General features: G+C 40.0%; 2 protein-coding genes across 19 annotated transcripts; one reads left to right on the forward strand and one right to left on the reverse strand.

The window, feature by feature from the left end:
- Positions 1 to 5,804: 5,804 nt before the first annotated feature.
- Positions 5,805 to 100,688, forward strand: PHYHIPL (phytanoyl-CoA 2-hydroxylase interacting protein like). Of its 6 annotated transcripts, XM_061405032.1 has the most exons (6): positions 5,805 to 5,910; positions 6,469 to 6,513; positions 88,765 to 88,961; positions 90,753 to 90,927; positions 94,150 to 94,267; positions 99,428 to 100,688. In XM_061405032.1, the coding sequence occupies exons 1-6, from the start codon at positions 5,805 to 5,807 to the stop codon at positions 99,960 to 99,962; spliced, it is 1,176 nt and encodes a 391-aa protein (XP_061261016.1). In that variant the 3' UTR covers positions 99,963 to 100,688. The 6 variants fall into 6 exon arrangements, with proteins under 6 accessions (XP_061261016.1, XP_061261018.1, XP_061261020.1 ...); XM_061405034.1 differs by lacking the exon at positions 6,469 to 6,513; XM_061405036.1 differs by lacking the exon at positions 5,805 to 5,910 and having other exon boundaries at positions 6,506 to 6,593.
- Positions 100,484 to 236,928, reverse strand: FAM13C (family with sequence similarity 13 member C). 13 transcript variants are annotated; one of them, XM_061405027.1, is made up of 16 exons: positions 236,854 to 236,928; positions 236,373 to 236,411; positions 227,249 to 227,305; positions 226,253 to 226,507; positions 222,170 to 222,365; positions 178,915 to 179,033; positions 158,396 to 158,453; positions 142,610 to 142,694; positions 126,760 to 126,970; positions 125,020 to 125,158; positions 117,580 to 117,661; positions 115,942 to 116,153; positions 107,868 to 107,963; positions 106,393 to 106,592; positions 104,524 to 104,625; positions 100,484 to 102,100 (listed from the first exon to the last, which is right to left on the reverse strand). In XM_061405027.1, the coding sequence occupies exons 5-16, from the start codon at positions 222,242 to 222,244 to the stop codon at positions 101,977 to 101,979; spliced, it is 1,503 nt and encodes a 500-aa protein (XP_061261011.1). In that variant the 5' UTR covers positions 222,245 to 222,365; positions 226,253 to 226,507; positions 227,249 to 227,305; positions 236,373 to 236,411; positions 236,854 to 236,928; the 3' UTR covers positions 100,484 to 101,976. The 13 variants fall into 13 exon arrangements, with proteins under 13 accessions (XP_061261011.1, XP_061261006.1, XP_061261010.1 ...); XM_061405022.1 differs by lacking the exon at positions 226,253 to 226,507 and adding an exon at positions 235,724 to 235,847; XM_061405026.1 differs by having other exon boundaries at positions 236,804 to 236,891.
- Positions 236,929 to 288,358: the final 51,430 nt, after the last annotated feature.

Raw genomic sequence — 288,358 nt, forward strand, 5'->3', positions numbered from 1 at the left:
AAAGTGGGGGGGGGGGAGGAGTGGAGTGGAATTAGAGGAAAGAAAAAGACCAAAATAGCTGGAGTGGGTAAAAATATTGATAGGAATCTAACTATATTCCACAACACACAGGCACTGAATGGAAAGCAGAGGTGAAGGAAAAGTAGCAAGTTTTACCAGGACCCACTGAGCTAAAGATAAGAACAAATGAGAAACTTTATTCTGCCTTTTTTTCCCCCCAGGAACAAGAGAGGGAGAATGAGAGACCATCTCTTGAAAGTGAGAGAAGAGCTAGGGGTTTCAAAGAGAAGTGGTCTGCAATAGCCACGGAAATATTAAGCAAGCTGAATGCTGACAGCATGAATTTATAATGGGTTAGGTCATTATAGTTCTCTATCTTCTCCCATCAGTGTTTGATGGTACAGAATTAAGACTGTAGAAATCAAATATTGGGCAGAGATTTAAAGCTGATCATTTGTTTATGGGTTTGGCAAAAATCTATCACTGGATAAAACTGAAAGCAAATAAAACCAGGAATAATTTTTAAGTTTAAAATTAATTTTTAAGTTTAAAAATTAATTTTTAATTTTAACTCTTTAATTAAAATTTAAAAAAATTTAATAAATTTTCCCAACACACTAAATCATAAAGACATTCTAAATATGGATGTGCTTCATGTTTTGAAATAGTTTTGAAAATATTTCCAGAAATGTGTACTATAAAATTGACCAGATATTTCTTAATGGCATTGTTGGTGTCCCATAATAATATCCTAACTCTCTGAAATGCCTCACAGCTCATATAGTGTCATATACATTATTTCATTTGATCTTCACCCACTCAGACTCTACTCAACTTGAATAAAAATAAAGAATTTAGAATATCTGAGTTGCTTTCAAGCTTGTCTCTATCAATCATGAGTTTTCTTTCACTCCACCATTTATAATCAAAGCTTAGAAAAAGTTATGGTAATGTTGTGAGATAAAGAAAAAACACTCTGTATTTGCTATGCACTTTTCAAAGTTTGCTCCAACCTATGGTATTGGTTCTCTCTTTGCTCTCTGCCTAGTAATTTCAAAAGCTGGGTGGTGCCTATAGCTGTGGGTTGGGTCTTACATGACCTTGGCATCGACAAACTTACCTAAAGGACATTGTAACCTACTTTTTCTTTAGGTATGACAAAATTCTAGGCTAGCTGCAACATTACAATTAAACACATTAAAAGTACTAAATGAATTTCAATCAAGTAACTCATCAAATTGTACTGAAGTATCTTCTCAATGCACACATATAATATGTACTCAAAACTTACAACTTCAAGGGGCAAATAAGAAATGTTCAGGAAGAATATGTTTTATGTTATTGTAAGCTCAGGATGTATAAGGAAAGTGATAAAACTGTCAGAAATTAATGTGTTCCTGGGCTGCATTAAAGATGTCTGGCATATAAAGCAAAGACTGTAACAGACTACTGGGTATTTCTTTACATATATTTGTAGTGCAATTGCACAAGCTGGAATCAAGATTGCCTGGAGAAATATCAATAACCTCAGATATGCAGATGCTACCACCCTTATGGCAGAAAGTGAAGAAGAACTAAAGAGCCTCTTGATGAAAGTGAAAGACAAGAGTGAAAAAGTTGGCTTAAAGCTCAACATTCAGAAAACGAAGATCATGGCATCTGGTCCCATCACTTCATGGGAAATAGATGGGGAAACAGTGGAAACAGTGGCTGACTTTATTTTTCTGGGCTCCAAAATCACTGCAGATGGTGACTGCAGCCATGAAATTAAAAGACACTTACTCCTTGGAAGGAAAGTTATGACTAACCTAGACAGCATATTAAAAAGCAGAGACATTACTTTGCCAACAAAGGTCCGGCTAGTCAAGGCTATGGTTTTTCCAGTGATCATGTATGGATGTGCGAGTTGGACTATAAAGAAAGCTGAGCGCTGAAGAATTGATGCTTTTGAACTGTCGTGTTGGAGAAGATTCTTGAGAGCCCCTTGGACTGCAAGGAGATCCAACCATCATTCCATCCTAAAGGAGATCAGTCCTGGGTGTTCATTGGAAGGACTGATGTTGAAGCTGAAACGCCAATACTTTGGCCAACTGATGTGAAGAGCTGAGTAATTTGAAAAGACCCTGGTGCTGGGAAAGATCAAAGGTGGGAGGAGAAGGGGACGAAAGGATGAGATGGTTGGATGGCATCACCGACTCAATGGACATGGGTTTGGGTGGACTCCAGGAGTTGGTGATGGACAGCGAGGTCTGGCGTGCTGAGGTTCACAGGGTCGCAGAGTTGGACACAACTGAACGACTGAACTGAATTAAATATATGATATTTCCACACCTAGTATGTTCACCTATGAACTCTTACAAAAGTTAGAGTTATCCAGAGAAGTGTGTTCAGAGCGACAGAGGGACTCAAAACAATACAATATCAAAAATGTTTGAAAGAACTAGGAGCATTTATCTAAAGAACTGAATATATATGGGCAGAAGGAAGAGGGATTATCATTATTGTGTATGACCAACAGAGAAGAAAATTAAGACCTCTGTATTGACCTCACAGTAGGCAGGTTTGGGCTCAGATAGAGTAAGAGTCAAGGTTATTTCATTAGGATTTTAATTTACCATTTCTTAAAAGGTAAACAACTTCTTGCCAAGGGCTTGAACAGTGGAGAAGGGACTGAAATGGGATATATTAAAGATCATTTTCAAATTTGAGCCTGATTCTTCATGTTTAATAATAACTTAGAAATCATAGTGTGATTTTGTCTGTAAATTATAAACAAAGCCCTGTGTAAATAAAACAGGGATTTCTGGCAGTGGCAATAATCTATATGTACCACTTGAGTCAGAGCTTGAATTACTGGTAGGATTTTGACCGTAATAGTGGGCACCTCAAGTTAACAATTAAATGATGTTTTAAGTATATGGGGACTGGAATTACTCACACTGAAATTTAGGTATGAGAAGAAAAATAGAGAAGTTTCGTTTTCTTATGTAATAATCTAAATCCTCAGCAGAAGGTCCTTTGGATAGAACGGTCTTATGCCCAGAAAGTCACCATTAATACTTCTCAAAACATTACCCCCTTTCCCATTATACAAATATTCTGTCCGACAATCTGTTCATGGTAATTTCCTTATCAAAGTCTTTTGACCATTTTCCATTCCCTTAAAATAAAATCCTTTTAGAGGCTTTCCTAACTAATCAGGCTACAGTGGGCCCTGTGTGTGCTTCCACAAGCTCCCATACTTGCTCTTTCATAATACTCATCATTTTACTTTTTAAATGTATATCTTTCCTGTTAAGATTTGAACTCATAGCTTACAACATCTTATGTACTATGTACTTATGTATCCTTGGACATATGATTCCTAAATATAAGAGTCATGTGTGTATATGTGTGTGTGCCTGCTCAGTCGTGCCCAGCTCTTTGTGATCCCATGGACTGCAGGCTGCCAGGCTTCTCTGTCCATGGGATTTTCCAGGAAAGAATAATGGAGTGGGTTGCCATTTCCTACTCCAGAGGATCTTCCTGACCCAGAGACAGAATTGCCTGTCTTGCTTCTCCTGCCTTGGCAGGTGGATTGTTTACCACTAGCACCACCTGAGAATACTTGTAATTATATGTATGAATTATATTCGGAGAAGGCAATGGCACCCCACTCCAGTACTCTTGCCTGGAAAATCCCGTGGATGGAGGAGACTGGTGGGCTGCAGTCCTTGGGGTCACTGAAGGTCAGACACAACTGAATGACTTCACTTTCACTTTTCACTTTCATGCACTGGAGAAGGAAATGGCAACCCACTCCAGTGTTCTTGCCTGGAGAATCCCAGGGATGGGGGTGCCTGGTGGGCTGCTGTCTATGAGGTCGCCCAGAGTCGGACACAACTGAAGTGACTTAGCAGCAGCATGAGTTATATTTCTCATCTGTAAACCAATAAATTCGTAATCTAGCTTACACAGTTCCTTTTAAGATTTGTGAACTTAACGCTACTATGAAATTTGACACTACCCTGTGGTTGGGCTGACAATATCAATTTCTAGTCCTCCAGAGCCAGACCTTGGAACACAGGAAATTCACCAATAAGCACCATCTTGTCATATTTCTTGACAAGTAGTAATTTATTCTCTCCTTGAGGACCCCCCTACCTTGACGCAAAAGCTCTCAAACTACATGAAGGAGATCCATCTTCATTAATATCCAGGTTCATAATGAGGACATTTCACTTTATGATACCCAATTATCTTCCACAAATTTTTAACAACTTGCAGTTGTGCCAAATTTTCTCACCAGCTTATTTTACCTTAAGCTGGTTCATCTGTTTTATGAGGCTTCAATTAACTAGATTTAGTCATGTCATGGCTAAATGGATGTGACTAGAACGGATAACATACAGGAATCTTTGTGTAAACTGTTACTAACATTTAGGTTTGAAACTGGAAAGAACATGAAGAGACTTTAATTTCTTTTAAGAATACATACTCAAAAGAGGAGTGGGCACTATTTTTGATACCGAGATAGTAGTAAAACCAAAAACTATTCCAAAGAAGCAAATGGCAACAGAGATCAATCAGCAGTGACTTACACCTATTTTCTTTTAAAATTATTTGCACCTTCACTGAGTTATTGCTAAATCTTAAGTGACGTTAAAAACAATAAGCAGACAAGTTTAGGGTGGCTTAAGTAAGGCCATTTTCCACGAGGAAAAGGCTTCTTCCATATCCTTGAGGGCAGGTACTGTCTTTTCACCCTTCACTGGCGCCCAGAACAAAGCCTGGCACAGAGTTAGCACTTACTAGTTATTCGGTGGGTGAATAAATGGATGAATGAATGACGCTATTCTGCAAAGCCTGAGCAATCAGGGGCTGGTGTCCCCGAAGCACGCTTGCTGCCTTTCCAGCAGGCTGGCAAGCATCTCTTCATTCCCTTACTTTTCTGGCAGGTCTCAATTCCCCTGTTTGTCCCTCCTTTAGGATGACCAAAATCCTGTCCCTAAACCGCGCCATTCCTCAGTTGATATGCTCATTTCTCGGACAGACATAGCTGTTTCTGAGGAATGGCAGGCGGAACATGTAGGTTTGGGGAGGCGAATAGCCGGGGGCCTTGACGCGGCGAAGGTAGTTCCAACGCCCGATATAAAAGGGTCTGGACCCTCATTTCTCCAATCGTTGATAAACAAAACTGCTCGCTCTCACCTCCTCGTGCAGACGCCGCAGTGCTAACCTGGTTCCGACTGACACCGTGAGGAGGGAAAAGAACGCCGAACCGCCCTCACTAGGAGAGAAGGGAGAAAGCGAGCGCTCCCCGACCCCCCTTGACGCCTGCCGTTCCCGTGCGCTCCACCGACCGACGACTCGCGCGGGGTTGCGGGCGCCAAGACGCGAGGGCAGCCGGGGGCGCGTGCGCGCGGGAGGACCGATCGTGGGGTGGGGGCGGGGAAGGGACAGAGGCGAGCGCGGCGCGCCAGCAGGTGGGAGCGTCCTCTCGCGCGCGTGCGCGCCCCGTGCCTTCTCCCTCACGTTCCCCGCGCGCCGCGTCTCCTCCCCGCCGGGCGCGCGCCGCCTCCTGCCCTCGCGCCGGGTCTGTCTCGGTCTCTCAGAGCCGCACGCTCCGCGGAGCTCCAGCCACTGCCGTCGCCTCGGCAGCGGCTCTCCAGCCCGGCGGCTCAGCATCGGCCCCTCAGCGCCGCGTCCCAGGCCACCTCCCTCTCATCCGCCACTCCCCTTTCCTTTCCCGCCCTTCTCTCCCACACGGTCCTCGGAGAGAGCCTGGATACGAAGCAGGCGGACGTGAGAAGGGGGTTGGAAAAATGGAGGTGCCGCGCCTGGATCATGCCCTCAACAGCCCCACCAGCCCCTGTGAGGAGGTGATCAAAAACCTCAGCCTGGAGGCCATTCAGCTGTGCGACCGAGATGGTAAGAGCGGCCGGGACGGTGAGGATTGGCCGGGGTGGGGGTAAAGCCCGCTGCCAGACGCCGCGGCCACTGGGGCTCCCGCCGACCCTGCTCGCCCGGGCGGTAGGGTCTTTTGTTGTCCCCCTTGTGCAGTTGAACGCTGGTGGGGGCTCCCCTTCGCGCACCCACTCTCCCCTCAGACCCAGAAACAAAAGGACCCCGGGGCTCGCGGGTTGGCTGGGGAAGTCGCCGTGGTCCCCGGCTGCGGAGCCCCTCACCGTCCTCGTCCGCCTGGCTCCCGCCGAGAGGTTGCCCCGCGAGGGCGCCGTTCCCGCCGGCGTCTCCTGCTCCGGACCAGGTGTTTCCGATCTTTGCCGCAGTCCCGCTTTCTTGGGTCTCCCGGCGAAAGCCCTCGGGATGTTTCCAGCGTTGCCCCCTGCCCCCAGCACACACTCGTTAGCGGTCTCTACGCGGAAACTTACTAGTTCCTTTTTGAACCTCACATCTTCAGACTTCCTACATTTTGAAGTCTTTTAATCCTTTCAAAATGGAATTTGAAGTGACAGTTTTTTTTTCCAGTGAAGGGGCAGAAGAGTGCGTTTCAGCACCAAGGACAGCCACAAGGTTCGTGGTTTGAAACTGTGATTCAGAAACTGTCAAAAATGTGTAATGGAAGTGGCCTCGTATATCTGCCGTGATTCAGAGTATGTGGCGAGTACTCACCGTTGTGTCTTGATATTATATCGCTTATTCTATTGTTAAAGTTGACAGTCTCCTTAAAAAGGAAATTGATTAAACAGGACTGAGCGTTAGAGGTAGACTAGTACAATGTGCAGTGTGGGTAGTTACAGCGCTTCTGTGTTATTAGTTGGAGTAGTTGGGGAGTCAGTGCTATTTCAGTAATGTGAAATAAAACTCCATTTGTAAAGAAGTCATCTGATTAGTACTGACTGATGTAATAATTGTAAAAAAATTATACAAGTGACAAAGGAAAAATAATTTATGTGTTGTCAAGATGACCCTGAACAGTTTTGACTGTAAATGAAATTAGTGTTTAACTGTGTATAGAGATGATTTAAAAATGGTTTTTAGTGACGGTTATGTAGATATACTAATAAACTTACAATAAGGTCATAAAATTGATCAGTATATAATCCAAGTAGAGAGCAGAGGTCTTGTTTCCAGTCATTTAAATGGTAATAACTTGATTAGGCGTTGCTGTATAGTACAGTTTAGGTCAACTGAACGCGAAATTTCCGTTTATTAATAAATTAGGACAATCGCTCTTGGATTAATTGCTCTTTGAAGCCAAAGGCACTTTAAATAATTTTGAAAAAGGTGTAGTATAGATAATAAATATTCTTGCAAAAGGTGCTTTTATTTTCTTCATCCCTAGACTGTTTTGGTCACCATAGTAATAAGTGCACATATTTTTGACATTAACAATTCATTGTTTTGGTATTCCATATAGGAAGTTGCACTATTGGACTGTACAGATTACTTTTAACATACCACATAGAAAGTCCTATGGGTTTGTTTATACTTTTGTGAAATGATTTTGTAATGTTACCATTGTAAATATTTTTATTTTCCTATGCTGCTTTTTACAGGAAGCAATAATAAAGGTAGATTTTATTTTCATCTGCTTCAATGATTTATCAAAAGCTCGTCACTGTAGTTATTGGAAATAGGCAATTCATGGTTGCTCCTCAAAAGTCAGTAGTTAGTACTTAAAATTGCACTTACCAGATGTTTCAAAGATACTAAGAAAAATAAAGTTTTTTTTAATGATCTTTACAGAGTTAATAATGTACAAAAATTAATGTCCTGCATTTACCATGTCTCTTCTCCTAGAGTATAAGTTATTTTATTTTGGTAATGTTTTTTAGTTTCTATGATTCACATTACTAACCCTGCAAAAATGAATGAATTATGTAACATTTAATTGGGGATGTACTGGCACTAGGCAGTTTGAAAATTACTACTTATTTGCAGACTTCTAATAGATTCAACACATTAAATAGAGTTTCATTTTATAAAATAGCTTATGTCTTCAAATACAAAGGGCTCTCTTTATTAAAAGATGTGTAAAATGTGAAGATAGTTCATGTAAAGATTTTGTTAAATGCCTAACTTTACATTTTGTGAAACTCTATATGTCAATTCCAAAAATGTTAAGTTGACATCATAGGAATAATTTAAAGGAGATGATATAGTTACTTTTACAGAACAATTTTAAAATGTGACATTAAGTTTTTCAACCAGATCTAGTCATACTTTTATATTGAGAAATTTTCAGCCAGATGAATTTGCTTCCTTCATTTCCTTCCTTTCACCCCCTCTCCAATCTCATTGTTTTACTTCTGGAAATATATAACACAAAAATCTGTGGCAGATCTGTTTTGCATTTAAGTACATAATGAGTTATATTTTCATAATTGTATGATTGTAGAAATAAATACGTCTTGTTTGCTCTGTACTTTTCCTACTTTAATATGAATCTGATGATGGGAAAAATTAGTGCAATATTAATTCCTTAGAAGTGGAATGAAGTAGAGTAAGAGAAGATACCATGTGATTGTTTAATAAACATTTCTTTTTACCTACTCCACTTACAGATGTTTTTATAATGTTTTGCATTTTACATCAACTGAGAGCTATAGCTGCTGGTAAACATAATTATGTTTTATTGTCTTATGCTTCCTTGGCGCTCCTCTTTTATGTTTTTTTTTCCCTTGTCATTTGCCTTTTTTCTTATCTGTTTACATTATTAGTAACAATTTACAATGCTTCTTTTTCCCATCATCCCTCAAAATGCTTAATAGTTTCTGAAGAATTTGTAATAGAGTCCAAGTGGTCATATAATTGGATATTTTAATTAAGCAAGAGGGTTTTCATACACACATTATCTCATGTGTAGTTTTATCCTAGGCATGTGTGCTCTGGTTGCTAATACAAGGCCCTGCCTAGATTTCACTTATAGTTCAAAATGAGGATTCTGGACAGACTTCTATTAGAAAACCTCTGAAGATGTGCTGTTTTCTTACAACATATTTCTCTGTTATAAGAAAAAGACTGTTTCTGTTCTTCTTCTCTTGTATGTTGAAGTGGCTTCAAGTGACGTATATGATACACTTCAATGGTGAGTTTTCAAAAAAAATCAAAATAATTTATCTGGAAGCATTAGTAATATGGAAACTTATTTTCAATTTGTTTCTTCTCATAGATACTTTAGACCCTCACTGACCTGTGACATTTCAGAACAGCTCTGACCCCACACATAGAATTCTACACTGCTTCTCTTCATCTTTTTTTTTTTCATCGTACATATGGAAGCTTTCTTTCCTTGCTGTGGAGGAAAGATTCATCTTTATGTTGCTTTATATGCATCCAAGCTCACTCCACATATTTTGAAAGATAAATTCCTTTCAATTTGGACTTTACCTTATTTACTTAATATAAATCAGCTGAGACTGTCTTCTTTATTGGTGTGTGAATTAAACAAATTTTAAGTTTGAAAACAAAAGGTAATACAGGAGTGTTTAGTAACACAGTGCTGTATTAGATCATTCTTAATGGTATGTTTTAAAGCAGATGTCTAGGATGAATACTCTTAACTATTACCTTTCATAGTATAAGAATTTAAAGTAGGCATTACTGAGTCTCACTGACATGCGTGTAGCATGGTGGTAATACCATTTTACATTCAGACCTCTCATGAAATGTTGACTCTTGATACATATATGATCTTAGGAAAATTACTTAATCACTTCTTAGCCTCAAGCTTTCTCATGTAATATGGGTATAAAATGTCAGTCCTGTAGGGTTGCTGAGATAATTTAGGTATTATAAAATAGTTCTTGACACAAAATAGAGAATAGTAGTTATTTTAAATGGAATATTATTCTCCATATACCTTCTTGAGTTGAACTACTGCTTTATAATTCTTCATTATTTGGCCAATATTTGGTTTAGATGTTTTTTAAAAATTTCAGTTGTGTTTTATGTAGTAAATCTTATGTCACTTCAGTTTCATAAGTAGTCAATGGAAGCTAAATTCTGAATTTTAAATGAACAGTAAAATCACAGTTATAGTACTCTAATCTTTGCTTATGTTTTTCTATGACATCAGTTATATCCTTCTCAACCTTAATCCTAAAATCTATTTTCAGCTTCTGTTTGAAACCTGCTGTTTGCTGTTTTTCATGTACATTGTGACCTTGATACCTGCTTTGAGTAGGTATTTGCATCAGAGAACGTCTGTGTTCTTGATTCAACAATTGTTTTCTTTCTTTCTTTTATTTTTTTTAAAGTATAGATCTGTACTAGCACATGTGACCTCTGGGTTCAATTATTTGACCCAGATATTTACTATGGAGATGCTATGAATTTTTATTAGTATGAAAACAAAACAAAACTAAAAGAAACAAGCAAACAGCTTGGAAACCATCAGATTATGTTAAACAAATTTATATTTTTGGTAGGGGCTCTAATTCATTCCCAGAGAAGACCAGGAAGTTACTAGAGTAAAAGTCTCATCAAAGCATATGTGACCAGGCTCCCTCCAGTGGTAGAATGACTGATACGTCATAAGTTGAAACATTCTTGCCTAGGTAATTAAGCCAATTAGAAATTCACTGTGTAGAATACTATCTAGAAAACTTTCAAGTCACCTTTAAAAAAAATCTTGCTGGTATTTCCTTCTCTTTAGGCCTAAGCTTTATTTTTTCCTATAACTTTAGGTAATAGTTTCATGATGACTTTTATATTTTATCTTGGATTTCAGGATAATAATAATAATAATAGCAGGTACATCAGTTATAGCAGTAAGCATGATCCTTCTAGTTTTTTGTTTTTCTTCTCTGTCCTTAGTAAATGTATAATTTGTTTTCCTTATATATTTGCCTCTTTCTTTGGTTTATTTTCCATTTCTTTTAACTTTCTCTGTAATCATTTTATTGTTCATAAATTTAAATTCTGTCTTTACTACTATAAAGCATTTGGCTCATTTTAAGAGTTTAAAATATTTTGTTAATATTAGACAGTAAACTGTCCTATTAACACATACAAGAAGTAAAATTAGTATTTGGGGAGGACTTCTAGCAGAAATGTGATGAAAGAGTTGAAGAGTCTTGACAGGAAAAATAGACAGCCTCAGCTTGTTCTCAGTATGGGAGGAGAGTGAGTGGCAGTGGTATAAAAGAAATCTAAAAATAATTACCCAAAATTTGTGATTGATTGAATTTTCAAGCCAAATGAAAAGTGACCAGTGGTAACTGTAGGATTTTAGATTTAGGAAATCTGAAGAATCATTAACAAGAATAAAATTAAAAAAATAAAAAGGAAAGGGTATTTTGACATCTGATGACAGTATTTTACATCTTAAATTTTAGGCCTCAGTGGACATCTAAATGCATCCCAAATACTTTTCCAGGGCTGCTTCCCTCTGAGAAATCATTCTCAGAATAGTTTTTATGTACTGTTTTCTCATTATTGTTTCAGTGTGGATGCTCACAAGAAAATCCATTTACATTCTTCTTAGACACTCCTTTTCCTTCATTCTCACTATTCCTGCTCTTTAAGGCTATTTATCATCCAATGATAATATTTTGAGAATCATTAGTAAACTACTTGATACAGAGGATTATGAAATAGATTTTTTTGAGTCATCTGCACAAAGACAGTTTTGGAGTCTTAGGAGACTTTTTGCAGGGATGTAGTACAAAGTGAAAAGAACATGTACATTAAGGTATTTGAAGTCTAACGTGAGAGACTTCTTTGGAAGCATATATTAAGCCTTTACCAATTCCACCTATGTTCCAGGAAAACGGTTCTAGAATGAAGAAGAGAATTGGTCACAGAGCTATGTATTCCACTGGGGAGACTAGAACTTGGCTGAACAAGGAAGATTAGAATTTGACTTAGGTTTTAGAGTGACCTCCGAAGAGCTTTGTGTCTCTCCCCTTGAAGGTAAGGAATGATCAAATGCTAGGGAAGGCCAAGTTGAACCTCAAAGATGAAATGTGCAATTCAGGCTTGTTAATGCCGACAAGTACTCTACGTTTTGAAGTCCCTCATTAGATGTGAGTTGAACAAAAAGCATCGCACTCCAAATTGTGGTTAGTTTGTTTATGATGTTTTGACTACTTGGACCAAGTTTGTGGTTCATTGTAAAGGGTTGTGGGATTTTTGCATACGTCCTGTTACTTGAAGTGTTTGTGGAAACTACTGTAAATAGATCTTTTTGTTTTCTATAGCCTATGCGAGTGTTGTTATCTAATAATAGTAAGAAAAGCTTATAATTTCCCTCAATGTATGCCGGTAAAGACAAGGCACAAAATATTTTTCAATATGCTTACCATGATTTTTCTGGAAAAATACTGCCTTACCTTCTCTAAGTCTGAATGTTGGTAAATCTCCTAGTCTTTAACAGTTTTAAAGCTGATGATAAATGCAAAGAAAAATGACAGACTGTTTTTGAGCATCAAGTATGTGATATGTTCCTTGTGATTGCATTTTCGAGTTATATCTGTGATGTAGAACAGGGATCAGCAAGTTACAGTCCTTGGGCCAAATCTGAAAACCTGCTGCCAGTTTTTTAAATAAAATTTTATTGGAATAAAGCCATGCTTATTTGTTTATATATTGTCTATGGCGGCCTTCTTGCTAAAACATCAGAGTTGTGTAGCTGTGGCAACAGACCACATACTCCACAAACCTTAAAATACTTATTATCTAGTCCTTTACACAAAAGGCTTGCCAACTCTTAATGTAGAGGGCTAAGAAAATAAATTAATATCTCTTGATTGGAATAAAAATATTGAAAGAGTTTCTGAAAAAAAAATCATAATATTTTGCTGTTATAGATTACCAGGGCTATAGATTATGCTGGTCAGGCAGAGTTCTGTGGAAAGCTTAAAAACCTTACCAGGCAATAATAGGAAACAAGCCCTGGTTTTAATTTGAAATCTAGGCATCATATAAATAACTTTAGAAAGAAATACTAGTTCTGCATCACAATCTCATTAATAAATATGTTTTAAAGAATCAAACATGATGATACGAACTTTGAGAAATACATTTATATTGATACATATTACAAACATTTATGTGTGCATCATATTCTTCCTTCTAAACCAAATTCTTATTGAAAAAGACTCAAGGTCTTACTCATCTTTCTGTTTCCATAATCTCACATACTACTTCTCAGTCTGTATTTTTTTTCAGTGTTTAACCTAAGACTGTCTGATACATTATAAAAATAGAATAAAAATGAATTATTAGAAAAATGAAATTTAAAAGATCCAAAAAGATTCAACAGACATAAAATTTACTGTCAAATTCATATACAAGTTTCCAAATGCTTAATCCTAATTTTTATATTTATCTCATCACAAATTGATAAATAGTTTGCAAACCACACTTTGAGCACAATAGCTAGAGGACGGTGACATTCTATCCTATTGAAAGCTTAATTTTTAGGTACTGAACTTAACCAGTTAATATTCTCACTTTGTTTCCTTTTGTTTTTTTACTTGCCTTGTATTGTTACTGTTTATACATGTATTACAAGTTTAGGATCTCTGTTAAGAATTGGAAAAAGGATCCAAGAATGTGTAATTTGGCTCCTGCATTTAAAGAATTTACTGGCAGTTAGGGAGATGATACATTTAAATAGATAAATACGTGATAAGTATATAATAGTATAGAAGAAAAAGTGGTTAATTCTGTCTTGAGTCTCTCAGATGACTTCACAGAAGGAAGCAACATATTTTGTGGGTATTAAAATTTAAAAATTTGAAGAAGCAGAATAAGGGCATTTCTGGCAAGATAAGTGCATATATAAAGGCATAAAACCATATATGTCCTAGGAATACATAGCACTTAGTATTGCTAAAAAAGAGATATTCCTTATGAGAAAATAAACTAAAAGCTAGTTAGGGAGAGCTGTTAATAGATTATGCCATGATCTATAGTTTGTATTTATCTAGTTTAAAATCATACTAGTAGACTCCAAACTTTGTAATTTGTAGAGAACCTTTTAAAGCAAAACCACCACATTTTAGAGAATTCTTAATAAGTAAAAGTAGCATTTTATTAGTATACACTTATCCTGAAATTAAAAACATACCTAGTATTTCAAATAAAGTCAATTGATCAATGGATATAGTTAGAAATTAAAATTAGCAGTTTACTTGAAAGTTGTTACTTTATATCAGCCTGAATATCCACTTTATTTCTGAATTTTATTTTTATTGCATTGTGTCTAGGAAATTCTGGTTCATACAGATAAGTAGTGGCAAATGATAATGTTCTTAATTCATTTTCTCTTCTCAGAATACTCTTTAAATAAATTGATTCAGACTTTAGAGAAATAGTAAGTTGTTTTTTTTTTTCCCTCAAAGTGTAAGTCCTTTTGGAGGGAGGTAATAGAATTGACTCATCTGTCAGTTCATTTTGTCATTGTTCAGTGTGAAAATAATGTATCTTGTAATATTCTGAAATATTCATTGATAACATTTTTTAAATGCTCACATTTTTTTGCTGATCTCTTAAAAATTTCAGAAGAGCTTAATTACTTGAATGACGACTCAACTGTAAGGATCAGTTTCATTATTGATACTTTATATGTATCTATAAGCTTGGTAACATTTGTGACTTTTGTCAGATTGAGGTTTTTCAACTTGTTACAATGCTATATAATCATATTAGTGTGCCTATTATTTATATTTGAAAGATATTTGTATAAAAACTTTTTAATGACTAAAGTATTTCTTGTTTCTTTTGAAGTATTTATATTTTGCTTCAGGACATCTATTTAAGTTTGGCATGAAGAAAACGAATTTTGAAATTTTCTATCTGTAACAATACAGTTAACCCAGGAAAAAAAAGAAAAACCCATCAATTTAAATGATAATCTATGTGTGATTAGGCAAAACTGTTTTGAAATATCTTAGTATCCAATCCTTACTAGTGAACAGTTAGTACTTAATGAACGCTGGCAAAAGCTTTTATAGGAGCTACCACTTCTGAGATTTTAAAATTTTTATCTACTTCCTTTAATAGAGTTGTCTCAACAATTCTTACAGTTTAGTTGATGATGTGTTAAAAACTGATTTAAACATTAAAATTTTCTTGTTGTTTGTATGTTGATTTAGCATCCTTAAATTGACCTATTTGAGAAACTTCTACAAAAATAAATGCAGAGATCTGCCACATTCAAATTCTAATGCAGTTAAATTGGAAAGATTTTACATAATTTCAACATTTGAATTAATCAAGCATATGTGATGAATAATTTTGTATTTTCTGCATTTTTAGACATGTACCACTATTTATTTGAGTTTTTTATAACAGTTTACTAATTTAACATATTTGTCATACTGTTATATAGGATTTAATAAGACTTTTGTCCAATCATGTATGCTGTTCTTCATAGGTAATATGGTGACTTTATTCTGAGCACATTTTAATTCCTAGATTTATAATAATTTCATATACACTTTTTTTTCCTTCAAAATTGTGGAACTTGTTAAAGACTGTATCATTACAGGTTTCCCCTTGATATGCAAAAGCAGAGCTTTCTTCTGAAAGCTTTTGTAAGCCAAAACGGTATAAAATGAAGAAGCAGTTAACTTGGGACACATATTGCTAATGTATGCACAAAATAAACCCAGATAAAGCATAGACGCTCACAGACACAGTTCAGAGCTCTGGGACTTGATGCTGTTATGTGGAGTGTAGTTCTCAGGAAAGGAACTTGGAGGTGCAGCTCTTCCTGCTTGGGGTGCACACTGCCTCAGTAGTGGCTCCCTGCCAAACAAACACTGAAGGCTGTTTTTGATTTTTTGCCTCCTCTTGTAGAGGGAAAATTCTCTTTGGATTTTTGTGGCTGGAAAAAACAGGTACTAGTGTAGATATTTTGTAAAAGTGAAGTGACATAAAGCGAAGTCTTGGGAAAGTGGAGGATAGCTTTATTTGCAAACCTTTTTAAAATTTGCCACTGCAATGTAAATTCTACTGACAGATGACTGTCATTGAACTTTGGTACAGTGTTTTAGCTTTGAGAGCTCCCAAATGTTAGCTGAAAGAGCAACTGTTACTAATTAATAGGAAGGCTTTGAGATGTCTTGAGTGAAATCGGTCTCAATATATCCATGTTAACACCTATGTAAGATTCCTGCTTTTAACGAGGGACCCACTTCTAGTTTTATAGGTAATTATTTTTTATAACCTATACTGGAAAAAGTAGAACTATAACCCAAACTTAGAGTAACTCTATCACATGTGTAAAGAAATACACAAAATTCATAAGCCCTTCTATTTAACTTGTTCTAATGAGCTAAAGGGACAAATAGATGCACCTGAGCCATGCCTGCAACTAATTGAACACTGCTTGCAAACCCATAATGTTTGCAAAATTTTACTTGAGGGTATACTTGTTGAATAGAAAACAAACATGAAATATGATCAGAGCCACAACCTTTTTATACATTATGCCATTTTGTGTACTGAAGTAGCAGGCCAAGTTTTATTTTGATGTTTACCCCAAATCTCATAATTCAGCACAATTTAATATATGCTTTAACTCAGTTTTTAAAATAGTTCAAAATTATTCAGAAGAAACTTAAATGATAGTGTTTGCTGAACCTCTTAATCACCTTTACTAAAAAATATAAAACCATTTATCAGAAACAATTTAAATCATTGGATCTCAGCATTTGTTACCAGGAGGACTTGGTGAAGCAGGCTGCTCCCTCCACCCCTGAGTTTCTGATTTAATAGTTCTGGGGTGGAGCCCAAGAATTTGCATTTCTAACAAGTTTCCAGGTGATGCTGATGTTGTTGAGTCAGATACCACACTTGGAGAACCACTGCTGTAGGCAGCATAACCAAAGAAGTCCTTAGGTAAGGAAAAGTTATTTACATGTTTGGTTTTAATACATACAACCATTTGAGGAATGAACTGGAGTACTGAGCTCAGGAATCTCACCACTTATGGGGCAATTATAGATAAAAGTATTATTTAGAAAAGGAAGATGAAAATTGAGAGTGGAATTGAACATTTTTGAAGTAAAGTCTGTTGATTTTGTGATTGAACTGAAAGTGTGAGATATGAAAAGGAATTGTTGTTGATGGCTAAATTTACTAGATTGGGTACATTTTGATGCCAGTAAATAAAGTAGTAATTGTTGGAGTGAGTGTGCAGGAGAAGTCTTGGTATCAGAATATTAACAAGCTATTAAAGTCTTCCGAACAACTTAGGTTTCAGGTATTTATGGAATACCTCTGTGGAAATATCCAGGAAGCTCTTAGAAATATCTCTGCCTTATTGGAGTGTGTCTGAGGATAAAGATGGAATTTGATAGTCATTTTCAAGCTGTTTTTCTACTGCTTCTCTTTCTCCTTTCCTGTGTACTGTGCTCGGTCTCTCAGTCATGTCTGACTCTTTGTGACCCTATGGACTGTAGCCTTCCAGGCCCCTCTGTCCATGGAGTTTTCCAGACAAAAATGCTAGAGTGAGTTGCCGTTTCCCACTCCAGGAGATCTTCCCAACCCAGGGATCGAGGTCATGTCTCCTGCATTGGCAGACAAATTCTTTACCACTGTGCTACTTGGGAAGCCCCTATCAAATGTTTTTTACTTCATCTTCTAATCAGTCCTTTAGAATCATACTGAGTTGTTGAACTGCTCATTAGAGCAAGTAAATTCTAATGTCGGCATAATTTTTTGTGGTGTCTAAAATGAGCATTGAATTTTATATATTTTATATATATAAATTTTATGTAATTTGGGGAGTTGTTATTTGGGGCAGTTAACATAAAAGAAAACAATTGACCTAAGCTCTATACTTGATAGATTTCTTTCCCTTATATCACCTGGAAAGAGAGTTAAGTATATGATTTTCTGTGCTTACTTTTGAGTTAAATTCACCCATTCCAGTCCATTTTAGTTCACTGATTCGTAAAATGTCAATGTTCACTCTTGCCATCTCCAGTTTGACCACTTCCTATTTGCCTTGATTCATGGACCTAACATTCCAGGTTCCTATGCAATACTGCTCTTTACAGCACCAGACTTTACTTTCATCACCAGTCACATCCACAGCCATGTGTTTTTGCTTTGGCTTCATCTCCTCATTCTTTCTGGAGTTATTTCTCCACTGATCTCCAGTAGCATATTGGGCACATACCAACCTGGGGAGTTCATCTTTCAGTGTCCAATCTTTTTGCCTTTTCATACTGTTCATGGGGTTCTCAAAGCAAGAATACTGAAGTGGCTTGTCATTCCCTTCTCCAGTGGACCACGTTTTGTCCGAACTCTCTGCCATGACCTGTCCGTCTTGGGTGGCCCTACACAGCATGGCTCATAGTTTCATCAGATTGGTTAGATTTCTGTGATTGTGGTTTTCAGTCTGTCTGCCTTCTGATGGAGAAGGATAAGAAGCTTATGGAAGTTTCCTGATGGGAGAGACTGACTGAGGGGGAAACTGGGTCTTGTTCTGATGGGCAGGGCCATGCTCAGTAAATCTTTAATCCAGTTTTCTGTAGATGGGCCATGCTCAGTAAATCTTTAATCCAGTTTTCTGTTGATGTTTCTGTTCTGTTCCTTGTTATTTGACCTGAGGCCAAACTATGGTGGAGGTAATGAAGATAATCTACTTTGAAAGGTCCCATGCACACATTGCTACACTCAGTGCTCCCAGCCCTGCAGCAGGCCACCACTGACCCATGCCTCTGCCAGAGACCCCTGGACACTCATGGGCAAATATGGGTCAGTTTCCTGTGGGGTCACTGCTCCTTTCTCCTGGGTCCTGGTGGGCACAAGGTTCTGTTTGCACCCTCCAAGAGTCTGTTTCCCCAGTCCTGTGTAAGTTCTGGCAGCTCTATGTTGGAGTTAATGGCGACCTCCTCCAAGAGGGCTTATGCCATACCCAGGTCTACTGCACCCAGAGCCCCTGCCCCTGCATCAGTCCACTGCTGACCCGTACCTCCTCAGAAGACTCTCAAACACAGTTCTGTCTCAGTCTCTATGGCGTCTGGGTCCTGGTGCACACAAGGTATGTTTGAGCCCTCTGAAGGTCTCTGGCGGGTATGGAGTTTGATTGTTAACGTGATTTTGCCCCTCCTATCGTCTTGCTGGGGCTTCTCCTTGGCCCTTGGAGGTGGGGTACCTCCTCAAAGTTGCTCCAGCACCACGCAGCTACCGCTCCAGTGCCTCATGTCTTGCTGGGGCTTCTGTGCCCTTGGACGTGGAGTGTCACCTCACAGTCACAATCAAGGCAAATTGGAATTGGTCAAACAGGAGTTAGCAAGAGTGAACATCAACATTTTAGGATTCAGAGAACTAAAATAGACTGGAATGGGTGAATTTAACTCAGATGGCCATTATATCTACTACTGTGGGCAGGAATCCCTCAGAAGAAATGGAGTGGCCATCATGGTCAACAAAAGAGTCCAAAATGCAGTACTTGGATGCAATCACAAAAATGACAGAATGATCTCTGTTTGTTTCCAAGGCAAACCATTCAGTAGTGCAGTAATCCAAGTCTATGCCCAGACCAATAATGCTAAAGAAGCTGAAGTTGAACAGTTCTATGAAGACCTACAAGATCTTTTAGAACTAACACCCAAAAAAGATGTCCTTTTCATTATAGGGGACTGGAATGCAAAAGTAGGAAGTCAAGAAACACCTGGAGTAACAGGCAAATTTGGCCTTGGAGTACAGAATGAAGCAGGGCAAAGGCTAATAGAGTTTTGCCAAGAGAACACAGTGGTCATAGCAAACACCCTCTTCCACAACACAAGAGAAGACTATACATGTGGACATCACCAGATGATCAATTCAAAAATCAGATTTATTATATTCTTTGCAACCAAAGATGGAGAAGCTCTATACAGTCAGCAAAAACAAGACCAGGACCTGACTGTGGCTCAGGTCATGAACTCCTTATTGCCAAATTCAGACTTAAATTGAAAAAAGTAGGAAAACGACTAGACCATTCAGGTATGACCTAAATCAAATCCCTTATAATTATGCGGAAGTGAGAAATAGATTCAAGGAATTAGATCTGATAGACAAAGTGCCTGAAGAACTATAGACAGATTTGTGACATTGTACAGGAGGCATTATTCAAGACCATCCTCAAGAAAAAGAAATACATAAAGGCAAAATGGTTGTCTGAGGAGGCCTTACAAATAGCTATGCAAAGAAGATAAGTGAAAGGCAAAGGAGAAAAGGAAAGATACACCCTTTTGAATGCAGAGTTCTAAAGAATAACAAGGCGAGATAAGAAAGCCTTCCTCAGTGATCAGTGCAAAGAGATAGAGGAAAACAATAGAATGGGAAAGACTAGAGATCTCTTTAAGAAAATTAGAGATACCAAGGGAACATTTCATGCAAAGATGGGCACAGTAAAAGACAGAAATGGCATGGACCTAACAGAAGCAGAAGATATTAAGAAGAGGTGGCAAGAATACACAGAAGAACTATACAAAACAGAGCTTAATAACCCAGATAACCATGATGGTGTGATCACTCACCTAGAGCCAGAGATCCTGGAATACAAAGTTAAGTGGACATTAGGAAGCTTCACTATGAACAAAGCTAGTGGAGGTGATGGAATTCCAGTTGAGCTAGTTCAAATCCTAAAAGATGATGCTGTGAAAGTGCTTCACTCAATATGCTAGCAAATTTGGAAAACTCAGCAGTGGCTGACTGCAAAAGGACTGCAAAAGATTAGTTTTCCTTCCAGTCCCAAAGAAAAGCAATGCCAAAGAATGCTCAAACTACCACACAATTGCACTTATCTCACATGCTAGCAAAGTGATTCTCAAAATTCTCCAAGCTAGGCTTCAACAGTATGTGAACTGTGAACTTCCAAATGTTCAACCTGGATTTAGAAAAGGCACAGGAACCAGAGAAATTGCCAACATCCGTTGGATCATTGAAAAAGCAAGAGAGTTCCAGAAACACAGCTACTTCTGCTTTATTAACTATGCCAAAGCCTTTCACTGTGTGGATCACAACAAACTGGAAAATTCTGAAAGAGATGGGAGTACTAGACCACCTGACCTGCCTCTTGAGAAAACTGTATGCAGGTCAAGAAGCAGTGGTTAGAACTGGACATGGAACAACAGAATGATTCTGAATCAGGAAAGGAGTACGTCAAGTATGTCAAGGCTGTATATTGACACCCTACTTATTTAACTTATATGCAGAGTACATCATGAGAAATGCTGGGCTGGATGAATCACAAGCTAAAATCTAGATTACCGGGAGAAATATCAATAACCTCAGATATGCAGATGACATCATACTTATGGCAGAAAGCGAAGAGCCCCTTGATGAAAGGGAAAGAGGAAAGTGAAAAAGTTGGCTTAAAACTCAACATTCACTAAACTAAGATCATGTCATCTAGTCCCATCACTCATGGCAAATAGATGGGGAAACAGTGGAAACAGTGACAGACTTTTTTTTTTTTTTTGGTCTCCAAAATCACTGCAGATGGTGACTACAGCCATGAAAGTAAAAGACGTTTGCTCCTTGGAAGAAAAGTTATGACCAACGTAGACAGTATATTAAGAAGCAGAGATAATACATTGCCAACAAAGGTCTGTATAGTCAAAGCTATGGTTTTTCCTGTAGTCATGTATGGATGTGAGAGTTGGACTGTAAAGAAAGCTGAGTGCCAAAGAATTGATACTTTTGAACTGTAGTATTGGAGAAGACTCTTGAGAGTCCCTTGCACCACAAGGAATCCAGCCAGTCCATCCTAAAGGAAATCAGTCCTGAATATTCCCTGGAAGTTCTGGTGCTGAAACTGCAACTCCAATACTCTGGCCACCTGATGTGAAGAACTGACTCAGTGGAAGAGACCCTGATGCTGGGAAAGATTGAGGGCAGGAGGAGAAGGGGACAACAGAGGATGAGATGGTTGGATGGCATCACCGACTCAATGGACATGAGTTTGAGTAGGCTCTGGGAGTTGGTGATGGACAGGGAGGCCTGGCATGCTGCAGTCCCTGGGGTCTGACCCAGCTGAGTTGGACACAACTGAGTGAACTGAACTGTGCTTACTGTGGAAATACAGTGGACTGATTTTTCCTTCATGGTAACAGTCTACAATGTATAAAATAAACTGTTGGAACTCAGCAGGCAAATAACGACACTTGAACCTACGAAAGCTAAAATCTTTATACTGAAGCTATTCCTAAAACTTTCATACTGAACATATATTTCCAACATTTTTTAGACTTCTATTAAATTTAATATTTACTTTGTATGTATTGAATACTGCTCTGAATAAGACATAGTCTTTTTTATATTTGATTTGTGTTCTTTGCAGATAGCTGAAAAAACACTAATCAGCCACCACAGTGCTCTCTGTCATTTCTCTAGTGTTCTTAATAGTTTCCTTCTGAAAAATTTGACAGAAAGGCAAATGGCAGTGAAATGTAGCTAAACTATGTTAAACTGTGCTTTCTTAAATGATTTCTGAAATTTTTTGAGGCAAAGTGTTATAAATAATAGACTTTGAAAATACAGAGATTTAACATTTTTAGCTTCATTTATGTATATATACATATATATAAACCATATCAAGATAGTCTAATTGTTACTGGGCTGACAATTAAGTTTTAAAAACACTCTAGAGTGCTGCATTTGTATCATTTACTTATGAGTTTACAAAGCTCTTTTGCCAGCATTTCTATCAACATGTGTTAAATTTTTTTCTCTGAGCACACGGAACTTTTGTGAAATGTCAAAAACATTGTTTTTAAGTAAAAAATGACACCTAAGAACGATAAGTATGATGATGTGAGAAAGCAGAAAGGAGTTCTACCCAGAATAGCTTTTGCTAAATTGAAAAGTAGTTTTGCAAAATTTTTATAGACTAATATTATTATACCAACAGTATAAAGTATCATAATTCACCATGGGTCAGAATTTACTTTAGTTGCTTTTAAAATGACTCTAATTGTCCTGTATTATCACTAAGGGTCTGCAAATGGCTTACTTTTGTTTTTCTGTTATACTCTGCTACGTTTTATGGGGAAGTTAAGTGCTTTGTTTCTACATTGTAAAGACTTTTAAAACTGTTGTGTAAATGCTATGAGTGTTTTGTGTAGGAACCTCAGAGGTCATTTAAGATAATTAATTGGGCCATGGAATAAAGTAATAGAAGTTCTATTCTAATAGTAATATCTAATAGAAGAAATGTTTGATTAATCTTTTCTATATAGACTGATAGTTGGTATATAAAACTATCAACTGTACTGTTATGCATGATTGGTGTATGGAATTGAAAAATTAAAATATAATATTCAATTAGATACCTACCGATGCACTTTCTCCATTTTGATGCACTTTCTCCATGTGATATATTTTGCAAATGTGACAGCCCTTAAAACCAGGTATATAATTAAATCAAGTTTATAGATTATCATTTGAATTGCTATATCACAAAATGTTAGACCAAAATTATCAAAATATTAAGAACACATACTCATATTATTATTTTAGTAATAATTTTAAAATATGTGTTTTGTTATTTTAAATTTCTATTTTGTCCATAATCTGTAATATTTGTAGTACTGCTGCTGCTGCTGCTAAGTCGCTTCAGTCGTGTCTGACTCTGTGCAACCCCATAGACAGCAGCCCACCAGACTCCCCCGTCCCTGGGATTCTCCAGGCAAGAACACTGGAGTGGGTTGCCATTTCCTTCTCCAATGCATGAAAGTGAAAAGTGAAAGTGAAGTCACTCAGTCGTGTCCAACTCCTAGCGACCCCATGGACTGCAGCCTACCAGGCTCCTCCATCCATGGGATACAGTTGACCCCTAAACAACTCAGGCTTGAAATGCACAGGTCCACTTATACACAGATTTTTTTCAGTAAATACTACAGTTCTGTACCATCCTTAGTTGGTTGAATTCCCAGGTGTGAAACCTCAGATACAGAGGGATCTCAGCATCTGTGGATTTTGGTATCTGCAGTAGGTCCTGGGACGAATCCCCTTCGGGTACCAAGGGATGACTGTATATTAGTACAACAGCATGTGTATATAATTTATGAAGAAATAATAGCACTTATGAGTACACACTCAGCAGTTCTTATAGGGATACAAGATCAAAATCAATTCATAAGAATGAATTTTTATTATATTCTGTTTTTACATATCTTGCTTTATACAACAAGGTTTATCTGTATAAATCCACCCAGTGTTCAAAGGTGGATATTATGATTACATCGCAGAATTAAATACTTTATCATTAAAAACATCCTGTAAATATATTTTATAGAGGTATAAAATTGACATAACATTATATTAGTTTCAGGTATGCAGTGTAATGATTTGGCATTTGTATATATTGCAAAATGATCACAAAATAAGTCCAGTTAACATCCATCACCATACTTGGTTGGTGAGAACTTTCTTGATGAGAACTTTCAAGATCTGGCTACTGTCAAATATGCAATAGAATATTGTTAACTTCAGGCCATTTGTTTGTTTCCTTTTTTTTTTTTTAGATTCCACATAAAAGTAAGATACAGCATTTGTTGTTCTCTGGCAGATCTACTTCACTAAGCATAATATCCTCACAATCCATCTATGCTGAGGCAGATGGCAAGATTTCATTCTTTATTGGTGAATATTATTTGTGTGTATATACACACCATATTTTCTTTATCCACTCATCCACTGATGGGCATTTATGTTGTTTCCATGTCTTGGATATCATAAATAATGCTGTAGTGAACATGGTGATGCTTATATCTTTCTGGGGCTTTGCTGGTGGCTCAGATGGTAAAGAATCTGCCTACAATGCAGAAGACCTGGGTTTGATCCCTGGGTCAGGAGGATCCCCTGGAGAAGGAAATGGCAACCCACCCCAGTATTCTTGCCTGGAAAATTCCATGGACAGAGAGCCTGCCAGGCTAAGGACGGAATTAGTGGTTTTTCTTCCTTCAGATAAATTCTCAGAAATGAAATTACCAGATTATATGGTACTTCTATTTTAAATTTTGAGGAATAGTAATACTCTTTTCCATAGTGGCTACACCAGTTTACATTCCTAGTGCAGAAGGGCTCCCTTTTCTCCATATGCTCACCAACCCTTATTATTTCTTATCTTTTTTATAGTCATTCTGACAAGTGTGAGGCAATAAATCTCACTGTGGTTTTGATTTGCATTTCTAATTTTTGGAAGTGCTGAACATTTTTTCATGTACATGTTTTTATTTGTATTTTTTCTTTGGAAAAATGCCTGTTTCGACACTCTGCCCCTTTTTTTGTATTGCTTATTGAATTTTGTGAGTTCTTTATATTTGATCAGATTGTTGTTCTTCAGTTGTTAAGTCATGTCTGACTCTCTTACCCTGTGGACTGCAGCATGCCAGGCTTCCCCGTCCTTCACTTCCCAGAGTTTGCTCAAACTTCTGTCCGTTGAGTTGGTGATGCCATCCAGCCATCTCTTTCTCTGTCACCCCCTTCTCCTCCTGCCCTCAATCTTTCCCCACAGCAGGGGCTTTTCCAGTGAGTTGGCTGTTCTCATCAGGTGGCCCAAGTATTGGAGCTTCAGCATCAGTCCTTCCAATGAGTATTCAGGGTTGATTTCCTTTAGGATTGAGTGGCTTGATCTTCATGCTGTCCAAGGGACTCTCAAGAGTCTTTGCTAGCACTGCAGTTAGAAGGCATCAATTCTTCAGTGCTGCTTCACTTTCACTTTTCACTTTCATGCATTGGAGAAGGAAATGGTAACCCACGCCAGTGTTCTTGCCTGGAGAACCCCAGGGACGGGGAGCCTGGTGGGCTGCCGTCTATGGGGTCACACAGAGTCGGACACGACTGAAGCGACTTAGCAGCAGCAGCAGCCTTCTTGATGGTCCAACTCTCACATCCATACATGGCTACTGGATAACCCATAGCTTTGACTATACATACTTTTGCCAGCAAAGTGATGTTTTGCTTTTTAAAATGTTGTTTAGATTTGTCACAACTTTTGTTCCAAGGAGCAAATGTCTTTTAATTTAATGGCTGCAGTCACGTCCACAGTGATTTTGGAGCTCAAGAAAATAAAGTCTGTCACTGTTTCCATTTTTTTCCCCCATCTATTTGCCATGAAGTGATGGGACTGGATGTCATGATCTTGGTTTCTTGAATATTGAGTTTTAAGCCAGCTTTTTCCCTCTCCTCTTTCACCTTCATCAAGAAACTCTTCACTTTCTGCCATTAGGGTAGTAATATCTGCCTATCAGAGGTTGTTGATATTTCTCCCAGCAATCTTGGTTCCAGCATTTTATCAGATACCTTATCAGATATATGATTTGCAGGTTTTATTTGTGTGCTTTTTTTCATTTTGTTTATGGTTTTCTTTGCTGTGAAGTTTTTTTGGGGGTTTGTTTTTTGGACTGTGCTGTGTGGCTTATAGGATCTTAGTTCTTTGACCAGAGATCAAACCTAGGCCCTTGGCAATTGAAAGCATGGAGTCCTAACCACTGTACCACCAAGGAATTACCAAAAGCTTTTTAGTTTGGTGTAGTTCTATTTATTTTTACCTCCTTTACCAAATCAAAAAATAATTGCCAAGACAGCTGTCAAAGAGCATACAGCTTATGTTTGCTTCTAAAGTGTTAGGGTTTCAGGTCTTAAACATTCAAGTCTTTAGTCCATTCTGAGTTAATTTTGTGTATGATGTAGGATAGCAATCCAGGCTATGCAGTTTGCCACCACCATTTATTGAGGAGACTATCCTTTTCTGATTGCATATTCTTGACCATTGCCCTAAAACAATTGGTAGTATATGCATGGATTTATTTTTGGGCTCTCTATTCTGTTACATTGATCTGTTTCTTTTTATGCTCAATATCCTACTGTTTTGAACTCTATAGTTTTATAATTTGAAATCAGGGAGCATTATGCCTCCAGCTTTGTTGTTTTTTTCTCAAGATTGTTTTAATTACTCAAATTCTTTCGTGTTTCTGTGTAAGTATTAGGACCGTTTTTCTATTTCTTTGAAAAATGCCATTGGTATTTTCCTTGTTCCTGTTCAGTCACAAAGTTGTGTTCGACTCTTCTGTGACCCCATGAACTGCAGCACACCAGGCTTTCTTGTCCTTCACTATCTCCCAGAGCTTGCTCAAACTCATGTCCATTGAGTCAGTGATGTCATCCAACCATCTCATCCTCTGTTGCCCCTTTTCCTCTTGCCCTCAATCTTTCCCAGCATCAGGGTCTTTTCCAATGAGTCACCTCTTCACATCAGGTGGCCAAAGTATTGGATTGTATTGAATCTGCAGACTGCTTTAGGTAGTATGAACATTTTAATAAAATTATTTCAGTCTATGATTGTAGATTCTTTCCTTTATTTGTATTGTCTTACAGTTTTGTAAGACAATTGTCTGTTTTATTTTATTTTATTGAAGTATAGTTGATTTACAATGTTAGTTTCTGGTGTGCAGCAAAGTGTTTCAGGTTTTTATATATATTCTTTTTCCTATTCTTTAATATTATAGTTTATTATAAGATATTGACCATATAATTTCCTGTGCTATACAGTAGGACCTTGTTGTTTATCCATTATATAGTATTCTCTATCTCCTAATCCCCAATGCCCAGCCATCCTTCTCACCCACCCTCCCTCTGGGCACTCACAGGTTTGTTCTCTATATGTGTGAGTCTGTTTCTGTTCATAGATAAGTTTATTTGTGTCATATTTTAGATTCCACATATAAGTGATATCCTATGATATTTATCTTTCTCTTTCTGACTTACTTCACCTAGTATTATAATTTCTAGGTCCATCCATGTTGCTGCTAATGGCATTATTTCATTTTTTATGGCTGAGTAATATTCCACAGTGTATTACATACCCCATTTTTTGTATCCACTCATCTTTCAGTGGACATTTAGGTTGTTTTCATGTCTTTGCTATTCTAAGTAGTGTTGTTATGAACATAGGGCTGCATGTGTCTTTTCAGATTAGAGTTTGTCCAGATATATGTTCAGGAGTGTGATTTCTGGATCATGCATGCATGCTCAGTCACTTCGGTTGTGTCTAATTCTGTGCGACCCTATGGACTATAGCCCACCAGGCTCCTCTGTCCATGGGATTCTCCAGATAAGAATACTGAATTGGGATTCCCTGCCCTCCTCTAGGGGATCTTCCTGATCCAGGGGTTGAATCTGTGTCTCCTGTATTGCAGGTGTATTCTTTACCACTGAGCCATGGGGGAAGCCCTGCTGGATCATATGACAACTCTATTTTAAGTTTTTTAAGGAAGTTCTGTACTGTTCTTCATAGTGGTTGCACTACTGCATTCCCACCAACAGTTTGGGAGGGTTCCTTTTTCTCTACACCCTCTCCAGCATTTACTGTGTGTGGACTTTATCATGATGACCATTCTGACTGATGTGAGGTGATATCTCATTGTAGTTTTGATTGGCATTTTCTAATAATTAGCAGTGTTGAGCATCTTTTTATGTGGCCATCTGTATGTCTTGTTTGAAGAAATGTCTACTTATGCATCTGCCCATTTTTTGATTGGCTTGTTTGGGTTTTTTTTTTTACTAAGTTGTATGAGGTGTTTGTATATTTTGAAAATTAAGCCCTTGTCAGTTGCTTCATTTGCAGATGTTTTCTCCCAGTGCATAGGTTGTATTTTCATTTTGTTTATGGTTTTCTTTACTGTGCAAAAGCTGATAAATTTGAATAAGTCCCATTTGTTTATTTTTGCTTCTATTTATTTTGCCTTGATAGACTGGTCTATGAAGACATTGGTATAATTTATGTCAGAGATTGTTTTGACTGTGTTCTCTTCTAGGAGTTTTAGGGTGTCCTGTATTATAATTTAAGTCTTTAAGCCATTTTGAATCTATTTTTTGTGTGTGGTGTGAGAGTATGTTCTAACTTCATTGATTTACATGCGGCTCACCAGCTTTCCCAACACCACTTGCTAAACATATTATCTTTTCTTCAATGAATATTCTTGCCTCCTTGGTTGAAGATTAATTGACTGCAGTTGTATTGGTTTATTTCTTGGCTCTTTTCTGTTGCACTGATGGATACATCTGTTTTTGTGCCAATACCATGCTGTTTTCCTTACTGTAGCTTTGTACTATTGTCTAAAAATGTGGGTGGGTTATACCTCCAGCTTTGTTCTTTTTCCTCAAGATTCCTTTAGCAATTCTTGGATGTTATGGTTTCACTGGGGAATTCTACCAAACATACAAAGAAGAACTTATACTGAGTCTTCTCAAACTTTTCCAAACTATTGAAGACAAAGAAACACACTCCAAAATTCATTCTATGGAGCCATCATCACCCCAATACTAAAACCAGACAAAGATACCACCAAAAAAGTTAGTTCCAGACCAATATCTTTGAATATAGATGCAAAAATTCTCAACAAAATATTAGCAAACTGAGTCCAACAACATTTGCTGAATAGAGTATTCTTGATGGAATTTTTTTTACTTCAGAGCTTGAAGTAAATCATGCTACTCTCTTCTGGTCTACAAAGTTTCTGCTGAAAAATCTGCTAATAGTCTGTGGGGGAGTTCCCTTGTGTGTAACAAGTTGTCTTTCTCTTACTGATTTTCAAAAGCTCTCCTCTTCTTTAACTTTTGATATTTTGATTTTATTGGTTTATTATAGATCTTATTTTATTTTTATTTATTATTTATTTGGGAACCTCTCTTTTGGAACTCTCTGGTCTTCTTGTATCTGGAATTCTGTTTCCTTTCCCAAATCAGGCAAATTTTTAGCCATTTTTCTTCAAAAAAGTTTTTTGCCTCTTTCTCTGTCTCTTCTTTTTGGACCTCTGTCATGCAAATGTTGGTTCACTTAATGTTACTCCATAATTCTTTTAAGCTCACTTCACTTTTTTTTTTTTTTCCCTGCACTGTTTGGGTGAGTTCCACTGCCCTGTCCTTGAGTTGGTTGATCCTGTCTTTGCTTTATCCAGTCTGCTTTTGAACCCCTCTAGTGTATTTTTCAGTTCAGCCATTGAATGCTTCACCTCTGTGACTTCTGTTTGATGCTTTCTTATATTTTCTCTCTTTGTTGAAGTTCTCACTACATTTATTCTTTCCCCAAGGTCAGTTAGCATTTTTGTGACTATTACTTTGAACTTTTGTCAGGTAAATTACTTATCTTTATCTCATTAAAGATTTTTTATGTTTTATCTAGTTTACTTATTTGGAGTGTATTTCTCTGTTTCTTCAATTTGCTTAATCGTCTGTGTTGGTTTTTCAGCACTAGATAAAACAGGCACCTCTTCCAGCCTTACAGGAGTAGTCTCATGCAGGAGATGAACTCTGCCCTAGCTTTTGGTGGTTTCTCAAGTCTTTGTGATTATTCAAGTAGGCTATTTTATTTTTAATGGCTCCCAGTAATTGAAGAAGTGCCAAGACTTGTCAGTGTCCCAAAGGGGAGGATTTCAGTCAGCACTTAAAAGTCAGGCTGATTTTGGAAGCCAGATCCTCAAAAAGCAGCTATTAGAGTATGCAGATATATAGAGTACTGTAGGACCACTAGTATAAGCCCCACTGACTCCTAGAGCTATGTGATCTGGAGGTGTCTTCTCAATGGCAGTCACAAAAATCATGGCTCCATGTGAGTGTATAACCTCCTTTCCAGAATATGTTGGTGAGGTATAGAAAGGTAGAGGGAGACTGCAAAGATGGCATCCATTGGCCTTTGTTCCCTGTGAAAACCTCTCTAGGTCCCTGTTGTGTGACAATCCTGAAGCCTGCCCCTTAGGCAAAAGCTCTAGGACAAATAAGTCTCTTTCACAGAAAGACTGGAGTGTGGTTTAGCTAACTGTCTGCACAGTGCCCTGGGAGTATTGACCTGCCAAGAACTCTCTCTCTCACTGGAACAATCCCATGGGACACAAAAAACACAAACCTCCTTGGCCACCAGAGCCAGATGATCAGGGAGCATCCACTGAGTGGCAGCTGCAAAAACTGGGGCACCAGACATAGAAACAGGGATACCAGAATTGTATAAAAGCTTTCCCCTGGGAGATACTGGTACTCTGGAGAACAACAGGGGGAAACTATGAAGATGATAGCCACTGATTGGAAAGATGCAGAGGGACAGTGAATAGATAGTACCCACCAGAAAAGAGGGTAAAAGAATGATGGCACCTGCTAGCTATAGAGAGCACAAAGATAGCACCTACTGCCTGGAAGGAGACAAGAGGAGAGCATACAGATGGTGCCCACAGGAAATAAAAAGAGGAAAAAACATAGCTTTAAAAAAAAACAGATGTTACACACTAGCTAGAGCAGAGCTGAGGCAGATTGTGAAGATGGTGTCCCTCAGCCAGCAGCCCCCTGTATGTGTGCCAAGTTAGATGACTGCCCCTCATGCCAGAGCTTTATGATTAGCAAATGAGTGTCATTCACATAAAGGCTGGGTGCTTCTCTATTGGCTGCCACTGCCCTGAGCCCTGGGGTGGGTGAATATGAACACATGAGACCTGTCAGAGCCATTTTTCAAGTCATGATAGCCCTATGGGTCTTCTAGATGCAAGCTCTGTTGATTTTCAAAGCTAGATGCTTTAGAGGCTGATCTCTCAGGTGCAGGACTTAAAAGTTGGGGGGCTCAATGTAGGTTTCAACCTCTTTATTGCTCTGGGAGAAACTCTGGGCTCTAAGCTCATTCCTGGTTGGTGGTTACTGCAATGGGAATGGAGTTCAGGGCAAAATTGTGTACCAGACTCTCCCACGAATTTTGATGAGAGACTTCTCTCTTCATCTGATGCACAGGAGTCACTCAGTTTTTAGGTTCTTTTCCAGAGAAAGTTATTCCATATTACCTGCAAATTGTGTCTGTTTATAGAGGAAGGTAAGCCTAAGATCCTTCTACACTACCATCTTGAACAGGTACTTTAAATTTTTAAAGATGATGCAGAATTATGAATTCCCTTAATTAAAAAAAAAGATAACTTCAGTTATGTATATGAAATCACAGTTTAGGTGCTTATCAGGGAACTAAAATTCCACAACAAATTTAGAAACATCTTGCCATTCACTACTCCCATTAATAGTTCACTCTTCTAGAAGATGTTGTCATTGTCCTCCCCGACTCCCAAGGCATTGACCTTTAGAGACATTCTTTATATCAAACCTTAAGATAGTATCCATTGAATTATTTCTCTTCATTGGTCTAATCTGATTTTATCTTCTATGACTTTAAAAGTGAATAATTTTGAGAGCCTCCTTGATGATCTAACATCGCTAGTCTCTCTTCCAATCATACCTTATTCTTCCTCTAAAAATAATCTTTTTTTGACAATAGGTTTTCAGTATTTGTCTTCCCTGTTAAGAAACTTTATTTCAACTGCAAACTAGTGAAGAGTTTCGTGAAGGCTATTTCAACCTTCCCCCTCTTTTAGGGTTATTTGATTTTGGCATCTGTCACCACATTGTTCACCAAGTTCACCTCTCTGACTCGTCACCTGTACTGTTTATCCCCCTACATTCTGTATGTTTCCTTCCAAAACATCACCAAGTTCAAAGTGAACTGCTTTACCATGGACAAGTCATTGCACCATGCCGCCAGGGCCAGCATTCCCTCCTTTCATTTTTGTCCCACGTTTACTGATGTCATCTTCTGTTCTGGTTGTGCAGTAATTCATTGCCTTTTGCTTAAGGTTTTACTTCCTCCTTCTGTAGGATTGTACATGTTGAATCTCCCAGTAATTCTAGAGATTGCTTTCCTTTAAATTCAATCTTAAATCACAGTTATCCTCTCTTTTAATTATCATTTATTCTATTTCAGAATTATTTTGTGCTCCTCTTGCACCTTATTTATATTCATTACTTTTTATCTTACATCAAATACAGTTGCATTTATGTTCTTTTTGTTGCTAAGTACTCAGGGTTGTACTTAAAGCTTGATTTGAATTTGTACCCTCTTATGGGATGAAACACTGGGAAAGAGTGGGCACAGGAAAAAGAACTGGATCTACATGGTACTTGCCTTCTCATTTTGGTAGTTGCCAGCTCTCCTTTATATTAATCTGGCTATGATATGATGATTTTGAGGAATCAAAATGTTGTAAAGCCTTTCCTATTCCAGTTTCAGCCTTCTAATAATGAAAATTGAAATTAAACCGAAAAACTTAATGATATATGAAAATTGTAAATTGAAAGTATTGGGGGTAAATCTGGGCCTTGATTTTTTTTTTTTACTTAAATATGTATTTGAAACCTTATTTGAAGATTAATGGCTTGTCATTTATTTATTTTTTATTCATCTAACAGAAAAATACGTAGGAAGGTCTTCTAGTGACTTGTTGTGGGAGGGTGTCAGAATAAAGTAACTTGAAGGATGAATAGAAATTTGGAAGGCAAAATTCCTGGAAATGGTGGATGGGAGAGGGATAGAGAAGAGAGGCAGGACTAGGCCAGGTAGGAGAAATCGTTCCAACAGAGGCTTAATAGTGACAACTGAGAATGGGATTTAATAGAATTTAGGCCAGAGAGGAAAATATGCCAGATCTTGAAGGGCCAATGTAGACAGTTACATCATATTAATTTTATCACATGGATATCTGGGTAAGAATTTAAGGAATGGGAGTAGCATCTTCACATGAATAGTTAAGAGGATAATTTAAACAATTGTTATCAGATAATTAGTCAAAATAACTTTTGCTAAATTAGGTAATTTAGAGGTGTATGAATGTGTATTTCCCTGTTCTGAATGATATTACTTCGCTTTTAAACCAGTTTGGTGCTTTGAGTGCTCAACTAGAATTAATTTATAACCAGAAGGAAATAGAATTTTAGATCTTAGAGAATTCCTTAAAAAGTATTTAATTCAAACTTCTGGTTTTTAGATGTGAAAATCAAGCACTATTAAAATTATCTTTCTAATGTTATATAGCTAGTAAATAGCAGAGTCAGGATTTGTATCAGTTTTATCTTAACCAATATATAGGTATGCTTTAATACTAGGTATACTTCAGATATGTTTTTTTAAACTGTTTTATTAATATGATTTTATTTTACAATTTATGCCACTATGTACATATTGTAATTCACAGATTCAGAGTCACACTAACATAAACTGCAGTACGTATCTCAACTTTGGCAGACTAGTGATTACTAAAGAGACCTTAGGCTATGATAAATTCATCAGTTGGCTGCATATATTAGAATTGCTTTCCAGTAACTGGAAAGGGAACAGAAGAGGCCTAAATTGTTTCATTGTTCTAGAAATCTACATCAAGGTAAAATTCCATTGAAAGTCTTTGTAATTTGTGTATAGAATGTTTAGTGTTTATAGAATGTTTATAGAGTTCATGCCAATAAACCAAGTTTCTGATAAACTTTATTAAGGTGAGAGGGGGGTTCAGGATGGGGAACACGTGTACACCCGTGGCAGATTCATGTCGATGTATGGCAAAACCAATACAATATTGTAAAGTAATTAGCCTCCAATTAAAATAAATAAATTTAAATTAAACAAAGTGACACTTGTTAAACAATCTTGTGTTCATATTATCTGTGAGCTCATACAGTTAATTTCATAAATTAATTGGAACCCATGCTGTGTAGATGGTTCTAAATTACAGCTTTTGGTTAGTAATTTGTGGAATACTATTTAAAATGTGTAGTAAGGCCCTAAATCTATTTGGATAAAAGGGCTTTGTAAAATTTAAAAAAAAAAAAAAGGGAAAAATATCTCATGTCTTGTGTGCTTCAGTGCTACCAGAGTGATTTTTCTAACAGAAATCTAATCATTTCACTTACTACTTGAAATTATTCACTGGTTACTTATTGTGGATATTCTTTAATTTTTTTTTTTTTAGTGTTAATTTTTGGCTGTGCTGGGTCTTCCTTGTGGTACCCAGGCTCTTCATTGCTGCAGACGGGCCTTCTCTAGTTGTGGCAAGCAGGCCGACTACTCTCTAGTTGCAGTGTGCAGGCTTCTTATTGCAGTTGTTTCTTTTGTTGTGGATCATGGGCTTTAGGACATGTGGGCTTCAGTAGTTGTGACTTGCAGGCTCCAGAGCGTGGGCCCAGAGTTGTGGCGCACAGGCTTAGTTGCCCCTTGGCATGTGGGATCTTAGTTCTCAAATCAATCCTGTGTCACCTGCATTGGCTTGTAGATTATTAACCAATGGGCCACTGGAGAAGTCCCTGTCCATATTCTTAAATTCCCTGGTATTATATTCCCTGGTAGCTCAGCTGGTAAAGAATCCTCCTGCAATGCAGGAGATCTTGGTTGGATTCCTGGATTGGAAAGATCCCCTGGAGAACGGGTATGCTATCCACTCCAGTATTCATGAGCTTTGCTGGTGGTTCAGATGGTGAAGAATCTGCCTGCAATGCAGGAGACCTGGGTTTGATCCCTGGGTTGGGAAGATCCCCTGTAACATATTCTTAAATAGTAACTCTCTAACATAAAAAACTCTGTGATTTTACCTTTGTCACCTAAACCAGCCTTATTTCCTGCCATTTCTCCTGTGTTATTTCTAGCCATATCATTCTGCTTGTTTCCTATGCCTTTAACACCCCATGCTGTCTTTTAAAGCTTTGGAATATTATTTTAAAATAATACTTAAAAGTTTTAAATTTTAGGAAAACCAACTATACGTATATTTACCCTATTAAATAAATAATAAATAAATGGGTGTGTGTGTGTGTGTACATATAATGAGTTAAGATGAGCTCATGGTAAGTGATAAATATTAGGAGTCAATTACTAAAGATAGTAAGTAAAAATTCTGATAATTATAATTGTGGGCATGAGTTTCAGCTACAGAATGTAGAGCAGAGACCCAGAGGCTGCAGTTTTGGGAATGTCCACCACTGAATTGTGGGGAAAAAATCATATTGTATAAGTTGGGCTTCTTGGCTGCAAACAGCTCAAACTACTTTGATTAAAAACAGGACAGAATATATTAGAAAAAATTCAAGTGACTCTTAATCTGTGTTAAACCCAGAGAATCCAGGTTGGACAGAAAACAAAGGATGCAACATAGGTAAGATTCTACTACAGCAACGGTCTACTTGAGGCACTACTACCAGTAGTGCCATTGCCAGCAGACACTCTCAGCCGTTGTCACTAACTCTCCTGCCACTAGGAATTCCTGCTATGAGTCTGCACCCTTACCAATGGTGATATTTCTAATTTATGAAGAAAAGATGGACTATTAAATAAAATAAACTAGGTAGCCATTTGAACGAAATAAAATAAATTCCTACTTTACCATAATTCCACACAGATCAAAGTTATAAATGTTTGGAGAATAAAAGCACAGAAGTGTAAGAAAGAAAAATGAAGGAATATTTTTAAATATATACAATTAAAATGTAGAAGATGCTCAGGGATGACACAAAAGCAAGAAACCATAATAAAAATAACTTTTACTACAGTAAAATTTTTAAAAACAGCCCTAAAATTTAAAATAAATCAAATCTCAGAAACATATGGAATTGGTGGCATAATCACATAGACAGGAAGTACTCCAAGTGACCTGAAAACACAGAAGTTAGAATGCACCTCCCTAGTGACATAGCTCCTGTGAAGACCTATAAGACCTTCTGGAACTAACACCCAAAAAAATGTCCTCTTCATTATAGGGGACTTAAATGCAAAGTAGGAATTCAAGAAACACCTGGAGTAACAGGCAAATTTGGCCTTGGAGTACAAAATGAAGCAAGGTAAAGAATAACAGAGTTTTGCCAAGAGAACGCACTGGTCATAGCAAACACCCACTACCAACAACACAAGAGAAGACTCTACACATAAACATCACCAGGTGGTCAGTACCAATATCAGATGGATTATATTCTTTGACTCCAAAGATGGAGAAGTTCTATACAGTCAGTAAAAATAAAAAGACCAAGCGCTGACTGTGGCTCAGATCATGAACTCCTTATTACCAAATTCAGACTTAAATTGAAGAAAGTAAGGACCACTAGAACATTCAGAAAGAAATAAAGTGAAGTCGCTCAGTCGTCTCCGACTCTTTGCAACCCCGTGGACTGTAGCCTACCAGGCTCCTCTGCCCATGGGATTCTCCAGGCAAGAATACTGGAGTGGGTTGCTATTTCCTTCTCCAGGGGATCTGCCCAACCCAGGGATCGAACCCAGGTTTCCCACATTGCAGGCAGACGCTTTAACCTCCGAGCCACCAGGGAAGCCCTAGAACATTCAGGTATGACCTAAATCAATGGAACTGACAACTAGATTCAAGGGATTAGACTGATAGAGTGCCTGAAGATCTATGGACAGAGGTTTGTGACATTGTATGGGAGGCAGTGATCAAGACCATCCCCAAGAAAAAGAAATGCAAAAATGCAAAATGGTTATCTGAGGAGGCCTTACAAATAGCTGAGAAAAGAAGAGAAGCTAAAGGCAGAGGAGAAAAGGAAAGATATACCCATATGAATCCAGCGTTCCAAAGAACAGCAAGGAGAGATAAGAAAGCCTTCCTCAGTGATCAGTGCAAAGAATTAGAGGAAAACAATAGAATGGGAAAGACTAGAGATCTCTTCAAGAAAATTAGAGATACTAAGGGAACATTGCATGCAAAGATGGACACGAGAATGGACAGAAATGGTATGGACCTAACAGAAGATGTTAAGAGGTGGCAAGAATACACAAGAACTATACAAAAAAGAGCTTAATAATCCAGATAACCATGATGGTGTGATCACTCACCTAGAGCCAGACATCCTGGAATGTGAAATCAAGGGGACTTTAGGAAGCATCACTATGAACAAAGCTAGTGGAGGCGATGGAATTTCAGTTGCGCTGTTTCAAATCCTAAAAGATGATGCTGTGAAAGTGCTGTACTCAATATGCAAGCAAATTTGGAAAACTCAGCCATGGCCACAGAACTGGAAAAGGTCAGTTTTCATTCCAATCCTAAAGAAAGGCAATGCCAAAGAATGTTCAAACTTCCACATGATTGCACTCATCTCACATGCTAACAAAGTAATGCTCAAAATTCTCCAAGCCATTGAAAAAGCAAGAGAGTTCGAGAAAAACATCTACTTCTGCTTTATTGCCTACAACAAAGCCTTTGACGGTGCGGATCACAACAAACTGTGGAAAATTCTTCAAGAGATGGAAATTAAAAGACGCTTACTCCTTGGAAGGAAAGTTATGACCAACCAAGACAGCATATTAAAAAGCAGAGACATCACTTTGTTAACAAAGGTCTGTCTAGTCAAGGTTTTTCCAGTGGTCATGTATGGATGTGAGAGTTGGATTTTAAAGAAAGCTGAGCACCGAAGAATTGATGCTTTTGAACTATGGAGTTGGAGAAGACTCTTGAGAGTGCCTTGGACTGCAAGGAGATCCAACCAGTCTATCCTAAAGGAGATCAGTCCTGGGTGTTCATTGGAAGGACTAAACTCCAATACTTTGGCCACCTGATACGAAGAGCTGACTCATTTGAAAAGACCTTAATGCTGGGAAAGATTGAGGGCAGGAGGAGAAGGGGATGACAGAGGACGAGATGGTTGGATGGCATCACCGACTCAATGGACATGGGTTTGGGTGGACTCTGGGAGTTGGTGATAGACAGAGAGGCCTGGCGTGCTGCAATTCATGGAGTCGCAAAGAGTCAGACGTGACTGAGCAAATGAACTGAACTACCTGCCTCCTGAGAAATCTGTATGAGGTCAAGAAACAGCAGTTAGAACTGGACATGGAACAACAGACTGGTTCCAAATCAGGAAAGAAGTACATCAAGGCTATATATTGTCCCCCTGCTTATTTAACTTACATGCAAAGTACATCATATTAAATGCTGACCTGGATGAAGCACAAGCTGGAATCAATATATCCGGGAAGAATATCAGTAACCTCAAATATCAGATGACCCACCCTTATGGCAGGAAACGAAGCAGAACTAAAGAGCCTCTTGATGAAAGTGCAAGAGGAGAGTGGAAAAGTTGACTTAAAACTCACATTCAGAAAACAAAGATCATGGCATCCAGTCCCATCACTTCATGGCAAATAGAAGTAGAAACAATGGAAACATTGAGATACTTTATTTTGGAGGGACTCCAAAATCACTCCAGATGGCTACTGCAGCCATGAAATTAAAACATGCTTGCTCCTTGGAAGAAAAGTTATGACCAACCTAGACAGCATATTAAAAAGCAGGGACATTACTTTGCCAACAAAAGTCTGTCTAATTAAAGCTTTGGTTTTTCCAGTAGTCATGTATGGATGTGAGAGTTGGACTATAAAGAAAGGTGAGCGCTGAAGAATTAATAATTTTGAACTGTGGTGTTGGAGACGACGCTTGATAGTCCCATGGACTGCAAGGAGGTCAAACCAGTCAATCCTAAAGGAAAGGAGTCCTTAATATTCATTGGAAGGACTGATGCTGAAGCTGAAACTCCAATATTTTTGCCACCAGATGGGAAGAACTGACTCATTGGAAGAGACCCTGATGCTGGGAAAGATTGAAGGCGGGAGGAGAAGGGGATGACAGAGGATGTGATGGTTGGATGGGATTACCAACTTGATGGTCATGAGTTTGAGCAAGCTCCAGGAGTTGGTGATGGACAGGGAAGCCTGGCTGCTTCAGTCTGTGGGGTCACAAAATGTTGGATACGAGTGAGCCACTGAACTCAATTGAATGACATATACCCAACAGAAAAACCATGTTAAAAAAAGAGATACTTTAATGACAGTTTACAGAAATATTGCTAGCAGTAATTTCTGTATTGTTATTCTCAGACTTATGTTGGATTGTTGTTTCTTTTTTAAATGAGTAAATAAGTAATATTCTAATTTTATCATGGCCCTCTTGAGAACCTGGCATGGGAAAAAGGAAATATGAATATAAAATGAAGGGATTAAATTAAATCTCTACAGTACTAAGTTTGAATTAGAAGTATTAGTGAAACTCACAACTTTTATCTTTAAGAATAAAACAATTGAGACTTCCCTGGTGGTCCAGTGGCTGAGACTCTGAACTCCTAAAGCATGAGGCCCATGTTCAATCCCTGGTCAGGGAACTAGATACCACATGCTGCAATTAAAGATCCTGCTTAGCGCAACTAAGACCCAGTGCAGCCAAATAAATTAGTAAATAAATAAAAATATAAAAATAAAACAATTGTTTCCTAGCTATGTCAAATGAAAAAATCCTAGAAAAAAAAGATTAATAGGAATGAAAGTCCTTAGTACCCAGATTATGCTCCTAAAATGTGATTTTACATGAAAAACAACTAGGGATCCTTGAAGAAATGGTTCATTCCAGATCTGGAAAAGGCAGATAACAAGGATATGTGCATAGAATATTCTGGAAGGATACACAGAAACACTGTTAATAACCATTATTATTGGGGAGGGGTAGGTGGAATTGAGTGGCTTGGTGACATTGTAGACAGTATACTTTTTATAGTGCACCTCTATCCTTTTTTGAATTTGTGCATTCTTTCTTATCAGCATGATAAACTTATTTGGAGAGAGAAATTCTTGCTCCTTGTTGTCTGCCTGAAAGCACGTATTACTTGAGGTTGAGTTTAGCAGGATTAATCCATATAATGTGATTTAAGTAAGTGACATTGTAGTATACTTATTAACTTCTTTATTGGATCTACAAAAGTAAACATTACCTGCTAATAGGTTACCACCTGATTAGCACAAGAAAAACTTTGGATAATTTAGTATGAACCTTTGGGAATCAAATAATAATTAAAATATCTGTTGCAAATTAATAAAGTGATATTGTAGATTAAAATAATGTTCTGTTTCTGAATTTGAGGAATGAATTGATTACTTAAGCAATCATGTATCAATAAATATTTAACACTGTGAAAATAATGGTAACAAGATGGACATGATCCCTGAATTCATAGATCTTATGACCAAGTTGGAAAAACAGATTAAAGATAAAAATTGACAATATAAATTATGACAGTGCTATGAAAAAAGAATCTTATGGAGAGTATCAGTACTAAAGGGACAAACTTACTTTAGATAAGAGCCCTGAAGGATGAGGAGAAGTAGTTTTTAAATAACTGGAGGTGAAGATAGGAGAAGCAGCCTTCAGGGGGAAAGGAACTTGGATTTTTAAAAGAATTGAAAAAAAAAAAAAGAAAAAGATGAGTTAACCTATATTTGTTGTTGAAGTGTAAAATTTTTATATGGAGCATTTGGGCAAATTTTGATGCCATTTACTAAATATGGAGGTTTAAATATGTTTTAGATCTTGAGATATAAATTTGGAAACTATAAGCAAAAAGATAGATCAGTTATAAGGAGAAGAAAGAAAAGGAGGCTTTCTTTAAAGCTGTGTTGTCCAATATCGTAGCCATTAGGGTCAAATGGCTCTTCAGACATAAATTAATTAAGACTGAATCAAACTTAGGAAGCTTGGGGCTGGTGCACTGGGATGACCCAGAGGGATGGTATGGGGAGGGAGGTGGGAGGGGGGTTCAGAATTGGGGACACATGTACACCCATGGCGGATTCATGTTGATGTATGGCAAAACCAATACAATATTGTAAAGTAATTAGCCTCTAATTAAAATAAATTTAAATTAAAAAAAATTAAGTAGGGGATCAAGATGAAAAAAAAAAAACCTTAGTGTATGTCTTCACCAATACTGGCCACATTCCAAATGCTCAACAGCCATATGTGGTTGATTGATGTTGTTTAATCACCAACTAGTGTCTGTTTTGCAACCCCATGGACATGGCCCACCAGGCTCCTCTGTCCATGGGATTTCCCAAGCAAGAATACTGGAATGGGTTGCCATTTCCTTCCCCAGGGGGTCTTCCTGACCCCCAGGGATCAAAAATGCATCTCCTGCATTGACAGGTGGATTCTTTACTGCTGAGTCACCAGGGAAGCCCATATGTGGTTAGTAGCAGCCATAATAATATTATATATTTATATATAGGTCCGTCTAGTCAAGGCTATGGTTTTTCCTGTGGTCATGTATGGATGTGAGAGTTGGACTGTGAAGAAGGCTGAGCGCCGAAGAATCGATGCTTTTGAACTGTGGTGTTGGAGAAGACTCTTGAGAGTCCCTTGGACTGCAAGGAGATCCAACCAGTCCATTCTGAAGGAGATCAGCCCTGGGATTTCTTTGGAAGGAATGATGCTAAAGCTGAAACTCTAATACTTTGGCCACCTCATGCAAAGAGTTGACTCATTGGAAAAGACTCTGATGCTGGGAGGGATTGGGGGCAGGAGGAGAAGGGGACGACAGAGGATGAGATGGCTGGATGGCATCACTGACTCGATGGACGTGAGTCTGAGTGAACTCCAGGAGTTGGTGATGGACAGGGAGGCCTGGCGTGCTGCGATTCATGGGGTCGCAAAGAGTCGGACACGACTGAGTGACTGAACTGAACTGATATATATATATATATATATATAAACATTTCCATCATTGCAGAAAGTTCTGTTGCACAGTAGGGTGGACCCCTGAGAAACACTAACTTCTGGTTAGGCACAAATGTCTGGGGAATATGAAGGAGTAGTGAAAAAGGAGAAAAGCTAAGAGCGTGTTTTAAGACACAGCAAATGGTCAACTGTGTTAAATGCTGTTAAGAGGTAAAGTCAGGGGAGAACTGAAAAGTATCCTTTAGATTTTCTACCATGTAGTTTATTGGTGACATGATGTGAGGATTTGTCCAAGAGGACTAGATTTGACTGGGTTTAAAAGTGAGTAGAAGGTGAAGAAATGGAGGTAGTACATTTTGTCCAGTTTCAGAGAAGCTTGGTTAGGAAGTGAAGCAATTAAATCTGAAAAGGTATATAAGAGCTTTAAAAATTTGACATATATAGTTATAAACAAACATTTATATACATGTATATGCATATATATGTGTCTATCAGATTATAATGTAAGCTCCTTGAAAGAATGAACTCTAGTATTTCATTGGTTCATCTTTTTAAATTTTATTTTATATTGCAAGAGATTTCTGAATATTAATTTTGTATCCTGCAACTTTACCAAATTCATTGATGAGCTCTAGTAGTTTTGTGGTAGCATCTTTAGAATTTTCTGTGTATAATATCATGTCATCTTCAAACAGTGACAGTTGTATGTTTTCTTTTCCTGTTTGAATTCCTTGCATTTTTTTTTCTTCTGTGATTTCTGTGCTAGGACTTCCTAAACTGTTTTGAATAAAAGTGGCAAGAGTGGACAATCTTGTCTCATTTCTGATCTTACAGGAAGTGCTTTCAGTTTTCACCATTGAGTATGATAGTAGCTGTGCGTTTGTCATATATGGCTTTTATTATGTTGACATCATTTTCTTCTATGCCAACTTTCTGGACAGGTTTTATCATAAATGAGTATTGGAAGAACTCCCTGGTAGTCCAGCAGTTAAGACTCCATGCTCCCAATGCAGGGGATGCAAGTTCAATCCATGGTCAGGGAACCAAGATCCCACATGCTTTGTGACTTGGCCAAAAAATTAAATAAGTAAATGGGTTTGGGATTTCATCAAAGCTTTCCCTGCATCTGTTGAGATGATCATATTATTTTTATTCTTCTGTTTGTTTCTGTGGTATATCACACTGATTGATTTGTGAATATTAGAAAATCCTTGCATTCTTTAGATAAATCCCACTTGATCATGGTGTATGATCCTTATAATATATTGTTGGATTTGACTTGCTAGTATTTTGTTGAGGATTTTTGCATCTGTATTCATTAGTGATGTGTGCTAATGTGCTTCAGTTGTGTCTGACTCTCTGTGACCCTGTGGAATGTAGCCCGCCAGGCCCCTCTGTCCATGGTGTTTTCCAGGTAAGAATACTGTAGTGGGTTGCCATTTCCTTCTTCAGGGGATCTTCCTAACTCAGGGATGGAACCCACATCTCTTACATATCCTGCGTTGGCAGGTGGGTTCTTTACCACTAATGCCACCTCGGATACTGACCTATAATTTTGTGGGTTTTTTTGTGGTATCTTTCTTTGGTTTTCATATCAGGGTGACAGTGCCTCATAGAATGAATTTGGGAGTACTCCTTCCTCTGCAGTTTTTTGGAAGAGTTTCAAAAGGATAAGTATAAATTCTTCTCTAAATATTTGATAGAATTTGCCTGTGAGGCCATCTGGTCTTGGACTTTTCTTTGTTGGGAGTTTTTAAATCATAGTTTCCATTTCAGTATTTGTAATTGGCCTGTTCATATTTTCCATTTCTTCATGGTTCAGTTTTGGAAGGTTGTACCTTTCTCAGTATTTGTCCTTTTCTCCTAGGTTGTCCATTTTGTTGGCATATGGTTGCTTGTAGTAGTCTCTTATGATCATTTGTATTTCTGTCTTGTCCATTGTAACTTCTTTTTCATTTCTAATTTTATTCATTTGAGCGCTCTCTCTTTTTTTCTTTATGAGTCTGGCTAAAGATTTCTTAATTTTGTTTATTTTATCAATCTTTTCAAAGAACCAGCTTTCAGTTTCATTGATCTTTTCTGTTGTCTTCTTTGTCTCTATTTTATTTATTTCTGTCTTGATCTTTATGATTTCTTTCCTTCTGCTAGTTTTCTTCGTTCCTTTTTCTCTAGTTTTTTTTAGCTTTAAGATTAAGTTATTTTCTGTTTTTTTTTTTTCTTGTTTCCTGAGGTAAGATTGTATTGCTATAAACTTGCCTCTTAGAGCTGCTTTTGCTGCATCGCATTGGGTTTGGATTGTCGTATTTTTGTTGTCACTTATCTCTAGGTATTTTTTTATTTCCTCTTTGATTTCTTCATTGATCCATTGATTTTTTAGTAGTAAATCGTTTAACCTTCATGCATTTGTTTTCTAGTTTTTTTTTTTTCTTATCATCAATTTCTAATCTCATAGTGTTGTGGTCAGAAAAGATGCTTAATGTGATTTCTGTTTTCTTAAATTTATCAAAACTTGCTTTATGACCCAGCATGTGAACTATGCTGTAGAATGCTCAGTGTGCACTTGAGGAAGATGTATATTCTGCTGCTTTCAGATGGAATGCTCTATAAATACCACTTAAATTCATTTGGTTTAATATGTCATTTAAGGCTTGTGTTTCCTTTTTGATTTTCTGTCTGGGTGATCTGTCTGTTGTTGTAAGTGGGGTTTTAAATTCCCCACTATTATTGTGTTACTGTCAATTCCTCCTTTTAGGGCTGTTGGCATTTGCCTTATATATTAAGGTGCTCCTATGTTGAGTGCATATATATATTTACAGTTGTATTTTCTTATTGGATTTATCCCTTGATCATTATGGAGTGTCCTTTGTCTCTTGTAAGTATTTTACTTTATTTTGTCTTATCTGAGTTTTGCTACTCCAGTTTTCTTTTGATTTCCATTTGCATGGAATACCTTTTTCCATTCCCTCACTTTCAGTCCATAAGTGTCCCTAGATCTGAAGTGGGTCTCTTGTAAACAGCTTGTTTATAGGTCCTGTTTTTGTATTCATTCATCCAGTCTATCTTTTGATTGGGGCATTTAATTAATTTATATTTAAAGTAATTATTGATATGTATGTCCTTATTGCCATTTTGTGGATTGTTTTGGGATTGTTTTTGTAGGTCTTTTCCTTCCCTTCCTCTTTTATTCTCTTCTGATTTGTTGACTATCTTTAGTGTTGTGTTTGGATTGGTTTTTTTTAGTCTATTGTAGATTCTTATCTGCAATTACCATGTTTTGATATAGCAGTCTATATGTAAACAATATTGTTTTAAGTCTCTTAATTGCAGACGCATTTCCAATATTCTGCATTTGTACTCTACTCACGACCACTGGTTTTGATATCGTATTTTTGTGTAGATGATTTTCTACCTTTACTGTATGTTTGCCTTAACCTGTGACCTTTCACATTCATAATTTCCTCGTTTTTAGTTATGGCCTTTTCTTTCCCACCTAGACAAGTTCCTTTAGCATTTGTTGTAAAGCTGGTTTGGTGGTGCTAAATTCTCTTAGTTTTTGCTTGTCTCTAATGCTTCTGATTTCTCCATCAAATCTGAATGAGAGCTTAGCTGGGTATTCTTGATTATAGATTTTTCCCTTTCATCACTTGAAACATATCCCGCTACTTCCTTCTGGCCTGTCACTGATTCATATTTTAATCCTCTTGCCTTAGGCATTCAACCAATGTCTTATTAACATACAAATTAGCCTTCTATCAAAAAGAAACAGTTTATAATATTTATTTTATTTTGCTATTCTTGAAATGAGGTTCTCATCCTCAAAATTTATATGAGTACATATAAATAAAATATAATTTATACATAAGAAATATGGAAAAACTGCCTTTTCATAATCTTGAGAAGACAAGTAATAGTATACTAGTATACCTTTTATAAAAACACATTACTTCCAGTATTTTGCAACTGAAACACATTTTAATCTTCAAGTATTAAGGGAATATGAAGGGATGGGGGAAATGACTTTTTTTATTTAGTAAGATAAATTTCATTGTGCAGATCAAGTTTATAGCAATGTTCTGAATACAAATAGAATCTTAGTTTTAAAAGAAAACACTTTATGATGCAGTAGCTTCTTTATTATTTACAGGCATACTTTCTGGTGAAAACTAAAATCACAGAAAATGAATAAGTACTTTGTCAATTACTATTATGTGTATTTTTTCATTTTAATTTTTTTTTAATTTCTAGTGCAGAAAATAATGTACATATTTTTTCCTCATGAATTTTCTTTGTAAAATTTCCTCCTCATTTCTATAAAATACAATTGTAGTATTCTTAGTTCAAAAAAGTATTTGCTCTTGAAATGTTTTAACAATTTCTATACATATTAACTAAAAAGCCTCTTGATGAAGGTGAAAGAGGAGAGTGAAAAAGTTGGCTTAAAACTCAACATTCAGGAAACTAAGATCATGGCATACCATCCCATCACTTCATGGGAAATAGATGGGGAAACAGTGGAAACAGTGTCAGACTTTATTTTTGGGGGCTCCAAAATCACTGCAGACGGTGACTGCAGCCATGAAATTAAAAGATGCTTACTCCTTGGAAGGAAAGTTATGACCAACCTAGATAGCATATTCAAAAGCAGAGACATAACTTGCCAACAAAGGTCCGTCTAGTCAAAGCTATGGTTTTTCCAGTGGTCATGTATGGACGTGAGAGTTGGACTGTGAAGAAAGCTGAGCGCTGAAGAATTGATGCTTTTGAACTGTGGTGTTGGAGAGAAGACTCTTGAGAGTCCCTTGGACTGCAAGGACATCCAACCAGTCCATTCTGAAGGAGATCAGCCCTGGGATTTCTTTGGAAGGAATGATGCTAAAGCTGAAACTCCAGTACTTTGGCCATCTCATGCAACGAGTTGACTCATTGGAAAAGACTCTGATGCTGGGAGGGATTGGGGGCAGGAGGAGAAGGGGACAACAGAGGATGAGATGGCTGGATGGTATCACTGACTTGATGGACGTGAGTCTGAGTGAACTCCAGGAGTTGGTGATGGACAGGGAGGCCTGGCGTGCTGCGATTCATGGGGTCACAAAGAGTCAGACATGACTGAGCGACTGAACTGAACTGAACTGATACATACTGATATCTGTGATGCTCTTATATTGTTAATATATTTTACACAAATATTATTGCATAAATTTGATTTGTTTTTCAGTGAAGAGGCAGATGTGAAGAAAATATCTTAAAACATGGTACATAGAAAAATTACATCTTATAAATCATCCCTTATTAAAAATAAAAATTGGATAATTTTAATTTGCGATAATTTATAACCAAAAATATGAAGAAAGTTGAATGTATATTATTTCATACTAAATAGATGTAGTAGCATTCCATCGTTTTTACATTTGAGAAATAGTTCTTTTTAAAGATGTTTACCAGAAGAAACAGAGTTTCTGGTACAGTGCCAGCATAATACTTTATGACCTTAGATCAAGATCAAATATTTTATCTTCAATGTTACTTTCCAGTTGACTGTGTAAAGAATAATTTTCTCACTTTAACATGTTTCATTGAAATCTGAAACATTCCAATGCCATGAGTCCCCAAGTCCTTGAGCTAAGGATTTTTGCCTAACTAGCTATGCTTGTTTTTGAACATTTTGGGCCTGAATATTTATATATCATTTTACTCTAGACAGGGATGAATCTGATATCATGCTGACTGAAGTTTATACAATTTAGACACCTTATTTGAGAAAAAAATATAAAATTATGGGTGTAAAATCAAGTACCAAAAGCAAGTACAAATGAAGGAATTTTAAAGCTTAAATTTCATTCGTTTCCTCATAAATTCCTCTCTTGATTCTCCCTATTTTCAAGGTGAATCAGTTGAGTACAAATATTTTAATATACAGTCAGCAAAAACAAGACTGGGAGCTGACTGTGGCTCAGATCATGAACTCCTTATTGCCAAATTCAGACTGAAATTGAAGAAAGTGAAGAAAACCACTAGAGCATTCAGTTATGACCTAAATCAAATCCCTTATGACTATACAGTGGAAGTGAGAAATAGATTTAAGGGACTAAATCTGATAGAGTGCCTGATGAACTATGGACAGGATTCGTGACATTGTAAAGGAGACAGGAATCAAGACCATCTCCATGGAAAAGAAATTCAAAAAAGCAAAATGGCTGTCTGAGGAAGTCTTACAAATAGCTGTGAAAATAAGGGAAGTGAAAAGCAAAGGAGAGAAGGAAAGATATACCCATTTGAATGCAGAGTTCCAAAGAATAGCAAGGAGAGATAAGAAAGCCTTCCTCAACGATCAGTGCAAAGAAATAGAGGAAAACAATAGAATGGGAAAGACTAGAGATCTCTTCAAGAAAATCAGAGATACCAAGGGAACATTTTATGAGAAGATGGCCTCAATAAAGGACAGAAATGGTAGGGACCTAACAGAAGCAGAAGATATTAAGAAGAGGTGGCAAGAATACACAAAAGAACTGTACAAAACAGATCTTCACTACACAGATAATCACATGGTGTGATCACTCTCCTAGACAGACATGCTGAAATGCGAAGTCAAGTGGGGCTTAGGAAGCATCACTACTAACAAAGCTAGTGGAGGTGATGGAATTCCAGTTGAGCTATTTCAAATCCTGAAAGATGATGCTGTGAAAGTGCTGCACTCAATATGCCAGCAAATTTGGAAAACTCAGCAGTGGCCACAGGACTGGAAAAGGTCAGTTTTCATTCCAATCCCAAAGAAAGGCAATGCCAAAGAATGCTCAAACTACTGCACAATTGCACTCATCTCACATGCTAGTAAAGTAATGCTTAAAATTCTCCAAGCAGGGCTTCAGCAATACATGAACTGTGAACTTCCAGATGTTCAAGCTGGTTTTAGAAAAGGCAGAGGAACCAGAGATCAAATTGCTAACATCCATCAGATCATTGAAAAGCAAGAGAGTTCCAGAAAAACATCTATTTCTGCTTTATTGACTATGCCGAAGCCTTTGTGTGGATGACAATAAACTGTGGAAAATTCTTCAAGAGATGGGAATACCAGACCACCTGACCTGCCTCTTGAGAAGTCTGTATGCAGGTCAGGAAGCAACAGTTAGAACTGGACATGGAACAACAGACTGGTTCCAAATAGGAAAAGGCTGTATATTGTCACCCTGCTTATTTAACTTATATGCAGAGTACATCGTGAGAAACACTGGACTGGAGGGAGCGCAAGCTGGAATCAAGATTGCTGGGAAAAATATCAGTAACCTCAGATATGCACATGACACCACCCTTATGGCAGAAAGTGAAGAACTAAAGAGCCTTTTGATGAAAGTGAAAGAAGAGAGTGAAAAAGTTGGCTTAAAGCTGAGCATTCAGAGAACCAAGATCATGGCATCTGGTCCCATCACTTCATGGCAAATAGATGGGAAAACAGTGGAAACAGTGGCTGACTTTATTTTGGGGGGCTCCAAAATCACTGCAGATGGTGATTGCAGCCATGAAATTAAAAGATGCTTACTCCTTGGATGGAAAGTTATGACCAACCTAGATAGCATATTAAAAAGCAGAGACATTACTTTGTCAACAAAGGTCCATCTAGTCAAGCTATGGTTTTTCCTGTGGTCATGTATGGATGTGAGAGTTGGAATATAAAGAAAGTTGGAATATAAAGAAAGCTGAATGCATAAGAATTGATGCTTTTGAACTGTGGTGTTGGAGTAGACTCTAAAGAGTCCCTTGGACTGCAAGGAGATCCAACCGTTCCATCCTAAAGGAATCAGTCCTGGGTGTTCATTGGAAGGACTGATGTTGAGGTGAAACTCCAATACTTTGGCTACCTGATTGAAGAACAGACTCATTGGAAAAGACCCTGATGCTGGGAAAGATTGAAGGCAGGAGGAGAAGGGGACGACAGAGGATAAGATGGTTTGATGGCATCACCGACTCAATGTACGTGGGTTTGGGTGGACTCTGGTAGTTGGTGATGGACAGGGAGGCCTAGTGTGCTGCGGTTCATGGGGTCACAAATAGTTGGACATGACTAAGCCTTTGAACTGAACTGAAGTGACAAAGATGTCAGTCTTGCCTGATTTCAAAGCCCATATAATATAGAAATAGGGTAGCCTAGAAGAATCTGTGGCATACATAGTACTCTCTGAAATTTCTCAAAGGTTCTGAGAGAAGGTTTCTGTAGATTCCAGAGTTATCAGGATGGACTTTCAGAGATGTGGCTTGAGATCACCTCTAAAGAATAGGTTACACATTTAAGGAAACTTCATAACTGTTTTTCATAATGGCTGTACCAATTTACATTCCCACCAACAGTGTAGAAGATTTCCTTTTTCTCTATTTCCTCACCAGCACTTTTTTTTTCTTTTTAATAATAGCTATCCAACAGGTATGAGATACTATCTTATTATGGTTTTGATTTGTATTTCCCTGATGACTAGTAATAATTGAGCACCTTTTCGTCTGCCAATTGGATAGATGTATATCTCCTTTGGAAAAATGTCTCTTCAGGCCCTTTGCCCATTTTTAACAAAATTACTTGGGTTCTATGTTTTGGGGGAAGATTTTGTTTGTTAATTTTGCTGTTAAGTATGAGTTCCTTATGTGTTTTGGATGTTAACCCATTATGATATGCATGGTTTGCAAATATTTTCTCCCTATATATAGGTTGCCTTTTGTTTTTGTTGAGTGCTTTCTTTGCTGTGCAGAAGCTTTTTCAATGAATATAGTTCTGCTTATTTTTGCTTTTATTAGCTGAGCTTTTGGTATCATATTCAAAAATAATTGGTAAAGCCAGTGTCAAGGAGCTTTTTTCCCCCTGTGTTTTATTCTAAGAGTTTAATGGCTTCAAGGTCTTATGTGCAAGTGTTTAATCCATTTTGAGTTTATATTTGTGTATGGTTTAAGGGTCCAATTTCATTCTTTTGCATGTGGATATTCCCATTTTCTCAGCACCATTTGTTGAAGAGATGACCCTTTCCTCATTATGTATTCTTCATGCCCTTGTGGAAAATTAGTTGACTGTATATACTTGGGTTTATTTCTGGGCTGTCCTGTTCTGTTCTGTTAGTCTATGTGTCTCTTTTGATGCCAGTACCATACTGCTTTGATTACTATAGCTTTGTGATATAACTTGAAATCAGCAAGTGTTTCTGATTTTTTCCCTTCAGGATTGTTTTGCCTATTTGGGGTCTTTTGTTGTCCCATATGAATTTTAAGATTGTTTTTTTCTATTTTTGTGAAAACTGCCATTAAAATTTGATAAAGATTATGTTGAATCTGTATATTGTTTTGGGTAGTATGTACATTTTAGCAGTATTGCTGCTAAGTCGCTTCAGTTGTGTCTGACTCTGTGTGACCCCATAGAAGGTAGCCCACCAGGCTCCCCCATCCCTGGGATTCTCCAGGCAAGAACACTGGAGTGGGTTGCCATTTCCTTCTCCAATGCATGAAAGTGAAAAGTGAAAGTGAAGTCGCTCAGTCATGTCCGACTCTGTGTGACCCCATAGACAACAGCCCACCAGGCTCCTCCGTCCATGGGATTTTCCAGGCAAGAGTACTGGAGTGGGGTGCCATTGCCTTCTCCATTAGCAGTATTAGTTCTTTTAATTCTGAACATGATATATCTTTTCATTAATTTGTGTCTTCTTCAGTTCTTTAATCAATGTTTTGTAGTCTTCAGTGTACAGTTATTTTACTTCCTTGGTTAAGATTATTCTAAGTATTGTATTCTTCTTGATGGTATTATGAATATTACTTTGTTGATTTTCTTTTCAGATAGTTCATTATTGGTGTAAAGAAATGCGTCTGATTTTTGTATCCTATACAACTTTACTAAATTTGTTTATTAGTTTGAACCTTTTTTTGTTGTTGAGACTTTAGGGTTTTCTACAAATAGAATTTTGCATATATAAACAGGGATAATTTTACTTCTTCCTTTCTGATTTAGATGTTTATTGTTTTTTCTAGTCTGATTGTTCTTGCTACTGTATGATCTAGTAATTCTTCCTTTGGGTATATACTCAGAGGAAATTAATTCAAAATGAATTAAGTACCTCAAAGAGGTAGCCACGTTGCCCTATTAATTGCAGTGTTACTCACAATAGCCATGTTATGGAAACAACCTAAGTGTATATCAAAGAATAAATGGTTAAAATAATTGTGATATACATATAAACAATGAAATATTACTCAGCATTAAAGAAGAAAATCCCATAATTTGCAGCAACATTGTGAACTTGAAGGACATTATGCTTAATGAAATAAGCCAGACAAATATAGAATATCACTACAGATGGTCCCCAACTTTCAATGGTTCAACTTAAGAATTTTTTGTAACATTATGATGGTGCAAAAACAATATGCATTCAGTAAAAGTTGTACTTCAAAGTTTAAATTTTACTTGTTTCCTGAGCTAGCGATATGAGTGCTATACACTCTTGAGATATTGGGAAGTAGCAGTGAGCCACAGTACTCAGTTAAAAATATGCACACTAAAATAAAATTTAAAAAAAAAGAAAAAAAAAGAAATATTACCCTGCACACAGGGTAAACAACCAATACACTTACAGCCATTCTGTTTTTCACTTTCAGTGTAGTATTCAATAAGTTATATGAGATATACAACACTTTATTATCAGATCGGCCTTCTGTTAGATGATTTTGCCCACCTGTAGGCTAATCTACATGTTCTAAGTGTATATTTAAGGCAGGCTATGCTAAGGTATGATGTTTGATAGGTTAGGCATATTAAATGTCTTTTCAGTTTACAGTGGGTTTATTGGGATGTAATCCCATTGTGAGTCAAGAAAGATTTGTATATGATCTCACTTAAATGTGGAATCACAAAAAGTTGAGTTCATACAAGCAGCGAGTAGAAAGAATGGTGGTTTATAGGAGCAGAAAGGGTAGGGGAAATGGAGAGATACTGGTCAGAAGGTGAAAAGTTCCACTCATAAGTCTAGAGGTCTGATATATAGCATGATGACTATAGTTAACAATACTTTATCAAATACTGAAGATTTGATAAGAGAATATATTTCAGGTATTTTCATCATTTTAAAAAAAGGTAACTGAAATGTTAATTAGCTTGACTGTAATTATCATTTTACTATGTATACGTATATTAAATAATCATGTTATATGCCTTATATAAAGGTATGTTAAATGCCTCATATAATGTTATATACAGGTGTATTTTTATTTTAAAATAGAATAACTTAAAATTAGCGTGATTCATCAAGAAACATTTAAACCTACTCTGGAAGAGTGAATCTAAATATTGTGTCATCTCAACCTTATATAATTTGGAAGACTCTATTTAGAAAAAAGAATAATTATAAATAAAAATTTGTGTATTGGGCCATGGAAGAGGACCATGCAAATGAGGAACCTTGAATATTAAGCTTCATTAACCTCATAATAAAGCATCTCATTAAAATGTGGAAGTATACATTTTCTATGCAGTATTTTTTGTATTGGGGAAGCTGTGAAATTATCATACTATGTAAATTTTCTTGAAATTAGCTGGTAATGACCACATGCAGAAAAAATATATTCTAAGTATTTTAGAGACTTTTTAATATCCCTGTTATATTGGGACTGTTTCCTGCGTGTGTTCATAAAGAAATAAGAAATTACTATTTAAAAATTATAGAAAGCCAAATAAATAGTTATGCATAAATAATAGCTTAATGCCTTGCATATGTAGGCATTTAAAAAATATTTATGTTCTGCATTGTGATATGTAAAAATGATGTATCTATAAGTTTCCTACATTAATAGTGCTTTTAGTTACCTAGGTGGGAATAAATAAATTATAATTTCACTCATTGACTAGACTCTCTACGTAATTTCATGAAGCAGGCTTATTTTAATACCCTAAAGTATTCTATCCATAACTGCTATTAGAAGTCACAACATAAATGCTAATTGGATCCATTTACATATAAATTTATTAATTTTTTAAAGTTTGATATGAACTGTAACCACTATTTTCCTGGAAGATTTAGACTTGAAAAATGATGGTCAGGTCATTATCTTACTACATGGAAGTACCTCCATAAATTTCAATTAATGAATTTGGTTATCAATTCAGTCCAGTCGCTCAGTCATGTCCGACTCTTTGTGACCCCATGGACTGCAGCATGCCAGGCTTCCCTGGCCATCACCAATGCCTGGAGCTTGCTCAAACTCATGTCCATCGAGTCAGTGATGCCATCAAATCATCTCATTCTCTGCCATCCCCTTCTCCTCCTGCCTTCAATCTTTCCCAGCATCAGGGTCTTTTCCAATGAGTCTGTTCTTCAATCAGGTAGCCAAAGTATTGGAGCTTCAACGTCAGTCCTTCCAGTGAATATTCAGGACTGATTTTCTTCAAGATTGACTGTTTTGATCTCCTTGCAGTCCAAGGGACTCTCAAGAGTCTTCTCCAATACCAGACTTCAAAAGCATCAATTCTTTGGTACTCAACTTTGTTTATGGTCCAACTCATATATCCATACATGACTACTAGAAAAACCATAGCTTTGACTAGATGGACCTTTGTTGGCAAAGTAATGTCTCTGCTGTCTAGGTTTGTTGTACGCAGCTTTTCTTCCAAGGAGCAAGCATTTTTTAATTTCATGGCTGCAGTTACCATCTGCAGTGATTTTGGAGCCCAAGAAAATAAAGTCTCTCAGTGCTTCCATTGTTTCCCCATCTATTTGCCATGAAGTGATGGGATCGGATGTCATGATCTTCGTTTTTTGAATGTTGACTTTTAAGCCAGTTTTTTCACTCTTCTCTTTCACTTTCATCAAGAGGCTCTTTAGTTCTTCTTTCCTTTCTGCCATAAGGGTGGTGCCATTTGCATATCTGAGGTTACTGATATTTCTCCCAGCAATCTTGATTCCAGCTTGTGCTTCATCCAGCCTGGCATTCCACATGATGTACTTTGCATATGAGTTAAATAAGCAGGGTGACAATATACAGCCTTGACGTATTCCTTTGCCAATTTTGAACCCGTCTATTGTTCCATGTCTGGTTCTAACTGTTGCTTTTGACCTTTGAATTTGGTTATAGATAGATAACTTTTCAAGATTATTAAATACACTGGGGGGACTAAGGTCATTATTAGAGAAACAGAAGGAGGAAAGAACTCTTAATTGACATCCACAATGGATAGTAACTTTTTCCCTGAGAAAGGATTATTTCATACAGTAATTTCATTTAAAATGTGTATCTTCTTCAGAGTTTCTAGTATACTACAAGATAGGTAGCACAAAACACAGGTCTTAATGAATTCATATAAAAATAACAAAGGGTCAGGTACATTGAAAAAACAGAGAATAGGATTACGGAAACAAGTTGTGTTTGTTGTATACGCTTGGAGAAAAGGAGCAGCAAAAGCAGTTCAGGCCTATATTAATAGATTCTGCTACTTTTCACACCATTTTATGCTGAACTGCTAATAACTAACAAAATAAACTGGTAACACTTCTTGAGTATTCCCACTTTCATCTGCCCCTGGGTCTCCTTGCTTGTTGTTCTTGTTCAGTTGCTCAGTTGTGCCTGACTCATGACCCTGTGGACTGTAGCATGCCAGACTTTCCTGTCCTTCTCTATATCCTGGAATTTGCTCAGATTCATGTCCGTTGAATCAATGATGCCATCAACCTTCTCATCTTCGGTTACCCCCTTCTCCTGCTCCCTTCAATCTTTTCCAGCATCAGGGTTTTTTCCAATAAGTTGGCTTTTTGCATCAACTGGCCAAAGTACTAGAGTTCCCACATCAGTCCTTCAATGAATATTCAGGATTGATTTCCTTTAGAACTGACTGATTTGATCCCCTTGCAGTCCAAGGGACTCTCAAGAGTCTTCACCAGCACCATAGTTGGAAAGCATCAATTCTTTGGTGGTCAGCCTTCATTATGGTCCAACTCTCACATCCAACATGACTTCTGGAAAAACCATATCTTTGACTGTATGGACGACATCAGCAAAGTGATATCTTTGTTTTTTAATATGATTTCTAAGTTTGTCATAGCTTTCCTTCCACCTAGGAGCAAGCATCTTTTACTTTAATGGCTGCTGTCACAATCTGTAGTGATTTTGGAGCCAAAGAAAATAAAGTCTTAGGCTTTATGGTTTCCATTGTTTCCCCATCCATTTGCCATGAAGTGATGGGACCGAATGTCATGATCTTTTGAATGTGGCGTTTTAAGCCAGATGTTTCACTCTCCTCTTTCACTTTCATCAAGAGGCTCTTTAGTTCCTCTTCACTTTCTGCCATAAGGGTGGTGTCATCTGCATATCTGAGGTTATTGATATTTCTCCCTGCAGTCTTGATTCCAGCTTGTGCTTCATACAGTCTGGCATTTTGCATGATGTATTCTGCATAGAAGTTAAATAAGCAAGATGACAATATACAGCCTTGATGTACTCCTTTCCCAATATGGAACCAGTCTATTGTTCCATGTCCAGTTCTAACTGTTGCTTCTTGACCTGCATACAGATTTCTCAGGAGGTAGATAAGGTGGTCTGGTATTCCCATCTCTTTAAGAATGTTCCAGTTTGTTGTGATCCACAGAGCCAAAAGTTTAGTCAATGAAGAAGTAGGTGTTTTTCTGGAATTCTCTTGCTTTTTCTAGGATCCAGCGGATGTTAACAATTTGACCTCTTGATTCCTCTGCCTTTTCTAAATCCAGCTTGTACATCTGGAAGTTCTCAATTCAGATACTACTGAAACCTAGGTTGAAGGATTTTAAGGATTACCTTGCTAGCATGTGAAATGAGGACAACTGTGCAGTAGTTTGAACATTCTTTGGCATTGCCCTTATTTGGGATTGGAATGAAAACTGACTTTTTCAGTCCTGTGGCGACTACTGAGTTTTCCAAATATGCTAACATACTGAATGCAGCACTTCAACAGAATCATCTTTTAGGATTTGAAATAGCACAGCTGGAATTCCATCACCTCTGCTAGCTTTGTTTGTAGTAATGCTTCCTAAGGATTACTTGATTTCAGACTCCCAGCATGTCTGGCTATCACACCATTGTAGTCCTTTTCTGTACAGTTCTGTGTCTTCTTGCCGCCTCTTCTTAATCTCTTCTGCTTCTGTTAGGTTGTTGACTTTCCTGTCCTTTATTGTGTTCATCTTTGCATGAAATGTTCCCTTGGTATCTCTGGACAAGGAAATGGCCACTCATCCCAGTATTCTTGCCTGGGAAATCCCATGGACAGAGGAGCCTGGAGGGCTACAGTCCATGGAGTCACAAAAGAGTCTGACATGAGTTAGCAACTAACAACAACAACAGTGCTCTGCTCCATCATGGTGTCACAGTTTCCCTATGGCAAGGGAATATAATCAGAAAAAAGTTGAGTCCCTAGATGTAGGGATATATTAATTTGATTATGCATAAGAGAAGCTTAAGACAATTACACTTGAGAAAAAGTGTGATAGCCAAGTATGACTGTCAGCTCAGTTCAGTTCAGTCGCTTGGTTGTGTCCGACCCTTTGCGACCCCATGAACCACAGCACGCCAGGCCTCCCTGTCCATCACCAAGTCCCGGAGTTTACCCAAACTCATGTCCATCGAGTCGGTGATGCCATCCAGCCATCTCATCCTCTGTTGTCCCTTTCTCCTCCTGCTCTCAATCCCTCCCAGCATCAGGGTTTTTTCCAATGAGTCAACTCTTCGCATGAGGTGGCCGAAGTATTGGAGTTTCATCTTCAGCATCAGTCCTTTGAATGAACACCGAGGACTAAGTATCTTCTTTAGGATGGACTAGTTGGATCTCCTTGCAGTCCAAGGGACTCTCAAGAGTCTTCTCCAACATCACAGTTCAAAAGTATCAATTCTTAGGCACTCAATTTCTTCAGAGTCCAACTCTCACATCCATATGTGACCACTGGAAAAACCGTAGTCTTGACTAGACGGACCTTTGTTGGCAAAGTAATGTCTCTGCTTTTTAATATGCTATCTAAGTTGGTCATAACTTTTCTTCCAAGGAGTAAGCATCTTTTAATTTCATGGCTGCAATCACCATCTGCAGTGATTTTGGAGCCCCAAAAATAAAGTCTGACACTGTTTCCCCATCTATTTGCCATGAAGTGATGGGACCAGATGCCATGATCTTTGTTTTCTGAATGTTGAGTTGTAAGCCAACTTTTTCACTCTGCTCTTTTACTTTCATCAAGAGGCTCTTTAGTTCCTCCTCACTTTCTGTCATAAGGGCGGTGTCATCTGCATATCTGAGGTTATTGGTATTTCTCCCAGCAGTCTTGATTCCAGCTTGTGCTTCCTCCAGCCCAGCGCTTCTCATGATGTACTCTGAACACAAGTTAAATAAGCAGGGTGACAATATAGAGCTTTGACCCACTCCTTTTCCTATTTGGAACCAGTCTGTTGTTCCATGTCCAGTTCTAACTCTTGCTTCCTGACCTGCATACAGGTTTCTCAAGAGGCAGGTCAGGTGGTCTGGTATTCCCATCTCTTTCAGAATTTTCCACAGTTTATTGTGATCCACACAGTCAAAGGCTTTGGCATAGTCAATAAAGCAGAAATAGATGTTTTTCTGGAACTCTCTTGCTTTCTCGATGATCCAGCAGATGTTGGCAATTTGATCTGTGGTTCCTCTGCCTTTTCTAAAACCAGCTAGAACATCTAGAAGTTCATGGTTCACGTATTGCTAAAGCCTTGCTTGGAGAATTATGAGCATTATTTTACTAGCATGTGAGATGAGTGCAATTGTGTGGTAGTTTGAGCATTCTTTGGCATTGCCTTTCTTTGGGATTGGAATGAAAACTGACCTTTTCCAGTCCTGTGGCCACTGCTGAGTTTTCCAAATTTGCTGGCATATTGAGTGCAGCACTTTCACAGCATCATCTTTCAGGATTTGAAATAGCTCAACTGGAATACCATCACCTCCACTAGCTTTGTTCATAGTGATGCTTTCTAAGGCCCACTTGACTTCACATTCCAGGATGTCTGGCTCTAGGTGAGTGATCACACTATCATGATTATCTAGGTCATGAAGATCTTTTTTATACAGTTCTTCTGTGTATTCTTGCCACCTCTACTTAATATCTTCTGCTTCTGTTAGGTCCATACCATTTCTGTCCTTTATCAAGCCCATCTTTGCATGAAATGTTGTCTTGGTATCTCTAATTTTCTTGAAGAGCTCTCTAGTCTTTCCCATTCTGTTGTTTCCCTCTATTTCTTTACACTGATCGCTGAGGAAGGCTTTCTTATCTCTCCTTGCTATTCTTTGAAACTCTGCATTCAGATGCTTATATTTTCCTTTTCTCCTTTGCTTTTCACTTCTCTTCTTTTCACAGCTATTTGTAAGGCCTCCTCAGACAGCCATTTTGCTTTTTTGCATTTCATTTCCATGGGGATGGTCTTGAAACCTGTTTCCTGTACAGTGTCCCGAACCTCAGTCCATAGTTCATCAGGCACTCTGTCTATCAGATCTAGTCCCTTAAATCTATTTCTCACTTTCACTGTATAATCATAAGGGATTTGATTTAGGTTATACCTGAATGGTCTAGTGGTTTTCCCTACTTTCTTCATTTCAGTCTGAATATGGCAATAAGGACTTAATGATCTGAGCCACAGTCAGCTCCCAGTCTTATTTTTGCTGACTGTATAGAGCTTCTCCATCTTTGGTTGCAAAGAATATAATCAAGCTGATTTGGGTGTTGACCATCTGGTGATGTCCATATGTAGAGTCTTCTCTTGTGTTGTTGGAAGAGGGTGTTTGCTATGACCAGTGTGTTCTCTTGGCAAAATTCTATTAGCCTTTGCCCTGCTTCATTCTGTACTCCAAGGCCAAATTTGCCTGTTACTTCAGGTGTTTCTTGACTTCCTACTTTTGCATTCCAGTCCCCTATAATGAAAAGGACATCTTTTTGGGGTGTTAGTTCTAAAAGATCTTGTATGTCTTCATAGAACCGTTCAACTTCAGCTTCTAGCATGCTAAAGAGGCAAACCTACAAATGGTGTGAAGCATTAATCTTGTGCTGATTCTTATGTCAGTGAAAGCTACATATTGTGTTTCTTCTCTGAACTGCTGTATCCACTGTTGTATGTGAAGGGTCAGCACCCCAGAGATTGACCGATTTTCTTGGTTTCACACAGAAGATCAAAATTCTATAAAGTCCATGAGCATTGTAATTGAACTATATCTGAATATATCTGAACTATATTCAGATTCTTTTGAATATTAGTGACTTGAACTTCAGAGTCTGAGGTTCCAGAGTAGTCATATTCCCCTGCTTTGACCACATAGATTGCCTTGGTAGTGGTGGTAGTTTAGTCACTAAGTCATGTCTAATTCTCACAACCCCATGGACTGTAGCCTTCCAGGCTCCTCTGTCCATGGAATTTCCCAGGAAAGAATACTTGAGTGGGTTTCCATTTCCTTCTCCAGAGGATCTTCCTGATCCAGGGATTGAACCCAGGTCTCCTGCATTGCAGGCAGATTCTTTATAGACTGAGCCACCAGGGAAGCCAGAGATTGCCTTAACAGAGAGGAAAATTTGCATTAGTATTCAGGTGCCTGTGTTCCCTGTAGAACTATTTTCCTAATATTGTGAGTTGAATTTTTATATCCTCCATTTGTAACTCCTAACCTCTAGAGTAATGAGAAGCTGTGAAAAAGTTGGTATCGGGAGGTTTCAGTAGCCTTGCAGCTAGTTTAGTAAATGCATTTTCATCATTGGGTGAAGAATAAAATAGTATCCCATAAAAGTTTCTTGAAAAATGAACTGAAATTCCCTTAATAAAGAAGTACTGTTACATGGATTTAAAGCAACCCCAGGAACAATAGTTACAGAGTAGAGATTTATGATCCAAAATTGGGATGAAATGCCATTTGAATACTATGGTTCTTGGGAAATATGCTTTCAGAAATCCTTATTAATGATTTGGATGTGAAATAGCCATGAAAAATATACAGATCAGTAAGATGTGCTATAAGCATAAATCTAAGAGAAGTAGTTCAAAAAGAGATGCTTAAGAATTGGGTACAGAGAAAAGAGTAATAAAAAGTGATATATTGGGCAAAAATAAAAACTAGAGGCTTGTGGAAAGAAAGACTATAGCAAACAGGGTAGCAAGCATTAAGATTAAATAATACTTTAAAAACAAAAAATTAGAAGTGACCTGCAGTGATTTTTTTTTTTAAGAATATATTCGAGTGGGAAGCATGGTGTAATTTAGAGATTATATTCAAATGTCACATCAAGATTGGGAACATATAGCCTCTTTCAGCATATATTGATTTACTCAAAAATACTTGGGTATATCTGGACCCTAATGAATGTCAGTCTATTTATAGGATTTCAAAAAAAAAAATCATTCAAGACTTGGAGGCACTAACATTCTGGAGTGAATTAGAAAAGTTATGCATTAATTAGACTAAAGGATCGAGTCAATTAGTATTGCTTTTGTCTATCAGAGTACTGTTAAATTAGTGAACGTGTATTGTCTACTACATGCTAGATGCTGTATTAAATGTTTTGTATGTCTTCATTGCCTCATTTAATAATCATTGACCCTGTGAGAAAATGGAGACTTTTTTGTTGTCATTTTTTGTTTAGTTGTTAAGTCATGTCTGAGCTTTGTGACCCCATGCACTGCATCACGTCAGGGCTCCCCGTCCATCACCAACTCCTGAAGTTTACCCAAACTCATGATCATTGAGTCGGTGAAGCTATCTAACCATCTCATCCTCTGTTGCCCCCTTCTCCTGCCCTCAGTGGAGGCTTAGCATGTTAAAATATTAATATGAGATCAGGCAGTTCCTTGTGGCCTAGGTGGAATTCAAACCCTTGTCTATCAAACTAGTATAAGCAATCTTAGCCAATCTGTAATAATTGTTATTCAGTCACCCAGTTGTGTCCAACTGTTTGTGACCCCCACGGACTGCAGCACACCAGACCTCCCTGTCTTTCACTATCTCCTGGAGTTTGCCCAGGTTCGTGTTCATTGCATCAGTGATGCCATCCAACCATCTCATCCTCTGTTGCCTTCTTCTCCTTCTGCCCTTGATCTTTCCCAGCATCAAGGACTTTTCAGTGAGTCATCTGATACACATAGATGACTGGAGCTTCAGCATCAGTCCTTCCAGTGAATATTCAGGGTTGATCTCCCTTAAGATTGACTGGTTTGATCTCCTTGCTGTCCAAGGAACTTTCAGGAGTCTTTTCCAGCACCAAAGTTTGAAAGCATCAATTCTTTGGTGCTCTGCCTTCTTTATAGTCCAGCTCTCACAACCATACCTGACCACTGGGAAGACCATAGCCTTGACTATATGGTCCTTTGTTGGCAGAGTAATGTTCTCTGCTTTTCAACACATTGCCTAGGTGTCTAGGTTTGTCATCACTTTTCCTGCCAAGAGGCAATCATTTTCTGATTTCAAGGCCTGCAGTCACCGTCCGCAGTGATTTTGGAGCCCAAGAAGAGGAAATCTGTCACTACTTCCACTCTTTTCTACTTGTCATGCAGTAATGGGGCCGGATGCCATGATCTTAGTTTTTTTAATATTTAGTTTAAGTCAGCTCTTTTACTCTCCTCCTTCACTTTCATCAAGAGGCTCTTTAATTCCTCTTCTCTTTCTGCCATTAGAGTGGTATCATCCACATACCTGAGGTTGTTGATGTTTCTCCTGCTATCTTGATTCCGGCTTGTAACTCACCCAGCTGGGCATTTCTCATGATGTGCTCAGTGTATAGGTTAAACAGTCTGACAGCAGAGAGCCCTGTCATACTCCTCTCTCCATCTTGAACTAATCAGTTGTTCCATACAGGGTACTAACTGTTGCTTCTTGACCTGCGTACAGATTTCTCAGGAGACAGGTAAGATTGTCTGGTAGTCCCATCTTTCTAAGAGCTTTCCACAGTTGGTCATCATCCACACAGTCAAAGGCTTTAGTGTAGTCCATGAAACAGAAATAGACGTTTTCCTGAAATTCCCTTGCATTCTCTATAATCCAGCAAATGTTGGCAATTTGATCTCTAGTTTCTCTTCCTTTTCTAAACCCACCTTGGACATCTGGAAGTTCTTAGTTCGCATAATGCTAAAGCCTAGCGTGCATTTTTTTCTGTAGGAAAACTATGTAAATTTTATAGATTCTGCTTTGAATTCTTGGTAAAATTCAAGATTGGATTTAATGAAACTTATATAAGACAAAAAATGAAAGATAAACTGATTTATAAGGAGACCTAATTGTGAACAGAAAAAGAATATAAAAAAATGAATAATGCTATATCAATTCTAAAATTCCATCGCAGCAAAGAATGAAATACATACTGAAGAAAATAAATAAGAGATATGGAGGAAACACTTAGAATTTTTTGCTGAGAATGTAAAAGAAAAGCCAGAAATGAAAATAGAAGCTAGTATAAATATGAAGGTCAGAAACAGATCGATCTATAAGAAATTTACCCAAAAAGATTTACAATGAAAAATGTACGAATGAACAAAGATTTATGCACAGGAAAATTGAAGGATATAGAGCAGGATATAAATTATTTCAAAGTATAATTAACGTATTACACTTATTAAGATGAAAATGATCTTTTTTTATTAAAAAGGTTGTTGGCGCCCAGTGATGGTATGCACATTATAACACATACATACACACAGACACACATATACACACACAATGTGGCATTAAGATCTAGAAAGCAAAAAGGATAAATAAGCTGAAACAATGGGCACTTCTATGGTTTTTATGTTTTACATTTAGGTTTTTGCCTTTTTAGGATAAAGATTTCAACTTTTGCCCATCCAAACACATGGACATTTTAGGTAGTAATATACTGAATTGATAAAACTGCCAAAAAAAGACACTCTAAAACTATAGTTGGGAATATAAATTGATGGAAACAAATGTGATTCAATATTTTCAGTTCTTGGGGTTTATCCAAAGATAAATAATCATAGATATGCAAAAAAAATTACATAGATTATTAACTGAGGTTATTACAGGAAAACACTGAAAATGTCAATGTACATGTCCAATATTAGGATGACTGATTGATAGAATAGAATACACCACGACTAGAATATATGTAGTCATAGGAAATGGAGAAGGCAATGACAACCCACTCCAGTACTCTTGCCTGGGAAATCCCATGGACAGAGCAGCCTGGTAGGCTATAGTCCATGGGGCTGTGAAGAGTTGGACACGACTGAGCGACTGAGCGACTGAGCGACTTCACTTTCATTCACTGGAGAAGGAAATGGCAACCCACTTCAGTGTTCTTGCCTGGAGAATTCCATGGATGGGGGAGCCTGGTGGGCTGACGTCTATGGGGTCGCACAGAGTCAGACACGACTGACGTGACTTAGCAGCAGCAGCAGTCATAGGAAATCAGTCATAATATAGTAAGAGAAAACCAAGTTATAAAGCAATATGCTGTAACAGTCGTCCTCAATCTTTTTGGCACTGGGGAACAGTTTCATGGAAGACAGTTTTCCTGTGGGGGAGGTTTCTGGATGACTCAAGCACAATACATTTATTGTGAACTTTATTTCCATTATTCTTACATCACTCAGTTGGTAAAAAACCACCCTACAAAGGAGGAGAGCCAGGTTCAATTCCTGGGTTGGGAAGATCCCCTGGAGAAGGGCATAGCAAGCAATTCCAGTCAATTCCAGTATTCTTGCCTGGAGAACTCCATGGACAGAGGAGCCTGGTGGGCTACAGTCCATGGGGTCGCAGAGTTGGACACCACTGAGCAACTAACACCATCTCAGATCATCAGGCATCAAATCCCAGAAGTTGGGGACCCCTGTGCTATATAGTATGTTAATAATATAGTGATTGCAAGTGATTTTTATTTTCTTTTTTGTGTTTGTCCTAGAAGTGCCAACAATATTCAGTGTTATGACTGAGAATACTTTTATTTTGGGAGTTCATTGCGAATAAAGCAGAGAACAATTTCAGGTTTTGTTGTGGTTACTATTTTAAGTTTTATTACTGTTTTAATTAATTTTTCTTTCATGACTTTAAAAATATTGCAACATTTTAAAGTTATTTTATGAAAAATGTTTTTAGCCCAGCAGACTGTATTTCTGATTTTATAATGAATGTTATTGACATATATATTTAAACATTTACATACACATACACTTTTAATTATGAAGTCAATTGTCCTTTTTGTACTATGGTAGCTGATTTTTTAAATCACTAAAATTTTAAGAAAGAAAAAAAAAGGTATGATAATGAGGAAATTGCTCCTGATAGTCATTTTTAAGGAAAGTGATTGGGGTTTTCAGTCTGTCTGCCCTCTGATGGAGAAGGATAAAACTCTTATGGAAGCTTCCTGATGGAAGAGACTAATTGAGGGGGAAACTAGATCTTGTTATGATGGGCGGGGCCATGCTCAATAAATCTTTAATCCAAGTTTCTGTTGACAGGTAGAGCTGTTCCCTCCCTGTTATTTACCTGGGGCCAAATCACTTTCACCTTCACACATTGGAGAAGGAAATGGCAACCCACTCCAGTGTTCTTGCCTAGAGAATCTCAGGGACGGGGAGCCTGGTGGGCTGCAGTCTATGGGGTTGCACCGAGTTGGGCACAACTGAAGCAACTTAGCAGCAGCAAACTATGGTGGCCCCACAGCGTTGTCTAACTCAATGAAACTATGAGCCATGCCATGTAGGGCTAACCAAGACAGACTGTTCCTGGTGAAGAGTTCTGACAAAATGTGGTCCACTGGAGAAGGGAATGGCAAACCACTTCAGTATTCTTGCCTTGAGAAACCCATGAACTGTATGAAAAGGCTACAGGATAGAACACTGAAAGATGAACTCCCCAGGTCAGTAGGTGCCCAATATGCTACTGGAGATCAGTGGAGAAGTAACACCAGAAAGAATAAAGAGACAGAGCCAAAGCAAAACAACACCCAGTTGTGGATGTGACTGGTGTTAGAAGCAAAGTTCTACACTCTAAAGAGCAATATAGCAAAGGAACCTGGAATGTAAGGTCTATGAATCAAGGCAAATTGGAAGTGGTCAAATGAGATGTCAAGAGTGAACGTTGACATTTTAGGAATCAGCAAACTAAAATAGACTGGAATGGGTGAATTTAATTCAGATGATCATTATATCTACTACTGTGAACAAGAAATGGAATAGCTTTCATAGTCAACAGAAGAGTCTGAAATGCAGTACTTGGATGCAATCACAAAAATGACAGAATGGTCTCTGTTGCCAAGGCAAACCATTCAGTATCACGGTAATTGAAGTCTATGCTCCAACCAGTAGTGCTGAAGAAGCTGAAGTTGAAAGGTTCTATGAAGACCTATAAGACCTTCTAGAACTAACACCCCAAAAATATGTCCTTTTCATTATAGGGGACTGGAATGCAAAAGTAGGAAATCAAGAAACACCTAGAGTAACAGGCAAATTTGACCTTTGAGTACAGAATGAATAGGGCAAAGGCTAATAGAGTTTTGCCAGGAGAACACACTGGTCACAGCAAACACCCTCTTTCAACAACACAAGAGAACACTCTACATATGGACACACCAGATGGTCAATACCAAAATCAGATTGATTATATTCTTTGCAGCCAAAGCAGGAGAAGCTCTATACAGTCAGCAAAATCAAGACCAGGAGCTGACTGTGGCTCAGATCATGAACTCCTTATTGCCAAATTCAGACTTAAATTGAAGAAAGTGGGGAAAACCACTAGAACATTCAGGAATGACCTAAACCAAATCCCTTATGATTATACAGTGGAAGTGAGATAGATTCAAGAGATTAGATCTGATAGAATCCCTGAAGAACTGTGGGCAGAGGTACGTGACATTGTACAGGAGGCAGTGATTAAGACCATCCCCAAGAAAAAGAAATGCAAAAAATGCAAAATGGCTGTCTGAGGAGACCTTACAAATAGCTGTGCAAAGAAGAGAAGTGAAAGGCAAAGGAGAAAAGGAAAGATATAAGCATCTAAATGCAGAGTTCCAAAGAATAGCAAGGAGAGATAAGAAAGCCTTCCTCAGTGATCAGTGCAAAGAAATAGAGGGAAACAATAGAATGGGAAAGACTAGAGATCTCTTCAAGAAAATTAGAGATACCAAGGGAACATTTCATGCAAAGATGGGCACAAGAAAGGACAGAAAAGGTATGGACCTAACAGAAGCAAAATATATTAAGAGGTGGCAAGAATACACAGAAGAACTATTAAAAAAAAAAAAAAAAAGATCTTCATGACACGGACGATCATGATAGTATGATCCCTCACCTAGAGCCAGACAACTGGAATGTGAAGTCAAATGGGCCTTAAGAAGCATCACGATGAACAAAGCTAGTGGAGGTGATGGAATTCCAGTTGACCGATTTCAAATCCTAAAAGATGATGCTGTGAAAGTGCTGCACTCAATGTGCCAGGAAATTTGGAAAACTAAGCAGTGGCCACAACAGACTGGTTCCAAATAGGAAAAGGAGTACGTCAAGGCTGTATATTGTCACCCTGCTTATTTAACTTATATGCAGAGTACATCATGAGAAACGCTGGACTGGAAGAAACACAAGCTGGAATCAAGATTGCTGGGAGAAATATCAATAACCTCAGATATGTAGATGACACCACCCTTATGGCAGAAAGTAAAGAGGAACTAAAAAGCCTCTTGATGAAAGTGAAAGAGGAGAGTGAAAAAGTTGGCTTAAAGCTCAACATTGAGAATACGAAGATCATGGCACCTGGTCCCATCACTTCATGGCAAATAGGTGGGGAAACAGTGTCAGACTTTATTTTTGGAGCTCCAAAATCACTGCAGATGGTGATTGCAGCCATGAAATTAAAAGATGCTTACTCCTTGGAAGGAAAGTTATGACCAACCTAGATAGTATATTCAAAAGCAGAGACATTACTTTGCCAACAAAGGTCCGTCTAGTCAAGGCTATGGTTTTTCCAGTAGTCATGTATGGATGTGAGAGTTGGACTGTGAAGAAAACTGAGTGCCAAAGAATTGATGCTTTTGAACTGTGGTGTTGGAGAAGACTCTTGAGAGTCCCTTGGTCTGCAAGGGGATCCAACCAGTCCATTCTAAAGGAGATCAGTCCTGGGTGTTCTTTGGAAGGAATGATGCTAAAGCTGAAATTCCAGTACTTTGGCCACCTAATGCAAAGAGTTGACTCATTGGAAAAGACTCTGATGCTGGGAGGGATTGGGGGCAGGAGGATAAGGGGACGACAGAGGATGAGATGGCTGGATGGCATCACTGAGTTGATGGATGTGAGTTTGAGTGAACTCCGGGGGTTGGTGATGGACAGGGAGGCCTGGCATGCTGCAATTCATCGGGTTGCAAAGAGTCGGACATGACTGAGCGACTGAACTGAACTGAAGCAGTGGCCACAGGACTGAAAAAGGACAGTTTTCATTCTAATCCCAAAGAATGACAATGCAAAGAATGGTCAAACTACCGCACAAATGCACAAAATTCTCCAAGCCAGGCTTCAACAATATGTGAACCGTGTACTTCCAGATATTCAAGCTGGTTTTAGAAAAGGCAGAGGAACCAGAGATCAAATTGCCAACATCATCAGATCATCGAAAAAGCAAGAGAGTTCCAGAAAAACATCTACTTCTCCTTTATTGACTACACTAAAGGCTTTTACTGTGTGGATCACAACAAACTGGAAAATTCTGAAAGAGATACCAATACCAGACCACCTGACCTGCCTCTTGAGAAATTTGTATGCAGGTCAGGAAGCAACAGTTAGAACTGGACATGGAACAACAGACTGGCTTCAAGGGGAAGGAGTATGTCAATGCTTATTTATATTGTCACCCTGCTTATTTAACTTGCATGCTGAGTACATCATGAAAAACACTGGACTGGATTAAGTACAAGCTGGAATCAAGATTGCCAGTGAAATGTCAATAACCTCATATATGCAGATGACACCACCCTTATGGCAAAAAGTGAAGAAGAACTAAAGAGCTTCTTGAGGAAAGTGAAAGTGAGTGAAAAAGTTGGCTTAAAACTCAAGATTCATAAAACTAAGATCATGGCATCTGGTCCCATCACTTCATGGCAAATAGAGAAACGTGGAAAACTTTATTTTTGGGAGCTCCAAAATCACTGTAGATGATGATTGCAGCCATGAAGTAAAAGATGCTTGCTCCTTGGAAGGAAAATAATGACCAATATAGACAGCATATTAAAAAGCAGAAACATTACATTACCAACAAAGGTCCATCTAGTCAAAGCTATGGTTTTTCATATAGTCATGTATGGATGTGAGAATTGGACTATAAAGAAAGCTGAGCACCGAAGAACTGATGCTTTTGAACTGTGAACTGTGTTGGAGAAGACTCTTTAGAGTCCCTTGGACTGCAAGGAGATCAAAGCAGTCCATCCTAAAGGAAATCAGTCCTGATGTTCATTGAAAGGACTAATGCTGTAGCTGAAGTTTCAATACTTTGGCCACCTGAAGGGAAGAACTGACTCCTTAGAAAAGACCCTGATGCTGGGAAAGATTGAAGGTGGGAGGCAAAGGGGACTGCAGAGGATAAGATGGTTGGATGGCATCACTGACTTTATGGACATGAGTTTTAGCAAGCTCTGGGACTTGTTGATGGACAGGGAAGCTTGATGTGCTATAGTCCATGGGGTTGCAAAGAATAAGACACCACTGAGTGACTGAACTGAGCAGCAAAAATAAAATACAATGGCCTAAATCCCACACCTTCAGGATAACTTTAAAGTGAGAATGTATAGCCTTCAAATTACCTATAAATTTAAGAAAAATCAATGCCACTATTTTACAAACTCCTATCCAAAGTCCGTCTAGTCAAGGCTATGGTTTTTCCAGTGGTCATGTATGGATGCAAGAGTTGGACTGTAAAGAAAGCTGAGCGCCAAAGAATTGATGCTTTTGAACTGTGGTGTTGGAGAAGACTCTTGAGAGTCCCTTGGACTGCAAGGACATCCAACCAGTCCATCCTAAACGAGATCAGTCCTGGGTGTTCATTGGAAGGACTGGTTTTGTAGCTGAAAATCCAATACTTTGGCCACCTAATGCAAAGAGCTGACTTATTTGAAAAGACCCTGATGCTGGGAAAGATTGAGGGCAGGAGGAGAAGGGGGCAACAGAGGATGAGATGGTTGGATGGCATCACCGACTCAGTGGACATAGGTTTGTGTGAACTTTGGGAGTTGGTGATGGACAGGGAGGCCTGGCGTGCTGCGATTCATGGGGTCACAAAGAGTCGGACGCGACTGAGCAACTGAACTGAACTGATCCAAAGTCCATTCCTGAAGCAAGTAGAAAGAGAGGGAAAGGTCCAGGAAAACGCATGGAATGAGAAAAGAGGAAAATGGAAGGTTTAAGAGGAGATAATTGGAGAATCTTAGGAAAATAATGGGAGCATTTAGCACTATTCTTGTAACTTTTTGTAAGCCTGAATTTTTAAAATTTATTTTGGCTGTGCTGGGTCTTTTTGGCTGTGCGTGGGCTTTCTCTTGTTGAGGCGAGCTGGTGCTACTCTAGCTGTGCATGGGCTCCATAGTTACGGTGCATAGGCTTAGTTGCTCATGTACATGAAATCTTCCTGGACCAGGGATTGAACCCATATCCCCTGCATTGGCAGGTGGATTCTTATCTATGTACTGGACCACCAGGGAAGTCCTATAAGTCTGAAATTATATTTTAAAATACTATAAAAAAATTAGAAGGTGAATAACTAAATGGTAAACAGGTGAAAAAAAACTGGCAAAATGTTAGTAATTGTTGAAGCTGGGTGATATGTACATGGGGATTTATTATATTTTTTTCTAAACTTAGTATATGTTTGTTAAACATCCATAATAGACTTTTAATAAGGAATGAATTTACAGTGATCTTTTTGATAATGTAAATTTATTTCCTCATCAAACACTCTTGCTTTTAAGGCATTTAAGAACTGATCCTGTTGAAATAAACTAAAGAAGACCTAAATAAATGGCAAGATATTTCATCTTTATGAATGAGAAGACAGTGTCATTAAGATTGACAGTATCACTCAAATTGATTTATAGGTTCATCTCAATATCTAAGTTTCACCTGACTTCTTTGCAAAAACAGACAAAAGTGAAAGTGTTAGTCACGCAGTCGTGTCTGACTCTTTGACCCATGGACTATAGCCTGCCAGGCTCCTCTGTCCATGGGGATTCTCCAGGCAAAAATGCTGGAGTAGGTTCTCCCCTTCTCCAGGGGATCTTCCCAACCCAGGAATTGAACCCTAGTCTCCTTCATTGCAGGCAGATTCTTTAATGTCTGAGCTATCAGGGAAGCTGATCCTAAAATTCATGTAGTAAGTCAGGGGACCCAGGATAGCCAAAATAATCTTTAAAAAGGACAAAATTAAAGAACTCATACTTCTCAATTTGAAAACACACTACAGTGCTACTACGATAATCAAAGTAGTGTGGTAATGGAATAAGGATAAAGATACAGATGAATAGAACAGAATTGAGAATCTAGAATTAAATCATTTAATAGCCAATTGATTTTTTTATGTATCATGGTTTTTTTAATTCCTCAGAGAACTCATTACTGCACATTTAACAGTAAACCATTTCTTACATTTCAGTGTTTAAATTACAAGGTATCAAACAGAGAGAGTGACTCAGCTAGAAGGATTAGGCAGAAGGATCATTTTTCTACTATCATTATTTATAATTTAAGTATGGTTAAAAGTGGTTGCTTGGGCCTGATTCACAAGATGTGGCTAGTGGTAGGTCTATACTGTGTTAAGCTTCCTGAGCTGGGGCTTAGGGCATTGGCTTTCCTAAACAATTCTGCATAGGGGAGACATCTGCATGAGATTTGGAAGGCGTAAGTAAAGCAGCAGCCACATATGTATTTATAAGGTTTAGGATCATGTTCTCCTGCAGATCACACACATTGTCTCCAAACTGCTGGCTCAGGGTGGTGTCATGGGACAGTAGCTGCAGGTACTCTAGCTGCTGCTGATTCTCCTTTAGTTCCTCCTAATCGTAGGCCAAGTATGTGTGAAAAGCCATGATGAAGAGTGTCAGCTTCTTCTGCAGTTCACCCACATCATTGAAATTGAGACAGATACAAGTTCTCGTTCATTCTCAGGGTTTGCAGCCAATTCTTGTAGGTTATTTTTGCCCTCCCCACTTCACATTCCTCCTTCCTTTCATGCCCAGCATCAGGTACAGGAACAACATCTTCACGTAGATTCTTTTGCTAGTTATCACATTTTGTACAGTTGCTAAGTTGTGTTCAACTGTTTGCAGCCCCATGGACTGCAGCACACGGGGATTTCCCTGCCCTACATTATATCCTGGAGTTTGCTCAAACTCATGTCCATTGAGTCAGCAATGCTATCTAACCATCTAATCCTCTGCCACTCCCTTCTCCTTTTGCCTTCAATCTTTCCCAGCATCAGGGTCTTTTCCAATGAGTCGGCTCTTCACATCAAGTGGCCAGAGTATTGGAGCTTCAGCTTTAGCACCAGTCCTTCCAATGAATATTTAGGGTTGATTTCCTTTAGGATTGACTGATTTGACCTCCTTGCTGTTCAAAGGACTTTGAGGAGTCTTCTCCAGCATTTGAAAGCATTAATTCTACCGTTTGGAAGCCTTAATTCTTTGGCACTCAGCATTCTTTGGGGCTTCCCAGGTGGTGCTAGTGGTAAAGAACCTGCCTGCCAATGCAGGAGACATAAGGGACCCATGTTCAATCCCTGGGTTGGGAAGATCCCTAGGAGGAGGGCATAGCAACCCACTCCAGTATTCTTGCCTGGAGAATCCCCATGGACAGGGGATCCTAGAGGGCTACAGTCCATGGGGTCACAAAGAGTCAGACACGACTGAAGCAGCAGCACACGTAGACTTCTTTATGATCCATCTCTCACATCTGTGCATGACTACTGGAAAAATCATAGCTTTGACTACACAGGCTTTTGTCAGCAAAATATTATCTCTGCTTTTAAATACGCTGTCTAGGTTTGTTATAGCTTTTCTTCCAAGGAGCAAGCATCTTTTAATTTTGTGGCTGCAGTCACTGTCTCCAGTGGTTTTGGAGCCCAAGAAAGTGAAATCTGTCACTATTTCCACTTTTTCCCCATCTATTTGCCATGAAGTGATCAGACTGAATGATGCTATGATCTTTGTTTTTTGAATGATGTTTTATTTTTTTTTATTTTTTAAATTATTTATTTTAATTGGAGGCTAATTACTTTACAATATTGTAGTGGTTTTTGCCATACATCAACATGAATCAGCCACAGGTGCACATGTGTTCCCCATCCAGAACACCCCTCCTACTTCCCTCCCCATCCTCCCCCAGGGTCATCCCAGTGCACCAACCCTGAGCACACTGTCTCATGCATAGAACCTGGACTGGTGATCCACTTCACATATGATGATATACATGTTTCAACACTACCCTCTAAAATCATCCCACCCTTGCCTTCTCCCACAGAGTTGAAAAGACTTCTTTACATCTCTTTTGCTGTCTTGCATATAGGGCCATCATTACAATCTAAATTCCATATATATGTGTTAGTATACTGTATTGGTGTTTTTCTGACTTACTTCACTGTGTTTAATAGGCTCCAGTTTCATCCACCTCATTAGAGCTGATTCAAATGCATTATTTTTAATGACTGAGTAATATTCCATTGTGTGTATGTCCCACAGCTTTCTTATCCATTTGTTTGCCAATGGACATCTAGGTTGCTTCCATGTCCTGGCTATTATAAACAGTGCTGCAATGAACATTGGGCTACATGTGTCTCTTTCAATTCTGGTTTCCTCCGTGTGTGTGCCCAGCAGTGGGATTGCTGGGTCATATGGCAGTTCTATTTCCAGTTTTTTAAGGAATCTCCACACTGTTCTCCATAGTGGCTGTACTAGTTTGCATTCCCACCAACAGTGTAAGAGGGTTCCCTTTTCTCTGCACTCTCTCCAGCATTTATTGTTTGTAGACTTTTGGATAGCAGCCATTCTGACTGGTGTGAGATGGTACCTCACTGTGGTTTTGATTTGCCTTTCTCTGATAATGAGTGATGTTGAGCATCTTTTCATGTGTTTGTTAGCCATCTGTATGTCTTCTTTGGAGAAATGCCTGTTTAGTTCTTTGGCCCATTTTTTGATTGGATCATTTATTTTTCTGGGATTGAGCTGCAGGAGCTGCTTGTATATTTTTGAGATTAATTCTTTGTCAGTTGCTTTGTTTGCTATTATTTCCTCCCATTCTGAAGGCTGTCTTTTCACCTTCTTATAGTTTCCTTCATTGTGCAAAAGCTTTTAATTTTAATTAGGTCCCATTTGTTTATTTTTGCTTTTATTTCCATTACTCTGGGAGGCGGTTCATAGAGTATCCTGCTGTGATTTATGTCAGAGAGTGTTTTGCCTATGTTTTCCTCTAGGAGTTTTATAGTTTCTGGTCATACATTTAGATCTTTAATCCATTTTGAGTTTATTTTTGTATATGGTGTTAGAAAGTGTTCTTGTTTCATTCTTTTACAATTGATTGACCAGTTTTCCCAGCACCACTTGTTAAAGAGATTGTCTTTTCTCCATTGTATATTCTTGCCTTCTTTGTCAAAAATAAGGTCTCCATAGGTGCATGGATTTATCTCTGGGCTTTCTATTTTGTTCCATTGATCTATGTTTCTGTCTTTGTGCCAGTACCATACTGTCTTGACTGTGGCTTTGTAGTAGAGCCTGAAGTCAGGCAGGTTGATTCCTCCAAGTTCCATTTTTCTTTCTCAAGATCGCTTTGGCTATTTGAGGTTTTTTGTATTTCCATACAAGTTGTGAAATTATTTGTTCTAGTTCTCTGAAAAATACCATTGGTAGCTTGATAGGGATTGCATTGATTCTATAGCTTGCTTTGGGTAGTATACTCATTTTCACTATATTGATTCTTCCTATCCAGAAACATGGTATATTTCTCCATCTATTTGTATCATCTTTGATTTCTTTCATCAGCATTTTATAGTTATCTATATATAGGTCTTTTGTTTCTTTAGGTAGATTTAATTCCTAAGTATTTTATTCTTTTCATTGCAATGGTGAATGGAATTTTTCCTTAATTTCTTTCTGTTTTATTATTGTTAGTGTATAGGAATTCAAGGGATTTCTGTGTGTTAATTTTATATCCTGCAACTTTACTATATTCATTGACTAGCTCTAGTAATTTTCTGGTGGAGTCTGTAGGGTTTTCTAAGTAGAGGATTATGTCATCTGCAAACAGTGAGAGTTTTACTTCTTTTCAATCTGGATTCCTTTTATTTCTTTTTCTTCTCTGACTGCTGTGGCTAGGACTTCCAAAACTATGTTGAATAATAGTGGTGAGAGTGGGCACCCTTGTCTTGTTCCTGACTTTAGGGAAAATGCTTTTAATGTTTCACCATTGAGGATAATGTTTGCTGTGGACTTATCATATATTGCTTTTATTATGTTGATGTGTGTTCCTTCTATTCCTGCTTTCTGGAGAGTTTTTAATCATAAATGGATGTTGAATTTTGTCAAAGGCTTTCTCTGCATCTATTATGATAATCATATGGTTTTTATCTTTCAATTTGTTAATGAGGTATAGAATGATGAGTTTTAAACCAGCTTTTTCACTCTACTCTTTCACCTTCATCAAGAGGCTCTTTAGTTTTTCACTTGCTGCCATTAAAGTGGTATCACCTGCATATCTGAGGTGGTTGATATTTCTACCAGAAGCCTTGATTCCAACTTTTGCTTCATCCAGCATGGCATTTCCCATGATATACTCTGCATAGAAGTTAAATAAGCAGGGTGACAATATGCAGCCTTGTCATACTTCTTTCCAAAGTTTGAACCAGGCCATTGTTCCATATCCTGTTCTAACTGTTGCTTCTCTACTTACATACAGGCTTCTCAGGAGACAGGTAAGATGGTCTGGTATTCCCATCATTTAAGAATTTTCCAGAGTTTGTTATGATCCATATAGTCAAAGTTTTTAGTATAGTCAATGAAGCAGATGTAGAAGGTTTTTGGAATTCTCTTGGTTTTTCTATGATCCAGTGTTTGCAATTTGATCTCTGGTTCCTCTGCCTTTTTCTAAATTGAGCTTATACATCTGGAAGTTCTCGGTTCATGTACTGCTGAAACCTAGCTTGAAGGATTTTGAGCATAATCTTGCTAGCATGTGAAATAAGTGAAGTTGTACAATAGTTTGAACATTCTTTGGCTTTGCTCTTGTTTAGGATTGGGATGAAAACTGACCTTTTCCAGTCCTGTGGCCGCTGCTGAGTTTTCCAAATTTGCTTGCATATTGAGTGCAACACTTTGACAGAATCATCTTTTAGAATTTGAAATAACTCAGCTTGAATTCCATCACCTCCACTAGCTTTGTCAGTAGTAATGCTTCCTAAGGCCCACTTGAGTTCACATTCCAAGATGTCTGGCTCTAGGTGAGTGACCACACCATCATGGTTATCCAGATCATTAAAACTTTTTCTTCTTTTTTTTTTTTTTTTACAATTCTTCTGTGTATTCTTGCTACCTCTTAATTGCTCAGTGTGAAACCTCTATGGTAAATCTTATTCTATATCACTTACAATGCATCTCTTATCTGATTGAGCCCCAACTGATAATAAACAGTTCAAATTAGAATTAATAGGCTAAGGTAAGGAGTGTTGATTTTATTTTAAATGCATAGAGAATCTTTTAGATAGTTTTAAGCAGCTTGCTCTAGTCAGCGGAGAAGGCAATGGCACCCCACTCCAGTACTCTTGCCTGGAAAATCCCATGGATGGAGGAGCCTGGCAGGCTGCAGTCCATGGGGTCGCTAAGAGTCGGACACGACTGAGCGACTTCACTTTCACTTCTCACTTTCATGCATTGGAGAAGGAAATGGCAACCCACTCCAATGTTCTTGCCTGGAGAATCCCAGGGACGGAGGAGCCTGGTGGGTTGCCGTCTATGGGGTCGCACAGAGTCGGACACGACTGAAGCGACTTAGCAGCAGCAGCAGCAACAGCTCTAATGAGACTGAATTTAGGAGAGTCATGGGTATAAGCCAGCTGAGCTTTCCTGTTGTAATCATCTAGGTGAGAACTGATGGCAACCTGGACTCGAAAGGTAGCAGTATAGCTTAGCCAATTAATTTTAGACAAGGGTGGAAAAATAATAAATGGTGGAAGAACAACTGTATATCTAAATGAGGAAAAAATAATAAATGGTGCTGGGACAACTGTGTATCTACATGGGAAAGAATGAACCTAGACCCCTACTTCATAACCATATATAAAAATTAAGAATGGATCTAAAACTTAAATGTAAGTGTCAAAATTTAGGAAGAAAATTTAGGTGTAAATCTTTGTGACCTTGAATTAGGCAATGGCCTAATGATACCAAATGTACAATGATACCAAAAGTACAAGATAGATGATAAGAAGTGTGGATGAGGATGTGGAGAAATTAGAACCCATATACACTGCTAGTGGGAATATAAAATAGTGTAGCCACTTTGAAAAACAGTTTGGCAGTTCCTTAGCAATTTAAGCATAAGGTTACCATATGAATCAAGAGTTCAACTTACAGGTATATACTGTAGAAAAGAGAAAACACATATTCACACAAAAACCTGTACATGAATGTTCATAGCAACAAATAGTCAAAAAAGTAGAAACAAGCCAAATATCCATTAGCTGACAAGTAGATAAAGAAAAGCTGGTATATCCATACAATGAAATATTCAGGAATAAAAAGAAATAAAGTCTTTATACAACATGAGTGAGACTTGAAAATTGTATGCTAAGTGAAAGAAGCCAGTCACAAAGGACCACGTATTAAATGATACCATTTAAATGAAATACCCAGGATAGGCAAATGCAAAGACAGGAAATTGATTAGTGATTGAAGGAAGAGGGAACATGAAGAGGTTGGGATTGGAGAGTGACAGCTAAGGTGTGTGGAGTTTCTTCTGACGTAAAAAGCAAGTTCTGATTGTGGGATGGATACAGAACTCTGAATCTACTAAAAGACATTGAGTTGTACACTTTAAACAAATGGCTGTATGGTATGTGAATTTTATTTCAATAAATCTGTTTTTTAAAATATCATTTTTTGGTAGTCAGCTTAAGTTCAGTGAAAGAAGAACCTTACATATAAAATATATCAGTATAATTTGGCTAGGTTTTCAGTTTGTATTTTAGTAATTGCTGTTGTTAGGAAAGTAATTTTGAAATACTTGTTCTGAAAAAAGCAGTTTTCACATTTTGGATGTATAGAAAGCCCCACTTATTTGTTCTTCGCTCAGTATGACCAGTGAGCAGTATAGCCACAGTTATTAGAATTATTTGGCATGTAAAGTAGAAAAAAATGTAGCTTGAATTACCAATATGGTGAAGGGGAAGCTGCATTTGAAAGTACACTTGATTGTACAGATCTGAGATAGTATTGGCTGGTTATTGAATATTAACATCATGTGGCTCCCTATTGTTTTCACCAATTTTAAAGACAGAATCATTGTTTTCTGTCACTTATCTCAAAATCTCAGTTAAAAATGAATTCATACAGCATGCGTAAAAAGCAAGTCACATGTAAACTGGTAAGAATTATTTAAATTATTTTTCTTTCCGAGTAAGAAAGCTGCATAGAGGCTAATCTGGTGGTTTTATTAAGAATTCAGATTATGATAAGGAACCTGAAAATAAGTGTTCCTGATATAACACATCCTATAGATTTAAGCTTTATATTGTTCTGAATGGAAAAATATGATTTGAGCAAGTTTCCACCTTTTAATAAAGGTAACAAAATTTTAATCAAGTTTCAACAAGTAGAAGAGAACCTGTATAAAGCAAAGTATTAAGATTATATTCTAGAAACTGTAACTTTCAGTTGAAAAGATAAAAATACTGGAAGTTTACATGGCAAAATATAGTACTTTAGATACTGGCAATATATTGAAGGCGTATTTTCAATAAATTGGATCAAATTCAAAATAGCTTTATTTTTTCTTAAAAAACAATTCTGTCACTGAGTTGTTTTGAAATTTTTAAGCCAGAAAGAAAAACACCAATACAGTATCCTAACGCATATATATGGAATTTAGAAAGATGGTAACAATAACCCTGTATACGAGACAGCAAAAGAGACACTGATGTGTAGAACAGTCTTTTGGACTCTGTGGGAGAGGGAGAGGGTGGGATGATTTGGGAGAATGGCACTGAAACATGTATAATATCATACATGAAACAAGTCGCCAGTCCAGGTTCGATGCACGATACTGGGTGCTTGGGGCTGGTGCACTGGGACGACCCAGAGGGATGGTACGGGGAGGGAGGAGGGAGGAGGGTTCAGGATGGGGAACACATGTATGCCTGTGGTGGATTCATGTTGATACATGGCAAAACCAATACAATATTTTAAAGTTAAAAAATAAAAAAAAATGAAATTATGTGGAGAGTTATAATGCATATGATTTGTTTTTAAATTTTTATTTCATATTGTAATATGGTTGATTTACAACGTTAGTTTCAGGTGTAGAAAAAAGTGATTCAGTTATACATATATCCTTTTTCAGAGTCTTTTCCCATACAGGTTATTATAAACTATGGAGTAAAGTTTCCTGTGCTTTATAGGAGGTCCCTGTTGATTATTTTATAAATAGTAGTGTGAAATGTTATTTGAAGCCTCCTTATTTATCCCTCCCAAACACCTTTAGTAACCGTAAGTTAGTATTCTACATCTGTGAGTCTTTTTGTTTTGTTGTCACTCAGTCATGGCCGACTTTGCAAACCCATGAGCTGCAGCACCCCAGGCTTCCCTCTCCTTCATTATCTCCCTGAGTTTGCTCAGACTCATGTCCATTGAGTCGATGATGCTACCAACCATCTCATCTTCTGTCTCCCCCTTCTCCTGCCCTCAATCTTTCCCAGCATCAGGTCTTTTCCAATGAGTAACCAAGTATTGGAGCTTCAGCATCAGGCCTTCAGATGAATATTCAGGTTTGATTTCCTTTAGGATTGAATTGGTTTGATCTTGCAGTCCAAGGGACTCTCAAGAGTCTCCTCCAGCACTGCAGTTCAAAATCATCACTTCTTTGGCGCTCAGCCTTTATTGTCCAGCTCTCACATCCATACATGACTACTGGAAAAACCACAGCTTGCACTATAGGGACCTTTGTTAGCAAAGTAAATGTCTCTGGTTTTTAATATGCTGTCTAGGTCTGCCATAGTTTTTCTTCCAAGAAGCAAGTGTCTCTTAATTTCATGACTGTTGTCACCATCTACAGTGATTTTGAAGCCCCAGGAAAGAAAGTCTCTCGCTGTTTTCATTGTTTTCAGATCTATTTGTCATAAAGTGATTGGACTGGATGATGCCATGATCTTCGTTTTTTGAATGTTGAGTTTTAAGCCAGCTTTTTCACTCACTCTCCTCTTTCACTTTAATCAAGAGGTTCTTTAGTTCCTCTTCGCTTTCTGCCATTAGAGTAGTGTCATCTGCATATCTGAGGTTATTCATATTTCTCCCAGGAATCTTGATTTTAGCTTGAGCTTCATCCAGCCTGGCATTTCACATGATGTACTCTGCACAGAAGTTAAATAAGCAGGGTGACAATATACAGCCTTGTCATACTCCCTTCAGCATTGCCCTTCTTTGGGATTGGAATGAAAATTGACCTTTTCTAGTCCTGTGGCCACTGCTGAGTTTTCCAAATTTGCTGGCGTATTGAGTGCAGCATATTCATAGCATCATCTTTTAGAATTTGAAATAGCTCAGCTGGAATTCCATCACCTCTACTAGCTTTGTTGGTAGTTATGCTTCCTAAGGTCCACTTGACTTCAGTCTCCAGGATGTCTGGCTCTAGGTGAATGATGACACCATTATGGTTCTCTGGATCATTAAGACCTTTTTTGTACAGTTCTATGTTTTCTTGCCACCTCTTCTTAATATCTTCTGCTTCTGTTAGGTCCAGATCGTTTCTGCCCTTTTTTGTGCCCATCTTTGCATGAAATGTTCCCTTGGTATCTCTCATTTTCTTGAAGAGATCTCTAGTGATTCCCATTCTATTGTTTTCCTCTGTTTCTTTGCACTATTCATTTAAAAAGACTGTTATCTCTCCTTGCTGTTCTTTGGAACTCTGCATTCAGATGGGTATATCTTTCCTTTGCTCCTTTGCCTTCTGCTTCTCTTTTCTCAGCTATTTGTAAGGCCGCCTCAGACAACCATTTTGCCTTGTTGCATTTGTTTTTCTTGGGGATGGTTTGGTCACCTCCTCCTGTACAGTGTTCCGAACTTCCATCCATAGTTCTTCAGGTACTCTGTCGGATCTAATCTCTTAAATCTATTTGTCACTTGCACTGTATAATCCATTTGTCACTTCCCCTTTAGGTAATATCTGAATGGCCTAGTGTTTTGTAAAAAAAATAAAATAAGTTTTTTTGTATCATTTTTTAAAATTAGGTTCCAAATATAAGTGATGTCATATGATATTTGTCTTTCTCTGTATGACTCACTTACCTTAGTATGATAATCTCTGGGTCCATCATGTTGCTGCAAATGGCATAATTTCATTATTTTTTACGGCTAGGTAATATTCCATTGTGTATGTACACCACATCTTTATACATTCATCTGTGGATATACATTTATATCACTTGCTATGTCTTGGTTGTTGTGTATAGTGCTGCAATGAACATTGTGGCACATGTATATTTTTGAAGTATGGTTTTCTTTGGAGATACCCCCAGGATTAGGATTGTTGGATTATATGGTAGCTGTATTTTTAATTTTTTAAGGAAAATACATATAACTGTTCTCCATAGTGGTTGTACCAATTTACATTCCTACCAATAGTGTAGGAGGATTCCCTTTTCTCAACACCCTCTCCAGAATTTATTGTGTATAGAGTTTTTGATGATGGCCTTTGATGATGGGAAGATCCCCTGGAGAAGGGCATGGCAATACACTCCAGTATTTTGCTTGGAGAACCCCTTGGAAAGAAGATCCTGGCAGGCTACAGTCCATGGCGTCACAAAGAATTGGACACAACTGAAGCGACTTAGGACATTCTGACTAGCATGAGGTGGTAACTTATTGTGCTTTTTTTTTCCGTTTATCTAATAATTAGTGATGTTAAGCATCTTTTCATGTGTTTTTTGGCAATCTGTATGTCTTCCTTGGTGAAATGTCTATTTAAGTCTTGTACCCTTTTTCAGTTGAGTTGTTTGATATTGAGTAGCATGAGCTGTTTGTATAGTTTGGAGATTGATCCCTCATCACATCATTTGCAGATATTTTCTTCCATTCTGTGGGTTGTCTTTTCATTTTATTTATGGTTTCTTTTGCTGTACAAAGTTTTTGAGTTTAATTAGATCCCATTTATTTTTTGTTTTTATTTCCATGACTCTAGGAGATGGATTTAAAAAACCCATTATTTATATGAAAGAGTGTTGTTCTTATGTTTTCCTCTAAAGGAGTTTAATAGTATCAGGTTTTATATTTAGGCTTTTAATCCAGTTTGAGCTTTTGTATGTGGTGTTAAAGAATTTTCTAATTTCATTCTTTTTCATGTAGCTCTCCAGTTTTCCCAGAAGCATCTCCTCCAAAGAGTGTCTTTTCTTCATTGTGTATCTCCTCCTTTGTCACTTATTAGGTGACCACAGGAGTGTGGGTTTATTTCTGGGCTTTTTATCATCTTCCACTGAGGTAATGTTTCTGTTTTGTGTCAGTACCTTATGTTTGAAAATGGTGGCTTTGTAGTATAGTCTGAATTTAGGGAGCCTGATTCCTTCAGCTCCATTTTTGTTTCCCCCCACCCCACCCTTAGGATTGCCTTGGTTATTTGGGGTCTTTTTTGCCTGCATACAAATTTAAAAATTATTTTGTTCTAGTTCTGTGAAAAATGCCATCGGTAATTTGATAGGGATTGCAATGAGTCTGTAGATTGCCTTGGGTAGTGTAGTCATTTTGACAGTATTGATTCTTCCAATCTATGGACATGTTATATTTTTCCATCTGTGTCATCTTTGATTTCTTTCATCAGCATCTTGCAGTTTTCAGAGTACAGGTCTTTTGCCTCCTTAGGTTGGTTTATTCCTGGACATTTTATTCTTTTTTAAAAAATAATTTTATTTATTTACTTTTGGCTGTGCTGGTTCTTCATTGCTGCATAGGCTTTTCTCTAGTTGTGGAGAGCAGGGGCTACTCTCTAGGTGAGGTGTATTCAGGGCTTCTCACTGTGGTGGCTTCTCCTGTTGCAGAGCATGGGCTCTAGGGCACACAGGCTTCAGTAGTCGCAGCGTGAGGCCTCAGTAGTTGTGGTTCCCACACTCTAGAGCACTGGGCTTCATAGCTCTGGTGCGTGGGCTTAGTTGCTCTGCAGCGGGTTGGTTCTTCCCAGACCAGGGATTGAACCCATGTCAACTGCACAGACAGGCAGGTTCTTTATCTGGGACACCAGGGAAGCCCTATTTTATTCTTTTTGATGTGATGGTAAATGGGATTGTTTCTTGAATCTATCTTTCTGATCTTTCATTGTTAGTGTATAGACACGCAACAGATTTCTATGTGTTAATTTTGTATCCTGCAACTTTACTGAAATCATTGATGAGCTCTAGTAGTTTTCTGGTAGCATCTTAGCATTGACAGTTTTACTTCTTCTTTTCCCATTTGGATTCCTTTTATTTTTCTTCTCTGATTGCCATGGCTAGGACTTCCAAAACTATGTTGAATAAACATGGTAGAGTGAACATCTTTGTCTTGTTTTTATCTTAGAGGAACTGTTTTCAGCTTTTCACCACTGAGTATGATGTTAGCTAGAGGTTTGTCAAATATGGCTTTTATTTTGTTGAGGTATGTTCCTCCTGTGCCCACTTTCTGTAGAGCTTATCATGATTGGGTGTTGAATTTTGTCAGAAGCTTTTTCTGATCATCTGTTGAGATGATCATGTGATCTTTATTCTTTAGTATGTTAGTGTAGTGTATCAGACAGTTGATTTGCGGATACTGACAAATCCTTGCATCCCTGGGAAAAGTCCCACTTTATCATGGTATATGAACCTTTTAATGTATCATTGGATTCTATTTGCTGGTATTTTGTTGCAAATTTGTGCATCTATATTCATCAGTGATATTGACCTATAATTTTCTTTTTGTGTGTGTGGTATCTTTGCCTGGATTTGGTACCAGGTTGATGGTAGCTTCATAGAATGAGTTTGGGAATGTGTCTTCCTCTGCAACTTTTGGAGGTGTTTCAGAGAGAGAGGTGTTAACTCTTCTCTAAAGGCTTGATAGAATTCACCTGTGAAGCCATCTGATCTTAGACTTTTGTTTGTCAGATTATAAATCACAGTTTCAGTTTCATTGTGGTGGGGGGGGTGGCGCTCTGCCTTCAGTCTCCTTGTCCCACCACTGTGCCACAGCCAACTCCTGCCTCCCCAGGAGACTCTCCATGACCCTCAGGTAGGTCTAGCCCAAGCTCCTGTGGAGTCACTGCTTTGTTCTGGGTCCCAGGGGACAGGAAATCATCTGTGCACCATCTAGGCGTGGAGTCTTTGTCTCCACCAGTCTTGGGGAGTTCCTACACTCCAACCCTGCTGGTTTTCAAAGCCAGATGCTGGAGGCGCCTCCTTGCACTGCCAGACCCTCAGGTTCTGGAGCCTGAAGTGGGGCTCAGAACTAGCACTCCTGTGGGAGACCCTCTGTGATACCATTATTTTCCAGTCTGTGGGTCTCCCAACCAGCTGGTATAGGATTTGATTATATTGTGAAATTACCCCCCCTGCCATCTCACAGCTTCTTCATCTTTGGGTATAAAACTTTTTTTGGTAGGTTCCAGTCTTTTTTGTCAATAGTTGTTCAGTTGTGATTTTGGTGTTTTTATAAGAGGAAGTGAGCTCAAGCCTTTTTACTTCACCATTTTGTCCAAACTTGAGGGGCTGCTTTTATTTGAAATGCTTTCTGCCTCCTTCCTCAATGTACGTTGCTCATTATCCCCTTGATATGGGGTGTGTGAGTGCAGCACCCCTTGCGTGCTCTCCTGGTATGGTGGCAGTGATCAGCGCCCACCCACGGGTCTCCCAACAGCAGTGTGGCGTGTGCACCCCAGGACAGCAGGAGCAGTGATCGGCACCTACTTCTGGATCTCCCAGTGGTGGCAAAGCCCATGCCCTCCTAGGACAGCAGAGGCAGGGCTTGGTGCCTGCTCCCTGCTCATGCATGCTTCCCCTGACCGCAGCGGCAGCAACTGGCTTCTGTGGCCATGTTCCCTAGTTTCTGCAGCAGCCCCTGCCCACTTCTAGAGCCCACAATAGTGCAACAGCTCTTGCCCAACCCCAGAACTCATAGAGGTAGCATCCTGTTGCCTGAGAGCATGCACACATGTAAAGAAGCTTCTATGGCGGTCTCACCGCTCTTCCTGGACTCCCCTAGTAATGGTGCCTTGCCTCTCTGGTGAACTCAGCTTCTTCCGAGTGCACCCTCAGTTGTCACAGTTCACAACTGAAGAGTCAGGCTGTTTGCCTACAGGCAGCCCCAGTCCTCTCCCTGGGTCTGACCTGAAGCTTGAGCTTCAGCACCCAGCTGCTGCCCATACCAGTGGACGAGCACCCCAGGCTGGGGGGCACAGGGTGGCAGTGCCAACTGTCTGTGCAGGTCACTCTCTCTTGCCTTCCGCACACTGGTGTTCCCCCTCTGTCCCAGCTGATTCCCCCCCTTCACCCTGCTGGTGAGAAGACTTCCCAGGGTACGGGAACCTTTCCTCCTTCACAGCTCCCTCCCCGGGGCACAGGTCCCATCCAGTGCCTTTCTCTCTCATTTTTTGTTTCATTTTTCTTTTGTCCTACTTGGTTACATTGAGCTTTTCTTGCCCTTTTTGAAAGCTGAGGTCTTTTGTCAGTGTTCAGTAGACGTTCTGTGCAAATCATTCCATTTGTAAAAGTGTTTTTGATGTATCTGTGGAAGGAAATAAGCTCCAAGTCCTACTCCTCAGCCATCTTGGTTCCTTCTTATAATGCATGTGATTTGTGGAGAAATGTCTGCTGTTAGTTCAGAAAGGTTTTCATTTAATGTTGCTTATGTTTTGAAGATAACTGCAATCAGAAAATGTCAGCTTTTATTAACTAGAACAAAAATTACCATTTGCATATTTATTGCCTTTCCCTTTCCCAAGGCCATTAAAGAGATTCCACTTTGTTTCTTCCTTCACTTGACTTCTGAAAGGCTTTTCAGTTCAGTTCAGTTCAGTCTCTCAGTTGTGTCTAACTCTTTGCGACCCCATGAATTGCAGCACACCAGGCCTCCCTGTCCATCACCAACTCCTGGAATTCACTCAAACTCACGTCCATCGAGTCGGTGATGCCATCCAGCCATCTCATCCTCTGTCATCCCCTTTTCCTCCTGCCCCCAATCCCTCCCAGCATCAGTCTTTTCCAATGAGTCAACTCTTCACATGAGGTGGCCAAAGTACTGGAGTTGAGCATCATTCCTTCCAAAGAACACCCAGGACTGATCTCCTTTAGAATGGACTGGTTGGATCTCCTTGCAGTCCAAGGGACTCTCAAGAGTCTTCTCTAGCACCACAGTTCAAAAGCATCAATTCTTTGGCACTCAGTTTTCTTCACAGTCCAACTCTCACATCCATACATGAGCACTGGAAAAACATAGCCTTGACTAGACGGACCTTTGTTGGCAAAGTAATGTCTCTGCTTTTGAATATGCTATCTAGGTTGGTCATAACTTTCCTTCCAAGGAGTAAGCGTCTTTTAATTTCATGGCTGCAATCACCATCTGCAGTGATTGTGGAGCCCCAAAAATAAAGTCTGACACTGTTTCCACATCTATTTGCCATGAAGCGATGGAACCAGATTTCATGATCTTCGTTTTCGGAATGTTGAGCTTTAAGCCAACTTTTTCACTCTCCTCTTTCACTTTCATCAAGAGGCTTTTTAGTTCCTCTTCACTTTCTGCCATAAGGGTGGTGTCATCTGCAAGAAGCAATTTGGGATGCTATGAGGCCATGTGTGTCGGGGGGCGGGGGGGGGTGGCGTGCAAAAAAAAGTGAAGGAATAATTTTTCTGGGAGTCTCATCAAATGGGAATCTGGATAAACTAGGGTGTGAGGGAGTACATGAGAGAAGAAAGGATTTTTCAAAGTATTATTCAAGAATGACAATAAAGAACTTTAGTTACTTTGAAATTAGTCTTTGTCATCAGGTTGCTCTGGCCACAACACAGCTTGTGGTGAAACAAATGGATGAATGATAAGACTGCAAATTATCAAAAGTCTTACAACAGTGATTGAGAGGGTGTGAGGGGGGGAGGTGCTGTGTGTGCATGCTCTGTCATGTTCGACTCTTTCTGAGCCCATGGACTATAGCCTGCCAGGCTCCTCTGTCCATGCCATTTCCCAGGAAAGAATATAGGAGTGCCATTTCCTACTCCAAGGGATATGGATTCTTTACCAGTGAGCCAGCTGGGAAGACCTTGTGGGGGTAAAGAATACAAACTAATCTCAAAGTGGAAGGTGTTGTTACAAAGGGACATTCACTGTTGTTCCTTTCAGTTTTTGTTGATCAAGGTTTGCTATTTTATTATGTTAAAGAAAAGTTAGATAGCTGATCTATGACCTATGACTTTTATCATATGAATAACAATTATATATTTTTTCTGGGGCATTGAATTTTACTTTGTCTTGGGGGAAAAGGAACACAGGAAGAAGTGGAATAAAATTTCATTCAATATGTCTTTGTTACATATGAAACAAACTTGTCAACTCTGTATTTTCTCTTTTTGTCCTGTCATCTGTCATACTCTGCTCTATAATATTGGCCAAAGTGATAGAATTTTCTCGAATTGAAAATGTAGGACATAGTCTGTAAAGTAACCAGATGTCAGATGAGTTCTTCAAGATTTTAATAATATCAATCAGCATGGCTATGACAGGTAAAAAGATTCCTAGAGTAATCCCTTTACAGTAACTGTTTTAAAAATGGTCTTTTATATTATTTGTAAATATAACATAAACATTATGTGCTATTTCTATATATAAATTTCCAAAAGGAACAATTTTTATAGTCTGTCACTGACACCTCACAGATTTTTTAAAAGAAATTTCCCTTTATTTGACTGGACTCTTTCATATCATTATCAACGTTTCTGATTTCATTTAGCTTAAAAACACCTAGGATTGCTTTAGAGCAGAGTCAATTGGTCATGTAAGAAAAATGGTCCCTTTTCAGACAGAATCTACCATGTAAGGCTAAACTTTCATAGGTTAGAGAGGTGGATCGACAGCGTTCTTGCTTTCATTTCTGTAAAAGCAGAAACTGGGAGAGAAAACTGAAAACAGAGGTGGTAAGGACTAATTCATTTCTGCTTTTTGTTGGTAATGTGATCACGTAATGACAGTCTTACTATCATTAACACTCAAATTACTTCATGAACAAAATGAAATCTAAAATTTAGTAATTAGATGAGTTCACAAACAGGTAGCTAATGGCCTTGCAAACTAGGAAGAGTTCACTAGTCAGAAACTATCTGTGCATTGTTTTCTCGCAGGGAACAAATCACAGGACAGTGGCATAGCAGAGATGGAGGAACTTCCTGTGCCACGCAACATCAAAATAAGCAACATCACCTGCGACTCATTCAAGATCTCATGGGAAATGGATTCAAAGTCAAAGGACCGCATTACACACTATTTCATTGACCTCAATAAGAAAGAGAACAAGAACTCCAATAAATTTAAACACAAGGTAAAATGCTAACACAGCCTTATGTTCATTTGTATCTTAAAACTTTCTAATTATGATGCCATTTTGAAAGAAGGAATAATGTTGCACTGATTACTTATACTTGACATTAAAAATGAAAGTTATGTCATTTAAAAGCTGTATCCTTCCAAGAAATTTTATAAGGAAATGACATATATATGGGTTAAAATACACTTTTTTCTCCCAGAAAATGTGAAATCTTAACTCTCATACAGACATAAAAATGAACGTGTTAAAGATTTTATTTAACACTAATGAGGTAACTGATGAAGTTTTTAATAGAGCCACTTCAAAGGATGGTCCAGAAAAGACATTTTAAGGACCAGGATATTGAAATAAATGTACAGTGGAGGCAAAACCCATGTGGTGTTGGTGAAGAACAAGGGCAGGAGGACAGGGAGTACTTCTAGGGGACAAAATTCACTGGCATGTGTTTAGATAAGAATAACGGAATTGGTATCGCATGTCTACAAATTACAGAGTTGTAGAATATATTCCGCAAAATCGGAAGAAGACAACCAGCAGAGTGTGCTATAGATGGTTCATAGTTTTCCACTGAAGCACACATTTTTCCCTATAAATAACTGCCAAAAGGAGAATATCAGTGGCAGCTTATAGACTTTAGAATATTTGTCAAAATACTTACGGGCTGAAAATTGCTTTATGTAATCAATTTTATTGTTTGAGAGTAAAAATAGCCTTTAGGTGTTTTAGACTTGTAACAATTCTCTAATATTTATGCTCTTAGCTGTCTGCTTATCACTATCTTAACCGATACATATCTCTCTCCAAAAGTAGCTCTAGAGAGGATAAATAGTTCTCTGACTTAAAAATTCTTTCTTATGTTTTCAGTGTTTTCACTGATACGAAAACTGATCTTACTTTAATATTTTATAACTAGATTTTAACTTGATAAATCTTTTGGAAGAATTCTTGTCTAAAATTTATGCATTTTACTATATGTGTATAGTATAACTATACATACTAATGGTGAGTGAGTCTTATACGTACAGATAAATGTGATAGGACAAGATTGATAAAACAGTAATTTCCTATGTTCCAATTTTAATCTTTCTAGTGTTGGATATTCTCTTTGGTAACACTTAGCTTCTTTGAATTAGCTTTGAAATGTTTAGCATTAAATGGTGAGGGGTCAAGATTTGATCCCCTTTCTTCATCCCATACTTAGAATACCATATCTTTGGAAATACAGTGAATATGAACCAGGTTTAGTTACCTTATTAATCATCGTTTTAAAATACCTAGACTTTCTGTGATATAGGCTCCACACTTGAATACAAGTAAAACAAATGTTACCACATTTGCATGTGAAGCAATCATTTATTTAAAAATATTCTGTCCCTTCACATATAAAATATTTAATAATGGGCTTCTCTGACTGAACAGCAGCAATATATTAAATAAATACAATATTTTAAAATATTAGAATATTGCATTTTAAGGAGCATATTAAGGAATGTACAAAGAAGAACATTATACTAGAAGTCAAGAAGATGAATCCATGTACACTTATGCCATTAGCTAGCTGTGTAATCTTTGCATGTTTCTTGATCAAATCGGGCCTTTTTTTTTTTTTTTTAACATCTGAAGAATAAGAGATTTGAAGATAGTAATTGCTAAATATCTTTAAACATTTTAGCTAGGAATTTAATAAGTTCTTCCACACTGTTTACAGTTGACTCAAGTTATACTGCTACATTAATTCATCTTCTTCCACCCACCCGTACCTCTCTTCCTCCTTTCCTTTCTTAGGATGTTCCAACAAAACTGGTGGCAAAAGCTGTTCCCTTGCCGATGACTGTCCGTGGACACTGGTTTTTGAGCCCAAGAACTGAGTATACAGTAGCAGTGCAGACTGCCTCAAAACAAGTTGATGGTGATTATGTTGTGTCTGAATGGAGTGAAATTATAGAATTCTGCACAGCAGGTAAGAGAACTGGGTACAAATATGGGGGGGGGTGCTTATTTAATAGTTCCTGGAAAGCTAATTATAGAAAGTATATTTTTGTAATTATTAAGTGATATTTATTGCATTGGTCATTTTTACATTGCCAGTAGCACTGTGTGATAGAACAAACTGATAGAGAGAGTGGAGGTTCTCAGCAAAAGCTGGGTAATGGCATTAAATTATTTCTGTGCTACATGCACAGTTTGATTTTTCAAAGTAAAGGCTTTAAAAATAAAAATTGATGCAGTATGAAAATATATTCAGCATATTTTGAGATTCATTTTGAGAGGGAGAAAGATCTTTTTTCTTCCTTTTTTTCATTTATTTTCACACTCTTGAAAGAAGGAAACCAGAAACATCATTCTCTAATTTAAGGAAATGAAGGCAGATCACAATGACTTTACTTAACAGAAATGTTATTGGACTTTTCACTTGAATGCTGATCATCTCTCTCTAAACTCATGTCGTGTGAGTTTGTGTGTCTCTGCTTCATGAAAGTACCTCATAGCCATTTGGCATTGGGGTGTCTAATGTAGAAAGCCCGTCCCTCTTGATCTTGAATTGTATCTTAATAGCCCAATGGGTTGAAAAGGTTACCATAACCATTCATATCGTATATTTATATACTTGTTTATTCATTTCAGTTAAGAAACAAATATTTATTGAGCACTTAAATAGATGGTGAAGGGACACAAAGACATAGCTACCTGAATACATCTGTCATCCATTCTTTCTGTCTCTTAGAATAGGGCTTTGTTTCCTCTTTGTCTAGGTGATTGTTTCCTCTATAAAACTGTAGAAAGAGGCTAAATGTTTGTTTCCACACAAAGGAGCTTGTAGAAAGTCTTAGACACTTGCCTCACCTATTGCAGGTTGCTTAGCAACTTCCCCAGCTGAGGCATCCTTCAGATAAATCAGCTATTTTTTCCCCATAGCCTCACAGTAGATTTACTTCAGACTCAGGATGTGCTTAGCTACTGCTTTATCTCAATATCTTTTTTTTTTCTTAATTTCAAACTCAGTATAAAATTTCCCATGTGGATATGTAGAATGGATGAAGTTTTAATGCTTAATTATTGTGATTTTATCTTCAACCTTTTTTGTTTGTTCTGTGAGGAAGCTGCTAAGGATCTCAGTGTACGAGAGCGAACAAAATAGTATCCCTCTGGTGCTATATTTCTTCCTAAGATGTCGTAGTTGTAAGATCCACCACTTTATGTATTGCTAAGAAAAAATTAAACTGCCAATTAAACTGTGAAACAGTGTTTTCTTATTACATATACTAGACTCATGTCAGAGATGCTGAAATGTGGGGAAAATATATTTTAGAATAGATGTGATATACATCATAGTCCAGTAGTCAGTAATTAAATTGCTAAAGATTTCAACATTGTATTAATAGTGTGTAAAGAATTCTCATTTTACCTGTATTTTATGTGTCACATTAGAATTACTATATCCCCTCAACTTTTCTCCTGAATTAAAATTCCTCCTTGGAATCCACCTCACGCTTACTCTTTTTACACATCTTTCCACTTGCCCTGATTGCATCCTACCAGAGATGTAGACACAGTAAAAGACACAGTAGCTTTTGACATTGTTTTAATACATGCTATTTTCCATAGAATTGTACCAAACAGCATCGTAGTAGTCATTTTTTAAGAAGCTATAATGTACCTCCTAAAACCCCATTTGACATTAAGGAAAAATGAGATAATATTTCTTCCTTAGCTTAAGGAAGACCTTTGGCATTTTCAGTTCAGAAATACCTGTCTAGATACTCCATTCTATAATCTATATGACTACAGGAGTACATGTTTTATTTCTATGTATATAAAGAAAGACCTTTAGTTTTCTTTCTTTCCTTTAGAGTGACTGATCTGTTGCTCTTTTATTCAAGTATATCCCCTAATTATTCTAAGGAAGTTTTAGGGGTAAATAATAAGGAAAATGCCAGCTTATTTTAAATGTGCCACAATATTTTTCTATAAATCATTTTGTTTCCATGAGTAAAATCTAAGAATTTTTTTCAAAGCTTGTTGTTTCAGTTTATTAAAATAATTCAGAGCCTGTTTCACCTAAGCTTTATCAATCACCTTTACTCTGTAAATCTTAGAAAGCTATCTTATATATTGTCTTTTAACCTAGACATCTAATTCACTCAAAATTTACTGAGCATATATTGTATGCTATGCATTGTGCAAAGTACTGGAAATAAAACAGAATGCCACTGACCAATCTAGTTTAATCGGTGACACAGATAAAACCCCATAATAAGTCACAGCTGTCTATATATTACCTCTTCCCTTAGACTGAATTCTTTGAGGGGAAGAGGAATTTTTTTATCTTTTCAATTGATCATTAGTTTAATTTTGCACAGTGCCTTGTATATCACATGTCCTAATCTAAATAAATGTTCGTTGAGCCAGTGACACAGGGAGTACACAAACTATGCTGCCATGAGTAGTTCAACTAGATTGCTTTCATTTGGAAAGTCTTGAAATCTTTATAGACCAAACTTTTTGCTTAGATTCTAGAACAGGAGTTTGGCAACAGTCCTCAATTTTCAAAACAAAAAGCTGGTGAAGAGATCAGCTTACTGTGAGAGATGCTTTATATTTTCACAAGCTCTTGTGTACTCAAAACTACCAACTATAGTAGCCAGAGACCTGGTCTCTAAGTTACTAGCTTTATGGACATTTGGCAAATCATTAAACTGTGGCAGGCTTCAATCTCTGCATCAATAAAATGGTTATATTTAATCTGTCTTTCCAGCCTCATAGATTTAGGGAGTAAATTAGATGAGCATTATTATTATTACTCCTTTAAATTATATTTGCTATTGCTTTCAGGTTACAATCTTCTTTTATTTGATTCAGCAGCTGATGGAAGAAAGGCTAGTGTGGTGCTGATTGACATTACTCGAATCCGTGTTCCTTATTTAACACTTTGGTTTCAGGATCTTTAATTTCAGCGAGTGAAAAAAATGCAAGTGTATTCTTAAAAACAACCATAAACAGAAATATTTTTGTAGAAAAAATGTGCCACAAAGACAGTGAATGTTTTCTTTTTAAGTGCAGTTTCTTATTTACTGAGATGAGTTTCGCAAAAGAGTATTTGAATAATCTACAAATTATTAAGCATGTAGTCCAATACTTTTGATAGTGTATTTTTAATAACAAACTTTTTTGTTATTTTCAGACTATTCAAAAGTTCATCTAACACAACTGTTGGAGAAGGCTGAAGTGATTGCAGGACGGATGCTCAAATTTTCTGTTTTTTATCGTAACCAGCACAAAGAATATTTTGACTACATACGGTAAGAATCGAAAAAGATACATAATGATTTGCTTTACTAAGTGCCATTCCAAATTCTAGGCTCAGGTTTCTGTTGAGTATGCTTCTGTTAAATAGGAATTTTAGTTTTCTTCTCAAATATTTAATTATACTGACTTTTATTTCCTAGAATAATTAAGTAAAAGAAAAAAATCAGATCATGGGATTTTTTTTTTCCACTTCACTTAGATTCCTTTCTGTGATCACTTGTAATACCAACTCCTATCTGTTTGGGTGGAAGACCTTAAGCCGCCAAGGTTAAGGTTGATGAGCATGTCACGGACTCCTCTGATTCCCAGTTACTCAGTACCTTCTGTCCCATACCAACTAATGAAATTTCTCCTGAAAATGAGAGAATAAAAGGGTGACTGTCTCATGAGATACGGTGAATTAGGCGGGATTGTCAGGCTTCTGCCAACGTAGAAATCTCCCAGCTATTATACTGTGTTAATTATTCACGAGGGAAATCTTATTTACTTTTGAATTCTAGTGTTCAGTATTATTTTTAAGTTATCCTGTGTTTGTCCCTGAAAACAGTTTCCCAGAATTAAAAAGAATTCCATGTCACAAGTAGTTTTAATACTTACAGCCCTTTCATATTTGTAGAAGAGAATTTCAAGAGAGTAAATGGGTAGATGTGTGTTTTTAAGAAGCCTTTGACAGTGCTGTACAGGTTCTAAAACGTCTACACGGTAATCCCTATAATCTGTCATTTTAAAAGCCTTGCTCTCACTTTTTAAACTCCTGATGGGATTGTATATGAAAAAAATTTAGGAAGGTTTGTTGTTTTGTTTCATAACTCTCTAGTTTTTCTTAAATCAAGATGATGGTTCCAAATCTAAATAAGCTCCAAGCTATGGAAAATGCAAAGGGAAATAAAGAGACAGAGGTGAATTTAGGCATGCATGTTCTTCAAAATAAGTGCTTTGCAATATCATATATTTTGATCATGAAAACAATTCCTGCCTTATGTTTGAATAGCCTATAAATACAGAGTTTACTCTATAATTCTCTTTCTGGTAAATTATTTACCCTTGAGTGTATATAATTCATGGAAAATGCTGTTCACATAATTTAGAGAATATAAACTGAGAGAGAATACAAAGTATTATACTTGTCAGTTGTTGTATGGGAATAACCACATATGACTTAACAAGAAAGGCATTTCTTTATATTTGTTAAGCATAAAATTAGAAATAAAAAAGATCCACTGTTGCTATTTTTTTCCAAATAAATACAGCAATGGAATAAGTAAATAGACCTTTGGTACTAGGCTTAGCCCTGGAAGGCTGCCAGCGTCAATCTTAGGTGGCCACTGGAGGTCACTGTTTCTCTGACTTTTCTCTGTCCTTTGGCCTGTTTTCAGGTCCTTAGATAACTCTAGAATTTGCTCCATCTGTTTTCAAAAGTTCTTCCAAGAAGAAAAAAGATAAAGACAGAAAGTATGGAAAATGGAAAGAAAATTGTTGTATATATTGTATGATTGATTCCAATATACTAGTATAAAAGGTGTATTTACTAACAGGGAAATTTACCTTTGTTGGATTTTCCATGATAGTTGTAAAATCCATGAAAGTTAAATTTGATACAGTTTATATACATATACTTCAGTATGTACACATAAAATATATTTGCCAAGGCATGAGTACAGGTTTTCAACACTGATTTTTAAAAAGTTGTATTAACTGAAACCACATTAGCATCAATGGATCTTGATTTTCTTTTTATGTAATGCATTCTAATCAGGGCACACTGTATCAGAATTCATTTAAAATGTCATCTTGTTATTCACAGTGCTTGACTAGAAAGGAACCTTTCACTTACCTGACACACTTTCCAAATCAGTATGAATTATGAAAAATCCCTAGATAAATTCTGCATCAGTCCACATGGAATGAACTCATTTTGATCTCTCCCTCTAGGAGTGAATTCCTATATGAGTACTGCTTTATGTTACCCCAGATCAAAATACCACTTTTGCTCTTCCTCCTTCAAGTTCCCTAGGCGGCTTACTTGTCCTTAAAATACCTTTCTGTATCTTAAAGGTTTCCCTCCAGGGATCCCCTGATACGGGTAGACACGTGTAGGATTTCCATCAGTGTTCGGCGGTAGATTGCATATTCTGAGTTGATGTCTGTCACCAATAGTAAGACATTTCTCCTAGCCTAAGTTCCTGTTTATCTGTTTTCTGCTGTTACTACCTCATATAATTGCACTTGTAGATTTATGCAGAATACATGTCATATTAATAATTGGGTTTTGTTCTTGAGAATGTAATGAGGTAAGAATTTCTGATTCAGGACAAGATAGAGTAGACCTATTTCTCCCTTTCCTCCTACTACATACAATTAAAAACCAGGAGTGTTACCTATATAAAGCAAACGTAATAGTCTGAAAGGTGGAAAGAAGGTCAACGAGTTAGGGACCTTGGGACCCGAAGGACAACACAGTGATGGATTTTCTGTTTAGCTCTCGTTCTGGACTAGATGCTAGTCATCAGCTCACATCAGTGGGCACAGACGAAAAAAATACCTGCCCCAAAAGTCTTCTGTGTTTACCCAAGTGAATCGGAAAGGGGCAGCCTTGAAGGCAGACTTTGTAGACAATAACTGCCTTTACTCCAGCTAAACACCACAGAAAAAGTATTTTTCTCCACACCACCAGCCACAGCCAGGTAGGAAACCTAGTCTTGCATCTTCCAACTGTTAGGAACCACCCTCCCCTCCTCCTCTACCCCTTGTTGCGGTAGCATCAGAGAATGCTAATGGGGAGCTGGTGTTTACAACCCACACCAGTGGCAACGAGTTGCCTGTTAGCCTTCCCACTGGGCTGGTGTCAGAAGGGGCCCAGTGGAAACCAGGACTCTTCATCATAGCCAAGGGATAATAATAAGGTGCTAACCCCTGCAGCGCCAGTGAAGGCCACATAGGAAGCAGTAATACCGTCTTTCTCTTTCAGACTTTCTTCACTTAGTATGGCAATCTCTAGGTCCATTGATGTTGCTGCAAATGGCATTCTTTCTGTTTTAAGACTGCGTAGTATTTATCTGTCAATGTACATTTAGGTTGCTTCTATCTCTGGACTATTGTGAATAGTGCTACTGTAAACACTGGGGAGCGTGTATCTTTTTGAATTTTCATCTTTTCCAGAGATATGCCTAGGAATGGAATTGCTGGATCGTATGGTAACTCGCTTTTTAGATTTTCAAGGAACCTCCCTACTGTTTTCCACAGTGGCTGCACCAATTTACAGCTACACCAACAGTGTGGGAGGGTCCCCTTTCTCCACATCATCTCCAGAATTTATTATTTGTAGACATTTTACTGATGGCCGTTCTCAGCAGTGTGAGAGTGGTGCCTCTTGGTAGTTTTGATTTGCGTTTCTCTGATAACTAGCAATGTTAAGGATCTTTTTATGTGCCTATTGGTCATGCCTCTTTGGAGAAATGTCTGTTTAGGTCTTCAGGCCATTTTTTAATTGAATTGTTTGTTTTTTGTTACTGAGTTAAATGCACTGTTTATTTTGTAAATTAACCCCTTGGCAATCACATCGTTTGCAAATTATTTTCTCCCAGGCTGTGGGCTGTCTTTTTCATTTTGTTTTTGGTTTCCTGTGCAAAAGCTTTTAACTATGATTAAGTCCCATTTATTTATTTTTTGCTTTTATTTCTATCGCCTTGGGAAACTGACATAAGAAAGCACTGGTACAATTTATGTCAGAGAATTCTTTGCAATGTTCTAAGAGTTTTATGGTGTTCTCTTATATTTGTTTTTAAGCCATTTTACCTTTAGTTTTGTGTATGGTGTGAGGGAATCTTCTAACTTCATTCTTTTACATGTAGTTGTCCAGCTCTCCCAACACCACTTGCCGAAGAAACTCTTTTTTCCATTATATATTTTTGCCTCCTCCATCAAAGATTAATTGACTGTAGGTGTATGGGGTTTTTTCCTGGACTCTGTTCTGTTCCATAGATCTACATGTCTATTTTTTGTGCTGTTATCATGATATTTTGCTTACTGTAGCTTTGCAGTATTGTCTGAAGTGTGGGAGGGTTATGCCTCTAGGTTAGTTCTTTTTCCTTAGGATTGCCACAGCAATTCTGAATCTTTTATGGCTCCATATAAATTTTAGGATTACTTGTTCTAGTTCTGTGAAAAATTTCATGGGTAATTTGATAGGGGTCATATTAATTTGATAGGGATCCAATTAAATGTAGACCGCTTTGGGTAGTATGGACATTTTCATAATATTAATTCTTGTAGTCTAAGACCATGGGCTATCTTTCCATGTCTCTTATTGTCTCTCTCGTTGGTATTACTGAATGGAAGGGACCAAGGAGCAGGAAGAACTGCATGACGAAGGTCCAGCCCAGTGGGAGGTGAGAAGTGTAGAGAAAACAGCTGAGTGTGGTAAAGGGAGATACCAGCTCTATTCTAAACAAAATGCAAGCAAGATGACCTGAGTAGTCAACTGGAAAGTGAAAGTGAAGTCCTGTCCGACTCTGCAACTCCATGGACTGTAGCCTATCAGGCTCCTCCGTCCATGGGATTTCCCAGGCAAGAATCCTGGAGTAGATTGCCATTTCCTTCTCCAGGGGACCTTCCCGACCCAGGAATTGAACCCAGGTCTCCCGCATTGCAGGCAGACGCACTGGGCCTGGGTTAAAAAACTGAAGCAAAAAAAAAATAAAACAAGATGCTTTTGTACTGATGTACATGGACAACACTCACTTTAGACCTAAATTCTGGCAGACTTTGAAGAAACATTCAGCATGTTTAACCAGCGTTGTCAGTCCAGTTTTCTCTTCCCCAAATCACTTCTAAAACCCAGTAGGCTTATAGTGAATGTGATTTCAGCCATAACATTTCTCATTCCACTTTTGTTTTCCTGGCCAGGAAATTTATCATGTTAAAAGACCTCCAAGGTTTGTAGCAGAGCATTCTTACCTTAGGGTCACAGCTGGAATTTAGCTTTTTGTAAGTAATGTCAAAAGATGCTTTCTCCTTGATCTGATGGTAGGATGGATGAGCACCCAGGCTCTTAATAGTAGACAGTTGACTCGTAGTCTGTCACCATTCAACTCTGTACATGAGTAGCTCTACCACCACCGTACCAAGCAGTGACCATTTATTTTCTCTTGCAGAGAACATCATGGGAATGCTATGCAGCCCTCTGTCAAGGATAACAGTGGCAGCCATGGCTCTCCTATCAGTGGAAAATTAGAAGGCATCTTCTTTAGCTGCAGCACTGAATTCAATACTGGGAAGCCACCCCAGGATTCGCCTTATGGAAGATACAGGTTTGAGATTGCAGCAGAAAAACTTTTTAACCCCAATACTAACTTATACTTTGGGGACTTCTACTGTATGTACACTGCTTATCATTATGTGATTCTGGTCATTGCTCCTGTGGGATCACCAGGAGATGAATTTTGTAAGCAGCGCCTTCCTCAACTAAATTCCCAGGATAATAAATTTCTGACCTGCAGAGAAGAAGATGGGATGCTGGTTTACCACCACGCCCAGGATGTCATTTTAGAAGTCATTTACACTGACCCCGTGGATCTTTCTCTAGGCACCGTGGCAGAAATCACTGGTCATCAGCTCATGAGTTTATCTACTGCAAATGCAAAGAAAGATCCCAGCTGCAAAACCTGTAATATTAGTGTTGGACGTTAATGCCCACTTTTCTTATTCTCAGTTCCCCTTTCTTCCCGTAGGAGCCCTGATCCTCTGTTGTCCATTTTCGTCACCCAGATGTTTTCCACTGAAGCATGCACATGCCACTGTCACCAAGAGCGAGCCACCACTTCTCAGATTTCTGAGCTGTTGTAGTGTTCCCTGTTCCCTACCCTTCCCCCGACTGTGAGAGATGAGCTGTCCTAAGTTGTTTCTGACACCCTCTTGCCTAGATGCTGCAATGGTTTTATTTTTCCTTTATGCCAAACATAACCAAACTATTATATAAACTGCTTTAGTAAAATACAAAATAATGGCTTATAAATGGTGTTTAAATATGCTCTCATTTTAATCTACTGAACAAATATTGGGATAACTCCAAACCGCATGAAAAAGTGTAATTGCAGCATGAGTTAAACCTTGAAGCCTAGAATTGTCAGCACTTCCAACTTGTTGTTTGACAGTGTTATTTATGTTATTTATATTAGCTAACAGGAAACAACTACTGTGTTTCAACATAATAAATATAATAGAAAAATATTTTATTTGTATTGTTGTATAAAATATTTACAATCTTATAGAATATATAGAGTTACATCTTAATAGCAATTGTATACATGTCACGAAACCATTTCCCTTATCAAAGATGTAGTTTGTAAACCTCAAATAGTTGTGTATCTGTCCTGTTACAAGTACATAACTTTAATTAAACAAATTTGTGAAGGACATTATTCTGATTCATAAAGGTTATAAAATATCAGCTAAATATAGGTAAATATAGAGACAACAATAAGCCTCTGAAACCATCTGCTTCAGAAAGAGTCAATATTAATCCCATCCAAACTATATGAAAATGTGAATTTGTTCACCATTGTGCTTAAACATTACAGAAAAGAGAACTACAAACGTGGCTGGTATGAGAGAGAAAATGTGGACCTTTTACTTATTTTTACAAAAGCAAAATAATAAATGTGGTTTAATACAAAATAACAAAACAATATACACTGAAGTTAATGACACAAATAAAGTACTCAGGCTTCTTTTCCAAGCTGTTACAGCAAACATTTTCTAAACCTTTCATTTTATACAGAATGAGGAACAACTATAGTTCATGGGAAAATTTTTTGACTTTACAAAGTATAGACCTTGGAACATTAAGAAAAACACATATTCCCAATGGAAAAATAGTTTATATAATCTTATAGTAAAGAAAAAGATTAGCTATATAACTATGATCACATTAGATTATATGCTACAGACACATCTATCCAAAATACCTATTTTCAAATTTTAATACAATATTTTATTTTAATATAAACATCTGTCAGTTATAAACAAAGATAATTCACAAAGTACATGCTATCAGAATGAACTTTGGTAATCAGAAATGTAAAATTTTAAGGAACAGATAAAATAATGTGCTATTTTTATATAGAAATAAAAAATTAGCAGTGACACATTCTAGTATATTTTAGGGTGCTGAAAGCCTAGCAGACTTATGGGACAAGGTCGTAGATTTTTTATCACTTAAAAATCTATTAGAGTTTCAGATAAATTACATTCTTACTAACTGTATCCCTTTCTATGTAAAATGAGTTTCTTTTGTTCTTATTGATTTTTAAAAATCATGCTCTTTCCATATGTCAGTATAAGCAGTCTTTGGACATTAAGTAGACTTTCTCTAACCAGTGGTCCATTTAACAGGTGGACGCTTTATATTACCTTAGGTTTGATAAAATAGATGTTTTCTGAAGTAATTATACTGACTCTGCATTTTCTCCTTGACATGGAGAAAGCTGAAGTTTATCTCCAATTATATGTTACTTACTGTATTTTCCCCCATTTTAATCCCTTCTATTCATGTATAATTACACTTGCCATCCATTCTTAACAACAGCTAAAACTCCCACTAAAGTGCTTCAGTTTTCAGTTGTCATACTACTTAGCAAGAACGGCAGAGGAAAATAAACTTGCCTTATTGCAGGTGAAAGTGATCACAAACATTTCCTGAACCTCAAATAGTTTTGGCCACATCTTGCTTGCTGATGAGGACCTCTAATAGTCTCAGTTTCGCTTTTATATGCTTGTATTCATAGTACTCATCTGCCATTGGTATCCGATCTTCCTTTTGTGGACTTCTGCAAAAAAAAAAATATATATATATATATATAAAATCCATTAGTTCATTAATGAACCAAGTCATTAAAAATCCTTTTTTAACTCTTGTGAGAAAAGGACAGGGTAGCAATTTCCGCTAGATTTTTGCATCAAGTCTCTTTTCCTCTTCATTCATTCCCTCTTCCATGTGTTACTAGGTTTCAATGTAATAGTGCCCTGAGAAGTTAATTATTATAAGTGTTTTGCAAATACATTGTCCAGTGCATAGACATATAACACTGGGGAAGTGGAAAGGTCTGTGGGAAATAAAAACCAGAACCCTCAAGATATTTTTTTACCCAGTCTTTCTCCTAACATCCAAGCCTGTGCAGAATATTCAGCCCTTATAGTGATAGTTGTTTAAAATATCAACCTAAAAATACTACGAAAATTACATTAACAGAAATAACTTATAAATCTATGGTAATAGGAGGGAAAAAAGCTCAGTAGCTACCTTACAAACATGAATTATTTCTAAACTTTATTGTAATTATAGTACTATGTCTGTTAATGTATAGAAGAGACACAGAGAAGTTCCTTTAAGGAATCTGAGTCTAAATTGTAGTGGTTCTTTGCACACTAATTCTACTAAGACTAGGCTAAGGATCATGCACATTTTTATACATATGCCTCCTGCCAGATGTTCTTAACATTTACTTTGAAGAATAATTGGGTAACATCTGGAGTTAAAATCATCTGCCTTCCCAGAAAATTACATTGCCAGGATATATTTTCTAAAGGACAAGAGTTAGTTCAGGATCTCCTTAGTTAATAAAGATGGCCAATTGCTTTTAAAATATTTCCACTCATGACTTTGAAATACAAGGACTGGAAAACCCAGATGAAGTCACCACCATTGCTACTGAATATAAACACAGATATTCTCTAATATAACTATAGCTGAAAATGGGTAAAAAGCAAACAACATATACCCCTTCTATTTTACCAGTATATAAAATTATATTTCTTACCAATAAAAGAACAGCTAACAGTACACATAGATTTGTGTACTGTTCTGAGTTCTGAACTAGAAATTTCAGGGCAGTATATATAGTGTTACAACACCAGTAGATAACTATATTCTTTGGGAATCTATAAAGAGTCTTCCCTGAAATCTCTAGTTCAGAACTCAGAACAGTATACAAATCTATAGCCAGAGTTCCTCTTAGACTAACATAATTCCTTTGACTCCATTCTGTATTCTGGGCCAAACTTATCATAACTGGGTATCTAAATACTACCTTAATTTGTGTAAACATACCTAAGTGAAGAAATAGTCTAATTTATAGGGAAACACTAATAGTTCACGATGCAATTATCTCTGGTCCAGCACACGCCCCTTTAGCTAATAAACAAGAATGCATTGTACTAAGTATTTCCTTAACCACTTTTCTCATTATATAAAACATACATAAGCATTAGCACAGGTCCTGGCTCATAATTGTTAAGGTCATATCTAGATAATTATGCTTCTTGCATAATGACTATTACCAAGAACATTTATAGAACATTACATTTTTTAATAATCTATTTGCATGGTTATTTTACCTATGGACAGGTAACCCTTCCCAATGAAATGTTTTAGAAAAGCAAGATCTGTATTTCGTAGCCATTCAACTATTTGATTTTGCTTGTAATATGGCACCGCTTCTGCATTTAGTTTAAGTGTATTACCACAAGAGGGCAGATAACCTCAACCAAATAGTAAGCATATCTGAAGTGGGTTTCCTACTCACTGGTGCATTTAACATACTACACATAGAACATAACTAACTTCCCTGGATGTCAGAGGCATGCCAAGTACCACTGCAGACCCATTTGGCAGGACTAATAACACACCAGAAGGTTCTCAAACTCTTTAAATTGCCTGTGTTTGGATAGGTTAAAAAATGTAAAAGTTGTATAGGAATTTTGTAAAGGAAAAAAAGAAAACAAATTGTTTTATATTCTGAATTTAACAACCACATAACATTTCTCATTAGATAGTTACCATCAGCAGAAAGGTAGGTCACTTGGACTTATATAACAGTCAACTTAGAACAAAGAACTAACATGGGCTGAAAGATCAAATAGATTTATTTAAGGTTTGATTCAATAGTTATAATGGGATTTATTATGCAAAGTTAGGGAATTTAGGGAGTTCATCTTTTATTTTTTTAAAGATTCATGTCTTATACTTGTTAGCTACAGCCTCCTATAAAACATACCCAATAATGATACTACCCAAATGTTGCATTAGACAAACGCTAGTTGTAAGTCACTGGAAATTATGTCTTGTATAAAGTCACTGTTACTGCAAAAAAAAAAACAAAAAATAAACAAACAAAAAAAAAATCCGAGCTTACTCCTAACTCTTAGTTCTCTAGGAGTTATTAGCTTAAAAAATATCTCTGCCCACACTTACCTTCCTGTTTGTTTAAAAAACTGTTCCTCAAATTCTCTCAAGGCTTTCCGAAGTCTCTTCTTATCAGCCCTAGTTTCTCGGAGATGGTCAAGAAGTACAGGCCTGTATCAGGTAGAATATATATTTGCCATTATGGAGCTCTGGCATAACTGAGAGAGATGAGCAGAGTTAGCTATTTAGCAAGAAGCTATTATGATACAGAAGTGTTCTACTTAAAAGAGTGCCTTTTGAATAAGGATGACACATGTAGAGCCTGACCAGAGGGGAACACATGGCAGGGGGCATCACAGAGGATGAAAATAACATCATCAGAAGATGGAAAGGACAGATGGGAGGCAAGCAAACTGAGTCCATTATAAAAAGTGGGGACAGTAAAGGCCACATGAGTGCATGAGGGAGAAAGCATTTTGGAGGCACACTCATCAGTTATCTGGTGACAGACTGAAGAGAGGCTAGAGGGAGAGATTTTAAAAAGAAGTCTACTCTGAATCTCCACTGTAGGGGGAATATCAAAACCCTTGGGAATGAAACAAAGCCCCAAAGAAAGCTGTAATTACGTTGCAGATTCTACTTCATTCTAAGAAAGAAAAGTCAACTACTGACTTGAGAGCAGGAGGCTTTACCTGGGGAGCTTGTGTCTGGTTTCAGAAACTCTGTGAACTCCCTGAGTGTTATGGGCATTTTCTATAAATATATGGGCATTTTCTATAAAGAAAATGATTCCACTGCTTTCCAAAGAGCCCTACACACTCCCTCCCACCCACCCCCCTCAAAAAAAGTACACTTGCTTTAGAACAGCCTGCCAGCCAACCAAGAAAGAGGAGAAAGGGAGGGAAGAAGGAGAGAAGAAGTCAGGGAGGGAGGGAAAGAGGGAAAAATGGAGGAAGAGGGAAGATTGATGTTCTGCTTCCAAACAGGTCACTCTTCTCTCAGCTGAAACTGCGGTGCCAGCTGATAACAAGCACACTAAAAATCTCAGCTTACAACTTAGTCCTTGGTCTTGCCTCAGGTATTTGTGGGGATTACATCCCTTTCTTGGGGCATATATACTCACCACAGTGTTAAATGTGTTTAAAAAAACTCATAATCTGGCCTATAATATACAAATGAAAGAAGGCCAAATGATCAGAGGAAGGCCAGCTACTGAATAATATTAATAATGACACTAATGAAAATCCAAATGGCTCCTGACTGAGGACCCATTAGAAGAAAAAGGTCAGCTCATTTACTTAAATCCCAGTCTGGCAAAACCATTTTATCTAAATAGAATAGACGAGAATAAAGGTCCTGACAACTTTTGGCCCAACACAGAATCCCAATTCCTTTTGTTCTAGCATCATCAAAGGCCAACACTGACAGGCATTAGACTGGTACCAGATCCTGCTGAAATGAGATGCAGGAGTAGAAAACTGAACATCAGCACTTATGACATCTTTAGGACCATACTGGGCTTCCCAGGTGGCTCAGACTAGATAGAGAATCTGCCTGCAGTGCAGGAGGCCTGGGTTCAACCCCTGGGTCAGGAAGATCCCCTGGAGGAGGGCATGGCAACCCACTCCAGCATTCTTGCCTTGAGAACTCCGTGGACAGAGGAGACTGGCAGGCTACAGTCCATGGGGTTGCAAAGAGTCAGATATGACTGAGCGACTAACACTTTCTTCACTTTACGACCTTATTAGGAGCCTTGGTTCCTCATGGCTTTGTCTCCTCAATTTCCCTGTTAGGAGGATAACCAGATTGTGTTTTCTGGTAAATGGCATTTTTTAGAGAGTGTAATAGCTCTTCTGAATTGTATATGGTGTGTACATATAAGGTCCCCCAGACCAGAAGTAGTTCCAACACGACTCCACGCTTAGGACTCACACTCACATGGTAGCCTCGTGTAAATTGGACATGGAGAGGGTTGGTGGTTTGACTTCCTTCTTTTCATCGGGGAGCAGGAGCTTCACGGGCTCAGTCTCATCAGAGTGTGCGAGGTGATCGCCAGCAGGAGGGTGAGATGCTGGGTTTGGCAAAGAAGGCTGCTGACTTCCCTGTGGACAGTCTTCATCAGAGTCTTCTTCCTCCTGCTTATCATAAGAAGAGTTCAGTAGAGTCACAAAGTGCTAAGTGCCTCTTAGGGAAGCAGAAACAGGAAAAGGGAACCATAAATAGACACCATGAAAACAGTAGGTGACCCCTGTGCCTACTGAGAACCAAGAGGAATGCTAGCTCCGTTGCATCAAAAGAAAGTTAGCAGAAGCTAATAAGCAAATGAAGCACCCATGCTGGGCTAAAGTGCTTACCAAGCTCAGCTTCCTCTGCCGGCCAAAGAAGGCACAGACAACGGGGATGTGTTCCAGTCTGGGCTGCACTGCCTAGTAATCTTCCCTCCCCCAGACTTATGGGCCCCAGCCTCATAAGAGTTAGCATGGGTGAGCAGAGATGGACCACAGGCCTCTGTGTCCTCCTGTCGCCCAAATCAGGCCCTGGTCTGGGCTCAGATACAGAGAATACTCAGAAAATGGACAAATTCAGGGAACTGCTTCATGAAGGCCAAAAACAAAATGGAGATTCTCCGTAACCTGTTTTGATAATGCTTGTCACAACCAGAAGATTTTCTTGCAAGGAAATCTGAGAACCATTCCCTGTTTTAAATTACGCTTCCTTAACGGGAAAATCTCAAAGAGTATGAATCACTATATCTCTGTGTTTAGAGTTGTGGAAGTATAAATGTACTGGAGTATACTTAAATTTGTATCTGTTAATATTCCTTTTCTTTTAATACTGACATCTTGAGCAAGTGACTGTTCTAATATTGGTGGTGTAGGATTTGTGGTGCTTTTCTAGTTCTGTATTCCCATAAATCATTCTTAATTAAAAGTAGTCTAACCTGATTTCAGTATTCATATTTTCTATTGAAATAAATCTGCTTCTGTCTTACACAGTGATGGTCAAATGGTACCAAAAACAAATGCAGCATTATTATGAAAGAACACACAAATCAATTTTCATATTAAAGGAGAAAAATTAACAACACCCAGACTAGAACGGGTTCTGTTTTGTCTAGCTGTGCTGTTGTAAATTAGGTAATGCCAAAACAATGAAAGAAAATGCTAAAACTGGCTTCAAAAATAGACTCGCTATATAGTCCTGTTTCACAGTAGTTTTAATTAACAGCCACTGTTAAGTACAGTGTGGGAGCTGAGGGAGACCTCGGTTCTATGCTGTGACACAACTGGCCGTGTGGGCAGGATATCCTGCCAAGAAGGCTTGCTTACCCTCTCCTGGCGCCGCCTCCCTAACTAAATATCAGTACAAAGCACAAGGACAGGTTAGTAGTGAAGGCAAGCTTCCCGACTTACAATTGTTGGAATAAGGGAAGGTGTGGACAAGATTTGCTTGATAATTCTGTATCGGTCATAAAGAGGCTTTATGAGGTTCTTGTCTTGCTTCGTTACCTGGAAAACATGACATTATTGTTCCTTTCTCAAACAAGAATGAAAACACATCAATGTTTTTAACAGGACCAAAAAAAAAAAAAAAAAAAAGTTTTGAAGCCTAAAAGTAAGGGAATGTACTTAAATGCAATAGTAATCTTCAAAAGGTAGGTCATTGATAAGATACTGTATGAAGCACATGCCAATTTTCTTCTAGGAAAAGTTTCTTAAAGGAGAGGTCCAAGTTGAGAAAGATGTTTTTAGAGCTTACTAGAGGAATCCTCAGTGTTTAAATGGTAAGGTGCCTTTAATTATTTAATTAAAGAATTAATAATTCTTTATTTCTTCATTCTTAAAGAAACTAATGGATGACTGAGGCCTATCAATTTTTCTTCTGGAACATGTATTTTATCTGGACTTTCAAGATTCTACCCACAGACACCAACCCTGTCCAGGTCTTTGTCACTACATTCTTGGATTATATGCTATCTTACTGGCTAAATCTGACATAAACTAAATATTTTGGATAAAACAGTAAACCTCTCTGGATTCTCAATTTCCTACCTATACAACAAGGATGTTGGGAGTTTAAAAAGTTCCTTCCAACCAAAAAAAGTGTATAACCTCTTGGCCCACCAATCCATTCTGCCCTTTGACTCATCCCTAAACACTACTTTTCCCATGCCACAGGTACACACAATTCTAAATGGTTTCCTACTTCCCTATTAACCATCTGCCTAACTACCTACCTACCTCTCCATCCAAAATGACCAAACTCCTCTGCTTGCTCTGGTTTTCCTTCCTGATGTGTGTCCCACATGACGTTTCTATATATTCACCACACACAGACTCTGTTTCCCTCTGGCCCCGTGGATCTCACTTGGCAGGTGGTGGGAAGGAAACGGTACAAATAGCACACGGCACAACCACCCCAGGGTCCCGACTCTGCCCTCCAGAGCCCCCATGAGAACCCTGGAGGAAGAGAAAATGGCTCAAACGTGTACGGTTTCAGCCTTCTAGCTATTCTCCATCCCAGCTGAGAACCATTCTGGCCTCTGCTGATCTTTCTTCACAGAGAAAAGGAAGTGAAGCATTTCTGTATCTTGCTGCCCGGGCCTCACCTGTTGTCTGTGTTGTAGTCTTGTCTGCCCAGATAAATTACATCATGTATTTCTTCAAATTCTCATGGTCCACATGTATATGCTTTCCTACCCCCCATCTAATAACCCAGGTTTTTATATATAGTAAAAGTAGTCTGATTTTTAGCAATCTTCATAGAAATTCCACAGGCTATCTGACCCAAGGCTCTTTTATTTTCAGTAGAAAGAAAGACCACCTCTCTATGTTCAGTTCATTTATTGGTTAAGTAACCCCAAGAACCTTTCATTTTCTAGCCCAATCATTCCTTAAGGGTTTTCTTAGTCATGATACATTTTTACACATGAAAAATCCACATATTACATGGGATTTTAACAGGTGACAAAGAAAAAAATTTCTCAATTCATAAAACACTGAAATGATCTTTTATTCAGTACCTTATTGGGACTTACATTCCATAGAAAGCACTTTGAAAGGGGTGCATTTAACTATTATTGGCATCTCTCTATTGCAGTTTGATTTTTGTGATTTTCCTTATTTTTACAATAAAAATATTTTATATTGTCTGGATTCTATAAAAGCTAAATTTAGTCTTAAACGAGAAAAAGAAAAGAGTGACCAAAAAGTAAGTTAGAATGATGAATGCTATTACAGAAAGGTTCCTTCCACAGATGCTAGATAAAAGTCAGAGCAGGTATATAACGTATGGAATTCATCTTTCACTCGAATGATTCTATGATTTACTCTTAGGATCACTATTAAAGTAATCCCCAAAGACAGATGTGAGGGTTCAATGGGCATAAGTACAGGACACTGCCAAAACTTTAATGCCTTCAGTGCTTATCCTCGAATACATTTGGACAGGACAGCAGGCTGCCTGAAGAAGAAGGCTTAGTGGTGAGACATGCCAGGAGCTGTCTTCCACTCAGGGGCCTGTGGAGAGTAGCTATCACGAGGCCTGCAAAGTGGATCTTCATGGAGGAAAATGAGTCGAGGTAGGCTCTGCAGGACAGGTACCTCCAATCAAGGGGCAGAGACACATTCGACTCAGCTATTCTTCATTCCTCGGCCACTTTCTACTGAGATTCAGACCATTTTCTCCTCTGAGTCCAATGGCTCTTTCTGAAATGCATCCTGCTCCCCAACTCTGCATATTAGTGGCTGGCTATGACATAGTAGTAGTATTTAACTTATGTTTTTTTATTTAAATGGAGAAAACAAGGACCATGTTGAATAACCTGCAAGAGCCAGAGAGAGATCCAGAGCATGAATGGGTAGTCCGATCTTAAAGATAAATTTAAGGATATAAACCTTGAAGCTAAATGACCCTTCCTTCCTGCTCCTCCATTTTTATGGCATCAGAAAAAAGACTTCAAGAAGGATAAGTAAGAGGGGACCATGCATAGAAGGAAATTTGACAAGCTTTGTTGACAACTTGACATCTCCATCGTAAAAACTGCCCCACCCCACCCCATCCAGGAGGTTATTCCAATCACCAAGGTCTGGAATGGCTGCCCCGAGCAAGCTGGTTTTCCAAGCAGAGCTGCTGCTGAGTGGTCAGCCCCAGTGTCCATTCTTTCTGGGCCCTGGTCAGACAGTCGTTAGAGAAAAAACTGCTGCAGCCTAAGTGCTTTTACCACCATCCCTGTTTCCTTTCTCCCCATGGTATTGGTCCCTGTGTTCTTTCACAGGAAACCACAGAAACATAAAAATCACTCAAATCGTCACCATATAAACAAGCTCTCTCTTGCAGAGGGAGGCAGAACTGACATTCCCCTCTCTGGACAGAGAGTGATGGGAATCCATTATTCTTTAGCCTTAAGGACTCAAGTTCTGTCAAACTTTCCCTGAGTCTGTCTCCCCAAGCCCTCACTGAGGGAGACAGTCTGTGTGGAACAAATCTGTTTCAACTAATCAGTCAGTCCAACAACACAGGAGGTCACTGGTGAACATCACCATGCAAAACAGCTGCTGGCGAGGATGGCCAGGTCAGCTCAGGTTTCCAAGCATATGCAGATCAATGTTGGCCTTGAAAAGAGAGGCCGCAAGTTCAGGTACCTGGCTTCAAAAATTACACACTATATTTAATTTGGAAAATTATGGACTCTCTGAACTTTAGATTCTTAATATGCAAAATGAGGATTATTTTTAATTATCTTATGTAAATATCCCTGGCACAGAGTCAGGCAACTAAATGTTATTTAAGTCATCAAACTACTTGATTTGCGGTTACCATCAAGGTTGTAAATTACTAAAAGAGGAAACCATGGTGCTATTAAAGCATAAGTTTAATAAATAATGAAAAACTATGTCAATATGAATATGCAAAATGAAAAAAAGGATTCATAATTATGTAGACTGCTACCTTTTTTTAAGGGGCAAGTTAAGAATGTATATTGATCCTTTCTTGTATATGCCTTATATAGAAACTCCAAAAGGACACAAAAAACATTACTAACAACAGCTGCACCTGCTCAGGGGTGGGAGACCTCAGAACTGGAGCTGGCAGACGGGGAGGAGTCTTTTTAATGTGTAGCTTTTTCTGTTCTTTCAACTATGTGAGAAAGTATCACCTATTCAGAAAATTAAAAATTTTTGAAAGGATAAATAGACAAAAGAACTTGATGGGATATTACTTTTGGTGCCTTTTACCCTTCCTCCAATGCACAACTCACTAATCCATGATTAAATTTATTTCATCTTTATAATTATTATGTTTTTTAAAAATCTGCTTTTCTCTTCAGAGACACTACAGTTGATGAAGGGGCAGCAGTAGTAATGGTCATTACTCACCCACATGTAAATCTGTGCTGTGCGCCTGACCCCACCTACAGTTCTTGGAAGGGACAATAAAAAGGGGAGAGGTGCGAGTTTCAATTCAGCATTTCAGAGGAAGACATAAACAGGCATCATAATCAGAACTGAGGGGTGATTCACTCATTTTCAGGGCTCAATGCACACCCTGTGACCCGGAAGTGACTATCTCCAAAAATCACCCACAGATGATAGAGGGAGAAAATCACTCAGTGGCAGGATCTGAACTGACAAGGCCATGCTGTAGGGTCCCCTGCATTTGTCAGTTTTAGGATGAGCTCTGACTAAACACCAATGGCAAAAATTTCAGGAAGAGTCATAAAAAAGGCATCTCTAGAAAAGAAAGAACTCATCTTGAAAGCTTTAATATTTAATGCATTTTAAGCAGTAAAGCAAAGACCCTAAATGAAAATCATCCATCATTTTGAGTTTAAAGAAATGGGACCTAATGAGATCACCTCAAATGCTAATCAGTTCCCTAAGGAGCCAAGAATAACACTATCTTAGAAATTTTCAGTCCTCCCTTTGCGTCTTCTGTGGCTTCTAGACTCCCCCCTTAGGAACCATCCATAGCTGCCCGGCCACGTCAGGTTGGCTGTGTGAAGTTCTCCCAGAACAATCCTGCAGCTTTAGGTCCTGAGACACACACATTCCACAGCAGGTGATATCTGTTTAAAGAATCTAACTTTAGCCTACTACAGCGATACGAGGCTTCTCTGAAGGGACTTCTGACACTAGGAGTTTCCCTGGTGGCTCAGATGGTTAAGAATGCAACGCAGGAGACCCAGGTTCAATCCCTGGGCTGGAAAGATCCCCCAGAGAAAAAGATGGCTACCCACTCCAATATTCTGGAGAATTCCATGGACAGAGGAGCCTGACGGGCTACAGTCCATGGGGTCACAAAGAGTCAAACACAACTAAGCAGCTTTCACTTTTCACTTTCTGACACTAAACAGTTCAACAGATGGCTGATTCATGGCAATGTATGGCAAAAAACCTTCACAGTATTGGAAAGTAATTATCTTCCAATCAGTAAAATAAAATAATAGAAATAAACAGCCATTTAAACAAGGATGACTTCTAGAGAACTCAGAGTTTTTCTGACCTTCAGACTTTCACTTACATGTTTTTATTTGACTTAAATGCCTCAGCAGGGTGACGGACCATCCCAGTTTTCCAAGGACTGAGGCTTTTGGTGGGCCATGGAATTCTCGGTGCTAAAGTTAGGAAAGTCTAGGGAAAGCTGGGATGGTGGGTCACCCTACTCATGAAATATCTTAAAACAAGTATGTCTGAAACAGACCTGCTAAGCTTCCTCTCCTACCCTCAGTGTGCGCCCCTCTAGTTTTTCCCCATCAGTAATGGACCCATCTTCTTTCCTTCACTCCCTACCACCCAGTGATTCAGCACATCCTTTGATTCTACAACCTAAATAGAGTTTGAATGCATCTGCTTCTTTCCATCTCCACAGTGAACATCTAGTCCAAGCCGCCCATTTCACCTTCCCATTTCCGCTCATTTTCATATGATTTATTCTGCATAGATCAATCAGGAAGATCTTTTATGTGTAAATCACACCATGCCACTTTCACACTTGGAACCATTCAACAGTTTCCTGATACTTTCAGTGGCCTGGGAGCTCCTGTGTTATGGGCCCTGACCTGTCTTTTCTGACTTCATCTCATGCCGCCCGGTGCACTAGCACTCAACCTGAGAATTCCAACCACCGATGAGCTCTTCCTTCAAAGGCCGCCGTACTTGCAGTTCCATCTATCTGGAATGCTCTTTGCTGCTCTCTTGGCCTGCTGATTCTTTTGCATTAAATGTCACAGGACTTCCTCACCACACTATATAATACAGAAACCATTCTTATTATTTTCTATCATATCATGTTTCTTTGCACAGTACTTATCAAAATCTTTAACGGTTTTATCTATTGAGTTATTTCTTATATCCCAACTCCCAGAAAAACATGAGCACCATGAAGGCAGTAACCCACATCACTTTACTATCTTGTTAATCTTTTTATCCAGCACATACCACAGTTCATAACACTGATAGGCACTCAGATCTTTTTGCAAATGAATGACTGCCCACCAGTTACCAGGCATCGCCCTTTATTGTCAAAACAACTATATTAATAGGTATTATCTGTATTTTTATTGATGAGGAAGTTGAATATCAGAGAATTAGTTCACTTGTGAAGCATACATAACTAGAAAGTGGCTTATTCAAGGACAGAGTCCTGCTCTAAGTGTTATATGTTGCTTTTATAGATGTGGTAAAAGTAACTATAAAATATAGGAAAGACCATCAGAAGCACTAAGGAATGGAAAACCACAGATGTGCCTGAAAATGTGAGCATGTCATGTGTCTACACACACACACACACACACACACACACACACACACAGAGTTATCTACTTACCCAAGGATGGTGACAAAGTCTAGAACCTTTGTGGGTGGGAGGAGGGGATACACTGGCTGAGTGAAGATCACTCATCACGACACACTGGTTATTTTTAAGTTGAATGATATTTCTTAATGACAGAGGTATCCAAGGGCCCATTTCTACTTGTATATCATATGCACCAAGAAGGGGAAACAGTAAGCCTTTTGGGATTTGGCATATGTTGCCATCTTAAGATCTAGACTAGATAATGTAAATACAACAGAACAAGTAAAGCCAGCATTCTCCTCAAGAGGACTTCATTTCAAAGTCTAATATGCTAGTCTGTTCATTCATAAATCCATTCACCCTGCAAACACTTACTCAATACCTACTATGTACAGACACTAAGGATCGTAAGTAATAAACAGCCTAAGCTTTACTCAAGAAGTTGTCAAGTACCGTGAGAGACAGAAAATGGCATACAGAATAGTTAAGAGCTATGTTAGGGTATTACTTAGTTGTTAAGTCATGTCTGACTCTTTTGTGACCCCATGGACTGTAGCCTCTGTCCATGGGATTTCCCAGGCAAGAATATTGGAGTGGGTTGCCATTTCCTCCTTCAGGGGATCTTTCTGACCAAGGATTGAACCCATGTCTCCTGTATTGGCAGGCAGATTCTTTACCACTGAGCCACCAGGGAAGCCCTATGTTATGGTAGCTATAGATTATTCAAGAAATGAAAGAACCCTGCTACTCAGAGTTCAGACAGAAAGGACTACTAGGAAGGTTCCTTGGCATTAGTAAAATGTGAGCATAGATATGCAGGAGAGGAGGGACTAACCAGGTAAGTACTAATTGGTTTCATCATCTTTTTTTGTAAAATATAATACATCTTTTCTTTGAGCTCATATATCCAAATGTGTAACTGACAACTGTATCTGGGTATCTCACCAAGATTTCAAAACTAAGATGTCTAAGCTGAAGTCTTCAGATATGTTACCTATCACTCCTCAAGAAACCCTACCTCTTTATCCTTATGATATGAAATATTAAACCATAGTCACATGGCATTTACTCTCTGTGCCCAAATTCATAAGGACAACATTCAAACCAGAGTATGGCTCATTCAAGTAACCCTAACTTGACTACATCTATAAAGACCCTGGGCTTCCCAGGTGGCTCAGTGGTAAAGAATTCACTTGCCAATGAAAGAGACTCAGGAGACTTGAGTTCAATCCCCAGGTTGGGAAGATCCCCTGGAGGAAGAAATGGCCACTCACTCCAGTATTCTTGCCAGGAAAATCCCAGGGACAGAGGAGCCTGGTGGGCTAAGTCCATGGGGGTGTGCACACACGCACACACACACATACACACACAGTAAAATGAGGCTATAATCCTAGTATTGGGTTCATTTGCTAACTTATCAGGGGAACGTAAGGGAGAACAAGATATGATATACGCTAGCGTCTTTCCCATTTTTCTGTCATCAACATGCAACACTATAACCTTCAGAATGGCAACACCCAGAACCATGTGGCAATACTGTAGGTCATAGCTAACAGCCCACTAGGAACTCATCTGACTGAAATTTCAGAGCCAGTCTCACAAAGATGTTTATGTGTACAAACTGGTCAAAACCATGGTCTTACTGGCACCATGTGGAGTGCTGGGGCCCTGTGAAGGCTGGTGAGGTACCTTAGGATCCTCCTGGGAAGGAAGCTGCTCTCTTTTCTCCTTCAGGCAGCTCAGCACAGCATCTGGAGTCTCCTCTCCCGAGGAGCTCGGCTCAGGGCCCACGGCCTCCGGCTTCCCATTCTCTCTTGGGACTGTGGGTTGCTCACAGGGCGGGATCCTAGGTGGGCCTTTGGGAGCACTCCCTTGCTCTTCCGACAGCTTCAGCTTTAGTTCTAAGAGAAATGTGATGAGTTACCATGAGCACGAAGACTCATTGGTCTAATAAGAGCAGAGAGCCTTTCAGGAATTTCTCCCCTGATGCCGAGTGGAAATGAACAGTGCTGACCATGGCTTTCCACAGGCCAAGGGCAGCCTTAATAACCAAGGCTAGCAGCACACACTCCCCATCAGATGTGAAAATAGAGGGCTCTTGAGGCAAGGATCTCATAGAAGTAGAAGGATCATGAATGGTTTAGATTTCAGAGGAAGAAGACCAGAGGTACTTGGCCCCAAAGTTTTCACCTGTTATCTGCCACAGCACCTGAAATACTACGCTCAAAGATTCCTTTCCTCGGGTTTTGAAAGTTGTGCAGTCATGAAGAGCCCCCTGTGGAAATGCAAGTCTACTGGAAGACATTACACAGGCAGTCATCTGAGGATATATAGGAGGGGCAGGGAACAGGAGACAGAGTGCCAGTCCCAACCTGACAGATCTCACACTTTTGTCTTAATGCCAGTATTTAAAATCCAGAAATCACCATTATTGCAATGTGGCTTTATATAAACCTACATAATTAAAAATAAAAGGGCCACCTGGGACTTATTAGGAAATTCCATTTCAGAATATGCTAGGGGACTGGTCTTTTGAATGAGGCATCATTTATATTGATTTCTCAATTACATAGCACATTGTCTCTGTTTGATGTTTGCTTTTTAGTTAGGCTCTGGCGTGGTGTTTAAACACTGCATATTTTATAAACCTGCTACATCACTACAGTTTAATACCACTGAATTAATTTAATATTCCTTTCCAGTTCTTTATCACCATCCTTCTAGAAATCTGGAAAAGCTCCTATGTCTCTAGGTATTGAGATAAAAATGTAGGAAGAGGAAGAAAATAAATTTTTATTGGTAAATAACTATAATCCCTTAAAATGGATTTGAGAGTTAATTAACACTCAGACCACCATCTCCAGAGAGATAAAGAAAGGAGGAGACTGGATTAGGAGGCAAGAGAACCTAGTTTTACTCTGAACTCACCACCTTCCAGACATGTCACCGTCCCCTCTCTCTGGACATAAATATCCTCCTCTGTGCAGTTTGGGTTTGTGGAATCAACGACTGCTCAGGCCTCTTTCTAACATCCAAAAACCCAACAACCCAAGGAGGTGAACACTCCACGTTGAAATGTTCCTGGCACTGAAGTGAATCATTCCCCCTGGGAGGCTGGATTTCCTCAGTCCCTTTATAGGCAGATGTATTCAATGGGATCAAACAATGAAGGGGACCCAGGACTCTTTAAGACAGGGCCTCCAAGCTCGGCAGGAGACAAGGTTAAAGAAGGCCCAGGCAGAAGAGAATCCAAAACTGCTTGGAGCATGTTATCACAATTTTAACTGCTTCCTTCCTTAAAAAGAAGACTCCCTTGCTAGCATTTACCTTTGAGCTGTTTACGACCTTTAGCCAAATCATTCATCCATTTCAGGACTTCAGGATTAGAGGTCTTGTCACCATGGGAAGGCTGCGAGGGAGGGGAAAATGGGGGTAGAAGGAGGGAAAGGGAGGGAGGGAGGGAAAAAAAGAGAGAAAAGGAAAAAAACAAAAAAACAAATGTTAAGCAGCTGAAGCACACAAAGATAGTTCAGGAACATATATAAAGCTGGGAGGGAACTTCAGGCAAGCTATCTCCAGCAGATGAAGTTGCATCTGAGAAGCAGAGCAAACATTCCTGACTTCCTCCACTCTTTCATCCTTGCCATGAACCTTGTTTCTAAACATGCCTGGTCACCCAGCATTTTTACATAGTCCTCACCATGCCAGTGCCCCATAAAGTCTACCTCTCAATCACCTTGTGGGCTACCCACACCTGACACCCCACGGCCAGGTCATTCTTTATATCAACTTAGAGGGCTGCTGCTGCTGCTGCTGCTAAGTCACTTCAGTCGTGTTTGACTCTGTGCCACCCCATAGACGGCAGCCCACCAAGCTCTCCTGTCCCTGGGATTCTCCAGGCAAGAACACTGAAGTGGGTCGCCATTTCCTCCTCCAATGCATGAAAGTGAAAAGTGAAAGTGAAGTCACTCAGTTGTGTCCGGCCCTCAGCGACCCCAAGGACTGCAGCCTTCCAGGCTCCTCCGTCCATGGGATTTTCCAGGCAAGAGTACTGGAGTGGGGTGCCATTGCCTTGCCTCTGTTCATGGTTTATGACCACACCTGTCTAGGGAATACTACAAACTGGAAGCTTTAGCTCTTACCAGTCACAAGCTCCAAGCTGAAGAAAGGAGACCCCAGGATCTCTAAAACTTTGTAAGTCTGAGAAGTCAGTATTTATGGAAGAATCCTCATCCTCATATTTCAACTCTTCACTGTTTATAGACTTACTATCCAGATGGAGTAGCATTAAAGTAAAGATTAACCATATGAGTGTGGACTTGGGCAAATTATTTAGCCTCCCCATGCCCCAATTTCATCTATCAAATGAGGATTTAATAGCATCTTTTTCATAAGGTTTCTATTAGGGATAAATCAGTGAATATGCATGAAACATGATGAGTCTGAAACATGATGAATATGCATGAAAAAAGTCCCAGGCACATGCTAAACACTATCAGTGTGTTAGCTAGAATTTAAAAGAGTATTATTGCTATCTTTACTGGGATACCATACTAGGATAGTATGTCCTCACTAGTAACTAATCACACTTGGATGTGGCAATAAGAATATAGCTTTAATTTTAGAAGAATATGACTCTATTCATACAAATCATTTATCTTGAGTTCTGGATTTCTTTTCAGAGTATAAAAGTGAATTTTCTATAGAAAAGAGAAACCAGGAGAGAAGAACAGCAAATATACCCACTCTGGTAACATAAACACAGGCTCAAGAAAATGAGTGGTTACTTTGAACTGGGGATATATTAATACAAAGAGCTATATAGGCATGCTCAAGAAGACATCACAAACACTGTCATAATAGCCAGAAATGTGTGCAATGTTAGTGACAAGACTGGCAGCTCTGCTGTGATTAAGAATCTATTAAATCCATGTAACATCAGCAAGTTGTTGGTGAGACAGAGAGACATGGGGAGAAGACCGTGTTCCTCTCAAGTCTGAAGAAAGAAACAGTACTCGTGTAAGAGGATCATCAAATGTACACGGGATTAGATGTTTTAATTGTGAAACACAAAACATGGTTCTGTCACTTCTATAGAGATGCAAAATCCATAAAGTTTAAAATCAAGATGCAAAATAACACTGAGGAAGATTCCCCTCCCGCCGCCTTCATGGAAGTCCAGTGATTTTTTTTTCCCTACAGGAGCCCAGAAGGGAGACTCTGGTTTCCAGGAGGGAAGCCCTGGTTTCAGGACCACGGACAGCGACACAGGGACACACCTCCAACGGCTGCTCCTGGTCCTACCCACGGTCTGCTAGAACGACCCCCTGATACAATGTGGAGTACTCTGGCTGTGCGTAACAGTCTGGTTATGTGAACAGTCAATATTTTACACTTGGTTTCTCAAAATCCTCACAGAAATCTCCACATGGATCTGAAAACACATCCTGTTCTCTGGAACACACCTTTTTCACTGGATATGCTCCACACAGTTAATGCACTCTTTTCGAAATACTGTTAAAAACAAAAATCTAGGACCCTAAGCCAAGAACCACCAAAGAAGTAAACCTACAGTACTGCAAACAGGACTTAGTAGAAATTTAAGGCCAAATTTTCTGACAAAATATCTGAAAGCCTAAAATCATTTTCTGAAATGAATTTTGTATTCCCCTACTCCTGGAAGAGCTTTCAAAAAAGGTTAAATCAAGCTGAGAAGGATGGCAGCTCTCCTACCACATGGAAAGTTTTCACACACAAGCTGTGGATCTTCAAGCCTTCTAACTTCTGGGCTGAAATATTTCTGTTTAATAGGCCCCAAGGGCCATATACCACAACCTTAGTGCAGATGTTGTTCAGTGCGATTTAAATGGGGCTCCTGAATCACATAACTGAGGGTGCGGCTGGACCAGACTTGTGATTTTCCAAACATGCCAGTGGTAAAGAACCCGCCTATTTATGCAGGAGAGCTAAGAGGTTGGGTTCAGTCCCCGGGTCAGGAAGATCCTTTGGAGAAGGGCATGGTAACTCACTCCAATATTCTTGCCTGGAGAATGCCATGAACAGAGAAGCCTAGCAGGCTACAGTTCAGAGCATCACAAAGAGTTGGACGTGACTGAAGTGACTTAGCACACACACATGCAAAGACAATTCAAAAGACATTTTACAAAGATTTACAGATCAGGAACGAAAGGACCCATGTTACTGTCTTAGTTGTGATTAATTCTTTGCTGTGTGAACCCAGAGAAGTTACTTCCCTTCTCTGAGCCTCAGTTTCTTCAGTGGTCAAACAAGAGAAAACTAACAAATCCTTTCTAATTCTAACATTCTCTAATTCTATTGAAAGTGGACATCTGGCTGAAACAGGTTTTTTCTAGGTCCATGAGTCTAACAATAGTTAAATGTAAACTGTAAAGTATAGGAAATAAACACAGCTCTGGACAGGAAGTGAAATAGTTGTATTCAACACCGCAGGAAGGATGTACATTGTATCAGGTCATCAGACTAGCATGGAGGGTCAGCAGGAACTTGGATTCAAAAATTAGCAGCAGGTGCTATTAATTCCACAGTCAGGCTGCCAGGAAGGAAAGCCATACAGACAGCAACCAATTCAAGTCCAGTGACATGTCAAACCTCTAACCACAGCCTGGCATCCAGACAGGAAGGGTGAGGGGAAGCCCTGTTTCCTGAGACACTGAAGGTCTGATTACATCAAAGACTTTCACACACAGAGAAGTCGTGACCATGAAGACTTCTTTCACTGCCCCCAAATCCATCAATCTGCATGTTTAAATGTGTAGGCAAGTGTCTGCTTTGGCCCTAAAGTTTCTCCAGACAAAGGCAGGAGGTGCCAGGCGAAATTCTTTTCTAAAATAGCCAACTGCCGGGTGACCTGTTATATATACAGACTCTCCACAATCTAGAGTCTGTAGCTGCAGGCAGAAAAATCTAGTGGAAAATTAAGGTCTATAATTTTCCTTTATTCTTCAACAAGGCAGAGGTTGCCATGGGATAGCCTGTTCAAGTATCACTCAAACAGATGAAAAAGTTAGTAATATCTAGGACCACTTACTTCCCTGGTGCTAAAACTGTAAGAAGCAATACATATGGACTCCCTCATTTAATACAAACCTAAGAAGTCACTATTAACTCCACTGTTCAGATGGACAGAATGAGACTCAGGAACATAAAGTAACAAGACCCAGGTCGCAGAGTTCATAAGTGGCTGTGCTTGGATTCAAATCCAGATCAGTCTGATTCAAGAACTGCCAGGTAAGAACTATAACAGGCCCCTGGGGATGGAGGCCCTAGCTGCTTTGCTACAGTTTCTAGTAAGAGGGCATTGCAGATCCAGCAACACTCCAGCAGCAGACAAGGAAAATCAGCTCCTCTCAGGGTATCTGAAGTTTTCAAAATGCGGACACTTTAAGAATTTTATTCCACTCTTACACTGTAAAAGCGACTCATCTTTAACCACCCCAAGCCTGAGGTGCTAGAACATAACTACCTTAAAAAGGCTGTAAGTCCTTTCTAGGCCTCCTGTTCCTTATCTGTGAAATAAAGCCTGTACTTACAATGTGCACAGCACCCTCTTACTACATGAAAGACCATCAGCAGCTGTGGCTGCCTGACCTCAAGGAAGAGAAGAGTCTTCAGCACCCTGACTGAAGTTGTCTTGAAAAATAATCTGATTTTTCTTTTCCATCCATTTTGCAAAGCTAAAATTTACTCCTTACAACCCCTCTTTTAGTCAATTTGCAGCCACTGTGGGAAACACAGGACAGGAAGAATAGGACAAAGAAATATTATTCTTAGCTCCCTCCCGAGAACTTACCCACACCTCAGGAACCAGCAGATTGCCTCTGGACCAACTGCCCAGTGAGCCTTTAAATATTTTAAGATGTATGAGACCTTATCCCCTCTTCTCTTTTATTCTAATAAGCTGTTCTGGGCCCTTTGCCAAAAACCCAATATCTTTGTGCAATTCTACATGGATACAATTTTTCTCTAGGCCATGATCACCACTACAGACAATAAATAAAACAGCATTGGGATATCAGGACACTTAGCTCTATCTCTTCTTATGTAAGAAAAGTTCATAGTTGCAACACTGTCAGTTCAGTTCAGTTCAGTCGCTCAGTCGTGTCCGACTCTTTGCGACCCCATGAATCGCAGCACGCCAGGCCTCCCTGTCCATCACCAACTCCTGGAGTTCACTCAGACTCACGTCCATCGAGTCGGTGATGCCATCCAGCCATCTCATCTTCTGTCGTCCCCTTCTCCTCCTGCCCCCAATCCCTCCCAGCATCAGAGTCTTTTCCAATGAGTCAACTCTTCGCATGAGGTGGCCAAAGTACTGGAGTTTCAGCTTTAGCATCATTCCTTCCAAAGAAATCCCAGGGCTGATCCCAGGGCTTCAAAATGGACTGGTTGGATCTCCTTGCAGTCCAAGGGACTCTCAAGAGTCTTCTCCAACACCACAGTTCAAAAGCATCAATTCTTCAGCACTCAGCTTTCTTCACAGTCCAACTCTCACATCCATACATGACCACAGGAAAAACCATAGCCTTGACTAGACGAACCTTTGTTAGCAAAGTAATGTCTCTGCTTTTCCATATGCTATCTAGGTTGGTCATAACTTTTCTTCCAAGGAGTAAGCATCTTTTAATTTCATGGCTGCAGTCACCATCTGCAGTGATTTTGGAGCCCAAAAAAGAAAGTCTGACATGTTTCCACTGTTTCCCCATCTATGTCCCATGAAGTGATGGGACCAGATGCCATGATCTTCATTTTCTGAATGTTGAGCTTTAAGCCAACTTTTTCACTCTCCTCTTCCACTTTCATCAAGAAGCTTTTTAGTTCCTCTTCACTTTCTGCCATAAGGGTGCTGTCATCTGCATATCTGAAGTTATTGATATTTCTCCCGGCAATCTTGATTCCAGCTTGTGCTTCTTCCAGCCCAGCGTTTCTCATGATGTACTCTGCATATAAGTTAAATAAGCAGGGTGACAATACACAGACTTGACGTACTCCCTTTCCTATTTGGAACCAGTCTGTTGTTCCATGTCCAGTTCTAACTGTTGCTTCCTGACCTGCATATAGGTTTCTCAAGAGGCAGGTCAGGTGGTCTGGTATTCCCATCTCTTTCAGAATTTTCCACAGTTTATTGTGATCCACACAGTCAAAGGCTTTTGCATAGTCAGTTAAGCAGAAATAGATGTTTTTCTGGAACTCTCTTGCTTTTTCGATGATCCAGTGGATGTTGGTAATTTGATCTCTGGTTCCTCTGCCTTTTCTAAAACCAGCTTGAACATCCGGAAGTTCACGGTTCACGTATTGCTGAAGCCTTGCTTGGAGAATTTTGAGCATTACTTCACTAACGTGTAAGATGAGTGCAATTGTGTGGTAGTTTGAGCATTATTTGGCATTACCCTTCTTTGGGATTGGAATGAAAACTGACCTTTTCCAGTCCTGTGGCCACTGCTGAGTTTTCCAAATTTGCTGGCATATTGAGTGAAGCACTTTCACAGCATCATCTTTCAGGATTTGAAATAGCTCAACTGGAATTCCATCACCTCCACTAGCTTTGCTCATAGTGATGCTTTCTAAGGCCCACTTGACTTCACATTCTAGGATGTCTGGCTCTAGGTGAGTGATCACACCATCATGATTATCTAGGTCAGGAAGATCTTTTTTGTACAGTTCTTCTGTGTATTCTTGCCACCTCTTCTTAATATCTTCTGCTTCTGTTAGGTCCATACCATTTCTGTCCTATATCAAGCCCATCTTTGCATGAAATGTTCCCTTAGTATCTCTAATTTTCTTGAAGAGATCTCTAGTCTTTCCTATTCTGTTGTTTGGCTGGTGTCTCTCTAAGAGAAAGGATGAGATCAGGGTTTGTCCTTAAGAGTGGCCTGAATAGACATCACTTGATAGGTGCTCATCCATCAACCAGAAAGTACTTTATTGTCAAAGAAAACTCTCCCTCATTCTGTTCCACAATTAGAGATTCCATCCTTTGTGCCCTTAATAGGTTCTTGGGTTGTGCTGTGGTTAGTCACTCAGCATGTCCAGCTCTTTATGACCCTATGAACTGTAGCCCACCAGGTTCCTCTATCCATGGGATTCTCCAGGCAAGAATACTGGAATGGGTTGCCATGCCCTTCTCCAGAGGATTTTCCCAACCCAGAGATCGAACCCAGGTCTCCCGCATGGCAGGAGCGTTCTTTACCATCTGAGCCACCAGGTATGCCTAAGAATACTGGAGTGGGTAGCTCATCCCTTCTCCAGGGGATCTTCCTGACCCAGAAATCAAACCAGAGTCTCCTGCATTGCAGGCAGATTCTTTATCAGTTGAGCTACCAGAGAAGCCCTAATAGGTTCTTATCAAAATGCAAATGACTCCATGTTGGATCTGCTTTCTTACCCCAAATGCAAATGAGAAAAAGTTAAAGAACAAATAAAACCATAATTCAAAATCTTTCCAAATTTAAGTCCTGGGATTGATAGTAAGGTTCCTTAAGAAAAAAAACAAAAAAGAGAAATCAATAATTAAATCAGTTTGTAAATAAGAGTTTCAATTTGTTGCTAGAAATCATCTTAGCAGAGATCAGTTGACAGACCCAGAAGGGACTCCACTTATGATGAGTCCTGGGCTGGCCGAGGGGAACCGAGCTGTCCCCAGGCACAGAGATGTACTCAAAAAGGAAGGACAGAAAAGCCCATACACCTCTGACACAGTCCACTCATTTCAAATCACAGGGGCCTTACCCGGTACTTCTTTTCTTGTTCAAATTTTTCTTCAAATTTCCTAATTTTCCGCTTGAGGCTCTGGATGTGCTTGGTGAGCTGGGTAATGGTCTGGGGCTCCTTGCCATCACCACAGCTGCACCGAGAAGAACTGCGGAGCCTGGAATGATCCAGGGAGGGAGAGAGTCATTAAGAACACTATCGCGTATAAAACAGATAACTAATACGGTCCTGCTGTACAGCATAGGGAATCCTACTTAATACTGTATAATGGCCTATATGGGAAAAGAATCTAAAAAGAGTGGATACACGTGTATGTATAACTGACTCACTTTACTGTACATCTGAAACTAACACAACTTTGTAAATCAACTATACTCCAAGAAAATGTTTTTTAAAAGATATAACTTAAAACAATTATGGCTGGTTCACCTTGTTAAACAGCGGAAATTAATACAATATTGTAAAGCAATATTCTTCCAATTAAAAAACAAATTAAAAGAACAAAACAATGGTCTTCCAGTAAACACTGCTGCTTGTCTACAAACCCAGCTTTCTGGATTATCAGAGTTCAGAGGCCAGTTCCTCATTTGATGAGGCTTCTATGGTAGCATCTGCTGGGTATTGGAGACCCCTGATTCACAGAACTCTGTTATAGGCAAATGTTATCAAGGACTTTTGTCAACAAAGGTCAGAGTATTAGTCTAGGAAATGCATTTCATAAATCTTGGAGGACGCCAACTTCAGACTAATGAGACAGCGTTATCCTCAATAAATGGCATGCATGCATGCTTGTGCTCAGTCCTTTGCAGCCCCAAGGACTGTACCCCATTCAGGCTCCTCTGTCCATGGGATTTTCCAGGCAAGAATACTGGAGTGGATTGCCATTTCCTTTTCCAGGGGATCTTCCTGATTCAGGGATCAAACTTACATCTCCTGCGTTGGCAGGTGGATTCTTTACATCTGAGTCATCAGGGATTGAGCCCAGACTAACAATATTTTCAAAAAGGATTCAGATGAGTAGTTTTCTTGATATAATAGAGCCTTTATGAATCATAAAAGAAATGGATTCCCTCTCTAGAAAATATGTTTATTTTCTCACCTAACATACTTTAAAATAGTAATAATTCACTAACTCCCTCAAGTTCATCAGTAGACAGTCCATGGAACAAGGTCTGGATAAATTCATGAGTGACAGCAGGAGGTATTAAAGAGAATGTAGGAATCCCAGCACATACATTTAGTCAAGGGAAGACTCATTTTAACTATGCATCAAAACTACTAATGGAACTTAAAAAAACACACATAGTTTCACTTTTTTCTTTGAGGGGGAGCTATTATAAGCTACCACTTTTCAAGAATCTAAGAAGAAATTGAGATGAACGACTTGCCAAGCATTGCCACAATCCATCCATTGAGGCCACTCCTGGACACAGAAATAATACTTTAGTGAGCTCACCAAGAATGGCATTTCTGGTATTTACATATGCACATTTCTTAGGATTCTGGTCATTTCATAAAAAACATTCAAACATGTGAGCCATAGGGCAGCTTGTGTCTTCAGACCATTTCCTTCTGACACAAGAAAGCTTCAAACGGCATTCTTAACTCGAAAGCACACTGATTTTTTGCCATGGTTCAGGGCCCGCAGCTGCTTTTGGTAGGCATGCTTGCTCTATTTTGGACACACACTTTACTGTAGTTTATAAATGGAGTATTTAAAAACTGTATGAAGTGAAGATAAGAACAAGATTTTTTTACATCATAAACTGCTGAGTGCTGGGTGGAGAAGGGGCTGATTCGGGGTCCAAGTTGAATCTCTGGCTTTGGCTGAAGATGGAGCATCGTGGTGACAGCAGTGGGTTGTCGCCGTCGGTGATGTGATAGAGCAGCCTGCTAGTCTCAACAGACTGCATGTCTTCTGGTGTGCTGTCTGCCTCATTCTGCCCATCTCTGTGCACAGGCGCAGGGTCTGAGGAAATAAGATAAATCATCGCATCTCAGAAGCCACAGAGGGCTTGAAACTGTCATGTTCCTAAACAAAGATCATCAACATTCACTGTAATGTGTCACCTTTTTGTCATCTCTTCCTTTTGGGGATATGAAGGTCTTTCAAAATACTGTCATGCTTGTTCTCACAGAACCTGGACAGAAAATATTACAAGGCCAACACACACCAAAAATGGAAACACAGATTATTTCAGTCCAAATTACAGCATCAGCATAGCCCAAAACTACAAAAATCCTCTCTTTATTTCATATTATTTGCATATGTCAGAGAGTATATTATAAAATGTTAGAGTGAAAAAGAGAAAACAATTACATGGAACTGGAGCAAAAGATGAGGGAGAACAGTTATAACAACTGCCAGCGAAGGAAGGCAGAGGAGCCGGAGGGGAGGAAGAGAAAAGAGAAAACAAAACAAGAAGAGAGGGGTGCAGAGTCCCCAGACAGAAAATTACTCAGCACTCCTTAAACATGATGGAGAACTCTGCTTATGTACATGAAATGATGCTCAGAATATGCTAATGAGAAAACCACACATTTCAGCTCAAGATGGTACCCATTTCTGTGTACAAATAAACACACTAAATGATCAGAGAAGCTACATAGCAACCACAAAGCATGGTGAGATTAGAAGTGATTCTGGTCCTTCTCTAAAATTTGACATACCATTTTATTTGGGACAAAAACCAAAAACAAAACCTGCTCTAAACCCTCTCCTGGGTGAGGCAATCTCTCTGCCTGAATTTTGTGATCATTCCCCTTTTAAATAAGCTTTTTATCTCCCCGACCAGGGTCAGTCCAGAGAGGGAGGGCACCCCCATGCTACCCAGGTGAGGGGAGGGGGATGGGGGATGGGGAACGGGGGGCTGAGTTAAGTCTTCCATCCTAAGGTGCTATACAGAGCTACTCAAAAACATGCCAGAGCCTTCTCGATTTTGCCCAGCAAACAGGTTAGAACAACCCGAGGCGTTCTCCTATTCTGACTTTCCTAAAGAAAGAGGAAAAACACAGCCTTTCTGGGTGAATAAGTGAATCTGAAAACACTGACAATTCACTTTTCCAAAACAAACGTTTATCACAATTTAGTACTGGATGAATCTTAGCCAGCTTTAGAATGAATGGCTCATGTTCTCTAGAGCTTGAAATGCAATTTGCTTTGTGCAGCAAAGGTTGGATTAGGTCCTTGTATGTTTCAGGCAGCTTCTCCTCTGTTTGGCTGTAGGCTGGGCGGGTGGACAATGCCTCCTGTGGGGCCTCTGAGGCTTGCCAACAGCACTTGTCAGTGCCTGAGGCTGGTCAGAAATGGATGGGGTGAGGGCTGGGGAGAAGTTGGAGTCGGATGAATGCCAAAGCCAGGCCCACAGGCAGTGTGACTAACACAACTCACCACAGGCAACACCCTTGCTAAGAATAATTTAGCCAGAAAACACTGCCATTTGGAGGGAGCCCCTAGGAGTAACATGGATGACAGCATATACTACAATGACCTTCGACATCCACCAAAGAGTGTCTGAGTACCTCACCAAACCCTCTTCTTAAACCGTTAGACTAAGAAGAAATTCATTTTATTCATGTTACCTATTTCTGGGTAGTATCATTTGGTATTAACGATGAGGAAGAGAAAGATCTTTATCAAGTACCTGGGACCAGCACATCTTTTGCTGAAATGGAAAGGATCTCTGCCTTTAGCTCAGCTGTGGGGCCAGGGTAAAAACTAAGAGGCCAGGAGCCTCTTGGTGGTGCTTTACAATGAATGGGGGCACTTGAGGTCCTAGGCATATGACTAACATGGGGGTGAACAAAGAGCTCAGCCTCTGAAACTCACTGAGACCTAAGACGTGACTTCGGAGAACCACAGGCCACTGTGAATGGCTTGCTTTGAACTGTGCTGCAATTGTAACTGTAAATCTCCATATAAGCGGCATCTGTTTTTTGTGGCATTTTTTGTGCCATTAACATCACAACCTCTCTTCCCCGCAGATCACCACTGAAGGAGGTGGTGGGCCTGAAAGATCCCAATGTGACCAGCTGAAAAGCGACAGTCAGAAACTGGTGATCGGGTAGCACCTGAGCTCTCTGTCTAAGCATCTAAGTTGAGAAGCATCTTAATTGAACCTGTGCACACAAGCCTATTGGAGACAGGGTATTGAGCTCCTTGCTCAGAAGAACCCAGGGTCGCCTTAGTGCCAACCAGCATTGCCGCCATCCTGGGAACACAGCCCAGGCCTCCACTTGCAGACCCGGCTCCCCAACAGGGAGAAGCTTACGGCAATATTAAAATTGAGTGGCTTCTGATGGGACCCCGGGAACATGCTTTCCAAAGGAAGGGGCAGCTCGCCAAGGTCCAGGCTGTGATGCAGTATGGTTCAGAGGGAGGGTCTGGGAACCAGGAGTGTGGGGCGCTCATACTTTCTGGTGGAGCTCCAGTGTGTTCACTGATTTCTCTCCACATCCTTGTTTAGATCATCTGACAGGGCTGTGATAGAAAAGTCAAAGGAGATCCGTTGTACAACATCACACCTATACTTAACAATAGTGTATCACTGACACTTAAAATGCACATAATCTCAACATTATGTGCATTAGCTCAATAATTTTTTTCCTTGCGTGTTCTAAAATTTCTGTAATGAATACATCTTAATTGTATAGGAAGAAAAAAAAACAATAAAAGTTAATATAAAAATTTGGGGAAAAAAAGGATACCTGAGAAGGGAAGTAAGAAACAACCCCCACAAACAGAACAAGAGAGAAGAAAGATTGTGAGTTTGAATCCCAGGTCCTCCACCTGTTAAGAGGCACTTCAGAAAAAAGTGAACATTTAAAAACCTCAGTTTCTTCATCTGTAAAATGGGGAGAATAACAGTGGGCACCTCTCAAGACTAAGTGAGGATGAAAAGAAAAAAAACTGTACCCCCCACAAAATGCTTGCCATATCCACATAAACCTATTTTTAATATATATGTATATATTTATGTGTGTATATATGTTTATGTTATACATATAATCTTAATTTCTTTTTTACTGAAATATAGTTGATTTAAAAGGTTATGTTAGTTTCAGGTGTATAGCAGTGATTCAATTATTCTTTTTCAGATTCTTTCCCATACAGTTTATTATGAAATATTGAGTACAGTTCCCTGTGTTATACAGTAGGTCCTTGATGTTTATCTATTTTATATACAGTATTATGTACATAATACTGTATATAAAATACTATATATATACTCCTAAATTCCTAATTTATCCCTCTCCCTCATTATATATGATTATATATTATATATAATCTTAATTACAATCTATAAATTTTTAAAAATATCAGCTTCATCTTAGGCAATGAGGGCCAAGAAATCATGAATTTGACGTGCTAGTTACATTTCTTCAACTAATACACATTAAAATAAATTCCTATTAAAACACTGTTCACCCATGCATCCTTTGAATAGCATATTTGGCAAAACATTGACATGAGGCAAAGAAACTGCTAAATGTGGTTAACCCTGAGAACCATCATTTTTTAACAATTATCAAAATAAGGAATTTGAATATGATCCTCTCTTACTGAGCACCAGTTCCACAGAGTCCTTACAGGGTTAATGTGGGAAATGAGAGCCAGCACATCCTCGACACATTGTACCTCCTGCCACTTCTTATGTGTAAATAAGAATAATAATCATATCTAATAGTTATGCAGTGACTCACTATGTCCTCAAACTTCCAGTTAGAGTTTCTGCAAGGATTTAATCTTCAAAATAACCACACGAGGCTGGCAGTACTGTGATCTTCATTTTACATTCAGGAGGGAAGGTGGTATGACTCCAGTCGGGGTCAGGGACTCTGACCAATGCCTGAGGCAGAAGACTCCACGTCTCTGACCCTGCAGGCCAGGGAGAATTCCTGGCAGCCTGCTCTCTGAGCAGGAGGGGCCACAATGGAGACAAGTCATTATCATCAGGTGTGAAGACCAGAGCCCATTTCTGAGGTGGCTGCAACCCCAGGCAGGAACAGATGCTATTTACAGCTGTTACATGAATCAGATTTTTAAAATATATTTCTCCAATGTGAATTCTTAAGTGATTCAAATGTAAATCAACTATACTTCAATAAAAATTTTAATTATAAAGTAAATAAATAAAGTGATTTAAGATTTAAATAAATCCCTGTCTGTACCCACTTGAGACGGACTGCTGAGATCTGAGTCACAAATTAGACCTAGACTTGTGGATTCGTTAATTTGTGCTTCTGGGTTTGCCCATCCTCGTGGGCCCATATGTAACACTGAGATACATCGCAAAATGCCAAACATCAGCCTTCAATGGTGTTAAAAACTAAATAAGCCAGAAACATGTACACGATTCTAGTGAGGCTCAAGCATCAGAGTTCTTGGCCAGCCTCATCACAAAAAGGGCCACCAAAACACAACCAAGAAACAAACTCAAAACTTCTGATGGATACATAATGGATTCAGTTACAGAATGTGTTGAATTTAAATGGCTAAATACACTGAGATCTTGAAGTCATCCCAAGAACTAAGACTAGGGAAACAGATGAGCTTATCTGCTCAGAGACCACTGAGAGGGAAGCAGTATTTCTAAGGTGAGGATGGTTGGGTAAAAGTAAGGACAGATGAAGATACATTCTGGATGAATGAAGCTGATAAGCTACCAAATGGCACAAGGTTGGCACTCCCAGCAGGATTTTATGTGCCAGCTTCTGTAGACAGTCACTGGAAACATCAGGGAGCTTACAGGGGTGAGGAATTTATCATGGTGAAAGCAAGGCTGGGCTCCAAGGCAAGCACCCTGCAGACCCCAAGAGGCAGTTCGCCATCAAGGCTAAAAACATTGGCTACAGTTTCAGAAACACCTAGATCAAGTTGATTCTTTGGCAGATGTGTGACTTGGGATACATTATTCAATCCTTCTCAATCTCAGCTTCCCCATCTTTTTCAAGTGAAAATGACATCAGTGTCTACCTCACAAATGTTAGAAGGATTTTTAAAAACATAAGGACCCTCAAGTGCTTTGTATAGTGCCCAGGGAAGGGGGCATAATAACTCATCAATGACATAGAACTCATACATGACAGTTGTTGTTGGTATTTACAACGGTATCTTTGACCTAGTTAGGAAACTGAAGAGGTGAGCCAGAGGGGAAATGAGTTTGGTTCTGGATGCGCTGAGTTAGGAGGCACTTTCGATCATCCAGGGGGAGGTGGCCAGCAGGCCCTATACACACACAGGGAGGCGCTCAGGAGACATATTCTAACTGGGTCTGACCTCAGTATGCACTTCACCATTTACACCGCGCTTCTGGAGTAGGGGGCGGGGTAGTGAGCATCATTTTTATTTTGAAGGAGCCAATTACTGACTTTAATTCCAATGAACCACCAGTAGATTTGGGCACTCCATCAGCTGAGCAATGAGAAATTCCAAAATCCTTCCTGAAAACCAGAAAATTACATTGATCAAGAAGCCTCAGCTCAGATCTAAATTTATTCCTTGCCTCTGCATTTTTTGGTTGCAACTTCCTAGTTAAATTTCCATCAGTTAAAACTGAAAAGAAGAATACACCCCAATGTTCATTGCAGCACTGTTTCTAATAGCCAGGAGATGAAAGCAAATATACTCCAATTAAAAATTAATTAAAAAAATTTTCCATCAGTAAATAGTAACCCACATTTTAGGTTTTTTAGTAGTTCTTAAGATAAATTTAATACTATCACTCCTGTTCCCTAGAGAATTATAGAAAGACAATTCTGGAATATTGTTTTCTTGAGTGACTGCTATTATATCTAACATATGCAACACTTTTTGCCAAGTACACTTAATGCTGAAGTACATAAATCTTCAGGGTACTGTCACCAATTACTTTAGAAATCCTATAACTTACCTGCACCCTGATAAGACACTTTTATAGTTCTTTTCAAGTATTTTCACTGTTTAAATGGTAAAAAATGAGGACTACATGACCTCCAGTTTAAAAAAGGTAGTACCAACAAAGGCCCAAGCAAAGGAAGAGCACACTGTCATTCTGCTAATGTGTTGTTTACGGTATCATTTTGGGAGGTATAAACACTTTGAACTCACCCAAATTTTTGGTATTAGAGTAATATTCAACAAATTTAAATGTCTAGATGAATTTCAATAAATATCTTAAATATGCTTTCATTGCACATGGTAACTGGCTTAACAAAGGAAAGTACCCCAACTAGACTGAATGGAGACACAGGAAGACAAAGCCGTAAGGTAGTACCTGAGAAAAAGGAGCAGCCAGAAAGCTGTGGAGGAAGAAAAAGAAGAAAACCGAAGACACTATCTCTGGAAAAGGAAATGACAACCACTCTAGTATTCTTGTCTGGGAAATCCCATGGACAGAGGAGCCTGTGGGCTATAGTCCAGCCACAGGGTTGCAAAGACTCGGACACGACTCAGCACACACAGACACCATGCTGCCGGGGCGGGTGAGAAGGCAGGCAGGCAGGGCGACAAGGGCTGAGTTTACTCTGCAGTGAAGTAAACGTCTAGCCTGAGGCAGCCTGAGGCCTTTGGATGTTAGTGACTTCTGCCCGAACTCAGAACTGTGCTGCGGGCTACAGCAGCAGGGCCCACGCTGAGGACAAGGTCAGACTGCCGGATCTCTGTCATGTTGAGAAACAGAAGAAGTCCATACTTTGCGTCGTTCTGGAGAGCACCTGAGGCAGGGATCATTCATATTTTTGGAAGCAGCTTCTATACAGCACCAAACCAAATATACAGTTTGGGGAGAAAAGAAGAAATGACCTTCTAGACAAGTCTAACCAAGGGACTCAATGAATGTTTTCACTTTCTTCTGATTATTCAAGATTTAACTTCGTCACCTATATGCATACTGTCAAAGAACCACTGAGAAATAATCAAGGGAAACGGCTGATGAACAGGGTCTAATCTCTGAAAACATCTTTTCCCTTCCATGTGTCACAAAAGTGGAGCCAAGTGCTCAGCTAAGCTGTGGGGGCAGGGGAGCGGGGAGGAGAAAGAGCAAATAACACCTGTGAGTATCCAAGATTCAGAAGCATCCTCCTGGTACATGGAGAAAGCTGGGTGCTGGAATGCTGATCATTTCTCAGCCTAGACAACTGTCCGCATCTTCTAGCTGATTCCTGCACAACTGAACACCTCAATGCGATAGCAGATAAAAATCTGCAGTTAAGGCAGCAAGACCCATTTTCAAAAGAAGATTTTAATTAATGAGCCGATGTGCTTTGAAAAGCAAAAGGAAATTATATACAAGGCAAACAGGAAGACTACAGGAAGAAATCCCAACCTTCAAAGCAGACTGTATCTTCACTGGCTCATTCAATGTCAGTTATGAAAAATTAAGTCAAAAAAGTTGTACCTGCAGTTCCTCCACAGAGACACAGAAAAGTATGATTCTAGGGAACTGGAACAGACAGAAGAGGTTGTCCACCTTGGGTTTGGGGGTTGTTCAGAGCACTGTCAGACACTGACCATCTAGGCAAACTGTCTGATCTCTTCCAGACTATTCTTCAGAAGCATGAAAGAATGAACAAGCAGGAAGGAGGCTTTTAAAATGACTATAAAATATGAGAAATGATGTGCAGGGGGAAAGGGGCATATGACAACTCTCTGTACCGTATGCTCAATTTTCTATAAACCTAAAACCTCTTAAAAATAAAATCTATTACTTAAAAACCTAACACATGTATAAGCGCACTGATTAAAAGTCTAGGCTCTGCAGTCAGAGCCTAAGCTTGGTCTGAGATGCCACTTGTTCAGAGTTATTATGTCCTTGGCCAGATGAGCCTCTTCAAAACTCAGATTCTCTGTAAACAGTATAGTGAGGATAAATGGGACAAAAACATACAATCACCACAGTTCTTGGCCTGACTTTAAAATTGAACTTAATATTTTTAAAAAATAATTACCTGATGGTTCAGGCTGTGGGATTTTTATTTATAAGGCAGTTATAGAAATGGTTATCAGATAATTATATTGTCATCTACGAGTTTTGAGATCATTTTTAAAAATGCTTTATTTGAAAAACAAGGATTATTGTGAAGCTCCCTGTTTCAGAGACTATGAAGATGGTGATAAAAGCATCAGAGAAAATTCATTAACAGTAAAGATCTTTTCTAGCCAAGTTATGTCATAGGTGTAGCACAGGATAGATTTTATGGTAATGAATGTAGTTTCAACTTTAATAAGAGGTAATTATTCAACCATCAGCTCTTGATTCCCTTAAGCAAAAGGTATTTATGACAGATTAATGCTGTCATGGGAGAAGGAAATGGCAACCCACTCTAGTGTTCTTGCCTGGAGAATCCCAGGGAGGGGGGAGCCTGGTGGGCTGCCATCTATGGGGTCGCACAGAATCGGACATGACTGAAGTGACTTAGCAGTACCAATGCTGTCATAAATACCTTTTGCTTAAGGGAACTAGTTCAATGTCAATCAAATGCAGGACTCAAGAGAGGACCCAGGGAATAAACAGTGCTAAATGTCATTTTCACACCTTGCAAGTCATCAGCAATTATAATAAAGCAGACATTTAAAGACAAATGCAAGCATTATCAACTGGAGGGAAGGCGATATAAGCTCTGAATGGCCAGCTTTTTAAATAATGATCACTGACATTTATTGAGCATTTACCACGGGTGATATGCTAAAAACCTGATATGTATTATGCTATGTCATCCTCATAACAATCCTAAGAGGTAGATAGTATCCTTTTTCCCTTTTCAAAGAAAAGGAAGCTGAGGCACAGAGGTCAAATAAACTGTCCAAGATTACCCAACAAGCATATCAAGTTCTACGAAGAGCTATGTTTCTGAGCAAGACAGAGCCAATGAATATAATCCATTTGGGCTTTCAAGAAGTCTATGGCATGGTGTTCATATCAAAAGTTATTTAAAAACAAAACCAAATGATGATTGGGCTAAATGTTTTATAATGGATAAAAAATTCACTTACTAATAGGCCCCAAAGAACAGGGTTGAACTAGTGTCTTTATGAGAGGCATGTCAGTACTAATCCTTGCTGATGGATCCTGAATTAATCTTTTTCATATCTCAAAACCAACATAGAAGCAAAAATAGAGTCGTGAGTCTGAGTTTGCAGATGATGTTAGTATTTTTCAAAGAGTAAAATGCAAAGGAACCACAGAAGAAGCTCACAAACCAGGAGGAAGGTCCACAGTGGTAGATGACCCTCAGTGTGGGCCAGTGGGCAAAGCTAACCTGTCTACGCTTAACAGATGATCAGCAGTAAACTGTTAGTTTGGTAGAAAATGGGATTTTTGGAGCTTTTACAGACTATAAGATATGACAAAAAGGTCAAGAAAACAATGTACATTTCTAGGAAGAGTATGGAAAGCAATCCAACAACCATAATTATTTTTTGAATAGTTGATGAAACTCTCCCACTGCCTATATTTTTAGGTATTAATTCTTTTTTTATTTAGGTCATCATAGTTTCATGGGTAGTTGTGAGAAATTGTAGACATATCCCTTGTACACTTTGCCTAATTTCCCCCGATAGTATCATTTGGCAAAAGTATAGTACCTGTGCCCATATGCACAAATAAAATTCTACTATTTCATTTAATCTGGAAAACACTATGTGGGTCAGGTAAATACACTTGAGAAAGGCAAGGAGGTCCAGAGATGGTTAAGATCAGAGGCGCTGAAATGACCATAGGAACAGAGGGGCTGCAGTGGTTAATCAACTACAAATCTAGATGCTTTTATTCTAGCAAAACAGTCAGGGATGTACTTTAAAAATGACTTTAAAGCATATTCGTTATACAGTGTGTACCTAGGCTGCCTTTGGGCTCAACTTCAAATTTAAGAATATTAGAACTATGTGGACTTTATATTTAGGTAGCATGGCATCATGTGAAACACTCAGACCATGGAGTCTGATTGGGGAAATTTCCCCACTCCTCCCCTTTCCTCCCAGCACCCGCTACCACTCACTGCTGTGGGACCGTCTACGAATTATATTCAGTCTCCAAGTTTATTTCCTCATCTTTCATCTGGGGATAATAATGCCTCCCTAGGTGGTTGTGGCGATAAAGTAAGAAAATTCATGCAACAATGCCTGGTGCAAAAGAAGAGGTCATTGTTAGCTGAGGTTGATATTATTCATTTAAAGACCTTCAAAGCAGAGTTTCTAAACTCTGGCACTCTTGACATTTTGGACCAGATGACAATTTGCTGGGGCAGTGCTGGGGTCGTGGCTTGTCTTATACATTGAAGATGTTCAGCAGGACCTCTGGACTCTACCCACTAGATGCCAGTGGCACGCACACTCCAGCTATGACACCAAAACAATATCCCCAGATGTTGCTAAATGTCCCAAAGGCAGGGGTCAGAGTGTGGGAGGGGGGTGAAAACCACTGTTTTAAAGGACCCAGCTTAGAATAAGAAGATGAAGAACGACTCTCTACAGTGATTGCCACTTTCTAGTTAGAGCACATCAGTGCTACACACTAAAAAACATGAAAAGGTTCAAGAAGGATTTAGAAATAACACACAAACACAAACTCAGTGTATGAAGTTTCTGAAAGATATTAGGAGTTCTGGGCACTTCTGAGGTTGAGGTCTTGAAGACTCCCTCATACTGACTTTCAAAGACTATTTCTGGGGGCTGCTGCCAGATAGGATGGAACATTATGTGGATAATCAGACCCACCTCGTGGGAGACCTGAGGTGCTCCCTGTTCCTGAAATCCAATTATAAACTTCACCTGCAGCAATAACAACTTCCATGGCACCCTTGCAGGAATACTGAGTTCCACAAAGTGTTCCCGACTCTCCCTGAACATCAGAATCATCAACAGGAGCTTGGCAAACATGGAGATTTTCAGGCCTCATCTCTACACTTTATTTTGTATCTTATGGTGGACAGCCCAGACAACTGTACATTTAATAAGCCCTGCCAAGTGAGAATGTCTAATCAAATAGACAGTGTCTTGAAATATGACAGAGAAGGTCAGGTTCTCTTTGACTCTGCCCCATTTCAACTCCAACATTAGGAAGAAACCTGCAGACCATGCAGGATTCTTTTGGGAATAATTACAGACTGTACCCGGATATGGGTTTCCCAGGTGGCGCAGTGGTCAAGAATCTGCCTGCCAATGCAGGAGACACCAGAGATGCAGGTTCAGTCTTTGTGCTGGGAAGACCCCCCTGGAGTAAGAAATGTCAACCAACTCCAGTATTCTTGCCTGGAAAATTGTATGGACAAAGGAGCCTGGCAGGCCACAGTCTATGGGGTCACAAAGAGTTGGATACGACTGAGCACCCAGCAGCAGAAGCAGCACCTAGATATACGACATGAGCATTGTCTAACAATCAACATTAGCACAAGGTTCTTAGCCAAATGAAAGTTTCAACTTGAAAATCAAGATTTTAGAATAAAATAGTTAATTATGTATTGCTTTGGAATTTCTTTTTGGCCAAGCATGCAAGATCTTAGTTCCTCAAGCAGGGATCAAACCTGTGTCTCTTGCAGTGAAAGCATGGAAGCTTAACCACTAGACCACCAGGGATGTCCCTGCAACTATTACTTCTAGTAATAAGTCTCCAGTGATAGCTTATACTAAAAACTCCATCACCTGTGCTCAAACAGAACAGGAATTACTATACGTAGTCATGTGGAACAATGCCAAACGGTCCTTCTACACATGTTGAAAATGATGAGAAGCTGAAAAGACAATCCTCATTCCATTTTCCAATCAATACCACCAGAACAGGAGCTTTTAATGTCCAGTGGAAATGTCTGCTTCAACTGTTAAGAGGCTGTTGATTCAGTTAGAGGGATTTTGGGCCTTAGTACCATGTGGCTTTCCATCTCACATTATGCAGTTTGCAGCGCACAGGCAGGGTGACCAACTGTCCTGGATTGCCCGGAACTGAGGGTCCCCCAGCACGTGGGACTTTTAGTGCTAAAACTGGGGCAGTCGGTGACCCTCTGCACAGCCCTGGCGCTGCCCTGAAGCTGGCAACCACTCTGTCACTTTTTTCTAAACAGCGTTACCTCCCTCAGATCTGTCCCCATCCTGCCCATCTCGAGCTCCAGCTTGAGCACCTTTCTCCTCCTGAAGTAAACACACTGAGCCAACTGCTCACAGACCCTGCAAATCCATGTGGTCTGTAAGCTTCTTCCTGTTGATGAAACTAAGTCAAAGAGAACCTACGAGAACCTGACCTTTTCGCTCTCATAATTTAAGATACTGCCCACTTAAATAGTGGCTTCCAGGACTTGAAAACGTTAATGAAATATAAAGACTCTAGGACTTCGAACCCTAGTGTCTAGTGATGAAGACTGAGAAACCCCAGGTATAAAAGCTTTCCTGGTAACTGTGATGTGTGGGAAGGTTCACTAATACTCTCCAGAACACAGTGCCCCTTCAGGGTGTCATAAAATCTGCTCTTGCTGCAAGTGCAGTTTGTAATTGTATTTCTAGAACAGAGAGCATCTCAGATATTTTGCTAGATGAGATGAATCTTTGTATTCTGTAAATTTGAGTTAAAACTCAATATTTTGATTTAAGGTCAAAGACATAAAGAATACAAAATTTTGTTCAGACTATCATTTCAGATAGCCCTCTGTAAATGTTAAACAACTTTAGGGAATTGTCTGGAGGCCCATGGATTAGGACTCCACGCTCTCACTGCTGAGGGCCCAAGCAACCCCTGGTCGGGGAAATAAAATCCCACAAGCCATGTGGTGCAGCCAAAAAAAGTATATAAACTTAACTTTGATGTTTAAAATAAATAAACAACCTAAGTCATGCCTTAAATCAAATTTCAAGTAAGACTGAAACCAATATAAATCACAACGATTTATATTTGTGAATGTTTGATTTGAAAGGTTAATTAGTTGCCTATTACATCCAGATATTTCTATAAAAATCACTTGCTGGATTTTGTCCTTGTTATACCAAATATTAACATCAACTATTACTAATCCAATATTTGCAGACATCTAAGGCTCAGGGCTAGATTCTAGACTTTAAGAGAAAAATATTATTTAAGTTTCCATAATCTTTGATAGACTTATGGCAAATGTGCTCATCGATGCTATAACACTATCATCAGGGCTTTAGGCATGCACACTACAGTTTCCAGGAGTTCAGAGATCACTCCAGAAACCCAGTCATAGGCCCAGAGTGAAGAACTGCTGATCTAACATGAACATCAACTTCTCCCTTCTGAGTGACACGTGGACTAGAATATGTATAGCCTTCCTATAAGAGTGTGTCTTGGAAGCCAGTGAGACCAAACCACCCCATAAATTGAACTGTGAAAGCCTCTTTCAAATGCTCATCACTTTGGCAACATTCTTACCACATCAAGAGACTCCTTACTTCCCTGAAAACACCTAGTAAGCGATTTCTAGATTGTATCAAAGGGATTTTTAAAAAAATAAAATTAGAGAGAAGCATGTGCCACAGTCCAATACAGTGGCTGGGACTTCACCTTCCCTGCATCGATTCCCATGCAGTCGATTTAGCTAAACGAGACTCCTTATTCATAAGCTCTGCAAAGGCCAGAAACATCAAGATGGCAAGATGGATTTTATCTTTGCAAACTTGCAGGAGCTGTCCCTGCCCAGTGTGTGTATATGCACCCACAAGTAAACACACACACACACACACACACACACACCAACACACAGAGTGGAACTTTTCTGTTTCATACACTCTCTTGGAAGGACTGGAATATCTCAGATTCACCTACATTTTAGAAAATCCAACGTCCAGCCCACAAGGCTCCTCTGTAAGGAAGCTTCTGCCCGTTCCTGTTATTTGACACCTAAGACGGAATATGTTGATGGCTCCTTTATATGGGCGATCTCCACATAAATGCAGGGGTTGTGGTTTAGTCATTAAGTCCTTTCTGGCTCTTGGGACCCCATGGACTATAGCCCGCCACTATAATCCTCTGTCCATGGGATTTTCCAGGCAAGAATACTGGGGTGGGTTGCCATTTCTTACTCCAGGGGAGCTTCCCGACCTAGGGATGGAACCCTGGTCTCCTGCATTGCAGATAGATTCTTTACTGACTGAGCCAATCAGGGTACATATCTTTATTTAATAAAGAATGTATTAATAAGTTGATTCAAAATCCTCTCCATCAAGAGTGAGAAAATATAAAACTACTACCAACCTTTGGGAAAAATAAGATACATTTACACACACAAGTCATGATAAAATATATATATTATATACACACACACACACACATACACATATCCAACATGCAACAAATATTATATTGAACGGTCCTTATCAGATACTTGTGAACATCAGATAATTCAAAAATTAACTAGTATTTGGCTTGGGACTTCTTTCTGTGTTTCTATGTTGCTTGTTTACAGAGAGTGGAATAGGAGGTTGGTGGAAGAAGAAGGGCATTGTCTAATCATTTGACTCAAATCCCTAATTGGCTCAGCATTGGCTCTTGACCAATTTTACTTGCATCTCATCCAAACACAATGGCTAACAGAGCTGAGGAGCTCACCACATAACAAGACAACCAATTGGCCACCTACATACACAGGGAAATAATTTATCACTTACAAGTAGGGTCACACTAGGCCTCAGTGTCCTTACTATGAATAGTATTATTTCACAGGTTTAAGGGTTTAAATCAATAACTATGAAGTTTACAACAGTGCTTGGGCATAGAAAGTCTTCAACAATAATAGTGGCTACTACTACTACTATTATTAGCCACTAATACATATTTAAACACTGAAGATGACTGTTTTGCCAACTTAGACCACGTGGGTCGATTTAAACAGTAAGGTCTTCGATGCACTATTGCTAATGGTACTGAAATACATTACCTTTGTAAATCTTTTCCTTCCATTCCTAGAGATAAAGGACATCTCATGAAGCAAGCTCACCTAAACCTATTTCTACCATCCAAGCAGAAACCAGTCTGCAAACCTCTGACCCACTGGTGTTATAAAAGATATGCTGTGCTGTCATTTCTACTCATGTAAATTTACTATTTCTTTCCCACTGAAGTCTTCCTGGGAGCATCTGTTCACCTTCTGCTTGCTAGCCAACCTACTACCTGCGAGATTAAAACCAGAGAAACTAACGGACAAATGAGACTCAAGTTTGAGACTTTTCAAAACAAAAATTAATACTAAAAAAAAAAAAAAAAAAGAGACACAACAAGACACTATAGGATTAGAAGAAGCCACATCATTCACCTCCACCTTCCCAGGGTTGATGGATCACCTAACAAGCAATGTTAAAACTCCCCTAGCCCCTCAAAAATATTGAGAGTCTCAACACAGCCCAGATTATCTACCACTGATATAAACAAACCACGTGTGTATCACAGGACTCCAAATAGGAAAATGAAGACTTACGATGGGTGCCTTTTCACCTGACACCATCTCTGGGGACTCTGGTCCCTAGCTAGAAAGAAAGATCTAGATTCCAGCACGTCTTAACTCCCCCTGCTCCCTGTCATTTCCCCAGTGTACCAGGCACTGCTTCCCACAGGAGCCAGGTTCAGGGGAAGCAGCAAGGGGTGAAACTATCCTGAGAGCACAGATGAGGACCCCGAGCCCAGCCTCTTACCTGCGGCCCCTGCCCCTTCGGCAGCTACACTCTGGGTGGACACTGGGGCTGGGTCCTTGACTCCGTGCACCTGCGTAGCTTCTTCCTGGTGTGTCAAAAAGGCAGAGCACAGATCAGTTTCCACAGCTTGGAGCTTCAGCAAGGAATTCTGCCAGCAGAAGCAGAACATCGGGCTGGCTCAGTTAGATGCTAACGCAATGCTGGGTCTGCAGCTTCCTTCCCCAGCACCCGGCCAGAAAGGGGTCTCGGGCAGAACTGGCTGTGCCAGAAGCAGAGGCGCGTTACTCCACAGGCAGTCTCAGTTTCTGTTTTATATAAATCTAATGTATATTGATTATCTGTGACACATGGGACTGGTGATTTCGTCAGCAAGAGACGCTGCACCCAGAGGGCCAATCTGAGAAGGTATCTGCTTCCCGGGTGCCTGAGCCTTTACGCTTTCCAAGTGTTTCATTCACGGTGCTGACATCAGGAGCGGATGACATTAGCCCCTCCCCGGCTACCATTCATAAAAGCCAGCATCCCTTCCCTGCAAAGCCCGCAGCAGCCCGCAGTGCACAGTTACTGCTGCAGAGGCTGCCTGGCAGCTGGGAGGTGCTTCGGGGCTCCCTCTTCTGCATCTGCATGTGGGCTGTGTGCCTGTGTCTGGGGGGCAGGGTCTGTGTGTGCGAGTGCACATGTGACTTCTCAAGTTACTTTTCTCCCATGGAATGGCTACGGCCGCCTGCCGTCAGAACAGAGAGCAGGGATGGATGGAGATGATGACCCTGGTCCCTTAGTCTGACCCCACTGCTGAGGGTGAAGCGATTCATCGTTTGTAACTCCCGGCCAACCTCCCCCATCCCCAGCTTCACTTCTCATTTTAAATTCCTCCCGTGTTTCCTAATAAGAGCAAAGTCATACAGACTGACGCACGTATCCTGCCATGATGCAGATGCTGGGCAAACCCGGTCCCCCAGCAGGTGAAAGTGAGTCACGCTGAGTCCCTGACTGGGCCCTCTTCCCTGCAACGGCCTCAGAGCTCCTCCACCCACCAGGGTCTTCCGCCCACCAGGTTCCCAGCAGAGGTCGGTGGGTGGCAGAGGGCGCTACCTGGAGTAGAGCCACGGGTTCCCCCTCTCATTATGACCCAACACATACACGCACACACACACACACACACATGCTCCGACCTCCTCCATATAACTTAGTCCCCACACACCCTCATAATGCCACTTCCTACTCCAGACACACACTCCGGTCCTATATATACCCTTGCACTCTATTATACACATACTCCGGCTCCCTACCCTATACACACCTTCACCCGCCTTCTCCACACCCTCATGCCCAAGTCTCCACCTTCACACTCTACTCCACACAAAGTTTACAACTAAATATCCCACCTCCACCCATACACACGCTCATCCCTCCCCCACAGTCCCTTTATCCCCATCCCCCCACACCAACACCCTACTTTATATACACCCCTACATACACCCTCATCCTCAGCTCCCACTCACACATCCTGTTCTCACCCCTCGTCCCCAGACAGCCTGATTCCTTACCCCACATAAACGCCAACCCCCACACCTCCTCACACCCAGCCCCTTTCTGCACACATTCTCTCATCCTTCTGTTGATGTGAGTAAATATGAACCCACCGCTGTGTTTTAAAAAGCTGCTCCCTGAGGGACTTCCCTGGTGGCCCTGTGGCTAAGACTCCTCATTCCCAATGCAGGGGGCCCAGGTTCAATACCTGGTCTGGGAGATAGATCCCACATGCCACAGCTAAAGATCTCAACCTGCCACAAAGAAGATGGAAGATCCCTTATGCAGCAACTAAGACCCAGCCAAAGAAATAAATGCTTTTTCAAAAGCTTCTCATTGAGGAATGTCTTAAATCCCTAGTCTTTTGGCCAGTTTGAAAGTGGCAGAACCTCTTTCAAACAGGCTCAGGACCTCTTCTCTGCTCAGCTCAGAGATGCAGTAAGACCTGGTACAAACTTCCCCCATGCTTAGGGGCTGACTGCCAGGGGCCCACAGCTCAGATGAAGCATCTGTCTGATGCCAGCCCATTTTTTTACAGCTTCTTCTTCCTCCCTGGGATGTTTTCCCAGCAGTTACGTGTGGAAGTAAGGGCCCAAGGTTATTGATAGGAAGTACAGAAGGAGCAAGGGTAACAGGTTTCTGGAAAGTTTTATTAACCAAGCATTTGGAAGGCAAAAATGCATGATTCCAGGCTAGCTTTCTAATGAAGGACCTTAAAAACTGTAGTGGCCTCTTATAAGGAGCAAAACTACTCTGAAAATTAAGAAGTCTTACTTCCCCTGTAGCTCAGATGGTGAAGAATCTGCCTGCAATGCAGGAGACCCAGGTTCGATCCCTGGGTCAGGAAGATCCTCTGGAGAAGGGAATGGCAATCCACTCCAGTATTCTTGCCTGGAAAATCCCATGGACAGAGGAGCCTGGCGGGCCACAGTCCATGGGGTCTCAAAGAGTCAGACACGACTGAGCGACTAACACTACTCGTACTGAGCTACTACTACTACCCCCAAGCTGTGAGATGGCGCAGCTGCAACAGCAAACAGAATGGTGGCTCCACAAACAGGCATCCCTAAACACGGGTAATTCTACAAGCAGAACTCCTGTGTGAGCCAGCAGCCCACTGCTGGGTACACCCCCAAAATATTGCCAGCAGTGACTCAACAGATATGTATACATCCACATTCATAGCAACACTATTCCCAATAACCAAGAAATGTATCATGGACTGAACTGTCTCCCTCAAATTCATATAGTGAAGCCCTAACCTCCAATGTAACTACATTTGGAGATGAGGCCTTTAAGAGGCAATTAAGGTAAAACTTTTGGGCTCCAAAATCACTGCAGATGGTGACTGCAGCCATGAAATTAAAAGACGCTTACTCCTTGGAAGGAAAGTTATGACCAACCTAGATAGCATATTCAAAAGCAGAGACATGACTTTGCCAACAAAGGTTCGTCTAGTCAAGGCTATGGTTTTTCCTGTGGTCATGTATGGATGTGAGAGTTGGACTGTGAAGAAGGCTGAGCGCCGAAGAATTGATGCTTTTGAACTGTGGTGTTGGAGAAGACTTTTGAGAGTCCCTGGGACTGCAAGGAGATCCAACCAGTCCATTCTGAAGGAGATCAGCCCTGGGATTTCTTTGGAAGGAATGATGCTAAAGCTGAAACTCCAGTACTTTGGCCACCTCATGTGAAGAGTTGACTCATTGGAAAAGACTCTGATGCTGGGAGGGATTGGGGGCAGGAGGAGAAGGGGACGACAGAGGATGAGATGGCTGGATGGCATCACTGACTCGATGGACGTGAGTCTGAGTGAACTCCAGGAGTTGGTGATGGACAGGGAGGCCTGGCGTGCTGTGATTCATGGGGTCGCGAAGAGTCGGACACGACTGAGCGGCTGAACTGACTGAACTGAAGGTAACATAAGGTCATAAGGGTGAGGCTGACAATAGAGAGAGAGAGAGACCCAGGGATGCACAGTCACAGACAAAAGGCCATGTGAGGACACAGAGAGAAGGCAGCTGTCTGCAAGCCATGGAGGAGGCTTCAGGGAAACCAATTTTGCTGACACATTCACCTTGGACTTCCCACCTCCAGAACTGTGACAAATGTTTTGGCCACTGAGTCCGTGGCATCTCTTTTTTTAATTGTAGCCCTAATAGAGTTTTAGCAGATTAATACAAGCTGGAAACAACCCAAGGTGCTCATTAGCAGATGAACTGATAAATGAAATGTGATATATACAATACATATAATGAAATATTATTCAGCCTTAAAGAGGAAGAAAGTTTTGACACACTCTACAACATGAATGAACCTTGAGGACATTATACTGAGTGAAATAAGCCAGTCAAAAAGGACACACACTCTAGGCAGTAAAATCCAGAGAGACGGGAAGCGGAATGGTGGTTGCCGTGGGGCTGGTGGGGAAGAAAAGGAGGTTTGTGTTTAATGGGTATGGAGTTGAAGATTGGGAAGATAAATCAAGTTCTGGAGACAGATGGTGGTGATGGCAGCCCCAAAACACCAATGTGCTTAATGCCACTAAATTGCATTCTTTAAAATGGCTAAATTGTGACATTTTACATTGTTTATTTTACCATGGTTTTAAAAAACAAAACCAGTCCTTCTCTATGTTTAGCAGGATGATTTGGACCAGCCGCCTTTTGTCAACTCTATGTGCTCTTATAGATTGTACAAAGCAGGTGAGGACACGGCCTTCGCACAGATCCAGGGGCTCCGTCTGCTGCATTCTGTGCGGCTGACTTTGGACAAGAGCCTTAGCTAGTCTAAGCCTTAATTTCCTCATGCATAACAAGAGGGAGTGATGACAGTAACAAAGGCGCCTGCTTCAAGAATGAGATGAGGAAGGCACAGCGCACGGCAAACACTCAAGCCCTGGACACTGTGGTTACTATGTGAGTCTCCAAACCCCAGAGGCCGCTGGACAGAGCGCTGGGCGTCGGGGGCCAGACCCCAGCCGAAGCTCTGTGTCCTGACGCATCGCTCCACCGTCCAGGCCTCACTCTGTGACTCTGCCTAGGAAGTACTTGAGCCCAGGTGACTTGTAAGTTCCCTTCCAACTTTCCAGGACAGAAAACAATCTTGCTCATGCACTGAGGCTGATGCACGGAAGCTGGCAGCGTGTGCGCTTGGACGGTGTTTGTGGAACTAAACCAAGTGTTCACACAACACAGAGAGTGAAGAATCTCACTGCAGAGGGGTTTGTCAGGTCACGTTCAGAGGCCTCTCCAGTCGCCCAGAGAGTGCGTAATGCTGAGACCCAGTTACAGCTGGAAGTAGTCATGGGTGGTTCCCAGCCATCCTCCCTGCCCTCGGTCTCCCTCACTAGTACTGAGGCCCAACAGAGATGCCAAGCATCAAAGGAGATCTATTTGCACAGCTGGTTTGTTCCTCTCTCAGACACCAGACAGGAGGAAGTTTAATGGGGCAGGGAAGAAGAGAGTGCCCAATGAAACAGGAGAGAGAAGATGAAGGTCTCGTGGGACAAGAAGACATTCAAGGAGAAGGGAAAACGTGAACTTCCAGAATTGAGGACCAGGGGGCAGACTGGAAGAAACTGCATGCCAATGGTCATCAGCTATGCCCCGTCCCTACCCCACACTGACCCCTGACCTGAGGACTGCCTGCTACCGTTCCTGTTTCTCAGCACAGGAAGAGTGTGGGGACTTGGACACCCTGCATGGAACAGCCCCGATGACCAGAGAATTCAGACAGGAGAGGCTTTCCCCGGGAGCAATCTGTGCCACCGTCACATACGTGTCTCTCCAGGGGGAGAAAGGAGACATGCGCCCATCAGGGCTGAGCCCCACAGAGCTGCCTCTGAGAAGCTCCCACTGCGTACGCGAGGGTCACACCACCCACAGCTGCACCAGCACACGTGCAGCTCCCAGGCTCTGGCAGCTCTCAATGTACAAAGAGCTGCGCTGGGCTCCAGAGCCTGAGACTGATGTCAGCCCCTTCCTCATGGGGCCCCAGTCTAGTGGAGAGATGGCTAATACACAAACGGACAAATAAAACAATGATGCCAGTTATTACTGTCACAGTTATGGCGATGAGGGGGAGAAACCACAGGCCAGGCCTGGGGACAGAGTGAGTAAGCCACTGTTTCTCCAATTCAGCCTGACTCGGTGACCTTTTATGCAGGAACAGGCTTTAGCCCTAGAGGAGAATGACAGGCAGTCAACCCCGTCAGCGCGACCTGCATCTGGTCCTTCTCGTGCTCTGGGGCTTCTCTATCAGGCTGTCCCCAGCCCATCCCTCAAGGCTAGCCTGCCAGGGCTTTTCCAGGTTTCCACCCAAAGTCTTGCTGAAAGGGTCACTAGGATCTCCAGGAAACCTGAACAAAGGCTGATGGAGCCGCTAAAGAATGATGACTACTTCTGCTTCCCAGTGCTCCCATTTGGTCACCAAAGAAACCAGAGAGACGAGCGTGAAGCCTAGGTGTGGTTTTCTACAAGCTAATTTTTCTCTTTGACACAATGGAAAATATGCGACTTGTTTTAGAAAATACTCTACTCGTTTTCTTTCCTCTACAATTACCGGGTCTCACTTTAGTTGGGTGGGAATGGGGAACACCCACACAGGCTGGATGGTGAAATACTATTTTAGGATCCCTTTGTCTACAACTCACCAGTTGCAGAAAAGGATAGCTTCCTTTTAACTTCCATGAAGAGGTTTAGTGACCCTCGCCCATCCCTTTATCTATCCAAGAACTCGACATAGATTGTCTATTGCAAGATCAAACTGGAAATCTGCGCAAAACTGAGGTCACAGCGGGGCCCCTGAACATGTCCATTCTACTGAGTACTCTTGTTCCCTGAGCTTCCAGGTTTTCTGTGTATGCTCCCTCACCACACACTCACACACACACTCACACACACATACACACATATATACACATATGCCACCCTTCCTTTCTATTTGCTCCCTGCCCCTACCTCCCCAGGGCTACTTCAGCTGTAATTCCTTCACAGTCAAATTCCCATTAAATTTTAAACCAGTTCTGATTACCTTTATCCAAACAGGGGCCTCCAATTTCTCTTTTAGCACCTTGCTTTTTTCCCTCCCAACACTCACTATAATATGGAATTTCATTTATTTCTCTACTGTTTACTGGCTCTTCCCAGCTCCAGAAGGGCTGGAAGCATGCCGCCATTGTTCACTGCTGAAGCCCTCACAATGAGCAAAACAGGAGCCAACCATTAGAGAAACTGCCACTGTAGACTGTCTTTTGTTTGCCTGGACCCTTTACATAGTTCTTGGGAAGCCCTTCTGAGTATTCCATTTCAAGCCTCCTTGCTGCCTTGGTTCAGAAATTTTAAAATGCTCACGAATCACTGGGGAGTTTGTTAAAGATGTGGTCTCCCAGGCAGCGACAGACTCAGATTCTGTGGTCTGGAGCAGGGGCGCTGAGATGCAGGAGGTCCAAGGTCCAGACTCTGAGAAACACTGCCCTATTCCCTTGGGACCTGACCCACTCTAAATGCTGCCTTGGTTGCCTGTTTAGCTCTAACTGTCCCAGGAACAATATTTTTGTTCCCTCACTGTCCTACGCTACCCAATGGAGATTCAGCATAGGAGAAGAAGCCATTCACTCCAAGCAATCCTCAGTTGAGAAGAGGATCCAGGTCCTATTCTGATAATAGAAGCACATCTTTGTAAAACAAGGACAATCTTGCCACCACACACAATAATCCAAACCAAATTTTTTTCCAGCCAGATGATATGATTTCAGCTGAGGAAGAGGGAGTCTTGTACTTAATTTCACCTCTTTGTGATATCCTCATTATGTTCACTTTATTAAGTAAACAATAAAAACAAGATATTTAGGAGAGACCAATACAGTTTTACGAACTTACATTTTAATTCAAAATTCTGAGCTTTTCTAGAGAACAAGACATGAACAACTCATAGAATGGACTTTAGTAGTTTCTCTTTGTAATTTCTAGCACAAAGGCACAGGCATTAAGATAGACAGCTACCCTAACAAGCCTTTTTTTTTTTTTTCCCCAGAACATCAATTATATATCCCTTGGGCTGAGGTCCACAAATCTAGTCCCTGTTGTAGCCCATATGGTTACTTCTCTGTGGCTACTTAAGTTCCAGTCTTTTTTAAGCTCTGAAAAATACCTGGCTTAAAAACTAAATTCAGTAGGATGCGTGCACAGTACAGGGACCACTGGGGCTTTTAACCCCAAATCTACCATTTGTTCCTTCTCTGTCTGTAGGAAAATCATCCAGTCATTTTGGCCCATGGGCACTTAATTCTTTTCTGAGACTACCTTAACCCCTTAGAAATTACTAAAACTCAATGAATATTAGAAATCAATAACCATCCCACTGTAAATTATAAAATCACTTGCCATAAGAAATAAGTTACCAACCCACGTCTTTAAAGACACTGGAAACCATTAGCCATTTCCTCAAATACTAGTATTTTGTTAGAAAACAAGAAAATTAAGCTTTTACCTGCCTTAAAATCTGAGTTTTATAGCCCTAGGAAAGCCAAAAATATCCTAAAAAGGGAAAAGATACCAACGCTAGGAAGACCAGAGTCTAGGATACTAAGTTGAAGTGTGTCCTTCTAAATCCATGGAAAGCAGGGATGACAAAGTTCACTTTCTGTTGCAGCCCTCACACCCCATAGCAATTCCAGACCCACAGCGGGGTACACATTTGCTTCTCAATAAAAACTGTTGAAAAAATATCCCCAAAGTTAAAGCTTTCAGGCAAAATTTTGGTCTTAAGATGAGCAGAAATATTTTTCTTTAATCTGTCAGGGGCTACTGGGGAATGACTATTTCATAAAACTTGTCAACTTTATATTTTGCCAAATGGAAATGGGAAAATAGTTGTATAGACAGATGGATATAGATAGATGGATAGATTGGAAGACCAATAGACAGATAGAGAGATATAGATAGGGATAAACAAACCTCCCCATCATTCCATCACAAGATGAAATTTTTAAGAACAATCTCTAATGAAAGAGGTGTCCATCAACGTTAGCTTTACAGAACACTTACTACATTGTCCTTATATTCCTCCTTTAGCTACAAAGCAAAGAAAGTGCCACACAGGCTGACCCCTGGGAGGCATGAAGCAGACACAGTCCTTTCCAGGACTGTGGGGGAAAGAACAAGAAACTGGCAGCATGCAGATGAGTAAATGTAAAAGTGAGAAAGGAGGCAGAGGACAGAGATGCCACACCAAAGGAAGGAGCAAAGGCCGGCAGGACAAAGCCACGTGGAGTGTAGGCGATGGTGAGGCTGGTAGGCGAAAGGCAAACCCAGGTGGGCCAGTTACAGAGAGTCCTGCTAGAACTTTTCTGCTCAGCCCAACACCCCTGAAATCTCTCCAACTTAATCCCCAGACAGAGCAGCAGCTAGCATGGCTTCTACCTTTTCTGCCAATGCCACACTAAGGATTCCCCTGAGGGTCATGACTACAAACCTGGTTGCCCTGGAAACCAGAAATTAGGCTGGAGAGTTGCCTCTGAATGAGGGGGCAAGGTAAACCAGGCATGCAACAGTTCAGAGTTTCTTTGCTGGGCAGTTCATCCCACTGGGAAAGAAACCCAGGGTTCACACCATGACCATGTTGACTGAGGATGTCCTTGTTGACACTGACAAGAAAAGTGGCTAAAATTAAATGAATCACAGGGCACCATTCCTGCTGAGAAAGAAATGCTAGTAGCGAAGCAAGGTCACTTCATCTCACCCATGAAACCATACCAGAGAAAAGCTAAATGGCACCCTGCAGTGGTGTCATACAGGCAGATGACTTTGGATATTAGGCTTCCAGAGACCAATATTACGCATCCCAGCATCCATTTACCCATCTTCTGATCCAAAATGGGAAAATGTGTCCCTCTCTAGCCAATCAGCTTATTTCAAACCCCAAGGTCACAGTGATTGGTTCAAGAATGGGCTACAGGTCCCAAGTCAGATAAATGAGACTCAAGTATGAGACTTTACAGAGTAGAAAGGACTCCATTTTCATTTCTTATAAGCAGCATTTTAAAGATGGTCCCCAAGATTCCTGTACACTGGTTATGCAATCAAACACTAATTTAGGTGCTATGTTGAAGAGATTTTGCAGATATAATTAAAGTCCTAACTCAGGTGACCAAGGATACAGAGATTGCTTCAGTGGGCCTGATCCAATCAGGGTGAGCCTTTTAAAAGTAGAGGGGTGTTTTTTTAGCTGGTAGACTATAACATCAGAGATTTGGAGCACAGAAGGATTTGGTGCTGCTGGCTCAAAGACGTAGAGGCCAAGGTGAGAAGGAATGCAGGCAGCCTTTAGAAGCTGAGAGCTACTCCCAGATGCTGACCAGCAAGGAAATGGGGTCTACAGTCCTACAACCTCAAGGAAGTAAATTCAGGCAATGGCCTGAATGAGCATGAATATGGACTCATCTGCAGAACCTCCAGATAAGAATCTATCATTGCCAATGCCATGATTTCAGTTTTGTGAGACCTTGAGCAGAGTCTAATGGAGTCTATCCAAGTTTATTATCTGTACAACTGTGAGCTAATAAAAGAGAAAAGCTGCTAAGCTTCTGGCAATTTTTTACACAGTAATAGAAAACTAATATACACTAGGATTACTAGCTGTAAGAATAACATATCCCCAGAGAGGGGTCAATCTAAAGACAAAGTCGATATAGGAAAGTAGAGTTGAAATGGAAAGATGCTGTCTACTTGACAAGCCTTTAATCCCTGGATCTAGCCAAGAGTGGAATCTATCTTGATCGTAAAGTTCCAGGTGTGTGAATCAATAAAATTCTGTTGTTTATGAAAGCCAGCTTGAATTGACTTTCAGTCACAAGGAAACTAGAAGGAAAAAAACTCAGTCAATTCTGATCTAAAGGCCCAACCCTGTAGACTGGGTTTGTATTTCAATAGAAAAATACAGCTGCCTAGTCCTACAGAAAAAAATACCATTCAGCCAACTGAGGAGTATCAAGGGCCTAAAGAAACCTCTTGCTAGACCATTTCCTCAAAATTAAAACAGTTTTGAGGGAGAACCACATCTAAAACAAAATAGTAAGTACCATCTAGAGTTCTAACAAGGCTTGATGCCAGAATGTATCTATATGCTAATCTATGGATGGTAATAAAAAGACAATCAAACCCTTCACATGGAGCCCCACACATAGACATGTGCATATACACTCAAAAAGGGGCACAATTCACCTCATTCTATCCCTCATGGGAACCTATGACTAAATCCTATAAGCTCTAGCCGGGGTAAGAAGCAGAAACAGTGAGTGTTAAAACTGAAAGCACTCCTAGAGTTAACCCAATTCAAAACCTGCCTCAATTTCACAAATGAAGAATGAAAAGAAGCTGATGTGATGATTCATGGTATGCAGTTTGGGAGCTAGAAAAGTAATATGAGGACCAAATAGGGTAAGTTTTCTCAGGGAAGGGGAGATCCATTCGTGTTCCTCACATATTGTTATTTTTTCTTAATTGAAACTGAAGCCAGTAATGGGAACTACTAGGACATGGAGAGGGAAAACAGTATTTTTTCTCATTTTATCCTTCAAGCAACTTTTTGAACTATTGACTGCTTAGTGATTATATAGACAAGGGTAAACAAAACCAAGGATTATGCTGAATTAGACTTTGACAGATCTCAAGTCGAGAATATTTTCCAATCAAGATACAGGACACCACAACACATAAAACCTTCTTATGTATTATAGCGGCAGATAATTTCCAACTAGGATCCAGGGGACCCCAACAAATAAAATCTCCAGATGTCATACGGAGGCAGAGTCAGAAAGCTCAGGTCGGTGCCAGAATGGACACAATCAGTTTTCCAGAAACCGGCTCCTATAGTATAGTCCCAGAGACAGCAAAGCTCATGGAGTGGAGAGGCAAACCCTATTGAGAGACCCATGGTCGAAAACTGGGAGCCTGAGACTAGCAGAAGAAAAGTGAGGCTGGCAGGAATTAAATGTATACTCATCCCAGTGAAAATGAGAAGTGAGTTTTTCAGTTCACTGGGAAGCTATCAGGAATACACACACAGATGGATGCTCATAGGTAGCTATTTGACATCATGTATTACCTTACTATACAGAGGAGAGCTCAGGTCAACTACTAGCTCTGGAATCAAATACAGCAGAGCCTCATCTGAGCAAGTGGAATTAAGAAGCTTAAGAAGTAGTTATGAATTACCAGATGTGAACTTTGTAGAAAATACAGTAATACCTTAAAATTGTTATAACCAACAATTACAACATTAGGGTCCACAAAAACATCTGGAAAATATTTGTGGACTATGCTTCTTACAAAGCTCAAGAAACTCATTTTGGGGGGATTTCCCTGGTTGTCCAGTGGTTAAGACTTTGCCTTTCAATGTAACGGGGTACAGGTTCGATCCCTGGTTGGGGAACTAAGATCCCACATGCCTTGCGGCCAAAAAACCAAAACATAAAACAGAATCAGTATTGTAACAAATTCGAGAAAGACTTAAGAAAAGAAAAGAAACTTTTTTGTTGTTTCTTTAGACTTACAAGTTAGAATGGAAGAGAGCAGATATGGAACTAGTGAGTTCTTTTAAAGAACTAGAAGGCTCTGTTTTGGAGGGGGTAGTAATATAAACAATCGGGGCAAAGAACAATGAAGACGGTTAACACAACAAAACACTCTTCCTTACACTTCCACTCAGAGATGGAAGGAATACTCCTATACAATAGCAAATGTACAAAGAGACTGAAAGATAGTTCTTTTAAAAAATTACAACTAGTTGCAACTGATCATGAGTCAAAAACTAAAAACAACCACACAATGGGTTACAGCGAGGAGAATCAAAGTTAAACTACATACCCAAAATATATGAATCTCACACATACTACTGAGTAAATGAAACCAGACACAAAAGAGTACATACAGTCCATGTATATGCAGTTCGAAAAACAAACAAACAAAAGACAAAACAAATCTACTAAAGTCCAAAGAATAGTTACCGTTCTAGGGGAAGAGTGATTGGAAAGAATTAAATAAGGGTGCCTGTAACAATGTTCTGTTACTTGACGCTGGTTACACACTTTGTGAGTATTCATCCAGCTGTACACGGACAATATGTACACTTTTCTATATGTATTTTCTATTTGCATTAAAAATACTAAAGTAGTATCTCCCACCCGTATTCCATAAGACTATGTTGCCGAAAGATATATTATTATGGGGTTCTTCCATAAGAGAGTTTGGCAGTCTCTAAGATTAGGAAAAGCTAGGGAAGATCAAGTTTAACACAGTCCCATTCTATAGGATGTCTCCAACAATGAGTTTGTGCCGGGAGCCAGCATGGGAGTTTCCACCCATGACAAAGGTCATGCGGAGAGGCCTGACATGCAAAGGCGAGTCAGGGCTCGAGGGGCCCCCCTGGATCTGCCTGAGCATCTACCCCAAAACCAGAATCTGTCTGTTTTACTATTTTACGACTTTCACCAACTCCTCTGACATTAACGGGGGGCTATCCCCGACCACCTTTCTCTGAAGGAAATCAACTTAAAGCTCTAGTTAATAAGCCTCCTGGGCATAATAGGAGTGTTTAAATCCAAATCTCTCAGACGGCTCTCTAACTTGCCTGACAGGTTTACCCGGACTCCTACAGCTACGCATACGATTGTTTACAGTCTCCCAACCACGAGAGGCACCGGAAGCTTAAGATATTCAAATAGTATAGAGCCTCTCGGGGAGTTAGAAATTGTTAGAACTAGTACAAGATGTCATTGTTGAGACCAATGCTTGCTGCCAAGTTTCCACATCCCTGTATTGTATCCTTGGAAGTGTATTTATTAATATAGTTGGTATATAGAAAAAATTAGTGGCCTTGGTGTTAACAACTTTAGACCCTTAAGGTAATAAATTCTTTCCTTTGTTGTAAGCCCACTGAACCTTTGCCCTATAGGAATGCAACTTTATCTAACACCTTCAGAGGATGGCGCCAAACTTTAAAATAATTACTCTTAGAGAAAATAAGACTTATGGTTGACAAACCTTTATCAGAGTCATAAAATGTTAACAGGGCTTCTGGCCAGAAGATGTAAATCACCTAAACCATTTGTATACGATAAGTTTGCAGAAAAGAAAAGCCTGGTCTCAATAAGGATCAAAGACTGCTGACTTTGCATGATTTTACACCCCCTATTATCCTCTATGCACAACTTAAGGTATATAAGCTCCCTTTGAAAATAAAGGTATGGGCCTTGCTCAAAGCTTGGTCTCCCCGTGTCATTCTTTCTTGTTTCTTTTTCTCTCCTTTTCTTTTCTGTTCTTCCTTCAGGACATTTAATTGGAGCGCGGGGGTCCTCTGGGACCACTTACTTGCCTGGGCTTCTAAGACCCACTCGAGAAGGTGCCTAAGGTGGGGCACCTTCAGCAATTCGAGAGGGTGCCTGTAGCCTCTGTGGTCAGAGCAAATCTGATGTCACAGGTTTTATTGATTTTCCACGTAAACCAGTTATAATGAGCCTCTAATCTCTGCTTTGCTATCCTTTAATCGCCAACGCCGTCCTCCCGAGGGAATCCCTGGATCCAACCGGGGCTGGACCCCGACAAGTTTGAATGAGTCAGTTCTCCTGGCATGGCTTTGGACCATGAGCTGCTTCTGTTCAAGTTTCCTCAGTGTGTGTTCCTCGGGTTTCCTTCAGCCCCTAAATCATAATTACAACGTGATCTGCACATATGATTTACTCCCTTACTGGAACAATTCCACTTGAGCACACATTGTTATAAAGTCTGGATCAGCAGAACCAGTTTTCTCATGCAAGAGCCCACATTTACAATATGGCGCTGACTGCTCTTTCAGAAGTCTGTCTTCATTCAGCATTCTTGTACCCGCGTAATCTCAGGGCAGTGAACTGGAACATTTCATGTAATGTGCAAATACAATATAGTGAAGGATTATAGAAAAGCAGATTTTCATACAGAGCTTTGGGCAATTGTGATCTGAGAACTGCTCAAGTAATCTTAGCAATCTCATGGGGCTCCAGCTCACAAATCAGAGTTTCTCCCATAAACTTGAAACCTATCACAAGTTGACTCTTACAATCACTTCATCTTTCTATTCGCTTATGTCAAGACAAATAGGTGCTTCTTTACAACTAGCATTTTGCTTAGTTCCCAGTGGGGCAAACAGCTGTGTTCATTGATTCAAGCTCTTGCCTCTGCTCTCTCAAACTTTTTTTTCACTCTTCTTACCGCAAGTGAGATTGTGGTATCTGAAGCCTGTAACTATGCACAAAAGAATAACAAGCAGGGATCTGTGTTATCCTTAGGACACTGTCCACAACTTCAGTAATTTATTTAACTGGGTTTAATCAGGAACCCAGTTTACCTTTAGTTATTCATTTATGCCAGGTTCAACAGTTTAAAGAAAAATATAATCACCTAAGTTCAATTAATTATCTTTTTTTTTGGAGACAGATGAGAGATGGCACCAAATGACAAACAATTTGCCTAAAGCCCATCATTTCTCTTCTTGGCTTATGAACATCAAGTCTCTACATTCTTTTTTGACATGATCCTAATCAGATATAACACCCACTTTTCCTTAATTATACAATGGGACAAGAGAAATTAGAGTATTCCAAATCAATGACTAAAGCAAAGGCATTCATAAAAAAGGGACCCTAATTATATTAGAGCGATTTCCAATGGGAGAATTAAATTACATATTTCAAAGAAAATCTAGAACAAACATTAACATTGTGATGTCCAGTTCAGTGGGAAAGCACTTGAATTGGAAAATATGGCCTCAGTGTCTCAAAGTTTATTAGAAGCCCATTTTGCAACACCAAGCTGTATCATGCTCTGAGGAAAAATAGTAAGCAAGATCATATTTGAGACTGACAAAGGGATTAGAAAAAGCAGGAGGGGAAGATAAAATAAAATTAAGAGAAAATTTTATAAATGTTAACTCTCACAGCTGTAGTTCAATCCTGAAGCAAAGTTGAAAGAAATGTAATGAAATGATGGCTGGACTTGGTTTTGGTCCAAGACAGAGTGATTAGTCTTGCAAATAATATTTTAAATATATTTGCTCCAGAGCAAGGGGAAACAGTACCCAAAGCACTGCAAGAAAAATAAGTTTACTTAAGAGCAAGAATATTTAAAGTTTTAACCAGGATAAATTTCTAGTACTAGGAAAAAGAATAATACATTTCATGATTGGCTAATTCACATTCATCAAAACCACAATGAGTGCACCTACCTCATGGAAGTCCTGCTGAGTTTCATCCTTTGGCCAAATGGCAGCCCTCTGTTCTATTCTGTAAAATACAAAGAAAAAGCATTGCCATTTAAAAGAAACCTTTCAACAATGCACATTTGTGGCAGATTTGGCCACATTCCTGTTAAAAACCCTCAGTGGTGTCCCACTGCTTGAAGAACAAACTCCAGACTGCTTATAGTGGTCTGTAACAAGAACCTCCTGCCACGCTCACCTGGTCCCCTAACCTCCAGCCTCTCTGGCCTTTTGTTTCTTGAACACACAGTGCTGGTTCCTTGTTCAAATCTTCACACTTGCTTTCCCCCTAGATTTTCACAAAGCTGACTCTGCCTAGCATGGACCATCAGCTCAGCTCCGGTGTCGCCTCCCAATGAGTCCCTCCTGATCTCTCTAAACAAACTATTCCTCCCCTTCAGTCTTTAACACACTGCTTTTAGATTTTCTTCATAGCACTTCTCACTACCTAAAGCTATGCTGCTTATTTGCATTTCCACATTAAAATGTAGGCTCTAAGAAATCAGTGACTGTCCATTTTATACACTGCTGATTCCTCCAAACCCAGTGCAGATGCAGTGTTTTTATGATCAAATGTGATCTGGTACAGTTGTTACAGAAAGATGCCATTTGTTCACTGAAGACAGCTTTTGGAAATTCCCTCTATCACTTACCCAACAAAATATGCTATAGCAATTGCTCTCTAACACAGTAAAGCCAGGCTTTGCACTTCAGGTTCCAATTGAAGAAAAAAGACTTTAAGGCAAATCTACTCCAAATAAATATTTTTAAGTTTAAAAACAAGCAACAAACAACAAAACTCCACTTCTGGCAGATGCTTAGCTCCAAAACATGATTCATCAGGTGCTATGGTCCAATGGCCTCTATTACATAACATTAAAGATTTTCTGCAGCAGTTTTCATGCTGTTATATAATACATATATTAAATTATAGTTATTATCCTTATCAAAAGATCTGCTATCTTAAGGAATAAAAGCTGTAGTCAGTGTTAAGTCATTTACAAAAAGATTTATTTGGGGACAGAATTATTTACAATTACTATTCTGCTTTGGTTTGAGTTCTGAAGAAAGCATATATGTCCTCTGAATGGTCATCTAGATGAATGATTTCTAAAAGTAATGACGCACAAGTCTAGTATCTTCAAAATATTCTTAAAAACGAAAATTTCTTTCACTCCATGAGAATTGCTAACTGTGCAAATAATTTACTTCTAATGAGAAAAAGGAGGAGATGGTAAAACAGAATTGGATGGTCACACTGATGTTGACCATGTCTGCACAAATATCCCTCCTGGGTATGAGACAGGATTAAGGGTCCCAACCATGAGTCCATGGAGAGATGGACCAGGTAAGACAAGAAAGTGAGGAAGAAAATGCTGGCACACTAATCCTCTGCTCGTCAGTTGCCTGAGACACAAACAGTGATTCCAAGGCTTCAGAAAATACACAGTAGGTCTTTCCTGCAAAATGGGAGACACCCTCTTGGGGACAGGCATGAAGTTGGCCTATCCAAGAATACCAAAATTCTGAATAGCTCATAACCTCTCGGTAAACTAAAGTGATTCTCAAACTGTGTTTCTATGGAGTTACGGCAGCGCCAGAAATAAATAAAAGAGCTGTGTTCTCTGATGGAAGGAGTATTTATCAGTTCTCAACCATGAATTTCTGCTCTGATGCCAGCAGATGGGGAAAAAATTACATGCGAGCAAACATTAATGGAAGAAAGCAGAAATAAGAGTTGGTTTAAAATACATAGTATATATTATTGAGATGCAGACAACAGCTACATATAAAACATTCTCATAACCTTCCAAGAAAGCTACCTGTCATGTCCAGACAAACCCCAGATCAAGTTTGAGAACTGTGATCTAAAATCAAAGATGCTTTAGTCGTCATCTGAATGTCTCCTGGTGTGACTTGGACAGTGTTCTGGAAATAAGAATCAATGAGCAACCCTCTAGGCCTTTAGGAAACTTAGAATCTAGTGAATTCTGAAGCAGAGAATAAAACTAATTAGAACCCAGCCTTGAGGCTTTCATAAATCAAGAAATGAGGACATGGGAGCTGATATTAGAATGGTGGAGAGGAGATGGGGAGGGAGAGACAGATGAAAGAAACATTTTCAAGGAGAACACCAAGAGGTCTTGGATGTATACTGAAAGTGCTGAATGAAAGAGATGGGGTAATGAGATAGAAAAATAGGTCACTTTGGAGGGGAGAGCGGGTAGCTTGCATGAAGAAAGGCAATTCGTGAATTTTTACTTAGATAGTTGAAGCTTGAAGCAAGGATGAAATAGGGAAGTGAGAGTGCCTGAGCAGGGCTCACCCAGCACAGGGCACTTGACAGTATGTTCTGGAGAGCGAGGGCAGGGGTAGCAGTGATGCACGGCGGTCCCAGACAGCATCAGTTTCTCACAGGGTGGCCAGAGCCCAGCACGCCGCCTGGCACATGGCACACACTCACTACATGCCTTTTGGATGGATGAAGTGAGAAAGAAACAGAAGGATCCAGACCCGAGAATGACTTCCAGATCTACCACTTAAACCTGGTGTGGGTACTCATGGGCAAGAGATTAACCTCCCTCACTCTCAGTTTCCTCATCTGTCAAGTGAAGATGATATCAGGTATGCCACAGGTTAATTCAGGATGTGAAGGACAGTTCAGGAAAAATGTTCATAGCAACCGGTAGGTGTAGTAAACGTAACACATGAACTCTTTGATCAAATGTAAAAACACAACAGAATTATAAATGATAATAATGAAATGGCATAATTAAAAATAATAATTGAAGCTTCGTGAGTAAATAAGCTGAAAGAGATAAGCGCTGAGTCATACTTATTCAGGGCCACGGCAGCTATCTGGCAGCTAGGGCACAGAAGGAAGAACCATGAGGAAAATACAGACGCATCACTAAGGACATAAGATGCCAATGAAGACAGCAATTTAAACAGTGAATAAAAAAGAGGATACAAGAAAAAAGAGTATCAAGAAGAGTCTTACAGGAATATTACACTCTTAAAAGAGGAATTAAAAAGAATGAAATAATGTCATTTGCAGCAATCTAGATGGACCTACAGGTTGGTAAAGTAAGTCAAAAAGACAAATACAATATGATAACTCTTTATGTGGAATTTAAAATATGAGAGAAATGAACACATCTACAAAACAGGAAAAACATCATAGAGAAAAGACTTGTAGTTGTCAGGGGTGGGGGTGGGGAGAGAGGGATTGGAAATTTGGGATTAGTAGATGCAAACTCAGAGAAGGCAATGGCACCCCACTCCAGTACTCTTGCCTGGAAAATCCCATGGACGGAGGAGCCTGGTGGGCTGCAGTCCATGGGGTCGCTAAGAGTCGGACACGACTGAGCGACTTCCCTTTCACTTTTCACTTTCATGCATTGGAGAAGGCAATGGCAACCCACTCCAGTGTTCTTGCCTGGAGAATCCCAGGGACGGGGGAGCCTGGTGGGCTTCCGTCTATGGGATCGCACAGAGTTGGACACAACTGAAGCGACTTAGCAGCAGCAGCAGCAGCAGATGCAAACTAATAAATATAGGATGGATAAACAACAAGGTTCTACTGTTTAACATGGGGAACTGTATTCAATAACCTGTGATAAACCACAAGGGAAAAGAATATAAAAAACAATGTTTCTATACATGTATCCGACTCACTATGCTGTACAGCATAGTCCATACTGGTCATAGCAAACTCCCTCTTGCAACAACACAAGAGATGACTCTACCAGATGGTCAATACCATTCAGACTGATTATATTCTTCGCAGCCAAAGATGAAGAAGGTCTATACAGTCAGCAAAAACAAGACCAGGAGCTGACTGTGGCTCAGACCATGAACTCCTTATTGCCAAATTCAGACTTAAATTGAAGAAAGTAGGGAAAACCACTAGACCATTCAGGTATGACCTAAATCAAATCCCTTATGATTATACAGTAGAAGTGAGAAATAGATTCAAGGGATTAGATCTGATAGAGGACCTAAAGAACTATGGAAGGAGGTTCGGAACACTGAACAGGAAACAATGATCAAAACCATCCCCAAGAAAAAGAAATGCAAAAAGGCAAAATGGTTGTCTGAGGAGGGCTTACAAATAGCTGAGAAAAGAAGAGAAGCAAAAGACAAAGGAGAAAAGGAAAGATATATCCATCTGAATGCAGAGTTCCAAAGAATACCAAGGAGAAAAGAAAGCCTTCTTAAGTGAACAATGCAAAAAATAGAAGAAAACAATAGAACGGGAAAGACTAGAGATCTCTTCAAGAATATTAGAGATATCAAGGGAGCATTTCATGCAAAGATGAGTACAATAAAGGATATAAATGGTATGGACCTAACAGAAGCAGAAGATATTAAGAAGAGGTGGCAAGAATACACAGAACTATACAAAAAAGACCTTAACGACTTGGATAACCACAATGGTGTGATCACTCACCTAGATCAGACATCCTGGAATGTGAAGTCAAGTGGGCCTTAGGAAGCATTACTATGAACAAAGCTAGTGGAGGTGATGGAATTCCAGTTGAGCTATTTCAAATGTTAAAAGATGATGCTGTGAAAGCATTCCACTCAATATGCCAGCAAATTTGGAAAACTCAGCAGTGGCCACAGGACTGGAAAAGGTCAGTTTTCCTTCCAATCCCAAAGAAGGGTAATGCTAAAGAATGTTCAAACTATTGCACAATTATACAGATCTCACACACTAGCGAAGTAATGCTCAAAATTCTCCAAGCCAGCTTAAACAGTATGTGAACCGAGAACTTCCAGATGTACAAGCTCGATTTAGAAAAGCAGAGGAACCAGAGATCAAATTGCCAACATCCACAGAGTCATAGAAAAAGCAAGAGAATTCCAGAACAACATCTATTTCTGCTTCATTGACTAAGCTAAATCCTTTCACTGTGTGGATCACACGAAAGTATGGAAAATTCTTAAACAGATGGGAATACCAGACCACCTGACCTACCTCCCAAGAAATCTGTATGCGGGTCAAGAAGCAACAATTAGAACCAGACATGGAATAATGGACTGGTTCACAATTGGGAAAGGAGTACATCAAGGCCGTATATTGTTACCTGGCTTATTTAACTTATATGCAGGGTACATTATATGAAATGCTGGACTGGATGAAGCACAAGATGGAATCAAGATTGCCAGGAGAAATATCAATAACTTCAGATATGCAGATGACACCACCTTTATGGTAGAAAGCGAAGAGGAAATAAAGAGCCTCTTGATGAAAGTGAAAGAGGAGAGTGAAAAAGTTGGCTTAAAACTCAATATTCAGAAAACTAAGATCATGGCATCTGGTCCCATCACTTCATGGCAAATAGATGGGGAAACAATGGACACAGTGTCAGACTTTATTTCCTTGGGCTCCAAAATCACTGCAAATGGTGACTGCAGCCACAAAATTAAAAGATGCTTGTTCCTTGGAAGAAATAGTATGACAAACTAGACAGCCTATTAAAAAGCAGAGACATCACTTTGCTGACAAAGGTCCTTATAGTCAAAGCTATGGTTTTTCCAGTAGTCATGTAGAGATGTGAGAGTTGGGCCATAAGGAAGGCTGAGCACTGAAGAATTGATGCTTTTGAACTATTGGAGAAGATTCTTGAGAGTCCCTTGGACTGCAAGGAGATCAAACTAGTTGATCTTAAAGAAAATCAACCCTGAATATTCATTGGAAGGACTGATGCTGAAGCTGAAACTGTAATACTTTGGCCACCTGATGCAAAGAACTGACTCATTGGAAAAGACCCTAATGCTGGGAAAGATTGAGGGCAGGAGGAGAAGGGAATGACAGAGGATGAGATGGTTGGATAGCATCACTGACTCAATGGACATAAGTTTGAGCAAACTACAGGAGTAGGTGAAGGACAGGGAAACCTGGTATCCATGGGTTTGCAAAGATTTGGACATGGCTGTGCCACTGAACAACAACGCTATACGGCAGACATTAAACACAACACTGTAAATCAGCTATACTGCAACAAATTACAAAAGAAGCGAAAAGCCTAACAATTTCAGGGAAATGCCAGGCACTGTACTTATATTATTTCATCTAATCCTCACAGTAACCACAAGAGTTTAGCATTATTAGAGCTATGTGACCCAACAGGACATAGATACGGCAATTAAATAATTTTTCCATTCATTAAAAAAACATTATTAAACACCAAATTATGTCAAGTATTACTACTGCAGGTGTTGGGAATAAAGCAGTGAATAAACAAGTTTCTACGTCAATGCAACTTACATTCTCACAGAAGCAGAGAGAACCTAAAGAAGTAAACCAGTTATCTGTGACGCACCAGATGCTAAATATTACTGAGAAAAAGAAAGCAAGGCAGGGAGCACAGGGTATGCAGGAGGACTGCCCAAGCTCACGCTGCCAGAGATAATGAAAATGAAAGTGGAGAAATAAAAAGGCCAGTGGATCAGAAGAGATAAAGGTCACGGCAGATGAGGAAACAGAAATGGAAGCTTCTCACTAGAGATATTTAACAATAAAAAGAGAAGAACCGGAACAGAAGCTAGGTATCTCAAATTCCCTTTTTCTTAAGACCTTTAAAGGTAGTGCTTGAAGCATGTACAATCCTGCCAACTCCAACACAGCCCTGCCCTCTAGTCCAGGCCCAGGTAGTGGGAAACTGCAGCCTGGACTCTTCAGAGTCTGATTATGGCTCTCAGCACTGATGCCCCCAATCCCCATTGCCCCCAACCCCAGTAGCCCCATCACCACCATCACCACCACCGCCACCGCGATGACCGCTGCCATGATACAATTCAAAACAACACTTTATGAAGGAACATAAAACAGCTGCGTGCTAACATTAAAAGGGCATTTTCCTGGACCGTGTGACTACAAAACTGTGGCTAGCCCATGGAAGTGCAACTTTTCTACAATCTGTTGATGTTCCCTCACTCCTAAGACCCTAAAGCCTGTGCTGAGCCAGCCTGCAGGGTCATCCTGCAGTGACCATCTCCTGCGAGGCAGACTGAAATTCAAAACAGCTAAGTGAATGAAGCATTAAGATGTTTTTCTTGGCTGATGGATAATGTCAAACCCGAAATGTGATAATTTGTGAAGAAGCAGTATTTTAGCAGAGTATGTTAGATTTATATCAACTTTCTGTAATTAAATTAGCAGACAAAAATGTTCCCTATCTCAGTAAAAAGCTTCCTCATCTATCCAAATCGCTGATGGAAGACATCTGAGAGTCATCTGACCCTCTCCTCTCCCTCAAGTTCAAAGGCCAAGCCATTCCCAAGTCCTTCAGTTTCTTATCCCAAATCACGTTTACATCAGACCTCTCTCCTCCCCCCGCCACTACCTCAGGCCAAGTCACCATCATCTGTCTTCTGAGCCACCTTCCTGGTCTTACTACTTCTCCTCCACCTTCCCCAAACCACTGCCCACATGGCAACCTTGTTGCTAACTTTCTGCACACTTACAGATCAAAATATTTCAGACACCCTGCGACATCCTGAAGGAGCGACATCTGTACACTTCTTCAAACTTGACACGTGCCAATCTCCTCCTCCCTGCTCCTCTCCACCTCAGGCCATCATATGTGCTGCCCCTGTGTCCATGACACTCTTCCCTCTCCTCTTCCTCTCCTAGTAATTCATGCAACCTCGAGATCCCAGGCACCGATCAGGTCTCCCTTTCACGGGTCTCACTCTATTCTGATTTTTCACATCTGTCATGTAGCACATCTCAGTTCCTAACTGTGTATCTGTCTAATTATTTAATTGTCTCTTTCTCAGAATGGTAAGTTCCAAGGGACAGGGATTATATGAGGCTTGTTTAATGTTTTATGTTTAGAGGTAATCTTAGCATTTGGTACATAGTAGGCACTCACCACGGAGAAGGCAATGGCAGCCCACTCCAGTACTCTTGCCTGGAAAATCCCATGGACAGAGGAGCCTGGTGGACTGCCGTCTATGGGGTCGCTAAGAGTCGGACTCGACTGAGTGACTTCACTTTCACTTTTCACTTTCATGCATTGGAGAAGGAAATGGCAACTCACTCCAGTGTTCTTGCCTGGAGAATCCCAGGGACGGGGGAGCCTGGTGGGCTGCCGTCTATGGGGTCGCACAGAGTCGGACACGACTGAAGCGACTTAGCAGCAGCAGCAGCAGCAGGCTCTCACTGGTTTGCCAATAAAGGATTAGTTCCAGGGCTATGAGTTGCTGCCAATTACGGTATATTTCCCAGTGTGTGAAATGGTTAGGATAAAACTCACCCTCCCTCCTCCACCTGTAGCAGGAGGGGCTGACTCTTATCCCCACAAGCAGATACATTTTTTGCTGAGGAGACCTGCTACAGATAAGCAAGAGACTTTCTAACACACGTTTAGAAAATCTGGGCAGAAAGTGAAAGCAGAGCATCAAGCACACTGTTCAGAGTCCTCCATAAAGAATTAGAACCCGAAAACTAAACGGTGCCCACCCGGGTCACATCTTAAAAACTCAAGATATTCCACTGCCTTGGATGAGCCTCTGTATCAGAAAACAACACAGGATACACTAGTGTATACCCGGATGACTGTCTGAGGGCTGGATGGCTGTTGTTTCCTGAAACTCCTCTGAAAACAAAAGGTGTATCCCAAGAGGACACCCCTCTGAGCACAATATTCATTATATACAAACAATCACTCCATATACAGACACGGACAAGATGCCAAGAAATTCCAGTAATATTATTAGAAACAATAACAACCTTCAATACCAGCAAGTAAGAAGTTGCTTTCCCTGTGGGGTGTAGGCTGTATTAAAGACATTCTCTTACTGGTTTTTACCAAATTTCTATGCTGAAGGACTGAGATCAAATATTGCACAGCCAACTCCAAAGAGAAAGAAACCAAAGGACAGAGTTCAAAATGATGTTCAAAGGGATGGCTGATGAAAAACATAACTATAAGTTGAGAGCTATTTGTAAACTGACTCCCCCCACCCCATGTATCTTCATGTCCAGGCCGATGAACTCCCACAGAGATGACATGGGTGTCGGGAATGATCTCCAGGAACAAGCCATCTGGGAACTGGGACCTAAGCCTATCTCCCATCTTGTACTTCTCTGAAGACTAGAATCAATCACTGTTAATAAAAACAGAGATTCCTGGCCCCAAACTCACTGAGTCAGGATTTCCCAAGGCATGCACTGGGAATATGAAATTAACAAGCACTCCAGGGCAACTCCAACTGGGAAACGTTGCCCTGAAGGTTCAGGTCATCCACCTGGGAAGAGACCAGTGGCTGAAGGATGCAGGTGAGGGACTTCGGGGGGTACAGGAGTGACCCAGTGTTTCTGGATGGGCCTCCCAGGGCACACGGTCCAGAGGAAGGAAGGGCTAAGTCCCTGGAGATGCTCTGAGAAACTCCAAACACAAGGCGGGACAGGCGCCTCAGCTGAGTGGCCTGGAATAGAGCCCAGAAGTAGCCAGAAAACACACTGATGCCTGGAGAATAATCAAGCAGTGAGACAGGCTCACAGTGTTGGGCTGGGAGAGGTAAGGAGGCTGAGTCTGGGATAGGAGCGCCAGCAGGCACAGAGGTCCCAATAATGCATGATTATTCATCACGATGAGAGGACTCCCTGGTCTGATGAGTGGGACACAAAACTCCCGGCCTCCACCATCTCACATTTCCACTCACTCAGGACAGGATGATCAGATACCCACTCTCGGGCAGGCAGTGCTCAGCCCAAGGGGCAGAGTGATCTTAGCAGATGCTTCCATTCCACAGACAGCTCTGCTCACTCTCATGACCCCCCTCAAGCACCTGCCTATTCTCTTCAGTTTTCTGCCTCAACTTTCAGAGGGACATTGCTGTCATGTAATTGTTTTTTCCCCACGTACAACTATATTATGAACATGTGCCCACGTAAGTAAAGGCTCCAGTAAAACATGGTTTTAAGTACCAATCATGAAGATCGGCATCTCTTAAGCAGGCAGTGGTAGGCCCTTTGGGGAGCATTTAGGAAACTGAGGGCTATTTGTGATGCGCACAGTGGCTGGGCTGCCCACTGAATTCTGTGAGCTGGAGCCTGACGTGCATCGGGCAGCTCCACACAACAAAGACCTTTTCCACCCGCGCAGGACTTCCAAATGTCTTCTGGGAATGTGAGGGCCAGGGGCACTTGCCCTTTGCAGTCTTAACTAGAAAATGATGAGAGGGGCTTCCCTGGTGCTCTAGTGGTTAAGAATCCACCTTGCAATGCAAGGGACACCCGTTCGATCCCTGGTCTGAGAAGACTCCACATGCTGCAGGACACCGAAACCCCTGTGCTGCAACTATTGAAGCCCGCACGCCCTGGAGCCCATGCTCTGCAACGAGAGAAGCCACCACAGCTAGAAGCCCAGGCACCACAATGAGAGAGCAGCTCCCACTCACCGCATCTAGAGAAAGTGCACGGGAGCAGAGACGCAGCACAGACAAAAGATGGATTTAAAACAATAGTGGATGAGATAGAAGTATCTAGAACACACAAGTGTGGAGAGGGGATTGGACCAAACTGTCTCAAGTGTTTCACTCAGGACCACTATTCTATCATTCAAACATATCAAGAAATTCAGCCATGTGACTTTCTACCTAGTTCTCTCAGGGGTATCAATAATCTATTATATTCCTATCTTCTTCCATGATCATATAATTGAAAATTTTACATTCTAATTTTGGTTTGGTTAACCGTTTCAAATCCTAAACCTAGAGAACTTTTACCCTTAAATATAAGCCAAGGAAGGAGAAGGAAATGGCAACCCACTCCAGTATTCTTGCCTAGAGAATCCGGTGGACAAAGGAGCCTGGTGGGCTGCTGTCCATATCTCACAGAGTCAGACATGACTGAAGCAACTTAGCATGCATGCACTGGAGAAGGAAATAGCAACCCACTCCAGTGTTCTTGCCTTAATTCCAGGATGGAGGAGCCAGGTGGGCTGCTGTCTATGGGGTTGCACAGAGTCGGACACAACTAAAGAGACTTAGCAGCAGCAGCAGCATAAACCAAGGAAACTATAATGGATGTACATAAAAATATTTTTCAATGATTTTTACTACAGAAATGTCTACAGATAAAAATCCTAGAAGTTACCAAAATATCAAATAATTTGGAATTAGTTAAATTAATGATAGTATATATCCATAGAATAGCTATTTCCAGCTATGGTATATCCATAGAATAGCTACCCATAGACTAGCTAATATTTTAGAATATTTCATGATATAGAAAAATACAGAATTAAGTGGGACAAATAAGTTACACAAAAATGGATCTCTAAGATTTCATATATATGAAGAAATTTCATATATATTTCATATATATATATAAATATATAAACTCTATCAAAAATGTTTTTATCTAGTATTGATAAAGGATAAGAGAAAAATAGAGGGTGTTGGTGAGAGCCCTATGTGTCATTATATATGATGTGTGTGTGTGATATTTAGCATAAGTCCTGAAAAGGAATAATCCTGTTGATAATACAAACAGAAGCACTGGAGTAGCCATTGCCTCATTGGGAAGATGAAGAGTAAGAAGAACAGCTTCATTCCCATGGCCTCAGGAACACTGAATACTTAAAACAGCTAGTCAATGTTTTAAATTAGATTTAAGTTTAAACGCACACTGTCTCCTATAATGATCACTGAAATTTCTCTCTTAAATCAATTCCAAGTTAGGGCAAGAAGTCTTCCAAGATGTTGAAACATTAAGGACAAAGTTTTTTGCTCCATCTCCTAGAAATATTATTTCAAATATAGGGCCATAAAGAGACTAAAGTCTGTAAAATAAGTTTCTTATAGAAAATTGTACATTATTCATTATAGAAAATCAAATTTGTTCAACTTAGCCATAAATGAACTCAGCAGCCTTGTGATAATTAACCCACTACTCTATTAGTTTCTGTATAAAGATTGGATAGTCAGAATACTTTCCAGTCTATTCTGTGGGGTCTGCTTTAAATAAATATTACTTCTCTAACAGACTCAAACTCTACTGCATTGGGAAGGCCTTTCACACACACATCATTCTTTTTCATGCCCAAATTAAAATAAAGGCAGGAACATTAAAAACATACTACAGTAGTAACAGAGGTTATATCTGGGTGGTATACAATTATAAGAAAATTTTATTTCCTTGGAATTTACTGTACTTTGCAATAAAACCATGTGTCACTTAGTTTATTATTTTAATGAAAAATGAGTTTCCCTTTTATCTTTATCCTAATCGTTGTTCAGCCAACGTGCTAACATTTTATCAAGTGATCAAGGGCAGAATACTTTAAAAAAAAAAACAAAGAAGGAAAAGAGGGTTTCATTTCCAGAATAATCAAGTGTGGGCTCTTTTTTGATCAACACTAAGGATTTGGTGTGGGATTCTTTTGTGTGGGCTCTACAGCAGGGAGGATAAATTATTTTTATCTGCGGCTGCAAGAGCTTGTATTATTAAGCTAAAGTTTTTCCATGTCTAATCCTTTAAACATCCGGGGTGTTGAGAATTTTCAGGCTTGAGTCAGACGGGGCTTCAGAAATCACCTGACTGAACTTAAATTAGGGGAGAGGGTGGTCACCTGATAGACAAGAGGTTAAAAACCTTCTTTTAAGTTTATGTTCTTAAAGTAGAGGTGACTTACAATGTTGTGTTAATTTCTTCTGTACAACAAAGTGATTAAGTTATACATATATATATATATATATATATATATATATATACATACACATTCCTTTCACATTCTTTTCCATCATATCATAAGATGTTGAATGTAGTTTGCTGTGCTATACAGTCGGACCTTGTTTATCTATCCTATACAAAAGTTTTCGTGTATGCATGCCATGTGCTCAGTCTAGTCTCTTTGCGACTCCTCTGTCCATGGAATTTTCTAGGCAAAAATACTGGAGTGAGCTGCCATTTCCTCCTCCAGGGGATCTCCCTGGCCCAGGGATTGAATCTGCGACTCTTGTGTCTTCTGAATTGTACATGCATTCTTTACCCACTGAGCTACTAGGGAAATCTGGGGTATAATAGTTTACATTTGTTAACCCAAAACTGTGGAAGGAAAGCTATGACAAACCTAAACAGCATATTAAAAAGCAGAGACATCACTTTGCCAAAAAAGGTCCATATATAGTCAAAGCTATGGTTTTTCTAGTAGTCATGTATGGAGGGATGTGAGAGTCTGATCATAAAGAAGGCTGAGAGCCAAGAATTGATGCTTTCAAATTGTGGTGTCGGAGAAGACTCTTGAGAGTCCCTTGGACTGCAAGGAGGTCAAGCCAATAAATCCTAAAGGAAATCAACCCTGAATATTCATTGGAAGAACTGATGCTGAAGCTGAAGCTCCAGTAATTGGGCCTTCTGATGCAAAGAGCCAACTCATTGGAAAAGATTCTGATGCTGGGAAAGACTGAAGGCAAAAGGGGGCGACAGAAGATGAGATGGTTAGATAACATCTCTGACTCAGTGGACATAAAGCTGAGTAAACTCTGGGAGATAGTGAAGGACAGAGGAGCCTGGAGTGCTACAGTCCATGAGGTTGCAAAGTCTTGGACATGACTTAGTGAATGAACAACAACAACCCCAAACCCCCAATCCATCCCCTTTTACCTCCCCCTTGGCAACCACAAGTCTGTATTCTAGGTGAGTATGTTTCTGTTTCACAGATAACTTCCTTTGTGTCATATTTTAGATTCCATATGTAAGTGATACCATATGGTATTTAAGATGCTGAATTTCTTCATTTCCATTCCACCAGCATTCTTATGCACCCATGGGGTGGAGGCAGGATGGGGGCTGAGGAGACCCTCAATACATGACTACCATTCTATGCAGTATAAATAAAGAAAGCTATTTTTAGAATCCATGATTACCCAACTATGTACCAGACTCTCAAAATTCTGTCAAGACAAGTTAATTTTTTTTGTAATCTCTATCATATCCCTTTAAAAAACGAAAAAGAAATCCTAAAAACACACTATCAAGAAGAGCACACTGATAATACACAGATCTCTGCTTTAGTACAGTCTAAAAAGGCACATTTTATGTTCTTTACTATTAAAAAACTCTGGGTGCTCATTCCCTTACTCATTCTTTCTCCTTTTAGCAGAGCCCATTTAGACTCTGCCTACTTCTACAAAAAAACATTTGAACAAGAAACAAGTAGCTATTAAAACACACACAAGTTGTCTATCTCAAAAACAAAAGATGAAAGGATTTATCCCCCAAGGAAAAGTTGCTGCCAACAAAACTTCCTCCTTCCATAAAGCAACAAAGCTTTTTCTTTTATCTGAAATGTTACAAAAATAGTCAAAGCCATCAAAGGCCATTATCCTTGCTAATACCCCAATCTTCAAGCCCCTCTAACTGGGGACTTCCAGATGAAGAGTCTAATGAACTCCAGTTCGCAAATGTAACCACCAACTTAATTGGTAGTAACACATTGCTATAGAATAGCTCCTGTTTATACAGGCAAGGTCTTTAACGACATTAAAAGGCTTAATGCTGTCATAAATTTTAATACAATATTTTAAACACAAGTGAGTTTATCACTCTCAAAAGTAAATTTACTTAGCTGGGTAAGAAATCCACAACTTCATTAGTATTCTCCTACAACCATAAATTCCCCTTTGTCATATCTGAGCATTTACAGAATTGGCACTGGCTTTAGCTATAAAAATCAATCAAACTGATGCATATTCATCAACTAACTGCTCTAAACAGACTGATGTGTCTTGGTTCTGTTGCAAGGGAAGCCAGGGCTTAAGCAAATTACAGCCTTGCTGGGTGTCAAACTAGGAAATGAGAGGGTTGTATTAAGTGATTACTAAAGCTTCATTCTTGCTCTAACTGAATGCAGTTCTGTAACTATGAGTTTTAAAAAGCTCCAGATACTAAGGAACATGCCAGAGTAGGGCAATAATCAGCCCCACCACTCAGATGTACTGAAAATCCAAATGAAAATGTAAACACATCATCTTTCAGAAGGAAGCATTAAGGTATTTATCAGCCATCACCTTATTAGGGCTTAGCTCCTAAGGATGAGCAGTTGCTGGGAAGAAAAGGATTGAAGTAGGCATTTAAATCAAACAGCCTATAAGAGCTAGGCAAAGAGCATACATAGAGATCTGAGTGGGAATTGTGGGAAAACGAAGAGCTGCTCCTCAGTTCCAACTAATTATTGCCTTGCAAGAATGTACACCCTGGGTTATCCCATTTTTACATATTACAAAAGAATGCAAAAATCCATAAAACCTCTGATATTTAAACATTGAATCCCGAATTGATGCTTTTGAACTGTGGTGCTGGAGAAGACTTGAGAGTCCCTTGGAGAGCAAGGAGATCAAACCAGTCCATCCTAAAGGAAATCAACCCTGGATATTCTTTGGAAGGACTGATGCTGAAGCTGAAGATCCAATACTTTGGCCACTGATGCGAAGAGCTGACGCACTGGAAAAGACCCTCATGCTGAGAAAGATTGAAAGCAGGAGGAGAAGAGGGCAACAGAAGATGAGATGGTTGGATGGCATCACCAGCTCAATGGATGTGAGTTTGAGCAAACTCCAGGAGATAGTGAAAGACAGGAAAGCCTGGCATGCTGCAGTCCGTGGGGTCACAAAGAATTGAACCGGATTTAGCAACCGAACAACACAAATGTTTTAAAACAGTCTAGAAGCCAATTATATGTCCACATTAGATACACTTGCAGGACACCAAATTTGAGATCTCAGATGTGGGACATTATACCACTAAGGAATAAAATAGAAAGATGGGGGGAGATGCTGAATAGGAGGAAGGATGCAAAGAAAGAGGATAGAATGGGCTAAGTCAATATCTGAAGTTGGCTCTGTTGAGGGCATTCAGAAGAACAAGCAAACTTGGAGGCAGGAAGAGATTAAGACGGTGAGTCTAAACCTTTTGGGTGGTCATGGGTAGCATATGAGATTCTCATAAATGCTTTAGGGATTTCCCCTGGAAAAATAAACCTAAGGAGTAAGAATAAAGCTGCCCACCAAGATATCTGTATGTTTGTTCCTTGTTTTCCTCCCCTTGTTACCTTACATGGCAAAAGGGATTCTGTAGGAGTCCTTAAGTTAAGGAACTTGACATGGAGTGATTACAGTGAGTTATCTCAGTGGATCCAATCTAATCACATGAATCCTTAAAATCAGAAGCCCTCTCCTGCCCAAAGCTGTAACAGAGAACAACCTGTCCCCACACCGGATCTATTCTTTTAGCTCTGAACTTTGTGCTCTGTCGTCTGTGTTCAGTCATGCTTGCTCTGCACCTTTTTGTAAAACAATGTTTCCCACAGCCGGAAATATAACATGGTAGCCCATTCTCAAGGCTCTGACCTTTAAAGGTTTAACACTTTTCCATTCACACACAGAGAAAAAAGAGAATAACCTTTGTCCTGTTGTAGGTTTATAGGAACATTGTAATTAGACCTACATAGACAGCTGCAAGAACAAACAATCCCGGCACCAAATGGTTTGCAACAACCAACCATACCACCATGCCTCCTAGGCACAAACCTGTGACTTACAGCAACACAAATTTATAATCTTATGCTTCTGTAAGGACAGATGGCCACCATGGGTCCCACTGGGATAAAATAAACGTGTGAGCAGGCTTGCCTTCCTTTCAGACAAGAAGCCGGAATCTTAGTTGGGTAAGATGGTTCTTTGGGATACAAGTCCACCATCTTCTCAGCCCACTGGCTTTCTGAACAAAATCGCTATTTCTTGCCCTAACAACTCATCTCTTGATTTACTGGCCTGTCGTGAGATGAGGACTAGGAGCTTGAACTCAATCACAGTTAGAGGAAAACATGGAAGAATGCTCAGAGAGATGCAAAGTTTCTTGCTATGAAAATGGAAGAAGAGGCCACTTGCCAAGCAATGTGGGCAGCCTCTGGAAATGGGAAGAGGCAAGGAAATGGATCAGTTCTCCCCTAGCATCTCCAGAAAGGAATGTAAGCCTGCTGACAATGTTTGTTTTATCCCAGTGGGATCCATGTTGGCCATCTGTCCTTATAGAACCATAAGATTATAAATTTGTGTTGTTGTAAGCCACAGGTTTGTGGTCATTCGTTACAGTAGCAACAGAAAACCAATATACATAAAGGCAATCAAAATTTGGCAAAAACATTCACAGACCTCCTTGATGCTCATCCATAGACATAGATAAAGACTCCTTGCACTAGAAAGAGCTGAACAACATGATCTCAGAGCTGAAGGTAAAACTATTTCTCTTTGGCACATGTGAGAAGATCAATACTATCCCATGACACAGTCAGCTTCAAAATTGCACCTGTACAAGGAAGGACTCATTCTCTGGACACTAACTACCCTTATGAGGCTCACTTAAATCACATGTGAACCCCTGACAACTCCTTGCTGCAGACTGATCTTTCTTCTCTTTCTCAAAGTGTTCGTTATGCTAAGAACATGCTCCTCCCCAACCTCCATCCCCAAGAAGACGGCATTTTACACCTGCTGAGATTTAGCCTGGCTTATTCCCTCACTTTGAGCCAGAATGAGCCCTGAAGTATCTTGTTACACTATCATGTCTCTATCAAGATCTTACTGAGCATGATATGCCTGGACCAGGCCATATGCTGGCTTAAAACAGAAGAGGAAGGTTATCAGGAAAGTGAGCTACCTGACTCAAAGTTGTTTTTAGCCTCAGATCTCATTTCATCTCATCAAATTTCACAATCCCTGTAATATTTTGAGATGTTTTTTTAAGTCCCATTAGAATGATCCTTGGAGAAGGCAGTGGCAGCCCACTCCAATACTCTTGCCTGGAAAATCCCATGGACAGAGGAGCCTGGTAGACTGCAGTCCATGGGGTCGCTAAGAGTCAGACATGACTGAGCGACTTCACTTTCACTTTTCACTTTCATGCATTGGAGAAGGAAATGGCAACCCACTCCAGTATTCTTGCCTGGAGAATCCCAGGGATGGCAGAGCCTGGTGGGCTGCCGTCTATGGGGTTGCAAAGAGTCGGACACGACTGACGCGACTTAGCAGCATCAGCAGCAGAATGATCCTGGGTGACGCCACCATGGTTGTGACAAATAACTCTGTAGTTTAAAGTTACCATACCAATCTAAATACTAAACCTAATACGCCAGACATAACTGGCTTCACAGCTCCTGATCTGCAACTTGACACCAGATCCTGTGATTGTCAACGCTGATGCATAGACAATTCTGGAATGCTGCTAGATGAGAAAGCAAAGTGGAACTTGGACGTTAGAAAGGAAAAAGAATAAAAGAACAACAAAATATTTGGGGTCCCATGGAGATTTGCTGATGTGTAGAGGAAGACAGACCAGATCTGTTTCTGCAAGAAGTGGTCACTCTGTTGGGGAGACTATCTTGACTCAACAAGGAAGGCTGCCCAGTGACCAAAGTATCTGGCTCCTTTTTCTGACATGCAGAAGAGGTCTAGGAACCTCCTAAAATGTTACACAAACTTATGTGTATATGTGCATCTCTTATTTTCTGAATTAAAGTGCCATAGATCTGAGAATCCAAATGAACTGTAACTTCCCATTCCCAAGTATAAGAGGGGCTAGCCTGTATGTTTCCTCATGAGGACTGCTCTAATTCAACACTCTTAGTTCTTACTAATTATAAGTGAATAATCCCCACCATAGAATCCTATTATATTTGACTTGCCCTCTGATAGCAGCAATAATACCACTTACCCTTTCCACTGTAGATGGGATAGAAAGTGGTCTTAATTTTACCAAACATCTGGCATCTTTGAGAAGGTGAATTACTAACCTCATTTTCCCCATCGGCCTCTGTGGAATATTCATCCCAAAGGGCACCATGCATGCCACACAAATATGAGTGTGTATTTTGTTTGTTGTTTTCATTTTGTCTGTTGTGTGTTTTGCTGTGTCTTTTTTTTTTTTTTTACAATTTTGAAATATGCATAGGAATAGAGTTGGCCTTATTATTCCTGAGAGAGGCAGTCACTGGTCTAGTGGGATAAGACAGGGTCACTGTCTAAACTGGCTGTAAAACAGCTTTGCTATAATAAGGTTTCCAATAGGAGGGTGAGTATTCTGATCAGCAGAGAAACGACGGGACTGAGTCTCACCCAATCCAAGGTCAGATAAGAATAAACAGACAAGAGATGGCAACCAGCAAAGAAGGTGAGAAAAGATATCCAAGAATCCAACCAGATAATAGATCACCTTAATTTTAGGATCTCTATCAACCATCTGAGGCATTATGATTCTAAATTTAGTATGCTGAATATTTAAAAACACAATTTTACTATATATAAAATAGATAACTAATAAGGACCTACTGTAGAGCACAGGGAACTTTTCACAATTCTCTGTAATGACCTACGTGAGAAAAGAATCTAAAAAGAATGGAAATAGGTATACTAATTCCCTTTGCTGTAGAGCAGAAAATAACACAACATTGTAAATCAACTACAGTCTAATAAAAATTAATTTTAAAAAAAGCACAATTTCATAGTACAGCCAATCTTGCCTGTTGTTGATTCATTTAGACTCTGCTGCCTCAGAAAAAATTTTGAAAGGTCATGCCAGAAGCCCAGCCCTCCCTTTCTCCCAAGAGCTATGATTACACTGCACACAAGATCCTACAAAGACAGCTGGCACGACTGGTGGCTGAATTCTTTCTTCTGTTTACTTCCAGAAGAGACTTTCCATAGACAGCTGCAAGGCCAGGCTCCCATCTGAATGCCATGTCAGCCTTGCTGCAGTCAGCCTCCACCCATGTTCTTGCCCTGGACCCAGGAGTTGTCTCCTGCAGGTCTAGGAGACCAGAGAGGCCAGCCCAGGGCCACTTCAGGGCTTAGAGACATCTCTTGGATCAGCAAAGAAGCCACACCTGCTATGCTGCAATCAGACATTCGTAGGTTCAAATTCTGGTTCAGCCTTTTTCACTTGTAATATCAGGCAAGTGCCTTAATGTCTCAGCCTCAGGGTCCTTCTCCATAAAATGAGGCTAAGAGTATCCACTTTCTGGGGAAGGCTGCTGCTGCTGCTAAGTCACATCAGGGAAGGGACGAGAGCTAAATGACAGAATATATGAGAAGCAATTGGCTTGATGCCTACACTATTATTACTAATTACCATGATCACAGAAGAAACGCTAATCATCTCTAGCATGGAAAGAAAGAGGACAAAATGATACCAGCATTTCTCTTTCTCAGGGCAGGAAGGTCTGTACTCTTCTCTGAGCCTTAAGGCTGATTATGTTCTGACTGAAGGGAGAGAAAGTAGGTTATTTATATTTCTCTTAGACTCAATGATTCTCCTTCTAGGCCCCATTACAGAGTTTCTCTGACTTCATAGTGATGCCAATGAAAGTGAGAAAGCCTTGCCTCTTGCGTGGGGGTAGCAAGCACAGGTGCTCCCATGTCTGGGAAAGGAACCCCAGGCCCATTGCAACTTCTGACAACAAAGGGCCCACCTTGGTTGAACTTGCACAGTTTCCTGGCACCTGGAGGTGGGGTTGTGTGCACTCTCCTGAGCCGGTGTTCCTGGTTTCCCTTGACACTCCGACTGGCTGGATACCACATGCTCTGTCTCCTGCAAGAGAAACAGGAAAGGGAGATGAACCGGCAGCAGCCAACAGTTCCACAGGGTTCTCCGGTGGGGGCTGGGTCACAGAGCAGGGCAGCAAGCCATAGAAAATACACACACTGATGACTGTGGGGAAGAGGGCTGATGAGTAATTCAAAACTTAAGAAGGCTCTTTCTATCTGGCAGTTGCTGCCAGATTACAAAATAAAGAGGTTTCCCTGATGGTCCAGGGGTTGACTCTGCACTTCCAAGGCAGGGGGTGCAGGTTCAACCCTTGGTCAGGGAACTAAGATTCTACATGTAGTGCAACCAAAAAAATTCCAGATACAGAATAAGGAAAAAGTAATAATAAAAACCTAAATTTTACAAACATTAAAAATATTATAGGGCTTCCCTGTGGCTCAGTGGTAAAGGAGCCACCTGCCAATGTAGGTGACATGAGTTTGATCCCTGATCTGGTAGGATTCCACATGCCACAGAGCAACTAAGCCCATGCGCCACAACTGAGCCTGTGTCTAGAGCCCAGGAGCCGCAACTAGGGAGCCCGTGTGCTGCAATGAAGCCCACGCTCTGCAATAAGAGAAGCCACCACAGTGAGAAGCCTGCGCACCACTAGAGAGTAGTCGGCAATCACCGTAAACAGAGAAAGGGCCACGCAGCAACAAAGAGCCAGCACAGCCAAAAATAAATAAAATTATGAAAAAACTATAGACCAGTATCTAATAAGTATTGAAGTGTATTATAAAGAGTATTTAATTTATTTCTGCACAAAGACAGAAATATAGATCAATGGAACAAAACAGAAAGCCCAGAGATAAACCCATGCACCTATGGACACCTTATCTTTGACAAAGGAGGCAAGAATATACAATGAATTAAAGACAATCTCTTTAACAAGTGGTGCTGGGAAAACTGGTCAACCACTTGTAAAAGAATGAAACTAGAACACTTTCTAATACCATACACAAATTTAAACTCAAAATGGATTAAAGATCTCAACGTAAGACCAGAAACTATAAAACTCCTAGAAGAGAACATAGGCAAAACACTCTCTGACATACATCACAGCAGGATCCTCTATGACCCACCTCCCAGAATATTGGAAATAAAAGCAAAAATAAACAAACGGGACCTAATTAAAATTAAAAGCTTCTGCACATCAAAAGAAACTATAAGCAAGGTGAAAAGACAGCCTTCAGAATGGGAGAAAATAATAGCAAATGAAGCAACTGACAAACAACTAATCTCAAAAATATACAAGCAACTCCTACAGCTCAACTCCAGAAAAATAAACGACCCAATCAAAAAATGGGCCAAAGAACTAAATAGACATTTCTCCAAAGAAGACATACAGATGGCTAACAAACACATGAAAAGATGCTCAACATCACTTATTATCAGAGAAATGCAAATCAAAACCACAATGAGGTACCATTTCATGCCAGTCAGAATGGCTGTGATCCAAAAGTCTACAAGCAATAAATGCTGGAAAGGGTGTGGAGAAAAGGGAACTCTCTTACACTGTTGGTGGGAATGCAAACTAGTACAGCCACTATGGAGAACAGTGTGGAGATTCCTTAAAAAACTGGAAATAGAACTGCCTTATGACCCAGCAATCCCACCACTGGGCATACACACCAAGGAAACCAGAATCGAAAGAGACACGTGTACCCCAATGTTCATCGCAGCACTGTTTACAATAGCCAGGACATGGAAGCAACCTAGATGTCCATCAGCAGATGAATGGATAAGAAAGCTATGGTACATATACACAATGGAGTATTACTCAGCTATTAAAAAGAACGCATTTGAATCAGTTCTAATGAGGTGGATGAAACTGGAGCCTATTATACAGAGTGAAGTAAGCCAGAAAGAAAAACACCAATACAGTATACTAACACATATATATGGAATTTAGAAAGATGGTAACGATAACCCTGTATGCGAGACAGCAAAAAAGACACAGATGTATAGAACAGTCTTTTGGACTCTGTGGGAGAGGGCGAGGGTAGGATGATTTGGGAGAATGGCATTGAAACATGTATAATATAAGAAACGAATCACCAGTCCAGGTTCGATGCAGGATACAGGATGCTTGGGGCTGGTGCACTGGGACGACCCAGAGGGATGGAATGGGGAGGGAGGTGGGAGGGGGTTCAGGATGGGGAGCATGTGTATACCTGTGGCGGATTCATGTTGATGTATGGCAAAACCAATACAATATTGTAAAGTAATTAGCCTCCAATTAAAATAAATAAAATTTTTAAAATACATTAATTTTATATAAGAAAGAAAAAAATTATAGAAGAGTATTTAATGAATAAATAGATTTGAAAATATAATCTCCAGAATATTTATAGCATAGGCTCAATTTTGCCAAATCAAATATATGTATAAATGTATACACACACACACACACAAATACACATACATATAAAATTGAGACCAAGTAAACCAAAATCTTAACAATGACTAACATTAAGATGTCATTTTTTTTTCTTTAGGGTGCTCATCTACATTCATTAAAATAATGATGCATTATTCTTATAAAGAAATTTAAGTGACTCTGATAACTAAGGGACAGATAATTTTTATAAATTCCAAATCCTAAGTATGCTTAGTATCCCTCTCCTCCCCACTCTCTCCCCCTCTCTCTGTCTCTCTCTCTCTCACACACACACACACACACACCCCTGTCTATACTTCACCCAAAGAAATCACTAGATTGGCCGCATCATCCTATGATGAACTCTACTAATTAATTTAGGAAAACTAACAGAAGTCAAGTCTAGAGAGTATCATAAACATTCCCAAGTTAGAATGAATCTGTATTCAGTACAAAGCCACACATACCCAAAATGAAAGACTTACATGCGTTCAGCAATTGAAACACTATAGTGTTTGAGCCATGCCAAATCTCTGACAAACTTTCCTTAGGATAAAATAGCCCTTCTTTACATGAAAAATGAAATACACAAACCAAAATCAGAAATTCAGAAAATGCAGACGGCTACTGTCATCCAGTCAAAATACTCATGTGATACAGTGAATCAGGCTCTGACTGTGCAGTATATTGTGGTGACAGCACAGACCAATTTCCACTCTTACGGGTACAGGTTGAACTCAGTGTAAGTGCCAGTTTGTGAGGCATCTCAGAAAGCATTTTTCTAAAATACGAGAATAGTTTGGCAGGGCTATTTGCCAAGTAGTCATCACAAACTTCTAAAGCAAAACCATAGGAATGCTTTCCTATAAGAGGGGTAAAATGGGAAGTAGGAGCAGAGCTGAGAAAGAGAAATGAATTAGAAACACCAAGATCCTTTAGTTTCAGTTTTCTAAGCGCCCAGCGTCAGGCAAGAAGACACACCACATGCAAGGTTGCCATTCATGTCTGATATTTCCTTAGACATAGTGGCTGCCTGCAAAAACTTCTACAGCTACTTGAATACTGCTCAAGTTTCCCCAAACAATGGTTTTCAAGTGAGATAGCTCTGCTTGCATGTATGTGACGTATGTGTCCTTAGACAAATTACATCCATTATCTGGACCTTGTTTCCCTTGTCTGTACAATGGAGATAACATTCCAAGCTCATGAGGGTATTGAACAAGATGCTATTTTACTGCTTGCCAACTGGAGGCATACCATGGAATGGGAGCTACTCATGATGATAATTATAATCCTTTTATAAAAATTCCTCCCACGCTCAATATTCTGCAACTAGTGTTAAGGAAATACTTGGAGACTTAGCCCAAATGAGCTCAGCGAAAGCAAACTATTTTTGTGTTGGGATGCACGTTTCAGGTTTCTATACTAATAATATTATTTTAAACACTGTATTTAGAAACCACCCTATTTGGAGACCTAATGATAAGGCCCTTCTAATTTCTAAACAATTTAAAACAGAAATTTCAATTTTATTAAAATTTAACCCTTTTAAGAAACAGTAGGTTTTTGTTTTTCCCAAAAAGAGTGTTTTATCTCATCCTTTGAACTCACAGAGGCCAAAAAGGGTTTCAGGCCACACATTGCAGGACTCCTATGGATTTTACAAGCAAAAGCAAGATAAATAAATGGGACTACGTCAAAACTAAAAAGCTTTTGTACGGCAAAGACAGCGATCAATAAAACCAAAAGGCAGCCTACTGAACAGGAAAAGATAATTGCAAATCATGTATCTGATAAAAGGCTAATATGCAAAATATACAAAGAATCCACACAACTCATAACAAACAGAAATCTGATTAAGAAATGGGAAGAGGGCCCGAGTAGATACTTTTCATCAAGGAAGGCATACAGATGGTCAACGGACACATGAAAAGAGCTCAACATCACTAATCATCAGGGAAATGAAAATCAAAACCACAAGGAGATGTCATCTCACACCTATCAGAATGTCTTTCTGATAATAACCAACAAATAATTATTGGTGAGGATACTGAGAAAAGGAAACCCTCATGCACTGTTGGTGCGAATGCAAACTGGGACAGCCACTATGGAAAACAGCATGGAGTTTTCTCAAAAAATTAAAAACAGAACTACCATATGACCCAGTGATTTCACATCTGGGTATTTATCCATAGAAAACAAAAATACTAATTGAAAAGATATATGCACCCTTATGGGCTTTCCAGGCAGTACTAGTGGAAAACAACCCACCTGCCAATGCAGGAGATATAAGAAATGTGGGCTTGATCCCTGGGTCAGGAAGATCCGCTGGAGGAGGGCATGGCAACCCACTCCAGTATTCTTGCCTGAAGAATCCCGTGGACAGAGGAGCCTGGCGGGCCATATAGTACACAGGGTGGCAAAGAGTCAGACATGACTGAAGTTACTTAGCCTGCACACACACATACACGCACCCTTATGATCACTGCAGCAAACAGCCAAGATATAAAAACAATCTGTGTCCATCAACAGAAGAAGGGAAGGAAAAAAGAGAATCGTATAAACACATACGGGCATATTGAATATATTACTCAGTCATAAGAAAAGAATGAAATCTTGCCATCTGCAACAACTTGGGTGAACCAAGAGGGCATTATGCTAAGTCAGAAAGAGAAAGACATAAGAAATAAGTCAGAAAGACAAACACCATATGATTTCACTAATATATGGAATCTAGAAAACAAAACAAACAAACAAGCAAAACAAAACAGAAACATACATATGGATGCAGAGAATAAACTGATGGGCAGGGGACTGTGCAATACAAGTGAAGGGGATTTAAGAGCTATTAACTTCCAGTTGCCAACAAAGGTCTGTCTAGTCAAGGCTATGGTTTTTCCAGTGGTCATGTATGGATGTGAGAGTTGGACTGTGAAGAAAGCTGAGCGCCAAAGAATTGATGCTTTTGAACTGTGGTGTTGGAGAAGACTCTTGAGAGTCCCTTGGACTGCAAGGAGATCCAACCAGTCCATTCAAAAGGAGATTAGTCCTGGATGTTCTTTGGAAGAACTGATGCTGAAGCTGAAACTCCAACACTGGCCACCTCATGTGAAGAGTTGACTCATCGGAAAAGACTCTGATGCTGGGAGGGATTGGGGGCAGGAGGAGAAGGGGATGACAGAGGATGAGATGGCTGGATGGCATCACTGACTCGATGGACATGAGTCTGAGTGAACTCCAGGAGTTGGTGATGGACAGGGAGGCCTGGCATGCTGCGATTCATGGGATCGCAAAGAGTCGGACATGACTGAGCGACTGAACTGAACTGAACTGAATATCCAAAATAAAAAGAACTCATATAACTCAAAAACAACAACAACAAAAACTCCAACAATCCAAGTTAAAAACAACTGTGTGTGTGAAAGTTGCTCAGTCGTGTCTGACTCTGCTATTCCATGGACTATACAGTCCATGGAATTCTCCAGACCAGAATACTGGAGTGGGTAGCCTTTCCCTTCTCCAAGGGATCTTCCCAACCCAGGGATTGAACCCAGGTTTCCCGCATTGCAGGCGGATTCTTTACCAGCTGAGCCACAAGGGAAGCCCAATAATACCGGAATGGGTAGCCTATCCCTTCTCCAGAAGATCTTTTCGACCTAGGAATCGAACCAGGGTCTGCTGCATAAAATCATCAAATACTGTATGATTTTACTTTATATGTGGAATCTAAAAATGAATGAACAAACAAAACTCATAGACACAAAGAACAGATCAATGGTTATCAGAGGGGAAAGGGGCTGGAGGTGGGCAAAAATGGTGAAGTTGTATGGTGATGGGTGGAAAACCAGACTTACTGTAACAATCACTTTTGTAGTATATGCCAAAATCTATTATGTTATACTCTGAGACTAGTGTGTTATGTACCAAATTTACCTCAACTGAAAAAAGATTTATTTATAGTGCAAGATGCCTTGATGGTTTTTAGTAGTCTGACTTGTGCCTAGTTAGATTTTGATGTGCTGTTGATCAAAAATCTCTGGATTTCTTCTCCTATTGCCCCAAGTTCACCTGTGGTTTATGCTATGAATGTTTACCTGGTAGTTTTGTGAGTCCCCTAATGGCTGCCATCTTGCTTCATTTAGATTGAGGAGTATCTATTATTTTCCCTTGAAATAATCCTCTCTAATTCAAGCAGATTTACCTGCTTCTAGCTGCCTGTGCACACTGTTCCTGAAACCTTAAGTCTCACCCTGAAAACCTAGAGTCTCTCACAATTCAATTTTCTGCCTACAAGAATTAGGTCAAATGAACTCAAAGAGCTCAGAATGCAAAAGAAGCAGAGTTCTACCAGAAGCAGAGTGGCCCAAGAGCCAGCAAACCAAGAGGGCTCTGGTGGAACCTTCATCTGCATCTAGGAACTGTTCCTGCAATCTTCAGCACCTGTCTTCAGGTCCCATCTTGTCGCCATTATTCAATGACAAAACTAAAATAACTCAGTAACAAGTGTGATGTCTTTTATCCAAGGGAATACAGCCTCTGAATTGGGAGAGTAAAGGGCCTCATGAACAGTGGAACACTCTTTCCAAAGGATTCTGGGCAAGCAAGAGTTTTAGGACTTCCCTTATGGCTCAGATGGTAAAGCATCTGTCTACAATTCAGGAGACCCGGGTTTGATCCCTGGGTTGGGAAGATCCCCTGGAGAAGGAAATGGCAATCCACTCCAGTACTCTTGCCTGGAAAATCCCATGGACAGAGGAGCCTGGTAGGCTACAGTCCATGGGGTCGCAAAGAGTCAGACATGACTGAGCGACTTCACTTCAAGAGTTTTACAGAGTGTTTGAAATGGCAACGAGGAGGGAGAGCATGATGGGTTAGGAGGACAGGAATTCCTTATAAGATTGGTGGGTCATATTTTCATGGGTAAGATAAAGGTAAAGCTGAGTTAGAGGCCTGTGATTGGTTTGTGCTGTTTCCTTGACAACTGTTTGCTGTAAATGTAGGCTGAAAGGTTTAGATTTGTGAAGAGGCTGGGCGTCTGGAACACCTCCAATCTTCGGGTCCCATTAGACAAAGTAACTATCACTGTAGACCCAAGACATATTCCATGCATATCAGCATGAACACAGTTACATTCAACAGGTGTAAGGTCTAGAGAGCAAACAAGAGTATCAGGGCGAGTCACCAGACATTTGGGTCCTCAGTGGTGTTCATTTTTGCTCCTCTGAAGCATGTGGATAAAGAACACAGGACTCCAAAGTGAGAGAGATTCACAAAGACCAGAAGGTCCTCCTTTAATGAGCTTAAAAGTGGCTGGATTAACCAGCTGCTAGAGAGGCAGGGTGTCCTGCAGGCCCCAAATCCAAGCGTCTCACTCCAGAGAGCTTCATGCCTGCTCCTGTCCCACTGAGGAGTGAGGCCTTGTACAAGCTCCCAACTCACTCAAACCAACTGCAACATGTCACTGAGTCTACAGAAGACCTCAAACAGGAAGAAGCTCAGAAGAAAGCAGAGGGCACACTCTGGACCTCATCACTCTGCTTTGGTCCCTAGCAGCACAGGATCTCAAACCACTGCACCTAGGCCCTAAAAACTGCTTACATGACCTCTGAACCAGCCTGACCCCTCAAGGCATTTGAACCTTCTGACCTGACCATTAAAACTCCTAGGATTCAGGAACAGGCCACCTCTTCAGCATTACGGACTTCCTGGGTTTCTGACTCCAGCTGATCCTTGAATAATGCAGGAGTTAGGGGTGCCTGAGTATACACTCCCAGTCAAAAATCTGCATATTCTCAACTCTGCCTCAAGAACCAAGGAATAGATAAGTGACTCACTCACAAGCAAGAAGCTGAAACCACCTGGAGAGAAACAGGACTTGAACCCTTCTTCTTTTGATTCCACATGTTGTGATCTCTAGTCAACACAAACTTTTCCCCACACTTAGTTCATTTAAAGATCTGTAAAATGAAAATACAGGTACCATACTTTTTTAAAATCTGCATATAAGTGGCCTCCCACAGTTCCAACCCATGTTAACCAAGGGTCACCTATACATTCACTTTCCATTCCAATATGTGGCTTCTATCAGGCACCACATTCTGTGTCCTCCCTAATTCTTGCCCTCAGGGAGCTCATAGTCTGGTGGTGGCAACGGTGGTGTTGGTGGCCACACACAGGCTATTGCAGTACAGTGTGATAGTATGAGCAATGCTACACTGCTGCTGCTGCTGCTAAGTCGCTTCAGTCCTGTCCGACTCTGTGTGACCCCATAGACGGCAGCCCACCAGGCTCCCCGTCCCTGGGATTCTCCAGGCAAGAACACTAGAGTGGGTTGCCATTTCCTTCTCCAATGCATGAAAATGAAAAGTGAAAGTGAAGTCGCTCAGTCGTGTCCGACTCCTAGCAACCCCATGGACTGCAGCTTACCAGGCCCCTCCGTCCATGGGATTTTCCAGGCAAGAGTACTGGAGTGGGTTGCCATTGCCTTCTCCACTAGGATAAAGCTATGTGTGAGATGCTCTGGGAACATGCAGAAAGGACACGAGACCCAGTTCATGGGAGAAGCATCACTGAAGTGGTCTAAGAATGAAGCAGAGATGGGGAGACAGAATGTACCAAGGCAAACAGGTGTCAGTGAGGGACCAGCATGTTTGAGGAACTCAGGGCCATTGGCTATGTTAGGGTTGGAGTCAAATATAAGTGAGGAGGTGACCAACAAGGTGAGCAGGGCACAGGAAGAGGCCAGATCATATGAGCCCTACAAGAGTTTGGACTTTATTCTGAAGTCAATGGTAAGTCACTGAAAATTGTAAGTAAGACCTGTTTAGATTTGCACTGGAGAAAAACCATCTGGGGCCTGTCAGGCAAGTGGATTAGAAGGTAAGGAGAGACAGTGAAAGAAAGGAGGACAGCTGGATCATCAGGGTACCCCAGGTAAGACATGATTGTCACTTGGCATTACAGAGGTGGCAGTCAGAATGAAGAAAGGCTGACTGGTTTAAAAGATATTAAACAGGTGACTGACAGGATGTAGGTGAATGAGAAAGAGAAGGGACTGAAAATGATGTCAAATCTCTAGCTTGGAAAAATGGGATGACTAATACTGCTGCTTCCTCAGATGGAGGCAGGGAGAGAAAGAATGTTATGGAAGAGTTGGGTGTCGTGCCCGGGTAGCATCAAGGTGGCAATGATAACTATATGGGCTGGGGTCCTAGAGGCACATCAGGGCCAGGAATATATATTTGGAAATAAGCATGAAGGTGACCAAAACTACAAGTGGTATAATTCCATTCAATATGTGAAGGGAGAGAAGAAAAAACCTGGAAGAGAACCTTGAGAAACACCAGCATTTATGGGACTGCTGATATATCATTAAATTAAAAATTAGGCTGCCAAGCAGTGTATACAATAAGAGCCCATGGGAGGGACTGCCCTAAGTGGTCTCATGGTTAGGACTCTGCACTTTCACTGCTGAGGGCACAGGTTTAACCTCTGGTCAGGGAAGTAACCAAACTGATCATATGATCACCAGACTGACAACACATGGTCCACTGGAGAAGGGAATGGCAAACCACTTTAGTATTCTTGCCTTGAGAACCCCATGAACAGTAAGAAAAGGAAAAAAGGTAGGTAACTGAAAGATGAACTCCCCAGGTCGGTAGGTGCCCAATATGCTACTGGAGATCAGTGGAGAAATAACTCCAGAAAGAATAGAGAGACAGAGCTAAAGCAAAAACAACACCCAGTTGTGGATCTGACTGGTAATGGAAGCAAGGCCGGATGTGTAAAGAGCAATATTGCATAGGAACCTGGAATGTTAGGTCCATGAATCAAGGCAAATTGGAAGTGGTCAAACAGGAGATGGCAACAGAGAACGCCGACATTTTAGGAATCAGTGAACTAAAATGGACTGGAATGGGTGAATTTAACTCAGATGACCATTATATCTACTACTGTGGGCAAGAATCCCTTAGAAGAAATGGAGTAGCCATCAGAGTCAACAAAAGAGTCCAAAATGCAGTACTTGGATGCAATCTCAAAAACGACCGAATGATCTCTGTTCATTTCCAAGGTAAACCATTCAATATCATAGCAATGCAAGTCTATGCCCCAACCAGCAATGCTGAAGAAACTGAAGTTGAACAGTTCTATGAAGACCTACAAGACCTTCTAAAACTAACACCCAAAAAAGATGCCCTTTTCATTATAGGGGACTGGAATGCAAAGGTAGGAAGTCAAGAGATACCTGGAACAAGAGGCAAATTTGGCCTTGGAGTACAAAATGAAGCAGGACAAAGGCTAACAGAGTTTTGCCAGGAGACCACACTGGTCATAGCAAATGTCCTATTCCATCAACACAAGAGAAGACTCTACTCATGGATATCATCAGATGGTCAACACCGAAATCAGATTGATTATATTCCTTGCAGCCAAAGATGGAGAACCTCTATACAGTCAGCAAAAACAAGACTGGGAGCTGACTGTGGCTCAGATCATGAACTCCTTATTGCCAAATTCAGACTGAAATTGAAGAAAGTAGGGAAAACCACTAGACCATTCAGGTATGACCTAAATCAAATCCCTTATAATTATACAGTGGAAGTGACAAACCGATTCAAAGGATTAGATCATATAGACAGAGTGCCTGAAGAACTGTGGACGGAGGTTTGTGTCATTGTACAGGAGGCAGTGATCAAGACCATCCCCATGAAAAAGAAATGCAAAAATGCAAAATGGTTGTCTGAGGAGGGTTACAAATAGCTGAGAAAAGAAGAGACGCTAAAGGCAAAGGAAAAAAGGAAAGATATACCCATTTGAATGTGGAGTTACAAAGAATAGCAACAAGAGATAAGAATGGTATGGGGAGGGAGGAGGGAGGAGGGTTCAGGATGGGGAACACATGTATACCTGTGGTGGATTCATTTTGATATTTGGCAAAACTAATACAATTATATAAAGTTTAAAAATAAAATAAAATTAAAAAAAAAAAAAGAAAGCCTATAATGTATGCAAAGAAATAGAGGAAAACAATAGAATGGGAAAGACTAGAGATCTCTTCAAGAACATCAGAGATTCCAAGGGAACATTTCATACAAAGATGGACACAATAAAGAACAGAAATGGTATGGAACTAACAGAAGCAGAAGATATTAAGAAGAGCTGGCAGGAATACACAGAAGAACTATACAAAAAAGATCTTCATGACTCAGATAACCACGATGGTGTGATCACTCACCTACAGCCAGACATCCTGGAATGTGAAGTCCAGTGGGCCTTAGGAAGCATCATTAGGAACAAAGCTAGTGGAGGTGATGGAATCCCAGTTTAGCTAGTTCAACTCCTACAAGATGATGCTGTTAAAGTGCTGCACTCAATATGCCAGCAAATTTGGAAAACACAAGCAGTGGCCACAGGACTGGAAAAGGTCAGTTTTCATTCCATTCCAAAGAAAGGCAAAGCCAAAGAATGTTTAAACCACTGCACAATTGCATTCATTTCACATGCTAGCAAAGTAATGCTCAAAATTCTCCAAGCCAGGCTTCAACAGTACGTGAACTGAGAACTTCCAGATGTTGAAGCTGGATTTAGAAAAGGCAGAGGAACCAGAGATCAAATTGCCAACATTCGCTGGATCATCAAAAAATCAACAGAGCTCCAGAAAAACATCTACTTCTGCTTTATTGACTACGCCAAAGCCTTTGACTGTGTGGATAACAATAAATTGTGGAACATTCTTAAAGAGATGGGAGTACCAGACCACCTGACCTGTCTCCTGAGAAATAATGCATGCAGGTCAAGAAGCAACAGTTAGAACTGTACATGGAACAACAGACTGGTTCCAAATCAGGAAAAGAGTAATTTAAGGCTGTATATTGTCACCCTGCTTATTTAACTTATGTGCAGAGTACATCATGAGAAATGCCAGACTGTATGAAGCACAAGCTGGAATCAAGATGGCTGGGAGAAATATCAATAACCTCAGATATGCCAATGATACCACCCGTATGGCAGAAAGCAAAGAGGAAATAAAGAGCCTCTTGATGAAAGTGAAAGAGGAAAGTGAAAAAGTTGGCTTAAAATTCAACATTCAGAAAACTAAGATCATGGCATCTGGTCCCAACACTTCATGGCAAATAGATGGGGAAACAATGGAAGCAGTGAGAGACTTTATTTTCTTGGGCTCCAACATCACTGCAGATGGTGACTGCAGCCATGAAATTAAAAGACGCTTACTCCTTGGAAGAAAAGTTTATGACCAACCTATGGAGCATATTTAAAAAACAGAGATATTATTTTACTAACAAAGGGTCCATCTAGTCAAAGCTATGGTTTTTCCAGTAGTCATGTATAGATGTGAGAGTTGGACTATAAAGAAAGCTGAGCACTGAAGAATTAATGCTTTCAAACTGTGGTGTTGGAGAAGACTCTTGAGAGTCCCTTGGACTGCAAGGAGATCCAAAAGGAAATCAGTCCTGAATATTCATTGGAAGGACTGATGCTGAAGCGGAAACTCCAGTACTTTGGCCACCTCATGTGAAGAACTAACTGAATGGAAAAGACCCTGATGCTGGAAAAGATTGAAGGCAGGAGGAAGAGGGGACATTAGAGGATGAGATGGTTGGATGGCACCGCTGACTCTATGGACATGAGTCTGAGCAACCTCCAGGAGTTGGTGATGCACAGGGAAGCCTGGCATGCTGCAGCCCATGGGGTCACAGATTCGGACATGACTGAGCGACTGAACTGAACTGACTGACGGACAGGGAACTAAGATTCCACAGGTGTTGCCTAAACAAAGAAACAAAAAACCCTAAGAGCCCATAGAAAAGGTGGAGGAGAAGATCAAATACGTGTGTATATATTTATTTTTTTTAATATGGGACATGCTAATTTATACTCTATGTTTTTAAATTGTTTTATGAGTGTGTATTGTTTCAATAATTTAAAATAAGAATATTTCATTTTACAGATTTTTAAGAGACAGGCAGATGGGAAGGAAACTGCCAAGAAGATCAAGTAAGAGAAATGGGAAGAAAATGCAGAGAGAAGGAGGCTTATCATCTAAATCCACTTTTGCCTTATTTTTCTGTAATGGTCCATGATTTTAACACTGTAAGGAAAATCAGGGTAAGGCAATAAAAGAAACAATCAATATTAGTAAAAGTGCACTTAATCATATGACTTCTGTCTGAAAATGTTATAATGTTCTTTAAAATAGATGCCACTGTTTCTTACCGTCTAGGTATGTTAAATTTTAATAAAGACATACAATTTCCATCAGCAAGGTATCAAAAATCATGCCTGAACGGGGCAACAGGAGTAGTGAGTCAGCACCTATACATATGGTGACACAAGCATAAGCCTTCTTGCTAGAACCTGGTCATACTCACAATGCAGAGATACGAAAGAAAGGCATGATGGTGCCTTCCTCAAGTCTACGCTCTCTTCACTGCCCCACTGCCTCTCTAGCCTATGCCAGAAGCTAGTCAGACACAACTGAAGTGACTTAGCAGCAGCAGCAGTGCGTCATTCTGACTTTAAAAGATGACTATCATTTTAAGAATCAGTTCTAATTGCTGTGATTTGAATATAAATTAAATATTGATGCATATTTTAAATCATCTCCCTTAAGTTTTAAACTCCTTTAGATGCCTCTTTCTTACTATAGAAAATTTCCTTCCCAGGAAAAAACCTTTTATTCCCCTTTTAACAGACAAAGTGAACAGCCTGTTGATATGGAAACTCTACCATGTTATTTTCTGAAATTATGTAACTATGTCTGTTATTCTTTGCTTCCAAATATCCCCCAGTGCTTCATTTCACAAGCTCCCTTGTTTATTTTATTTAGTTTAGCAAGAATCAAATTATTCTTCTATTCCCAGAGCAGTCATGAGAAAAATCCAAAATTATGATCACAAAAATGACCCCAGCTCCTCAAGCTTCCCCACTAATGTCAAGAACAAAGAAAAGTTAGGGATCCTCAAACTCAGAAAAAGTTTCATATTCAATGGTGGCAAAGGAAGCCTTCCTATTCTTATTATTAATAAACTCGTTCCTTGATAGCTACTTACTCAAATAGTACTTACTCTATAGTGCCATGGGTAGGTCTAGCCATGGGACCATAGTCAAACACAAAGCAGATTTTCACTCAGAAAAACAACAACAGCGGAAAAAAAAAAAGAGAGAGAGAGAGAAAGAGAGAGAGAGAGGAGGAGGAGGAGGAAGGAAAAAAAGAGAAGAAGAACGTTCTAGCTTTTGCAAAGTCAACACAGATTTCTCCCCATTTCCGACTTTGTATTGTAACAACAGATGATCAAACCAATAAGCCTAAGGGTACCACAAGACACACGGTATCTTCTGAGAAGATCCCTCTGTGCCCTGAGGGATACCAACTCATATCTTTTGTCCTCTCAATGCAGTACTTCATTCCCGGCATGTTTGCCTTATTCCCATCTTATTTATATCCTGTCTTAGTCCGTTCAGGCTGATGTAACACAAATACCATACACTGAGTAGCTTAAACAACAGAGATTTATTTCTCACTGTTCTGGAGGCTGGAAAGTCCAAGAGGCCAGCCAGTTGGGTTTCTAGTGAGGGCCCCCTCCCTGGTTTACAGATGGAAGCCTTCTTGCTGTGTCCTTTAATGGCAGAGAGAGGGGAAGCAAACCCTCTCATCTCTTCTTCAGTTCAGTTCCATTCAGTCACTCAGTCGTGTCCAACTCTTTGAGACCCCATGAATCACAGCACGCCAGGCCTCCCTGTCTATCACCAACTCCCAGAGTTCACCCACACTCATGTGCATCGAATCGGTGATGCCATCCAGCCATCTCATCCTCTGTCGTCCCCTTCTCCTCCTGCCCCCAATCCCTCCCAGCATCAGGGTCTTTTCCAATGAGTCAACTCTTCGCATAAGGTGGCCAAAGTATTGGAGTTTCAGCCTCAGCATCAGTCCTTCCAATGAACACCCAGGACTGGTCTCTTTTAGGATAGACTGGTTGGATCTCCTTGCAGTCCAAGGTACTCTCAAGAGTCTTCTCCAAAACCACAGATCAAAAGCATCAATTCTTCGGCGCTCAGCTTTCTTCACAGTCCAACTCTCACATCCATACATGACCACTGGAAAAACCATAGCCTTGACTAGACGGACCTTTTACAAGGGCACTAATCCATCTCCCAAAAGCTCCAACTCCAATTTTTATCACGTTAGAGACTAGGGCTTCAACGTACACATTTGGGAGGTATACACATATGCAATCCATGCCATATCCCAAGGATCCTGAGTGGTCCCCCTTCAATCCTGTGTCCTCTGTTGACTTTAGGCCACATCAACAGCCCTGTCTCTCTCCTTCTGGACTCTTCTCTGTAAGTTTAATGCTGTATGGTCTTGTTTCACAATATATGCAGAATCTCTGTGCTTAGCTTATGCTCCTCAAGTTAAAATGTAAGCAAGCACCCCAATGGCGGATGTCTGTGTCTCGCATTTTTTTCAGTCTCTCAAAGTGTTCCAGCACCATACAAAATATTTATTGATTCACTTACTCAGTCATAACATGTCCACCAAGCACCAGATTCTGAGGATCACTCTTTTGCAAATTTGGGAACTCTAAACATACACACACACACACACACACACACACGCACATTTCTGCAACATAGAAAAACTAAATATTTGTACTGAAATGCCAGTGTCTCATTGCTTGCATGCTCATTCATCTCTGTAACTGGAATGAGGCTAAGAGAGTTTGGCCTAGGGAAGGGCCTTGAATGGCTGTTTTACTGAATAAATAAGAAAACTGTCAAACACTAACAGCAGCTTGCATTTTCAGTATGTAAACTTCTCAAACTGTTTTCCCATCCATTAGCATGACTTATCAAGTATTTTTCCTTAAATAAGGGCATCTAAGTACTTGGAAAGAGTTTCACACATTATTATTATAATGTTTATAATAATGTTGTAATATTATAACCATTATAATTCTATCTGCATCATTATTATGTCTATAACAGTTTTTCATAGCTGATGGTCATGTCAAATTCAACCCAGAACTTTTCTTACAAATTCTGAACAAATGAAAACTTTAGATCTTCCTATAGAACACTGAACTGCTATCCAACTACTGAACAAAACAGCATTGGGCAAAAGTGTTTCACAGCTTTCAGCATAGGGCACTAAGCACAGTCTTGTATTAATAAGGAAATAGGTGTCTTTCGTCCTGTTGAAATAGTCATGGAGGACTTTTAGGAAAGTCTAATTGTTCTCACAATATGTGGAAGAGTTAACAGGAAGGACCATTATGTCATTCCAATATTCTCCTTTTAAAGACTTTGTGGAAGCATCAGATCTCGCCCATATTTAAAACATGTGGTTCACTTATAGACTTCTTTTTTTCTTTTAAGGGAGGTTGTAGAAGGCAGTGGAAGGAAAAAAAAATAATGCTACCTCAGAAACCAGAAATGCCTGGATGGATTTTAATTTCACAGAAATTTATTTTAAAAAGCATTTTATAGCTGGAATTAAAATAAACTAAAGTGAAAATGAAATACTATATACTACACTAAACTCAAATTTAAAATAACAGCAGTAAGAAAATAAATCTCCATAAGAAAATTATTTTAAGACAGCTAAAGAGAACAGACACATCCAAAACAGTGGTATGTTGTGAATATCTAACATCCACTTGCATTATGCCTTCTGGTCCACTTATGGACAAAAGAAGCCAAGTCTTGGACAGTAGCTTTGCTGGGTAATACTCCAGATACCAGACTTTAGGGGCTCCCATAAAGGAGCAAAGTATTAGCTCCTGCTTAGAAATCTCCACCTACAACATTAGTACAAACCAAGACCAACTCTCTACAACCAAGGCTTGGCTTATCAAAGGCCCCACTAGCAGTCTCTATGTCTAATTTCTCAATGAACTTAGACGGATAAACTAGGACTGTTATTTCTAAGTCTTTTAGCAGCCACAGTAGAACATGTAAAGTTTTTGCTTCAAAGGAGGGGTCCATTTAGAAAGAATGTTTCCTTCTGCTCAATGAGATCAGATGACACATGTGCACTGACCTGAATAGTTCAAGTATTTCATGAAAAAGTTTTTATGTGGACCTGGGAAAAGTCAAAGGATCTGTTAGACCCAAATATTTACTGTGGTACAACTCATGCTGAGGAAGTTTTTAATTTGAAAGCCCAGCAATTATCTGGAATGAAGAAAGAGCTTAAACCCAGAACATATAAACTCAAAAGCATTTGGAGCATCTGGCCTCAACAAACCTAAAAGTCATAGCTCCACATTTGTTTCCATAGAACTTCAAGATACAGGAAACCCTGAAGGGAGACAGGGTTCTACCAACTGAATGATGATGATAACTAAAAAACTGCCTAAGAAGCAATTCTATAAACCAGGTCACATCACTTCCTTAGGTTAAAGCATCTATCAGCTCTCCACTGCCTGCACTGTGCTTCTTCACCTGGATCAAATTCCCCAGGATAGGAAAGGCAGGTATTAGGTGCTTTGCAGGGGGATGCAAACCCACAGATATATGTTGGAATAAAAGCTCCTTTATGAGCTCATTCTCCATAATATCACACAGAGGTTATCAATAAATACTTGTTGAATAATGAGCTATTAACATGTTGTAGCTTCTTGGGACATCAAATTTAAGTGAAGATTTAGGGATAAAAAACCCTGCTTCCATAAAAGCCACTGAAGACTTTTTCAGATGACATGCATTTACCAGTCAGGATTCTTTAATTTGATTTAGTCAAAGAATTAATTTCTTGGGAAGCTCGCCAAATAACCCAAAGGACTGGAGAACCAGATGTGGGGCTACAAAGCCAAAACTGTGTTCAAAACTGGTTCAACATGGACAACATCTGCCACCACTGAACATCCCCAGTGCTGCTGACCTTAAGACCATTACATTACTACTTTATTTTTTTAAGGAAAAAAGTAGATAAAGCAGCTTATTGAGGGACTTCCCTGGTGGTCCAATGGTTAAGAATCCACTTGCCAATGCAGAGGACATGGGTTTAATCCCTAGTCTGGGAAGATCCCACATGCAGCAGAGCAACTAAGCCTGTGTGGCACAACCACTGAGCCTATCTGTAACCACTGAAGCTCACGTGCCTAGAGCCTGTGCTCCGCAACAAAAGACGCCACTGCAAGGAGATGCCTTGGGACTGGAGGTGGAGTGTAGCCCCTGGTCGCCGCACCTAGAGAAAGTCTACATGCCTCAGTGAAGACCCAGCTCAGCCAAAGATAAGTAAATACTTTAAAAAAAAAAAAAAAAAAAAACAGCTTATTGAACTGCGTCACAACACTGATTGTCAGGATCGCCCAGATCTCAGCACCACTAAATGTTGTGAATTTCTGGACTGATGAAGAGCAATGGATTATACGGCATGCAACACTTACCCACATACCAGCAATGGGCACCACCACAGCCCAGTTCTCACCTCCTGTTACATCGGCCTCCACTGCATGTTTTGCCCATGTCCTAGCTGAAAGGGAGGCTGGAAAAGCAAATACTGGCATTTTCAGCTCCGAGGGTGGGAAAAAAATCCTGCTTTTTTTCTCTCCAGGGAGAAATTCTCCAAGCCCAAGAACACAGTTCAGATGCTGGGCAGCCAAGATAGAATGACAAATATCCCCTGCAGGGAGATTTCAAAGAAACGCCCTCTTATGGGAAAAAATATCAGTCTCTTCTGAAGGACTCAGAAAGATAGAAATATATTTGTAAAGCACCAGAACGGGAGAACTCCTTAGGCCAGAATCTGGGGCCCTTACAATCCAGCCGCTACAAACTGTGCCTCTCTTCATTTCCAACACCCCACCCTTCACACATCCATGGCCAGGGGTGACAAATGGGGCAACAGCTCAGCATCACTCAGGTCTCCACTCACAGTGTGTTCCCTCAACTCAGACTGCATGCAACCCCATCTTTGTGATCCTGTGTACACACTGCTCCCCTGTTGAAGGTGGAGATCTCCACTCAGTATCTGAACAAAAAGCCGAATTGACAACCTGCCAAGCATGGGAGAACTGCACTCTTAGCAGACTCTTCCCCCGAGCAGCGCAGGGAGAGCTGGTCTTGTGCAGGGTGTGGAGATCCTTTAAGTTTAAGGGTTGGGAAACTTCCAGCGGCTGGAATGTGAAGGCATTAGTTGATCTCTAGGTGCAAAAGCAAAGCTGTAGAGAGAAGAGTTGACCAGCTCATTTGAAAAGAGCCACTGCTGACTGGCTTTATAACTAGGTGTGTTAGTGGGGTGCGGGGGCTGCTGTCACTGATCAGTTAGCTTCCCGAAGCATGAATGACTATTGTTATCGATCAGTTTAAACAAATCTAAAAACAGGTTCTGATGGTTACCAGTAACCATGGTCACACTCAGTCTTCCAAAAAGGATAGGAACTTTTTATTCCATTACAACAATGTATTAGGATATAAGAACCATACCCAGAGCTGACATTCTAGTATTTATTGAGATTTTACTATGTACCAGGCATCCCAGTAAGTATTTTACGGGATTATCTCACTTAATCCTTGAACAGCCTTATCAGCAGAGGATACCACTTCACTTATGGGCAAACTTAAGGGGCTTCCTGGGACCCAAGTCACTTCATGGGAAATACATGGGAAAACAGTGGAAACAGTGTCCGACTTTATTTTGGAGGGCTCCAAAATCACTGCAGATGGTGACTGCAGCCATGAAATTAAAAGACGCTTACTCCTTGGAAGAAAAGTTATGACCAACCTAGATAGCATATTGAAAAGCAGAGACATAACTTTGCCAACAAAGGTCCGTCTAGTCAAGGCTATGGTTTTTCCTGTGGTCATGTATAGATGTGAGAGTTGGACTGTGAAGAAGGCTGAGCGCCGAAGAATTGAGGCTTTTGAACTGTGGTGTTGGAGAAGACTCTTGAGAGTCCCTTGGACTGCAAGGAGATCCAACCAGTCCATTCTGAAGGAGATCAGCCCTGGGATTTCTTTGGAAGGAATGATGCTAAAGCTGAAACTCCAGTACTTTGGCCACCTCATGCGAAGAGTTGACTCATTGGAAAAGACTCTGATGCTGGGAGGGATTGAGGGCAGGAGGAGAAGGGGATGACAGAGGATGAGATGGCTGGATGGCATCGCTGACTCGATGGATGTGAGTCTGAGTGAACTCTAGGAGTTGGTGATGGACAGGGAGGCCTGGCGTGCTGCGATTCATGGGGTCGCAAAGAGTCGGACACAACTGAACGACTGAACTGAACTGGGACCCAAGTACAAACAGAGAGAGGTTGTGCTCTCACCCAGGGCACTATAGAGATCCCACTGGCTCCTGTCAACCTCTCCCTAGTAACAACGCATTTGCCTCAAGCAAAGCAGTCCACAATTACTCTGGTCCAGGGCCTTCCCCACAGAGGCACCTTAATGCCCACCACTAAGGAAGAAAGAGAGGGTCATGCATCATCTGTTCACAGCCTGATCTGAAGGTCAAAAGCTCTGCCTCTTGCCGTCTACCCACGGCCATGGTGGATGATAAGCCAGCACCCAGTACAAAGTGTCAGCAACATCTGTGATGTTAAGAAAGCCTGGCTTGGGAATTCCCTGGTGGTCCAGTGGTTAGGAGTTGGAGCCTCTACTGTATATTTTTAATTTTAAAACTTAAAGCTTGAAGATTATATATTCTACCTGGTTTCTAATTATTTTAGAGCCAATTTTCCACCTCTGATGTGACTATTAAGCCTAAAAGAGGGGTCATCAACGTGCCTCAGCTTCCCCAAGGTGGCAAGGTTCCAGGAACCCAAAATCAGACAGCAACATCTACTTGCAGGAAAGTGGCAGCTGATTGTCTTGCCACTCTGCTCGTGCGCTTGCATGCAAACAAGATGGCCCCAGTGACACAGGATGGCCTAAGGAAAGCATTCCCGCACCGCCTGAAAAAATTAAGTCATAGGAAACATACCAACCAGCATCCAAACCAGAGCACTCACCCGACAAAGGGCCCTCTCATTAATGACGAAAATATGCCACTAAAATATCTCTATTTCTTTCCCATCACTCCTCAGTAAGGGCCCGGAAATCCCTCTGCAATTGATTCTTTTATTAAAAATTATATAGTCTTCTTATTCCAACAAGTAAGAAGAATGTTGGAGCTCTCCTTTTCTTGAGCCCAATCAGGTCTTATCCTCCAAGGCCCTCAACCCATTAAAAATCTGCAGCAACCTATTTGCTGTGCATATTGATGGGCCCAAATGTGGTTAATCCACTCTTCAATCAATAAAAAATATAAATAAATTTTAATATAATCATCAGTAATACCATTCAGTCAATCATACCATTTCTGGAACCTTGAGCAAGTTACTTAGCTTCTCTGTGCCTCAGTTTCCTCTTATGTAAAAAGGAATAAGAGTACCAGCACCTCACAGGTTGTTACAAGAAATAAAAGAATTATTATATAAACATATTACTTATTGTATTCTAAATATCATATAAATATTATATATAAATTTATTATTATGATAAAGCACTTACAATCAGGCTGTGCCCATGGTGATTCTAGTTTAATAACACAGGGTTGTACCAGTTATAATGGCCATCATTAAAAAGTCCACAAATAATAAATGCTGGAGACAGTGTGGAGAAATGGGAACCCTACTGCACTGTTGGTAGGAATATAAATTGGTATAGCCACTATGGAAGACAGTATGAGGATTCCTCAAGAAACTAAAAATAGAGCTAGCTACCATATGATCCAATAATCCCATTCCTGGGCATATATCCAAACAAAATTACAAGTCGAAAAGATACATGAACCCCTATGTTCCTAGCAGCACCATCTGCAATAGCCAAGACCTGAAAACAACCGAAGTGTCTATCAACAGATGAATGAATAAAGATGTGAGATATACATATGTATGTATGTGTGTATATATGTATATATACATACACAACCACAGACCCGATGGAGTATTACTCGGTCATCAAAAAGAATGAAATAATGCCATTTGCAGGAACATGGATGGACTCAGAAATTATCACATGAAGTGAGATAAGTCAGAAAGAGAAAGACAAATTCCATATGACACCACTTACATGTAGAATCTAAAGTATGACACAAACATATCTACGAAACACAAACAGACTCACAGACAAGGAAAATAGATTTTTGGTTGCCAGGTGTGGGGAAGGGAAGGAAGGATTGGGAGTTTGGGATTAGCAGAAGTAAACTATTACATACAGGATGGACAAACAAAAATGTCCAACCGTATAGCAAGGGAACTATATTCAACATCCTGTGCTAAACTGTAATGGAAAAGAACATGAAAAATTATATATATATAAAGTATTTTGGGTACTTTAATAAAAAATTTTTTAAAATACAGCATTGTATATTTGAAAGCTAAGCAGATCTTAAGAAAAAGCGTTCCCATCTCTCACACACACACACACACACACACACAGAGTTCTAACTATGTGAGGTGATAGATGTATTAATTCTCTTGACCTTGGCAATCATTCCACAATGTGTACGTAATCTAAACCATCACACTGTACACTTTGATGTACACAATTAAGCTTACTTATTTCTCAATAGATTTAAAAAGACAAGGCTGTACATGGTCATTACCACAGAAGTAATATTTTCATAATTAGTACAGCTCTCCAGGTGTCACCCAGAAGTTCGGAACGAGGGTTGCTGCAGTGATACCAGCAAAAAAGGACACCTGGGAGCAACACCCTGGGCTTTAGGATGAGCTTTCAGCTCATCCACTGTCTACTTCTAAAAATGCATGGAATAGACGACTTCACTTTCACTTTTCCCTTTCATGCATTGGAGAAGGAAATGGCAACCCACTCCAGTGTTCTTGCCTGGAGAATCCCAGGGACGGGGAGCCTGGTGGGCTGCCGTCTATGGGGTCGCACAGAGTCGGACACAACTGAAGCAACTTAGCTAGCTAGCTGTCTAGCTAAGCAACTGTGTGTAGTGAACACTGGAGTGTACATTCAGAAACTTCCAGCTACCCCACTGGTTTGTGTGATGGGCCACTTTGTCCCCTCGCCCCACCCATGGAGGAGTCCATCTGCCCCTTGGCCGGTGTCAGGTTTGGCTCTAACAGGATCTGGGGCCCGTTCTGTCCTCTGTCAAGGGAAAGGATAGTCCATGTGCATAACACAGCAACAGATGTGTCTTGCTGCAACTGCCACTCAGAAGTGTTACTCTGAGTGTCTTCCTTGCTCCTGTCTCTGAACCCCACGCGGGCCCCACTACAGTGACTGGTTCTCAGTCATGACACCCTCTACCTGCATCTCTGCCCTGCCGGTCTGCTCGGCGCCCCACACCCACCTAGACTGTCTCTGACCAGTTCCCCAGGAGCACAGAGAAGCCAGCCTAACACAATCTAACTTCAGCAAGTCTCTTGTGTCCCCTTCCTAGGGCGGCTGTAAAAATTAACCTAATTTGGTGGCTTTAAACAGCACTTATTCTCTCACGGTGGTGGGGGCCAGAAGTCCAAAATCCAGGTGTCACCAGGGCCTTGCTCTCTCCAAAGGCTCTAGGGGAGAATCCTTCCTTGCTTTTCTAGGCCAGGAGGCTCCTGGAGTGCTCTGGTTTGTGGCAGCATCACTCCAATCTCTTGCCTCCGTCTTGCCATGGCCTCTTCCCTCTGTCTCTCTGTGCCCCCTCCCTTCTTGAAGGACACCATTCAATGGTTTTAGGGTTCCATCCTATAACCATGATAATTTCATCTGAATTCTTACCTTAATTACATTCTGCAATAACCATATTTTCAAGTAAGGATACATTCAAAGTTCCACATGGACATGAATTTTGGGGAGATACTATGAACCCCATTACACTCCTCGAGTTATAAGAGAGGAAACAGAGGCCGCTGTGGCATATGAGTCCAGCATCACTGATGAAACACCATGTTACTGAGCATATTTTGGCAAATCAAGCAAACCTGATGGATGGTGTTGCTCACGAAGTAATTATTATCGAAACCAACAGTCTGGGAAGTAAAAGAAAAGGCTAGGTTAGTCTGCATAGATAAGGCATCTTTTAAATAGAATGTAGGTCCCGAAATTGCTAAGGCAAAACCAAGATGACTTTAAAATCATCCATTTAGAAATAGAGAGAGAATAATTTGTATGTGTGTTAAAAACAAAAATAATTTGTATGTTCTTCAGTATTATTTGCAATGGAAAAACCTCCTTCCAAAGAATACAACTTTTAAAAGACTCTGAGATAAACTGCTGTTCATAATTAGCTCACAAGTAAGAAGAGGAAGCCAAAAAGTACCCTAGCCAACAATAAAATGTGATCAGTTATAGCACTGCAATCAGACACTGTAATAAATTCTAGAAGTGTCAATGAAGAAAGTTTAATCAAATAATGAAATTTTTTCAATGGCAGGAAAATAATGCTCAAGTACAGTTGTAGCTACTGTATTTTCTGATTTAAAAAAAAAAAAAAGTCTTTTAAAAATAGCGTCTGAGAAGACTGTCACTGTTTTTCACTTAGAATTTTATCTCTACTGCCAGAGATGAGGTCCCTGTTTCTTTTACTAGGGTGAGCACTCTGCTGCCCTCTCATCCTGATATCTACTTCAAGCCCATCACAGTATCTGCTGGGACCCTCACTTGCTTCTAAACCCTGGAGACTCAAGACTATGAGAGCGATGGCAGAGCTCACTGGATTCCTGCCCTTCCATCGGCCCAGGGAAAGATCTAACATCCAAACCCTGGTTCTTCCAGGCTCTCTATCACACTGGGAACCAATCACTGCGGTCCCATCCTCTTTTTTAGCATAAGGTGGAAGTGAGACAGTCAGAGATTTAATAGGGTATTACGTTTTGATTTTTCTCTCTGTTTCCATCTTGATGTTTCACATCAGATAGAAAAGATTACAGTTGTTAAAGTCTGTAAGTAGCCAGCTAAAAAAACAAACAACATTTTAAAAGGAGCCTTAAATCATGAGTATCTGCCTGTTTTTTATTTAGAGGCAAACTAATGCAGTCTTTTGTTCAGTCCTCTTGTCTTTCAAAGGGAGTGGTATCTGGACCAGGCTAAATCAAATGTCAGTTTCAATACACCTGAGAAGGCAGTAGAGAGAAGACAAAGAAACGAGTGGGGGAAGGGGAAGGGAGTGTGCCTTTCTATGAGAACAACACTCACTGATTTTTCCCCTGGTGGATTTTAAATCTGGTAGGTCATACCTTCAGTACCGTTAGTGCTTTCTGGATTAAAACACACTGAAAGCCAACCACTAACCCCCATCACACTAGCAGGCTGATTAAGAGAGCTTTTTAAACTTTGATAGTATCCCTCTGGTCATTTAATGTTAGTTTCAGCTGAAAAGTGAAAATCTAACACTAGGATGACCTTTTCTACTGGAAATTTCCCTGGCTCATGGTAACATGACCGAGACAAGCAATCATCATACCGTAGTTCACCATGTTTAGGAACAAAAGAAGCAGAGTTGAACATCTACATTCCTGCAAGAAATCCCTTAACTGTGGCTTACAACTTATCAAACAGTAAATGTTGCAGAGGGCTCAGCTATTAAAAAAAGATTTATAACAAAACCAAGCAGGGTTTGGTTGGGTGGGAAGGCCAAGTGCCATCACAGCTCAAAGATCACTAGTTACCTCTGCTAGAGTCAGTCAATTACATAATGAAGAAATGCTTACACAGGAAAGCCATTCTTACATATGGCACTAGCCTCAGTCTAGAGCAGCAATATTCAAGGCGGCAGTCCTCTGTCTGGTTGCTTATCTCCAGTAGGATTAATGCTCAAAACACGGTGCTACTGTTCTGTCTGCAACTGACATCAGTCATGCTGCTTTTTATAATTTTAATTTGGAAACAGGCTCAAAGTCAGCCTTCCTATTGACTTGATGACAGTCACTGCTCATGGCAAGGAGGGTCCTGCAGATAATCTGCAGGCTTCCAGGGCAGATTTTTCAAAGTCTTTTGCATTTCCATCCGGTTTTTAAGACTGTATCATCCCAAGAATGGGGACTGCTTTTTTTCAGAATGCTTCAAATTGCTTGAAAATTGCTGGAGATGTAAAATAAATACAGCAATAAGCCTCAAAATGTAGACAAGCTGCTGAGTTCCCTTCCTTTGCTTGTTTTAACTGTCCTAGAAGGATCAAACTAAAAACAAAAAATTAATCCTGATACTCTCAGGCTACATATAGCAACTAGCTACTTCTACCTTGGAAGAGGTGAGCGAGGTTAAATGTTCACGCCATTCATTCTTAATACAGTCACTGTATTAGTAAATAAAATGTCCAGTTTAATTTAATTAATTAATTAATTAATTTAAATTAATTTAAATTTAATGTCCAGTTAAATTTGAATTTCACATACACAATGAATAATACTATTGTATAAGTATACCCCATGTAGATAACTGCTTGCACAAATTCCTGTTCCTGTTCAAAGCATTATCTACATGGGACACACTTATACTACAAAATTATTCACTGTGTTATCGGAAATTCAAATTTAACCAAGTATCTCATATTTTATCTGGCAACTACATCTCTTGCAAAATATGGAACCTAAAATTGCAGGCATGAGGTTGATGTTATGTCTCAGTCCCAAAGTGATATTTAACCATGTTTGATAAAGTTTAGGTTGGCAATTCCTAGTTCCCTGAAATGTCAGTTCATTATGTTTCTGCTCTCCAGACTTCCAAACAGCTTCCCTTCCAAGCTCCAAAACAGGCTAAGTCCTCACTAAGCTGTTTTCTTTGCCTAAAGAACACCCTGCTCTTGGATAAATATCACCAAGTACAAGAGGATGTGAATTTGCATATCTGTGTGCATGCAGAAACCCAGCGCCTGCAGCTGAAAATATTCCAATTGTCAAATCCACTTTCTATATGAAGGATTATTTTGGGATTATATTTTAAAATGCCTCTTCATCACAGTACCATAGGTTTAGCTAGTATCACCCAAAGTCACTACAATCTTCTGGCAAAACTAAAACCACAATTATTCCTAGATAAAATATATCTGATGATCTCTGAAATTTCATTTGGCAAATAGAGGAAAAAACAATAATTAAGCCTATTTCTTTTTTCCAGATAATAATGAAGCAGGTGTTTAAAGGAAGGTATGTGGGACTTCCCTGGTAATGCAGTGGATGGGAGTCTGCCTGCCAATGCATGGGGATGCGGGTTCAATCCCTGGTCTAGGAGGATTCCATGCGCCGCAGAGCAGGTGGAACCCTGTGCTGCAGCTACGAGCCTGCACGCTGCAACCACTGAAACCCACGCACCTCGAGCCTGAGCTCAGTGACAAGAGAGGCCATCGCAATGAGAAGCCCATGCTCCACAACCAAGAGTAGCCCCTGCTGACCACAAGTAGAGAAAGCCTGAGCAGCAACAAAGAAGACTCAGCATAGCCAAATAAATACATACATACATATTTAAAGGAAGGGATGCTTACATAAAACTCCAACAATAATATAATGCCAAGTATCTCTTTTGGGGAATTAGCCTAATTAACACTCTCTTCCTTCTTCTAGTCCTTGACGTGAAGAATATTAATACACCAGCATTTTGAAGAACTGGAAGAGAAAAAGACCAATTAACTTCTTCTTGCTGTAGGTTATATGCTACTTGGAAAAGAGACATGGAAGTCATTAGTGCTGCTGGCCAGGATTTCATTCTTCCCCTGGGGACACACTGTCAGATTAGACTGCCTCGTCCTATGCTGTAAAGTGTGGGTATAGGGGATATATGACCAGCTCTGGCCAATTAGTAGAGAACAGAAATACTGTGTGTGGCTTCAGGCCTAAATCTCCTAATCATTGGTTCAAAATCCTCTAGAGCTCTCTTCTGTCTTTAATTCAAAACCAGCACATTCAAGATGGTCACTGTTTAAAGTCCTTAATCGACCTCCATGAACACACTTCCTGGTAACTAATGATGGATATAAAACACGTATAAGAGATGTATTTCTGTTGGTTTAAACTACTAAGGTTTGAGATTGTTATTGCAGCAGAGCCCAGCCTAGTATAACTCAGAAGATGTGCAATTATTGAAGTTTTAGTATATATCCAGCCAAATGAGTCTAAGAAACATTCTCTTTAGAGCCCTAAAACTTGCTGAACAGTTAAGGTTAAATCTTAATCACTTTTAATTCTCAACAAACTCTTATGATAACTACAAATTATTATCTCTGCTTTATTGATGGAAAAATAAACAAATGACCTAGTAAGTAGATGTTTAAAGTCACACAGAAAGTAAATGACTGAGAAGGCATTTGAACCCATATCCATTAGGAACTACAGACCATACTTTCTACCACCTCACTCTACTGCCATTCAATTATTTAGCTCTGCAAGTTAGTAAAGGAAAATTCTCCATAGTAGAGGGAGCAAGTCTTGGAACCCCATGGAGAGTGTCCCATGGATGCTTTACTCCCCTTTCTATATGTTGATAGACCTTGACTATGGGCTGAAAATATAGGGCTACATGTATAATGTCAGAGACCATCTTTGGAACAACATAGGAAAATTAAAGATTCTTTAAACCAGAATTTATTTATCTATGCAAAGGATGCAGAAGAAGATAAACAAACTTAAGAACCATCCTATATAGCAGCCACCTGTATATCTGCTAAACAGTATAGGCAGCATGTAAGTAGAGACCAGTCCTTACCATCTCCCATTGCTATATTCAGAAGAATCAATACCATCAATAACATCTTGTTCATGTTTTTTTAAGGGAAATTCTTCTGTAACTTCCATCATAGGTGGAATGTCAATTAGATAATGGACTATACCATCCATGGAATTTTCCAAGCCAGAATACTGGAGTGGGTAACCTATCCCTTCTCCAGGGGATCTTCCCGACCCAGGAATCGAACCCGGGTCTCCTGTATGGCAGGCGGATTCTTTACCAACTGAGCTATCAGGGAAGCCCATTTAAGTTCTGTAACTTCCATCATAGGTGGAATATCAATCAGATAATGTGGCTTTGGGCACTACAGTGCTAACATTTCAAATGCCCCATTGTCTCAAACCAGTTATATGAACACAGACTCCCTCTTAGTGACAAGTTTTTTAACTTCTGAGATTCAGTATCCAGGCAAACAAGGCACATTACTTAATTTTAAGATTCCTTCATGTTAGTATTAAGCTGAATATATCTTATTTGGAAAAAAGGAATAAAGTTTATATTACAGACATTTGGATTCCTTCCTAAAAATATCTTTATCAGCTTAATTACTAATAACAGGGTGGTTGCTATTTCAAGAGGAGTATCGAATGAGATACACCATGAGAAACAAGTAAATCCAAACACTGACTCAAATGGCCTCACTTTCAAGGACCCTGAATTTCTCTACACTGTATCCCCCATGAATCTCAACCTTTTTACTCTTGGAGGAGTGATGGGGAACCTGGAAAAAGAAATCCAAAGGACCATATTTCATCCAGGCCAGTGACAAGTCTCCCCCCAAATCCATACCTCAACAGGAACTGAAGTACAACCTTTACACTGGAGCTGCAAAACCAGTCAAGAGAAATAATGCATCACAAACTAACGTGTCAAAACAATTATCTAACTAAGACCAATTGTTAGAATCATAGTGAATTCATGCCTTTGACAGTGCAAAAAGCAAGCCTTCAAAGGCATACTCAGAACTTAAAAGTCTTCCTTTTACTGAAAAATAAGTGAAATTCTACCAAAATTCACTTTAGCTTTCCAGGGCTCTCAATTTCAAAGTCAATCAGCTGTACAGGTTTTCTTGCTTTTATCATTTGCAGTAGCTCAGCAGTTCATTAATATATTAAGAACAACATACATAAAGTAGATTTATAATTGGAAATGGAACTTTCCTTCTTTTTCGGGTTAAAAAAAAAATGACTCAGAATTAACTATTGTCTTTCTGTGAATTCAGAGTCTAACACAGAAAGAATAAGGGCTATACTCTCCCAAAACAGAAATGTAATAAATACTTCAAAATTAAGTTTTTCTGCCTTAAAATCTTTTTTTTTTTTTTTGAGGGGGGGTTCATTTCTACAGAAAGATAAAAATGTAGTTTTCACATCAGATCTGGATCCTTTTCCAGCCTAATAACACATCACCTAGAGATAAGTGGAAGAAACCTAATACTGATGTATACCAGACCCAACAGCTTGTTTCCCCAAGAAAGTGGATTAGCAGCATGATCACAGCACACAGCTCACTGCAGAAAACTATAGCCTCCTACTTTTTGTCTTCTGCTAAGATAGCCATCAGAGAGGGAGGACAGAAGTATTGTGCATAGTCTGGAGCCAGCTGGAAGGAAGTGAAGATGGTTAGACCTGACCTACCGACGCTAACTCTAAATGCCCTTTGCACCCTTATGAGGTCCAATACAAGAAGTTGGTTCTGTTAGTCAAATCTAACATCCCCAAATCAGGCTACTAGTGATTAGTACTACGGCAATACAGAATTGATTTTAAATTCTCACAACGCATTACAACATATAAAATCTATTTTAGCTCTCAGGATAAGCTCATTTTATTTTTTTGGAATAATGATAAAATGCATTTACTTGTTTTTGGTTGCCTATTTTTCTTTTCCACCATGCCACATGGTTTCATGTGGTTTGAGGGATCTTAGTTCCCCAACCAGGGACTGAACCCAGGCCGTGGGAGTGAAAACACTGAGTCCTAACTACTGTATATCTGTTCTTTCACAGATTCTTTTTCCATTTAGGTTATTACAGAATACTGAGTAGAGCTCCCTATGCTATAAAGTATGTCTTTGCTGATTTTCTATTTTATATATAGTGTGCATCTGTTAATTCTAAACTCCTAATTAGGATATGTTAATTTAATAAGTAGAGGAATGTCAACAAATAAGGATTTTTAATTAAACAGTAGGTTTCTACATTTTTTTCCTGGGTAATCAGGAAAGTGTGAATATGGAAAATTAATATGAGAAAAATAGTTGTAGAAAATGATACAAATTGTACTAAAAACAGGAAAGCCCGACGGCTGATCACACAAAAAGTAGAAAGTATGTGTGCTGGTGGGGAAAGCGGTCGTCTCATAGTCAATTTCAAAGTTTACCAAGATAAAGAATTACCTAAATATCCTATAGGAAAGAGATGAAAGAAACCTCCAGAGTTCATTGTTAATCATGAGATGAGGCACACATACTTTTTACTGAAATATAACTGATATAACATTATAAAAATGAATTGAGATATGTGTATTTTACAAAATGATAAGCAAAATAAGTCTAGTTAACATTCATCACCACACATAGCTACCAATTTTTTTCTCTTATGATGAGAATTTTTAAGAGCTGTGCTCTTAGCAACTTTCAAATCTACAACACAGTACTATTAACTAGTCACCTTGCTGTACATGACATTCCCAGGACTTATATCTAGAAATTTGTATCTTTTGACTTTGACCACCTTCACCCACTTATTACTTTCTGTGTAGTTTTCCACAAAATATTACAACATATAAACTGTATTGCCTTCAATTAGTTCTCCTTCCTAGAAAGGGTGATTGCTATTTAATATGACATCCCACAGGATAGCAAACTGTTAACTTGATTCTACTCTGATGAAGAGTTTCTGCTTAGCACAGACTCTTAAGTTCTGTTTTAACTTCAAGTTCACCATATCAATAACTTTAATATTAGCATCAGTAAAACTTGACCCTTCATGAGACATGTATCAAATGGTCTTTCTGCAAGCCGTTCTTTCACAAAGCCCTCTATCTAAGAAAGACAAGCATTCTCTAATAACGAGCAATGTTGAGCATCTTTTCATGTGCCTATTGTCTATCTGTATGACTTCTCTGGAGAAATGTCTATTTAGGTCTTCTGCCCAGTTTTTGATTGAGTTGTTTTTTGATACTGAGTTGCATGAGTAGTTTATATATTTTCAAAATTAATCCTTCGTTGGTCGCATCGTTTCCAGTATTTTCTCCCAGTCCATAGGTTGTTTCTCTGTGTTGTTTATGGTTTCCTTTTTGTGCAAAAGCTTTTAAGTTTGATTAGGTCCCATTTATTTTTCCTTTTATTTCTATTGTCTTGGGAGACTGATCTAAGAAAATATTGCTACAATTTATATCAACACCTATTTTGCCTATGTTCCCTTCTAGGAGTTTAATGGTGTCATGTCTTATATTTAAGCCTTTAAGTCAGTTTGAGTTTATTTCTGTTTATGGTGTGAGGGAGTGTTCCAACTTCACTGATTCACAGGCAGCTGTCTAGCTTTCCCAACACCACTTGCCAGTCTTTTCTCCATTGTATATTCTTGCCTCCTTTGTCAAAGATCAATTAACCATAGGTGAGTGGGTTTATTTATGGGCTCTCTATTCTCATCCATATGTCTGATTTTGTGCCAATACTGCCCCATTTTGATTAGTGTTGGGAGATTCCCTGGTAGCTCAGCTGGTAAAGAATCTGCCTGTAATGCAGGAGACCTCGGTTTGATTCCTGGGTAGGGAAGATCTGCTGGAGAAGGGACAGGCTACCCACTCCAGTACACTTGGGCTTCCCTAGTGGCTCAGCTGGTAAAGAATCCACCTGCAATGTAGGAGACCTGAGTTCAATCCCTGGATTGGGAAGATCCCCTGGAGAAGGGAACAGCTATCCACTCCGGTATTCTGGCCTGGAGAATTCCATGGACTGTATAGTCCCATGAGGTCGCAAAGAGTTGGACATGACTGAGCAACTTTCACTTCACTCAATTACTGTAGCTTTGCCGTACTGTCTTAAGTCTGGAAGAGTTATGACTCTAGATTTGCTCTTTTTCCTCAAGATTGCTTTGGCAATTCTGGGTCTTCTATGGTTCCATAAAATCTTTAGGATTATTTGTTCTCATTCTGTGAAAAATGTCACTCAATTTGATATGAATCACTTTAAATTTGTCAATTGCTTTGGGGAGTAAGTCCATTTTAACAATATTAATTTTTCTAGTCCAAGAGCATGGGATATCTTTCCATCTTTCCATTTCCATCTTTGATTTTCTGTATGAATGTTTTATAGCTTTCAGTGTCTAAGTGTTTTACCTCTTTGGTTAGATTTATTCCGAGGTATTTTTAATGTGATTTTAAATGATTTTTTTTTTTTTTTTACTTTCACATATTTCATTGTTAGTGTAAAGAAATGCAACAGATTTGGTTATATGAATCTTGTATCCTGCTGTCTTGCTGAGTTCATTTATCAGTTCTAATAGTATTTGTGTGGCAATTTCAGGGTATTCTATACAGAATACTGGGCTTCCCTGATGACTCAGTGGTAAAGAACCTGCCTGCCAATGCAGAAGACATGGGTTCAAACCCTGGGTTGGGAAGATCCCCTAGAGAAGGAAATGGCAACCCACTCTAGTATTCTTGCCTGGGAATCCCCAGGGAGAGAGGAGCCTGGTGGACTACAGTCCATGGGGCTGCAAAGAGTCAGACCTGACTTAGTGACTGAACATACATGCATATACAGAATATCATGTCATTTGCATATAATGATAATTTTACCTCTTCCCTTCCAACCTGGATAATTTTATTTCTTTTTCTTGTCTGATTGCTGTGACTATTACTTCCACAACTATATTGAATAGATGTGGTGAGAGTAGACATCTTTGTCTTGTTCCATAATTTAGTGGGAAACCTTTCAGCTTTTTTTTACCATTTAGTATTCTGTTGGCTGTGGCTTTGTCATAAATGACTTTTATTATGCTGAGATACTAAATATCTTAATTTATTTGAGGACATTCTTGAATTGCCTTCCTGGTTCCTGGACTTTTGCTGGATCAGCAAATATACCTAAAAGCCCTTCTCTTTTAAATCATTCATAGTGAATGCCAAACTGGAGTCACATTCAGACATACACACAAAATGTCAGATTCTGATACTCCAGAAATTAAAGGAAAGTTCTCTAAGTAAGACTGAATCTGACCCTTTATAAGTGGAATTTCTGATTCTGACTTTGAGGTTGATCAGAAATGTAACAATGAGCAAAATTTTCAATGGTTATCTGACCTTTTCTCCTCTGCCCATATCCTCATTCCCAACATAATTAGAATCAGACTTAAGATCCACTTTGGGGTCCTGTATACAAACATTATGACAAGAGAACCCATCGTGGCAATAGCTAAACCTCCAGCTTCAAAGAGGGTTGCTTCTAAGTTATGAAAGTTGTATCCCCAGTTCTTCACAGGTACTTTTGCGGAATTATGCTCTCATAACAGACCAGTTAGAACTGTGCTTTGATGTCAACAAGCATCAAGCAGGATTTGTAGCATAAGCTCAAATTCCCCAAATAAATGCCAGCTTTACGAACAGAACTACTCTCTCTACCACAGTGGATTCTAAATGCAGTTGATGGGTCATTTACCCTTTGATCAAAACTCTTATGAAATGCACAGCTCTATCAAACTCTTGTATATTTGCTCCAACTCTGTGGAGCTTCACCTGATGACATTAGATAGCAATACTCTTAATATTGTCAGTGATAATTATGACTATTATTTAAAACATAGACTTGACCACAGCCATATTTCTTTAATTCAGCAACATCATGGTCAGTGGTTTTCAATCAGGGATGTACAACAGACTTGTCTGTGGAGTTTAATAATAATGCAGATGTCTAAGATCCACACCAGACTTAATGACTTCTTTTACTTGATATTCTTGACATCTTCTAATAGGATTATTATGCTATATTTCAAGGTTTTTTCACTGTAAGTATTCTATTCCTCCATTTTTGTAAAACCAGAAGTAAACTCTGACTTCTTTTTTTTTAATAGCTTTATTTATTATCTTTTGAAACATTCTGACTTGAGGGGAATGATTTTATTACCTTGCTTTCCATGTCACATTATGCATCACATTTATTATGAACTGTAATCAGACTTTTCACATTTGAAAATTACTAGCAGTAAATTAATCAAAATCACTTTCAGTTTCTATCATTTACAGATGTTTGTTTTCCTCAGATACTTGCCTGCAAGTTCTATTAGCAGGTTCAGGCCAGGGTTTGTGTCTTCAGCAAAGAAGACTCTCAAGAGTCCCATGGTAAAAGCCCAGATATTTTAAATAATTGACATTTCAAAGAACAGACTCTTGGATATAGGCGTTTAATGACACCAGTGGGCTGAGTCAAGACTTACAGAATTTTAGTCCAGAAGCAGACAATTTTATGCTACTGCTAACCCAGGATCAAGTGGAACAAGAATTAATTAGAGTCCATACTAAATGGACTGAAAAGTGAAATTTTACAATATTGCTTTACTGTGGTTATTGTTGTTGTCATTGTTTTAAGGAGTTTGGGAATAGGCTATTTATTTGGCCACACTTGTAGGGATGTGGGATCTTAGTTCCCCAATCAGAGATCATACCTGTGATACCTGCATTGGAAACACGGAGTCTTAACCACTGGTCTGCTAGGGAAGTCCCCTGAAATATTGTTGTTTAAATGGTCTATCTTCTGGATCTATAAGAAAATCCCTTCTCTTTATGCTTCAACTACTTTTTTTCTGATACAAGTTAGAAGATTCTTTTATGAACTTTATTGTGCCTATCTTTGCATGAAATGTTCCCTTGGTATCTTTAATCTTCTTGAACATATCTCTAGTCTTTCCCATTTTATTGTTTTCCTCTTTTTCTTTGCATTGATCACTGAGGAAGGCTTTCTTATCTCTCCTTGCTATTCTTTGGAACTGTGCATTCCGATGGGTATATTCTTTCCTTTTCTCCTTTGCCCTTCACTTTCCTTTTCTCAGCTATTTGTAAGGCCTCCTCAGACAACCATTCTGCAATTTTGGATTTCTTTTCCTTGCAGATGGTCTTGATCACTGCCTCCTGAACAATGTCATTAACCTCCGTCCATAGTTCTTCAGGCACTCTGTCTATCCGATCTAATCCCTTGAATCTATTTGCCACTTCCACTGTATAATCTTAATGGATTTGATTTAGGTCATACCTGAATGGTCTAGTGGTTTTCCCTACTTTCTTCAATTTAAGTCTGAATTTGGCAATAAGGATTTCATGATCCTAGCCAGAGTCAGCTGCTGGTCTTGTTTTGCTGACTGTATAGAGCTTCTCCATCTTTGGCTGCAAAGAACATAATCAATCTGATTTCAGTATTGACCATCTGGTCATGTCCATGTGTAGAGCAGTCTCTTGTGCTGCTGGAAGAGAGTGTTTGCTATGACCAGTGTGTTCTCCTGGCAAAACTCTGTTAGCCTTTGCCTTGCTTCATTTGGTACTCCAAGGCCAAACTTACCTGTTACTCCAGGTATTTATTGATTTCCTACTTTTGCATTCCAGTCCCCTATGATGAAAAGGATGTCTATTGGGGGTGTTAGTTCTAAAAGGTCTTGTAGGTCTTCACAGACCCATTCAACTTCAGCTTTTTCAGCATTACTGGTTGGGGAATGGATTTGCATTACTGTGATATTGAATGGTTTGCCTTGGAGCCAAACAGAGACCATTCTGTCATTTTTGAGATTTCATCCAAGTACTGCATTTCGGACTCTTTTGTTGACTATGATGGTTACTCCATCTCTTCTAAGGGATTCTTGCCCACAGTAGTAAATACAATGGTCATCTGAATTAAATTCATCCATTCCAGTCCATTTTAGCTCACTGATTCCTAAAATATTGATGTTCACTCTTGCCATCGCCTGTTTGACCACTTCCAGTTTACCTTGATTCATGGACATAGCATTCCAGGTTCCTATGCAATATTGTTTTGTACAGCATCAGACTTTACTTCCATCACCAGTCACATCCACAACTGGGTGCTTTTTTACTTTGGCTCCGTCTCCTCATTCTTTCTGGAGTTAATTCTCTACTCTTCTCCAGTAGCATATTGGGCACCTACCAACCTGGGCAGTTCATCTTTCAGTGTCCTATCCTTTTGCCTTTTCATACTGTTCATGGGGTTCTCAAGGCAAGAATACTGAAGTGGTTTGCCATTCCCTTCTCCAGTGGACCACGTTTTGTCAGAACTCTCCACAGTTGATCTTGGGTGACCCTACTCAGCATGGCTCATAGTTTCACTGAGTGAGACAAGGCTGTACTCCATGTGATCAGTTTGATTAGTTTTCTGTGATTGTGGTTTTCATTGTGTCTGCCCTCTGACAGATAAGGATAAGAAGCTTATGGAAGCTTCCTGATGGGTGAGACTGACTACGGGGGACACTGGGTCTTATTTTGATGGGCGGGGCCATGCTCAGTAAATCTTTAATTCAATTTTCTGTTGATGAGAAATGCTGGACTGGATGAAGCACAAGCTGGAATTAATATTGCTGGGAAAAATATCAATAACCTCAGATATGCAGATGACACCACACTTAACGGCAGAAAGAGAAGAACTAAAGAGCCTCTTGAGGAAAGTGAAAGAGGAGAGTCAAAAAGTTGGCTTAAAACTCAATATTAAGAAAACTAAGATCATGGCATCTGGTCCAATCACCTCATGGAAAATTGATGGAGAAACAATGAAAACAATGAGAGACTTTATTTTTTTTATATATTGGGGGGCTCCAAAATCACTGCAGATGGTGACTGCAGTCATGAAATTAAAAGAAGTTTGCTCCTTGGAAGCAAAGCTATGACCAACCTAAACAGCATATTAAAAAGCAGAGACATTAGTTTGCCAACAAAAGTCTATATAGTCAAAGCTACAGTTTTTCCAGTCCTCATGTATGGATGTGAGAGTTGGACCATAAAGAAAGCCTAGTGCCGAAGAATTGATGTTTTGAACTGTGGTGTTGGAGAAGATTCTTGCAAGTCCCTTGGACTGCAAGGAATTCCAACCAGTCAATCCTAAAGGAAATCAGTCCTGAATATTCATTGGAAAGACTGATGCTGAAGCTGAATCTCCAATACTTTGGCCACTTGATGGGAAGAACTGACTCTTTGGAAAAGACTCTGATGCTGGGAAAGATTGAAGGCAGGAGGATAATGGGACAACAGAAGTAGAGATGGTTGGATGGCATTACCGACTTGATGGACATGAGTTTGAGCAAGCTCTGGGAGTTGGTGACAGACAGGAAGGCCTGGCGTGCTGCAGTCCATGGGGTCGCAAAGAGTCGGACACGACTGTGTGACTGAACTGAACTGTATGAACTGTTTTTTATTATTTTCAGTATTCCTGATGCTCTGGCATTTCAGGCCACAGTGACTGAGGAAAGACTGTCTCTCCCAGGGCTTACCAATTCTTAGGTAGAGCAAGCAAAACAAGTGACTTGCCCTGGAGCATGCCTTTCATATTCAAACTGACAATCCAGAGTTCAGACTCTCAACTACCTCTTCAATCTGCTTTATGTGTTCCAAGAAGGAATATTCCTCTGTCCTAAGTATCCCAGGGCCTGGTACCAGACCACTAGAAAGAATTCCTATACCTCAGAGTCCACTGAAATTATTAAAATCAGCCAATTTCAAGATTGCTTACTCTGCCTTGCCTTGTTTTCCCAATAAAAACAATAATAAAGTCTCCTGCCCATGCTGTCCCCTTGCACCATCTTCCTTTGGACCAACTTTGGTGTTTTCCAACATGGCTTGGCATGACACGGCATGCCTGTCTCCTTAAGAACAATGAATAGGAACTTTTCCAAATGGCAGTCTTGATCTGTTCTGTAGGCTTCCTTACACCTGAACAATAATAAAACCTACATTTAAAAACCATTTTTTATATAAGCTGAAATATTTTAAAATGATATTTGAGTCTTACTGACTCCCATAGTTCAGAAACTCATACCAAATGTCCTTAACATTCAATGGCAACAGGGTTATCTTATATATTCAATAATAATGTCTTCCTTTTTACCAGAATATAATCGGAGAAATCTACTACCTAAATAACATCTTGCCTAGAACGTCATATTGAGAATGATGCTCCTTGGATCAGGTAGGAACTGAAGTGGCTTTATTATGGAGTCAATACCTACAAAGGGCTCTTAGGATAACTGCCCTGCTATCTAGTTTACAGGATCCAGCCTTATAGATGGTGAAGGACCATCACCTCCTGGCAGGCCAGGAACCTAGTTACTTTGGGAGCTTCAATAAAAGAAGAACTTACACAAATGCATAAGTACTGCAAATGAAATAAAGTGGAAAGAATTTGTTGAACTTGATTTCCTTGCCTTAGGAATGCAAATAATAGAGGCATTAAAAGTCCAATCTGAGATTCCTTATAAAAACCTTCAAAGAGAAGTTAATTTTGTAATTATTCAAAACTATGTCTCTAGATTTTGCAAAGTATGTAAGAAAACCGAAGTGAGAGTGAAAGCGAAAGTGCAAGTCGCTCAGTTGTGTCTGCTCAGTTGTGTCTGACTCTTTGCAACCCCGTGTCCATGGAATTCTCCAGGCCAGAATACTGGAGTGGGTAGCCTTTTCCTTCTCCAGGGGATCTTTCCAATCCAGGAATCGAACCCAGGTATCCTGCATTGCAGGCAGATTCTTTACCAGCTGAGCCACAAGGGAAACCCAAGAGCACTGGAGTGGACAGCCTACTCCTTCTCCAGGGGATCTTCCCGAGCCAGGAATGGAACCAGGGTCTCCTGCATTGCAGGTGGATTCTTTACCAACTAGAAAACCTATGTGGGAATTACCACTTCTGCTACACATCAGTGAATAATAAAGCCATAGCTAATGCACTAGGCCTATCTTATGGTCAAGGTTAGTCTTTCTTTGATATTATCATGATCACAAGGAAGAAGGAGAGAGGGAGGGAGAGAGAGAATATAAGGAAAAATTATAAAGACTTCGAAATATAGCATATATTCTGGCCAGCTCATCCATCTGGATAATCTCTGCTTTTTTTTTTTTTTTTTTTGCCTACATCTAGGCTATTTTACAAGGTTACAAAGACAAAAATTAGCTTGTAGAAACCAATGACAATGCAAATAATTTCTCTCTATAGAAACTGTAATTGTGATCACAGAAAAGCAGTTGATTATCACCCTATAGATATTGCAAGTTTTGCCAATTCTGTGTACATCAATAAATTTATCTCAGCAATCCTTGTCAGACTATAAATGTGCAATACTTTGCACTTTGTTTTTAAGTGGTTGTAAATATCTTATTGATTTCCTCATTAATTCATGATTTAAATAAAATTTTTGACACATCTCTATTTCATATCTGTGTAAGAGACATGATTATATCCTCTTTTGAAACATGACTTTTTATAACTGAATAAAGATATGCTATTTTATAGAATAAATATATATATACCATTTTACAAAAAATTATTTATGTAATCATATACATGAAATATGTATGTGTGTGTGTGTGTGTGCATGCTAAGTTGCTTTAGTCATGTCTGTCTCTTTGCAGCCCTATGGACTGTAGCCTGTCAGGCTCCTCTGTCCATGGGATCCTCCAGGCAAGAATACTGGCGTGGGTTGCTGTGCTCTCCTCCAGGGGATCTTTCCAACCCAGGGATTGACTCCCATCTCTTATGTCTCTTGCATTGGCCGGTGGGTTCTTTACCATTAGCGCCACCTGGGAAGCCCCACGTGTGTGTGTGTGTGTGTGTGTGTGTGTGTGCAAACAGCTGTGAGGCATTCAAAGAATAATACTGAGTGACTGAGTACAAAGATCCAAAGATAGACAAGACTGACTCACTGACCTCAAGGAGCCTAAGTCCTAGTGGACCTAACATTCAAACAATGTTTGTCTAGCTTATGTGACCAACATCACAAAGCTTTCAGGCAGAGAGGAAAAACACACTGACAAAAATCTCTCCAAAGTAATCCTTCCTCAATAACTAATTATTGCTTAGGAGTATAATATATCACCAAAGGGAAAAAAATTCAGAGTGAAATAACAGGTTTTATATAAAAAGGGGGTAAGTAAATTGCTAGACTCATACTTGGAAGTTCTGGGTATCTCTTGTTAGAAACATTGTGCTTTTATGAAAAAGAGTTTCCACTCAAGTTCTTCCAAATCTGACTCAAGAGGTTATGTAATCCCACTAAACTTTTGTTTTTCCATTTGTACAAAAAGATAATAATAACCATTTCATGGGGTTGTCATAAAAATGGTACATGCCTGGAACACAGTAAATGCTTAAATAGGTGTTAGCTGATTTTATTAATAATATTATTTATTGATGCTCAGTTCTTGATCTGTACTCAACCAATGTTAAACGTATCTCTCCAAAGTAAATGTGAAGAATGAAATCTGTTTCAAGTTTCTCTAAGATATGGAAGACCTAAGATTATATTACTGAAGTTCTCTTCGTTATTAGGGGGGAAAAAAATCTCATTGTGTACACAGAGATCTTAGGAATGAATTGGAAATTCTACCTGCAGTCCAGGATTCCAACGCTGTATTATCAGAGAAGACTACACAAGTCTCTCTTTCTCCTAGAGTCTTCCTGTGCGTGAGCAACAAACTTGGAATGACGTGCCGTTAGCACCTTATTACAAATGACAATTGGGTAATTTCTACCAGGCCAGACTATAGGATGACAAGAAAGAGGGCATTCAAAGAGAGATGGCTGGGTACTCAAAGCCCACAGTGTTGAAGGTGATCCTTAGTAGGAGATTCAAGGTCGGAGGTTACCCAGAACCAGACTCTGCCGGCAGCCCTTTGAGCGCCTGTGTCCTCCGCGGCACCACACGCCTAAACAAACAAGTGGTGTGTGTGCCCAGCAGTGGGCAGGGTCTCAAGTTCACCGTAACTCCAATGGTATCTCACGCTTAACCTTGCCCTACAACTCAACTCAAATTCAGAAAATCACCACAGTTTCATGAATGCAGAGGGCATTTCATCTCACTGCAAAACTGACTAAATAAGAGGTCACAATGCCAAAAAAGAAAAGAGATAAAAATCACAAGGCCAATAAGAAAAGTACAAGATCAAATGAAGTGCCCCGCCAAAGTTGTTCTAACAGAGATCACCTGGAGCCTATTTGCTAGGTAGGACTGGACTTCAAGTTATTGTATACTTAACGTATTACACTGAGAGCCTCCCACATCATATTCAATGTCAATAGCTTAGTGTTAAAAAAAAAACAAAGGTCACATTAATGAAGCACTTATGTCTCCAAAACTGCGTTAGGCGCATTACAAGTACAGTCTTAAGGCTGGGCCCACTAACCTCCCAGTAAGATTAAAATGGGTTATATTCATCTCTTTTTATAAGAGAGAATAAGTTATTTGAGGGGTTTTAAGAGTTTTAAAAATCATATTTTTTTGCTACCTCCCTTTACAACTAGAAAAATGAACTAAATAAACAAATACGTGTATGTAGATAAAACGAATTACTTGAATCAAGTTGGACAGATGCTTCATTCATAAATGTAAATATTTGCTGACCTCAAAGAACCAGATTCTCCACACATATTAAAACAGCCACATACATTGCTTGAGTGTTTTTCCAAAGCCACTAAACTGCAGCCTAAGAAGAATGGCTCTAGATAACCCTGGGACTTTTGATCTGCTGAGAAGAGTCTCCAAGTTTGGGGCCATTGTTTCCTGTCCTGGGTAAGTGAAGATCACTGGAGATCCTCTTCCACTCTCCCTGGCAAAGACAGCAGCAGCTCCTCTCAATCAAAGTCCAGCATTTAAGAGTAGCAGTTTGAAAGGGCGCTCAATGAGCAGACTGCCCAGCACAGAGCACTATTAATACCCACGGAAGGGGAGCATGCATGCGGCCCAGGTCGCTGGTGCCCAATGACAAGTCAAGCTAATCACTGCCTACAAAAGAACGCGCTCAGACCTTCACTACAACCGTGCTCTCGCCAGAGACACACCCGGCCGGGCAAAGGTGCCCGAGAAGGTGGAGGCTGCTACCTGACTTTCTCCGTGGCTCCTCCCGTTCTCCGCCTTGAAGATGGACTTGGGTTTCCGCGACTTGAAGTTGCCCATGGTGGGGCGCAGCACGTCCAGCCGTGGGGGCTGCTCTACATGCTGCGGCTCAATGGGCGGCGGCGCGGGCTCCTCTAGCGGAGGCCTGGCGTCGGGGTAATTTTCTTTATTGTCTTCATCTCTAGAATAGGAAAGACTCGGTTAGAAAGCACCGAAGAGTCTAATAACCCGCCCTGGGAAAGAGGCTGGCGATACCCACTGCTGTTCATTTACATGGTACTCAGCAAACTTTCTAGTGTAGACTGTTTCAGAGGGGCTGAACGTCACTTTCTAGAACACGCCACACTCCCTTCCAGTCTTTGCTAGTATTGTATTTGCTTCCCTTTTTCACTTCAATATGGTTTCACATATGTCATATTTTTCTTTCACAATAATAATGTGAGATATCCCGGTTAGCTATGATCACCCCAACTTTATAGATTAAGACTCTAAACCTCTGTGATTAAATAAGGTGCCAAACTGAAGGGCTAATTCACTCAGACCTGAAGTGGGCCCTCAGTCTCTCACGCATGAGTCCTTGGCTCAGGGTGTTGATGTTTGCTCCTCACTGGCAAGTCTTCAATCATCTCCTTACAACTTTCAGAGGCATTTAAAAGTTTAACTAGAGGGGCTTCCCTGGTGGTCCAGTGGTTGAGAGTCCGCCTTGCAGGGCAGGGGACACAGGTCTGATTTCTCGTCAGAGAACTAGGACCCCATATGTGGCAGAGCAACCAAGCTCTGAGCTGCAACCACTGAGGCCAGGCAGTTGGGGCCCACACACCACAACAGGAGAGCCTGTGTCCACAGCGGAAGATCCCACACGCCACAACTAAGACCCGATGCTGCCTGATTAATTCGTTCATTAAAGATAAATTATAAAAAAGTTTAACTAGAATCTATTTTAATAAGAGACATACAACCTCAATAGAATATAAGACAAGGGCCAAATTTCACCCAACCAAGCCACCTATTTAAACAACACTTTCGATGCAAAGCCAAAGACCCCAGTGTCTTGGTTCTGTTGGTGTGGAATGGCTGGAGAAGACTGACTGGGCTGGCATTACCTGCACATACTCAGTACTAGGAGAGCACTCTTCATGTTCAGCCATCAATCAAATCCAATACAACATCATCCCGCCATTTCAATTTCCTCAAACACAGTGATGTAATAACACTATTAAGTCATTTGTCCCTCTTAAATCTAGATGTATTTTAGAATTCAGCAACTACCACAGCCAAATGGAGCATTCCCCTTACATCGGCAGTCCCCGATCTTTTTGGCACCAGGAACCAGTTTTGTGGAAAACCATTTTTCCATGGACAAGGTGGGGGGATGGCTCATGCAGTGCTGTGAGCAACGGAGAGCTAGGGAACTGAGCAGCAGACGAAGCTTCACGCTTGCTCACTCACCTCCTGCTGTGTGGCCTGGGTTCCTAACAGGCCAGGAACCCAATCTGTGGCCCAGAGGTTTTGGGGACTCCTGCTTTATTTGGGTTCATTGTCCTGAACCCACTGGCAGCCATTTGTTATGGGTCATGTGATTCTGTAGGACTGGCCACTTCCCCCTGGGGGTGTTTTCCCCTCTTGTTCACTGACCAGAAATAGCCATAAAAAGAGATTTTGGCAAGGTCAGCTAGGAAACACTTCCATGAGTGTTTCCTCACCTCATGGAAGTGTTTCCTCATGGCTCAAGAATATGTTGAGCCAAGAGAAAAGCCAAGAGAAAAGACCAGCAAATGAAAGATTTCTATGCCCTCTGCTCAGGATGTCTTTTTACAAATAAAATATTAAACTAAATAAAATGCTACCAGCAGGATGAGCTGTCCAGCTAGTCCCTGGGAGAAGAGCAAAGAAAACATGGGGGTGGGAGGTCTGGAACATGGCCAGGGTGCATGCAGTTGGGCAAGATGTGGAAATAAAATTATGTGAAAGAGTTAAACTTAAGCTTCAGGACAAACTTAGTAAAGGAAAGGTAAAGGAAAAGGTAAAGGAAAATCCAACAGGTGAAATAATTCTTCATGTTAGGTCAGTTCAATTGTGTCCAACTCTTTGCAACTCCTGCCAGTAACACTGGTTACTATTTTCCCTTGAGATCATTTACAATTAAAAAAAATTATAAGTCAATAATAGGTTTGGAAACCAGTATCAAACTATGAATTTGAAATAAATGTCTCTAGTTCATTTGAAATACCTGTCTCTCCCTAGAGACAAATACTACACATCTACATACTCTATGTTCTTGGGTAAGCAACAAAAGAAGGAAGAGCAGCTTTTACCATAACCTAAATGTTTCTTAAAGAGATGGGAATACCAGACCACCTGACCTGCCTCCTGAGAAATAATGCATGCAGGTCAAGAAGCAACTGTTAGAATTGTATATGGAACAACAAACTAGTTCCAAATTGGGAAAGGAGCACATCAAGGCTGTATATTGTTAGGCTGCTTATTTAACTTATATGCAGAGTACATCATGAGAAATGCTGGGCTGGATGAAGCACAAACTGGAATCAAGATCACCAGGAGAAATATCAATAACCTCAGATATGCAGATAACACCACCCTTATGGCAGAAAGTGAAGAACTAAAGAGCCTCTTAAGGAAAGTGAAAGAGGAGAATGAAAAAGTTGGCTTAAAACTCAACATTCAGAAAACTAAGATCATGGCATCCAGTCCCATCACTTCATGGCAAATAGATGGGGAAACAGTGGTAACAGTGGCAGACTTTATTTTGGGGGACTCCAAAATCACTGCAGATGGTGACTGCAACCTTGAAATTAAAAGAAGCTTGCTCCCTGGAAGAAAACCTATAACCAACCTAGACAGCATATTAAAAAGCAGAGACATTACTTTGCCAACAAAGGTCTGTCTAGTCAAAGCTATGGTTTTTCCATAGTCATGTATGGATATGAGAGTTGGACTAAAAAGAAAGCTGAGCACAGAAGAATTGATGCTTTTGAACTGTGGTGTTGGAGAAGACTCTTGAGAGTCCCTTGGACTGCAAGGAGATCCAACCAGTCCATTCTAAAGGAAATCAGCCCTGAATATTCATTAGAAGGACTGATGCTGAAGCTGAAATTCCAATACTTTGGCCACCTGATGCAAAGAACCGATTCATTGGAAAAGACCCTGATGCTGGGAAAGATTGAAGGCAGGAGGAGAAGGGGATGACAGAGGATGAGATGGTTGGATGGCATCACCAACTGGATGGACATGAGTTTGAGCAAGCTCCAGGAGTTAGTGATGCACAGGGAAGCCTGGCATGCTGCAATCCATGGGGTTGCAAAGAGTTGGACACAACTGAGCTGAACTGAAATGTTCCTCATTCAAGGAGAATTCTAGAACACTCAAGAATAAGAAAAAAGTGACTTTTCAAATTTAAAATGACTGTTTTGATAGACTGCTTCCTAAAAATAAAACCTGAATTTTGTTTTTATGTCATATTTTCAAGGCACCCAAAAGATGTAAAGGTCATTCTTGACTTGAAGAACAAGGAATGTGGGGGGCAGGGGGAAGCACCTTCTCTTATTATACAAATGTAAAACATAAATACAAAAGTCATCTTTATGAATACACTTCTAACCTATTACTGGTTCCTCAGAATCCCCAAAACAGAGTACAGGTAATGTAATTTATGTCACTTCTTATTGCAATCAGCCATAACTGAGAATGAACATGGTGTTCTAAAAAGAACAAGAGTCCAAAAGATCCTCCCACTCGTTAGAAATGCATCCTGAGCCACCACCTCACCTCTGTGCCCTTCATCCATAAGACACTATGCATCTCCAGTACAGGAGTACAGTCTCTGTGAAATGCCTACCAAAGAAAGTTGGCTCCAGACCACAATCCAATAAATGGGGGCTATTGTTACTCTCACACGGGGCCTTAGGTGAGTAGCTGTTTGTGCAGAAAAAAACTGAAGGCTATTTTTAGTCTTTCCAATGCCTCCAGGATAAATTCCAAACTCCTTTGCAGGGTACTTAAAACTTTTGTAATCAGGTCTTTGTTTATCTCTGGAACTTTATTTCTTACCACTCCTGGCCTCCTCAGCTCTCAGGGTTCCTGCCATCCTGAACTGCTTGCTTCAGCTTGAATTCTCTCTGCTCTCTGTTGGCTAGCCAGTAATTTGTTCCCTCTGCTTGGTAGCATCATAGTTTTGGGCCTTATATTCCACCAAAAAAAAAAAAAAAAAAAACGGAGTCACGTGCCACATGTAATTTTCTTCAGGAATCCATCCCAGAAACCTCACCGGGCTATTTCGTCCTTCTAAGTGAGTCTTCTGTTTCCCTGTAGAAAAATAGCACTTAATGCACTGTTGCATCATCATCTACATTCTTGTCTATCTCCTCCAGTGCACTGAACCCCTGGGAGCAGAGACTGATTTGTATTTCTACATCCCATATCTGTCTCCACAGGTTTCTGATGCGCACAAAAAAGTATGAAACAAAGGCCTTCAACAACTATTTCTTATCCAACAAGTGGACTTTTGTGTCACATATACCAGAGTCCAAAATCTGCCTCATCACAGCTGTGTTAATTCTGGATGAGCTATAATCCCTCTGAGTCTCGGTTTTTCCACCTGGGATGAGGAAGGAAACAACAGCTTCCTTTTGGCTGTTAAGATTAAATAATAAAATGTATGTGAAAGTGCTTGAACACAGCAAACTTGGAAGAGAAATGGTTAACGTTAAGATTTAGCCATCATACGATGAACTCCCTGATGACCAAGACTGCCATGTTCGGTGAATAATCCTAGAACCTCTTCCTTAAAGTCTATGATGGGAACATTTAAATGCACTAATCAATGTTTAATTCAATAGGCATTTACTGAGCATTCTCCATAGAAAAGATACTGTCCTGAGTGCTAAGGGGGTATCCAAAAGTGAACAAAACTTCCTTCAAGAGCTGATAATCTATTAGAAGAAATAGGACATGAGAACAAATCATTAGAATTCAAAGAGAGTTAAGACACCAGACCAGATGGCTTCTGTCCTTCATAATTAAGAACCAGGCAATGGTGGGTCCTACCTGAGACTGGAGCAATCAGTCTGATCTTCATGCAGAGAGACTGTGTCTTCGTCACACCTGAAGAGAGAAAATAAAACCACATCAGATCCAAGGGTCTGCTGAAGCAGAGAAGCAATATTCTAGAATTATTTGAAGATTAGCACAGGAAACTAAAGAAAGGAACAATCTTTACCACTCTCACCCAAACCAGTGTCAATTCCTCAGATGTCTACCAGGTAATGATACCAATGTTGTCATGTCACGTGAGCTTAAATGCTTAGAACCAGAGGTAACACTCCTTTTTCATCCAGTGCTTTGTATCACCTCAACTAACAAGACCTTAGCAACCAACCTAAGTGTTCACAGCCCTTGAGGGAACATCTGACACCAACAGTTGGCTCAAAAGGGACGCAGCTACATGCCTCCTGGCATTTCTTCTGCCTCCGGCAGTCCCAAACCATACCAGCTGCCATCTGGCTTGCTCCACTGGCCTCCAGACTTTCCTGACCTCCTTCCTTTTCACAAAACTTATGAAATAACCTTATGAAAAATTCTTGGCTTTTCCATACTGAAAAATCTCCGGAGCTCTACACTGCCTAAGGGCATCTTGAGGAGGACCGCAGTCTCACCCCAGTGTATGAGGGAGCCTTTGTTCCTGTTCTCAGCCTTCCCCACCCCATCCCACCCAACCTCACCCCACCCTGCTCCAACCTGGAATGCTTTTTCTATCTTCAACTCCTACTCAGCCTTCACTGCTCAAGCCTTACAAGCTCTGTGAACTTTCCTTGCCAAGTTCATCCACATGCCATGTTCCCACTTTAACCTTAGTACATAAATGCTTACTTTTCATTCAGAGGTTTTAGTCACCATCTAGTTCTTACCTAGTGCTGTTATGTAGCTTCTTTGTACCTCTGAGATCTTTTTAATCAGTTGTTAATTCCATGAAAAGAAACAACCATCGTGTCTTTTTCTAGATATCCTGCCACAGTGCCCACAATGCTACCCCAGAGTAGATACTTCATAAATATTTGAATCAAATCACTAACCTGGATCCTTTGGCAACTCTGTTCCCTGAAATAAGTGTGTGTGCCTAGTCGCTCAATCATGTTCGACTCTTTGTGACCCCAGGGACTGTAGCCTGCCAGGCGCCTTCCTCCAGGCAAGAATTCTGGAGTGGGTGGCCATTACCTTCTCCAGGGAATCTTCCTGACTCAGGGATCAATCCCAAGTGTCCTGCTTTGCAGGTGGATTCTTTACTGTCTGAGCCACCAGGAAGGGCCTGAAATAAGTGGGCAAGCATTTCTGAGCACTGACTGCTTCCAAATACTGCCTTAGGCACTGGAGCTGTGCTTCTCAAACTTTTTGGGATTCAGGACTGACCAGTTGGTTTTCTATTTCCAATCCACCATGGAGAAATAATTTGGTAAAAATGTCACAGGAATGTCAAATTCTTATAAAGGTTATTAAAAGCATACTCCCTATTTCTGTACTGTTCTTATCTCAGACTAGTTACAGTTTGTGAACCCACACTTTGAGCAGCACTAGCTTTTCTTTTTTTAGTATAATTGCTTTATAATGTTGTGTTAGTTTCTGCTGCACAACTAAGTGAATCAGCTGTGTGCATACATATACCCCCCCACCAAGCCTCCCTCCCGCTCACCTCACAATCCCACACCTACGTCATCATGAAACGGTATGTGGTCCTTTCCCCCTCCCCCCACCATGTCTTCTGCCTGCCTTGTGCCTGTAAAAAACCTTAATCAAAGAATAAGTTTAATCAGAGAAGTGAGAAATGCTGAAACAAAGGAAAACAGTCTAAGGAGACTAAATAATAATAAGGTAGTCATTAAGCATAGGCAAGGACCTTTAGTTCTCTCTCAAGGGCTGTACGTAATATTCTGAGCCATATCCTGTGATCTGTCTTATAGATCAAAACCCCAGGTGGAGGAGTTAACTACATGATGACCAGACTGTACCCAGGACTTCAGCTGCCACAATTCTGAGAACTGACCACAAAGAAATGGGAACAAGAGCACCCCGGAACTGAAGATTGCTGCTGCTGCTGCTAAGTTGCTTCAGTCGTGTCCGACTCTTTGCGACCCCATGGACTGCAGCCTACCAGGCTCCTCCGTCCATGGGATTTTCCAGGCAAGAGTACTGGAGTGGGGTGCCATCGCCTTCTCCAAACTGAAGATTAACTGTACCTAAAACAACCAAAACTGAAACCAGTTGTTTTAAGGATCCTCCCTGTTTCTCCCCTGACTGGCACTGGCTGCCCACTTACGCCTTTCTTGGCGGAATGGAAACTTGCATTTGGGATGAGCTGAGGAGCTCCAAAACCAGGTAAGTCCACCAGTGTGCACACAGGCAACATTCCCATTCGTGAGTGCTTGCCACGTGGTTCTGACTGCTGCGAGGACTGTCTGTGAGCACTAGTACTATTTGGACATTCTTGCCAGTTGGTTCTGATGTGTGCCTGATGTTGAGAACTGTTTGGGACATGAGGTGCTATTTGGGCATTTTGCCAGTTGGTTCTGACATATGTCTGCTGTTGAGGACCGTTTGTGAGCACCGAGTGTCATCTGGGCATTTTGCCAATTGGTTCTGACATCTGACTACCATTGAGGACCATTTGTTTTGGGACTCCACAAAGTGTTTGTTCGGGACTCTGTACTGGTCACCTTCAGAGAAGTTTATGATGGATCTGTTGTTTGGTGTGTGAGTGTATTCCACTTGTGTTGATTGGTATTCTTGTTGCCTTATACAAAATGGGAAATTCAGGTTCAATTCATTAAGAAAAATTTTAGTTGTGAATTTATGACTAAAAAAGAAAGATGATTTTTTTGGACAATATATGGCTACAGTATTCTTCAGAATCTGAAGAAGATTGATTAAGATGAAAGCCCTGAAATTCACAAAACTGGTTCTTTTTGCATATGCAGTTAAGGAAAACTAACTTGATAAAACACTTTTTTTCAGATCCTGAGAAAACAAAAACACGCCTGAGAAAAAGTCTGAGTGACATTTATCATGTCCTTGAAACACAAACACAGTCCACTTTGCCTGGATCTTCAGCCTTGGGTAAACTATACAAAGGGGAAAAAAGGCTTTAAAACTGAATGTATAATTTGGCTATTCTGGCTATGCTCCATAAACTGATTACCTACTTTTGTATTCTTGTAAGACCAAGAGGGAAACTAAAGATGTTTGGGTTTATTAAACATATGTGTTGTATTACTGAAGAAAAATTATGCTATTAAAAAATGTATGTTTTTTTTGAAGTTATGAAGAATGTTCTTAGGTTTGCAATCAGAAAATGCTGATGTAACATTTCAACCACTTGTTTCTTGGTTTTGTTAAAACTTTCAAGGGTTAAAAATTGTAACTGCTGTTGAGGACTCTTGGTAAGTCCTCATATGTAAAAATGATAAGTGAAACATTTTGATATGTAAAGCAAGTAGGATATATGCTGTCAACAAAGAGAATGTATAAAGAATGGAGATATTTTTGTTGAGGAAAAATGGTGATAATAATTTTTTCCTATGGTTGTTTATTTCTGTAATGAAGAAATAAAGCACAAATTTGTCTGGATCTAGAAAGTGACAAAAAGTTTGTGAAAAAGGAATTTTGAAAAACAAAAGGTGTATGCTGTCAGGATTAAGATTAGACTGACTTTAACTAGGTAAATGAATTTTGTTACTGACAGTAAACTGATGCAAAGTTGGGTTTTCTGTCAAAAAAGAAAAAGTTCTTCTAGAATATTTGACTGATTTTAGTAACAGAGACTTCTAATGGAAAGTAACTACTTTATTTCTAATCATAAATTCTCCAATAAGTTGTCAGCAAATGTAGCTGCTCATGATGTTTAGCACTGCTGACTTTAAGTGTACTGCTTAAAGCACGTGTACAATGTCTGTCTGACAATTGAGTATGAATGATAAAATGTATGGCCTATAGAGCATTTCCCTATTAACCTCTGAGCCTGTTCATGATATCTGATTAGCTTTCCCCCCAAAGTGGACAACTAGGCAAACATATAAATAAAAAGGAGACCAAGCACTGAGGGACATGGACGTACCCAGAGCATGCAAATGAACCACTCTGGCAACCTCGGAGCAATCTCCTTGCTTCTCCTTTTTTTTTAATTTTTGAAGTCTCAATAACCCACTCTTTCCGTCTCATGGAAAACAATAATTCCTAAATGCTGTCTTGTTCTCCACTATTTGATGCATCTGCTTTAATAGATCATCTGAACTTTGTAATGTGAATTAAAATGTTTCCCAATAAAAGCAACCTAGCTAAGTAGAAAAATTAATGAAGAAGAAAAATCTAGAATTGTTGCTTCCAAAGAACTAGGGTTCAAACAGAGGTTCAACCTTCGAGCTCAACAATACCTATTGTTTAAGAATTTGGCAAGAACTTTTTTTTTCATCCCCCTATTAATCTTTCTTCTCAAAGCACAATTAGTTAAAAATGGAAACAGCAGCAGAACATACAAAGTTGCAGATGCTTTCTGAAGTAGGAGGCTAGACCTAATTAGCTAATTAGATTTTAAGGACTACGGAACAACTCCAGCCATCGCCCAAGAAAACACAATTTCTAGCTTGCAGATATGGCAATGAGACAGATCTTTCTATGGCTTCCAGACCACACATACACAAATTCTTTAAGTTCAATTGGGTTTTCCATTGCTTCTGCGAAGGTCATCAAGTTCTATTTAATTAACATCTTCTTTCTGATTGTTCTACTGAGTCCTTGCCCCAGAGCCCCCTGCAAATGCACAATACTGGCTGGATTATAAAACTAGATTTCACAGTGGGAACCCAAACCCAGATATCCTGACTCTGGGGGAAAAAAAATCAACTCAGATCAAGTGCCCAACTGGTCCTGGGCATGAGATTCTCTTCCTACACATTATTCTGATCAAAGAATTTAAAGACCAATCTCTTTAATGATCTTCGTAAATATTAAACTGACCATCTTCTAGTACAATATTTTTCAAACTATAAATTGTGACCTATTATACGGGATTAATAATTACAGGGTCCTGAAATTAGACAGCAGCTATCAGTGTTTTGTTTTTATTATTGGTAGAGAAACAGAATAGAAAAAAAAAAAAAATGTCAGTATAGTGAGGGCTAAGTGTTATTCTGAAGGAGATCAGCCCTGGGATTTCTTTGGAAGGAATGATGCTAAAGCTGAAACTCCAGTATACTTTGGCCACCTCATGCGAAGAGTTGACTCATTGGAAAAGACTCTGATGCTGGGAGGGATTGGGGGCAGGAGGAGAAGGGGATGACAGAGGATGAGATGGCTGGATGGCATCACTGACTCGATGGATGTGAGTCTGCGTGAACTCCGGGAGTTGGTGATGGACAGGGAGGCCTGGTGTGCTGCCATTCATGGGGTTGCAAAGAGTCGGACACGACTGAGTGGCTGAACTGAACTGAACTGAAGTGTTATTTCAACAAAACTTGTTCCAATAAATCATGTATGTATGTGTGTGCTGGACTGCAATATAAAATGTTTTTCTTAGTGCTGTTCACAGTAAAAATGTAAAGAAACCTCTATCAAATGATTTCCTTTGAGGTTCTCATCAACTAGATTCTAAGTCCAAGAGTTTTTAATTTGTGGTTGCCCAGATAATACATGAATAATTTGTCCTTGCCATCATTTTCCTGTGAAGTGCTCGAGGTAGTTATCTCTCTACTTGGACTTTTGCTTCCTCTATCAACCACAAACAAGAAAAAGTTAAAAGGTACTTTGCATCATCTTCTCTTTCATATGATCTCAATTAAGCCTGACAATGGTGTGAGGTAAGCATTACCTTCACCCAGCGGCTAAGGGATTTCCCAGGACTCCAAAGCATCAAGCAGTGACGCCTACGGTGCTTCTGCTCCACACTAAGCCCACCGAATAGTCTCTTCAGTCTATGTTCCCAGAGCGGGAGAAAGACTTGTTTTTTAGAATAATGGTGGAGAAAGAAATACCGATAAGTCTCTTTTTTGATTTGGGGTAAATAAGTACAGAGGTCTCAGACTGGTGATGAGATAAAATGTTGCTGTACTCAAAAGGGGACTGTCATTCCCTGCAGTACCGTGTTCCTTGAAGGCACAGTCGCAGAGGTACAGCCTGCAATCCTGTGGGATTTCTCAAAGTGTGCCCCCAGAACCATTTGCGTTGGCACCACCTGGAGTGTCTGAGTAAGATGGCAAGCTGCGCTATATTCAATTTCCTGGGATCAACATAATAGAAAAGAATATAAAAAAGAATGTATATGCTTGTATAACCGAGTCACTTCGCTGTACGCGGAAATTAACACAATAGTGTAAATCAACTATACTTCAATTTTTGAAACAAATTAATTTTAAAAAATGGAAAAATATAGCAAGTTCCAGCTTCATCCTCACTGCTAGCCCAACTAAATCGACTCTCTGAGGGTAGGGCCAAGGAATGTGAGTTTTCAAACTAGATTGCTTTCCCCCCACATAACTAGTATGCTTCTGAAATGTTCAGTGCTGACCTAAAGGTTTACACAACCCAGACCAGCATTTGGCTGACTCCAACACGATCACCCATCTCTAGGTTTCCACTTGAGAATAAAGCCTGGGAACTCTGGATTTTTCACAAGCCCCTAACCCCTTCCCCAAATGATACTGACAGTCCTTCGTTTTGAGAATTACTGCTTTGGATGATAACTAATTTGCCGCAGAATTCATTGCTGGGTATGCTTCATTTCAAGTAACGAGTTAGCCAGGGCAACAGAGGAAATGACCGTGGAAAAATAACATATGAGAGGGTACACAGATAGAGAACACAAGGCCAAGGCCATTCTGATCTTGGAAGAATCTGGGTAGGAAAAAGAAACTGAATTGGGCCACATTTGCACAGACAGGGACAGGCAAGGCATGGGAAAAATTAAGAAGAGAATAAAATGTGTCCTTGAGTCCCTCCCAATTCCACTCCCTTTGACCCTTAAAAGACCCCCAGCTGGCCAAGCAGAACCCTGTTAGGTTAGACTACCTGATAACATAATTTATATTAAAATATTAATGACAATTTGAATCTACCTCCCAGGGACACAGACTTCAGAGTTCTTCATCCAAAAAAAAAAAAAATCTCTAGGTAGAATTTCAGGCAGTAGAAAAGATAAGTATGTGTGGGTGGGTAGAAGTAAGTAGAAGTAGGGTGGAGATAGGAGAAAGGCGATGTTTTCTTTTATCCAAAACACAGAATACAGGCAAGTGCTGTACGCCAAGACCAGAACATTAATGAGTCACCTGCTACTTCTCTGTCTCAGTATAGCACATTCTGGTCCTGCTGGCTTTGGGGTCATGCCTAAAGAACCAAGGAAAACTGAGGGGAGTAGAAAATACTATATTAGACAATGACTAGTTATAAATGGCCCTAGACTGGACTGTTACACCTATGAAGGCTTGGTATGCTTCAAATATGCCCCTCAGATTTTTAGATTGGCCAGATGGCATCCCAATTGTCACTCAGTGCCTTTTAAAATAAATCTCTGTCACTTCTCTGAAAACAACAACAAGGTCTTATGCAATCAGAACTCCTTGAGGACTATTCAAAGACAAGGTACCAGACTTTCCCCAGCATTTAACTGAAACCATTTTTAAAACAATGTCCATGTGAAATCTAAAACTAAGGAACTCCATTTTGAAGCTGCTATGCCTGTGGCTGACTTTGGGGATTCAGCCACACCAGGTCCTGAGAGTCAGGCCCAGGAAGCATGTGGTGCCGTATGCATAGTGAAAGGAAGAAAGCAATACCCGTGTACCCAAACCTGCGAGTCACAGCCTCATCTCTGGCCTGCACCTCTCCCCACTCTAAGGCTTTTAGAAAAGCAAAGTTATAGCACTGTTACCAAGCAAGTTCATTAACAGGATGAAGGTTTCAATGAGTGTTTTATACTGGATCTTCTAAAATCAACCCTGGATCTTTTTCTTTTTTTAAGTAACTCCGCTTAAGACAGCCCAAAGCTCAACTCTAAGACAGTAGCATCCTGAGAAACAAAAGAATGTAAAAATCAAGAGGGCCTGGGAAGCCCTGTAGTCCTCCACTATCAAGTCATTGATACAGTGACTTGAACCTCACATCATTTATTTGCCTGTTAGGGAACTTTAGCAAATAGTTCCCAAGCTACTGGGACTTCTGTATCAAACTTGCAGCATTTTTTAATGTAGTTGAGCATATAACCATACACACCTCTTTTTCCTGAAAAACTATTTAGAGTAACTTCTATCATAAAGTCCCAGAAGTAAACACCGTGAGTTAGCCTAGAGAAAGAATGCTAAATAAAGCACAGATATTTCATACATATATGTATACATGTAAATTACACATCAGTTACATATAGTATTAGCATAATACACTACCTATTAATTTTTAACATATACATATAATACAGTATTAGAAAAACACTAAGGAAAGGATGGCAAGAATTAAAAGCATAAACTCTAAATATCTAATAAAAAATACCATGCATGCTGGTCTTGAGTGAAATATTTACACTCCTTCATTCCACGTTTGAATGGTATTAGTTGTCCCAATCAAAAGCTTTAGCCATAGGAGTAGATAACACAGTCCTACGATAGCCAGATCTCTGAGGGCAGAAGACAAAATTGACAAAGGGCATGCAAGAAAAGTTTACTGTCTTAAAAGTCTGTACAAAGGAGAGGGTGAGGCTAAGTTTAGCCTATTTATCACATGCTGGAATTCAACTCGAGTCATTTCACATCCATCTCCTACTTGCTGTAAATGTACACAGCGTGCTCATGAAAACAGACACCAGTGTTGGCAAAACACAACAAAGCTTCCTTGCTGACATGTCAACGAGATTTATTTTTCAAAAATCCGAACTCCAAGAACACAAATCTGGGAGCACTGTGCTCCCGTAAGCCATCAGTTTGCTTTCATAGCTCTCCCATGGTTGCTAAAAGGCTGGTTTCAACCTGTAAAGATTTCTGGGCCCCATCAGCCCCCACGTCTCCCAGTCTTCATGGCCCCAGATTACAGGAGACAATGCATCTAGTACCCAGAGCAGCTGGGGACGGGGGAGGATACCTTCACGTTAGTTGCTCCCTGAGAAAGGCATGCAAATCTTATTGTATTGACAAGAATCACTTACTCTGTTACAGCGGTGCTGCTGAAGGAATTATCCTGAAGGCTGAAACAGAAACAAGAAAACATCAGCCAAGTCCGGCCGGGGAGCCGTCTCCCTGGTTGCTCTCCGGGAGTTAGAGCACACACACAAACATGGCATTGCAAGGCAAGTCTCAGGGCTCGCCCGGCACGCTCTCTCTACCTTGGGCTGCTGTCTGCACATGCTCGTAACGACACCCCCAGCAGGGGCCCAGCCGCACGGGCGAACCACAAAGCCCGGCAGCCCGCGAGGCTGCGGGGACAGAGCTGGGCGGGGCGCGGCAGCCAGCCGCACCCGGGACCCCCGCGAGGAGCACCTGGAGCGGTACTCGGGGACCTCAATCTCGCCAGCCCAGCGCCGCCTTTAATCCAGGCCTCCCGTGCCGGCCACCCCCTGGAAAGCCCGACTGTTTCTACCCAGGTGCTGAAATCCCCGGGGGACTTGCTTTCTTCCAGACGTCTCCTACCAGTTTTACAAGAGCTACCCCCTCTAGGGATGGAGGCTTGCAGAGATGCACAGATCGTTCAGAAAAAGCTGGAAGGGAACCAGAGGGGGAGGGGATCGTAACTGCTGTTTTTGGTGTCTATGTTTATTGCCCAGGAAGAAAAAGAGCCCCGAAAGAGGGCTCGTAGCATTACACCAGTCAGTCTGCACTCCCGTTATTTCAGACCCCACGAGGAAGCGCCCAGCCCAGGACCTCAAAGCTCTGAATGAACCAAAGCAAGGAGAGGGGAGAATTTATTCCAGGCATTAGCTGGTGACTGGGGGGAACGTGCGCGGGGTGGGGTTTGCTCTGCTCAGAGCAGCTGGCCCAAGCTTCACTCCCAACCAGCTTTACAAAAGATGAGGGATCGAATCCACCTGTGCTACACACTTTAAATAAAGGCAGCCCTACTGGGGGAAGAGAAGGCTGTCAGCCTCCCACTTGCCTCATTCCCCAGGAGATGTCTGTCCTGTTCTCTTTTCATTGTTAATTTCTCCTGCCTAGTTGACCTTGATATGGAGTGAACAGTCACCTGGGAAAGATGCTTATTTTGAATTGAGAGGATCCTCATCCCCTTCCTTTAATCTCTTCACTCTCTGAAGCCACTGAGATGGTGGTTTTTAGTCTAAATTATATAAGACGATGAGTTAAACAACAACAAAAAATCAAAATTTAATTTTCAGATTATTAGAAAAATTATTCAAACCTTGGTAATAAGGGGAAAGAGCAAAATCTTTCAGTGTCACACCAAGACAGTGCTTCACAGGTCCACCCAAGGACTGCTTGATTCTCTACAAAAATGAGCTGTGTTTGACTTGCTAGTCACTCTTGGTTAGATTCTAACACTACAGAGCTATGTGCTGGCACTGCACATTTTGTCCGATCTGTCCAGAAGAAAACCTCAGCATTTATGGTTTTATTGCATTATGCATTTATGTTGCATATAAACCTATACGCAACCTAACCTAAACCTATATAAATCTAACAGTCTTATAACATTAATAACATTCTTTCTAAATGCCTGTACATATTCAGATCCTCAAAACACTCTTGGAACCACGAGCATCATCATCTTATGTGTCTGTGTGTGTTTAGTCGCTCAGTCGTGTCCGGCTCTTTGTGACCCCATGGACTGCAGCCTGCCAGGCTCCTCGGTCCATGGGGATTCTCCAGGCAAGAATACTGGAGTGGGTTGCCATTTCCTTCTCCATCATCTTATAGATATCCTCATTAATAAGTTAATAGATCTCTGGTATGGATCTCTTCAAGAAAATCAGAGATACCAAAGGAACATTTCATGCAAAGATGAGCTTGATAAAGGACAGAAATGGTATGGACCTAACAGAAGCAGAAGATATTAAGAAGAGATGGCAAGAATACACAGAAGAACTGTACAAAAAAGATCTTCACGACCCAGATAATCACGATGGTGTGATCACTCACCTAGAGCCAGACATCCTGGAATGTGAAGTCAAGTGGGCCTTAGAAAGCATCACTACGAACAAAGCTAGTGGAGGTGATGGAATTCCAGTTGAGCTATTCCAAATCCTGAAAGATGATGCTGTGAAAGTGCTGCACTCAATATGCCAGCAAATTTGGAAAACTCAGCAGTGGCCACAGGACTGGAAAAGGTCAGTTTTCATTCCAATCCCAAAGGAAGGCAATGCCAAAGAATGCTCAAACTACCGCACAATTGCACTCATCTCACATGCTAGTAAAGTAATGCTTAAAATTCTCCAAGCCAGGTTTCAGCAATACGTGAACCGTGAACTTCCTGATGTTCAAGCTGGTTTTAGAAAAGGCAGAGGAACCAGAGATCAAATTGCCAACATCCGCTGGATCATAGAAAAAGCAAGAGAGTTCCAGAAAAACATCAATTTCTGCTTTATTGACTATGCCAAAGCCTTTGACTGTGTGGATCACAATAAACTGTGGAAAATTCTGAGAGAGATGGCAATACCAGACCACCTGACCTGCCTCTTGAGAAACCTGTATGCAGGTCAGGAAGCAACAGTTAGAACTGGACATGGAACAACAGACTGGTTCCAAATAGGAAAAGGAGTACGTCAAGGCTGTATATTGTCACCCTGTTTATTTAACTTATACGCAGAGTACATCATGAGAAACGCTGGACTAGAAGAAACACAAGCTGGAATCAAGATTGCCAGGAGAAATATCAATAACCTCAGATATTCAGATGACACCACCCTTATGGCAGAAAGTGAAGAGGAACTCAAAAGCCTCTTGATGAAAGTGAAAGTGGAGAGTGAAAAAGTTGGCTTAAAGCTCAACATTCAGAAAACAAAGATCATGGCATCCGGTCCCACCACTTCATGGGAAATAGATGGGGAAACAGTGGAAACAGTGTCAGACTTTATTTTTCTGGGCTCCAAAATTACTACAGATGGTGACTGCAGCCATGAAATTAAAAGACGCTTACTCCTTGGAAGGAAAGTTATGACCAACCTAGATAGCATATTCAAAAGCAGAGACATTACTTTGCCAACAAAGGTTCGTCTAGTCAAGGCTATGGTTTTTCCTGTGGTCATGTATGGATGTGAGAGTTGGACTGTGAAGAAGGCTGAGTGCCGAAGAATTGATGCTTTTGAACTGTGGTGTTGGAGAAGACTCTTGAGAGTCCCTTGGACTGCAAGGAGATCCAACCAGTCCATTCTGAAGGAGATCAGCCCTGGGATTTCTTTGGAAGGAATGATGCTAAAGCTGAAACTCCAGTACTTTGGCCACCTCATGCAAAGAGTTGACTCATTGGAAAGGACCCTGATGCTGGGAGGGATTGGGGGCAGGAGGAGAAGGGGGCGACAAAGGATGAGATGGCTGGATGGCATTGCTGACTCGATGGACGTGAATCTCAGTGAACTCCGGGAGTTGGTGATGGACAGGGAGGCCTGGCGTGCTGCGATTCATGGGGTTGCAAAGAGTCAGACACGACTGAGCGACTGATATGATCTGATCTGATGTGCCTATATTTGTATGAAAGTTGTATCTTTAACTTTCAAAGATGTACTCTGAACAATGGAAATTGAGTTTTCAAAGAACAACAGGTTTCATTAATGTCCTTTGCGAGGATTTTTCTTATCCCCAAAATATTTTGAAAAGTAACTGAATAAAAGCCTAATACAGGTTATTCCTTGGAAATACTTCAGGTTTTGTTCCAGACCATCACAATAAAGCAAATGTTGCAACAAAGCTCATCACAGAAATTTTTTGGTTTCCCAGTATATATAAAAGTTGTGTTTACACTACACTATTAGTCCATTAAGTAAACAATAGCATTATGTCTGAAAAAAAAGTATATATCTTAATATAAAAATATTTTATTGCTAAAAAATACTAACCTCATCTGAACTTTAGGCAACCTGTAATCTTTTTGGCTGGTGGAGGGAGGTTCTTGCCTCAGTACTGATGACTGCTTACTGGTCAGGGTGGTAGTTATCTGAAGGCTGGAGTGACTGTGGTCATTTCTTAAAATAAGACAATGAAGTCACATCAGTCCGTCAGTTTACGCTTCCATTCATGAGTGATTTCTCTGGAGCACAAAACGCTGTTTGATACCATTCTTTTCACGGTAGAACTTCAGTTCTTTCAAATCCTGTCATTGCCTTATGAACCAAGTTTGTATAGTGTTCTAAATCTTTTGCTGTCTTTTCAATAATCCTCACAGCAAATCTTTGCCAGGAGTAGATTTTATCTCAAGAAATCACTGTATTATCCACAAGAAGCAACTCATTCGTTGAGGCTGTTTCATGAAACTGCAGCATTTCAGTCACATCTTCAAGCTCCACTTCTAATTCTATTTCTCTTGCTATTTCCATGACATCTTCAGTTACTTCCTCCCCAGAAGTCTTTCACCCCTCAAAGTCATCCATGAGGGTCAAAACCAACTTCTTCTAAACAGCTATTAATGTTGATATTTTGACCTCTTTTCATGAACCACAAATGTTCTTAATGGTATCTAGAATGGTGAATTCTTTCCAGAAGGTTTTCAATTTACTCTGCCCAGAGATGTTAGAGGAATTATAACCTAGGGCAGTTACAGCCTTACAAAATGTATTTCTTAGACAGTAAGACTTGAAAGTTTAAATTACTCCTTGATCCATGGGCTGCAGAATGGATGCTGTGTTTCAATTTCCTTCAAGAACATTTTCTTTGTATTTACAACTTGAACGTGTGGCACAAGAGCCCTAGCTTTCACATGCCTTCCTCTTCTAAGTTTAATCATTTCTAGTTTTAGATGCTTAGGAAGAGATGTGCAATTCTTCCTCTCACTTGAATACTTAGAGACAACTGTAGAGTTGTTAATTGGACTGATTTCAGTATCTTTGTGCCTCAGGGAATAGGGAGGCCTAAGGAAAGAGAGACAGGGAATGGTCAATTGGTGGAGCAGTCAGAACACAGAGACCATTTATCACTTAAGGTCATTATCTTATATGGACATGGTTTGTGGTATCCCCAAAACAATTATAATAGTAACATCCAAGAGCACTAATCACAGATCACCATAACAAATATAATAATAATGAAAAAGTTTGATATATTATAAGAAGTATCAAAATATGACACAGAGACATAAGATGAGCCAATGCTATTTGAAAAATAGTGCCAAACACTTACCTGAATCATAAAGATCAGAGCAGAAATAAATGAACTAGAGACAAAGAAAACAATAGCAGAGATCAAAGAAAATAAAAGCTTGTTCTTTTTAGAAGATATAAAAAACTGATAAGCTTTTAGCCAGACCCATCAAGAAAAAAAGGAAGAGGACCAATACATTTAGAAATGAAAAAGAAATTACAACTGACACCACAGAAATATAAAGGATCGTAAGAGACCACTACAGAGAAGGCAATGGCACCCCACTCCAGTACTCTTGCCTGGAAAATCCCATGGACAGAGGAGCCTGGTAGGCTGCAGTCCATGGGGTCACTGAGGGTTGGACACGACTGAGCAACTTCACTTTCACTTTTCACTTTCATGCATTGGAGAAGGAAATAGCAACCCACTCCAGTGTTCTTGCCTGGAGAATCCCAGGGACGGGGGAGCCTGGTGGGCTGCCGTCTATGGGGTCCCACAGAGTTGGACACGACTGAAGTGACTTAGCAAGAGACCACTACAAGCAATCATACACCAATAACATGGACAGCCTAGAAGAAATGCACAGATTCTGAGCGAGGGAAACAACCTTCTAAGATGGAACCAGGGAGAAATAGAAAATGTCAACCGATCAATCACAAGTACTGAAATTGAAACTGTGATTGAAAAGCTTCCAACAAACAGAAGTCCAGGACCAATTGCCTTCACAGGCAAATTGTATCAAACATTTGAGAAGAGGTAACACCTATCCTTCTGAAATGCCTTCAGTGAATTGCAGAGGAAGGAATACTCCCAAGCTCATTTTACAAGGCCACCATCACCCTGATACCAAAACCAGACAAAGATATCACAAAAAAAGAGAAAATTACAGGCCAATATCACTGATGAACATAGACACAAGACACAAGAATCCTCAACAAAAGGCTTGACACAGGGTTGCCAGAAACCTTCAAATTGTTAAAAAAAAACAAACAAAAAAAACCCATCACCATTAGTATCTGCAAAGAACAATAAACGGAAGCACATTAAAATGAGGTCTTAGATCTGAAATTTATGAACTAAAATAAGTTTAGAAATATTTATCACTTGAATGATTTAATATACAGTATGTATACATTCCTAAGCCTCTTATGAGTTACGTTCAGGAGTGTCAGCCATGGCCTCTTCACTATATATATGTATGCATTATTTAGCCATCAGAAAACAAAGCTTATTCTTTCTGTCTTATTGAGACTGATACAGGTAAGTTTATATTCAGGATTATTGGCTCTAAAAGTTCAAAGGTTGCCAGTTTTCAGAAATCTTATTGTCTATGGGGCTGACTCCAAATATTCTAATGCAGACAAAGATCCTATTTTTCTCATTTAAGTATCCTTAGTGATCCACTGGAATGGAAAAATATACTGCCTTCAACTTTGAAAAGAACTTGACCAAGTATATGAAATAACATGGGCTCTTTGAAACCAACATGAAATATCAACTGTATAAAACGCATGTAAGTATTCAATAATGTCTATGGAAAAGAAATAAGAATTTTCAGCAGTTCCATGAATAGTATGAACTAAAATTAGATTTTAGGTAGTACTCTCACTCAATGAAAGAATTTGATGATATAGTTGATTATGGTTTAAAAAAAGTCGAAGAAAAAAAAATACTTGTTTTTGCTGCTGCTGCTAAGTCACTTCAGTCGTGTCCAACTCTGTGCAACCCCATAGACGGCAGCCCACCAGGCTCCCCTTCCCTGGGATTCTCCAGGCAAGAACACTAGAGTGGGTTGCCATTTCCTTCTCCAATGCATGAAAGTGAAAAGTGAAAGTGAAGTTGCTCAGTCGTGTCCGACTCTTCATGACCCCATGGACTGCAGCCTACCAGGCTCCTCTGTCCATGGGATTTTCCAGGTAAGAGTACTGGAGTGGGGTGCCATCGCCATCTCTGATACTTGTTTTTGGAAGCATGTAAAAAAATCATCCATTTTTATTTTTAACCAATTCTTCTCACATTATTTATCTGCATTTTAAATCAGGTTTAAAGGTTATGTTTATAGTATCTGAGGCTTTGTTTTGATATTTTGTATTATTCAACTTGAAGTAAGAAAATATTGATGACTATTCATACTACACTGGTTATTTTGGAGACACTAACTGATTAAAAATATAGTAGTTCAAGGTGAGTTTAAACAGAGAAGCAGAAAGCCTAGAGTCCTGGAGTTCTAGATGAGTGTTTCTCAAAATGTCCTCAGTGGAATTCTAGTCTCCCAGATGGTCTAAGGAAAGAAAAAAAACACAGTTATACGATCAAAAATAAGTTTTTGAAAAGGATGTATAACTTCACAATGCATATTGGGCAGGAAAGCATTTTGTTGTTTCTCAACCAACATTTCTCAGCCTTAATGAAGACTAACCTGTTTTTTGTTAAATACATTACCTATTAACATCATGTTGACCTAAGAATTCTGAGGAACAATTTCCTAAGGATGTCAGGGAAAAAATGCAAAATATATTAACCAGTATTATTATTAACTGAACAAATGAATGAGTCAACAAATGATGCTACATGATCGTCACTATTTCATAGCTATGGACAAGCTAGACATAGTCCCTGTCATGCTTTAGAGTAATTACTAGTATGTACACATATATGACATATAGTGTGCACTGCATGTACCACCCTATTTTGTACAATATAAGTAGAATAAAGGGAAAATGAAGATGCTGGATTTGAATTTGTTTATTGACATGACAGAAGTTTCAATGCTTTACTTTTTCTATCAGTGCTCTTAGAATCAACATCTGAACTTCAGACTAAATAACAACAGTCTTTATTATAATTGAAAATAAGTTAATTCTATTGTATTGACTTGGCTATATACAAAAGACAAAGCAATAAATAGTGGTCAAGAAAGAAATTTCTAGAGTTGCCAGGATTCAAGACCCACCAGTTACTAGAAGTTTGCACTCGGACAACCACTCCATGCCTCAGTTTTCTCAACTGTAGAACCGGAGGTAATAACGACTTACCTCATGGCTTTTAATGGAGATAAAATGACATAGCTGAAAATGACACAAAAAGGTCAACAAATGTTCTCGTTATAATTATTATTATTATAATAATAAGACTATATTAACATAAAGTTAATCATTTCAGGAGTATGGGACAGAATGAACAAACTGCTGTGCTTGGGTAGTAGGTTTAGAAGATGATATTTTCTGTTTCTTATAATGACACAGTGTTTACAAAGTATTTTTTAAGAACAATAAAAATGAAAACTTTACTAAATGTAGATGGGTTGCTCTTAAAAATGAAATGAACTCCATCCAGAATGGCTTTGTGCTCACTTTATAGGTCTTTGAAGTAAAATACTCACACATCCCTAGAGGAACATTCAATTCTGAGAAATCACTTTCTGCAAGACCCCGCGGCAAGGAGCCAGGATCTTCACAATGCCAGGAAGTCAACAGAGGCCTGCTCTCCCGGCCTGCACACAGCGACTTGCAGCTTCCTGCCAGGACCCTGGGGAGTGATCAGACTTCCCTGTGGAAAAAGAGGACTCTTGCCTGAAAAGATAATCTTCCATAAAGAACAGAGAATCTCTCCCTGATTCTCTGTCCTTTTGTCCCTTCTCTCACCAGTTCCAATGCCTGACGTTACTAACCAGGCCTCACAACCTGAGTGCTTTCCTCCTGAAGATTCAAAGATGCCCAGGGAAGCAAAGTGGAGATACCAAATATAAACTGATGGCAGCCAGCTTATTTAAACATCCCCTCCCCCAATTAATGCTAGTCCAACTTTGTCTGAGAATATCTTTCTGATCCATCTGACAACAAAATACACATATAATGTAAACGGATAGCTTATCAAATTTTTAATCTTGGCAGAAGATTCAGGATTTCATGAACTCAGTAAAGGATGATTGATGGAGACTGGCTTGAATCACATTCAAAACCGATGATAAATGCTGCTGCTGCTGCTGCTGCTGCTGCTGCTAAGTCGCTTCATTCATGTCCGACTCTGTGCGACTCCATAGACGGCAGCCCACCAGGCTCCCCCGTCCCTGGGATTCTCCAGGCAAGAACACTGGAGTGGGTTGCCATTTCCTTCTCCAATGCATGAAAGTGAAAAGTGAAAGTGAAGTTGCTCAGTCACATCCGACTCTTTTCGACCCCAGGGACTGTAGCTTACCAGGCTCCTCTGTCCATGGATTTTCCAGGCACAAGTACTGGAGTGGGGTGCCATTTCCTTCTCCAATGATAAATGAGGTTTTGGCAATAACGACTAATGAATAAAAATTTGACAAGGATGGTAACATGTAAATATTAAAGGGAATGAGTTAAACATCAAAGGATTAAGAGTGTTTCTTGGAAAAATTTATGAAGCCCTCGATTAATTTTGTAAACGTTACCTTTTTATAATTATGCAGTACATGTCAAATGTGAAGTGAAGTGAACATTAGATGAGCTATTAAAATTTTTGCAGAAAAATTATACACACACACACACATATATGTATCTACCCTCCAATGGGCATAATTTATTCTTGACTATTTCTAAGAATTAGCTCACTATTATAAATTATATTCCTAATATAAACTAAGAACATTTTTATAATATATTTACTGTTTACCCATGACCTACCATGGAGAAGGAAATGGCATTCCACTCCAGTGCTATTGCCTGGAAAATCCCATGGACAGAGGAGCTTGGTAGGCTACAGTCCATGCGGTTGCAAAGAGTCAGACATGACTGAGCGACTTCACTTCACTTCACATGACCTACCGGGCCATATGCACCCTGGCCCTGAGACAACTCGAGACTTAGCTTCAATCATAGTGGTCTCCCTGCGCTTATTATAACAGGTGAACTTGATCCCTCCCTTGGCACTTTGCACTCGCTATTCCCTTTGCCGGGAAAACCACCCCCAGATCTGCTCAAATATGCTTCCTTGGGGAAAACATCCCTGACCAAACTTCCGAAATTAGCAGCTCCCATCACTTTATTCTGTCTTTTCTTCATAAGAACTGTCACTACTTGACATTTAATATTTATTTGTGTTATAATTGCCTCTTCTACTGGAATGGGGGCTCTTTGAAAAAAAAGATTTTTTAGTCTTATTCACTACTGTATCCCCAGGGCTGAAATTGGTGTCTACCAGGGTAGGTACTCAGTAAATATTTGAGAAATAGAATGAAAGAGTGATTATTCAGTTCTACTTTCTTTTTCAAGATAAAGCTCTATTCATCCCTCATTTTTTCTATTCACTTTGAAATGTTAGCTCCTGTTTTAAGTGACTCACCTTCAGTGGGCTTTTTCCAAGACAAATTACCTGCAGCTAATGAGGCTTTCCTGTTTCAGACATTCCTTCCTTCCCTTTGCAGGGATAACAAACAGATGTCATGCTTTTAGGCCGACATGGCTGATGGTACTAGCTTCCCAGAACATTGTTTCTGAGGTGTGGTCCCAGTCCAGCTAGAAAGAGCACCGGAGAATTGATCAATCATTAGTGTTTCCTAGGGGACAAGATGGGGTCATGGTAGTAGAACTATTGATTTAGAAAACCTTATTCAAACAAATATTTTCCTGGGAAAAAGACACATTTTGTTATTAGCACCTTAGCTTCAATTTTCCTTGGTCTTCTGGTCTCCTGGCCAAATTTTCCCCTTTCCTTCAGTACCTTCTCTTATGACATGATTTAGAATCCCTTCAGCATCTTTCTGAGTTGTTGTAGCACTGGATAAATTGTGTAAATGTCTTCAAAAAGTGCACCTGCTACCCTGAACATGTTATGACTCCAGGCATGGTTTGTTCAATGAAGAGTGAAATGGACTTTGCACCTCCTTCTTTTTAACATTACACTCTTTACAGCTTTGCATACATTCCTATGAAATTCTATGTGTCTGAGGTGATACTGTATACAATCAAATTCAACCTTTCAGATCTTTTGAGAATATGTATTTTTAGCAAAAATTATGTTGACTATCTCTTCCAGTGTCATAGAATCAGTTTGTTGTAGATGGAGTCCTTCCAAAAACAACAATAAATATTGTTGTTGTTGTTCAGCTGCTAACTCATGTCCAACTCTCTGTATCCCCATGGTCTGCAGCACACCATGCTTCCCTGGCCTTCACTATTTCCCAGAGATTGCTCAAATTCATGTCCATTGAGTCGGTGATGCTGTCTAACCATTTCCACCTCGGCTGCCCCCTTCTCTTTTGCCTTCAATCTTTCCTAGAATCAGGGTCTTTTCCAATGAGTCGACTCTTTGCATCAGGTGGCCAAAGTATTAGAGCTTCAGCTTCAGCAACAATCCTTCCAATGTTGTGCAGGATTAATTTCCTTTAGGATTGACTGGCTTGATCTCCTTGCAGTCCAAGGGACTCTCACGAGTCTTCTCCAACATCACAATTAGAAAACATCAATTCTTCAGCACCCAGCCTTCCTTATGGTCCAATTCTCACATCTGTACATGACTACTAGAAAAGCCATAGCTCTGACTACAATAAATATACTTTTATTCAACTTATAAGTTTTTCCTTTATATAAATCAGGAGGGATGTATTAAATAATTATTTAATATAGTAAAACTTAGACTGTTTGAAATTATGTTCCTTTGAGAAACCTGTATGCAGGTCAGGAAGCAACAGTTAGAACTGGACATGGGACAACAGACTGGTTCCAAATAGGAAAAGGAGTACGGCAAGGCTGTACATTGTCACCCTGCTTATTTAACTTATATGCAGAGTACCTCATGAGAAACACTGGGCTGGAGGAAGCACAAGCTGGAATCAAGATTTCCGGGAAAAATATCAACAACCTCAGATATGCAGATGATGCCACCCTTATGGCAGAAAGTGAAGAACTAAAGAGCCTCTTGATGAAAGTGAAAGAGGAGAGTGAAAAAGTTGGCCTAAAGCCCAACATTCAGGAAACGAAGATCATGGCATCCGGTCCCATCAGTTTAAGGCAAATAGATGGGGAAATAGCAGAAACAGTGGCTGACTTTTATTTTTCTCCAATCACTGAGAAATCACTGCAGACGGTGACTGCAGCCATGAAATTAAAAGATGCTTACTCCTTGGAAGGAAAGTTGTGACCAACCTAGACAGCATATTAAAAAGCAGAGACATTACTTTGCCAACAAAGGTCCATCTAGTCAAGGCTGTGGTTTTTACAGTGGTCATGTATGAATGTGAGAGTTGGACTATAAAGAAAGTTGAGCACGAAAGAATTGATGCTTTTGACCTGTGGTGTTGGAGAAGACTTGAGAGTCCCTTGGACTGCAAGGAGATCCAACCAGTCCATTCTAAAGGAGATCAGTCCCGGGTGTTCATTGGAAAGACTGATGTTGAAGCTGAAATTCCAATACTTTGGCCACCTGATGCAAACAGCTGACTCATTGGAAAAGACCCTGATGCTGGGAAAGATTGAGGGCAGGAGGAGAAGGGGATGACAGAGGATGAGAAGGCTGGATGGCATCACCAACTCGATGGACATGTGTTTGGGTGGACTACAGGAGTTGGTGATGGACAGGGAGGCCTGGTGTGCTGCGGTTCATGGGGTCGCAAAGAGTCGGACACGACTGAGTGACTGAACTGAAGTGAATAGGTAGTAGGTAGGCAGAGAAGAAATGAGAAAAAGGGCTTGGGCCCAATATTTGGGGTGCTACTAGGGTGACAGAAAAGTGAGGGGCATGGTTACTAGGCCACAGCTGGAAGTCATAAATTGATTCAAGGTGGGAATGGCAATTCCCCCCTCTTCAGCACCATCTTCCTTCCAGCCAAGTGGTATAGCTAAAACTCTAGTTAAACACAGATAGCAATTTAATGAGTCATCCCACTAAAGGACAACTGCACACTTTCATGGGTTCCCGTAACAGAACACATCTCAGACACCTGGGGCCCACTCAGCAAAACTTCCTTTGTTCTGTGAAAGAGAAAGGGTATTTTTCTCCCCATAATTCCTCCTACACCTTCCAAGAGAAATTTCTAAGTTTTTCTTTCTCCTCCCACAGTTCCATTTAACTATTCGTTTTTAACTCTCAATAGCATCCTCCTTCTTTGTACATGCTTTCTGAGCTTTGGCCTATGTAAATCTGCTCACATTTTCACTGGTAATCTCCTTATATAAATGCCTTTGCTTACCACATGACATTCTGTGCCTCTTTAAAATTCTCAACCTAGGTGATTCTGGTTATCTATTGTTTTAATGGCTTTAAAAAACCATTTTTGTTTTTTTTGCTCATGATTTTGAGGGTCAGGAATTCCAGAAGAATTCAGCTCGGCAGTTCTGATCCATGTGGTGTCAGCTGGGGCAAGTGGGATGGGAGGACCATGACCCAAACTGTCTTCTTTATAGAGAGACAATGTTCCTGGCCAACGTCTCCCCACAGCGTCTCTTCCTTCAGGGCCTCGCCACGTGGCTTGAACTTCTCACAGTATTGCGGTCTCAGGGTAATCTATCTTCTTAATGATGGCTGACCTCCAAGAGACCAAGGTAGAAGCTTCCTGTCCACTGAAAGGCTTGCCCTGAACTGGTATAACATCTCTTCTGCCATACTCTGTCGCTCAAAGCAGGTATGAGTCAGCTCAGATTCGAAGGCAGGATAATGAACCCACCTCCTTAGGGGAGGAGCATCAAAGAATTTGTATCTATCTTTAATCTGCCAGAGACATTTACACTGATTGTTGACTTCCTTATCCTTAAAATCTTGACAGCAGATAGTTACACTTCTCATTTCAAGTAATCTATACTTTTGGGATATATCATATATACACACACACATGATATTGCTGTTAAGAAGACAGGCAAGATTCCTGGTATTCTCAAGGAACAAAAGTCTGGCTACCTAATTTAGCTACTACAAGCAATAGTCCTCACCAGTGTTATCTGAACACCTGGCATGTTGCAACTTACAAGTCATTTCTCAAATATTGACATTCACGAATAGCTGAATTTCTAGATAATAAATTAGAGCAGATCCAAGCTTTTTTCTATAATGGCATCACTCTGTCTCCCATGCATTCCCAACTGCATTCTTCAGGGGAGGTTTAAGGGGTGGAGTTGCTGTAGCTCTTCCACTGAGAATTGCTCATAACCCTGGCACACGATGGGAAAATTCCACAGCCCAGCCATCACCCATCCTGCATGGCTTAGAGGGAAAAAAAAAAAAGATTAAGAACTTTCAGCTTAGAGCATGTTGTTAATGAAGCCAGTATTAGCTAGCTAGATAAAACCTGGGTAAAATCCAATTATGAAGCAATTTTGAATTTTATTTTGCTCAGTAGTGACAAAGAAAAATCTTCTAGTCATGTCCTCCCTTGTCTTTTCTGCCTTTCTCTTTCCTTCTCCCAGCCCTCTCCCGACAGAGCTCACAAATATGGGCAAACGAAACTTAGTAAAATGTACCAACTACCAATCACACTGGAAAAAATAACTCAAAAGTCATCCATTGCTAAGATTGGGCCAGAAAACTGTTTGCTGACACTGAAATCAGCAGATATTTATAGTTTCAAAAGCACAATGTCTCATTCCACAACTATTTCTAATTACTAAGTATATACTGTTATAAAATAAAATTTGCCCTTATCACCTCCTTGAGACAATGACTTAGCTCCACCTTCCGCGGACCTTGTGAGCTGCCTGTCACTTGCACGTGGTTTACATACATCCAGAGAGAATGCATTCCCTTGGGCCCTGGAGCAGTCAGAGCTGCTCTGTTTCTATGTTTGGTATCAATCCCACAGTGCAGGATTCGGCTGCACTGGGTCTGTTGTTGCTGGGCTGAACTTTGCACAGAAACCAACTAACTTCTTAATGGTCCTCACAAAATCATTAAAAATTCATGTGTGACACTGCGCCTCTCAGCTACAACAGTAAATATCAAATCCTAGAACCAAGAGGACATGAATTCCTGCCACAACACTGATCAGAAATGGGCAATCTAGTGAGCAAAAATAGAGTATCTAGAATCAACTTACAAAGAAATAAAAATTTTTAAATCTTTATCACTCATTAGAGATACTGTTAATAACTAAAATGCTGCAAGCGGAAAAGCCTAGAAAACAGCATAAATTAAGAAAAAGAACAGGTGGAGAGTTCTGGGGCTTGAAAGATGCCTCCTTTCTACCACAAACACACTCAATCATGTGTGTGGGGTGAGTGGCTAAACTTTCCTGAAGCTCATTGTCCTCAATTAGGAAGCAGCTAGATTTGACAGTCCTTAATGACTTGGGCAGATTTAGAATTTCGTGGTTCTTGGGAAATGTAAGTATCGCATGACATCTCTTATATGTAGAATATAAAAAGAAATGATACAAATGAACTTACTAATAAAACAGGAAGAAACTCACAGACTTAGAAAACGAAGTAATGGTTGCCCAGGGGGAAGGATGGGAGAAAGGAATAGTTAGGGAGTTGGGATGGACATGAACACACTGCTACATTTGAAATGGATCACCAACTAGGACCTACTGTATAGCACAGTGAATGCTGCTCAATGTTATGTGCAGCCTGGATGGGAGGGGAGTTTGGGGGAGAATGGAAATATGCATACGCATGGCTGAGTCCCACTCCCTGTTCACCTGAAACTAACAACATTGCTAATCAGCTACACTCCAATACAAAATAAAAAGTTTTTTAAAAATAGTTGCATGCCTTGTTTTTGGAAGGGAGGGGAAAAAAAGAAAGAAAAGGGAAAGGGGGAGGAGGCAGTGAGGGAGGGAGAGGAACTAACAGAGTGAGGGACAGAGGAAGGGAGGAAGGGTTAGGGTGAGGAAGAAAGGAAAGAAAGAAGGAAAGGGGGAGAGGGAGAAAGAGAGAGGGAGAGGGGGAAGGGACGACGGGAAGGTCCCATCATAATGACCAGAAGTCTGCGAGTGGATGTGGGGGAAGGAAAGCATTTGGAGGCTACTGAGGTTGATTCCAGCTTGTGCTTCTTCCAGCCCAGCGTTTCTCATGATGTACTCTGCATACGAGTTAAATAAGCAGGGTGACAATATACAACCTTGATATACTCCTTTTCCTACTTGGAACCAGTCTGTTGTTCCATGTCCAGTTCTAACTGTTACTTCCTGACCTGCATATAGGTTTCTCAAGAGGCAAGTCAGGTGGTCTGGTATTCCCATCTCTTTCAGAATTTTCCACAGTTTATTGTGATCCACACAGTCAAAGGCTTTGGCATAGTGAATAAAGCAGAAATTGATGTTTTTCTGGAACTCTCTTGCTTTTTTGATGATCCAGTGTATGTTAGCAATTTGATCTCTGGTTCCTCTGCCTTTTCTAAAACCAGCTTGAACATCTGGAAGTCCATGGTTTGTGTATTGCTGAAGCCTGGCTTGGAGAATTTTAAGCATTACTTTACTAGCATGGAAGAAACACAAGCTGGAATCAAGATTGCCAGGAGAAATATCAATAACCTCAGATATGCAGATGACACCACCCTTATGGCAGAAAGTGAAGAGGAACTAGAAAGCCTCTTGATGAAAGTGAAAGAGGAGAGTGAAAAAGTTCACTTAAAGCTCAACATTCAGAAAACAAAGATCATGGCATCTGGTCCCATCACTTCATGGGAAATAGATGGGGAAACAGTGGAAACAGTGTCAGACTTTATTTTGGGGGGCTCCAAAATCACTGCAGATGGTGATTGCAGCCATGAAATTAAAAGACGCTTACTCCTTGGAAGAAAAGTTATGACCAACCTAGATAGCATATTGAAAAGCAGAGACATTACTTTTCCAACAAAGGTCCATCTAGTCAAGGCTATGGTTTTTCCAGTGGTCATGTATGGATGTGAGAGTTGGACTGTGAAGGAAGTTGAGCACCAAAGAGTTGATGCTTTTGAACTGTGATGTTGGAGAAGACTCTTGAGAGTCCCTTGGACTGCAAGGAGATCCAACCAGTCCATCCTAAAGGAGATCAGCCCTGGGATTTCTTTGGAAGGAATGATGCTAAAGCTGAAACTCCAGTACTTTGGCCACCTCATGTGAAGAGTTGACTCATTGGAAAAGACTCTGATGCTGGGAGGGATTGGGAGCAGGAGGAAACGGGGACGACAGAGGATGAAATGGCTGGATGGCATCACCGACTCGATGGACGTGAGTTTGAGTGAACTCCAGGAGATGGTGATGGACAGGGAGGCCTGGTGTGCTGCAATTCATGGGGTCGCAAAGAGTCGGACACGACTGAGCGACTGAATTGAACTGAACTGAACTGAGGTCATGGAGAAGCCTCAAAAGGAGAAAAGTGGGGGTCATGAAAAGTATGAGAGGAAGTGAGGAAAGAAATGGCAGGCAAAGTATGTATGGATATGAAGAGGCAATGGGGATATCTGGATTTCCAATCAGGCCCTGAAATTCTCCTACCTGTCTGCCTTCTATGCTGTTTCACACACTAACAATCCCCTTACCCGTGTATGCACCTTCTTCCTACCATCGTAAGAAGAAACCTACCTGTGTATAGCACAAGGAACTATTTTCTATAATAAGCCATAATGGAAATGAATATGAGAAAGACCGTGTGTGTGTGTGTGTGTGTGTGTATGTGTAATGTATTTTGCTGTTATTGGTGTTGTTTAGTCACTAAGTCATGTCCAACTCTTTGCGACCCCATGGACTCTAGTCTGCCAGGCTCCTGTCCATGGGATTTTCCAGGAAAGAATACTGGAGTGAGTTGCCATCTGCTTCTCCAGGGGACCTTTCCAACACAGGAATTGAACCCACATCTCTTGCTTGACAAGCGGATTCTTTACCTCGGAGTTACCTGGGAAGCCGTGTGTGTGTGTGTGTTTGTGTGTGTGTGTGTGTGTAAAACTGAGTCATTTTGCTATAGAGTAGAAATTATCACAGGGCTTCTCTGGTGGCTCAGAGGGTAAAGCGTCTACCTGCAATGCAGGAGACTGGGGTTCTTTCCCTGGGTTGGGAAGATCCCCTGGAGAAGGAAATGGCAACCCACTCCAGTATTCTTGCCTAGAGAATCGCCATGGGAAGCGGAACGTGGTAGGCTATAGTCCATGGGGTCGCAAAGAGTCGGACACAGCTGAGTGACTTCACTTCACTTCAGAAATTATCACAACACTTAACTATACTCCAATATACTTTTTAAAAATTAAAAAAAAAAAGAAGTAATGCAGTGGAAGAGGTTTCACCTCACATTTTCCAGGCTCTGGAGAGAGCACCAGCACATAGAGCATGCTCACGAGAGCAGTGCGATGGTCTGGTGTTTGACTTGTACATTCAGAAGTGGACAGAGATGCTCCGCTGTGCTCTGTGTTGTCAAGAATGGGGGAGGGAGTTTCACAGTCACACTCCTGAAACTGAGGGAGACTATATCATGTGGCCACAGAGGGCTGGCACCAGGGCTCCATTTTCCACCCTACGTATCACACTGTCTTGAGTTCTCATCACTCATTCAGCAGCTCCTTTCCTTGGTTGGCCTCCAGCCCAGCTAGGTTTTAACTCAAGGATTTAAATTTCTTTTTTAACTTTTCCAACATACGCAAAAGTAGAGAGATCAGTAGAAGAAACACCATATGTTTTTGTTACATATTTGGCTTTACCAATTATCAGCATTCAGCCATTCTTCTTTTACCAAATGCTGGCTGCCCACAAAATATCATCAAAATGACCTTTTGACAAGACAAAGCTGAGTTTATTCTTACCTGATAAGGGAGAATAGCTAGCACCTTCCCAGAGTCTTACTACTCTCTTTAAAGGAAGGATGGCAAACTTGGGATATTTAGTAGATTGTGGAGTCCAGTTTAAGGGGGATCATTCAGTGGGAGGAGGGTATGATTAGGATTAAGTAAGGATCATGATGTAATCATTTACAATCTGTGGATACAGTAAGGTAAGGATTTTGAGGCAGAGTTCAAAAAAAGTCCTGGGGCATAAACACTGGCTTGTTGCTGTCTGTTAATGTTCACTTAAATGGGCTTTATGAGACGTTCCTATAACAACCAATAAATTTATTAGTTTTTTTTTTTTTATCTTCCTGGGCAACAGTACCATGGAAGAGTGAAATCAAATTGATGAAAGCAGTGGAATAAAAGAGTTATTCTGGCTAAGCAGCCAAACAGTGTATGTGGGCGTGCTCAGTCACATCTGGCTCTTTAAAACCCCATGGACTCCAGTCTGCCAGGCTCCTCTGTCCATGGAATTTTTCCAGCCTAGGATACTAGAGTGGGTTGCCATTTCCTCCTTCAAGGGATCTTTCCAACCCATGTATCAAACCTGTGACTCCTGTATCTCCTGCACTGGCAAGTGGATTCTTTACCACTGAGCCACCTGGGAAACCCCAGCAGAATAGTAAAGTCATGTTAATGTCTACAGTAAGTTCTGTGGGTGTGTGTCTTTTGAGTTCCCACTGTCATCTGCTGGCCACTCACTTTTATTTTTATGTGCTTTAGTATTTTTAATTATTGCTTTTTTTTAAGTTACCAAATGGTATCCAGCTCATATAAACAGTCTGTGATCGCTAACAACCAAAACCCTCATATACATGCAATGTAAAATTTCTTTCAATTATTCTGTTCATAGCTTTATTAGGAAAGCCAAGGAAATAACTCTCATGCTAGGAATTCACTACCACACTCAGGAATAAAAACTGTCATGGACTATTCCAAATCTCAGAGAGCTCTAAACAGAAATCATTGCCTTATTTGGCTAACAGCCAGTCTAAGTCATGCTAACAGGAGCAATGAGAACCAGCAAGTAAAATTTCAATGTGGGCTTTGTGGGGAGTGTGTGGATGAGGTCAGCTCCTTTTTATTAAATTAAACCATTCTTCTAAAGGAAAATACTGTGTAAAGAAAGTAAGGAAAATATATCATAACTTTGAATATTTATTCGCTTGGGTTTCTGGTAAAAATATGAGTGCATTCAAGCTACAAACATTAATTGAGCATATTTTAAATGCGGGGCAAATAACAAAATAATGTCATTTGCAGAAACATAGAGGAACCTAGAGATTATTATCACAGTAAGTGAAGTCACATAGAGAAAGAGAAATACCATGTGATAACGCTTATATGGGGTCTAATTAAAGAAAAGATAGGAATGAACTTATTTACAAAACAGAAATAGACTTACAGACATCGGAAACAAACTTATGGTTACCATGTGGGAAATGTGGTGAGGAGGGGATAAATCAGGAATTTGGGATGGACATATACACACTACTATCCTATCATAAGATACATAACCAATAAGGACCTACTGTGTAGCACAGGGAACTCTACCCAATATTCTGTGATAACCTATATGAGAAAAAAATCTGAAAAAGAATGATATCTGTGTAATTCAATCACTTTGCTATATACCAGAAACTAACACATTGTAAATCAACTATACTCCAATAAAATTAAAATACTAAAAACTAAAATAAGTGTGGGGCCAAGAGGGGCTGCACAGAAGGGAGAAGCACTGCTGGGTTTTTGAGAAAAGCCTACCTTGGTGAAAAAATCACCACTTGACTTCAGAGACAAATCTGGGTGGGAGTGGCAAAGAAATTACTCAACATCTAATCTGTTAATGCTTCTAAGTTTCAAATTCTACTATAAACAATCTTGCAAGATCTTAAGGATGGGAAGAAACAAAGCACATGTAGTGGCCTGTATCTCTAAGCTATTGTTTTAGCTGCAGTTTCTGCCCTTGAGGAGACTAGTAAAGGCCAAGGGGAGGAGGGAAGGCCTGCAGGTTGTGTTGGAACCAGTCATCCGGAGCCCGAGCCGTCATGTTTGGCTGTATTCTGTGCATTGGTGAACAAGATCCTGTTTTGATTACAGCCATGCTTCAGGAGTATGAACAGCCAGCATCACCCTCAGGTTTGGGCAAGAAGGGGCTCTGTTCTGGGCCCGTGCTTTACAGAACTGTTAGTACCCATACTGTGACTCCTGGGTCCCTTGGGACCTGACCTCGGCACTAAGGAAGTGTGACCAGCAGTTAAACATTCATGCCTGTCTCTAACGCTGCTTCGGCCTCAGGGCAACATTGCTCCATATCTCTTGCCTTATATTCCTGAAAAGAAAAGTGACTGTGTCCTAACGCCCCAGTAGTTTGCAGGTTTTTCCACAGAGGCTGCTCCAGAGAACTGGGAGGATTTGAATGACAGGAAAGCTTGAGTAAGAGAAAAGACAAATTAGCTAACCTGTCAATCCCTCCTCTCAGAATACACTAGACTTCTGCATAATGAAGTATTTCCCAGGAGTGGCGAGCACCCATTCCACCTCTCTTCTTTCCTACTCATAGTTCTAGAGACAAAAATTAGTGAACTGTTGGCAGCTGAGAAACACTTTACAGAGTGAAACAATTCAAATGACTTGAATATGTATCAGGCTGAACCATATAAAATTTTCCCTTTTTGGGTAGATTAACCTGAATGGTTCAAATGAATACACATACCAGACACACATACACCTCATTATATCTAAAGACATAGGTGCATGAAGCATGACAGCAATTCATGATATAGATCTAAAATTGCTTTAAAATAGGGTAAAAATTAAGGAATAAGTATAAGAGATTTATGTAATGAAATTATTTTATAATATTTTCTGTGATCATATTTTATCACATGTAATCCCATTCCAATGTTTAAACATGATATGTAAATTCATGGCTTGTGTATGATATTTAAAGTTCATGATTATTTCTAAGTCAAAATACTGTTTTAAACAGTTTTTTGACAATTTCACTTGTTATTGCTTAAGGAAAATAAAGTTTCCCTGAAATAGTTAATAAAAGTCACTCAGTCATGTCTGAATCTTTGCGACTCCATGGACTATACCTCCAGGTCAGAATACTGGAGTAAGTAGCTGTTTCCTTCTCCAGGAGATCTTCCCAACCCAGGGATTGAACCCAGGTCTCCCACACTGCAGGCAGATTCTTTACCAGCTGAGCCAGCAGGGAAGCCCAAGAAAACTGGGGTGGGCAGCCTATCCCTTCTCCAGCGGATTTTCCCAACTCAGGAATCAAACCGGGGTCTCCTGCATTGCAGGAAGATTCTTCACCAGCTGAGCAACCAAGAAAGCCCCAAAACTGTATAGAACTAAAAAAATGTATAGGACCAAAATAGCTCATGAAGTTGGCATGGTCGAGAATAGACCATAAATTATTTGAAAATTTTGCATAAGTATTTGTTTTGCTGAAATAAAATTTAAAAATTTATGGGATAAATATAAAGCAATTCATAAATTATGTAGATCTATATTTTATCACTCCTCAAATTATCATTAGCTTACTCAAAGAACATCCATAGATACACAAAAATCTAAAAAAAATCAGTCATCTTTGGCAGGTGACAGATTTAATTCTATTAAACCTATAGTTTAAAAGATAGTCATGATTTATTATCACAAAGATATATTTGCCACAGTAGGAGGACAGTATGGATTTTACTTAAGAGCCTGCTAAACTTGCTTCATTACTTTTAAATATCTGTATTCTTGCTCCAGGCCCCTCAGATGTTCAAAGCAGCTCTGTTTCCAGCAATATCTTTATGAATCAATCACAGTTAGTCATTGGCCACTATGAAGTGCCGACCAGATTAGAAAGAAAGATGTTTTAAGGTGATGAGACTATAGAAGAGACTCCTGCAAGACTCTTAACTCAAAAGCCCAGAGAGGCCAAGCAGCCATCCTAAGCCAGGGAAGCAGGTGGGAAGGAGTCACGTTGGTGATGTTGATCATGGTGAACAGGACAGACTTTATGTTCTGTGTATGAGGCCCCTACAGCCCACCTGCAGCCCGCTGTTGCATCGTTCCATGAGGGAATATGGGGCAAAGACTGCCAGAACCTGTGCTTTTTTAAATAGTTATGAATATGGATTTTTTTTTTTAGGTCATACCTGAATGGTCTAGTGGTTTTCCCTACTTTTTTCAATTTAAGTTTGAATTTTGCAATAAGGAGTTCATGATCTGAGCCACAGTCAGCTGCTGGTCTTTGTTTTACCTGACCGTATAGAGCTTCTCCATCTTCACTTCGGGTATGACCTAAATCAGATTACCCAGTGGAAGTGACAAACAGATTCAAGGGATTAGATCTAATAGAGGCAAAAAGGCAAAATGGTTGTCTGACGAGGCCTTACAACTAGTTGAGAAATGAAAAAAGTGAAAGGCAAAGGAGAAAAGGAAAGATATATCCATCTGAATGTAGAGTTCAAAAGAATAGCAAGGAGAGACGAGAAAGCCTTCCAAAGTGAACAATGCAAAGAAATAGAGGAAAACATCAGAATGGAAAGATGAGAGATCTCTTCAAGAAAAGCAGAGATACCAAGGGAATATTTCATGCAAAGATGGGCACAATGAAGGACAGAAATGATATGGACTTGACAGAAGCAGAAGATATTAAGAAGAGGTGGCAAGAATACACAGAACTATACAAAAAGATCTTCATGACCCAGATAACCACGATAGTGTGATCACTCACCTAGATCAGACATCCTAGAATGTGAAGCCAAGTAGGCCTTAGGAAGCATCACTACAAACAAAGCTAGTGGAATGATGGAATTCCAGCTGAGCTATTTCAAATCCTAAAAGATGATGCTGTGAAAGTACTGCACTGAATATACCAGCAAATTTTGAAAAGTCAGTAGTAGCCACAGGACTGGAAAAGGTCAGTTTTCATTCCAGTCCCAAAGAAAGGCAATGCCAAAGAATGCTCAAATTACTGCACAATTGCACTCATCTCATACACTTGCAAAGTAATGCTCAAAATCCTCCAAGCTAGGCTTCAACAGTACCTGAACCAAGAACTTTCAGATGTTCAAGCTGAATTTAGAAAAGGCAGAGGAACCCGAGATCAAATTGCCAACATCTGCTGGGTCATAGAAAAGGCAACAAAATTCCAGAAAAACATCTACTTCTGCTTCATTGACTATGCCAAAGCTTTTGACTTAACTGTGTGGATCGAAACAAACTGTCGAAAATTCTTAAAGAGATGGGAATAACAGACTACCTTACCTACCTCCTGAGAAACCTGTATGCAGGTCAAGAAGCAACAGTTAGAACTGGACATGGAACAACAGACTGGTTCCAAATTGGGAAAGGAATATGTCAAGGCTGCATATTGTCACCCGGCTTAATTAGCTTATACGTAGTGTACATCATGCAAAATGCCGGGCTGGATGAAGCACAAGCTGGAATCAAGATTGCAGGGAGGAATATCAATAACCTCAGATATGCATACGACATTACCCATATGGCGGAAAGCAAAGAGGAACTAAAACACTTCTTGATGAAAGTGAAAGAGTAGAGTGAAAAGGCTGGCTTAAAACTCAACATTCAAAAAACTAAGATCATAGCATCTCCCATCACTTCATGGCAAATAGATGGTGAAAAATGGAAACAGTGACAGACTTTATTTTGGGGGGGCTCCAAAATCGCTGCAGATGGTGACTGCAGCCATTAAATTAAAAGATGCTTGCTTCTTTAAAGCAAAGCTATGACCAACCTAGACAGCATATTAAAAAGTAGAGATACTACTTTGCCATCTAGTCAAAGCTATGGTTTTTCCAGTAGTGATGTATGGATGTGAGAGTCGGGCCATAAAGAAAGCTGAATGCTGAAGGACTGATGTTTTTGAACTGTGGTGTTGGAGAAGACTCTTAAAAGTCCCTTGGACAGCAAGGAAATCAAACCAAGTCAATCCTAAAGGAAATCAGTCCTGAATATTCACTGGAAGGACTGATGTTGAAGCTGGAGCTCCAGTGCTTTGGCCACCTGAAGGGAAGAACTGACTCACTGGAAAAGATCCTGATGCTGGGAAAAACTGAAGGCAGGAGAAGGGGATGACAGAGGGCAAGATGGTTGGATGGCATCACCGACTAGATGGACATGAGTTTGAGCTAGCTCTGATAATCAGTTACGGACAGGGAAGCCTGGTGAGCTGCAGTCCATGGGGTTGCAGAGTAGGACACAACTGAGCGACTGAACTCAACTAATGATTTTTTTATATATAAAAAGCCTCTCGATTAGAAATATTTATTTTTAAAAAACTATGTAGATCAAACAAAATGCTTCTATGGATTGGATTTAACCAATAAAATCCCCGTTAGCAGTCTTTAGATACAAGTTACAGGTACAAGAACAGGAATTAACACTTGCTTTGTGTTCTTCTCATTCTCCTCATGGCTAATTCTCTGTTTTCTCCTTCTCTTCTCCCCTGCTTCTCTCTACTTTCTCCCTGCCCCTTCCTGCCCCAATTTGGCTTTCTCTATTCTTCTGTTTCCACTGTGAAATATGACTGCCACACACACTTTCACTTCAGTTACAATTAGATACTAACTAGCCGAGGAGAGAAAAGTCTCTCTCCAGTATCATTGATCAACGGGAAGGGAAGTACCTAGGGAATGTGGTTTGGACATCAAAGGTATCCCCCACAGGATGATGGCAAATTGGTCAAAGAATAAACTGTCTTGAGATAGTATATTTGGATTTTTAACAATCAAAAGAAATTTTTTCACCCAAATGACCCAATATTTGCTTTTTCTCAAGTTTACTATTTTATATGCAAAGTCACAGAACTTGCCAATCTCCCATACACACTAGAACAGCTAAAACCAACTTGGGGTACTAATAATAATGCTTATTATTACTCATGCATGCACACAACCTATGGTGTAATCTAATTATAACTGTTACATATACTCAACCTGATGATCATTATCTAAGAAGATGCATTCCCTTTTATAGCTGGCAGTATATTTAGTGCTAGATTCTGTGTGCTAACACATCTACTCCCACACAAACGAAACAGGAAACAACTGGGGAAAGAAGAGAAGGGTGCTAGGAAAGTTATCACAAAGAACCACAAAGAGAATTGGTAAGCTAAATGCCACACTTGTGCAGCGCAGCCACAAAAGATGGAACAGGATAAGAAAAATTGCATCCCACTCAATGTTCCAACAGTCGTCCTCTTCAAATCCAGTTCCCCAATTTCTTCTCTCAAGTCTTCACTTTCATTGTTGTAGCAGCCACTTTTTTACCCTAAATGGCTATTCACAGAAAATCCGACATTTAAAATGTCAAGTACTATTTAAGACAGCAAAAATTTAAACAAAATATATAATTTGCGGGGACTTCTCTGGTGGTCCATTGACTAAGATTCAGTGCTCCCAATGCAGGGGGCCTGGGTTTGATCCCTGGTCAGGGAACTAGATCCCACATGGCACAACTAAGAGTCCATATGCTGCCACTAAAGATCCCACATGGCACAACTAAGACCCAGTGCAGTCAAATACATATTTAAAATATATATACATACCTGATGCAAAGAGCCAATTCACTGGAAAGACACTGATGCTGGGAAAGACTGAAGGCAAGAGGAGAAGCGGGTGGCAGACAATGAGATGGTTAGACAGCATCATGGACTCAATAGACATAATTTGAGCAAATTCTGGAAGATAGTGAAGGACAGAGGACACCAGTGTGCTGCAGGCCTGGGGTCGCACAGAGCTGGACATGACTTGACAGCTGAACAACAAGGGTCAAATAGTTAATAACCAGCAGATCCTGGGCTTGAATTCTCAACTTCTTAGCTTTACTGTCTTCCTACTGTTTCCAAAAGAATTTTCTAGTAAGACAGATAGACCCCTTTCATGGTTAATTATATTGGTCCACCTGATGGGGTCACAGGATGCCCAGATATTTGTCAACGTTATTCTGAAGGTTTCTGGAGGATGTTTTTTAGATGAGAGTAACATCTAAATCAAAGCCTTTGACTGTGTGGATCACAATAAACTGTGGAAAATTCTGAAAGAGATGGGAATTCCAGACCACCTGATCTGCCTCTTGAGAAATCTGTATGCAGGTCAGGAAGCAACAGTTAGAACTGGACATGGAACAACAGACTGGTTCCAAACAGGAAAAGGAGTACGTCAAGGCTGTATATCGTTACCCTGTTTATTTAACTTATATGCAGACTACATCATGAGAAACACTGGACTGGAAGAAACACAAGCTGGAATCAAGATTGCCGGGAGAAATATCAATAACCTCAGATATGCAGATGACACCACCCTTATGGCAGAAAGTGAAGAGGAACTAGAAAGCCTCTTGATGAAAGTGAAAGTGGAGAGTGAAAAAGTTGGCTTAAAGCTCAACATTCAGAAAACGAAGATCATGGCATCCAGTCCCATCACTTCATGGGAAATAGATGGGGAAACAGTGGAAACAGTGTCAGACTTTATTTTTCTGGGCTCCAAAATCACTATAGATGGTGACTGCAACCATGAAATTAAAAGACACTTACTCCTTGGAAGGAAAGTTATGACCAACCTAGATAGCATATTGAAAAGCAGAGACATTACTTTGCCAACAAAGGTTCGTCTAGTCAAGGCTATGGTTTTTCCAGTAGTCATGTATGGATGTGAGAGTTGGACTGTGAAGAAGGCTGAGTGTCAAAGAATTGATGCTTTTGAACTGTGGTGTTGGAGAAGACTCTTGAGAGTCCCTTGGACTGCAAGGAGATCCAATCAGTCCATTCTGAAGGAGATCAGCCCTGGGATTTCTTTGGAAGGAATGATGCTAAAGCTGAAACTCCAGTACTTTGGGCACCTCATGCAAAGAGTTGACTCATTGGAAAAGACTCTGATGCTGGGAGGGATTGGGAGCAGGAGGATAAGGAGACGACAGAGGATGAGATGGCTCGATGGCATCACTGACTCAATGGATGTGAGTCTGAGTGAACTCCAGGAGTTGGTGATGGACAGGGAGGCCTGGCGTGCTGCGATTCATGGGGTCGCAAAGAGTTGGACACGACTGAGCAACTGATCTGATCTGATCTGATCTGAACATCCAAATCACTCAACTTTAACATTCAATTAGATTAACATTTTACTAGTACAGTAAGCAGATTGCCCTCAGGAATGCATGTGAACTTCATCTAATCAGTTGAAAGTCTGAATAGAACTAAAAGACAGACCTCCCTCAAAGTAAAGAGAATTTTCTAGCTGATGGCATTCAGATTTCGTCTGTGACTCTGGCTCTTTCTGCCTGACAACCTTCAAACTAAAACAGCTTTCTATAGGTCTCCTGGACCAGTGGTACACCTGCAGATTTTTGACTTACCACCCTCCCAGACTATATAATCCAGTTCTTTATAATGAACTCTGTACATATATGTATGTATATAGGTAGATAGACAGATAAGTAGATAGATATGGATATCTCCTATTGGTTCTGTTTCAATGGAAAATCCTGACTCAAATCAGGATTTTAAATTTCAGGATTTCAGGATTCAGAATCCTGTTTCTGGATAGGTCTATTTTCCTAAGTAATAATCATTTTCATGCTTTTCCTTTTATATTTTTACTTTTTTCTAAATTTCCCCTGTTAAAAGTTTCAAACTGGACAGTAGGGTTTTGTATCAGGCTAAACCTTGTATGTCAACTCCAATGGGCTGATGGGCCCCTAACTCTCCTAAGGCAATGGCTGTCTCCTGGACCACACCACCGCTTTACTGAATTCCCCGAGACAAGAGATGTAAAGTTAAATTCTCAGGCCTCCATGGTCCTATGGCCCTCAGGCCAAGTTACCCCCGCCTTTGAGGACATGAAGGCCATATACCAGCTTCCTACGCTGCCCAGGGGACTGACGGCACAACCAGAATCTGGGGAGTTAAGTCCCTGCAGAGTGAAACTTGACCCATGGGAACTGGGGACAGGCGGGTGTCAGACGGATCATCTGCCTTCCTTAACCACTTTTACAGACCACCTTGAGGTGCACAGCCTCCTCACAGCCCTCCTGGAGGTCCTCTGGGATAAGTGAGCATGCCTCCTGAATGACCTGCTGTTTCTCTTTGTGGCTCACTGGGACATGGTAGTCAGTGTGGAAATACATCATGTCATGCAGGATTACATATTTCTTCGGCTCACTTGCCTTCTTCCTCAGCCTTACCACTACAGAGTTATATCTCTCAAATAAAGTTTCAGTACTTCAATCCTTGCCTTAGTCTTTGCTTGCTAATGTATAGAGGAAAAGACACATTTTCTGAGTTGGGATTGGTGATTGCTTGGTAACAGATTGGTAAATAGTTAAGTTTGTCCAACAATTGACTATTTGAAAAATTAAAAATTGAAGTTGTATTGTATATTTTTATACCAGCCCGATAATATCTGACTAACATATTCAAGGAACAAAAGATACTGTGAATATAAAATTCCTGGTTTGCTTTTAATTAAAATCTTTTCACTCCAAACACAAATTGAAAACTTTTGTGGTTTAAGTCTGGGTTTATGAATGTGTTTAGAAAACATACTTCATATTGACTGTTGAATCTTGGGATTTTTTTCAGTGTTTTGAGCAATGTTCCCACTGATCATGATGGCTTGATACCAAACACAAAACGATACCTGAAGCTGGGTGGATGAGCATCTTCAGGCTATTCAAGATACCTTTTAGCCAAGTTAATTTGTGATTTGTCTCTTTCTCTTACAGTGACACATTGAGAGTTAGTTTGATAATTTCTAACTAATCAAGGTTTTCCTGTTATGGACTGAATATTTGTGCCCCCTGAAGTTCATATATTGAAGCTCTAACCCCCAATGTAATGGTATTTGGAGTTGGGGCCTTTGGAAGTCACTAGGTTCGGCTGAGGCCACAAGAGCGGAAGCCTCATGGTGGGATTCGTGCTGCCCTTATAAGACGAGATCAGAGAACTCACCTCTCCCTAACCATCATGCAAGAACACAGCGAGACCATCAACCGCAAGCCAGGAAGAGGGCTCCCACCAGGAACAGGAATCAGCCAGTACATTGACCTTGGACTTCTCAGCCTCCAGCACTGTGGGAAATAAATGTCTGTTGTTTTAAGTTCCCAGGCTATGCTTTTTTAATAGCAGCCTGAGTAGATGAATACATTGACACTGATGATTTGCCTCACCACTTGCTTCTCTCTAAATCAGTCTGTAAAAACAGAACTGGTGGAAAGAATGAGAGCAAGAAGGCAGATGATCAATGAAGGGTTCAGGGTAAAGTCAAGATGCAGTAATTCTGCTGAAATCTTCTCTAAACACAAACCATTAGAGAAATAAACTTTCTCTGAAACTCAGAATTGCTGATGTTGACCTTGGCCTCTCCAAATACCTTAGGACGTCAGAGTTGAGTGCTCTGGACTGAATCCCATGGAAATAGGATTTAATAGTTTCATCCAAAGTCACAGTTAGGGCATAATCTAGTCAGCCAAAGGAACAAAAATATCATCTTCAGCTCCTTAATGATATTTGCCCCAAGAATTAATTTAAATTTGTTTAGTTTATCATACAGAGGGAAAAAACATTACCTCAAAATCCCAGCTTTTCACAAAGCCAGGGATCACAGAAGTCAAACCACAGATTCAGCCACTTACATCACCAATAATAGAGATTCTATAATTAGAGATTAGCCAGCTGCAATCATTTCTGATGCCTCAGACAGCTGGATCAAGCTGATTTCCTCTCCAGTTGTATCAAGCTAGAATGTCCCATTTTTTCTTTTTTAAAAGAAATCAGCAAAATGGTGTGACTCAGAAACAGAGAATCTCTTCCCCCCACCGGAAATTCTAACAAAGTATGCTTTGTATCTATATTTTTTTTCTAGCTTCACACATCTTCCAGATAAAACACTTTTATTGCCATGTAGCTGCCTGGGTGCGATGCCTGGAAAAACTTTCATCTGGACTTCAAATTGATGGCATTAGGAACAGTTCCTCTGAACTAAGTCCTTTGTTCAATTCCACACAAAAAGAACAACTCGGTTTATTTTCTTCAGCAGCGAATAGCTGAGAAACCTTAAAACTAATAACCAAGCTAAGAGTAAAGATAATGGTAACATCAATATTTTCACATTAATGGAAAAGTAACCATTCCAGGCCAGATGCTTCCTCCTCCTAATTCTAACTCATTGGGGGATCCCTTCCAGCCTGCCCTTTGTGCCTCAAAACCCTTTCTTCCACTAACACCTGGAGCTGCTGCTTCTTACCATTGTTCTGTCTTATGAGGAAGGAGGCTGGCTTTGCTTTTGAACGTAGAAGACAAAGTTAGTGTGTAGCAATCAGGTAGTCCTCAGTCTTGTTTGCTTCTAAGATGGCATCAAAACCCTAATGATCTCCCACACTTTAGCAATGTCTCTATTTCACAGTTGTTAGATTCAGGGTTTACAGAAATAGCCAAAAGCAGTCTAAGGGGATCCAAAAACACTGGCTGAAAATATATTCTTCCCTTCCTTATTACACTGCCAATAACACATTCACCAGCTCACCACACAAGTAAAGCCTAAAGAAATATGCGTTGACTCCAGGACACAGATACTCCAGGAAAAACAATGAGTCTAGACGAACTTATTTAAACAGTTGCGGGGAGCGAGCTCCGCCCATGGCAAAGGTCATGAGGAAGGAGGCTTGGCATACGCAAAGGCGGGATCAAGCCTCAGGAGTCTCCCTGGAAATTCTTGAGCATCTACCCCCAAAACCAGAGTCGGACTACTTTATGCTTTGTGCTTTCACCTATACCTCTGACTTTACGGGGGCCTGTCCTCCACTACCTCTCTCTGAAAAAGAGTTAGCTTACAGCTCCAGTTAATAATTCCTGGGTGTGACAGTGTTTCAACCTACAAACTCCTTTGGAAATCCTCTAGCCTGCCTGAATAGGTTTTTCGGCCACATGTGATTGTTCAGAGCCTCCCAACTGTGAGAGGCAGGAGATGTTCTAATCTGTCTAAACACAGATTCCTTTGAGTAGTTAAAAGATTGATTAGAAATTGTATTGGTGAAGGGTTTTTCACTTATTGGGCCAATGTTTGCTGCTAAGTCTCCATACTCCTTACCTACTGTGTCCTTGGCAGTGTATTGATTGATATAATGGGTGTATAGAAATGTAAGTAGTAGCCTCAGTGTTTGTAACCTTGGACCCTTGAGTTAATTCTTTTCTTGACTAAGCCCACCTCACTTTTGCCCTATAGGAATGCAGCTTTGTCCAATGCTTTTTTGGAGGCTGGTGCCTGACTTTGGAATAATCACCTTTAGAGAAAGATAAGTTTCTTAAAATGTTAACAGGCCTCCTGGCCAGAAGATGATGTAATTCACCTGAACTTTTGCATATGATAAGTTTGAAAGCCTGGCTTCGATTAGGACCAGGAACTCCACCCCTTCCCCCATTATCCTCTATGCACAACTTAAGGTATAAAAACTACTTTGGAAAATAAAGTGCGGGCCTTGTTCACTGAAACTTGGTCTCCCCATGTCGCTCTCTCTCTCAAATTCTGGCTGAGTCTCCATCTGGAGCGCGGAACCCGCCATGCTTGCTAATTATGCCTGGGCTTCTAAGATCCGACCGGGGAGGCCTCAGTGTCTCCTCTCCTTCAGGAAAACGGAAGGACGCCTGCGGCCTACGTAAGTGGTGCAAACTTCTTGTCTTGAAGTTTTATTGGTCTCCTGCGTAAACCAAGCTACTCAGCCTCTTTTCTCCACTGAATTTCGTCACTGAGCTATCCTCATCCTATTACTCTTTATATCTTTGATAAAATATTTAAATAAATAGGTCGCCGACGCCGTCCCTGCTTCGAATACCCTCGATCAGCCGGGGCTGGTCCCCGGCAAACAGTTGACAAAATAAATGGTCAAAGTTTGTGAGCGTGGTTTCCATAGGATGGCCTATTATTGCTGAAGACTCACACGAGAGCAAATGTGCTAGCTACCTAGTCAATATGACTTTATGCTCTCTCCTACCAGTAAAATATCTTGAAGTTGCTGCTAGAACTGTACCCATGACCTGATTCAGATGATACTGGATTGAGTATTAGAGTTGGAGGCATGTTTCTTATCATGCAGGTTAGTATTTCTGAAACTTTATCAAGACCAGCAGTTCCATTTATTAATTTTCTCCATAAGTCTTACATTGTTGCAAGCATTTTTGAATCCAACAAGATATCTTTATTAAATAAGTAATTGTTCCCATTCTTCATACTCAAACTCACATTACTGTCACTTGAGGCAGGAGACGGGGTCAACTGTATTTAAATGACTTGAACTAAGAATGGGAGAGTTCACTGAGCTGCTGGGCAGACAAAAACACAGCCCCACAAATCCCAGACTTGATTCTCTTGTTTCCTACAAATTTCCCTTTTATGTGCTCTGTCCTAGCCTTGCCCATTCTTCCCTCTTTTTCTCCAAGCGTGGCTTCTCTGGCCTTTGTGTACATTGTCCTCCTGGTCAAGAAGGCTCATTCTTCATCCTTTGCGTGTCAAAGACTTATTCCAGCATCCCCTTTTGTGATCATCCAAGCCCCTCTCCACACCACTACCACTCAGAACTGACTACTTCCTTACCTTCATTTCCCCAGGAAGTTGTCTGTACTATGAACATAAGATTGCGCTTATGTTTCCTACACCAGACTGTATACTCCTGAAGATTAGTTTCTATGCCTTACTTATATTTTATCCCTAGAGTTTTGCACAGTAACTGACACACAATAAGATACTCATACTACTTTATTTCATGAGTAAATGATCAAATCAGTTCCCTGGTGGCTCAGAGAGTAAAAGATTCTGCCTGCAGTGGGAGAGACCTGGATTTGATCCCTGGGTCAGGAAGATCCCCTAGAGAAGGGAATGTCAACCCACTCCAGTATTATTGCCTGGAGATTTCCATAGACAGAGTACCCTGGCGGGCTACAGTCCATGGGGTTGCGGAGACAGACGCGATTGAGCAACCAACACTTTTCAACACATACTATACAAATTTATTGTTGTCACTTACAAAGATAAAATTTCCACAATATTCTAAATGTGTTAAAAGTGGGAAAGAACTAAAAGATGAGCCAAGTACTGCAATACTTAAACCTTTCCCTCAGTGGAACAAAGTATTGGATTTAAGGCTTTTGTAGCCAAGAGTGTTCTGGTATTGTTTTCACATGCTCCTCCCACCATTTTCCTACTTTAAAAAATCTTTTACTTTTTTGCCAACAAGACTACAGGACTGAAAAGGTCACATTTTGCTTTTCATATCCATTATTCCATTTGATCCACATGCTAATCCTGTTTCATAGGTCTAGAAACAAAGGCTCTGAGAGGTTAAACTTTGCCCCAGGTCTCAGAGTTAGTAGATGCAATGTGGAGTTTAACCTTACACCTGCGTTCTTCACGGGCCACAAAATACACTTTATGCATCTATTTCACTATCACTGTTACCTGATTATATGATTGGCAAAGTGATAGGCTACAGTGCAAAAAGATGGTCCACAGAAAACTGGAGTCATTTACACACCCAGATGTGAAATGGACACCACCAGGACTAATCACTACAGGATGACCTCCATGAATACAAGGTATATAAAGTGCAGATGACACCACCCTTACGGCAGAAAGCAAAGAGGAACTAAAGAGCCTCTTTTTTATGAAAGTGAAAGAGGAGAGTGATAAGGCTGGCTTAAAACTCAACATTCAGAAAATTAAGGTCATGACATCTGGACCCATCACTTCATGGCAAGTAGATGGGGAAACAATGGAAACAGTGACACACATTCTTTTCTTTGGCTCCAAAATCGCTGCAGATGGTGACTGAAGCCATGAAATTAAAAGATACTTGCTCCTTGGAAGAAAAGCTATGGCCAACCTAGACAGCATATTAAAAAGCAGAGACATTACCTTGCCCACAGGGTCCATTTAGTCAAAGCTATGGTTTTTCCAGTAGTCATGTATGGATTTGAGAGTTGGACCATAAAGAAGGCTGAGCGCCAAAGAACTGATGCTTTTGTACTATGGTGTTGGAGAAGATTCTTGAGAGTCCCTTGGACTGCAAGGAGATCCAAGCAATCAATCCTAAAGGAAATAAATCCTGAATATTCATTGGAAGAATTGATGCTGAAGCTGAAGCTCTACTACTTTGGCCACCTGATGCAAAGAACCGACCCATTAGAAAAGATCCTAATGCTGGAGAAGACGGAAGGCAGGAGGAGAAGGTGATGAAAGAGGGTGAGATGGTTGGATGGCATCATGGACTCAATGGACATAAGTTTGAGCAAGCTCTGGGAGATGGTGAAGGACAGGGAAGACTGGCGCTGCGGTCCTTGGGGTTGCAAAGAATCAGATTCGACTGAGCAACTGATCAACACCAACCAAGTACAAGTTTGATTATATGGGGAGGGAAGTACAAACAACAAACACCCGCTGAGATGATAGTGTATAAAAAGGTTAAATGCAGTACACTCACTGATCAGTCCTGCGGCTGCTACCGCTGCTAAGTCACTTTAGTCGTGCCCAACTCTGTGCGACCCCATAGGCGGCAGCCCACCAGGCTCTCCTGTCCCTGGGATTCTCCAGGCAAGAACACTGGAGTGGGTTGCCATTTCCTTCTCCAATGCATGAAAGTGAAAAGTGAAAGTGAAGTCGCTCAGTCGTGTCCGACCCTCAGCGACCCCATGGACTGCAGCCTACCAGGCTCCTCTGTCCATGGGATTTTCCAGGCAAGAGTACTGGAGTGGGATGCCATGGCCTTCTCCGCTGATCATTCCTACTTTAACTTTATTCTTCAGAATTTCCAATGTTTTTCGCCTTTTTGCAATACACGTGTTTTGTGTGTATATAGTCAGAACATGCTTTTCAAATAAAAATAAGGTATAAAATTGGATAAATGGATAGCACTAATGAATAGCTTCAGTTCAGTTCAGTTCAGTCGCTCAGTCATATCCGACTCTTTGCTACCCCATGAATCACAGCATACCAGGCCTCCCTGTCCATCACCAACTCCTGGAGTTCACTCAAACTCACGCCCATTGAGTCAGTGATGCCATCGAGCCATCTCATCCTCTGCCGTTCCCTTCTCCTCCTGCCCCTAATCCCTCCCAGCATCAGAGTCTTTTCCAATGAGTCAACTCTTCGCATGAGGTGGCCAAAGTACTGGAGTTTCAGCTTTAGCATCATTCCTTCCAAAGAACACTCAGGGCTCATCTCCTTTAGAATGGACTGGTTGGATCTCCTTGCAGTCCAAGGGACTCTCAAGAGTCTTCTCCAACATCACAGTTCAAAAGCATCAACTCTTTGGCGCTCAGCTTTCTTCACAGTCCAACTCTTGAATCCATATATGACCACTGGAAAAACCATAGCCTTGACTAGATGGACCTTTGTTGGCAAAGTAATGTCTCTGCTTTTCAATATGCTATCTAGGTTGGTCATAACTTTCCTTCCAAGGAGTAAGCATCTTTTAATTTCATGGCTGAAGTCACCATGTGCAGTGATTTTGGAGCCAAAAAAAAGAAAGTCTGACACTGTTTCCACTGTTTCCCCATCTATTTCCCATGAAGTGATGGGACTGGATGCCATGATCTTCATTTTCTGAATGTTGACCTTTAAGCCAACTTTTTCACTCTCCACTTTCACTTTCATCAAGAGGCTTTTTAGTTCCTCTTCACTTTCTGCCATAAGGGTGCTGTCATCTGCATATCTGAGGTTATTGATATTTCTCCTGGCAATCTTGATTCCAGTTTGTGCGTCTTCCAGCCCAGTGTTTCTCATGATGTACTCTGCATAGAAGTTAAATAAGCAGGGTGGCAATATATAGCCTTGACATACTCCTTTTCCTATTTGGAACCAGTCTGTTGTTCCATGTCCAGTTCTAACAGTTGCTTCCTGACCTGCATATAGGTTTCTCAAGAGGCAGGTCAGGTGGTCTGGTATTGCCATCTCTCTCAGAATTTTCCACAGTTTATTGTGATCCACACAGTCAAAGGTTTTGGCATAGTCAATAAAGCAGAATTAGATGTTTTTCTGGAGACCTCTTGCTTTTTCAATGATCCAGAGGACCAGCTGTCGAAAGGCCCGCGACCTGCCTCTTAACAGCAGAGTGGTAATTTAATGAGAAGACCAAGTTTTATCTCCAAACAGCAACTTCTTCTTTAGAGGAAGTGAGTTACATCAAGAAGGGGACAAAAAGAACTTGAGCTGGACTCAGGAAAACCAAGGCTATTCGAAAAATTAGTGAAGAATATAATATTACTGAAGAGAGTTTTCTCCCACTTTGGTGCCTTTGAGATTGCCTCTGTGACACACCCTGTAGGGAGAAGAGGTTTGACCCGGGGAAGATACCATTCGGTAGGCTTGAGAATCATGATTGGCAACCCTGCGTCCAAGGAGCTGTGGCTGCACGGGCGCGGGAGGGCCGAGAGGAGCTACTCCACGTTCAAGGTCAGGAGGAGGAGATATCCTTTGTACAAGGTAAGGAGCAGTGGCTGCGCTTTGCTGGAGTAGCTGTGAAGAGGTACCCCACGTCGAAGGTAAGAGAAACCCAAGTAAGACGGTAGGTGTTGCGAGAGGCATCAGAGGGCAGACACACAAACCATACTCAGAAAACTAGTCAATCTAATCACATAGACCACAGCCTTGTCTAACTCAATGAAAGTAAGCCATGCCATGTGGGGCCACCCAAGACAGGCGGGTCATGGTGGAGAGGTCTGACAGAATGTGGTCCACTGGAGAAGGGAATGGCAAACCACTTCAGTATTCTTGCCTTGAGAACCCTATGAACAGTATGAAAAGCCAAAATGATAGGATACTGAAAGAGGAACTCCCCAGGTCGGTAGGTGCCCGATATGAATAGCTTAGAAGCAAATTAAATATATAAGAATTTAGAACATAAATTCATCAGCTTATGAACGTTCAGCCTAGAGACCTAGACAGAAATAAATACAACCACCAGCCAAAGCAAGGTCCCTACTGCCAACAGATGGCACTAGTTCTTGCTGGGTTTTTTAGATGTAAAAACAAATGGACTTACACATAATGTTCAGAACCAACCTGTCTTTAAGCAGAAGTCTTCAAATATGGCAAAGGAAATGCCACAGATAAATGGAAAATTCTTTTTAAACAGTACTAACTTTAATGAAAAAAAGTAATCGTAGGATCATTTATCTGAGTAAAAATTTGGAATTCATCTAAATATCTAAAAATGGGGCAATGATGAAAGATAAAAGCCATGCCTAGATTATGAGTTATTACACAGACATGAGTTATATTTACTAAGAATTTTAATGAATTTGAGAAATTATTAAGATATGATGCTATTTCAAAAAATCAGGAGCTTCCTTGATGGCTCAGTGGTAAAGAATTCACCTGCCAATGTAGGAGACATGGGCTCAATCCCTGATCCAGGAAGATCCCACATGCTGCAGAACAAGTAAGTCCATGTGCCACAACCACTGAGCCTGTGCTCCACAACAAGAGAAGCTATTGCAATGAGAAGCCCATGCACCACAGCTAGAGAGTAGCCCCTGCTTGCCACACCTAGAGAAAAGCCTGCGCAGCAACAAGGACTCAGCACAGACATAAATAAATTTATCTTAAAAAAGCCAGGATGCAAAATTGCATATACGCATAAGCTCAACTATATAAATACATTATGCACAGAAAAGAAAGCTATAGCTAGCAGTGTGTGTTTCTACACAGTAAAGTTATGGAATAAATTCTATTTTTATGAATATTTTCTCCATATCCTGTAATTTTTGATGAACGTTTACCAGAAGGAAAAAATTTAAATCTTTCTTCTCTCTCTCTGTCACACACACACACACACCCCTAAAGGGAGAAATTCAAAGTTTTAAACAAAATAGATTTAAAATGGAAGCAGACAACATGCTGAAAACCAAATAAACCCTTGGGTGAGCCAAATTAAATAATTCTGCTGTGAACACACAAACCCTTGGCTGACCTTGGTTTTTATCTGCAGAAAGGACCCAGAGCCCCAGACCTGGAACTAGACGGCATATAAAAGATCTCCACCAGCCTAGGCCAACGGAATTGCCGACCCATCTTGCCAATATTCATTCTTGACTTTTTTCCCACAACCTACAGCCTCTGTCAAGGTGCAGTTTTCCACAAGGAGCAATATTCAGAGCTATAGTGTTGGAAAAAAATAACAAAAGAGCTGAACAGGGTACCTTGAAATCCATGAAATAAGATTGGAATTAATTAATCTCATTTATGATTTATGGTTCCTAATTTACAAAGTGCTGTGCATATATACTGGCTTACAACCACAATGTAACATACATCAGTATGCATTATGTATCATTACTTCCCAAACGTACTTACTTTTTTTTGCAAGAACTCACAGCTTTTGTTCTTACTGAAGTATAGTTGAGGTATAGTATTACATGTTACAGGTGTACAGTATAGTGATTCACAATTTTTAAAGGTAATACTCCATTTATAGCTATAAAATATTGGCTGTGTTTCCCACATTGTACAATATATCCTTGTAGCTTATGTTATACATGGCTTCCCATGTGGCACTAGTGGTAAAGAACCCACCTGCCAATACAGGAGACATAAGAGACGCGGGTTCGCTATCTGGGTTGGGAAGATCCCTTGGAGGAGAGTGCAGCAACCCACTCCAGTATTCTTGCCTGGAGAATTCCATGGACAGAGGAGCCTGGTGGGCTACAGTCCATGGGTTGCATAGAGCTGGACACAACTGAGCGACTTTGCATGCACGCATGCACATCTTAATCTCGTACCCCTACCTTGCCCCTCCCACCTTCCCTCTCCCCTCAGTAAACACTAGTTCTGTATATCTGTGAGTCTGTTTCTTTTTTCTTCTATTCACTAGTTTTGTGTATTTTTAAAGACTCCACACGTAAGTGATATCATACAGTATTTGTCCTTTTCTGTCAGACTTATTCACTCAGCATTATGCCCTCCAAGCCTATCCATGAAGAACTCACAACTTTTCTAAGTGACAGAACCTCATCTGAATTCTAGGGATTCAAACCCAACCCTATGCTCCTGCACTAAGCATGATATTATCCTCAAAAACAGTCTAAGTGCCTCCAACTAGAAATATATTTATCTTGTTCATCATAGAGGACAGTAAGTCATGTACAATTTCCCTAAAACTTTTAAGATAATTATAAGAGTGTTAGAGAGTTGCTCCTGACACCATGCATCAGTGCAGGAGACTTAGACGGTGCTAGGGCACAAATTTATGAAAGTTTCATGGGGGGTGAATGGGCTGCATGTCCATCAATATATAACATGTCTATTCCACCAAATGTTTACTGAATTACATTAAGCTTGGAAGCCATGCTCCCTGTATTTGACAGAATTTAAAGGTGCATATGACATAGATCAAGTTTAAACTAGCTTAGGCTAAATGGAATTAACAGGCTCACCATGAAATTACCAGACTTCCCCAATGGCTCAACAGGTAAAGAATCACCTGCAGTACAGGAGACACGGATTCGATTACGGGGTCAGGAAGATCCCCTCGAGGAGGAAATGGCAACTCATTCCAGTATTCTCACTTGGAAAATCCCATGGACAGAGGAGCCTGGCGGGCTACAATCCATGGGGTAGCAAAGAGTCAGACATGACTGAGTGACTAAGCATGCACACAATGAAATTACCAGCCAGAAACAGGTGCAGTTGGGCCTCACAAAAAACCAGAATCAAGGCCTTAACTGCAATTAGTATGTTCTCCCTCTCTCATGTCTGCTCTTAAGGAAATATTAGCTTCATTCTTTCAGACCAGCAACTTTTGCCTATATCTGGATCACTAGTGGCAACTACTGGATACTAAAGGTCCCACCCTGTGACCTCATTTAATATTAATCACTTCCTTGGTGGCTTCATTGCCCCAAACATCCACACTCAGTGGGTAGGGCTTCAACATATAAATGGGAGGAGGGTGGAGACACAACATTTAGTTTACAAAAGGGTAGGCCCATAACTTCTAATGAAAAAAGGTTGCTGCTTTCAGAATGGCTTCCCAGATGGCTCAGTGGTAAAGAATTCACCTCCAATGCAGGAGATGCAAATTCAATCCCTGGGTCAGGAAGCTGCCCTGGAGAAAGAAACGGCAACCCACTCCAGTGTTCTTGCCAGGGAAATCCCATGGACAGGGGAGCCTGGCGAGCTATAGTCCATGGGGAACAGTTGGACACAACTTAGCGAATAAACAACATCTAGAATAGAGAAATGGTGCTTGACAAACAAAGCAATAGATAGAGGAAGCAAACTTGTGGTTACCAAAGCAGAGAGGGAAGGGGGAAGGGACGAGTTAGGGATATGATATTAATAGATACAAACTACTATGTGTAAAGTAGGATATACTTCATAGCACAGGGAATTAGAGCCATTATCTTGTAATAATCTATAATGGAGTACAATCTGCAAAAATACTGAATCACTATGCTGTATACTACTACTACTACTACTACTACTACTAAGTCACTTCAGTCGTGTCTGACTCTGTGCGACCCCACAGACGGCAGCCCACCAGGCTCCATCGTCCCTGGGATTCTCCAGGCAAGAACACTGGAGTGGGTTGCCATTTCCTTCTCCAATGCATGAAAGTGAAAAGTGAAAGTGAAGTCACTCAGTCGTATCTGACTCTTCGTAACCCCATGGACTGCAGCCCACCAGGCTCCTCTGTCCATGGGATTTTCCAGGCAAGAGTACTGGAGTGGGTTGCCATTGCCTTCTCCGACACTATGCTGTATACCTAATACTAATATAATACTGGAAATCAACTATACTTCAATATAAAGTGGGGGGAAAAGATTATATTGGTTCTTCTTTAGTACAGACAAGCAAAGGTAGTTAAGCCCCTAAATTTTACACTACAGATTAAAAATTGTGTACTCTGATATATTGCCTCTAAAAACAAACTCATTGCAAAAGATAACACAACATAACTGAAGAGTTAAAACTTGTCATATAGAAATGTTGTTAAATTTAAAAAGAGTTCAGTTAAATGTCAGGGTAAATCTCACCCTCCCCAAACAAAATCTTGGGTATTAAAATATTTCATCTCAATCCCCCCTTTTTTTTCTCAGCAGTAATTACAGAGCCAACTTGATTATGTATTAGGAGCATGCTGGCTCATGATAATAAAATTATGACATCTGCACATCAAAGAATGTTTGTCTACACTCTATGGAAGAGGTATATCTCTGTCCCAGGCAAAAGTCATTTCAGGACATAAAGCTTTGAATTAAAAAGGAACCATGAATAGGGAATTCCCTGGCAGTCCAGTGGTTAAGACTGTGAACTTTCACTGCAGGGGCCACAGGTTGTATACTTGGTTGAGGAATTAAGATCCCACAGAGCACAGGGCATGGCCAAGAAAGTTAAAAAAAGGGAGGGTGTACCATGAACAGAAAACTACTGAGATGAAAAGTGTGGTGTGATTAATCAAAATAATATAACAATCAACCCTGACACTTGAAGTCAGTACATGTATCAGAAACAAAAGACTTATTTTAAGCTAATCAACAAAGCCCATAACTGATATTTGTAAATTTAACCAAAGACTCGGGGAAAGTGAGTAAAAGCACTGAACCTGCTTCCACATGATGATGAGTAAAAGAGTTCTTATTTGTTCATTAATTAGAATCCCATCCCTCAAAAGCCAAAACTTGCAATCAAGAGGGAAACATATATTTTAGGGTAACTGTGTAATAAGCTTTTATTTCTGAAGAATTAAAGCTATCCTTTAAATATATATATATATATATATTATTATTATTATTTTACAGCTTGAGTAATACATGTATTCATTATAAAGAAAAGATATAGTGAACCCCTCGTGTTGACTCTTACCTATGAGACATGAACTAATCCACTCTGCACTCATATTTTAATATTTAACAATATAAGCTATTACAATCTCTCCTCTTCAATCCTTTACAATGTTTGTGACGATGAAAGCACCTCCATCTTGCACGTGTGTTTGTGTACGTGTGTATGAGAGAGAGAGAGAGAGATTCACAGCACAGCTTTCTCCAAATAAGTTCTCAAAATTTTCTCACCAAACCTCCATTTTTGCTATCTCCAACCTGGATGAAAAGCCCAAAAGTTACAGCCAATTTTTAAATATTTTCTTTGAAAATTTGCTTCTTGGTGGTTGGTCTCCATACTCCCTTCTTTAAAAAATCTGATTCTACCACCTCTTGATACCTCAGTGTAAATTTCCCACTTAGCATGCTGCCACAAGGACATTAATACAATCCCTAGCATGGGCCCTGAGCTTCTCTGGCTATCCCTGGTCAACAGGATGTCATCCAGAAAATCCAGAATGTGCTCCTGTTGAGAGTTTTATTTAATTTTATTTTTAAATTGTTTTTGTTGAAATAAATACAAAGTATTATTTAAATTCTTGCACAAAACTATATAGACTGTCTATGTGTCTGGGCATAGTTTGAGAAACACTGGAGTAGATCATATTCTGGGTACAGTCAAATGAGACTTTGCCATCATACAGGTAAAAGTGATTTCATTGGCAAGACACCTCCCAAAGGAGTTTTACTCAGTTGCAAGATTTTCTGCTTGTCTGCTTGTTTGTTTGGTTAACTGTGCAACAAAGAACTGATTGGCAAGCAGGTTCTGATCCTCACAGTTTGGAGTTCCAAGTTTGATTTGTGAAAACAGAGAAAATGAACCCTTCCTGCCAAATAGTCATCAAGATCTTAGCCTCACACATCCAGAACCTGGCTCTGTGGCCAATGATGCTATCTAAATTCAGTTCTTCCTACTTTCATTTATTAAAGTGGTTCTTCAAAGTGATAAGAAAACTGTCATAACATTTAAATTTGACGGAAAGAATTTGGAAGTCTTTTTAGGTCACTCTAAACTGGCCGCCATTTATTTTAAAACAGGCACTTGCATGACTCACGTTTGCTGTGACATAACAAAGATGGACCTATTTAAGCTCAAATAAATCACTGATAAAAGAAGGAACAGACTTTCCATTGAGACATCAGGATCAGAGTTTTAAACAGGCTTTGAATAGCAATAGGTCAGAACAGTGTCAAAGCCTTGGGCCACCTGACTTCTCTCAGCTCCTGAGCTGAGAATGAGTAATGGACTCTGGGACAGTGAGGCTACACATTAAAAATGTTGTGTTTATTTTGGGAAAAATAAACCATACTAAGACGGCAAGAGCTTCCCTGGTGGCTCAGATGGTAAAGAATCTGCCTGCAATGCGGGAGACTCGGGTTCAACCCCTGTGTTAGGAAGAACCTCTGAAGAAGGAAATGGCAACCCACTCCAGTATTCTTGCCTGGAGAATCCCATGGAAAAAGGAGCCTAGAAGGCTACAGTCCACAGGGTCACAAAGAGTTGGACATGACTGAAGTGACTTGGCATGGCAAGATGACAAGTAGAGAGGGTAATTTGACACAGTAAATGGTACTGACATCAAAATTAGCTATGCAGGTTGCTAAAAGTCACATGAGCCCAGGAGGCATCACTTACATTACAACTTGTATGGATGTTCTCCACACAGGGTCATGCCCTGGAAGTTTTCCACTGTGGGCTCTGGGATAGACATTCTCTGGAATTTTTACCATATACACCATCATCATCAGTTTTTAGGTATATGTTCTGATGGATTTTTTATTTAGAAGTCCAAGTTGCTCAGTCATGTCCGACTCTTTGCAACCCCATGGACTGTAGCCTACCAGTCTCCTCAGTCCATGGAATTTTCCAGGCAAGGATACTGGAGTGGGTTGCCATTTTCTTCTCCAGGGGATCTTCCCAACCCAGGGATCGAACCCAGGTCTCTCACATTGCAGGCAGATGCTTTACTATCTGAGCCACCAGGGAAGCCCAATATTAGAGGTCCAAAAGCATATCCAATGGGGACGACCCAGCGGGATGGTATGGGGAGGGAGGAGGGAGGAGGGTTCAGGATGGGGAACACATGTATACCTGTGGCAGATTCATTTTGATATTTGGCAAAACTAATACAATTTGTAAAGTTTAAAAATAAAATAAAATTAAAAAAAAAAAAAAGGAAACAAAGTGGTGCATCTTAAAAGAAGAAAAAAAAAAGTTCCTACACTGGATCTTTGGTTCTTAAGTTTACTTGGATGGAGAAAAATACTGTTCTGGCCTGGTATAATCCAAAATAAGGACACCAATCATCATTAAAAGAACACATTTCAAAGTGAAAAAATACCTACTAACAAAATCAATTGCTGTGTGTTTTTTAGGTCTTTTATTTCCATAGACTAATTATATTTGTACAAATTCCATAGGCTAATTGTATTTCAAATCCTAAAAGATGATGCTGTGAAAGTGCCGCACTCAATATGCCAGCAAATTTGGAAACCTCAACAGTGGCCACAGAACTGGAAAAGGTCAGTTTTCATTCCAATTCTAAAGAAAGGTAATGCCAAAGAATGCTCAAACTACCCCACAGTTGCACTCATCTCACACACTAGCAAAGTAAAGCTCAAAATTCTCCAAGCTAGGCTTCAATAGTACATGAACTGTGAACTTCCAGATGTTCAAGCTGGATTTAGAAAAGGCAGAGGACCCAAAGATCAAATTGCCAACATCTTCTGAATCATCAAAAAAGCAAGAGAGTTCCAGAAAATCATCTATTTCTGCTTTATTGACTATGCCAAAGCCTTTGACTATATGGATCACAACAAACTGTGGAAAATTCTGAAAGAGATGGGCATACCAGACCATCTGACCTGCCTCCCAAGAAATCTGTAGGCAGGTCAAGAAGCAACAGTTAGAACTGGACATGAAACAACACACTGGTTCCAAATCGGGAAAGGAGTATGCCAAGGCTGTATACTGTCACCCGGCTTATTTAACTTATATGCAGAGTACATCATGAGAAACGCTGGACTGGATGAAACACAAACTGGAATCAAGATTTCCAGGAGTAATATCAATAACCTCAGAAATGCAGATGATGCCACCCTTATGGCAGAAGGTGAAGAAGAACTTAAGAGCCTCTTGAGGAAAGTGAAAGAGGAAAGTGAAAATGTTGCTTTAAAACTCAGCATTCAGAAAACTAAGATCATGGCATCTTGCCCCATCAGTTCATGGCAAATAGATGGGGAAACAATGGAAAGAGTGACAGACTTTATTTTAGGGGGCTCCAAAATCACTGCAGATGGTGACTGCAGCCATGGAATTAAAAGACACTTGCTGCTTGGAAGAAAAGATACGACCAACCTAGACACCATATTAAAAAGCAGAGACATTACTTTGCCCACAAAAGTCTGTATAGTCAAAGCTATGGTTTTTCCTGTAGTCATGTATGGATGTGAGAGTTGGACTATAAAGAAAGCTGAGTGCCGAAGAATTGATGCTTTTGAATTGTGGTGTTGGAGAAGACTCGAGAATCCGTTGGACAGGAAGGAGATCCAACCAGTTCATCCTAAAGGAAATCAGTCCTGAATATTTATTGGAAGGACTGATGCTGAAGCTGCAATACTTTGGCTACCTGATATGAAGAACTGACTCATTTGAAAAGACCCATACACTGGGAAAGATTGAAGGCAGGAAGAGAAGGGGACGACAGAGGATGAGATGGTTGGATGGCATCACCGACTCAATGGGCATGAGTTTGAGTAAGCTCCAGGAGTTGATGATGGACAGGGAAGCCAGGCTGCAGTCCATGGGGTCGCAAAGAATTGGACATGACTGAGCAACTGAAATGAACTAAACTGAATTGTATTTGATAATAAGAATCTGCTTTGGCTATTTCTATAAGCGATGAAGTTCTGGTTTCCAAATTAATTCCTCTGCTTAATATATGCAATTAATTTGATATGATTTTTAATTGACTAGGAAGAAAAAGAAAGGGAAAATTTCACTGAGAAGCTACTATAGTTTATGCATTATGTTGTACATAGGAACATGTATTTTTCTCACTTAATTCTCATTGTAAGTTTATAGAATTAGCATTATAATCCTCATTTTTACAGATTAGCAAAGAGTATGAAAGCAAGAAAGGAAAAGGTAAACTAGAATTATTTACTTCTCTTATAATATTGCATTCAGAAGATAATATTAAACTTTAAACTTTGTGAACTTTGTTCACATTTTCAAAAATGAGAGATTACACTTTAAAGATGAAGTAATTGAAATAAATATCAATAAAAGAATTTTCCACATGGAATCAATCTTTTTGTTTCTTTTGATTCTAGGTGAACCCTGTACGACCACTGTTAACCTCAAATTCAGGTCCCCAGAGAAAAATACCTCTGCTATAGGAAATTATAATAAATAAATGTTCAACACTCTTATGAAATCACAAGAAAAAGATGAAAAGTTTGGGAGAAATACAAGCAAATGATATTATTAATTATTAGGGAAATGTAGATCAAAATTACAATGAGGTATTACCTTACACCAGTCAGAATGGCCATCATCAAAAAAATGTACAGCAATACATTCTGGAGAGGGTGTGGACAAAAGAGAACCCTCCTACACTGTTGGTGGGAATGTAAACTGATGCAGCCACTATGGAAACAGTATGTTGTGCTCTGCTGTGAGTAGTCGTTCAGTCGTGTCCAACTCTTTGTGGCCCCATGGACTGTAGCCCGCTAGGCTCCTCTGTCCATGGGGATTCTCCAGGCAAGAATACTGGAGTGGGTGGCCATGCCCTCCTCTGGGGAATCTTTCCAACCCAGGGATGGAACCCAGGTCTCCTGCATTGCAGGCAGATTCTTTACCATCTGAGCCACCAGGGAAGCCCAAGAATACTGGAGTGGGTAGCCTATCCCTTTTCAGGGGATCTTCCCAAACCAGGGATTGAACCAGAGTCTCCTGCATTTCAGGTGGATTCTTCACCAGCTGAGCTACCAGGGAGGCCCTTGGAAAACAGTATGAATGTTCCTTATAAAACAAAAACTAGAGCTACCATGTGATTCAGCAATCCAATTCCTGGGCATATATCCAAAGAAAACCATAATCCCAAAAGATATATGCATCCCAATATTCAGAGCAGCTGCTGCTGCTGCTAAGTTGCTTCAGTCGTGTCCGACTCTGTGCAACCCCACAGACAGCAGCCCACCAGGCTCCCCTGACCCTGGGATTCTCCAGGCAAGAACACTGGAGTGGGTTGCCATTTCCTTCTCCAATGCATAAAAGTGAAAAGTGAAAGTGAAGTCACTCAATACTATTTACAATAACCAGACCATGGAGGCAACCTAAATGATCATCAACAGAGGAATGGATAAACAAAATGTGGTACAAATATACAGTAGAATATTACTCAGCCATAGAAAAGAATAAAATAATGTTATTTGCAGCTGGATGGACCTGGAGATTGTCATACTGAGTAATATAAGACAGACAAAGCGATATGATATCACTTATATATGGAATCTAAAAAGAGAGTACAAATGAACTTATCTACAAAACAGAAACAGAGTTACAGATGTAGAGAACAAACATCATCATCAGGGGGTAAGGTGGGGGATAAATTGTGGTATTGGACTTGACATATGCACACTGCTACATATGAAACAGATAACTAATAAGGACCTACCATATAGCACAGGGAACTCTATTCAATATTCTCTGATGATCTATGTGGGGAAAGAATCTAAAAAAAAGTGGATATATATGATTCACTTTTCTGTACACCTGAAACTAACACAACTACACTCCAATCAAATCAACTATATACTCCAATAAAAATTCTTAAAAAAGAGGAGACCCATGAAGGCAACATGGGCAGAAAAGAAAGCTTCCCCTTCCCCTGGATTCTAGTACTGAACTCTGTGGTTGTTCCCGCTGTGATCACACTCTCTGTCAGCCATGATTTAAAAAATTAATTAAGGAAACATATATGATAAACTTTTAATAATTAAGGAAGAATGGGAGGTTAGAAAGGCAGTAACATTAAAACATTGAGAAGGGGGGAAAAATAAAGTAAGGATTAAAATGGGAGACTAAAAAGTCTAATGAAGGCAAAAGATTAACAGTCAAAATCATAAAAGAAAATAAATGACATGTAAAATACAATATAAAAGGCTAGAGGTCAATGAGATTAAGGGCTACAACTCTAAAAGCAAAAGAGATAAAGGACAAAAATTCATGAGATAAAATTTTAGACAAAACCCATATAAATATAGACGATTAGGGATTAAGAGCAGGAATTAGGAGACAAAAAAGCAAAAGTAAAAAATAAACAGGAAAACATCGCTATAAAAGGATTAAGGACAATTTTGTGTAAAGGTATGAAAATGAAAAGTTGAAGTTTAGAAAAGTCATTGGAAAGAAATGGTAGAGCATGAGAGTGGACCTAGTGGACAGCGATGTGGAAATTCTCAACAGCTCTTGGGCTGAGCCTTTTTCCCCTCATAAGAAGCTTCCTTTCAAATGGGGTGGGCTTTGCAGGTAGAGTGGAGAGCAATCTTACATATTCCTTGAGTCTTCCTAAAGCATCAAACAGAAACCTACAGCCAACTGACCTCTAGACTCTAGGCAAGCCCCACAAAGAAGTTAAGGCTCTTTAAAAGACAAAGGCTAGACATTGTCTCTAAAGAGTCAGATAGTAAATACTGCATACTCTGCAGCCATGAAGTCACTGAAATTCTCATCTCTGTGCTTGCAGCCTCAAAGCAGCCATAGGTAACATATACATACACGGGTGTGGCTGCATCCTAGTGAACCTCTCTACACTAAGACAGGGAGCAGGCTGGCCTCTAGTTCCTGAGCTGCAGTTCCTCGGCTCCAGGTGGTCCTTAGTGAAGAAGACAGGGAAATCGGAGGACTTGAAGGGTGTCATGGAGCTGAACTACCCCATGAACCTAAACTGCTCAACTCAGGGTGGAAATATGGAAAAGAAATAAACACTTTTCTCCTTTAAATCATAAAAAGAAAAAAAAAAGACAAAGGCTGGAGAAGAAATGACCAAAGCATATTTTAAAAGAGGTCATGGAGAAGGGGTGAATATGAATTTTTTTAAACCAAACTTCTTCACATCAGGCTTGCAAAGAGGCAAAGCTCAGACAATTCATGAGAAGGCATTTTTATACAGAGGTTAACAAACACAGAATTCATAGCTGAAAGAACCAGTACAGGTAATATTGAAATAGTTGTCAGAAAGATTTGGAAGACTTAAAATTGGCAGGATGCAGTGTAAAAGAATTGACAGACATGCCTAAGGTTCAAGTTCCAGATCTGCCACTGGCTGGCTGTGTGAACTGAAGTAAAGCTTTTTATGTTCTTGTATCTCTGTTCATACATCTACAAGAGGAAATAAAATGGCTAATATTAAGAAAATCCGCTTCTGTCATACACTGAATATTGGGCTGAATCAGTCATGGATCTAGGTCTGTAAACAGAGATGAAAATATTCTTAGGAAGGCTAGAAGATGGAGTAAATGAAAGCAATGATGAGGCATAAGACAACAGGGCTATGAAGAAATAGAAATACATGGCTCCTCTGAAGATCAGGGTCCTTCTCAGCTATATCTAACAGTTGTTAGGCTGAAATGTAGACAGGTAAATCTTCAGATTTTTCTATAGGTCATAAAATTTTAAACGTGAAATCTCCTGATTTTTTGCATATAATTAACTTATTTAAATTTTTTAAAAAACTACTAAGTGAGACAGCTGAAAAACACCTGCCAGTTCAGTCTGGCCTGTGAGTAACTCTTCTCAACCTCTACTGACCTGTAATACCTTAGTCAATACATCTGCCTCAAAGGATAGTGTAGGTCTCTCCGAAGTCTGACTGGCTCAAGGCAGAAGTGCACTTATAGAAGCTTCAGTTCTCAAATCACTGGATTTATTTCTGTAAGATCAGAAATAATGTGCCCTTCTTGCCATTTCTGATTTTAGTAATTTGAATCTTATCTCTTTTTTTTCATAATGGATCTAACTAAATAAAGATTTATCAATTCTATTGACCTTTTCAAAGAATAAACTTTTGATTTCACCTATTTTTCTATCCTCAATTTTATTTATTATTTATTAAAGATTATCCGTTAATCTTATTTTTTTTCTTTTTGATTGCTTTGGTTTTAGTTTTCTCTTTTCTGGTTCCTTTTATTTTTTAACTTTTTCTTTTGTGTTGGGGTATAGCCAATTAGCAATGTTTTGATAGTTTCAGGTGAACAGCAAAGGGACAGCTGCTAAGTCGCTTCAGTCGTGTCCGATTCTGGGCGACCCCATAGACGGCAGCCCACCAGGCTCCCCTGTCCGTGGGATTTTCCAGGCAAGAACACTGGAGTGGGTTGCCATTTCCTTCTCCAACGCATGAAAGTGAAAAGTGAAAGTGAAGTCGCTCAGTCGTGTCCGACTCCTTGCGAACCCATGGACTGCAGCCTACCAGGCTCTTCCGGCAAGAGCACTGGAGTGGGATGCCATCGCCTTCTCCAGGGACCCAGCTATACATACACATTTATCCATTCTCCCCCAAACTCCCCTCCCATCCAGGCTGCCACATAATATTGAGCAGAGTTCCGCAGGTCCTTGTTGATTATCCACTTTAAATAGCAGTGTGCGCATATGTCGATCTCAAATTCCCTGACTTCCCTTCCCTTCATCCCAGCCACTCTCATCCCTCAACCATAAGTTGGTTCTTGAAGCCTGTGAGTCTGTTTCTGTTTTGTAAGTTCATCTGTATCATTTCTTTTTAGATTCCACATATAAGGGATGCCAAAAAATATTTCTCCTTCTTTGTCTAGTTATTTTTAGATGTAACATTAAATTATCAATTTAAGATCCTTCTTCTTTTTACATATAGGTATCGACAACAATAAATTTCTCTCTAATAACAGTTTTAGCTGTATCCTATAATTTTAGCACACTGTTTTTATTTTCACTCACCTCAAAGTATTTTTTTGAGATAGGAGGAGCAGCAGCTGTGCTTTGCTGGAGCAGCTGTGAAGAGAAAACCCACGTCTAACATAAGAGAAACCCAAGTAAGACAGTAGGAACTGAGAGAGGGCATCAGAGGGCAGACAGATGGAAACTACAATCACAGACAACCAGCCAATCTGATCACATGGACAACAGCCTTGTCTAACTCAATGAAACTAAGCCATGCCATGTGGGGCCACCCAAAACAGCCAGGTCATGGTGGAAAGGTCTGACAGAATGTGGTCCACTGGAGAAGGGAATGGCAAACCACTTCAGTATTCTTGCCTTGAGAACCCCATGAACAG

This window comes from Bos javanicus, chromosome 28, assembly GCF_032452875.1.
Source record: "Bos javanicus breed banteng chromosome 28, ARS-OSU_banteng_1.0, whole genome shotgun sequence".
Lineage (NCBI taxonomy): Eukaryota > Metazoa > Chordata > Mammalia > Artiodactyla > Bovidae > Bos > Bos javanicus.

Bases quoted from the DNA above. Each gene is read 5' to 3' on its own strand.
- PHYHIPL (XM_061405032.1), top strand. From the start codon at position 5,805: ATGGAGGTGCCGCGCCTGGATCATGCCCTCAACAGCCCCACCAGCCCC. The intron at 88,962-90,752 runs GTAAAATGCTAA...TTCCTTTCTTAG, and splicing joins CCAATAAATTTAAACACAAG to GATGTTCCAACAAAACTGGT. The intron at 94,268-99,427 runs GTAAGAATCGAA...TTTCTCTTGCAG, and splicing joins GAATATTTTGACTACATACG to AGAACATCATGGGAATGCTA.
- FAM13C (XM_061405018.1), bottom strand. From the start codon at position 236,434: ATGTTTTCTTGTTTCTGTTTCAGCCTTCAGGATAATTCCTTCAGCAGC. The intron at 227,306-236,372 runs GTAAGTGATTCT...TTCTCTCTTCAG, and splicing joins AGCAGCACCGCTGTAACAGA to GTGTGACGAAGACACAGTCT. The intron at 179,034-222,169 runs GTAGCAGCCTCC...TTTCTCTTGCAG, and splicing joins GGAGCCACGGAGAAAGTCAG to GAGACAGAGCATGTGGTATC.